Here is a 285879-nt window from a genome sequence, read left to right on the forward strand (position 1 = left end):
GACACAGAGAGAGACTGGGAGGGACAGAAAGACAAAGAGACAGAGAGACAGACAGAGATGCAGAGGGATGCAGGGAGACGGACAGAGACACAGACAGAAAGACAAAGAGACACAGAGAGAGACACACACAGATGGACAGAGACACAGAGAGAGACTGGGAGGGACAGAAAGCCAAAGAGACACAGAGAGACAAACACAGAGATGCAGAGAGATGGAGGGAGACAGACAGAGACACAGACAGAAAGACAAAGTCACAGAAAGACTCTCCGAGAGGGAGCACTTCCTGGGAGTGAGACGGTGTCGGCTGGAGCTCGTCCCTGGGTTCAGCTGGCCTTCAAGCGGCGATCACTGGTCTCTGGGCTTGGCCCAGGGAGCACTTGGCTCTTTGCTTGCTGCCCGCTTACAGATTTTGGACACGTTCTCCTTGTGTGGCTCAAGCTCAGAGGGCAGCCTGGGCTCAGCGTGCGGGCGGCCCTGGCATCCAGGAAGGACCGAGTCGGGAGAGAAAGCCCAGGAGGACCGGGGAGGCGGGCAGGAGGAAGTCCCTGCGTGGCGGGGCCTCGGCCACCAGCTCTCCTGCCTCAGCCCACTATCCCTGGGATGGGGTGCCAGCTCCACGTCAGCCCGCGTCACCCTGGTCAGTCCTCGGGATACTCAGAAGCCCAGGCGTTGCTATCACCCTCCCCTCCCCTGCCCCGACTGTACGGGGAGTGAAACGAAGTGCAGAGAGGCTAACGCTGCGCCCAAGGAGGCACAATTTCTAACTAGCAGAGCTGCCAGGACCAGGCACTCCCTTGATCGCCGAGAGGGTTTGGAGTCTCAGGACACTGAGATGCTGGCCTCAGCAGGATGCTGGCCTTGGCATGGTCCTGCCTCCCCACATCCCCTTCCCTGAGGCCCGCCTTCCTCCAAGCTGCAGCTCTGTTTCCCCCCAGGCTGCTGAGGGCGTCCTGGGGGAAGAAGTGACCCCTCTCCAGCCCCAAGGTGTGTGGGGTCCGGCCCTGGTCCCGCCCCTCATTCACTGAGACTGTGTTAGTGCCTTCCCCCTCTATTGACCCTTTTTGTAGCTGTTGGTTGTTCCTCTTATTTCATTTTAAAAATTGACTTCATATTCAATGTGCTCTGAGTTTTTGAGTTCCTTGCATGGAAGTCTGGGGTACTGCTTTGACAATTTCCCCCTACCTCTTACTGAACAGCATTCTTTTCTGACACTTCTGTTCATTGAGTTTTTTGATGAAAGAAACCACAGCTGGTCCTCTGTGTGCCCCCAGAGCCTAGAGTAGCACCCAGCGCCCAGCAGGCATTGAGAACACACTGAAGCCACATGTCCAGGGGTGTGGGGCAAGATGAAGTTATCAAGGGGTGTCAGAGCCTCAGATTTATAGACCCTGCTGAATCATCCTTTCAAATTGGCTTAATAAGTTGGTTGTCTTAAAGGTTTGAAGTCAAAGTTAATGCTCACTTTTTATAGAGCAAGAAAGGAAGGGAACTATTAAAATAATGACAAAGGAAATATCAGTGAAGTGACATTTAAAGGGCACTGTCGGACATCCAAACTGCACGACAGAGCTCCTCTTGTGACATTATCAAGTTTGCAGTTGCCTGGCCTTAGAGAGCTAAACAGGGCCTTGATGCTGGTTTTTATCCAATGACAAGGATGAGAGGAAGGCAGAGAAAGCAGCTGAGGGACACTGGGCCATGAAGCCAAGGACTCACTCAGGCACCGCCTACCTCCAAGCTCCATAGGCAAAAGAGCCTTGTCCTTTGGTTTAAGCCTTAAATGTAGGGGAAAGCAGTCAAATAATGTAATGTTTGTGATATTTTTCCATAATATTGGAAATCAACCAAAATAGAGAATGATTTACTAAGATGATTATATAATTTATACCCTAAATAATATTTATATAAGTGGGACTTTTTAATAAGCATTTGAAAATAATATTTAGGACATGTTTGTATTAAGAATCAAACCATGATATACTTGGACACTTCTGTATATTCTCAGTAACGTTCAAAATAGCTTTTTCTTAATTAAAAAAAAAGTCTAGATTAAAAATACTCCAAATTGTTCATAGTGAATATTTGCAAACTTAATATTTGGGAAGATTTTAATTTTAAACATTTTAGTAGACTACTTTTCTACTAAATATGCATAGACATATTTTCTATGTCATCTGTTTTGTAGGAAAAGAAAAAATAAAAGTGTACACATATGAGAAAACTGAAAGCAAACATCTTCCTTGAGGCTCCGCAGATTCCTGGATTTCTTCTGGAATTTATTTATAAATATGAATCTATCAATTTATTTATGTCATAAAATTAAAATACATATATTTATAAGTTACAGATTTATAACTTGTAAATATATGTTATAAATTTACTCATAAATATAAATTCAATAATGCCTTCTTGAAGCAGACTTAAAAATAAATATAAATCAGAAACAAATGAATTTCATATTATGACGTAGAACTGGTTTCTGAGAGAATGGAGGCAGCTGGTGTGACCTGGGTCTCACACTGTGTTGGTCACATAGAAAGCCTTCCACATGGGCTTCCTGGCCACCTGTCATCCTCTCACTGACACCAGTGAATTATCATCAGGTTTGCTGTGTTGTACGAGGAGCAATTATTTTCCTACCAGAAAAACACTCTGAAGCTGAGTGACTGCAGACATCCCAGGCCCTGTGCTAACACCATTCCCCAGCCGACCTGTCCTGACCCACCCTACATCACCACTCTACTCCTAACTCATGCAACTGTGAGAACTGGTTCATGTAATTACAGAGACTGGCAAGTCCAAAATCTGCAATGTGGGCTGGCAGGCTGGAGATGCAGGAAGAGCTACTGTTGCCATTCAAGTCCGAAGGCTGTCTGCTGCAGAATTCCCTCTTGCTTGAAGATCAGGCTTTTTGTTCTAGTCATGCCTTCAACTGATTAGATGAGGCCCACCCACACGTGGGAGGGCAATCTGCTCCCTCAAATTTCCACCAGTTTACATGTAATTTAAAACATCCCCAAATAGCCTCGCAGAAACACTCACAGTGTTTGACCACATATCTGTGCACCATGGCCCAGCCACGCTGATGCAAAGCAAATCATCACAAGCTTAAAATATAACCAAGTCCATCTCCCCACCCTCACGCAAGCCTCCCTCTCCTGGCTCTTTGGAATTGGTACTGGCAGCACATTGCTTAGTCCATGCTGGGCTCTTGAGAGGGAGAAGCTAACTGGCTGGATATTGGCAAGGTCAGCTGCCTGGACCATTGGGGCATCCTGAACTGGCCACAACCAGTCCACATGTCTGTCATGACCAGGGAGTGTGGTGGGCGTGGGGGTTGTGGTGGGCACTCCCCCGTCAGCATGGACCATGAGCAGAAGCTGGCGCTGAAGGGGGTGGGTGCCGGCAGGAGCATGGAGTCTTGAGCACCATGAAGACCAGGCGGAGGTGGGAAAGTTCAGAAGGAAAGTGCCAGCCGGTCCTTACTAAGGGCGCCAATTCACTGCCGGCCTCGTCTTGTTAAAACAACGTGCCCACCATCAGGAACTGCACTGCCTACCATGCAACAGGGAGAGAGCCGTTCACTAGGTCTGCAGCTTTGGGCCTGAGCATGACTCAGTCTTTGACATCAAAAGTCAGAGCCCAGGGTGGGAGAGGGCAGGTTGTCCTTGTGAGCAATGGAGGGAGTGAGGAGTCCTGGGAACAGAGGGTGAATTTCTGGGAAGAGTCCGCTCCAAAGCCCTCGGGGTGGGAGTACGTCTGGGTCTTGCGAATATAGCAGATTAACCTCCTCCCCTCCACAGTTCGTTCTCGTGGCTTGTACCTTTCCCGGCTCATCCTAATAGTGCATGTGCTTTGGTATCTAAGAGCGCACCGGGCAGTCAGACCCAGACAGACCAGAACGGGGTCCGAGCGCGGGGCCGGGCCATTACCCGCGCCGTCCACCAGGGGGCGCGCTCCTGTCGGGAATCAGCCCAGGCAGGAGTATTGGCCCCTTGTCCAGCGCTCACTCCCTTTTACCCGCTTTGCTGCTGTCTTTTGGATGGACCTCTCCCCTGCTGCTCCCTCTCCCTGCCCACCTGTTCTCCCCTGCACTGGCTTGACTTCCGGTGTGAGTCCAAGAAAGAGCTCCACTCTGGGGACCAGCCTGTGGTCACAGTCCCAGGCTGGACTGGTCCCTTAGTGACAGGAGGGAGCCCAGAAGCCCCCTTAAGCAGGGCCCATCACCTCCTCCCCGCTTCCCTTCTCCGTACTCCCGGACTTCCTCCAGGCAGCTCACTCTTTCAGGAGGCAGCTCCATCAGGGGAATGAACTCTGAGCTCAGCAGCTTCACCCCTTCAGGTGCTGCCCTTCAAAGGGTGGGTGGGTGATTAGCATGGTAATTGATTGTATCTGCATTTTACAGGCCAGAACCTCACTCAGGTTTGCACTTGTTACGGAAGTGGCCCTCCACTACAAGGTTAGGGAATCGAGAATGCTATGATTTAGATAAAGATTTGCCAGGATTCCTGCCTCGCCTGTGTGCTCCTTTGTCCCGATGCTTCCTTGTCCATGTGTTTGAACCTGCTTTCTCCCGAGTGGATGCCTGACTCTTCCCACAGTTCAAGTTCTCCCCTTGGGAACCAAACAAAAGAGCCCAGGGCAGTGTTTTTCCATATGATCTAGCTCGTTCGTCATGTGATGAACGTGCTGGATAAGAGCTTCTGGCTCTTTCATTTTCTGCGTATGGACTCTGAGGCTCACCAAGGGGCAGAGAGCTTACTCAGTCTCCCCAGGTGCTGATGTTGAATGTAGAGCACTGAGTTCTCATCCACCGGGCAGTGCCCTGGGCTCCAAGGGAGGAGAAAGAGAGTTTCTTAGAGACAATGGGCCAGTAACAGTGCCACCAAGTGACCGGCCACTTTCCTCAAAGACAGCACCTTCCCAAAGAAGCCTGGGGCAGGGGAAGGTCCGCTATGCCCGTCCCCAGCCCCAGGATTGGAGAGGACGGCTGTGGGGTGCTGTGGACTTTGCCCTGAGGGGAGAAGGTATCGGGCTTCTGCAGAAGCAGAGCCAGGTCTCAGAGGAGCCTGGCGAGCTGACGGGACAGATGTCCCTGGACTTGGGCGGGGGCGGCTGTCAGGCTGGCGTGGGAACCAGACATGACCCTCCCGGAAATGCTCCACTGCTTCTCATGTTTGATGTCCCTGCCAGCCTGGCTTCTGCGGAAGGTTAATGACCACCTGCAACCCTGCATCATCAGATGTGGTACCCAGGCCAGCGTCTTCCCCAGAACAGCGACCTACACGGCTCCTAGCACGCTGCCTTTTCCTCTCCTGGTTTCAAAACTCTGGGTCCCTCCAAGGGGCGTTAAGAAGGGGCTCACTACCCGCCCCTGCTCTGCCTGGCCAGCCCAGATGTCCCCAGTGAAGGTCCCAGCCTCATCAGAGCTCCATGGTTTGGAGTTGCCTAACTATGCTCCGCAAAGTGTTTTCCGGAAAGTGCTTCTTGTGCAGATGGGTCTGGGACTTCCTGCCGGCAGTTCACAAAGCTCTGGAGTCTATTAATGATGCTGTGGGTTTCCATGTATAGAGTTTGTTGAAATTTAACTTGTTATTTCCCAAACCATCATGCTGTTTTTGTTGTTCCCCTCCCTCCTCCCCCTCTCCCTCCTCCCTCTTCCTCTCTCCTTTCTCCCCTTCCCTCCTCCCCTCCCTCCTCCCCTCTCCCGCCTCCCCCTCCTGCTCTCTCCCTCCCTCTTCCCCTCTCCTTTCTCCCTCTCTCTCTCTCCTCTCCCCTTCTTCCTCATCTTCCTCTCCCCCCTCTTCTTTTTCTTTCTTCCCTCCCTCCTCCTCCTTTTTTCCAAGAAACGTGTATTTACACCTCATAGAAGACAGAGAAGTATTCCTCTAAGCCAGTCCTGACAGGGAACAGGGCTGGACAGATAAACACAGTCTCAGCAGGAAGGGGTCCAGAAGCCATTTAGCCCCTCGTGCTTAACATCCGATGCTCCCTGTGGTGGGGCTGGGAGAGCCTTGGGCATCTGCATCCCTAGCCAGGGTCTACACCCGCCATCTGGTTTTGAAACTGAATTTCTGCCTCAGTTTCCTGTCCAGCACCTCAGCTCTGTGCAGGGCTGGAGGCCAGTCTGGGGATCCAGAGAGACTGGCTGGGATCCTGCAAGCTGCGTGGCCCCCGTGAACTTCAACAACTCTCTGATCCTGCCTCAGATCAAGCGTTGGAACCACGCCTCTGCCCTGCCTGACTCTGAGAATCGCTGCAGACCCTGGGCCCTTCCTGTTCTTCCCCATGCACCTGGGGAGATGCTCTTACTTATGATAATTATTAAAACAAGAGTTGCAGTACGTGCCAGATATTTTGCAGGTATTGTCTGATTTAATGGTCCTAACAACAAAGAATGTTCTCAAGGTGAGGAAGCAGACTCAGAGAGGCCCCGCCACTCATGCCTGTAATCCCCACGGCTGATTAAGTACTGTCAGTACCCCCATCACGCAGGTGAGAAGGAAGATGAGGCTCAAGTGTGCAAGGCTTTTGTCTAAGGTCTTCCAGCACAAGGTGGATGGGTGTGTCCTTGTCGCAGCCTATGGAAGGGTTTCATACAAGCCAAATCAGATAAACCCTCCAGAGGAGCGACAGTGACTGGCACCAGCGGCTGGGCCAGCCTCACACAGGAGACCCGTGCAGACACATGCAGGACCCCACGGCCAGAAGGGCCTCGTGATGGTGAATTTTCTATATCGACCTGGCTGGACCTGCAGATGGCCTGCTATCTAGTTAAACCTTATTCTGGGTGAGTCGGGGAGGATGTTTCTGGAAGATACTGACATTTGAGTCCATGGACTACGATTTCCCTCTTCAACGTGGGTGGGCATCACCCAATCCACTGAGGCCGGGATAGAACAAAAAGGTAGAAGAAGGGAGAGTCCGCTCTGCCGACCCCTTGAGCTGGGCTCTGGGTCTCCTCCTGCCCTTGGACTGGAGTTGTACTGCCAGCTTCCCTGGGTTGGTGTCCAACTTCAGACAGTAGCTCATGAGACTTCTCAGTCTCCATAGCTCGTAAGCTGGCTCCTTGATAGAGAGAGAGATAACAAGGCACCCTGTGTGGGTGTGTGCCAAGTAATGTTGGTCACATCCAACTCTTTGTAACTCCATGGCCTGTAGGACTGTATCCCGCCAGGCTCCTCTGTCCAGGGGATTCTCCAGGCAAGACGACTGGAGTGGGATGCCAAGCCCTCCTCCAGGGGATCTTCCCAACCCAGGGATTGAACTTGCATCTCTCATGTATCCTGCATTGGCAGCTGGGTTCTTTACCACTATTGCCCATGTGGGAAGCCCCAAGGCATCCTACATTTTCATTTTGAGCTAGAATCTGCATAAAATGTAGCCAGTCCTGAACAGCAAGTTTTTTAGTTGAAAGGGAATTGGGAGGACTTTATTTTAACCCTCCTTTCACAGCTTAGTTCTCTTGCCCCACACAGTCCGGCCCCACGCAGGCCCTGCCCAGCCTCTGCGGAGCTCACCAGCTGCCAAGGCCATGCCCAGGACACAGCTCTTCTGGGAAGCTGCCAGGGGCCCCAGCCAGGCTGGCCTCCTCTAAGGGCACAGGCTGTGTACTTAACTGTTTTATGAGAAAGTCCCAGAAACTCCCTGCTTCTTCCCCAACAAAGTCTCTCTGGCCACGTGAAGCCCCATGCTGTGAGGCCCGTGGCCCACGGAAAACCCCTCATTGTGGCCGGCACAAAGCCTGAATGCGCAGCCTGGCCCGGAATCCCAGCCTCATTCACTGCATTGTACCCAGAGAAAGAAGGGTGCCTTGAAGTGTGCAGAAAAGAGGGGGCACGTCTTCGCCTTGAGCATGGAGTCGGTGTCCACCCTCTGGTTCGTGGGGCCTCCACTTTCCCACGGCAACTCCCCCCACCCCCCCTGCTTTGGCCTTATCCTACCGGCTTTGAATCCGAAGGTCATTTCCAAGGGCCACCGGGTCAGGGCGTCTTGGCTCAGTGGAAAGGAAAGGTGCTTCTTCAGGGAGGCAACAGCACCGTGGGTGGAGGAAGCTGGGCTGGGCTTTGGTGGCAGGGGGCTGGGGGTTGCGCAGGCAGCAGGCCTCGGAGGTGCTCTGATGGGCCTGTGGCTGGACGCGGCGCACCTGCCCTGTCCTTAGGAAAGTCTTCCCTAACACAGCCTTTCCTCCCAGGTTGGAAGCCCTGTGCTCATTCTGCCTCCAACCAAATCTGAGCATGCCTTAAAGTCACCCACCCCCTCTTCTTCCTTCCCCATCTCACCAGCCTCCTGCGTTTGGTTGACTCAAGGCAGCAAGGAAAGGCTTCCCAGGTGGCTCAGGGCTGAAGAATCCACCTGGCAATGCAGGAGATGTGGGTTCGATCCCCGATCCAGGAAGATCCCACACGTCTTAGAGCAGCTAAGTCCACGCGCCACAACTATTGAGCCTGTGCTCTGGAACCTGGGAACAGAAACTACTAAGCCCTCATGACTTAAGGCCTGTGGCCTGCAGCAAGAGAGACCGCATGCGAAGCCGGCACATCACGACCAGAGAGCAGCCCCCACTCACCAAAACTAGAGAAAAGGCCATGCAGCAGTGAAAGCCCAGTGCAGTCGAAAATCAATAAGATTAAACAAAAGAAGATAGCAAGGAATCACGCCCAGCCGCCTGGCTCCAGCCCCTTCAGCTCTCCCTTCCCTGGGCCCTGACCTCCACGTGCTCCCTCAGCTCAGACTGGAGACAGGAGGGGTCTTGGCTCTAGCCGACCCTGCATGCTAACTTACATGCTGGAACTCAGGCTTCCTGGCTAGTCTGGTGCTGACTTTGGACCTCACCTATAACGTATGCACACTTAGTCCTGACCCTGGAGCTGGTGAGAATTGCAGGCACCTTACTGGCTCAGACGCCAAAGCGTCTGCCTACAGTGCGGGAGACCCGGGTTTGATCCCTGGGTTGGGAAGATCCCCTGGAGAAGGACATGGCAACCCACTCCAGTATTTTTGCCTGGAAAATCCCAAGGACGGAGGAGCCTGCTGGGCTACAGTACATGGGGTCACAAAGAGTCAGACATGACTGAGCGACTTTGCTTTCACTTACCTGAGAGCAGGGATGGGGCCAAGAAGGAGCACCAATCACCGAGTCTCGCGGGTCACCCAGGGGTGCCTGAGTTTTCTCTGTGCCCACAAACATCTTCTCTTTCATTCTCAGCACCTCACGCATCCCACATGCAGACCACTCTCCTGAGACTGTATGGTTCAATAGAGGACCGTGACTAGCTTTTCTGAGCACCTACTAAGTGCTGGCATTTGTGGCTAATTTCACAGAGGGGCTGTCATTTACATGAGGAAACTACTGAAGGCTCGAAGTCACCCTCAGAAGACTTGCGTGAACCCACGGGATGGGCGCCACGAGGCAGGACCTAGGAGATAGTGGGTGTTTCGGCCAAGCTTACGCAGCCAGGTAAGCAGCAGAACAAGGGTTCCTGGTGGTCTCCCCTCTCTGCCTTGAGTCCTTGCAGCGGGTGATACTCAGACTTCAGGGTATCTCTCCGAGACCATGTATGGGTCCGCCTCCCCAACCCCTGCAGGCAGAAGGCCGCCCCTTCCAACCCTTTCCTTGTCCAGATAGCCTGAGGGCAGGGCGCATCCCGCGTGCAAGCCCATGCCCAGTCCACTGTCGCTCTGTAAAGATTTGTCTGCACCTTTCTCACAGCCTGTAAAGGTGGGTGAGCGCAATGCCAGACGGGGCATGTGAACACAGGCCGTTTGTCAGCATAATTGATACTGCGAGGCCGGAGGCCCGGCTCAATGGATGCCTGCCGAGCAGATGGGCGAGGATATGTAATCCCTATAATACAGGCAGGCGTGTAATTTAGGAAAGTGGATTTGTTTTTCTGGAACAACGGGGACAGATAATGCCACTCCACGCAGCCAAGACGGTCTCTGGAGAGTTCAGATCCGCACCGCTTTTCTCTCCTCCGTTTTGAATGCTTGCTCTGCAGGCATCCATCACCGGATGGCGGCCCTGTGGGTGAGCACTCCATCCTCGCTGGTCCCCCCCACCCCCTCCCAGCTGCCCATGGGGGACACAGATTGACTTCTGGGCAGCAGTGGGGCGTGGGGGAAGTCGAAAACCAGCTTCTGCTTTCTCATCTCTGCAGCAGGGATGATGGTGCCTTCTGCATCATTCAGCCACATAAGCGTACTCGTGGAGCCCCTGTCTCTGTGAGCTGGGTGTAACCAGCTCTGACAGTGCCGAGCAGATAGTAGATTCTCCACACATGCACCGTCCAGACTTTTCCTTCTTTCTTAAAACTCCAGTTTATAAAGCAGCCCCCCGTCTTCAAACCCCCTCCCCCCATCCCTCTTGTCCTGTACAGAGTAAGATTGCTATTTCTTTATTGGGCTCTAACATTGAAGCTATCCAAGAAAAATAAATCTATCAGGAAATAAGGTGTACACATCCTTTAACCACCTGGGACCATTTCTAGGACCCTTCCTGCCTAATTCACAAGCACAGACAGAGAACAGAGTGAGACGCACACGGAAAGATGTTTCCTGCAGCCTGCTGTCAGTGACTGAAGACTTGGGAATAGCCACCTATCCCTTGAGGAATCGCGACGAAATTCCTGTTCTCCATTCACTAAGCTTAGTGAAATTTCCTGGCATGTGATGGGCGTCTAGTGTGTGTGTGAAATGAAAGAACAGATGGAAATCAAGATCCCCTGGAGGAGGGCATGGCAACCCACTCCAGTATCTTGCCTGAAGAATCCCATGGACAGGGGAGCCTGGTGGGCTACAAGTCCACGGGGGTCGCAAAGAGCCGGACATGACTGAAGTGACTTAGCACGCATGCAGGGTATGTAAAGAACATGTTCTCATTTTAGAAAATAGAATGGAGAAAATATTAAGAAAGCTACAAAAGCATCTCTTCGATAAAGACTTTTGGAAAGAGAAAGGGAGAGTCTGCTTTTTTTCTTCCCCCAACTCTTCTCCTGTTTTATTCTTTCTTACCTTATAATGAGCATAACCCTAAATCTCCACTTGAATGACTTTCCATCGTTTCTTTCATCCGCTCCCCTAGCGTTGGACATTATGACTGTTGCCCATTTTTCACTTTTGTAAACAGTGCTGGTCTGAACACTCTTGGGAACATATCTGTGCTGATGAGGAATGCATTCTGGGAAGTACAATCACTGCCGTTTTTACTAATGTTCCTTCCAGTTGTCTTTGACCCACTGCACATAATTTAATTGATTTCACAATCAAGGAATGGTTCAACCTTTACTAGCTCTGACACAGAGCAAGCGACCCTCCGAAGCTCACTTGCCTCACCTGGAAAAGGGAAGTTTATGATTTGAGATGCTGCCAACCGACAGGGAAGATCCCTGGACGTGGGCAGTTAAATCACCCGGGGTGCCAAGGAATATTAGCAGGGGATTCACAGGAAGAAGGAGTTACTGATGTTGGGGTAACTGGCTCAATTTCTAAAACAGGGAAGCCTGGGAATGGGGTGTGAACCCAAGGGCAAGCAACTGACCCAGGACTTGCCTAGGTGGCTTTGGCAGGATCACACCATGAATGTGATGGCTCTGGTTGAAATCACCCTGAATGGGACACCGGGAAAGATCCAGGAAGAAGGAGATTCTGAGTTGCCAGGAAATCAGTGTTTGATTTCTCAGCAGATAACTTCGACCCACTTTTCAGAAACCAGAGCATTTTTGTGCTAAAAAAAAAGGAAATTTTCAAGTCATGTTTCAGGCTGGGATATGTAGAAGAAAAGCTTCTAGAAGAAGACCTAGGTTCATAGGCAGGTGGACAACTCTGGCAGGATTCTCAGCAACCAAGCCTCTGCCTTGTATCCATGAGAGGAGGCTGGCCCTGTTACCCCGCCAGCTGTGCTCAAAGTGACACACGCATGTCTGCAAGTGTTTCTAGCACACAGGTGCCTAACTCGTGGTGACTGATGTCGTTGTTGTTTAGTTGCTATATTATTTGCTGTCTCTCCTGGAGAATTCCATGGACAGAGGAGTCTGCTGGGGCTACTGTCTCTGGGGTCACAAAGAGTCAGACACAACTGAGCGACTAACACTTCCAACTTCACTGGAGATGTCAGGGCATCTCAGGAGGAGACATCAGCCCAGGGACTAAGTCCCCTCACTCACCAGCTCCTCTCTGATCTGGACCAGGCGCTGTCCTCACCAAAGGATGCAATAGAATTTCCTGCCCTCTTGGGTCTTGTTTCTGGCTGCGGAGACAAAGAGGAAACACTCAAACATAAAATACACCATCAGAAAGCACGACCGGCCTGTCCTCAGTCGCTCAGTCGCTCAGTCATGTCCGACTCTTTGAGACCCCATGGATTGCAACCTACCAGGCTCCTCTGTCCAGGGGGATTCTCCAGGCAAGAACACTGGAGTGGGTTGCCATGCCCTCCCCCAGGAGATCTTCCCAACCTGGGGATTGAATCCAGGTCTCCCGCATTGCAGGCAGATTCTTTACTATTTGAGCCACCAGGGAAGCCCATGACAGGCCTTGGAGAACCACAAAGCCAAGTAGGGAGCAGGGACAGATGTCGAGCTGGTTTGCATTTTTTTTTAATTCATTATTGTCATAAATTAACATGACACCTACCCTTAACATGAGATCTACCCTCTTAACCCATTTTTAGGTGTGTAATACCATACTGTGCACACTGTTGTAGAGAATCTAGAACGGATTCATCTTGCTTACGTGAAACTTCATACCCCTGGAACAGGGACTCTTCGTTTCTTGCTCCCCTGGATCATGGCAACCACCATTCCATGCCCTCCTTCTGTGTATCTGACTACTCCAGCTGCTCAGAAGTGGAATCATACAGCGTTGGTCGTTCTGAAACTTGCCCGTTTCACCGAGAGGAGTGTCTTCAAGACGCACTGTGTTGTCACATATGGCAGGATTTCCTTTTTTCTAAGCAGAATGACACTCCATCATATGTCCATACCGCACTGTCTTCATCCATCCATCCACAGGGGGCATTTAGGTTGTTCCGAAATAACCTCGGACATCGTGCCCAATAAACGCAGATGGGGTGGGGAGGGGGCCTGCTGAGGAGGGGGCCTTTGACCCGAACCCTCCGTGGAGGAGCACACGACGCCTGAGGCCGGCCCTCGTGGGAGGGAGGGTCACCGAGAGCCCCGACTGTGCAGGGGGACTCCAGGTGCGAGGAAAGGCAGGGAGGCCACTGGGGCTGGTGCTCTGGGATGAGGGTCCAGGGACAGACGGTGGGGAGGGCAGGGTCCTGGGCAGTTTGTGAAGGAACACGGTGTGGCCGGGGGGCTTCAGAGTTGATTCTAAGCAAATGGGGAAACCCACAGGAGCATTTCCAGCAAAGATAAAGAAACTGGATTTGATTTTCAAAGGATCCCCTTGGAGGCTGGTGGGTGGAGGGAGGAGGGTGCCCAGAATCCATTCCAAACATGCCCTCCCCCGCCCCACCCTTCCAACCACCGCAAGCTGGCCCCCTCGCTTTTCCACGATGTTCATCCTGTCAATTGTATTTGATTTGTAACGTACCTGTTACACGCAAGCACCACCCTAGGCTTGGGGACACAGCAGTGATCAAGAAGATGCATTTACTGCCCTCACAGAGACTGAAGTAAGAAAGAAATGCAGGAAATACCCCAATTTTCTTAAGAGGAAGGAAAATAATAACTACAGATTTCAATAAGTGAAGAAGTTTGATAAAAGGGCGTGGTGGGTCAGAGTGACTCCTCCCAGGAAAACGTCCCTCTCTAACCCCTAGAACATCAGCATGGGGTGGGATATCACTCTTGGGTTTGTGTTATGTGATGGGGCCCACGTGACATTAATAGAGGGAGCTTATTGAGATTGTCTGGGAGAGCCTCACCTAATCCCATCAGCCAAACTTTCTCTGGCTGGTGGCAGAAGAAGGCAGAAAGAGACACGAGAGCGGTGCTCCCACTGAGCTGGCCCAGGAAGAAGTAGACGTCTGACGGAGAGCACTGACCTCTCACAGGGATGCTGGGGCCACGCTCGGCCCTGACGGGGAGCCAGACAACAGGGATCTCTGTGCTACAAGCAAGGCACCACAGCCAGCAACCTCAATGCACTCGGCAGCCAATTCTTCCCCAGAAATTTCTGAGGGAAATGTGGTCTGCAACACCTGAACTGCACCTTCGGGAAACCTTGAGTAGAGGATCCCATGATGTTTCCACCCAGAAATGCAAACTATGACTGGCGATCACCTTAAAGTTGTTCCATATGTTTACCCATGGTGTTAATCATCACCATGATGGAATGGGCGGAAGAAATGAGAAGGAAGTAAGTCACAGGAGACATTTTCTAGCTCTTTGTTTAATGGATATCCATATACTTTTGTATGCAGAATGGTGTGTGTGTGTGTGTATTAGTCAGTCGTGCCTGACTCTTTGCAACCCTATGGATTGTAGCCCATCAGGCTCCTCTGTCCATAGGATTCTCCAGGCAAGAATACTGGAGTGGGTAGCCATTCCCTTCTCCGGGGAATCTTCCCGATCGAGTCCAGGTCTCCTGCATTGCAGGCAGATTCTTTACTGTTTGAGCCATCAGGAGGCCCATGAGGAATGATACCCATGCGCATTTTCCATTTCTGTTTAACACATCTTGAAAATGTGGGCAGCTTGGCATCAGAGTTGGACTCAGCAACTGGACTCAGCAGAGAAAGAGTCCAGAAGGGAAGGAGGCGAGACAGAGCTTTCTGAAATTGTCTTTGCAGAGCCCTCTGCTCACTTCTCCAGGCTCTCAGCCTCTCTTTGCAGAGATGCAGAACAGAACAAATCCTCGTGTCCATTTCTCAGAGGAAGGGCATGACCTTGTGAACCCACGGATCCGTTTTCGTGAAGAGGTTTGGTTTGGAAGAACGGCAGCGAGGAGGGGCTGGACAGCAGTCCCGAGTGTGCCCAGCCTCCTCTCTGGGCCTCGGGGTGCTCAGGTGGGGAAGGAGATGGAAGGGGAGGCCGCTGGTCTCCGGGGGTTTGTCCAGTCCAGAGAGGCCTTCATCCTGGTTTAACAGTGGCAGCAGGGATTTCCCTGGCAGTCCAGGGATTCAAACTCTGTGCTTCCATTGCAGGGGCAAGGGTTCAATTCCTGGTTAGGGAACTAAGTTCCCATGTGCTGCTGCTTCTGCTGCTGCTGCTGCTGCTAAGTCGCTTCAGTCGTGTATGACTCTGTGTGACCCCATAGATGCTGCTGCTGCTGCTAAGTCACTTAAGTCGTGTCCGACTCTGTGCGACCCCATAGATGGCAAAAAAAGGTTACCATTACATTTGATAAAAATTAAAAACAAAATAATTTTTAAGAAACCACTGGCAGCAGCAGAAGGGAAGATGGGAGACTGAGGGCTAGGGTGTGTGGTGGGGGCCGTGGGCTCTGTCCACAGTTGGTGGTCAGGACACACTCCGTCATGGTGAGGCGTGGGGCAGGGGCAGGGGGAGAGCCCTGGGCGACAGGACCACTGCAGGGCAGGGTCCCAGAGACAGTCACAATGGTGGAAGGGGCCTTCTGTCCTGTGAGCCGACCTCCCTCACTAGGTCTCAGGGGTCATCAGAGGGGAGAGGTTGTTTGTGGGACCCCACTGGGGCCGCCCCTCAAATGTGCAAGCTCGTTTTCAGCACGGGGCTCGGCACTAGCTGTTCTAGGAGCTCTCTCTCTGATCTTGGATGGTTTCCCAGCTCACCTCCCTACCATGGCCCATGGGCTCTAGAAAGCTCCCTACTGGCCAAACCCCTGCCCCACAAGTGCTCCAGACACTCCTGATCATCTGGCTCCACTCCACACTCTTCTCAGGCCTCCCCAGCTGCATCAGTCACCTGTGCCCTGCTCCCCTCTCTAGCCTGGCCCTGGCCACAGTCCCCCCACGAACCCCAGGCCACAAGGGGCCCTCAACTCCACGCTCAAGTCCTTCACTCTGCCTGGACAGCTGTCTGTGCCGTAGTGACCTCTGGGCACCCTGCAAGCCTCGACCCTGGGTGCCCTCCTTCACCAGGCAGGGCAGAGGTGCTCCCATCTCTAGTCACGGCCCCGTGGTACTGACTCTGGAGTCCGGCTCCCTCTCCATTCACTCTCTAATTCATCTTTCTTCTCTGTGTCCTTCACAGCTCTTAGGACAACCTGGTCATTCAGTGCGGTGGGCTGCATCCCTGTTTTCTGTCTCCCTGTGATGATGGACACAGGCAACCTCCCCCTCCCAACCAGGCTCACCATGATACCTGGCACCTGGGCACACACGGGGCCCATGACGCCTGTGTGTTAAGTGACTGTGCCGTCTAGTCCTTTCACGCAGGTGTGATGACTCTCTTCCTAACCTCCCTACCCTACCTGTCACTCTGATAACCAGGGCACCCATGTCAGTTTGTCGCCATCCCATGCCAGGACAGTGCCCCCCACCCCCCCGCTCCCAGCACGCCTCCTGTGTTCCATTTACCTGGCACCTGACACTCTGCCTGGTACCAAGTGGGCTCCCAGTAACCACATGTGGAATGAACTGCCACAGGGGAAAAGGGAAATGAGGAGGAGGGGAAGGAAGGGGCTGGATGGCTGAGAATTCCCTGGGTCACAGATGAGCCCCACTCTGTCTGTTTATTAAATCCCTGCTGCCGAGCAGGAGGCCAAATAAAGACACCCCCGAGCTTGGGAGTCTGATTTGGGTCGAGTGGGGCTGAGGGAGGTCATTCAAATTAAGCCATGTTCTCATCTAGTTCAAAATACTCATGCCCGGCCCATTTTTAGGAACGGAGGTCAGCAAGAAAAAGCAGAAGAGCCCCTGGGGCCAGCACCTGTTCCTTCTCTTCTTTTGGAGGCTTGGCAACCCTTGAGGAAGGGAAGTGTGCTTCTCACACCCACCTGGCCCCCACCCCTGCTCTTCTGGGGGACCCCCGCAGGCGGATGACAACGGCTCTCCCTGAACTTTCCTAGTCCTCATCTCAAAATAAGGACATCAACTCACCCCTCGCCCAGGATGTTCTGAGAGCAGGGAGAGGGGCCACCTGTAGCCAGAGGCAGGCAGGTGCTGAGCCAGGAGAGGGGCTCACAGAGCGCGGCAAAAGCGAAGCCCCCCACCTCCGGCCCCCTGCCCCTCCAAACTTTCCAAACTTGCAGGCAGCTGCTGCCTAGCGAGGCGGCTATTTCAGACCAGGCTGTAAAAGGGACCGAAATACCCGCTAAAGTCTATAATTGGACGAGTTGTCAGGCCCTGTCCCGGGCTTCTGAGCGACTTCTCTTTGCCGCCTGGGGCCCGACGCTGTTCCTGCTGCCTGACCCCTCCCCAGCCTCCTGCCCCCACCCCCCAACCGCGACCCCCAGAGGGACACCCCATCCTCCTCTCCCCCTTCTTCCGGGAGCCTCCCGCCCCTCCGGCCCCTGGCACTCCAGGGGACCAGGCGTCTCCTTCTCCGCTCGCCCCGCCCCCGCCCCCGCCCCTTCGCCCGCCCCGCCCCTCTTAGCCCCTCCCCTCCCACTGCCCGCCTCCCTCATCGCCCCGCCCACCTCCGGGCCCCGCCCTCCGCGCTCCGGGCTGGGGATCCCACCGCCCCGGCCGCTTCGCCCCTGGGGGGACCAGAGCAGCTTTGTTCTTGGGCAGCAGCTGGGCTGGCTGCCGCTGCTGCATTTTTTTCCCCCCAAGGAGGTGTCTCCCGTTTCCTTATTTTTCTGTTTCTCACAAACTTTCTGTTTTATCCTCTAAGTGCCAAGCCTCACCTTTTTTACAGTATTTATTTAGTTAGTGGTCGGATAAGTAGCTCTCTCTCCGGACCCCGGCCGGGGCCAATTCGCCAGAGCTATTACAGGTCTAACCTAGGGAGTCAGTTTGCTAGATTGGGGGGAGGGTGGGCGGTGACACCCCCCCGCCCGGGAGGGGGCTGCCTGGGGCTCGCGGCTTCTCCAGACTCGCTTCTTCTGGATCCGCCTGGACTGGGACCCCGGCTGGCATCCCCCTGAGCCTCGCCCCTGCCAGGTAAGGCCGGCTTCTCTTCTCTGCTCGGGGCTGCCGGGGGTCACAGGGCTTCAGGCTTCCCCCATCTCCTCCGCGACCAGGAGGGGAGCGTCCTGGGGGCGTGAGCCCCGGGGGCAATGCCCTCTCCTCCCTGGGATCTAGCTCTTTCTGGAGCACCAGCGCACTGAGCTCCTCAGGCAGTGTGACCTCGGTCCTGACAGGTGGGCCTGTGCTGGGCCCAGGTTCAGAGTGGGATGGAGCAAAGTCGGTGAGAAGCACCTGTTTGATTCCAGCCAAACAACCCTGGGAAACAGGAGCACAGGGTGGCTGGCGCCCGGCAGCCTGTCAGATGCAGGTTGGTTTCTGAGTTGCTACTTTTGAGTTGTTGAGACATCCTAGCTTCTTTTAACTTTCCAATAAGAAATTTGGAAGAGGAGCCAGAAAGATTAAAAAAAAAAAAAAGACAAAAAATCACAAAGAGAGTGAAGTGGGGAAGGATAGTGTCCCTTTGGTTTTGCATTCAGTGTCCAGGAGCTTTGCCTGTTGGTCTCAGTTGACATCTCTTTCCTATCTGAGCAGTGTGTCTCCCTCTCCCAACTTTCTCCGGCCCAGGAAGGTGTTTTTGTTCCTTTTCTGCAAAGCCAATCTCTGCAGCAGACCTGAGCTTCTTGTCCCAGGTTATAAAGTGTAATTGAAATTAGTCACATTTTTGGGAAAATGTACCTTCCCTTCTCCCCACTCAAGTCCAGACTCAGAGATGACAGACAGGGGAGAGGCTTATCAGGCATGTCCTGAAGGGGGCGACCCCCCTGGTCCCCTCCACAGAACATCATTCCATTACTTGTCATCTTCCAGCACTTTGTACGGCACCCCTGTGGGAACACAGGTCATTCCAGCTCCCGTCTGTCTGTGTCTCATTGAGGATGTACACCCGGAAAAATCCTAGGAAGCCAGACTTGTGCTGTGAGAGCCCCCGGTGATGGGCCACATCTTCAGACCCTTTGAGTTTAGTTCACTGAGTTGTTCCAGGGAAGTTCTAAAGCCCAGGGCTTCTATGTTGGGCTGAGTGGGGTGTGCTATCTGGTTGGCACTGATGCTGAAGAAGGTCAGGAGCCTTGCTGCTCATTTGGCTTCCTGGTCTTAACTCCGTTGCTCTCTCTGGCTGCCCTGAGCTGGGGGAGCTGTGCCCAGGGAGGTTTGGGTTCCTTATCTGCCAAATGGACATGATTAAAGCACACAGGGAGAACTCTGAGAGTGCCCGGGACCTCGTTGGCATGCGGTGGATCTAAGTTAGCTTCTGCTGCACAGACCCGGGGAGGGGGTGGCATCAGTGGTTGTACCCCCACCCCATCCTGCATCTCCTTGTCACTCTGCTGCTCAGGGGCCAGCTGTGTGATTTGAGGGAAATTGCCACCTTGTGTCGGTGGGTGTCCTGTGTCTGTCAAGAGGCTGGAAGAGTCGAGGGTTTCCTTTCCTGCAGATCCACAAGTGACTCTGGGGATCAATGGGGCCTTGAAGGGGCTTCCCAGGTGGTGCTAATGGTAAAAAATCTACCTGCCATTGCAGGAGACACAAGAGACTCGAGTTGGATCCCTGGGTTGGAAAGATCTGCTGGAGTATGAGATGGCAATCCACTCCAGTATGCTTGCCTGGAAAATCCCATGGACAGAGGAGCCTGTGGGCTACAGTCCCTGGGGTCGAAAAGAGTCAGACACAACTGTCGGAAAACACGCACACACCTCCTTGGGGCCTTGAAAATGTTGGGAGCAGAAATTTGTAACTTTTTTTTCCCCCTGGAGCTTCTTCAAAGTTTCGTCAGGTTCTCGAAAGTTTTTTCATTATTTACAAAATGGTTAAGGAAGTGGCCTACAGGCTGATCCAGCCCTCAGATAGTCTTAATGCTTCTTAGGAGCATTTTGCATTTGTTTTGATTACTTTTCAACATAAACTGAATCAGGAGATTTCATGTACACATCTTAATCTCTGGCTTCTCTTGAAAAGTGAGAAGATGGGACAGCCTTGGGCTTGTGTCCCAGGGAGGCCGTCCATGTGGCTGCCCACCAGCCAGGCGGATGCCCCCTGGTCATCCACGGTCATCGGTGTGACTGGTGTGACCGGCAGGGGGCTTGCCCCCTCTGGACTGGAAGGTCCAGCTTCTCTCTCTCCCTCTGGCTCCATTCTAAGAGGATTGCAGATAAGCAGAGTCACTTTCAGAGAGAATGCAGGCTGCCCTGGGAACAGAGCTGTGGACTGTAAGAAAGAGCCTCTGTTGCGGAGGAGAGAAGACCCGTGGCTGATGGAGTCTGCGGGGATGCTGTGGAGAAGAGACAGCTGACCCACTCTCTTGGTCCCCAGAGGGTGGAAGCAGGAGGACCGGTGAATGAAATTTCACTGGATGCTGGATTCCTGTCCAGTGGGAATATCGGGTCAGAGACAGGAGGGGTTCCCCTGGATTCAATCACTGGGGGACGAGGCTCCGATGCTGGAGGGATTTAAATAGAGGTTGGACGGCCATTTCACAGGGCCGGAATGGGTGCTGATCTGAACGTCGATGGCCATGTGAACATTTAAGGTCTTCTCCCAGCTTGAGGGTCTGCACTTCCTAAGTGCTTCCTTCCCTAAAATTCTGCTCATCCACTCTGGCCCCCTGCTCTTACTTCAGTGCTGCTGCCAATAGAGGCCAGCATGGGTGTGTGGTCACTCGGGTCAGGACTGTGAACTCTCTGTGGGTCATTCATTTCTTGGTTTTGTGAACAAGGAAACCGAAGGTGAGAGTCTGAATGGCTTACCTCGGGACAGGTAGAGGGAATACAAGAGCCAAGATTCAAAGCCACATCTGGGGGATCAAAGCCCTTATCACACCAACAGAAGGAGCCACCATTACAGATGCAGGCAGCTGAGGAGAACCAGAATGAAAAAAGCCCACAGGGATCTTTAGGGTGGGAAAGGTCCCTGAGGAATTCTTAGCCCATCTTCCTACTCAAGAGTGGAAGACAAGGCAGCTTGCCTGACAAAAACAGCTTTAATCATTTTTATTAAATAAATATTTTTATTAATAAAAATCAAATAACAGAAATCAAGAAAGATGTATCTGGTAAGATGAGAAGAGTACAGTTGCCCCATTTTACAGATGAAGGGACAGAGTCCAGGAGAACGTGAATGACTTGACTGTTTTGTATTTAGAGACAGAGATTGGTCTTAAATGCATGTCTACTGAGAGATGCCCGGGCATAGAGGGCTTCCCCTTGGTCTTCCTGCCCATTGTGCATGTGTGTGTGTGTGTGTGTCAAGGCCAGGCGGCCACACTGACCTCTCCTCCTTGCACTTTGCAATGAGTAAGTGAACAAATGTCCACAGGAATTGCAACGTTGAATGAGTGAATGACATGTAGCACTCCTCAGCCTTATGATTTAGCAAAATTGGTCGCTTTCTTTGTGGTTTGCTAAGTCGCTTCAGTCGTGTACGACTCTGTGCAACCCCTAGACAGCAGCCCACCAGGCTCCCCCGTCCCCAGGATTCTCCAGGCAAGAACACTGGAGTGGGTTGCCATTTCCTTCTCCAATGCATGAAAGTGAAAAGTGAAAGTGAAGTCGCTCAGTCGTGTCCAACTCTGTGCGACCCCATGGACTGCCACCTACCAGGCTCCTTTGTCCATGGGATTTTCCAGGCAAGAATACTGGAGTGGGGTGCCATTGCCTTCTTTGTGGTTTAGTAAGCACCATTTTTTATCACTTCTTCTAATCCTTTTGGTGGATGTGCCCCCCCAACTCCCCATTCCCGCTTGCTGCCTCAGCGAGCATCTTTCTGCATGTGACTTCCCCCCCTTGCGATGCCTTCCCTGAGATTATTCCTAAGGAATAGGCATTCTGGGTCAAAGGGCACGGCCATTTTAGTGGCTCTCAGGAGGTTTTGGGACTGGGCCTTCATGAGAAGCCAAAAGCTGGGTAACATCGTGGTCTGAACAGAGGGAAGTCTTGGCCGAGATCCAGGGAATGTGCCGACCAGCCCTCCCGCTGTGGTCGTGGAGCTTGTCGGAACCCTCTAGTGACAAACCCCATTTGATGGGGTTAAGTTCTCATCTGCTGTCTGCCTGCCTTAGCTTGGACACTCCCAGTTACTGTGTGCTCACTACTTCTAGCTAACTCTGCCTAAGTTCTGATAGAGATGAGAACATCATTTTAATTTCTTAAAGTTGGGTTCATAATACAGTTTTGGAAAAAAAAAAAATTTGCACATCCTTTTTGTTTGGAGCTCTCTAAAGAGAAGACTTTCTTTTAACTGCATCCTGACAGAGAGGAGCCAATTGGAACTGGTCTTGACTGCCCAGCAGCCAAGTAGCTGAAGCCAGAGTGTGCTGTATAAAAACAAGAAAAAGCAAACTGAGCTCAACAATCCATTCAACAAAGTCTCACTTGAAAATCAAACAGTGCTACAAGCTTCTTTGGGGTGATAGATTCATGACCACACAGGGCTTTACCGGATAGTCGTTCCTTTAACAGGCTCTTTCTTCTCAAGCCTGTGAGATGACCATCACAGCCACCTTGCCCCATCTCCTCTACCGGAGTCTGACTCATCTGTCCCAGCCTTTGCCTACCTTCTCCTATCCTACTCCCGGGCAGAGAAACTGCCACCTCCCAAGGGGAACCAGTGGTTTGTTAGTGGATATCACGTTAAAATGAAAACTTTCTCCCTGCCACCTCTGTCTGTCAGCCCTTACTCCATGTTTTTGGCGGTACTTAGAATAATTAAAGGGGGCTTCCCTGGCAGTCCAGTGGTTAAGACTCTGTGCTTGCAATGCAAGGGGTTAGGTTCCATCCCTGTTCAGGGAACTAAGATCCCACATGCCATGCGGTGTGGCCAAAGAAAAAAAAGAAAAGTAGAATAATTGAAATCTCCTTTCCCATGACATTTTTTTGACCCCTATAAAAACAAGACTAATGTGACCCTAAGCCTGAGATTGGACTCCAGTTGGTCCCAGGGTATATAATCCACATTCTCCCATCACTCCTGGGGATCAGTTATGCTGCTAACCCCTGTGCAGATGGACAGCCCAGTGGCCTGTCCATCCGGGGCTTACAGATGTTTAGTCCCTCAGTAAGTAAGCAGCTGAGCTGGGACTCAAACCCATGTCTTCGTGCAGAATCCATGGGCTGAACCAAAATTCCGATCTGCCTTAAGTGTGTAAGATAAATGTATAACATTCATCCAAAGGACAATCTTTGTTCTTTTTAGAAAATATTTTTCATTAGAATGTCTTAAATTATAAAAGCAATGAAAGCATGTTTTTTAGCATTTAAATACATGTATGTTTGTTTTATTTTTTTTTTATTAGTGTATAGTTGCTTTACACTTGAAAGTGTATTTTTACAAGGGCAAAATTATTGGCAATGTCCTGTGTTTTCATCTCCCCAGCTTATCCAGTAGTAACATTCTGACAAATACCCTTTCAGAATCTTATATCCAAACATACACATCAATCAAAAATCCAACATTTGAACAATTGTAGCAACAATGACCACTACAACAAGTTTACCTACCACTGTGTCTAGCTCATAGGAGGGGCTCTGTTAATAACTGAAAGGTAGAATTGCCTGTTTTGCCTGGTCTAATGGTTTCTCTGAGGCCACTGGGCTGCGGGGCAATGGTCTTCATTGGCCTTCAGCGAAACAGACAGGCAGGATAAGACCCTGGATGGCATGTTTGCCATGGTCTCTGTGGAAACACCTACTGCAGCTCAGCTTTTCCCTTTGCTCCTGAGTTGCTGTGGGCGAGTCCGCGTGGGCTTTCCCTGCAGCTCGCTTCTCCCACGAACCCCGCCCTCCCGGTGCTCCTCGCCCCCTGCCCCCCATGCTGCCACAGCTTCACGTCTTCAACTTCTGTCATCCCCCAAGGGCTGGTCTGTTTCTGCCCCTTGCTAGTGAGTTCCTGGAGTTCACGGGTTTTGTGTTTCTTATCTCTGAATTACTAGTGTCTGCACAATGGTGGGTGCAGTAAGGAACTTAGTACATCTTTGTGGGAGGAAGGAATTTCCAAACGGTGATAATCAAGTGCCTGGCACATAGTATCCGATTAATAAAATTACAGCTTGGTTTAAATCACAAATAAGGGAGTGAAATATCAAGATTGGAAAAGTGGTACCATTATTTGCAGTGTCTGGCACAGCGTCCCACACACAGGCATGCATGGCGGATGTTAGTCCTTCCCATCAGTGTGGCGTGGTGGTGGTGGGGTGGGGGGTGAGCTCCGAGTGATGACCAGGCAGCTCTGGACCTTGGGCATTGCTGGGGGTCCCACTGAGCCCTAGGGGCCTGGATTCATGGACTGGGCTGTGTTGGTGGGTGTAAGTCTGGCTTGGGTCTGAATTTGGCCCTTCTCTTGCTTGTCTGTGTGGTCCAGGACCTTTTAGAGAATCTCTACCGGAGCCAAGGGGATGGGCTCAGAAAACACGGTGAGGGACAGCTCAGGGCCCAGAAATCTCTGGTCAGTGAGTAGATCTGACATCCTTAATGCCTGGTAGGTCAACTTGCTAGAACCTTTAGAAGGTCGTACAGGCCCCAGGATTCCCTGTCAGCCACACCAGCCTGTTCTTATGCTGGAAAAGAAAGTCCTCAACACCTGATCACAGAGGATCACCCCTCCCTCAGACGATGCACTGGCTGTACAGCACATACTGAATGTACTGTGCTAAGTCGCTCAGTCATGTCTGAGTCTTTGCAACCCGGTGGACTGTAGCCCACCAGGCTCTTTGTCCATGGGATTCTCCAGGCAAGAGAGTGGGTTGCCATGCCCTCCTCCAGGGGATTTCCAACCCAGGGATCGATCCCACGTCTCCCACATTGCAGGTGGATTCTTTACCGTCTGAGCCACTGGGGAAGCCCAAGAATGCTGGGGTGGGTAGCCTATCGCTTCTCCAGGGGAACTTCCTGACCCAGGAATCCAACCAGGATCTCCAGCATTACATACTGACTACAAATACCTGTATCTCTTGCCTCTTTGGTTGGTCATTTCCTGATAGCCCTGCCCCCAGGGCTGTGTCCGGTTAGTGCTCTGAATGCCTGCTGCAGGCCAGATGTGTTTAGGGCCTCAAGGGGCAGATACCCCAGTGCCCTGAGGCCAAGCTGCCGCCGGTGTGTTCAGGCGGGGGTTTGGGTGCCTCTAGCCAACCACTCACCAAGCAGCAGGACTTACTGGAACACACTCCCCCCGGCTAATTTCTGCAAGAATACTAGACAGAGTTAGTCATCACTTTATGTAGGAGAAGAGACCTAGAGCGGTAGGCGACCTGTCCAGGGGCAAATGGCCAGATAAGAGCAGAAGCCTCTTTCGCTTGTGCTCCCCCAACTTTGTCCTCCCCTCCCCTCCCTTCCCTTCTCTGTGTCAGTGTGTTGTCTGTTAAGGCTGGGCTCTCACATCCGGCTTCCTAGAGGGTAAACACGGAGCCTTGGAGGAAAGTGGAGAATTCCTCTAACTATTTTTATCTGTTTTTATTTTTTTAACTGGAGTATAATTGCATCACAATGTTGTTTTAGTTTCTGCTGTGAAAGAAAATGAATCAGCCATGCACACATATCCCCTCCCCCTTGAGCCTCCCCGCTACCCCTCACCCCCCACCCACCCCTCTAGGTCATCACAGAGCAAGCACCGAGCTGAGCTCCCTGTGCTATGCAGAAGCTTCCCGGTAGCTTTACACATGGCAGTGTATATATGTTAGTGCTACTCTCGCAGGTCGTTCCACACTCCTTCCCTGCAGGGTCCACACGTCCGTTCTGTTTGTCTGTGTCTCTATTCCTGCCCTGCAAACAGGTCATCAGTGCCATTTTCTAGATTCCACACATACGCATTAATATGTGGTATTTGCTTTTCTCTTTCTGACTTTCTTCACTCTGTTCACCCACGTCGCTGCAACTGACCCCACACTATTTTGAATGCCTTGTTCCTCTCTGGGGCTGTGTTCCTACCATGTGCAGTCCCGGAGGCAGGAACTCTGCCTGGTTTATCTCCGTTGCCGAAGCTCTGGTGTGGGCTTGGGTGGGAGTGGGTTCCGTACTGGGCCTGTGGTGTGAGTGAGCGCCTGTGTGGGTGGGTGGTTGGTGGTGATGAGGTGGGGAGGGACGGAGGGGTGCAGAAATGCATGACTCCCTGGGTGGAGGGCGGGCGAGAGAGCCGACTGACGAAACGGTGAGTGAGAGACCAAGCCTGCGGGTGGATGGATGCACGAGGGCCTTGTGATGCGTTAACGTCGCCACGAGTTGATCTGCCATGTGTGGACTGTTCTCAGGTGAAAAGGAAGGAAAGAGGATGGGGTGGCAGGGTTCAGTCCTCAGAGAGAACCTTTCAAGAGGCTCTTCTCTATCGCTCCTGCGAATTCTCCCACCGAGAAATGCTCAGACTGGGTTTGAAAAGCCTGACTTCACTGGACACGGCAAAGCACAGAGGTGATGAGCAGAACCCCTCCCACTGCTGCCCCCCCTGAAGGGGAGGTATTTCTGGAGCTTCCTCTTCTCCTTGGTCCTGGAGTCCCCACACAGTGATCCGCACAGCGGATCCTTTGAACAACAGTGAGCCGGAGCCCTGGGAAACGCTGGGCACGAACCTCCCTGGTCCCACTGTGTCAGGCACATCTGTGCATTGATTCCCTGAGAAGGAAACTCACCCCGTGGGGGTCTCTTCCTGGCTCCTCCCCAGGCATCCCTGACCTTCCCCACCTACTCACACCTGTGGAGCATGGGTCCTGGAGATCTGAGAAGCTCTCTTAGAAAAAAAGAAACACCCTTTGTGACTAGACAGAGACGGTAACTCCTGTGCTCATAAGCCACATGCTTGCTCTATTCTCAGCACGTAGAAGTTTTAAGATTATATTTTTTAGTTTTTTTTTTCAAAAAAATAAAAGAGAACGTGCTTTTATTATCTAAGTCAATGTAGAGTTAAGTTAGTGGAGACACTCTGTCATGGTTATGCTGATGCATGGAGTGCCTGCTCTGTGCCTGTCACCCTTCCAGGCCCTGAGACATGACCGCTAAGTCTAAGGAGCTCCGTGGAAAACACAGACCAATAAGCTGTTGTGCTTAGTCGCTCAGTCGTGTCTGACTCTTTGCACCCCCATGGATTGTAGCCCGCCAGGCTCCTCTGTCCATGGGGATTCTCCAGGCAAGAATACTGGAGTGGGTTGCCATGCTCTCCTCCAGGAGATCTTCCCAACCCAGGGATAGAACCCAAGTCTCCCACCTTGTAGGTGGATTCTTTACTGTCTGAGCCACCAGGGAAGCCCAAGAATACTAGAGGGGGTGGCCTATCCCTTCTCCAGGGGGATCTTCCTGACCCAGAAGGAGAAGGAAAAAAGATCATAGGAAATAAGATAAAATAACATAAACACTAGATGAGGGGATGGGAGGAGCCAAAGCTGCCTGAGTTCACCTCTGCCCACCCCCAGAGGCCTGGCCAGAGGGGAAATGCCTTAAGTTCAGCTCAGTCACTCCTTAGGCTCATGTATTGATGGCCCAGAAAGAGGGAGAGAGAGACAGTTATGCTGGAGCCCACCATAATACAACCTGAATCAACCCTGAATATTCATTGGAAGGATTGATGTGGAAGCTGAAACTCCAATACTCTGGCCACCTGATGCGAAGAACTGACTCATTCGAAAAGACCTTGATGGTGGGAAAGACTGAAATCAAAAGGAGAAGGAGATGAGATGGTTGGATAGCATCACCAACTCAATGGACATGAGTTTGAGCAAACTCTGGGAGACAGTGAAGGACAGGGAAGCCTGGAGTGCTGCAGTCCATGGGGTCACAAAGAGTCAGACCCAAATGAGCTACTGAACAACAGCAACACACTACAATATCAGCTTCCCACTTGACAGGATTCAGAAGATAAGGAGGTCAGTTTTAATATTGTTTGTGAGATGATAAAACAGTATCATCCCGGGGGTCTGTGGGAGCCTGAAGAAGATAGTGACACTCCCTCTGTGGGAAATCAGAGAAGGCTTCACAGAGGAGAAGATGCATCCTAGGGGTTTTGAAGGATAAGTAGGAGTCTGCCTGGCAAGGAAAAGACTGTTGTCATCCCAGAGGTAATGACAGAGGCAGTGGCAAAGACTTAGGGCAATTGTGGGGTGTTGAAGAAAGAGGGGGAAGTTGCTGAGGCTGGAGGAAAAGGCTCATGAGGAGCCTTTTCGGTGGGGACCACGAACCTGGAAAAGGAGATCGGGACCAGACTGAGGGCCGGAAGGAGAAGGCTTTCTGCTGGGAATGACGTGAACAGACCTGTGTGCTCCAATGACAACTGTGCCCAAGGCCCTTTACAGACTTACAGAGCTTAACCCACAGGGTTACAATCTGGTTTAGATGTCAGAGTCTCACCCTCAGAAGGAAAAGTGTCTTCAGAGATTCTGGGGTCCTGGGTACCCCCAGGGCTGAGCCAGGAGCTTGGATGCTAGACTACAGCATCTCTTAAGGTAGGGGCTCCAAGTGAGGGCTGGATCCTCCCTTCAGCTTCCTCACCCGAAGATGGTTAACGTCTCTCGGACACCGTGCAGCTCCAAGAGTGCAGGATTCTGAGATGTTCTTAGTGCCTTGCGAGGTTGCCAGCACCTGGTTACTGGGGGCACTCAGGCTTAGGTGGAAGCATGAGAGGGGCTGAGTGGATTCAGTTCAGTTCAGTTCAGTCGCTCAGTCACAGACTCTTTGCGACCCCATGGACTGCAGCACGCCAGGCTTCCCTGTCCATCACCAACTCCTGGAGTTTACTCAAACTCATGTCCATTGAGTCGGTGACACCATCCAACCATCTCATCCTCTGTCATCCCCTTCTCCTCCCACCTTCAATGTTTTCCAGCATCAAGGTCTTTTCAAATGAGCCAGTTCTTCACGTCAGGTGGCCACAGTATTGGAGTTTCAGCTTCAACATTAGTCCTTCCAATGAATATTCAGGACTGATTTACTTTAGGACGGACTGATTGGATCGCCTTGCAGTCCAAGGGACTCTCAAGAGTCTTCTCCATCACCACAGCTCAAAAGCAACAATTCTTTGGCTCTCAGCTTGCTTTATGGTTCAACTCTCACATCCATACATGACCACTGGAAAAACCATAGCCTTGACTAGACAGACCTTTGTTGGCAAAGTAATGTCTCTGCTTTTTAATATGCTGTCTGCTGCCGCCAAGTTGCTTCAGTCGTGTCCGACTCTGTGTGACCCCATGGACTACAGCCTACCAGGCTTCTCTGTCCATGGGATTCTCCAGGCAAGAACACTGGAGTAGGTTGCCATTTCCTTCTCCAATGCATGAAAGTGGAAAGTGAAATTGAAGTCACTCAGTCGTGTCTGACTCTTAGCGACCCCATGGACTGCAGCCCACCAGGCTCCTCCATCCATGGGATTTTCCAGGCAACAGTACTCGAGTGGGGTGCCATTGCCTTCTCCCAATATGCTGTCTAGGTTGGTCATAACTTTTCTTCAAAGGAGTAAGTGTTTTTTAATTTCATGGCTGCAGTCACCATCTGCAGTGATTTTGGAGCCCCCCCCAAATAAAGTCAACCACTGTTTCCACTGTTTCCCCATCTATATCCCATGAAGTGATGGGACCAGATGCCATGATCTTCGTTTTCTGAATGTTGAGCATTAAGCCAACTTTTCCACTCTCCTCTTTCACTTTTATCAAGGGGCTCTTTAGTTCTTCTTCGCTTTCTGCCATAAGGGTGGTGTCATCTGCATGTCTGAGGTTATTGATATTTCTCCCAGCAATCTTGATTCCAGCTTGTGCTTCATCCAGCCCAGCATTTTGCATGATGTACTCTGCATATAAGTTAAATAAGCAGGGTGACAATATATAGCCTTGACATACTCCTTATCCTATTTGGAACCAGTCTGTTGTTCCATGTCCAGTTCTAACTATTGCTTCCTGACCTGCATACAGATTTCTCAAGAGGCAGGTCAGGTGGTCTAGCGTTCCCATCTCTTTCAAAATTTTCCACAGTTTGTTGTGATCCACACAGTCAAAGGCTTTGGCATAGTCAGTAAAGCAGAAATAGATGTTTTTCTGGAACTCTCTTGCTTTTTTGAGGATCCAGCAGATGTTGGCAATTTGGTCTCTGGTTCCTCTGCCTCAAGCATGGGGCAGTGGGGGAGTTTGGAGTAGACCACTCTCTCAGACAGAGGTCTCATGTGGTGGTACAGAAGGTACTGTTGACTTGAAACAAGTGCTAGAAAGGGCTCTCTGGTAACTTCCTTTAATTGAGTGCTCATAGCTTTTTTTTTTTTTAATTGACTGGCAACCGGGCACTGTGGTAGGGACCCTAATCCTTCCCATAAGCTGATGGGGCAGGCTAATCGCCTTGTTACAGACGAGGCGTGGAAGCTTAGACAGTAGCTGAGATCATGGAGCAAACCTGACAAGTGCTGGACCCAGGAACCGAACTCTAGTCTGTCTGGCCCCACGGCCCGTGGCTCTCTGTTGACTGCCAATCTCAGCTCTCACCGGGGCTGAGAGCTGAGATTGGCAGCGGGGGACACCGCTTAAGACTCCTCACTGTCCTTCCCCCCAAAAATGAGGACTCTACTGGGTCGGCACCTCCCAAATCAGAGTGGGCACTGCAGCACTATTTATATGCATTGCTTCATCAGACCAGACGCTACTCAAAATAAGTTAAACAGAAATATCTCTCTGTGTCCTCAGGACCCTGTAATCGGAGACAGTCTCTTGTAAAATGAACTGAGACAGTCTATTTGGGGTGGGGCGGTGGAGAGAGAAAATAAAGAACAAAATCAAGAAGAATTCAGTACTGAACATGAAAGAGAGAAGAACAGGGTTACGGCAGCTGTCGGATGTTTGCACAGACTCACAGAGCCATCACGGGCCTTGAGTGGTTTCTGGTGCGGATGGTGGGGCTCTCTCAAGGGAAGGCATCCTTCTCTGTGCCGCCCCATTGGCCCAGGAAGGATGCAGGGGTGCGGTATCTGGATGGACTTTGGAAGTCAGCCCCTGGAAAGGGATTCTGGGAAAGCCAGTCTAAGCTGAGTTGTCAATCAAACATGAAAGGAGGGGAAGAGGGGAAAAGACACAGAGCAAGGAAGGAGATTAAGGACCCGGGGTGGGGAGGGCACTTGGAAGGGCCTGGGTGAGCGCGAGATGGAGCCATTATCTGCAGAGCCATATAAAGTCCAAGGCCTGTCTGTGGTTTGGAAGTGAAAGAAGCCCAGCTCAGACTGGCTAATATTTTTTAAAAAATGGGGCTGGAGAAATATTTATCCCCAACACAAAAGCTCTGAGTGCTTGTGGACTTTGGGCAACACTGGGCTAAGGTGCTCAAGCGACAAAACTCATCTCGTTCCCCTCAATGGGTGGCTTCCTTCTCCATCAGGATTCCCCCACCCCCGGGTCATGGCAAATGGCCCTCCACAACTCCAAACCTAGCATCTCTATCAGAAACACGCCTCTCTTCCCGGAAACTCCAGCAGAGTTTCCAGAGATGCCGTGGCTTGAGTTTCATTCACAGTTTTTAGCAACTGGCAGAGAAACGCGACTGGCATCTGGTCTCTTGATAAAAAGAACTGATAGGAAATATTTTTGAATTCCACAGCACAAAGAAGGAGGTTAGCAAAGCACATTTCTCATTCTGTTTCCATCCCCTGCAATGAAACTGATCCTGCATTTTGGTAGCCTGGGGTTTAAGCTGATTCCATGTGAGTCTTTCAATGTCTGAGTAGAAGGAGGGCTGGGTGGGTGTTCTTGCTGGTAATTAGAACTAGACTCCTAAAGTCCCGAGTTCCCTTGTTTCCTCCTCTTCTATGAGACATCAGCTAGTGCTTTCGTTCTGTAGAGGGCAGGGAGCAGTCCTCTGTGGTTACTGATGGTATCTGTCTACGGCTGAATTCTAGTTCTGCATGTTCCTGGGTGTATGATTTGAGACACATGTGTTAACTTTCCTGAGTTTGAGATTCCTGGATTCTAACCACCATTTGGTCAGCTTGTTGTGAGGAGATAAAACAATTCAAGTGAAACCACAGCATGGCTCTGGCTACTGTTTACATTGTTCATGCCACTGTACGTTCACCACATCTGTTATCGCATAACCTGTTGAACCAGCTGTCATACTGTGGGTTTGGACATGTATTTTCACTACCCTAAAAATCCTCTGTGCTCTGCCTGTTCATCCCTCCCTCCCCTCACCCCCGACACACTCTTGGAAACCACTGATCTTTTTATTGTCTCCATAGTTCGGCCTTTTTCATAATGGCACAGAGTTGGAACCATACTGCATGTAGCCTTTTCAGATTGGCTTCTTTCACGTCGTAATATGCATTTAAGGTTCCTCCAGGTCTTTCCATGGCTAGCTGGCTCATTTCTTTGTAGTGATGCATAATCTTCCATTGTCTGGATGGACCACAGTTTATTTATTGATTCACTTGCTGAAGGGCATCTTGGTTGCTTCTGCGTCTTGGAAGTTATACATAAAGTTCTATAAACATCCGTGTGCAGGTTTTTGTGTGGACCTAAGGCTTCAGTTCCTTTAGATAAATACCAAGGAGGGTGGCTGCTGGATCACATGGTAAGAATGTGTTTAGTTTCGTAAGAAAGCACCAGAGTGTCCTCCAAAGTGGCTGCGCCATTCTGCGCTCCCACCAGCAATGACTGAGGGTTCTTGTTGGGCCACAGTCTCGCCTGCATTTGGTGTTGTCAGTCTTTGGACCGTTCTAACAGGTGTGGAGGGGTGTCTTGCTGCTGCTTGAATTTATGTTTCCCCGATGACAGGTGATATGGAATATCTTCCCCTGTGCTTGTTTTCCCTCTGTATATCTTTTTTGGTGAGGGGTCTGTTAAGAACCTCAGCTTATTTTTAAAATCAGGTTGTTTTCTTATTGCTGAGTTTTAAGGGTTTTGGGTTTATTTTGGAGAACTGTTCTTTATCAGATGTATCTTTTGCAAATATTTTCTCCTGATCTATGACGTATCTTTTTATTCTCTTGAAGATTTTGTTTGTTTGTCTATAGTTGAAAGTGCACCACAGAGGGTTCTCCACCATGGAAGTCACAGGAAAACATTGGATCGCGGGAAGCAAAGCAGCGGCACAGAAGCACCCTAGCACTTCTGAGACTAAGTGCGGTAGTTGACCGTGAGGCCGACGCTGTGTCAGCAGGGCAGGGGACAGGCACTTGGTTCCTCTGCCTGCCCCCACCCTGGCTGCACACTGCTTTCCCTAAGGGCTCTGTCCTCCGCTCCCTCTTCACTTTTCCAGGAGGGTCTCCTGCCCCATTGTCTCTTCTGAGCTAGACTCAGATGTCTTTGACTTCTCCACCCGGGTGTCTTCCAGGCGACTCAGACTCACTCACTATGTCCTGCTTATCGCCCCCACCCCACTCAGTGCCTGGCTCCCAGATGTTCAAACTGGAAGCCTGGTACCATGGGATCTGCAGCTGGGCCACTTGAAAATGTTAGCGTTAGTTGCTCAGCGTGTCTGACCCTTTGCAACCCCATGGACAGTAGTGTGCCAGGCTCCTCTGTCCATACTGGAGTGAGTTGCCGTGCCCTCCTCCAGGGGATCTTCCCGACCCAGGGATCGAACCCTAGTCTCCTACATTGCAGGCAGATTCTTTACCGTCTGAGCCACCAGGGAAGCCCAAGGACCACTTGACCTCCTTACTGTCTTAGGAAAGATTATCAGCATCTCTCTTTGGATGTTGCACTGACCTCCTTGTTGGTACTTCTGCTCCATCCATCCTTCTCAATAGGGTTTTTGAAATTGCACTAATATAGGTCACTCCCTTGCATGAGGACATCCACTGCTTCCAAGGGCAAAGTCTGACCCCTTTTACTAGGTTACTGACCAAGTCCTTTGACTGCCTTTATTAACATGGATTCTGGCCTTGTGGTCCAGCCTGAATTTTCATCATTGCTTTTACTTCCTCATCTAAATACTTTACTTATTGCTCATAAGTGATCCTGGAAGGGAGGCGGGCTATTCCTGGTGAAGACAACCCTTATCTCCCTGCCTGCTCTCCACCCATCTTTCCCAACTCCGCTCAGGTGTAAGCTCCTCCAGGAAGCCTTCCCTGACTCTCAGGCCTAAGTCAAGTGCTATCAGAGCACTGACCCTACAGAAATGGAAGCATCTAATTGCTTATCTGCGTCCACTATTAGGTCTGAAGCTTCTTGGACAGTGTCCTGTTCTGTGCGCCTGGCACTTAGTAAGTACCTGACCTGCCTTCAGGGCATAACTGAATTGGGGAATAGTTAGACATCAAAGGCCTGGGACCCCTACGCAGTTAATATTGGCCTGTGACATAGGTGTTATACGGAATGGTTTGAGGTCCAGAGAGGTTAAGTGACTTCCCTGGTTTGCACAGTGAGTCACAGGCAGAACTGGACTCTGAACACAGGGTTCTAAACAGAAGCTCTGTCATTGTGCCAGCTGCTGCAGGAATAGTCAACGGCCCTGAAGGTGCTCGGTTTGTGGTGATTGAGGAGGACTTTTGCAGGTCTTGAATCCAGGAGGCAGGCTCCCCAGCACTCCCCAGGCAGCTGGCCTCTTGGGCTTCCATAGAGACAGAAGCCAGCCAGCTCCCTCTGCCCTTCTGCCCCTGCAAGTGCGGTCTTCATCAGACAGCACAGCAGAGGCTCAGAAGGACCCGGCTCAGTGTCCTGGACACAGCCACGCCAGGCTTTCCTGTCTCCACCAGATTCCTGCCCAGAGCTTCGTCCGTCGCCCCAGCAACACATCCGCGGTGCCTCACTCCACGCAGTCTCCACCCTCCGTGGGCAGCGGCCAGACCCTCTGCAGCAGGCAGAGCTCGCACTTTGTCCAGGCTGCCTCGCGATGTGCCAGATCTCATTTTCTCCCTCTAAATTGCCTTCTGCTCAGTGTCTTTTCTCCCCCACCTCTGAGTCCCTGAATAGGGAAGGCTGGTTACTATGGCGATGGGCTGGCTCGTGGAAGGAACTCAGCTCAGTAAATTAATTGCTGGACTTTTTGGAGACTAATGGCATAGCCCTGCCTCCTAGGGACAGGGTGTGGCCTGCGTCATGCCCACTTGGCAGCCAAGTCCTAGACAGAGCTGGTGAGAGAAGTAGAATCGTGGTACCCATGCTTGCTGGTGGGGAAGCAGGGCACACAGATCTCACCAGGTACAGTGGCTGTGTCCCTGGTCTGTGCCAGTATCTCTGCAGCATGCTTTGTAGAAACGACTTCATGGAACCCTCACAGCATCCCGTATGGAGTAGGGGTGATCCCCTCTTTTGATGGAGATGGGATGCTCATTTAGTGGCTCCTGAGCATAAAGGTACCTTACCTAGCCTGCCTCCTCGTGGGCATTTTGCTATGAACACTCATTCATTCTCTTCCCTACAACATCTTCCAGAAGACAGAAGTACAGGGAACATTTCCTATCTCATTCTGTGATGCCAACATGATCCTAATCCCAAATAAAGGCATTCGAGAAGAGAAAATGGCACACCAATATCTATCGTGAGACTCGACGCAAAAACTCTCAACAAAATATTAGCAAATAAATATGACAGTGAATAAAGGGAGTTCTAGGTCATGGCCAAACAGAGTGTATCCCAGGCATGCAAGGATGGTTCAATGTTTGGAAATCACTTAATGGAATCCATCACACAACAACCAGAGAAGACCCTTCTCTGTCCTCTGGAGGATGCACGACTTGTTTTGGCTATATCCATGTTGTCTCTGTGCTTAAGAAAGAAGGGTTTCTCCAGCCAGATCCCAACATCCTGAGAAGCCCTGTTATGCTTGATTATACCTATGCGCCTGTGTTTGCCTGGGACTAAATCCCGGCTACTGGGTGTGTGTCAGGGGCAGGTTCCTGAGCCCTTTGTGCCTCAGTTTCTTAATCTGTAAAATGGGTCTCATGATACCTGCCTTCCAGATTAAATGAGCTATTATGTATCAAGTCCTGCGAATGACTCTTGGCGTTTAGTAAGCATGTGATATATGTTAAAAAGGTGAGTGTTGGAGAGTGTGGACTTTGGTCATTCAGGCCTGACAGCAGGTCCAGCTCCGACTTTACTGGCCTGGGTGCCTAGCAAAATTGTCTGTGCTCCCTGATCCCAGATTTGTCTTCAGGAGGGTGGGGCTCGCAGTACTGCCTTGCAGAGAAGATGTTGCTAAAAGGGGCCTGGCTTGCAGCACACACATTTCCCCAGCCTTTTCTTTAGAGGACCAGACAGCAAGACTGAATTTTCAACTCCACACATATTCACCGGGACAGAGCTCAGCACAGACTGGGCCTGGGGGAGCTTGCTGTGTTGCTGCCGCTGCTAAGTCGATTCCGTCATGTCCGACTCTGTGCGACCCCAGAGACGGCAGCCCACCAGGTTCCCCCGTCCCTGGGATTCTCCAGGCAAGAACACTGGAGTGGGTTGTCATTTCCTTCTCCAATGCATGAAAGTGAAAAGTGAAAGTGAGGTCGCTCAGCCATGCCCAACTCTTAGTGACCCCATGGACTGCAGCCTACCAGGCTCCTCCATCCATGGGATTTTCCCATGGAAAGAGTACTGGAGCGGGGTGCCATTGCCTAAGGAATAGTTATTTCTGAGTCCTGTGGACCTGCTTTCACATGCAGCTCTACCCTTCACCGGCTGGGTGTGCTGGGGGCATCTCCCTGCTTGTCAGCCTTGGCTTGCTGGCCTGTGAATGGGGGATGCAGGTGTCCACACCATGGTGCTGTTCTAGAGATGGGACCTATGATATGTGCAGTGTGGAGGCTCTCCAGTGACGCCGGGTTTTACCCAGGTAAGGGACCCTTGGGCTTCCCAGGTGGCGCTAGTGGTAAAGAACCCGCCTGCCAGTGCAGGTAGAAGTAAAAGACACAGGTCCAGTCCCTGAGTCGGGAAGATCCCCTGGAGGAGGGCATGGCAACCCACTCCAGGATTCTTGCCTGGAGGATCCCATGGACAGAGGAGCCTGGAGGGCTGCAGTCCACAGGGTCACAAAGAGTTGGACACGGCTGAAGTGGCATAGCATGCACACGTGCACAGGATGGTGATGGGCTGAAGAAGCACGTGTGGTCGGAGTCCCTGCCCTGGCTTCTGCTACTGACATGGCCTTAAGGTTGTGCTAAGGCTTTACTTGCAGGTTTCTTTTTTTTAAGGTTTGTTTTTGCTTTCACTGAGTCTTTGTCACTGCACCAGCTTTCTCTAGCTGCAGTGAGTGGGGGCTGCTCTCTAGTTGCCGTGGGCTGGCTTCTCATTGCAGTGGCTTCTCCTGTTGCAGAGCGCAGGCTCTAGGTGCACAGGCTCAGCAGCTGTGGCTCTCTGGCTCTAGGGTGCTGGCTCAGTAGTTGTGCACATGGGCTCAGTTGCCTTGTAGCATGTGGGATCTTCCCGGAGCAGGGATCGAACCCGTGTCCCCTGCATTGGCAGGTGGATTCTTAACCGCTGGGTCACCGGGGAAGCCCTTACTTGCAGTTTTCTTGTTTAATCCCCTTGCAGCAACCCTGTAAGGTGGTTTGTTCGTATCTCACTCCTCAGTGAGGATGCTAAGGCGCAGAAAGTTTAGGTCGCTCTCTGAGATTGCAGAGTTGGTGATTGACGGAGATTTGCACCACCAGGCACTCTGGGTTGAGGCTCTGCCTCCTGACCTCCTGGCGAGGTCTGCCCCAATCTACATCTGACCCCATCGACCGAAGCTGCTTTTCTCTTAGTGGTGCTGGTGGGTGATGGAGCTGTGAGAGGGCTGAGCGTGCTGACCTGCAGCCTGGGATGTGGGGTCAGGCAGTCCTCAGCCCAGTGTGGGGATGCTCCTGGGCTGTTACAGAATCTGCTGCCTGTTTCACAGTTAGGCCAACCAGTCCACCCTCACTAGAGAGAACCACTCCTGAGATCTCTTCTTCTTATAAGGACACTAATTTATCGTGGTGAACACAACCTCATGACCTCATCTAAACCTAAGTATCTTCCAAAAGGGGCTTCCCAGGTGACTCAGCCCATAAAAAATCTGCCTACAGTGAAGGAGACCTGGGTTCGATCCCTGGGTTGGGAAGATCCCCTGAAGGAGGGCATGGCAACCCAGTCCAGGATTCTTGCCTGGAGAATCCCATGGACAGAGGGCTACAGTCCATGGGTCGCAAAGAGTCAGACACAACTGAGCAACTACCACACACACAGTTTCCAACGACCCGGCTTCCAAACACCATCACACTTGGGATTGAGGTTTCAACACGTGAATTTGGGGGGGACTTGATTTAGTCCAGAGAAAAAGGCCTGGACAAACATTTGTAGATGGTAGGTGAAGAGAAAGGGAGGGTGGGAAGTTGCCAGGAGGGACCACTCAGTATGCCCCAGGATCCACTGGGCCCTCCATTCCCCTAAACTGTCATCTGAATTAAGTGTCCTGTGGATGCTGTGACAAATCATAGAACAATTTAAGCAATGCAGATTTATTATCTTAAAGTGTTCAAGATCAGAATTCCAAAATGGGTCTTACTGGGCTAAAATTAAGGGGTTGGCAGGGCTGTCCCCTTCGAAGTCCAGAGGGGAGAATTCAGTCCTTGCCTCTTCCAGCTTCCAGAGGTCACTTGCATTCCTTGGCTCGTGGACCCTTTCTCTGTCCTCAGAGCCAACAATGGCTGAGCAAGTCTTTCTCAGGTTGCCATCTCTCTGTGTTCTGACCCAGATTCTTCCTTTTGTAAGGATCCTTGTGATTACATGGAGCCTACCCAGATACTCCAGGTTATCTCCATATTTTAAGGTCAGGCGATTAGCTATGTGTTTTTTTTTTTTTTTTTAGCATTAACTTATTGTTTTTTTTTCATTTCCTTATGTATTTATTGGCTGTCCTGGGTCTTTGCTGCGGTGTGTAGGCTTCTCCAGTTGCAGCGCACAGCCTCTCTAGCTATGTGTGTGGGCTCAGCAGTTGTGGCACACAGATTTAGTTGCCCTGTGGCATGTGGGATCTTCATTCCTCAACCAGGGATTGAATCCACGTCCCTGGTGTTGGAAGACAAATTCTTAACCACTGGCCCACCAAGGAAGTCATGATTTGCAATCTTAATTCCACCTGTATCTGTCATTCTTCCTTGCTATGTAGCATAACATATTCACAGAGATAAGGATATGGACATCATTTATAAGGTTTATTGTAATAAAAAGTATATAACATAACATTTACCATTTTAAGTGTGTGACTCAGTAGCATCAGGTTCATTCAGATATTATATAAACATCAGCACTATTTCTGGAACATTTTCATCACCCCAGACAGAAACCCTATAACCATAAAGCAGTAACAGAAGATGTCTTACTGCGTATTTAGGCCTTTCTTTAATTCCGTTCAGCAGTGACTTGTGGTTTTCAGTGTACAAGTCTTGCACCTCCTTGGTTCAGTTTATTCCTAAGTATTTTACGCTATTTTTTGATGCTGTTGTAAATAAAATTCTTTTCCTTAATTTCTCTATGGATTGTTCATTGCTCCTGGACAGAAATACAGAAGATTTTTGAATGTTGTTTTTTTTTTTCATTCTGCAACTTTGCTGAGTTTGTTTATTGGTTCTAATGGCTTTTTGTGAGTTTTTAGGGTTTCTTACACGTGGTAACTATCATCTCACCTTCTCCTGAAATGGTCACAGGACAATCCCCCTCCTGTTCCTGAGCCCCATAAACACCCCCTTCCCTCTCTCAGTGTCATTGAGCCTACCTTGCCTGGGCCTATGTCTTACCTGTCTCCCAGGTGTCCGTGAGTATGGATTTGGTGACATTCATCTGCCTGCCCTCAGAACCTGTCACATGAGGGCCACTGGCAAATATTTGTGAGTGAATAAATGAATGGTAACATCTATAAGCAGTTTCCTTTACCTGGATCTTGGTGTTCTCAATGACAAACAGTTTTTGAAATGGCCATCCACGTGAAAATAAAATACACAAAATGGGAAATCATTTAGCTAATAAACCTCAATGGATCAAAGAAATGCATTGAAAGCAAGAAGGGATGTTGAGTTAGCCAAGATCAAAGGAATGGTGCCAATCTGTGCGGCCAGGTACGCAGTGAGAGGGGCACCCACACATGCACTCCGACCCTGCTGGGGGCAGTGAAAACAGGGCAGCCTTTTTGCAAAGCAGTTTGACAGTTCTTACCAGGGCCCTTTCAAAACCCATAGGACGGACGCCCCAAGTGTTTTCCTACAAATCTATTGTAAGAAAATAGCTGAGTATGGGCAAAGAGATGTCCTCTTGTGACATGCTAAACAAATAAAGCAGCCTATTAATGTCTAAAAGTAGAAAATACGATCAGAATAATGACGTTAGTGTCACAGGTCAGAGCCTTAGGGAGCAGATAACAGGAGGCCTGCGGGTTCTTAATTAATTTGCATCTGCTAATGGATGGATGGGGATCGGAGAGATGGATGAATCAGGGAACAGGAGGTAACACTGAGCTTTGCTCTTAGAAAGTCACACCTTTGGCTGTGTGAAAAGTTGAGTCTCAGCAGTGAAGAGGGTTGGGAGGCTGGGTCTGGGGAATTCCTCCCCTGAGGGGGTCCAGAGGTTACTTCTGCAGCTTCTTAGCTCAAGGGCCCTCCTGTAAAGATGTTCTTTCTCCACACAGGACATGTTCCAGTAGACCCTCACGGTGTCTCTTCCTGGCCAAGAAATGCTGGTTCCCAAGCACGAGAGAGCCATGGGCCAGCTGAGAGGGAGCGTCGTGGCCGGCCTCCTGTGGATGCTGCTGCTTTGGAGCGGGGACCGCGGCTGTCAGGCCCAGAGGGCAGGTAGGGCCGTAGGCGGAATACAGAGCAGTGGGTGTGTGTCCATGTGTGTGTGGGTGTGGGCCAGGGGTGAGCTAGTGCCAGGGGGTGTGAGAGTGTGGGTCATCCCAGGTGTGGTGTCCACTGTCCCCCAGCCAGTGTGAGTCATAATCAGCCATGCCACTGGGGCGTGTACACGTGTGTGAGAGTGAACACACATCTGAGGTCGATCATACAACGTGTTGAGGCTGTGTCTCTGTTGACCACATACATGGTGTGGGGACAGCAGTGGGGTTAGCGTCCTGCTGCCTCGTCTGGTTCCTGAGAGGACCTTGGGCCACAGCCCGAGGGGCACTGAGTGCCCTGGAGTCCAGCCTAAAGGGGTGGCCGGGACAGTGAGCGGCCAGAAAGTGGGGAAGTTAGGAGCAGAAACAGCCCGGGCGGGAGAGGTGAGAAGTGACAGAACGGCTTGCCCACCTGTCCGAGGGCCTCCTGAGAGGAGTCATGGTCCGTGGGAGACCTGGGGAAGGAGTCAGGACGGGAGCGGCTTGGGCTGTCCCGGCACCCAGCCCCGAGCCTGCATGCCAGGTCTGCGGTACACAGCTGGACCTGGTCTCAGGGAGAGAACTGCCGCTGGATGGCTGGGTGTGAAATGCTGCCCCATTTTACAGACAAGGTGCACAGTATTGGATAAAAACTACGTAAACCGCAAGGATTTACTGTGCAGTCCAGGGGACTATATTCAGTATCTTGTAGTGACTTATAATGGAAAAGAATTTTTAAAAAGACTATAGATTGATACATAAATATGCATAAGCAGATCACTTTGCTCTAAGCCCTGAAAATAACACAATATTGTAAATCAACTATGCTTTGATTTTTTTAAAACGTTGAAAAAAAAAAAAGAGAGCCCCCCCACCATGCCCCACCCCCTGTGAGGTTGAACGAATGGGCAGGGTTGAGCTAGAGTCAGGCTGTTTATCTGGGCCCTCCAAAGAAGAGGAAAAACAAACAACAACCCCCCAAGGCTTGTGTTTCTCCATCACTTTACAAGGGTCTATTCTGCCTGCGACTCACAAAGCTGGGGTAGCTAGACAGACAGTGATGAGTGTGGACATCTTGTTTTCCGTGTGGGGAACATGGGCCTTCCCAGGAGATTTCTGTGCCCCCAGGACAGCTGCAAGTGCCCAGTTGGCACCAGGATTATCAAATTCAGAAGTGGGAAGGCCCGAGGACCTTCTGTCTCCGCCCCCATTTCATGGAGTGGAAAGCAGTCTGTGGGGTCACAGGGCCCCTGCGAGTGGCAGGACCGAAGCCAGAAACCAGGGCCCCTCCCGCCTCATTGCCCTTCATTCTCACCTTCCTGCAACCGCACCTGTGCCCTGGCCTCCAGAGAAAGTGGCCCCGTGGTGAGGCCTCCCGCACGAGTGAACCTTCTGCCGCCTGCAACCACATCACCTCAAGGGTTAGAGCCGTGGGCAGCAATCACCCTGATCAGGCTTGGACATCATGGTCCCAAAGGCAAAAGGATGACCTTTGTGTCCAGGGCAAAAACTCCCCAGGAGTTTTCTCTGAGTGCACACATCTGGGCAAACACACTTCAAAAGCTCTGATCCTGTTAGGGGATCCGTTCTGCGAAGGCAGGGGTTCACCTCGGCTTCTCAGCCGATTGGACTTGGATTTTAAAAAACTAGAGGGGAAGGTAGACGTGGAAAATTCAAGGGGAGCACTGGAGCAGGGTGGGATGAGGATGTGTGCGTGTGTGTTTAAATATACCTAGCTATATTATTTTTGTTTTTTGAACTTAATGCATTGTGTATTGTGTAAACGCAAGATCAGGACTACATAGAACTACAAGGTAATACAATTCGCTCATGGCTCTGCTTGCCAGAAAGAAGCAATGGTTCTTTTCGTAGCTTCTCTCCTCAATACGCAGTTGTATACATGCACATGCACACACAGACACACACAGACACACACACATGTGCTTTTCATACCTAGTGATAGATGATAGAGTGAAAAATGTATCCACATTGGTAAATGTGGCAATGGTAGAGTGGAAGGTGTATCCACGTTGGTAAATACGGCCATCACTGTGGTGGCCGCCTAGCATTCCATTGAATGATGCAGGCGGAATATTATTTAAGTGGTCCTTATGCGTACCCATGAAGGCAGGCTCCGGGATTTTGCTTGGCAATGCTGCCATGAACTTCCTTACAGCTTTACTTTTGCCCTTTCTATTTATCTGCTGGTTTTCTTTAAGTAAATCACTGAATCTGGAATTGGCGGATTCAAAGATACAAGGCTTTTAGGGCTCTGATGATGGGGGTGACAAACCCCAGACTCACTCCTTGAGCCCATAAAGGCATTCTCCTTATATCCTCACTGGCCACCACAGTCAATATTTTTTACTTTTGCCAACTGGACGTTTTAACACAGTGAGATCTCTCTTTAAAAAAAAAAAAATTTTTTCACTGATCAACTGTCTGTGCCAGGTATTTCCAGAAGCCTGATCCGCTGCTCCCATTGTCATGGCCAAGACTCAGATTCTGGAAAAATCGAGGCAAGGGCATTTTGATGATTCCCCTGTCTACTTGGGCAGCACTTTGAAGTTTAGAAAACACTTTTCTTCCTATTATCTAACTGTAAAATGGGGACCAGCAAGCTCTCTGCACAGGGTTGCCCTGTGGATCAGAAATAAATTATAGTGCTGCATTTTATTTAATCAAAAGTGTCATATAGCTTATATAAAGTTTATATTTGTAAAGATATGAGCCTATTTTTATAAAGCACCGTAGACTTTCTAAAATATATGAATGCAATCCATTTTATATGATTTCTAATAGTGAGACACTGTGAACTGTTTAACTCTCTGACAGGAGAGGACTGGCTAAATAAATTATGTTCATCCCTGTGGCGGAATCTCTGCAGCCATGGAAACCAGCATTATCACACTGGAAATGGGCTCCTGGCCTATCACTGGATGCTGGGAACCAGCTTATATATCAGTGCCACGGGTACAGGCCCGCTTCTGCCAACAGCATAGATAAATACACCGTGGGTTAGCAGTAGTTATCTCTGCCCAGATGGAAATATGAGCGTTTGAAGATTTTTTGGATTGCCTTTTGCAGGTCTGAAAGACAATGAAGTCACTTTTGAACCAACATAGTAGGAGGAGTTAAAGAAACTGACAACAGTAGTCAGCACTGTTACATGACTGTTATGCACTTACATGGATATATCTGTAACCTATATATAATCATATATGCTTATACACAGTACATAATATATAATATATAATTATGTTATTCACTTGTATAAATACATGTAGACTATATATATAATTATCTATAGTATATAATATATACTTATATGTTATTCACTATGTATATATGTGAGTGTACATATTAACTATATACGTAGTCAGGTGAACTTCACAGCAATCTTGGGGAGACTCCCCATCAGATAGCCTTTAGGGAACCAAGGTTGGGGCTTTAAGGCGGCAGCCCAGCCTCGCTTCACCCCGCGGAGCGGGCGGGGCCTGGAGGCAGGTCTGGGGACCCAGATGACCACGCTTCCAGCCCGCTGCAAGGACCCTGCCTTTCCCGTTGCCCCTGTAGGTTGCAAAACTGTCCACTATGACCTGGTGTTCGTGCTGGACTCCTCCTCGAGCGTGGGCAAAGAGAACTTCGAGAAGGTCCGGCAGTGGGTGGCCAACCTGGTGGACACGTTCGAGGTGGGCCCAGAGCGCACGCGGGTGGGCGTGGTGCGCTACAGCGACCGCCCGGCCACAGCCTTCGAGCTGGGCCGCTTCGGCTCGCGGGCTGCGGTGCGCGCGGCGGCGCGGCAGCTGGCCTACCACGGCGGCCACACGCACACGGGCGACGCGCTGCGCTTCATCACACGCCACAGCTTCACGCCGCGAGCCGGCGGCCGCCCCGGGGACCGCGCCTTCAAGCAGGTGGCCATCCTGCTGACCGACGGCCGCAGCCAGGACCTGGTGCTGCCCGCTGCCACGGCCGCGCGCCGTGCTGGCATCCGCATCTTTGCCGTGGGCGTGGGCGAGGCGCTGCGCGAGGAGCTAGAGGAGATCGCCTCCGAGCCCACAGCGGCGCACATCTTTCACGTGTCTGACTTCGACGCCATCGACAAGATCCGGGGCAAGCTGCGGCGCCGCCTGTGCGAGAGTGAGTGGGGACCGTGCCCGGGGCGGGCGGGGCGAGGGGCAAACCCAGCTTCCAGGCAGAGGCGGGCCTGAGGACACCCTGCGGCTGCTCTGCAGCTCAGGAACCTGGAAACCCAGGCGCACCCACCCCCAGCGTGCACACCTACCCTCAGGGTCCCATGGGCCCTGTGCCTTGGGCCCTGAGTCCAGGGAAAGAAAATTCATGAGGGCTGGGTCCTAAACCCCATCCAGCCTCAGATTTTGGTTACCTGTCTCTGGTTGCAGCTCCATATCTGCCATGGGGACTATGCATTGGTTTCTCAGGGCCCTTGAGTCAGAGCAGGTGCTTGCAAGGCCTCGCCCAAGCACCTGCTCACACAGGTGAGAGATGTCAGGTCCTGCCCCTTTCCTGAGGTGTCACAGTGAAAAATCATGGAAGAATGGGGCACAGACCGCCTTCAGGAACTGTCCCCGACAAGCCCGAGGCAGCCACTTCAAGATGATGGCTGCTGCTGGTCCCAAAGGCCAGGGGCTCTTGACCTGTTGCTCTCTGAGGTCACCCGAGGCCTCCGAGTTATTTGTCTGGAATCTTGACTGTGGCTAGGGCTAGGGGGATGAGAGAGGGAAGAGTTTGTGGGTGGAGTAAGGGGACAACTGGGCAGAGAGCCAGGAGCCCCTAGGGCTCTGACCTGGGCGGCTGACCTCAAGATTCTAGTGGGGTCATCCTGAGGCCAGCCCCCTCTCCAGGACAGGAGGGGCTGGAGTGGGTTTCTCCCGTGTCAGCCTTTCCCCAGCTTCAGCCTGTGCCTGCTTCACTGGGGTGACATTCCTTCCTTGCTGGTAACTTCCCCCTCCCGGGCCCAGGTGGGGGCAGGGAGCAGTGTTGCCTCTGTCTTACTGACTTCTCTGGGGGACTGAGCCCTGGGTCAGGGAGCCCCGAGGGTCCCACCTAGACAGGGGCAGGAGGCTGGGTCAGTGGAGGAGGGACTGACAGTGGGAACAGCAGGCCGGAGCTGCAGGGACCTGGTCTCAGGGATGGGCCAGCCTTGCAGCTAAGACTTGTCTGAGCCTTGATGCTTGTCTCCATTTCTTTTGCACTCTGTGGCTTTTTCTCTGTGTTGACTTTCTCAATCTCTACTTACTTATTCACAGATACTTAATGAGAGTCTGTTTTTTGTGCAGCCTTGTGCTGATTTCTGGGCCTATAGAAAAAGATAAGACACAGCCCTTGCCCTCAGGCTTTCCTCATCTGTTGCTGTTCAGTCTCTAAGTCGTGTCTGACTCTTTGAGACCCCATGGACTGCAGCACGCCAGGATCCCCTGTCCTTCATCATCTCCTGGCGTTTGCTCAAACCCATGTCCATTGAGTCAGTGATGCCATCCAGCCATCTCATCCTGTACCCTTGTGCTGCCTTCAATCTTTCTCAGCATCAGGGTCTTTTCTGATGAGTTGACTCTTCACATCAGGTGGCCAAAGTATTGGCACTTCAGCATCAGTCCTTCCAAGGAATATTTAGGATTGATTTCCTTTAGGATGGACTGGTTGGATCTCCTTGCTGTCCAAGGCATTCTCAAGAGTCTTCTTTAGCACCACAGTTCAAAAGTATTGATTCTTCGGCGCTCAGCCTTCTTTATGGTCCACACATGACTACTGGGAAAACCATAGCTTTGACTAGACAGACCTTTGTTAGCAAAGTAATGTCTTTGCTTTTGAATATGCTCTCTAGGTTTGTCATAGCTTTTCTTGCAAAGAGTAAGTGTCTTTTAATATCATATCTGCAGTCACCATCTGCAGTGATTTTGGGGCCCAAGAAAATGAAATCTGTTCCTCATCTAGATATTGGGAAAGACACCAAAGAAAAGAATGTGGTGGGTGAGGTCCTGCTGTGGTTTTGGTGGATGGTGACCTTGAGAATGAGGGAGGGCTTCCTGGAGGAGGTGGCACTTAGTTTAGAAGAAAGAGCACAAGCTTCAGGATGAGGTGGCAACGTTTAGTCAGTGCACTATAATGATTGGAGGAGAGGAGCAGAGTGGGGGCTGGTGGCTTTGTGTGATTGTCAAGGCCTGGATAAAGAGGGGCCTTGTGTGCACCGCGAGGCATTGAGGGTTCTGGGCAGGACGTGACATGGTCAGATCTTCGCGGAGAAAGGAATCCTGGCAGGTTAGTGAGCCCCCTCACAAGACAGCTGGGCAACTTCAGAGAATGGTGTTGGGGGTGGATGCCCAGGCCCGTTTTACAGATGAGGAAAGGGATGCCCAGAGGGTTAAGGGACACTCACCTGCTCCATAGCGTGCAGTTCACTGGCTGTGGACTTCCACAGTGACTTCATTTGACCCTCGTTACAGCCTCCTAAGATACAGATGCTCCCCTTCTTGCTGAATGCTGAGATCCAAGGGGGCACAGCTGCAAGGCCTGCAGGGCCCTCAGCAGCAGTCCAGAGAGGTGATGGCGCCACGTGGGGAAGAGGAGGAAGGGAGGATGAACTGCTGCGCCACGGCCAGGTAGAGACTTGATCTAGGTGCATATGGCCAGAAATACCGGCTGACAGAGGCGGGTGCTAGGACCAGGTCAGCCCAGGGGCAGTCATCCAGCCTGGTGGCTCAGAGTCTGTGAGCACCCAGCTGACCACTCCCGCCAGCATCTCTTCATCCTGGCAGCCTGGGTTCAAAGTGGTTCTTCGTCTTGGCAGACCAGAAGCTAGATTTTGAAGAGGTTCCCCCTCCCAGGGGATGGCTTTGGGAATGGTTCGGACAACCCTGGAGACGTCAAGTCACTGGATCGTGTTGCCCAGTTAATAAAGTGGCAGTGTGGGCACAGAATCTGGGCTGTCGGCCTCTGCCCTCATCCCCCTGTGCCCCTAGAACACAGATTTCACCACCACTGACCCTGGGTCTGAGCGAGGGACAATGGTCACAGGTAACAGCAAACCCTGCTCTAACTTGCTTAAGGAGTAAGACACAGGGACATCACCCAGGATGCAGAGGCCAGCGGTTGGGCAGCCCCGAGCGGGGACCGGGCCCTCTACTCTCCTGTTGCTCTGCTCGCCTTTGCTGTTAATTCTGTTCTTGGCAGATTTGTGTGTCAGCGTCCGGCAGTGACCAGCGTGGATGGAAGAGATGCTGATGAGGTTCTGTTTGGAGAAGACTGAGGTTGGGGAGGGAGAGGGAGGCACCGGGAGCCAGTGGCTGGAGCAGGGATGGCAGGGAGCCGGGGCCCCTGGGTGGGGAGGGCCTGACCATCACAAGCTCTGGTCTCCTCGTCTCAGGGAGAATCGCGGCTGCCCACTCGGCCGTGACCCAGAGGGAGCAGGAAAGGAGTCCCTGCCTCACTCCCTGTCCGCCGGGCTGGCTGACATCCCACAGCAGCCAGCGAAAGGGCTGGGTGACAGGGGCCTGAGCAGGACAGAGAAAGAGCGGGTGTGGGTTGGACCCAGGAGAGGAGAGGGTGACCCCACAGGCCTGGACTTGACTAGCTGGACGCCTTTTAGACCCTGTGACTGTCCCCAGCCAATCACCGTAACCTCAGAGTGAAAGCAGGCTGACTCTCTGGGCCTGAACCACAGGACCCTGTTTGATATTGTGCAGTGGGGTCAGTTACTGCCTCTCCTCCCCCAGGGAAAGGGATCTGACCCCGGCAGGAACACCAGGGACCAGACCCAAAGGGGAAAGGATGCACGTCCAGCCGGCCAGCACATCTCACATTTGCTGTGGAAATGTCAGGAGAAAGTCAGGACTCTCCCTCGCAGGCTTCTCCACATGCCTGAATGGAGGGAAGAGTCGAGTTATTCTTAATCATCTGAAGGGAATCCGGTTTGTAAATACAGCTGGAGGCTGAGAGGGTCCGCTGTATTCTGGAGACTCAGGAAGCAAAATGTCTTCACAATTGCTTCAATTAGAAACAAAGCAAAACAAAACAGAAGAGCGAACAGGAACGTAGTGGGAAGCACATGGCGGGTGAGATTGAGGAGCCCCACAGCATCCAAACAGCCAGAAGCCCTTTGGCACAGGCAGGGTACCTGCAGATGATGCATGGTCTGGATCTGGGCTGTTCCCGCGGGGGCTTCTCACTGATGACCTGGGAGATCTGAGAGTAAGGACATGGGTTTCCAGTGTTGTGATCATTCAGTCCATCCAGTCCACTCATTCATTTATTCATTCAACAGCCATGGTGGATTCACACTAATCTGTTCATTCATTCAACTTCAACCCAACCGTACGCTGTAGTCGGCATCGGTTCACTTCAGTCCATCTGTCGGTCCATTCATTCATTCACTGAGCAGTCACACACTGAGTGAGTCCTCTGCCAGGCAATTATCAGGTGTCCAGGATGCGGTGTTGGAGCTGATGTCCTTCTTGTCCTTGGGAAGCTTTTCCTCCTGGAGGCAGCAGGGAAGTGACACATGATTATACCACAGACTGTGCATGCTGGTTGCCTCCTGCCGTTTGAAATTTCTGTTCGTTTGTCTGCGTCAGAGCTGCCTTCACCCACGGAATATAATCCTTACCAAGGAAAGGCTGTTCCTAGGGGTACCAGTGCCTGGAACAGAGCCTGGGATGGAGGAGGAGCTGCCTGAATGTTGTTGAAAAAGAAATCAGGGGCAGCAACCTGCAGTGGATTCTGTGCTGTGCATGTTGGAAGCAACTCATGCAATGATCTACTGCCTCCCAAATGCAAAGACTAAGCATATTCAGCAAATCTGAAATCCTAGCCAACAATAACTGTTTCCCTCGTGTGTATGTTGGTGAGCAGAGTGGAACGATTAGATGTTGGAGGTTGATGAACGTCTGGAAAAGGCAGGCTGGGGCATGGGGGGTGGGGGGTGAATCATACCTGCACCCTATGGCAGGCCACATCTGGGGGAGAAGGACCCCAACCTGACTTCCCAGGGTGTGGGGGAGGTGAACAGCACTCAGAGAGCCCGCTGTTCTCTGAGCACCAAACGTTTTGAAGGCTGGGGAGGATATTTGCGTTTCATTCACACTGTGTTCTCACCCAGCCCAGTTGGGGTGGGGGGAAGGGGCGGTGTCAGTGCTCACGATTTGCATCTGGGGAAACTAGTGCCTCGTCCCGCGCTGGCCATCACATGTGGCCAGTGACCAATCTGGAGCTGGTCCAGACTGAGAAGTGCCTGAGTGCCATACCCACTGGATTTTGTAGACGAGGTATGAAAAAAGGGAGTAAAGCATCTCATGCATCTTTTTATATTAATTACATGTTTAAATGATAGTATTCTGGAAATGTGGGGCTTCCTTGTAGCTCAGTCAGTAAGAGTCTGCCTGCAATGCAGGACACCTGGGTTGGATTCCTGGGTCGGGAAGATTTCCCCTGGAGAAGGAAATGGCAACCTACTCCAGTACTCTTGCCTGGAGAATCCCATGGACAGAGGAACCTGGCAGGCTACAGCCCGTGGGGTCGCAAGAGTCAGACACGACTGAGAGATGAAGCACACACACATCCTCAAAATTTAGGGTTCAATACAACATATTCCTAAAAGTAATTTTACCTAGTTCTTTTTACTTTTTTAAAACTGTGGCTGCTAGGAAATTTCATACGATCTTCTTCCTCCTCCGCTTCCTCCTCCTCCTCCGTCTTCTATGATGCTGATGCTGCAGATGGGAACTGAGGTATGACTGCTTCCAGAGCCTGTGCTTTCCAGCCAGCCTGGCTACCAGAGGGAGGCAGGGCAGTCTTGGGGGACAGTAGGGAAACTGAGTCCCAGCTCAGCGCACAGGAGGTGAGGGGCCAGTGTCCAGGTGGGTGCCCAGCCCCAGCCCTCAGGCAGGACAGGCTGGGATGTGGGGGCCGTGGCTGCCCTGCTCTGGTCTGGAAGCCCAGCCGGGAGTGACCATGTGAGCAGAGGAGGGGGTGATGTGGGGACAGGACCAGGCATGAGATTGGACAGTGCTTTTTGAGGGTGGCTGCTGCAGAAGCTTCTCTTTGTCCAAATTGCTCCTGGATCAGCCATGGACTCGAACTGTCCTGCTTCTCAGGCCTCAGAATGCCATCATCCCTCTCTGCTTGGAGCAAAATTCCCATAACCTGCCTCCTAAATCATAGCAGCAAATAGGATAACTTAGTGCCGCCAGCTGATTTTTTTTTTTTTTTCTAATGCATTTATGGCTTCCTTTCCACGTCCATCCTTTCTCAGAGTTCATATTCACAACACTTAGGTACTTATATTGGCTTTTACCCCATGGCCACTCCTGGTCCCTCGGAGGGTGGCTAGTTCGGGTCACTCCTGAAGTGGCCCTGCTGGCTGGGAGCAGACCTGGGATTTTGACCTCACTCTGACCGCAGAGCCTGAGCTCTTCCCACTAAGTTTGGATATTCAGGAACCATCTTTAAACCTACTGTGGCTTTGAAGTCTCACCCCAATCCCCTAAGTAAGTTTTCCTTCTGTCGCTGACGGCACTGAGGGGCCGAGTGGCTTATCCAGGATCACAGGGAATCAGGCCTTCGACTCCTCACCCAGCTCAACACTCAGTGCCCGCGAGTCTGAGCTTTTCTGAGCTGTCCTTCCGTAGTAATCCCATCAGATGTCTAATTATTGAACCCTACCAGGGCCTGGACCAGCCCTGGCTCCTGCACGGTGACCAGTGGCTGTTTGTTCAGTAGACAGATGAAGGTCATGGTAGCTGAAGAAATCTTTATCCTCATTTTATAAATGAAAGAGATGATCTGCAGACTTAGGAGTGGACCAGCAGCAGCAGCAGCATTAAGCATGCATGGCGGTGTTGTCAGAGGCCTGTTTCTAGCATCATGACCTCCGTGGCCTTGCCCAGTGACCTCCCCTAAGGTCTGCTCTGGCCCATGGCTCACTGTCCCCCTGGCCCTGGACTCATCCAGGGAAGCACTTCCGTGTCAGGGCATCAGCTCCTGCCCCTCCATGGCCTGCCGAGGCCCCCAGGGGACTGGATCTCAGCCTGGCTTCCTGCAGAGCGTGGGGCGGAGGCCCAGCCCCAGAGCCGCAGCTGTAATTAAGAGCCCTCTCCACCCTGGGCTCGGTCACGGCCACGACACAGCCTTTATATAGCTGGTGGTGTGGCCTTCAGCGATCCTGTGGCTGCCAGCACCCACAGCCGGGGAGCCTCCACCTACTTCTATTCTGGGGACGCTCTCTGGTGGTCCTGCCTCCCCTCTCCCCAGGGACAAGGGCCATGTCCTGGGCTGTGTCCTGTAGCTCTTGGATGTTAGTGTGACAGGGCCCAGGAGGAGCTTCTCGTGTCTCTGCAGCCTCCCTCCCTCCCTCCTCTGTGCTGTGTGTCCACATGCTTTCCCAGTGGGTTTTGACTACTGGATGCGATCCTTACTCACTCACACACACTGACACACACACACACACAGAGGGGCTTTCTTATGTGTGAGGTGGAATGCATTTCACTGTTGTCCTGCAGATCTCACGGGGAGCATGTCGGCATCCCCTCCCCAGCCATGCGTTTCACCAGTTTGTGATTTTATGCATGTCCTCAGCCCCTGCAAGAAGGGTCCCGACGTCCTCTGCTCGTTAGACCTGCTCACAGACTTGGCTACCGTGAGGATGGGGAAGATGGGCCTGGGGGCTGGGCACTGAGATTCCTTGAGAGGCTCTTTATTGCTTTTGACCGTATCTGCCATAGGCCACTTCACCTTCAGGTGAGGGAATCACTTGAAAATATATTCTATGCTTTTTTTTTTTTTAATAGCAAAAAACAGTGTGAGTAAATCACAGGACTTATTTGTGTAACTGGGAACGGACCAGGTGGACCTTTGAAGACAGCAGCTCGCAGCAGTGCGCGTCTTAAAGGCTCTCTGTGATACGCTTGTGTTACTTTCTCAACACATATTTTTTGTTTCCCTCTTATCTCCTGGACTTTGTTCTGAGGCAAGGGGATCACGATGGTGAGTGATCACATCTGAGATTCTACTTTTAGGGCAATACTTTCCAGAAAGAAGATGGAGGGAAAAAAAAATCAAGTGAACTTGATTGTGATTTCATAGAGTGGTTAAGTGCTTTGAAGAAATGAAAAGGGTTGCATGATAAAGGGTCTTAAGTGGGAAGGTTATAGGAAGGCCTTTGAGAAGAGAAAAGCTGGAATGACGTGGAACAGCCGTTCACGCCAAGGTTGATGGGCCAGAGTTCCAGCAGAGGCAAGCAGGAGAGCCAAGGGCCTGCAGGAGGCCTGGGCCTGATGCTGGTGGAGGAGGGGCTCGGCCTGGCGGGGGTGGGCAGCAGTGGTGCCCAGGGGTGGAGCATCATGGCGCTTACCTGTGAGGGCCGCTTACCCCCGAGGGGCGCTTATCGCCAAAGCCGCCGAGGGACCCTTACTGTTGAGGGTGGATGCTGAGGCTTGACTCTGGGGCTTGATTCTCCAGAGTCCACTCAGCTGGGAGGGGGCCGAGAACCAGCCAAGGGCAGAGCGCACCTCAGCACCCAAGAATGTCCCCTTGAGGACCAAGAGATACTGTCCAGGGAGAGCCTGGGCCCAGCTGTTGGCATGTCTGGGCGGCGTGTCTGGGCTGGGAGTCTGTTTGGGCCTGTCTCCCTCGGGGCCTGAGTCTTGTGGTCATCAGAGAGGGCACAGCCCTGCTGGCGGCCTTGTGCCCAGGGACCAAGTCCTCCTGTCCCTACCCGTCTCCTTTCCCACGTCCCTCTGCATGGCCCAGAGACTTGTGAGGTCAGCGCATGCGTGCACACACACACACACTTACTCACATACACCCCATAAAGCATACATACACCCCCCACACTCTACACACACCCACACACACCCCATAAATCATACATGCACCCCCAGACACTGCACACACCACACACACACTCACATCTAGGAGCACACACGTGCCCATGAGGCGACCTGCCCAGCTTGTCCCCCCTGGATGGATCTGAAGCTGGGGCAGAGCCGGCGGCCGCCCCAACTGCGGGTTTGGAGCCGCCACGTGGATGCCTGTGGCCTGGCTCCCTGACCACATCGCCTTCAGGAAGCGAGGCTGGGGGTCCCACCCTTTGCCTGAAGGTCACTGGGAGGTCCTCCCTGGGAAAACTTGTCTTGATTGAGGTCACCCCCTGGAAACGGTCATGGGGTTTCTTAATTCTGATTATGAGCTGGGACATTTTATTGGAAAATTACTGAAAGCAATGGAAAACTAAAAACCACCCATCACTCATTCTTGATTTGTGTGCTTGGGGAAGAAGGCAGAGTTGCCCAGCCCGGCCCCACAGGGCCCGCGCCCCCGATGAGGCCCCTGCCTGACTCCTCTGTTGGCCGCATCTGCGTGACCCACATGTCCAAACCCCAGAGCTTCCGCCTTTAGCCTCTGCTGAACCAGGGAGGGCAGCTCGTGTTGTCCACACTTGCTGATGGGTGTTTCCCGATGCACAGAAGGAGTAGGCCCCCTCGCATCCTGAGTTCTCCCCACCTGACCATCGCTTTCTGCTGCTGGGTTCTGGGGTCTTAGGATGGCTGTCCTGCCTTTTAAGTGCTGAGCTCTCTGTGGATTTGTGCAGGTAGGGAGGCTCCTAGAGCAGGCTTGCACATGCCCAGTGACTCCCCCCGGTGCAGTGTGGGCTGGTGGGAGGCCTTGGCACCCCGCACCCTGGGTGAAGCCTCAGGCCCGTTAGCTCACCTCTTCCTGTCCTGTTCATTGGTACAAAGAGGATGATGGTGACATTTCTACCTTGTTGAGCGTCCTAAAAAATCTAAGGATTGGGATGCGGAAAGTGCTTGACACAACAATGGCCCTGAGCACACATTCTGCCACTGTCTGCTCTTACTGTGTGTGTCGGCATGTGTGGGCTGTAGCCCCCATGCTCCTCTGCCCGTGGGGTTCCCCAGGCAAGAGTACTGGAGTGGGCTGCCATTTCCTTCTCCAGGGGACCTTCCCGACCCAGGGATGGAACCTGCATCTCCTGCGTTAGCAGGCCAGCTCTTTACCGCTGAGCCGCCTGGGAAGCTCACGTGTGCATAGTTATTGTTTGTCAGAAAGGTGATTGAGTTTATGTGTTTTATGCAGGGCAGTATTTCTTGACCTTTTAAAAATAATTATCTCCTTTGAAGGGTATTTATGTAAGTGTTTTGTTTCCTCTCATTGCCTGCTTCTCTGAAACCGTAATATCACACCTACTATTTATGCTGTTTGGGTAGGTTGAACTTTGGAGGGCCCCATCTGAAATCCCTCAGATTTTTTCAAACCCTCACTGAAAGCCATTTTTGCTCCTTTGGAGGCAGTATTACCCGCTTTGGGAACGCGTGGTTTCTGGCGTGTGTGAGGATTACAGGATGAGAACTTGGGGAGGGCCTGCGTTCATAGCCTGCCCTCTGCCCCTGGGGAGCTACAGTGTTGTAGCATCTGGGTTGAGCAGATGGACTGAGGTCTACAGGCCCCAGTTAAACACAAGTTTCTCTGTTGGACAGCTTCCTTTTTTAACCTTTAGTTTTTACTATAAATCGAGGACAGTAATATTACTACCTACTCTCTGGAGCCCAGGGAACATGCACATGAAAGGCTCCCTTTGTAGCCTGGCACAGAGTTTGTGACCATCATAATCAGGGCACAGCCTTGCCAGCATTTCTGATCTGTGGACAGAGACTGGATGGAATCCCAACTCTGCCCGCTGCCTGCTGCCCGCTGGTGGTGCCTGGGCTGGAGTGTGAGCCTCTCTGAGCCTTGGTCTCCTCGTCTGAAAGAATGTGATATTTACTGATCTAGTGAACCACTTACAGTGGTTCTTGTTTTTATTGCATTGTTTATTATCATACTTAATACCATGATGCTGGGAAAGATTGGAGGCAAAAGCAGAAGGGGGCGAAAGAGGATGAGGTGGTTAGATAGCATCACTGACTCAATAGACATGAATTGGAACAAACTCCAAGAGATAGTGAAAGACAGGGAAGCCTGGTATGCTGCAGTTCATGGGATCAGAGAGTCAGGTGCAACTGATAAACTATTTTTATGACAAATCTATATTTGAAAAAAGTAAAAAACTGAAGTTCTGAGACATAACGACTGCGTGTGAGCTCCTCATCCCAGGAGGGAATCAGGCAGGGTCTCGAAGTTCACGCACTTTGGATTCTGTAAAGAGAGCTAGCCTATTCAGGAAGGCAAGCCCGTCCTTGACCTAGTGCAGGGGCTGGCCAACTCCAGCCCGCAGGCCAGATCCGCTCAGGCACCACGTTTTACACACTGAGTTTTATTGGAGGATGTAGTTCATGTCAGCTTGTTTACATATGGCCGGTGGCTCTGTTCACACAACCACAGGCAGAGTGGTTGTGACAGCGACCACGTGGCCCATGAAGTCCAAAGTGTTTACTCTCTGGCTCTGTAGAGGGAAAGATCACGGACTCCCGATGATGGGTTCTGATGCAATGGTTAGGAGAATCTGAAGTCGCTGCCACTGTCTCCTGGGGTGACCCTGGAGAGGGCGTTTCATGGGGTGCTGAGCAGGGTGTGTGGGGTTCCCACCCACCTATTATATTATAAATTAATATGTATTTTACATTATATTATAAATTAATACATTAAAATTAATATTAACTATTATAAATAATATGTTATATATAATCCCACCCATTATATACTGTAAATTATAAATTATCCAGAAGGCCCCTTCCCTTCTGTGTCTTGATTGTCATCCTGCATAACCCTCTCCCCTGCCCCCAGGAGCTGTTGCTTTATAGGTGCTTCCTCGCCTTGCCATTTTTTAGGGGTGACTCGTGTATCCTAAAAAGTCCTTCTGCCATCCCACGTCTTAGACAAGGATTCATACCCCGGTACGACTAAAAAGGACTCAAGGTCAGCTGTGGGTCTGCGTGCTCCCCTTGCCACTGCCCGGCTGTGGGATGGTCCCAGCCATGGCGCTCTTTGTCCCTGGGCCATCCCAGACAGAGTGCGTGCACGCAGGCATGACTGTCTCATTTACTGGCATCGTCACGCCAGGAGTTCCAGCTCAGGGAGGGAGGTTTGACTCTGCACTTGCCACAGTGGCTTTCGTGTTGCGTTGGTAAAGGGATGAAATGTAGTGGCCACAGTGAAATTGGCACTTGCAAAATGTATATACACGTATACACAGTCTATATATACACACGTGTCTGTAAATAAGTATGCATCTATATAATTAACTATGTGGAGGAATTCTGCCTTCTGAGTGTCTCTCACGTCCTGTAGCTAACCTTGACCTAGCTGATCTGGATTCACACTTGTGGGAGGGCGAGGGGGGCACAGGGGTTACACGGTGTCTGGGGCTTTCCAAGAAATGCAGCTGATTAATTGCTGTGCTTCTGATACAGCCTCACGCTTCCTGGAAGGCTGAAGGAAAACAATTGTCAAAGCAGCATGTTCTTGGCGACTTTTTGGCTGTAAAATGTGTCTGTCTTTGTCCTTTTAATGACACAGATTCAGGTTTCTTTGAGTTTATCCACATATAAACACAACAAATCACAGACACACAGTCACACAGACACAGATACACACACACACTCAAACACACGGGCACGCAAACACACATGCCCACTCAGAACACACACATGGATCATGTATGTGCCTACACACACTCACACACGAATCTAGAGACAGGTGGTCCATACAGCAAAACCCCCTTCCTCCTGACCCTCACCCTGGAAGTTGTAAAATTACAGCTTTATTAAAAATCAGTGCATTTGGGGCTTTCCAGGTGCTGCTAGGGGTAAAGAATCTGCCTGCAGATTCAGGAGACTTAAGAGATGCAGGTTCAATCCCCGGGTTGGGAAGATCCCCTGGAGGAGGTTCTGGCAGCCCACTTCGGTATTCTTTCCTGGAGAATCCCATGGACAGAGGAGCCTGGAGGGTTACAGTACATAGGCTTGCAAAGAGTCGGACACAACTGAAGCGACTTAGCAGACACGTACGCGTGGGAGAGAGATGGAGGAATCTCATGGGGAATAGGAACAAAAAACCCCAGTGCATATGGAGTGTCTGTCTGCGCTTCTGAAATACCTGCTCATATTCTGGACGTAGCCAGTGTTGCTTGATCAAGTAATGAACACATAGTGATTTTCTTTGGTTTGTTTGTTTTCAGTCCATCTCCTGTTCCTTGCATCAGTCTAACAGCTGGACGTAGGATGAGTGACCAAGGCAGGGGCAGTGATGACAGGAGCTCTTGGAGGGGCCCCAGCTCCCCTGCAGGGCGAGCCCGGCGTCCCTCGCCGCTTGCTCAGCCTGGGTGTTTTGCGCTGCTGCCGTGTCTGCCTAGGGCCTGAGATCTGCCCTGAGCTCAGGTTGAACCAGAGGAGCCTGTACTGGTGGACCCTGTGGGACCCATGGTTCCAGGGGTTGGAATGCAGAGCTGGGCATCTCCAGTGACCTCCGCCTTGACCAAAGCCTGCCCAGCACTGGGGAGGCCCTGAGCCCCGAACCCCAGGCAGAAGAACAAAAGGAAACCTACCCACTGTGCACTCTGTTACGTGTAAGTCACCAATCAAGTGTGAAAAGTGTCCCCGGAAACATGTCCCATCCCCGTAACGTGGGCCTAGGAGGCGGGCGAGACCCCCGTCCAGTGGTGTCTAGGACACAGCGGCCCCAGTCTGCCCAGCCTATGCCCAGCCCCCTTCTCGTCACTGCTCCTGCTCAGTTGGCCTTGCCTCACAGGGCCCTTGTGGGGGTAAGGACCCCCCAGGCTGCAAGGTCAAGTGTTGTCCACAGACCCCACCGACGGCTGCCCCTCACGGTCCTGGTGCCCCCAGGCTCAGGGTGGAGCAGGAGAGGGAGCTGGAGCTGAGCCCAGCACCCCAGGCAGGTGGGCTGGGCAAAGCCCGGGAGATGGGGTGCGTGTCCCCGAGAAGGTTGTCTGAGGGCAGGCCTAGGGTGGGCGGAAGGGTCGGCCTTCGGAAGTTAGGAAAGGTGAGCGGAGGTTTGACCAGACAGCCCAGCACCTGGTGATGCCCTGGTGAAGACACGGGGCTGGAAGGGGATGGGGCAGCAGCCATGGTCAGCTGGGAGGAGGGGGGGCCCCCGTGCCTGCACTCCCTGCGTGAGGTCGGCAGGAAGCCGCACTGCGGAAGGGGCTCCGCAGCCTCTGCCTGCAGGTCCTTGGGGGAGGCTGCCACCTGTGGCGGGTGGGCGGGCAGCCCTAGGTGGGGGCCCTGCTCCCCGGACCGTGTGCCCTCGTGCCCCAGCCTTCCTCCCGGCCTCAGCCCCGGCTCCACTCAGCGCTCTGCCTCTGCGGCTGGTTTGTCCAGTGTTGGGGGGAGGCAGCCAGGCTGGCCGTGCTGACCCACTGGCCTCCCCATGGCTCCCACGGAAATGCAGCTGGTGGCCGTTCCAGGAACCCACCTCCGCCGACCTTGGGGAGAGTGGCCAGGGGCAGGTGGGCCTGGGGGCTGGCTGTGTCTGCCTCTGCCTGGTGCCCTGGTGCCCACCTTGCCATCCCACCCCCCACACACAGGCGTTCAGGGCCTGACGCGGTGCACAGCTGAGCTGGGCCCCACTGTCCACAGTGGGCTCCAGGCCTCTGTCTCTCTCCCCTGACTGGGGACATGACCCTGAGTCTGGACACAGTCTGACCCCAGGCCGCCTGCTAATGGAGAGGCTGTGGCTGAAAGTAGAGAGAAGAGACTGGGTATCTTGCTCGCCCATCCGCCCTGAGACCCACAGACGCTGTGGGTAGCGGTCAGGGGTGTGCCTGTGAGGAGGCATTTGTGCTCCCTCAGCCTGTCCTCTTTCCTGAAATGCAGCGGGGAGGTGGTTTGTCCTGGCCACATGCTGAGGGCCTCAGATCTGCACTGCCTCCAGAGCTGGGTTCCCGAGGCCTCTTCCCGCCGTGGGTCTCCCCCTTCTCCCCCACCCCCGCCTCCGGTCTTCCCAGCCCAGTCTCAGCCCCTCTGCACAGGGCCAGGGGGACGTATCTTGTTCACCCTTCTCTGGAGTCATGTGATAATTTTGCCGCTTTTTTGGTTTTACCTATTTTTCCATCTCCTCAGACTCCATGTTGGAAGGAATGGAGGGTTCCTTTTGCCTAGCTTTTCTCGCCCGTTCAGCAACCTTTTCACGTGGGACCCCTGCCCTGTGTGAAAACCTTGGGGCTGCTCCCTGTCCTCTCTGATTCTGCAGAAGCTCGGGGTTCGGGGGTGCGGACACCTCAGGTGACACCTCGCTGGGCACCGGCGTCCTGGGGTGAGGGGGACCGTGACCCCGTGGGATCGCCATGGCCTCAGCCCTGAGTCTGGAGCCTCCTGTCCTTTCTCTTGTCCAGTCCCTGTTGGAACCCTGAAGGGTCGATGCTAAGGGTGTGGATTCGGTTCTGGAACTGAGGAGACAGTCTCGGAAGGTCAGAGAAGATGGAGGGTGCCTCGCACAGAGAGCGTGGCTTCCCCCACGAAGCCTCCCTGGCCCCTGGCCGTCCACATGGTGCTTTCGGGGTGCAGGGCGGGGTCGTGCTGCCATCCCACACTGGGCGTGAGCTCTGCCTCCTGGTGGTGAACTCTGTTACTCAGAGGCCTGACCCTGTCCTCTGAGACGCTCCCTCCTGTAGCCTCTGGGCCTCCTCCCTGCCCCGGGTCCTACTCCCATCTCACGAGCCTCTCCTTCTCAGCCTCCTCTGCTGGTCAGTTCTCGTGTCCCGGCGTGTGACACGGGAGGCTGGGACCTACTCCGAGGCCTCCTCTTGGCCCTCTCACTCTCCAAACCATGTCCTCCACGCCCTCCCAGCACGTTAAACGCTGTCCGCACATGGGCCACTCCCAAACCAAAAGCCAGGCGCCTCGTCTTGGAGTCGGAAAGCCAGGCTTATGGATCTGGTTGCTTGCTGGGTGTCTTGAGACACCTCAAACACAGGGTGGTGGGAACTGGACTTGGGTTCTCTGTTTTCCAGATGGGTTCTTCCTACAGGTTTCCAGACACTCAGAACATTCTTTCTGGTTCTCTCCTCATCCAGTCGGCCACCCGCCTGCTCATTCTGCTTGGCAGAGAGCCCAGGGTCTGACCGCCTCTCCCTCCGCAACCCTGTGGCTCTCTGCCACCCCCTGGCTGGTCCCTCCGCCCCCATCTTGCCCAGGCAGAGGGGCATCTCCCACCAGGGCCTGTCCGCCCCCATCCTTGCCCAGGCAGAGCGGCATCTCCCACCAGGGCCTGTCCGCCCCCTTCCTTGCGCAGGCAGAGCGGCATCTCCCACAGGGGCCTGTCAGTCCCCACCCCTCCTGGACCACCCCCAGCTTGTTTCACGGTCGCTCCTCCCTGTCTGCCATCCGGGCCATGGTGGCCACGCTCCCTGGCCCCCCGGCCCTGGCCCATGCCCGTGCCTCTGGAGGACCGCCCTCCTCCTGCTATCACCTGCCTGGCTCCACCTCAGACCTCAGTGGAGACACCCTGGCCCTCCAGCCAGCTCCGACCCTGCTGTTTGCACCCCTCACTGGCCTCCGCACCTTCCAGGGGTTGGGATCACACGGTTCTTGGAGACATCAGTGCCTGGCTTGACCAGTTTCCACCCTGTCTGCTGGAGACAGCAGCTCCCTGAGTGCCGAGGGCCCCTTACCACGAGCCCTGGCCTGACTTAGTGCCAGGTGTGTGGCAGGCGCTCGTCAGATGCGGCGTGAAGGAGGTTTGCATTCAGGTGCTGCTCAGATGCCAGGTGCTAACGGTCACTGCGGGGCTGAGCACCTGGGTGCTGGCCGAAGGCTCTGCCGCCCTCCCAACTTCCAGCCGCCCCAGGCTTCTCCCTGCCTGGCCTCCAGGAGGTCCTCGCAGTCTCTGCTGACACCTACTGGTGCTTAGCCCACGGGACAGTCCCCAGGAGGAAGGAGGTCCAAGGAATACGGACAGCTGGAATCACACCCTCCTGGCAGGGGTCGCACTTCCAAGGTCACCGTGATAAACTCTTTCTCCCTGGCCGGGATGGCCCCCTTCCTGCCCTGCTCTGTATCCCGGGCAGAGTCATTTTCTCATTGCTCTGAAAGATTCTACCTGGGGTTAGGAGATGTCCCCTGATCCACCTCTGCCCTCTCCCCTCCCTGGACTTTGCTACAGGGCTTGGTACTGCCCTCCCACCCCCCTGCCCATCACCCTTGGGCTGACCGAGCGGCTTCCTCCCCGGGGCTCTGCCCTCACTGGGACCTTCTGGCCCTCTGCTCTTCCTGTGGCTGCTTGCTCCCTTCTGAGCTTTCAGCCCAGAAGCATCAAGCCCGGAGTCGTCTCAGACCCCACGTGCGTCCTGACCCCCACACCTAGCGCCCCTCACCAGCCAGTTTCCTCCGTGGACTGATCACCCATGACGACCCCTTGCTTCTCCGTGTCTTTCTCTGCCTTTGCTCCCGGCATCCCCCATGTCTGGCCTGTGACTCCAGCAGGGCAGGACTGCCTCGTCTGTATGTTTACACATTTGCTCCTTGTGGCAGGATGTCTTGAGTCCAGACGTGCATATGAGCCCCACGAGGTCCCTGCCATCCTCCGGGACTCCAGGTCACCCCTGGAAACAGCCCTTGTGCCCGCCTGCCCATCCCTGGTGACCCTGCCGCCCCCTGCCCCTACAGCCTCCAGCTGCCTAAGCATCGAGGGTACCAGAGCAAGGCTCAGGCCTCCTTCTAGTAAAGTATAATATTGATAACCTGCAAATACTGTACTAGTGAATCACTTTCATATTTTTAAGGCCCACATGAAAACAAAGAAAAGCAAAAAGGAGGTAAAAACCACTTCAAGTCCTGCCCTCGCAGAGGTAGCCACAGTTTAAGTGTTAACGTGTGTTCTTCCCCACCCCATACGTTTATATCGAGTTATGGTGTCAAGTGTGGAAATGCTGGGGTCATACTGGGTCTGAATCCTGCTTCTACCGCTAACCAGAGGTGTGCTTGGAGCAGGTTCTCTAAGCGCTCTTAGACTCAGTTGTCTCATCTGAAAAATGGGCATAACACTTCACTGACGGGTGTCACAAAGGAGGCCAACCACTGGCCTCTGTCGGCAGAAGATACGGAGGTGAGTCACTAGCACAGTATTTGCAGGTTATCAATATTGTACTTTACTAGAAGGAGGCCTGAGCCTTGCTCTGGTACCCTCGATGCTTAGGCAGCTGGAGGCTGTAGGGGCAGGGGTGGCAGGGTTACCAGGGACGGGCAGGGGGGTGCAAGGGCTGTTTCCAGGGGTGACCTGGAGTCCCGGAGGATGGCAGCCACTCCTCAGCCGTGCCCCGGGACCTGTGAGTGTACGGTGTGTGTGCTCATAGGTTGGGGTCTTACTGCTTCCGATCTTCCTCTCCTGGGTGAGGGAGCTGCTGGAAACAAGGGATGCTCAGCTGGAGACGATTGGAGAGAGGAGGACGCTGACTATCTGAAAACATCTAACCCACTTTTGTGAGAGACAGTGGGGCCGTTCTGGATTTGGCACCAGCAGAGGGTACACTCAAGGTCAGAGTCTTGACATCTGCCCTCCCCAGGTTCCCCAGTGTCCTGTTCAGAGCCAGCCGTAAGCGGGCCCAAGTATTCGGGTCTGACGGGCGGAAGTCAGAGAGCAGATGAATCCTCAGTGCAGACCAAGGAAGCTCTGGGTGCATGTCGGGGCGTCCAGAGGCAGAAGGTGTGCCCCCAAAAGTAGCAAGCTGGCCATCTGTCCCCGCAGGCTTTGGAGACAAGACAGACTTGGGTCCTCTGTGTTGGGTGACCTTGGGCTGGTGACCTTGGAGAGAAGCTTCGTGCTGTCGTGGTCCCGAGCCAACGCCAGGGCTGGCGTGCTGGCTTTGCCTCCTCGCTCTGTGGCCTTGGACAGCCTGCTGACCTCTTTATGCCTTTGTTTCTGCACCTGTGAACCGCCGCACCTGGCCCGTAAAGCTGCAGGGAGGAGTTGGTCAGACGTGCTGATGTTTTCAACGCCCCTGGCGCAGTGTCTGTGCAGAGCAAGCTCCCTCCGTCTGCTGACCGCAGGGAGAGCTCTGGCCCCGGGCAGAAGCAGACCACAGTACCTCGATGTGTGGGCCATCGGCCTTGGAAGCCTGTGGTTCTAATCATTATTCCTTTCATCCCTGGGGCCTTGGGGCCTGGCTCTCCAGAGTGGGGGTGTGTGGACTGTTTTCCTGGCTGGCCTCCTGGCCTCAGAGTAACGACCCCATGAGTCTGGCCCGTGTCTGCCTCCCCCGTCCCCTCCCCTGCCCACTTGGACCGTCGTCATCCCGTCTGTGGTTCATGGCCGTGAGGTGATGGATGGGCAGTGACCGCCTCCTCCCTCGGGCTCTGCTCCCAGCTTCTCCCGGTGCTGCTCAGCTTGGCCGGGGAACCACCTCTGCACGCTCATTCTAGACACAGGTGGCCCTTTATTCAAACCCAGACACCCTTCCTTCCTGGTGAGTTTCTTAACCTGTCTTAGCCTCCATTCCTCCATCTAAGTCATGGGAACAAAATCTGCCTCCTGGAATGGCTGTTGTGAGTCAAATCTCCAGTGTGACTGGCGCGCAGTAGCCACTCAGTAGTTGCCAGCACCCTCCCATTTTCCCCCCACTGGAGAAGCTCTGGACTGGGAGCCAGGGGACTGGGAGGCATGTCTGGGATGGCCTGGCGTGTCTCCTCCATACAGAGCTGCGGAGTGGGTCAGCTCGAAGCAGAGGACAGCAGAGACTGTCTCTGCTAACGTCCCTCCCCTGATGCTCAGACACATGCTCCCTATTTGCAACTCGGTAAACTGAGGGCAAGTTTTTTTTTTTTCTTCCTGAGAACCTGCAGTGAGTTTCTGTCATGTGCCCCAGGGAGCAGCAGCTCTGATCAGCCAAGACTCAGCCTCTGTTGCAGCTTCTGATGAAAAAGAATCCATCCTGGGGAAAGGGAGATCGCATTGCTCCCAGGAAGTCTAGAATGTTCTACCTTCCTAAAGGCTGAGGGAATACAGACATCAATGAGTGAACTCCAGGGGAAACGGGGCTTTGTCATCAGCTGTATCTTTTTTATGCTCTCACACTTTCAAAAAGGAAAAGCAACCAGCTCACCGGGAACTAGTTAAATGCACGTTTTGACTGCTGAGAACTTACTCTCCTCCTTAATTCCAGAGCGGCTCCTTACGTTGATCCTGAATGATAACCTGAAAAGTCTGTATTGATTGGATATGTGACGGTAATCCAGTCTCTCAGTAGCTCCTTTGCTTTTTCTCAAGCTTTTCACTTGGACTTGGGGGCAGCGGAATTCCTCTTTCTTCAGTTCTCCTAGACAGTGCTGCAGATGTTCTGTCCTGCATTTGAAGGAGGAGGAAGGGAACGTGCCCCTGCCAGCCCCTTCGGCCCACCTGTCCCCGTCCATCAGGGAAACGGAGGTCTTCTCAGACCTCAGCCTTCTCCCACCCACCGTGCACTTCTGGTGTTTACGCCCTTGGCCAGAACTGGGTAACAGATGCATCTCTAGCTGGAGGGGGTGGCTGGAAAGGTGGGGACCATAGGAGTCATAACTGGCTTGGACCTACCACTCACCGCTTTTCTCCCTGGGCTAACAATGCTGCTCATCTGAATAAAAGTGACATTGTTTTCGCCAGGAGGAAGTGAGGGATGGGTATGAGGGTGGCAGCTAACAGTGCCTGCCCCAGTGGCTGGGGTCCTGGACTCTGAGTTCTCACCTGGTTGAAAGCACAGTGAAGCCCTTTCCCAGGAGGCATCTGGTCTACCACTCAGCGTTTACCTCTTGGTTCAGGCACCGCTGGTCCTTCCGTCCATCATGGACTCGCCTCCCGTTCTGAGCCTGGAGCCGGGAAGGCAGTGGAGACAGGGCTGGACTGAGACTCAGCTGGGCCTCTAGACTTAACTGGGGAGGCAGCCACGCTGGTCAGTGCCTTCAGCACGGCACCACCAGCCCTAGGACACGGGACCCTGCTGAGGGGTCCTCACTCAGGCTGGGGTGAGTGGGAGCAAGGCCCAGGGGGCTGCTGATCAGGGTCTGGAGGGTCAAGGAGGAGTATGCTGTGAGGCAAGAAGACAGACACAGGGTGTCAGGGCAGCCCTGGCACTTTCTGGAGCTGACCCGTCTCAGGCCCTGGCCACAGTCAGCCCACGAGCACCCTGAAGGCAGGGATGCTATCTTATCTGTTTTCTCATTTGTGGGTCCTTAAAACTAGCTCAGGACCTGGATTGTGTCTGGACCTCTGTATTTCAATTCCAATAAGCAAGTTCATGTGGAAATAAATAGATCATTATCCAAGAGGTGGACGTGTCTTGGCCAAAGGCACATAGTTACGAGCTGAGAGTGATTTTGGGTGCTCACCCCCACTCCCTGCAAAGAGGTTACCCTCCAGGGCCCCCTCCTCCCTGGGAAGCCTGGATGTAGTGTGTATTTTGGGAGCCATTTGTCCTGACTTATTGTCAGCTATAAATTCCCTCTTGAGGCTTTGGCATGTATGGGGCTTAGTGATGGCTCCCATGAGGGGACTGGCAGGTGGTCTGGGGACTGATTTCTTAAAGTGGTTTGGGCACATGTTGACATCTCTGAAACGTTTCCATCTTTTCTGTGTTCGTGGCCTTCAAACTGTCTTTGACCATCGGTTCGGGAATCAGGGCCTCCCCCTGGGATATTTGCAGAGACAAAGACTCAGTGGCTTTGCCTGCCCTGAGCTCCAGCCGTCGACTCCAGAGGTTTGCTCATAATCAAGGCTAGCAGGTTCTGAGTCAATTCATTTTAATGACGCACAGTCCCAGTGCATCCCTCTGGCGGCCTGCCAGCCTTGGAGCAGTTGGTTGTCACCCGCAGCTGCCTCTGTTCTGGGTGGCGCTGTCTGTACCCTGCGCAGCGCCGGCACCCACTTGCATATATGTGGTTCTAGACACAGACAGCTCTGTGCTGTTTCCAAAATAACCCCTTCCTTGGGGCCTGTCAGACCTCTGGTGCCTTCAGGGATAAATGTTAAAAATACCTCCTCCCAAATCAGGGAGAATCCCATTCTTGCTCCTCACTCCTGATTGGTGAAGAGTCCCACAATGAAACACTTGTGCCGAAAAGAAGTCATTGTATGTGACATCTGTGGGATGACAGGACTGCCCGATCAGGTGTGATTATTACAATAATGTGTGTTACCAGATTGCTTCCAGGGCAGGGCAGCGTCTGTGCTGAGTTGCCTCTGGTGATAAATTTAATCCCGTTATGAATTGATCTTGCCTGTCCTCCAAGCTACCCTATGACAAGTGTGTTCTCTGTAAGGTGTCCCATGGCACACATGCTCACACAGAGAAAGAGATTAGGGGAAGCCTAATCTCTTGCAGGGAAGCCAACACTAGGGCCCGAGACTTCAACATTCACAGTGGGTTCTCTAGGATTTTTAAAAATTGAAGTATAATTGGTTTACAATGTTGTGTTAGTTTCAGGTGTGCAGCAAAGTGACTCAGTTATGCACATATGTGTATATATACAGTTATGCACATATATGTGTATGCACATATGTGTATATATACATATGTATTCTTTTTCAGTTTCTTTAATATTCTAGGTTATTCCAAGATACTGACTATAGTTCCCTGTGTTGTATGTACAATATGTCCTAGTTGTTTAGTATATATATATATATATATATGTGTGTGTGTGTATATATATACACACACACATGTATATGGTAGTTTGTATCTGCCAATCCCAAATTCTTAGTTTATCCCTCCCTACCCTTTCCCTGGGAAGAGAAGGGGATGACAGAGGATGAGGTGGCTGAATGGCATCACCGACTGGATGGACATGAGTTTGAGTGAACTCCGGGAGTTGGTGATGGACAGGGAGGCCTGGCGTGCTGTACTCCATGGGGTCGCAAAGAGTCGGATACGACTGAGCGACTGAACTGACCCTTTCCCCTTTGGTAACAATGAGTTTCTGGGATTTTTAGGGCAACTGAAAGAATCCCTTTTCCTTCCAGTGTTTTTTTAAAGGTGAGAAATCATGAAGATGTTTAGATATGATATGCCATATAACGAAGTATGTTTTACTTTGACTTCCTCCATTGCCTCTGTATAACTGAGCAGTCTTGCTTCCTCTGGGGTTTGCCTGGAGTGGCACCTGAAGCTCCCTCGGGCGTTGTAACAGATGCCTTGCAGGTGGGCCCTCAGCACATTTCCCGTTCCATTGACACCTCTCTGACTTGGGATTCTCATCTTTTAGGTTCATGCCTGTGTGAGTGACATTCCCTCTCTGCCTGTGTCCCCTTTTGTTCTTTGGTCCGGCTGGCTGAGTCTTACTGTTCCTTTAGGAGAAACCGCAAGCATCACCTTTCTGGGAAAGCTTCCCTGACCTCCCAGGCAAGGCTGGGTGTTGGATCCTGAGACCCCCAGGAATCCAGACCTATTTCTGTCACTTAGGACGCTGTTGACCCTGTGGGCATTGCTCCTGGGCTCCCTCTAACGGGCACACTGTGAGCTCCTTGCTGGGACCTTGCCTGTTCCTGTGTCACCTCTGGGCACGGCACTGGCAGTAGGGCCCATGCTCATCAGGTACATCTGGGAGTAAAGAGAACACGCGGTCGGTGTGGCCCTGCTTCTGCCGCTGCTCCCGGCAGATGTCCCACATGCTGGGGGGTGGACGGGGTCTCTGCCCTGTCACTTCCACGGAGGGAACGTCAAGATTGCTCATCAGTCTCTTTCCTCTCGCCCTTCTCAGATGTGCTCTGCCCCAGCGTTCGTGTGGAAGGAGATCGCTTTAAGCACACCAATGGCGGAACCAAGGAGATCACAGGTACGAGAAACAGCCACCCAGCACGGCTTGCTTTGCGATGCCATTTGCCAGACGTGAATCTTCCCTGATGGCTCAGACTGCAGAGAATCTGCCTGCAATGCCGAAGACCTGGGTTCGATCCCTGGATCAGGAAGATCCCCTGGAGAAGGGAATAGCAACCCACTCCAGTATTCTTGCCTGGAGGATCCCATGGACAGAGGAGCCTGGTGGGCTACAGTCCATGGGGTCACATAGAGTCGGACACAACTGAGCGACTAACACTTTTACTTTCTTCTTTGCCGGACTTGACCGTGACCCTCCTGGACTCAAGGGTGGTAGCCTTGCTGGTACTGTCCTCATCGCTGTCTTTCACCAAATTCCTGGGGACGGTCTGAGCTGTGCAGGTAGCAACTCCTGTCCACGAACTGCCCACTGGGGGAGCCATTCACGTCTTCCATCTGGGAGTCGGTGGTGATGCTATAGGCGTCGGTAGAGAATGAAGTAGGATGAGGGATGTGGGGAATGAGTAAGTGATGGGCAGCCCGAGTAAGAAGGTGAATAAATAGCTGCATTTGGGCGTGAAGGAGAGAGTGAATCAGAGTTATAAATATAGGAGCGAATCAATGGATGAGGGAGCAGAGAGACACATGACTGCAGAGCCAGCAGCAGAAATAAGCACTGCAGAGGCTGTCTCCATCCATGACGGGGTGATTGGGGGTACGTAGGGACGGCTGAGCCGGCTTCCCCTTCATCCTGGCGGTGATGAGCATCTGTCTACTGCTCCCTGTGGCCAGGCGTCCTGCAGACACTTTAGGTGCATGATCACAGGGGAGCTTTCTCCCCCTCCAGGACAGCAGCCCAGCTCTCCTCACCAGTGCCGGCCAGGTTGGGAGCCCCATCCATCCACCCTAAACTATCTCAGGTCCAGTACAAACCCACGTGCAGTCTCCCTCCCGAGGCAGTGAGCCGTGGGCGATCAGAACCAGGTGTCTCGTAGGTGCCGCTCTGCCTGACCCCTACCCCAGGAACCCTGCCTGCCCACATGAATGAGCCAGCATCTGCAACTTGGTGCCTGGGGGATGTTTCTAGAATGGCAGGAGACTGTGCTGCCTGTGTGCACAGCAGGTGAGATGAATCAGGAGGTTAACCCTCCTCAGGTGTAACAGAGTAACCCAGACCTCAGCCAGTGACCACGGGTGAGGAAACACTCAGGCCCTCTGACCCACTTCCTGGAGCGTCCCAGTGGGGTCCTGCTGCAGCCGCTTGCCGGGGCTGAGGCTGGAGTTAAGGACAGAAGGTGCTGCAGACATGCCATGTTCAGCACAGCCGGGTAATGGGAGGAGGTTTTGTAAAAGATGCGGTTTGCAAAGGCTTATCTCCAGGTGTTTCCTTAAGTGACTCCAGCTAGTCTTCGGGCTCAGTGGGGCTGGAGCAGTGAGGACGGGGTGGAGGACAGACCAGGCAGTTGGAGGCGGCAGTCTGGGACTCAGTTTACCCACTTCTGGCACAATGCCTTTTAGGACCCCTCCCAGCTCTGAAACCTGAACATTCTGCAGATTCTAGCAACTACGATGCTATGCAGTGCTCTCTGAAGGAGTTATTTAATGGTGAAGGGAGGTGCTGGGCTCGGTCTTACTCTGAAACTTGGCCACAGGCATTCTGATGGGTCTCTCCTTCTGTCTGGTCTCTGACTTCCAGATAATCATCACCAAGTCCCGACCGACTCAGATGATCCCAGCCTAGTGCCTCTTCCCTCCCGCCCCCCAGCCCCGTGTTTCCAGTCTGGTCCTCCCTGGTCTCCCAGCTCCTCCATCCCTGCAGCCAGAGTGACTTCTGAGCACAGGCCCGGGGTTGTGTTTCTCCCTGCTTTAAAGCCTTTCCCCGCCCCCCACCTCCTACAGAAGGAAGCCCAGGCCACCTCATGTGGCCGTTGGAGCCTGGCCCGATATGCATCTGCCTCACGCACTCCTTGGTCCCCCTCTCGTGGTTCCTGACATCCTGAAATAGTGGGGATTCTCGGAAGGAACCTCACTGCCTCAGGTCCGGTGACCTTTGCACATCCAGTTACCTTGAATGCCCTTCCCTCCTCCTCTCCCCAGATTTCATTTGTTTTTTAAATTCAGGCCAGGCCTTGCCTCCTCTCGGGAGCCCTCCTTAATGTCTCCTCAGCTGGGCCAGGCAGATACTCCATGTGCTCCTCTACAAGCCCAGACATCTCCCTTCTTCCCATCTACCCACTATACGGACACTGCTCACCTCTGTGCCCGTTTCTCTGTGGACAGTAGACTTCAGGCAGTGGGAGGCACGGTGGGAATTTTGTCCTGTTGATTACTGAAATCTGAGCAGCCAGTGGGGCATTGTAAGGCGTAGGAAGCCCTGAGTGGTTTAGTGAATTCCTTTCTTCTCTCCTTCCCTCTCTCCACCAGTGTGAGCCTCAGTTAAGAACAGCAGCGGGTCCCATCCTTTTTCAGGGATGGAAGCGTGAATCAGATCAGGCCCCACCCCCAATTGCTCAGCTTCCTCCTTGGACACAGACACTGTGTGTACCTCAGCCAGACCCACTGAAGACCTGGAAGTGACTCTCATGCCCGGGGTGTCCAGCGGAGCTTGGTCCCACGCAGACCCCTGAAGGACTCTGGGCAGGGTTACAGTGTCCCTGATGCCATTTGCTTCAGCTGAGTCCACGACTTCAGGGAGGTGCCCCCTCGCACTTGCTGCATTAAACAATTGCCTCTTTATCTCTCGGTGCGTCACATCTGAGTCCGCTTACCTGGGGAACATTTTTCATTTTCCTTCCCGGCCTTTATTTATTGCAGGCAATTCATCTTTCTCTCGGTGCCCTTTGCTGCCACCTTCTTAATTGCTTGTTGTTCAGTTTCGTGGTGTTTAAGTCTTTGTTTTTATTCATGGAAACCAGTGAAAGTGGAATTAGGCAGCAGAGCATATGTTTGCTTTTTGAAAAGTCTTTTTTTTGTTGTTCTCTCACAAATAACTACTACAGGGAAACCAAACTGAAAGTGGAGGTTTCCAGGAAGAGGGATGGCGCTGTGAAGGGAAGGAGCAGGCCTCTTTCCCGTTCAGCCCTGGCACCTTGCTGTGTGGGCATCGGGCACGTGCCCGCTGGATTTTGAACCCACTCTCTTGGGAACCTCTGGGGGCCAGTTCTCCCAGCTTGTTGCCAGTGCTGACATGTGCTTGGCTCAGAGCAGCCTCTCAAAAAATACATATTGAATGAATAAATGAAATCCATGGACAGATGTAGTGGGATAAGAGACGGCAGTCATTGTCAGGGGAAGTAATTAATATGAAAACTGTTCCGTGGATCTTTCACTGCATGTCAGGCTATGTATGATGAGCTCTGTACCATATTATTCAAGCTTCACCACAGCCCTGTGAGACGCATGCAAAGACAGCCCCCTTTCTACAGATGAAGAAATGGATGCTCAGAGACGTCAGGCACCCTGCCTCAGGTCACATAGCTAGGACCTCATGATCAGGAGGACATGGAAAAACCCACCCCAGTATTCTCTGGCCTGGAGAATCCCATGAACAGAGGAGCCTGGCAGGGCTACAGCCCATGGAGTGGCAGAGTCAGACACGACGGAGAGACTAACACTTTCACTTCCGGGTCAGCCCAGGTTGGTCTGACTCTGCTGCTGCTCAGACTCTCGGTTGGAGGTCAGTGCTTTCTGTCCTTGCAGCTCCTTGCGCAGAGTTGGGAACAGACAGGCTCTCAAGAATACAAGCTGGATGACTCAGTCATCTCTTAGGGCAGAATTTTGTGGTAGAAGATGTTTTAATCATCCTAACGTGAGAGTTCATTTCCTGTTTTCCATGGCCGCGCCCCAGAGTGTTGGAGACAGAGGAATCTTACTGAAGAATTGTGGGTTTGGTGCTGCCGATGCTGAGCGGCACGTTAGACCTGGGGATGCGGAGACGGGTGAGGGCCTCCCTTCACCGGCCGGGAGCGCTTCCTTCCCCGGGGATGCGGTGTCAGGCCGATGCATCCCACTGACGTGTCCGTGCGGGCGCTGTGGTTGGGCTTCTCTGAGGACCGTATCTACAGGACTCGAGCAAGCCCCCCACGCTGGTCCAGGAGGTTTTGTAGAGGGTCGTGGGTCTGGATGTGTGGCTGGTGATGCAGAATCCTGAGGAATAACCGACCTGCTGAGTCAGCTTCCTACCCTGTGTTGAGTGACCACCTGGGGGCCTTAGGACAGTCTCAGGTGGCGTGTCAACCTTCTGTCACAACCAAGCGCCCAGGCTCCTGGGGGTTATGTCGCTGCTCAGCATCACACAGATACATGACTGACCTGGATGCCCCCGCCTCGTCCCGCCAGCTCCCCCGAGCCCTAGGGTCATGTCTTTCCCATTACTTCCCATGACCAGTGAGCCAGGTCCTCTCTTGGAGCCAAAACAAAGCGAAGGACACGTTTCTGTTCCTGCGGTATCACAGACAGAGTCGTCTTCTCTCTGATGTGCCTCTCGTCTCTTTGGACAGGTTTTGACCTGATGGACTTGTTCAGTGTGAAGACGCTCTTGGGGGAGAGAGAGAACGGGCGCAGAGCTCCTACGTCCGGATGGGATCCTTCCCTGTGGTGCAGAGGACGGAGTGAGTGCTGGCTTCCCCCCCAGACCTGCCCCGGACGCCTTAGCAAGGGCGGGAAGCAGCCAGAGAGCTTGGTTGCTCGCTGAGCACTGGGTAGGGGTTTAGCCTGCAGAGTGCCTGGTGAGATCACCCTTCGATGAAGCGTCTGTATCACTGACCCCAGAAATTCCACCTGTTTCTTAACTGATCTGTTCCCTGTAATGTTACTGGTTCCCCGGTCCTCCTACACTCACTTCTCCATATGGATTTGGTGTCCATCCTTCATTCACTCATGCGTGTATTTTTTTTTTTTTTTGTCTGAAAATGGGACAGTAACCTGTTCAAAATCTCATAGTCCTAGGAAGCAGAAGTTGGCCTCAAACTCTAGTCCTCCAACTTCAATCCCTTTACCCCCTCCTGTATATCTGTGTATGTATAAACAGCCAAATAAAAAGTCTTAGTCTCTTGATAGATTTACAGGAAGGTAGTGACAGAGGTAGAGAGAGAGAGGAGCACGCCCTTAAGTTACTATAGGTTTGGTTCCAGACCACCCCAGTAAATTGAATGTCGAAACAAAGCAAGTCACAACTCTTTTGGTTTCCCAGTGTGTATCAAAGTTACGTTTGCACTGAACTGTAGTCTGTTACCCGACTCCAGTACTCTTGCCTGGAAAATCCCATGGACGGTGGGCTGCAGTCCATGGGGTCGCTAAGAGTCGGGAATGACTAAGTGACTTCACTTTCACTTTTCACTTTCATGCATTGGAGAAGGACATGGCAACCCACTCCAGTGTTCTTGCCTGGAGAATCCCAGGGACAGAGGAGCCTGGTGGGCTGCCGTCTATGGGGTCGCACAGAGTCGGACATGACTGAAGTGACTTAGCAGCAGTAGCAGCAGCAGTAGTCTGTTAAGTGTGCAACAGCATTATGTCTAACAAAACAATGTACATATCTTAATTAAAAGAGAATGCTGTGTGACAGTGGCAGCCATGGGCCTGCTTGGTGCAGAGCAGCCACCAGTCTTGTGTTTTAAAAAAACTCAGTATCTTCAAAACTAAAGCAGTATCTAAACACAATATCTTTGTAAAGCTAAAGCAAAACGAGGCATGCCTGTGTATAGGTAAACAGATGTAGATACAGTTATAAATACATAGACACAGCATATATATATACATGGGCTTCCCAGGTAGCTCAATGGGTAAAGAATCCACCTGCCAATGCAGGAGATGCGAGAGACGTGGGTTTAGTCCCTGGGTTGGGAAGATCCCCTGGAGAAGGAAATGGCAGCCCACTCCAATATTCTTGCCTGGAAAATTCCATGAACAGAGGAACCTGGTGGGCTAAAGAGTTGAAGACAACTGAGTGACTGAACACACACACGCTCATAGCATATCTGTCTGTATGTTACACATACACGTGTTGAGATGTAAGTGTGTTTAGAAACTCCGTAGCAGAGTTGGCCTCATTGACTCAGTAAGATGAAAAAGGAAGTGAAGGGCAGCGTCTATCCGAGGCTCCCAAGCCCATGTCTGTGCAGACCCTCCCGTGGGCAGTGACCGGGGGTGGCCCTGACTCTGGGGGAGGCCCAGGGGAGTGATGGGCGCTGCTTACAGCGCTGGGGTGTGATCTAGGGTGAGACTCCAGCTCAGAGAACGACTCTGAGCAGCTGGGCCAACTCGCAGCTCGGATCCAAGACCTGAGAAGCACAGAGAGAGGACCAGTCTTTGCTCGCAGCTCCTACAGCCAAACCAAGGGCCCCTGAGGGTCCATGAGTCTGAGAACCAGGAAGCCAGACGCCCCCTCATTTCCCGTCCTGGCTTTCAGACCAGACAGCCTCCACCTGCTCCAGCGCAGAAGGCAGTGCCTCTGAGCAGGGCGTGCAGGGCAACAGCTGATAGTGATGAGGGGCGCTCTGGAGACCAGCTGGTCTCTGGGGGGGAGCCTCTACTGGGCTGCTGAGCCCCAGGAGTTTTGCCCTGACAGCCAGGCTGCCCTCAGCTAGGACAGGAGCGGCACAGCTCCTCACGGCCCTGACTCCTGGTGGGGAGCCATGCTCCCTTGGGATGCTGTCGGCAAAGGGCAGTGTGCCTGCCTTGTAGGGCTGTCTGGGCTGGAGCTGATGGGGTTGAGGGACTTCCCCAGATGAGAGCTGGCCCCCGTGCTCTGTAGGGGATGGAGGGTGTCCTGTGATGTGGGGCAGCAACCAGGCAGGATAAGATACCCCTGTGCAGCCTTGCTGGGGTCAGCAGGCAGGGAGAGGTGAGGGCTGGCACAGTCGGCTGCATCTGACCCCAGGGCAGGAGGCAGGGTAGCGCATCTCATTGATTTTGGAGAGATGGAAGCAGGTGAGCCCTGGAGGGGAGCAGGTGGATTTGAAGGGGCTAAGGCAGGGCTCAGAAAGAGTTGGGTGGAGGCACTGCTGGAAGGAGAAGGCAGTGAAAGGCAGGTGATGAGGTGGACTTCAGAAATCCACGAGGTCAGCGTGGCAAGACTCAGTGACCCTGGGGTGCATGGGCTGCCTTTGCAGCCTCTGCCCTCAGCCTGGTGGTGTCTGTCTCTTGTCTCCCTCCAGGGACGTGTTCCCGCAAGGTTTGCCCGATGAGTACGCCTTTGTCACCACCTTCCGGCTCAGGAAATCATCCCGGAGAGAAGACTGGTATATCTGGCAGGTCATCGACCAGTACGGCATCCCACAGGTGCGAGCTGCACACCATGTCCCAGTGTGGGCTTCTGTCTCCTCCTCATGGGCAGGGCAGCACCCGCTGTGTTTTCTCCATGGGTCCTGTCTTGGGCTCTGAAAATGGAGAGTCCAGTGTATCCAGGCCCAGGGCACCTGCAGGGACTGGGAGACCCCTGGGGGACCGGGAGGCCCCCGGGGGGACTGCAGCCTCACTTCTCACTAATGGCCAAGCCCCCAGCACCCTGGTGGGCTGGAGGCCTAGCTGCTGCCTCAGGGACCCTCAGCCCAGCCAGGGAGGTGGCGGCCAGCACTGCTGTCCTAATGCACGTATTGTGTTAGCAGCGTGTTTGTGATGCAGTGGAGGAAACCGGCTCAGAGTTGGCATGACTGGGCTCAGACCTTGTGTCTGGTCCTTTCTTGGTGTGGGCTCAGGGCCACATTGGCTTTCCGAGTCCTGATGTTCTTAGTCGGGACACAGAGCACCTCCTTGTCAATGGTTGGTGGAGGCATCGTACAGAGTGATGTCTGTAAAGCATCTAAGATGCTGCCTGATGTATAATAGAGTTTTTATGGTCGTCCTTGGTTTGACCTTGAATGGAGCGCTGCAGCCTGTCTTTGCCCACATCAGGTGCATTGTGGTTCTCATCCCTGTGAAGCTGGGACAGTGCAGCAGAGCAGGCAGCCGAGTGAGGGCCTGCCTCTCTCTGATTTGACCATCAAAGCAGCATGATGTGTTCATCTGAGGTGCAGCTACCAAACCCCTTGTTCTCAGAGCCCATGGACCAACTGTGTCTGTCCTTCACCCTTGTCCCCTCTTGACAACGTATGAGCTGTATCGAGACATGACTCATCTTCATCCGGGAGACACATGTATTTTCATTTGGGGTTGAAACAAAACAAAAGCATGCTCAAGCCGCAGGACCACAGCAGCCACTCATGGGCTGCTCGCTGAGAGGGGACTTGCTCCGTGGTGGTGAGTTCCCTTCCCGAGGTTGAAGCTGAGCCCTGCCCCCGAGCACACGTTGTACCCACACTCACACACAGTCAGTAGGAGCCCAAGCTTGTTCCGACTGCTTCGAGATCCTTCTTCAGTTCTCATAGCCACCCTATGAAAGGGTGGCTTTCACCCTTTCTGTGAAAGGGGTAGTCGCTCCGTCGTGTCTGACTCTTTGTGACCCCATGGACTGTAGCCCGCCAGGCTCCCGTCAGTGGGATTCTCCAGGCAAGAATACTGGAGTGGGTTGCTCTTTCCTTCTCCAGGGGCACTTCCTGGCCCAGGGATCAAACCCAGGTCTCCTGCATCACAGGCAGATTCTTTGTCATCTGAGCTATTGGGGACCTCCTGTGAATAGGAGGAGGAGGCATCACAGTGAGCTTCAGCGTCTGCCTAGCATTCGTAGGTCATGATGTGGGGAGGTGGGATTGGAGCCCAGGCAGTCCCTCCTGGCTCCGGTCCCCATCAGCTAGTCCTGTAATGAGACTGCTACAGCATCCCTGGTCAGACTGGGATGCAGAGCGTGGTCAGGCTTGGCTGCCCTGGCCTGATTTCCTGAGCGCGGGAAGCTGGACAGAGGAGGTGAGCGTCTGCTCCGGAGGCTGTTTTGCAGAGAGCAGGCAGCGCACCATGACCCCTGTCCACCGTCTGCAGACACGCACATCTCTGGCTCCGTGGGGTCCGGTGCTGTGGGCCTGGGCGCCTGCCATGACATTCCTGTGGGTGAGCGTGCGCTGCCCCCGCCGTCTGGGTCCTCTTCCTTCATGGTGTTTGCAGGGCTGCTTGCTCCCTCTGCCATGTCCACCCCCTCCTCTTCTTCTGCCAGAATGCGCCCCAGGCTGGGGTCCTGCAGAGCTGTGCGCAGTCAGAACCTGCCTTTTCGGAGAGGCACCTTGCAGTCCCGTTCCGTCGAACCAGCCTCGGGGTTGATCCTCCCCTGGAGACGCCATGATGGCCACCCCAAGCATGCCCTGGGGAATCCTGGCCGGACCCAAGAAAAGTGGACAGAAGCCAAGCAGCAGATGAGCTCTGAGCAGAGTGTTGCGAGCAGCCTCCCTCTGAGCTCTTGAACCTGTAACCGGACCTAGCTATATTTACCTCCATGACCCCATGTAGGATTACAGCCTCCCTTGACCACTGGCATGTCATTGGGAGAAACTGAGGGGCGCTCACTAACTCCAGGTCTGATAAAGGGCCAGGAAGAGACTGGCCTTGGAGCAGGGGTGGAGGGGGGCATACTTGGAGATGAGGCTCCTGACTGGGTGGGCGGCCAGTGCAGGGACCTAAGCGCGGGAGGCTGGACAGAGGAGGTGAGTGTCTGCTCCGGATGCTGGGAGGTGGGCAGGCCTGGAACAGGGAGCCTGGGAGACCGTTGTCCTCTTGGTGAGGGATGGCGAGGGATGAGGCTGACTTAGATCAAGTGATCGTGGGGAACTGTGGAGAAATTGGATTCCGGGCATGTATTTTGAAAATAGAATCAGCAGGGTTTGCTGATGGATCCGACCCATGGGTTGTCTTTCTGAGGCTTCCTGGCTCAGATTGGTAGACACAGGACTTGGGCCTGACAGGCCTTCCTGTGTTCTTATCATGCTGGAAGAAATGGAAACATTGGAGAAAAATTCATGGCCTCATGAAGCTCGCCAAGTCCTCAGGGGTTCAGGGTTCAAACAGGTGAAGCCAATTTCAAGAAGTAGCAGACTAGGTATAATCACAAGTATTAGATTATATGTATGTGAGTTTCAGGAGGAGGGCATGGCAACACACTTGAGTATTCTTGCCTGGAGAATCCCCATGGACAGAGGAGCCTGGCGGGCTGCAGTCCATGGAGGTGCAAAGAGTCGGACCCAACTGAGCAACTAAGCACAGCACCTGAGAAGTTTCAGGGTATTAAGGGTTCATAGTTTTATTTCTCCCTATAATTGTAACATACCACCAGACAGTGCAAAAAATAATAAATCTTAGGTCCCCCTTGGCTGGACTGAGCCCACGTGGAGCCCAGACAGAGAAACTAGAACACCTGGGTGGTGTCCTGAACACTGGCTGATATGCAGAGCAGTGGGCTCCTTCCTTTAACCTCAGAGCTCCCATTCATTCATTCCCTTTCTGTTAAGTGCTACTGTGTGGAGTGTGTTGGTTGTCCTAGCTACTGGGGTTAAAGAAATGAGCGACAGAGACAGAGTGCCTGCTTAAAAAGATGGGGTGGGGCAGGCAAGAAACAGGTGGACAAAATAAGTGAATGGGATACTTTCATATACTGACCCAAAGTTCTATGAAAAAATAAATCAACATGCCTGAGGATGTGAGAGCAAATGACCAGGCTAGAATCCAGTTATGTGTGTGTCTCAGAGAAGGCGGCACTGCAGTGATGTCTTTGAACTCGCTTGATTTATTATAGTTGATACGTGGAACAGCACTTGACTTATAACAAGTACTGTAAATGTTTTACATATCTGTAAATTAATTTAATTCCTGTAATAGCTCTATGAAGTCAGCACTATCATTGGTGCTGTTTTACAAATGAAGAAATAGCACAGAGAGGTTAAATAACCTGCCTGAGGTCACACAGCTTAAAAGTGATTTGCCAGTTTGGGTGTAGGAGGAAAGTAAAAGTTTCCTCCAGAGTTTTCCAGGCATTTTGCAAAAGGCTAGGGGGTAATCCAGTGAACAAGATGGGCAAGTTCCCTGTATTCTGCTGGGGATTCATTTTTATCCTCAAGGTGAGAGAAAGAGCAGGTTAGTGGCAGGTTAGTGGACGGATTACACACTTGGCACCTGGCATCTGGAAACAGTCTTGTTCTCTGGGCTTTTAAAAGACGCTGAAACCACCCACGGTTTCTGGTAGGTCTGACAACTCAAGCCCCATCCACACTTGCAGGTTTACAAATGTGCTCTTACGGCATGGCCCCTCTGGGCATTTGAGAGTTTGACCCCTGGATTAACGTGTGAGCTCAAGTCTTCCAGTACAGGGTTGGGAACAGTGTACAAGGGAGCTGTCAGCCATCGCATCGCAGTGAGGAGGCCCCGAGGCTGACCGGCTCGGGAGGGTCCTGGCCGCGGCCTGACTCTGCGGCCTCCCCTCTCCGCTGTCCTCTCCGCCTCGGGCCCAGGCAGCTCACAGGTCCCTGGTGCCCTCCTCCGCAGGTGTCCATCCGCCTGGATGGCGAGAACAAGGCCGTGGAGTACAGCGCTGTGGGCGCCATGAAGGATGCCGTCAGGGTGGTCTTCCGGGGCCCCCGGGTCCACGACCTCTTCGACCGGGACTGGCACAAGGTGGCCCTGAGCGTGCAGGCCCAGCACGCCTCCCTGTACGTCGACTGTGCACTGGTGCAGACGCTGCCCCTTGAGGAGCGGGAGAACATCGACATCCAGGGCAAGACGGCGATCGGCAAGCGCCTCTACGACAGCGTGCCCGTCGACGTGAGTTCCGGGGTCGCGGGGTCACCTCAGGGGAGGGGGCCTCAGGAGCCGGGTGCCCCCATGCCTGCCTGTATCACTCACCGAGTCGTCACCGTGGGCCGTCTTAGGAGGGAGGGCCCCGGCTCAGAACACTGCCGTGTCCCATCGATCACTCGTTCAGTGACCTAGCCACTTACTCATTTAGCATATATGCCGAGCACCTCCTGTGTGCCGGGCACTGTGCGCTGGGGAAGTGGCTCATGTATCTCCATATCACACCCACACTCATCAAGCAGTCACGTCCGACTCCGTGTGACCCCATGGACTGTGGCCCACCAGGCTCCTCTGTCCATGGGATTCTCCAGGCAAGAATACTGGAGTGGGTCGCCGTGCCTCCTCCCTGGGTCTTCCCGACCCAGGGATTAAACCCACATCTTCTGTGTCCCCTGCATTGCAGACAGATTCTTTACTGCTGAGCCACATCTACGTATATGTGTAGGCAAAATCGATGGGTAGGTAGAGTTATATAGTTTCCTTTACATTTAAATAGACTCTTTTCCCTTTTCTGATTGTTGGAAATTAGGAAAATATAGGCAAGTATGTGGGAAGTAAGTAAAAAGCATCCTGATTCCACTATCCCAGAATGTTAACCAGTGGCTGGAAAGAGCTGTCCTTCCTTCTTCATTCCATCATTCTTTTTTCTTTGTCTTTCCTCCTCCTTTGTTTCTCTTTTCCTTTAATGTATTTTCTTCTCTAGAGGTGCATTCCGACACCTACACACACAGACACACACACTTATGCACCATCTTCAAACTAAAGTCATTCTATCCTTCTAACTGGAAGTGTCCCCCGCTTGCCAAGATGTAAACAAATCATAATCTGGGATAGCTAGCTCTTCCCAAGGCCATCTCTCTCTCTCTTTTTTTTTTTTTTTCATGTATTTGCATTTCTGTGATCGAATGTAGTGTTGTTGGATGTGTGCTGGATATTTTGAAATGTATGTAGTAATGTATAGCATGTATAGTCACATACTGCTTTTTTCCTCTAAAATTATGTGTCTAAGCCTTTATTCCTTTTAGCTGCTTCATAATACTCTATTTTGGTGTACATTTTGCTTATTTGTTCCCCTGTTGGTGGGTATTTAGGTTGCCTCGATGTGTTACCATCATAACCAGCAGGTCTTGGGTTTTGAATATGCTGGTCTCTCTCTGGTGTGCTTTCTTGGAGAAAATGGGGTAATAGAGCCCCTTTATATTAAGGGCACAGTGATATTGAAGACAGTGATAGAAGCAGATTTGTAATATGAAAAAAGTTCAGTTAAGACACCCTGTGGAGCTGCTGAAGGGTCGAAAAGAGGAACATGCTGAACCTTCGGAGACCGTTGGCGACCACGTCACAGCCTGGCCTGTAGTGAATGCAGGGCAGTGAGCAGGGAGAGGAGGGGTGTGCGAGGGCCTGACTCACAGAAAGCAGGAGACACTGCTCCTAGCCTGTGCTCATTCGCTCCTTGCACGCAGGGCTTGCACTTTTGGAAGGATGGGATGTCGGTAGATGATACTTTGGCTCCCTCTGACATTCAGCTTGGAGTCAGACCACCACACAGGACCCCAAGGAGGAAGTGGGCTGGATCCCTGAGCGGGGCCTGCCTGATACCAGGGGGAAGCCTGGGTTCTGAACCCCCCCAAACTCATCCTCTGACCTCACTTCCCCTCCCAGTTTGACCTCCAGCGGGTCGTGATTTACTGCGACTCCCGACACGCGGAACTGGAGACCTGCTGTGACATCCCCTCGGGTCCGGTGAGCAGAGACTCTGCCGGGGGGTGGGGGGATGGGCCCTTGACTTCCTCCCCGTGACCCTCTGGGGAGGGGGTGTTCAGGGTCTGGGAGCAGAATCAGGACACCCGCCATCAGAGTGCGGGCTCGGAGGGAGCCTGGTGGTCATCACCAGGGGCTCCAGTTCCGGGTCGGGTGGGGTGTGGGTTGGGGGAGCAGGTCCCTCTGGCCTAAGTCAGCAGTCCCAGGGGCCCAGCTCTGGGTGATGAGGGGCAGAGGCTGGCCACGTGTCCCCAGGAGAGAATGGCCTTGGTGCTGTCAGTGCTCAGGGCTCATCAGCAAGACCGGGGAGGCAGCTCGGGGTCGGGAACAGCGGGCCGGACCAGACTGCCTGGTGTGCCTGGACCCTCCGTGCGGTTCTGCCTGTCCTGGGCCCTCCCCACCTCCGCCTCTGCCAAGGTGCCTCCTCTCCACTCTCTTTACCGAGGACCCACCCCAAGGATGCTTCAGTAGTCCTGCCTTCCAGGGCTAAAGGCTAAAATCCCCATACTGTGCTTGGGCGGCCCAGATCCTAAGTACAGTGAGCACCCTGTCAGTGTGTCCTGTCTCAGGACGACCGTTGGGCACAGGCACCCAGAGGTGGTCATTGTCAGAGGTGGGGCTGCAGAGTCAGATGAGCCTGGCTGTTGAGAGAGGAGAGGGAGAGAAAGGAGGAGGACAGATTAAATTAGGAGAGAACAAAGGGAAAGAACGAGCGAGGCAGTGAAGGGGAAGGGAAGGAGGAAAGAAGCGAGGGAAGGGAAGAAATAAGTCATCCGGCACGTGCCTGGCTCCTGGTGTCCAGCTCGATACTTCAGTCCCACTAAACCCTTCTCACCGCATTATGATGGAAACGCCCTTGTCCCCATTTTGTGGAGGTTAACACTGAGGCTCAGAGGTGTTAAGCGGTTCCCTCAGGCTGCTGAGAGGCCAGTGGAGGGGCCGAGACCTGTTGTCTCATTTGACTCCAGATGAGCCTGACTCCATGCCCATCTGACTCCGAGATCTCGGAGTGCCAGGACCTATAGTCAGATACTTGCCTGTCCTGCTCAGGCTCTGGCCTCCTCAGGGTTCCTGGCTCCCCTTTGCCTGGACAGGGAAGTGCTCCAGGGTGCTGGACAAAAAGCCAGGTTCTGACCGCTCTGCTTTCCTCCCAGTGTCAGGTGACCGTGCTGACGGAACCCTCCCCGCTGCCCCAGCCGCCTCCCACCTCCGGCAGTGAGCAGATCGGGTTTTTGAAGACCATCAACTGCTCCTGCCCACCTGGAGAAAAGGTACACAGTCCACCCTTATCCGCAGGCCTGGGGCCCCAGAGCTCAGTGGGCCCACAGCTCACAGAACTAGCGGTGGAGCTGGGAATTTCCCATCATGCACATGGGCTGCCAGGGCAGGATGACCCCGGGCTCCAGGTAGCTCTGGGGTCTGGGGACCATCCTTGCTCCTGGGACTTCTTCCGGATCTCTGTGGGCCTTGGGAGGGGAGCCCCTCAGACCCCACTGGGATGAACATTTTCCTGACGTTAATGATGTCTTCCCAAAGTTTCTCTGCCTCCTGGTGTCCTCTTCACTCCTGTGCAACTAAACAGCCAGATTTGCTTTGAGAATAAGTGTCAGCAGGGCAGTGGCAGAGGGTTCAGGTGGCTCTGTGGGGTCCACCGCCATCCGTCTGCATTCTGTTGGCCATGCTGTGGAATCTGAACGTATATAGGAATAGAGTTCAGCACCTCTTGTTTTAAAACCCAGTGCATTTCTGACTAGCACCACCACCTCCTGTTTGTCTGGATGAAATGTCTCCTTGGATGCCTGGGGCCATCATCTGTTGTTTTCCTGTAGACCAGCGGCCTTCTTAATAAGAAAAAAATTCCACCGTTGGAGCAGAACAAACAAGTAACACCAGGATGACAAATTGGAGTTGGTCTCCACGAGGCTCTGCTTTAGGCTCTGCCCTGGGTGGCTCCAGGGCCCTCCATCTCCAGTGTTCAGCATAGTCATCGCTCTGTCTACCCCTCCCAGCTCGGGACTGGCACGCAGCAGGTGCCGCCCGACTTTGCAGGGGTCTTGGGAGACAGGCCAGCATACAAAGTGGTGATTGAGGTTACCTGGAATAAACACACTTTAAGAATTTCCCAACAGATGTGTTTCATTAAGCCTGCCCGTCGTGGCAGCCTCTCCTCCCTACCGCCTTCCCTCTCCTCTGTTCTCCATCACTCTGTCTTTTCTTTTTCCTCCCAGAGGGCCCCTCAGGAGCGCTCAGTCAGGTGGGGTGGTCAGACTATGGCCCTACCTGTTGGAAGACCTCGAGGAGCCAGCCCAGTCTTGCTCCAAGCTGAAGCTTTCCTGGGGAGTTGGTGAAGTGAGGCACCTCTGGCCTGGTTCTGGGTTCTGATTGGGAGAAGCCAGGGAGGGAGTCAGAGTGGGTGCCCACAGGGTGCTGGGCAGGGCTCCTCCTCCATGGCGCCTTGGGCACGCTCAGGGCTTCAGGCCACGGACAACATGCTGATCATATTCTCACTCATCAATGTCATAACAAAAGCAACCATCCAAACCCAAATCCTTTTGGAGTCTTTGTTTTCCGTTAAAAACCCCAAATGAGAAGGGTAACTGCAACAATGTGAGGTTTGGCGCACCGGCACGCGGACTGTGCCAGAGAGGGTGGCCAGTGGGGCTGCCCAGGTCAGGATTCCCCGGGGCCTTGCCCTGGCGGGGACCCCTGCAGGGAAGTCTGGGGTCAAGCAGGCTTCTGTCCCCTCTTAGCACCCACCTTCCCCGTCCCCAGCTCACAGACACCCGCTGGATGGCCACTGACCTCCTCGGCTTGGCCTCTGGATCCCCTCCCCGAGCTGTCCCTGCTCTGTGCGGCCCCTCGTGGCTCCCAGTTGCCCTTCTTGCCTCATTTCACTCCACGTTCCCCTCCCAGTCTCCAGGCAGGCAGGAGCGTCCTGTTCCATGGAGGGGGCGAGATCCTCCTTGCCTTCTGCAGTTTGCATGTGAAGGTTCTTCTGCCTAGAACACCTTTTCCCCCTCTGGCCTTTTTATCTGGCTAATGCCTGCTCTTCTTTCAAGACATCCTCAGAAAATCCTTTTCTCATCGTATTATTGTCTGATTTTCCTCCTTCCTTCCTCCTGTCCTCCCCTTCCCTGCTCCTCTCTTCCCCTCCTTTAGGCTCCCTCCCTGTTTGTATTCTTCCTTTCATTATCACATCTGTCCGTTATTATTCCTTCAGCACCTGCTATTTGCATGACATTATGGCCTTTTTCTCTCCCTCTTCTTCCATCTACCATGGCAGTTATCATCCTGGATGAAGACTGTTTGTCTCTACTTCCATAAGCTCATAAATTCCAGATGGCAAAGACTGAATCATTTCATGTGTGTATTTTCAGCCACTGTATTAAATGATTGAGTTGATGGGAAGGTGGGATCCAGGCAGCGTATGAAGCGATGGATGGAATGGATTATTGGGTGATGCTCCCCAGAGTTTGAGGCTGGCGTCTGTCGATTGATGGATGATCTCTCCACCAGTAGCTGTATTTGGAGGCCAGGTCCCAGCTCCCCATGCAGGTTGGCAGTTTGCAATCAGGAGCTCTCAGCTGCCGTGAACTCTGTCCAGCTTACTGATCAGCACATGGCTTTCTAAGAGACTGGCTTACGAGCCTGTGCCAGGGATCACCCACCAGTGAAGAGAGAAGGGGGAAATTAAGACAGAGCCTTACTTGTTTCTTTTGTCTTTCTTCCTTCAGGGTGAGAAGGGCTTCGATGGCCCCGTGGGACTCCCCGGCCCAAAGGTCAGTACTGGAGCTGCAGACGAGTCCTTTGAGCCCGAGGATCTTTTGATTTGCTCTTTTTGTAAGAAAGAAAGAAAGAAAAAATAACCAAAACAGTGGTGTGTTAGTTTACTGTCCTGTGGGGTTTTTCTTCTGAGCTTGTTGAGATGGAAGAACAGAGCAAGTGCCACGAAGTTCGGAACCTTTGAGTCTCTTCGCAGCTCAGAAGGTTCATTTCTCAGCTTGACAGTGTGAGCTAGAAGGAGGTGGAACTCGCACACCCAGGCTCAGATCCTGTTTGTTCCAGCAGCCTCAGTTCTCTGTGGTCAGCTAACCCTCATCCATCCTTTCAGGCCTCTATAGTCCAGAAACTTTGGGGGTTGGGCTTTAAACAGTCTGTTTAGCACCTGCGATCTGTTTATTTAAATTGGTTGGAATTATTTTTGTGCTCATTTTCCAAGCTCACCAATTGCTCAAAGCCAGGTGTCTCCCCGGGGCCTCCCCCTTCCTCATTCAGGGCCCAGCCTCTTCTGTCTCCACCACTGCCCAGGTTTACAGCATTTATGGGGTGGGACGGGGCTGTCATCTCCCATCATGGTTTTGGTCTCAGAAAGCTGAGACCCAGAAAGATGTGGATTGCCCCTGGGGGTGGGTCATACAGTGGCTGAGGGCAGAGGTCAGCGTGCCCCAGTGACCATCACCTGGTCTGGTGTCAGAAAGAGGGGCTGAGTGTAAGGGTGGAGACACAGGGATGCCTCCCTTCGCTCCTCCCTAATTCACTCTCCCCTCCCCCTCCCCCTTTCGTTCCCTCTCCCCATCCCTCACCTGCATGGATGATGTTCAAGTTCAGCGAACCACCGTGGAGTGCCTGCTAAGGTCCCTTTTTGTCTTTTCCCTTCTTCCTTCCTCTGTGGGTATCTCCTTCATCTCCCCTCCTGTCACCCTGCTCCCCTCTGCCCCGAGTCTGCTAGGATGGAGAGGACACACACAGACACGCATGGGCGTGCACTCAGACACACACACAGACACACATGGGTGTGCACTCACACACACAGACACCACACATGGGCGTGCACTCACACACACACACAGATACACAAGACACACATGGGCGTGCATGCACGTGCGAGCACACACACACACACACACACACAAGCAGCTCTGAGATCCAGGGTGCCCGGTGTTCTCTGCAAAGAGGAGAGTGGGGGTTTCTGCTCAGGTATCCCCAGGCTCTAACCTTGACTTCTTGGCTGTCAGATGAAAGAAAGGAGCAGAGCCGTCTGGGGGTGTGAGCCTCTAAGTAGAAAATGTTTGTCTGAAGCAGCGACTGTTCACAGAGCAACTGTACTGGGGCTGTGGTGGAACAGATCCGGGCTGTGGGGCGGCAGAGCCCACCCCCCGGCCCTGGGAGAGAAGCTAGGTGCGAGGGAGGGATTCCAAGGAGAGAAGAGGCCCCACGGCCTGCAGGGGAGCCTGGCTGCCCTGTGGCTGGTCAGCTGTCCTGGCCCTTCATCTGTGTCCCAGCCCGTCCATGGTTAGGAGGCTGCATGAACACTTGTGAGTCCCTTGGCTCCGTTTACCTAGAGGTCACTCAGGTCATGTCCACAGGTGTGGCCTGGTGGACCCAGGTGCCCAGGCCCTCTCTGGATGCAAGGATGTGCCTATGGGTGACAGGGAGCCAGGTCCCCAGGACTCAGAGGCAGCAGGAAGAGGCATGACTGGGAGATGGGAGAGTGGGTGGGGGAGTGGGGCCAGAGGGGAGCCCTGAAGCTGCCTGGGGGGCTCCAGGATGCCTGGGGCCCCTGCCTGAGCTGGGTCTGGTAGGATGCATGGAATCTCCCATTCCTGCTCCCAGCAACCAGCGTGCGAGGCTTTCATCCACTCGCTGTCTCAAGCTGCCCTGGGCTCCTGGAATTAGGAGGTTGGGGAAGTTATTCAGATGCTTCTCCCCTCTCCGGGGGTGGGAAGCCTGGCCTCATGGTGCAGTTGGCAGTGATAAAACCAGTCGGTTCCAGGAAATGGGGGCAAGGTGGGCTGTGGGCAGCCGGTGTCAGGGAGCCTTGCCCGACCGGAGGAACTGACCTGCTGCTGTCTCTGGTTTCCGCCCCTCAGGGAGACATGGGAGCCACTGGGCCAGCAGGCGCTCCTGGACCCAAGGGAGAGAAAGGAGATACGGTGAGTGAAGGCCTCTCCACCATGGCTAGTGTGGGGGACCCCTCTCCACGGGCGTGGGGGTGCCTCCCGGCCACTCTGGCCTCACCCCACACCACCCCACCCCCAACCCCCGGAATCCTGTGCTCCAGATGGGCGCTGCATCTCCTAGCATCAATGGCACAGATTCAGAGTAGGTGGACCCCAGCCATTGGCCTTGGCTCCAGTCTTCGTTAGCTGGGTGACTGTGAGGTTAGTCTCTTAACCTCTGAAAATCTCATCTTACTCCACTAGCAAAGTAAAGAAAGTAACAGCTTTGTCTATAAAATGCCTGGGCCGTGGTAAGTGGTCAGTGAATGAGAGTGGGTATAGCCAGTTCCTTTTAGGTTCTGTGCTCAGGGGGTTCCCTGAAGACAAGACAGATGAGACAGAGTCACTCTCCTAGACGAGTTAGCCTGGCAGATAGCACCCCTCACATCATCATCTGAGAGCTCGTAATTGTAACTGTACTGCCTGCCCTTCTTCACCAGTGCTCCATGTGGGTTCCCTCCTTACTTCTTAGAAGCGCTTATTTTAAATTCTTATTGGAGTATGGTTGGTTTACAGTGTTGTGTTGGTTTCTGGTGTACAGCAGAGCAAATCAGCCATGCACGTCCCTTCTTTTTTGGATTTCCTTCCCACTTGGGTGACCAAAGAGCATTGAATGAGTTCCTTGTGCCATACAGTAGGTTCTCACTGGTTATCTATTTTAGACATACTATCAATAGCGTACATATGCCAATCTCAGTCTCCCAGTTCATCCCACCCCAGAACATAGTCTCGTCACTTCTCTGATGTGAAGGATACAGGATTTTCAGACTTGTATGATATGCTTGTTATCATGGAGCCTACATGTGTCAGAGGCGAGATTTGAACCTGTGTTAGTCTGAGTCCTGTGCTCACCTGCTGAGCTCCGCCTTTCACCCACACCGTGTATGCCTGCCTCCTGTAGGGGTGGGAAGCACCTGCTATGTGCAGAGCAACACGGAAGCAGGAAGACCTGCTGGTGTCACAGTGTGCATTGTGTACCTGGCTCTGTTTACCTGAGTACTGTTTGACAGTACTCTTTCTCACTTAACCTTCAGATCGGTGTTACAAGGTGGGGGCTAGTGAAACACCCATCTTACTCATACACGGGGAAAAAAAGCAGAAACAGCCAGCGAGAGGTCTCAGATGTCAGATTTAACAGACAAAGCCTGCAAAGCAGGCACTAAATCATATCCAAAGAGCTAAAGGAAACTTCTGAAGGAAATGGAGAGGAGTGTTGTGACAATATCTCATCAAATACAGAATATAAAGAAGTATAACAGATTTGAACTGGCTGAAGAAAGAGCCAGAATTCTTGAAAATAAATCAGTGGAGATTACTTAAACTGAAGATCAGAGAGAAAAAAATAATGAATAGAAATGAAGAGCCTCAGAGAAATGTGGGGGCCCGTGAAGTCAATCAGTGGGCACATAATATGGTTACCAGGAGAGGAGAATAAAAAGTAATCAGGGAAATCATGTCTAAAGACATCCTCAACTTGATGAAGCATAGTCACCTACACACTCGGAAAGCCTCAGGAACTCCAATCAAGAAATGCAAAAGGAGATCCATCCTTAGAAACATCATAATATCAATTTGTTGTTCAGTCACTAAGTCATGTCCAGCTCTTTGCAACCGAATGAACTGGAGCACGCCAGGCCTTCCTGTCCTTCACCGTCTCTCAGAGTTTGCTCAAACTCATGTCCATTGAGTTGGTGATGCCATCCAACCGTCTCATTCTCTGTCGTCCCCTTCTCCTTCTGCCCAGAATCTTTCCCAGCATCAGGGTCTTTTCCAATGAGTCAGCTCTTCACATCAGGTGACCAAAATATTGGAGCTTCAACTTCAGCATCAGTCACTCATGAATGTTCAGGGTTGATTTCCTTCAGGATTGACTGCTTTGATCTTGCAATCCAAGGGACTCTCAAGAGTCTACTCAAGAACCATAATTCAAAAGCATCAGTTATTCAGTGCTCAGCCCTCTTTATGGTCCAACTCTCACATCCATACATGACTACTGGAAAAGCCATAGCTTTGACTATATGGACCTTTGTTGGCAAAGTGATGTCTCTGCTTTTTAATATGCTGTCTAGGAGTCTTCCAAAGATCAAGCATCTTTCAATTTCATGACTGCTGTTACCGTCTACAGTGATTTTGGAGCCCAAGAAAATAATATCAATAAAAAATGCTAAAAGACAAAACAAAAAATGGGAAAGCAGCAGAAGAAAAATGAGTCACGATGTGGAAGGAAACCCCAATAACATCATCAGCTGACTCATCACCAAAAATAATTGAGGTCAGAATGTAGGGGGATGACAACTTCAAAGTAATAATTATGGCAGTGTATCACTGGGTACTTAAATATTTGTCACAACAGTAGCTCAAAAGGGGGGGAGATGGAATAGGTCACACAGCAGTATGTCTCTCAACCTCAATGGAAGTGAGTTAGTGTAAGTCTGAGGTTGATCCTGAAAAGTTAAGACATATATGGGAAACTTCAAACAACCTCCAAGAAAAATAATTTAAAAGTATACAGTGACAATATCCTTAAAGAGGTTAAAATATTGCAGTAAAAACGTACTCATGTAGTAAAGGAAAGAGTAATAAAGAACGAAAAAAAGGAAGAAAGTCAGGAGGCATAGAAACCAGAAAGTTAGATGGCATATGTAAATCTGCCTATATCAAAACCAGCATTGCCTGTAAATGGATTATACAAACTAATTAAAAAAGCAGAGATTTTCAGACTGGACATAAAAGCAAGATCCAGTGTGTTCTGTCTAGAGGAGACAAACTTTAGATTCAAATATATAAATAGGCTGAAAATGTGTCCAATACACATTCTACAAGTTGAAAACATTAAAATTGGAGTGACTGTAGCCATACCAGAGAGAGTAGGCTTTAAAAAGTTAATAGAAACAAAGAGGAGCATTTTATCACCATAAAAATGTTGATCCTTCAAAAATATGCAACAGTTATCAACATATGTGCACCTAAGAACAGAACCCCTAAATACGTGAAGTCAGTACTGAGAACTGAAGTGAGAGATAAACAAGTCGTCACCAAGGATTAGAGATGTCGGCGCTCCACTCGCAGTAACAGGCGCACAGCGAGGAGTGTGGAGGCGTGGAGCCCCACGCACAGGGACGGGTGCACAGCGAGGAGTGTGGAGGCGTGGAGCCCTCCGATACGCTGCAGCTGCTTTGAAGAACCATCCGGCGCTCATTCAAGGGTTAAGCACAGAATTACCGCAAGACCCAGCAGTTCCACTCCTAGGTATATAGCCAAGAGAAATGAAAACACGTGTTTGTATGAAAATTTGCCCATGGATTTTCATAGCGGCGTTATTCATCATAACCAGACAGCAGAAACAAGCCAAATGTTCACTACCTGATGAACGGATAAATGAAATGTGTCAGCCATGCAACATCATATTGTTCTGCAATAGAATGAAGTTTGATACAGGCCATAAGGAGGGTGAACCTTGGAAACACTTCGCTAAGGAAACACTGGCTATGAAGCCAGTCATAAAAGCCCACATATTGTATGATTCCATTTATATAAAATATCTAGAATAGGCAAACCTACAGAGACAGGAAGGAGACTGATTGTTGCCCAGAGCAGAGGGTGAGGGAAAAGGGGAGCGACAACCATGGGTATGGGGTTCTTTGGGGGGCGATGAGACTCTAAAATTGACTGTGGTGATGTTGCACAAGTCTATAAATGTACTAAGTTGAATGTAAATAGCTGAATTATGTGCTGTGTAGATTGTATCTTGGGCTTCCCTGGTGGCTCAGTGGTAAAGAATCTGCCTGCCAGTGCAGGAGACTCAGGTTCGATCTCTGGGTCAGGAAGATCCCCTGGAGGAGGAAATGGAAACCCACTCCAGTATTCTTGTCTGGAGAATCCCATGGACAGAGGAGCCTTGTGGGTTATAGTCCATGGGGGTCACAAAGAGCTGGATGTGACTTAGTGACTAAACAACAACAGATTACATCTTTAAAAAGCTGATGTGGAAAAAAGAATACTACTGTCATGCTGAGTCATTGGGAAAATGAAATAAAAATGTTGATAATCAACACTCAGTGAATGATAGACGACTTTTAGAGGTTCTCTGGCAGAGCTTGTGAAAAAGCAGCCAGCCGTTCGAATCCAAGGCACGCTCGCCATGTGTGGTGCCGTGCCATGGAGATGGTCTGCAGCAAACCTGTCTTTTGCTTTCCCCTTCCAGGGCGGAGGACCTTTTGTGCAAGGAGAAAAGGGTGAAAAGGTAAGCACCTCCCCGTTGTCTCACTCCTCCAGGGGCCATGGAGGTGGCTCAGGACCAGGATGAGGGCCTTGGGTTCAGGAGAGGTGTGTGTGCCGTGTTGCTGCTGGTAAGAATTGGGTGGGAGGGAAGAGGTCTCCCGGCTGAGTGCCTCAGTGTTAAGTGCGAGGAGGGAAAGGCTTGTCTAGGTCCTGGATGCTCTGCAGTGCCTAAGAGCACAGGGCACTTCATGGGGCTCCTGGTAAGTGGGATACAGAGCTGCAGATGTGGTTTGAGGACCAGCACGCTGGGCGTTCAGTATCAAAACCTGTCCAGGCTTGTTTGCAGTGATGGGAAGGATGGTCTGTGCTTGATCAGACGTGCTGAGAAAGTTCGAATAGCAGGTACCGGGAGGAGGGGGGAGACCAGAGGAGCTTGGGGAATTGCCAGGAGATTGTTGCAGAAGCACAAAAGGAAGATGAGGAGGGACAGAGTGGCAGGCGGCAGCAGCAGGACAGATGGAGGGACGGAGGCCTGTGACGTGCTCCCCAGCTACGAATGCTGCACCTTTTCTGACCTTCATCCGTCGTGGCGATGATGCACACACTCAACAGATTCTGGGAAAGAGGGGATCACTTTCTTACAGTGTCCACCTAGAAGAAGCAATAAAATAGTCACTAAAATGCCATCTTCTACTCACACCAGTGATCAAAGCTACATCTCCCTTTTCTCAGGAGAACAGCCACAAGACTTTGCAACATACATTCATGTTGATCATTTTGTCAGAGTCTGGGCACTTTCAGACTCAGGATGCAGACCACTGGACCCTGGGGGGCTCACATCAACCTCTTGCATAGGGTTTATGGTGTAAAGCAGGTGCCGCTCTGTCAAGTTACTATGGAAACAGAGCTCTCACATACCCAGCCCATTTTCTCTGTAGAGTACCTTTTATTTAGTTCGTTCAGGTCTAGAGATTTACTCTGAGGAGATAAATGGAGGTTGTGCACAAGTACATAGCCACACGTTTCCTTCAGCGAAATCTATAAGCCAGTCTGGAAAGAACTATCGCTCTGTCGGCAGCTACAGCACTGTAGAATGAGTCGTCGTTGTGCTGTTCCATAACACAACGGCACAGCTCCGTAACGCAATAACACTTATGGACACATAGTCACATTTAGAAGGATAATTAACGACCCAGAAAATGAAGGTAATATTTTGTTAATTTTTAAAACACATTGCAAAATATCTATGCAGTGTGACTCATTCATTGTGTGTGGGCATGTGCGTGTGTGGAAGAGAGACAGATGAATTCTGGAAGCAAATCCCCATTGTTGACCTCTGGTTGTCTGGGTGGCCAGGCTGTGAGGGTCTTTATTTTGTCCCTTATATTCCTTTGTGTCTTCGTTGATTCCACAATGAACTTCTCTTTGTTTACCTGTATTAGAAGCTCAGGCACATGCTCACACACATAGTAACTGGTGCACAAGAATGCAAAGCCGTTGGAGAGAGGGCGTGAGCAGACAGCATAACGCGAGCTCTGCACCTGCAGACCTGGGTGGCTGGTGCTGCTCTCAGCCCTGCTGTCAGAGTCTAGTCTCCCGATGCCTGAAGCAGGGCTGACGGACCACCTTCCACGGTTCCTGTGTAGGCTCAAAGCATCGCAGCTGGAACTTGGTTTGATAACTGCCAGCGTGCTGGTTCCTGAGGGCCCAGAGCCAGAGCACAGGCTATTAACAGGACACCCAGATGCTCCTCGGGCTCAGGACTGGGGCTGCCGGAGCCCTCTTGAAGTCGGGGCTCAGCCTGGGTCCTGGTCCAGCCTGAGCTCTGAGTGACGTGCTGCCCTTCTCGTGTGTAGATGTCGCCAGGAGAAACTGACAGTCACCCCTTCTCCTCGGAGGAGCAGCTGCATCTCTGCCCCGTGCATTCTGGTTGAGCTCAGGTTAGGCAGCCTCCTCCCGATGCCTGGAGGCACGTCCCTGGTGCCCTGGAGTCCAGGCTGCAGCACCACCCTCAAAGCTGAAGCTGCTCTGTCAGAGCCCCGTGGGGGCACCTCCTCACACACGTGGCGCTGGCAGAAGAGGCTCTGGCATGCCTGGCTCTGTCCTCGATTGACACTCTCTTGCAGTTGGACATTTTTAGTAAAGTCTGAGTTTAGATTCTGCCACATATGAGCTGTGCGATTTGGGGTGAGTCACCTCCATCTCTGGGTCCCTGCTTCCTCATCAGTGGAAACGAGGGAGTGGGTGTGATGATGCATAAAGGCCCTTGCAGGTGGCTGTTCTGAGGTTTGGTCATCAGCCCACCCCCAGCCTGAGTCCCTGGGGTCACCTTCAGTAGCTTGGAGCCTCTGCTTCTCCTCCAAGGATGCAGGAGGCCCAGGTGAGTCAAAGGGATGACTGAATCCACGGCAGGGAGAAGGCCACTGGTGACTCATGCACTTGGAAAGAGCTTTGCAGACTGGCTTTTTTGCTTGAATATTCTCTCGAAAGCAGTTGCAGAATACCAAGCAGATTGGATGGACAGGAGCCCGATGTGTCTGGAAATCATATTGCTCTGAATTGTGCTGTTTTGTTTTTTTTTAATTTTTGGTGACGCAATTAACCAGTGTGACAATGTGCATCAGCCCCGTGAAGGCCACGCACCCTGTAAGCTGTGTCTCATGCTGTGTGTGTCACTGTTCACATGGTGCTTCAGGGAAAGCAGTGCCCTGCCCGTTTCACAGATGAGAGAGCTAGCTTAGGGGTCAAGTGGCCTGCCCAAGGTCACTGCTAGTAAGATGGCTAGAAAACAGTCCCGATGGGTACTACCATGAAGGGAAGCTGGGAGGCTGATTGAATCCCCTTTGTCCGATAGCTGAGTGAACTGAGGCTCAGAGAAGGTGATGAGTGGCTGAGGGTCACACACCTGAAGCTCTGTAGGAGCTCTTGGCCCCTTGACTCTCCTGGCCCAAGACTGGTGTGTGGCTCTCTGTTCCTGGGCTGCTTCTGCCCTTCATTTTGGAAATTAACGTCCTCTCTGGTTCCTGTTGTGCCCCATATTCTCCCCGGGGTTCTTGGGGTTCTGGTCCCTCAGTGTTTTAATATGTATGGAATCAGGCTCAGGGAAAGGGGAAAGCAGGCTTGTGGGGCTACCTGAAAAGATCTGCCTGCACCTCAGGCACTGGGGAGATAGAGAAAAAGGGACTTGAGACCTCCTCACAGTGTCTGGAAGACATCTGCAATTAATCCGTACTTGTCTAAGAAGTGAATGGGTGGTTGGAACGTGGACCTCCATCATCCAGGACCAGGGGCCAGTAGAGGGGTCCCAGACTCTGTGGTCAAAAAGACTCAGCTTCAAATTCATGTTGATTGTGTGTCTCCCCTTGGGCTACTTTGAGCCTTAGTTTCCTTTTCTGTAAAAGATAGGAAAAGAAATAATAGCTCCTACCATGAGAGGTTGCTCAGAGGATTCATCCACTGCCCTTGCCTGCATAATGTGTGACACTGCTGTTCTTGTTATCCCATCATCGTTGGCAGTTCTGTCTTGGTGATGATGGTGGTGGTGGTGATAGTGATGATGGTAGTGATGATGATGATGTGATGGTGGTGGTGATGATGGTGATGATGTGTTGATGGTGGTGATGTGATTGTGATGGTGATGGTGATGTGATGGTGATGATGGTGATAGTAATGTGGTGGTGGTGATGATGGTGATGTGGTGGTGGTGATGGTGGTGCTGTGATTGTGATGGTGATGTGATGGTGGTGGTGCGATTGTGCTGGTGATATGATGGTGGTGGTGATGATGATGATGTGGTGGTGGTGATGGTGGTGATGTGATTGTGATGGTGATGTGATGGTGATGATGGTGATGGTGATGTGATCGTGGTGATGATGGTGATGTGGTGATGTGATGATGGAGATGGTGATGTGATGTTGGTAGTGATGATGGTGATGTGACGGTGGTGATGGTGGTGATGTGATTGTCATGGTGATGGTGATGATGGTGATGGTGATGTGATGGTGGTGATGTGGTGGTGGTGATGTGATGATGGTGATGTGATGGTGATGATGGTGATGTGATGGTGGTGGTGATGACAGTGATGTGATGGTGGTGATGTGATGGTGATGATGGTGGTGATGTGATGGTGGTGATGGTGATGTGATGGTGGTGGTGATGACAGTGATGTGATGGTGGTGATGTGATGGTGATGATGGTGGTGATGTGGTGGTGGTGATGATGGTGATGGTGATGTGATGGTGGTGATGTGGTGGTGGTGATGTGATGATGGTGATGTGATGGTGGTGGTGATGACAGTGATGTGATGATGGTGATGTGATGGTGATGATGGTGATGTGATGGTGGTGGTGATGACAGTGATGTGATGGTGGTGATGTGATGGTGATGATGGTGGTGATGTGATGGTGGTGATGGTGATGTGATGGTGGTGATGATGGTGATGTGGTGGTGGTGATGATGGTGATGGTGATGTGATGGTGGTGATGATGGTGATGTGGTGGTGGTGATGTGATGATGGTGGTGATGGTGATGTGATGGTGGTGGTGATGACAGTGATGTGATGGCGGTGATATGATGGTGATGATGGTGGTGATGTGATGGTGATAATGGTGATGGTGATGTGATGGTGATAATGGTGATGGTGATGTGATGGTGGTGGTGATGGTGATGTGATGGTGGTGATAGTGGTGATGTCATGGTGGTGATGATGGTGATGTGATGGTGGTGATGATGGTGATGTGATGGTGATGTGATGGTGGTGATGTGATTGTGATGGTGATGGTGGTGATGTGATAGTGATGATGGTGATATGGTGGTGGTGATGATGGTGATGTGATGGTGGTGATAGTGGTGATGTCATGGTGGTGATGATGGTGATGTGATGGTGGTGATGATGGTGATGTGATGGTGATGTGATGGTGGTGATGTGATTGTGATGGTGATGGTGGTGATGGTGGTGATGGTGGTGATATGATAGTGATTATGGTGATATGGTGGTGGTGATGATGGTGATGTGATGGTGGTGATAGTGGTGATGTCATGGTGGTGATGATGGTGATGTGATGGTGGTGATGATGGTGATGTGATGGTGATGTGATGGTGATGGTGATGTGATGGTGGTGATGTGATTGTGATGGTGATGGTGGTGATGGTGGTGATGATGGTGATGTGATGGTGGTGATGGTGGTGATGGTGGTGATGTGATAGTGATGATGGTGATATGGTGGTGGTGATGATGGTGATGGTGATGTGATGGTGGTGATGTGGTGGTGATGGTGGTGATGTGATTGTGATGGTGCTGGTTATGTGATGGTGGTGGTGATGATGGTGATGATGGTGGTGATGTGATGGTGGTGATGGTGATGATGTGATGGTGGTGGTGGTGCTGATGTCATAGTGGTGGTGATGATGATGAGGATGATGGTCATGATGGTGGTGAAGGTGATGACAGTTACATTGGTGACAGTGATGACGATGGTGATGGTGGTGATGATGATGATGATAGGGTAGAGCCACTGCTCTGGGCTGGTTTGGACTAGTTTGGGGAGAGTCAGGGAGAGCAGGGAGGGGCGATGACTTCCACGGCCCTCCATCCTTGGTCCTTCCCTGTTGACAAAGTAAATGAGTAACCGTGGTGAGGATGTTGGTGTGAGGTTTCCTGCAGCTGGGCACAGTGTCTTTTTTCCTTGGAGACGTGGTTCATGAGCCCCAAGGAGAGAAAAAGATTGAGAAACAAAAATGCAAGGCCAAACCGTGGGGTGTCCAGTGAACCTCCTTTTCATTCTGAGGGCCCTCGTGCTCTGGGGACCAGACCCTTCAGGGGAAGAACCAGGAGAGGCTGCATTGTGGCCGCTTCCTGGACCCACAGTGCCCTCTGGTGTCTGGAAGTCAGGGTGTCGGTCCAGTTTTCTTCTGCATGGCTTCATTCAATATTGGGGAACTCTCTGCCCTTTGGGGGTGCACTGCTTTTCCCTGGGAATCTGGCACATGGCGGAATAAGGGTAAAGGAGCCTTCGTTTTGTGCTCGAATGTGGGCTCAGGTGTTGGAAAGAAAGCAGGTTTGGGGAGTGGGCAGACCTGGTTTGGACCAGCTCTGCAGTGGCTGTGCGAGTTTTAGGTGGTGTCTCTGAGCCTCAGTCTCATCGTCTGTAAAGTGGGGCCGCTGATGCCCATCCCTTAGGGCTGTGTTAAAGGAGGTTGGCATTGCCTGTGAGAGTGCCTGCCTTAGGTCCTTAGGTAGGTGCATATAAAAATCTGTCTTTCATCATTCTTCCTTTCATTCATCTGCTAGAAACTAGTACTCAGATCCATGAAAGAGTGACAAGTGCTTCTTCAGGAGGCAGTCTTAAAGTACTGAGTACGTGGGAGACAGTGGTGGGTTCACGGAGCTCTAAAACCTGCCCTGGGTGGCCTTCTGGCGGAGAGCAGCCCAGATCTGGTGCTGGGAAGACCCAGCCCCCCCACACACACAGTTTCCCTAGAGTGGAGAGTAACCGAGGACAGGGTGGGGAGCAGGCTTTACAACCCCCCTCAGGAGTCTGGATCACAACTTATAGATGGTGACGGCTTTTGGGAGACATGGGATGGAATCAGGGCAAAGTGTCTCCAAGCCATGCTTGGGTCAGCAACTCTATACTCAGCACTTGGTACACGGGGTAAAAAAAAATCCAAACAACAACCTGAAAGCCCTTTCTTCAGCATTTTCACAGGAATCCTGTCTGGCAATAAATAATACTTTGTATGGATTTTGTGCTTGGATTTCACAGTGCGGTGCCCCAGAAAATAATACACGAGCAAGTAGAAGAAACTCAGCTGAATTTTTTTGGGCTGGTTGGCTCATAGGAGATAGAATTTTCAGTTCAGTTCAGTTGCTCAGTTGTGTCTGACTCTTTGCGACCCCATGGACTGCAGCACACCAGGCTTCCCTGTCCATCACCAACTTCTGGAGCTTGCTCAAACTCATGTCCATCGAGTCAGCGATGCCATCTAACCATCTCATCCTCTGTCGTCCCCTTCTCTTCCTGCCTTCAATCTTTCCCAGTGTCAGGGTCTTTTCCAGTGAGCCAGTTCTTCCCATCAGGTGGCCAGAGTATTGGAGGGCAGTGAGCTCAGGTGGAGGGCATCACCTTCTCTCTCTCTTGTGGAAAAGGCCCCCAAGATTTAGGACAGTGCTCTTACACAGTGATTTTTTCATTGTAGAAGGTGTAGGAAGTAGTCTGTAAGGAGCTCTGCTTCATTCAGAAGTTTAAGAGTTACCCAGTCTAGGGCCAGGCACTGGCCGGAGACGGGGGAAGGATGGCACAGTGAGGGGCATGAGCTTTAGAGCAGGATTAACCCGCTGTCAACATCTGAGAGTCAGGGTGGGTGGAGGAGCCAGGATGGGGTCGGGGTGAGTGACAAAGAGAGAGAAGGGAGAATCACTGTGGCCCCTGCAGAGCTCGCAGGGCAGAGCCAGCGGTGGGTGGCAGTGTGGCTACTCACACGGTCCTGATTAGCCCGCAATCTGAGCCAGCTGGGAGCCCTTCCCATGAACATCACAGGGGTGCCTGGGGCCCTACTCCAGAGGATGGTCAGACCTGCTCTCACAGTGACTGTTCTCTCATCTCAACACGACAGACCCACCTTGTGCCATCACAGCATGAAAGACCTGGTCTCTCCCACCGGATCTGGTTCTTTGTTTGGTGTCTTTAAAGGCAGGCGGTCTTTGAAATTGTGAGATGAGAGGATTTTGCGGAAGTGGAGATGGACTGCCCAGGTGGATGGGAGTGGAGCGCAGGCTCTGCTATGTGATGGATTTTATTCCCAGCACCTCCTTTCAGAGCTAGTGACCAAGTCAGGTCCTCAGAAGGTCTCAGCTGTCTCTGCATATCACGGGGGTCTGGTGCAGGTGAGACGTGGACCCTTGCAAGGGATGATGGATCCACTTTATGTCACAGATTCTGTCTGAGAGGATGGCCTGGGGGAATTAACACTGGTGGCCAAGGTGAATTTAGTGGCCAGAGCTTGGTGATTTTTGTCTGGAATCGTCTCCGAGAGGTACCTTGAAGTGGAAAGAATCATGATGTCAGCCTTTTATTGACCGCTTTCATCTGCCTGCTGTCCAGTTTATGAGTACTAGCCTCTGCAACTCTTTGAAGGAGTCTAGGGCACGCCTGAGGGCACAGAGCGGTGGGTGAGGGTGGCTGGGGCCGTGTCTGACCCTACATGCCCCACTGTTAACACCACACTGGCCAATGCTGGTTCCCTGCCCGCCCCTAGAGAGATGCCTTTATCTGGGATTTCTTGACCCTCAAAACCCACGTCCCTTGTGGGGAGGAACTTATTTTAGGCAATGACTACATTATAGAGCCTCTGAGCCATAAAATATAAATTATATGTGTGTGTTTATATGTGTGAAACTTCTTTTTTTTTTTTTTGAAACTTCTAAGATGTATTTATACCCTTTGCCTCCAGCTCTGGGTCTCATCCCCTTTGTTAACGACTGGCTTAATCAGCACCCCCATCTCCTATTCTTAGCCTGTGCCTTAATGTGCATTATTCATGGTTATCGAGCTGGATAACTGTGGTCGAGTGCCTTCTATTTTTATCATAATTAAAGGATTTAGGGGGAAGTAAGTTTAGCTGCCTACGTGCCCTCAAATAGCCTTGTAGGTGGGGGCAGATTGCTGGGAGTTGGAATAAATAAAGGTGCTGCTGACCCTGTCCGTGGTGCTGAAGGACACACTGAGGAAGTTTTGAGTTCACGGGTTCTCACAGCCCCAGGCAGAGCCAGAATAGTAAAGTGTGCACTTTTTCCAGCTCCGTCTGACACTCAGGCTCTTGCCAAGTCTCATGGCCCAGTCACAGGGCCAAGGGCCTCATACAGGAGGGTGAGAGCATTTATTGGAAGGGTAAGTGCTGGACTGGGAGGGCAGTGGAGGCCAAGCGTGCAGACCCTAGACACCAGCTGGCTGGACTCAGATCCCAGCTTGGCCACTTAGCAGCTGTGTAACCCTGGCGAAGTCAGTTACTCAACCCCTGCAACCCTTGCTTTCCCCCATCTATAAACTGATGACTATAATTCTACCGGCCTCGGCGGGTTACAGCAAGGACGAAGTGAACTAGTGAAAATAAATGACTTCTATTGTTAAGAAGTACTCATAAATGTTGAGTATAATTACTATCACGCCAATGTAGTTTTTCACTTTTTACACCGAATGACATCTTCTGCATCCTCTGCAGCAATGAGGTCTTATCCCCAGGGGTGGCCGACAGCTGGGAAATGTCAGTGTCCCCACCCCGCCCTGCCCCACCTCAGGAGGACTTGTGCAACTCCCGGAGCCTCAGGAAGCCTGGAGGGTGTTTTTAGAAAGTGTGTCCCAGGTGGGCTGACACAGGGGTATAACGTGTCTTTCTCTTTCTTCACTTCATCCAAAACAACTTGCAGAGCATCCAGGAGTAACAGCAGTCCCCTGTACTCACAAGTGTCTGCCAGCACAAGCTACTTAGTTTCGGGGTAGATACTGTTGTCCTTGTTTTCAGGCCTGTTCACTATGTGACCAGGTGCAAGTGACTATCTCTGTGTGGCCAAGCCAGGGATTGTGCTCATATATTCAGACACCACAGAAAAGTGGCTCTCAAACTTGAGCAAGCACCTGAACCACAGCGGGGTTTGTTGAACCCGCTGGCCAGGCTCCGCTCCCCATCTGTCTGATTCGATGGCCCTGGGGTGAGGCCAGAGAATCCGCCTGCCTAACCAGGCCCAGGGATGCTGCTGGGCCAGAGCCGCACTTGAAGGATCACTGTGCAGAGGACCCCTCTGTTCCACCTGAAGAGCCTGCTCGGGCTCAGCCAGGGGGCAAAGAGGAATCCTAACGGGGCATCTCCACAGCGAAGCAGTGCTTTTGTCAGGATTTAGGGGGCAGGCTCTGATATTTAAGTAATAGAACAGGAGACATTCCTGTTTTCTCTTTGTATTTCGCCCAGTGAAGTCACCATATGATCCTTGGAGCTATGGTTCTCGCAAGTGGGCCTAGGTGGGTAATTTCCTGCCAGACGTTACCCGCTGGGGCTTCTGGCGAGATCCTCCAGGCAGTGTGTTTGTGGAGGGGGTGAGGTCAGCGCTTTGACTTGAAATCAGGGCCCCCGATTTAGAGTCACAGCTGCCAGTGTGAGCTGCGGGGAAGCCCTCACCCCTGAGCCCTGGCTGTTGTTGGTGATGCGTTTCATGTGTACTATCGACACTCGTCCTCCTGTTTGTTTTTCACCCAGGTTTTAGTAATTCTATTCCATCATGACTGTGACACAGGAAGATGAAGCGAAGTGTATTTTCTTTTTATAATTTATTTTTTATTGATGTATAGTTCATTTGCAATGTTGTGCTAATTTCTTCTGTATAGAAAAGTGACTCAGTGTGTGTATGTGTGTGTACATATATTCTTTTTTTCATGGTTTGTCCCAGGATACTGACTATAGTTTCCTATGCTGGACAGTAGGACCTTGTTGCTTGTACCTTCTCTATGTGATAGTTTTCAGCTACTATCCCCAGACTCCCACTCCACCTCTCCCCTTTCGCCACCAGGAGTCTGTCCTCCATGTCTGTGAGTCTGTTCCATGCTGCTGCTCCTGCTAAGTCACTTCAGTTGTGTCCGACTCTGTGCGACCCCATAGACGGCAGCTCACCGGGCTCCCCCGTCCCTGGGATTCTCCAGGCAAGGACACTGGAGTGGGTTGCCATTTCCTTCTCAATGCATGAAAGTGAAAAGTGAAAGTGAAGTCACTCAGTCGTGTCTGACTCTTCGCGACCCCGTGGACTGCAGCCTTCCGGGCTCCTCTGTCCATGGGATTCTCCAGGCACGAGTACTGGTGGGGTGCCATCGCCTTCTCCGAGTCTGTTCCATAGACAGTTCCGTTTGTGTCATGTTAGATTCCATATGTAAGTGATAAGTATGGAGTTTGCCTTTCTCCTTCTAACTCAGTTCACTTCATATGATAACCTCTACTCTCATCTACATTGTTGCAAGTAGTATTATTTTGTTATTTTTTATGGCTGAGTAGTATTCCATTGTATATACGGATATAGTCATCTTAAGCTGAGTGATTTCCTTTTCACAGGCAAAGAATGGAGGTTCCAGATATTATATTCCAAATAACAGAACCTCATGCTCTTTTCAGATTCCCGTATGTTCAAGTCATTTTCTAAAGCATTGTCTCAAGGCATCTCACTTTGGGCCGGAGGTGCTGCTCCTCCTTGCATCACCCTGCTCACAGGTGATGAAACTGAGACCCAGGAGGGGAAGGAAGCTGTTTCTGCTCAGCTGAGGGTCAGCAGAGGCGTCGCATGAACCCAGACCCGCCCCCGCAGCCTGGTCCTCTCCTCTCCTCCCCGTCTCTCATCTTTATCTTTCTCTCTCTTTCCTTCCTCCCTTCTCTTCCTCCCTTCCCTCCATCCATCCCCTTTCCTTTTTTGTGTGCTTTGCCGTGGATCCTGAGCTCCAAACTCCCTTTTCAGGAGCCCTCTATGCCAGCCTTTCCTGCTCCAGACCAGCCTCCGGTCTGTTTCCCACTCCTCTCATTGACCCGCCTTACAGACCTGAGAAAGTGTTCTTAGTTCTCCACAGAATATAAGCAACTGACACATCAATAATATTTTATAGTCTACAATTATATCCCCACTTGTTTACTCATCTCAAGCAGCACGAACCTCTATCTTACAAATGATGACACCAAGGCTCCAGGAGGCAGTGTGACTTTGCTGGTGGGATGTCAGGGAGCGGCTTAGGGCGCTGACTTCTCTCTTCACAGATTCTGCAGGCAGCTGAGTTCAAGAGAAGGACTTTGGAAGGTGTGTTCTGTGAACATGGTGGCATTCTGTGATGCTAAGATTATGTGACCCTGGAACATGAAATATCTGGGCCAGGTTGACTTTTTCTTGGGCACACAGCCTCCTGGGGCAGGAACCCATCTAAATGAAATGCCTGGACCTCACGATGACTGAAAGTGGAAGTTTCTCAGTATGTGTCTTATTTCTAGTGCTGGCTTGGTTATCTCAACCATGATTCAAAAAAAAAAAAAAAAAAAAGATGTTAGCTTCTTAGACAAAGAAAATACTCGTTCATCTCTACAGAGGCTGACTTTCTTAGGCTGCAGGGCTAGCCCATCCCTGCAGACAAAGCAGAAGGGACTGGCTCTAGGATGCGTGTGTGCTCAGGTGTGTCCGACACAGACTGTAGCCCACCAGGCTCCTCCGTCCGTGGGACTTTCCCAGCAAGAATACTGGAATGGGTAGCCATTCCCATCTCCAGGGGATCTTCTCCACCCAGGGATCGAACCCATGTCTCCTGCATTGCAGGCAGATTCTTCACCACTGAGACACCGGGGAAGCCCTGGTTCTGGGATACCAGTTCTCTAAAACCAGTTTGTCGAGCTGTTCCCATTTGTGGGAAGCACAGATCCTGCAGCGAGGTTCATGACACCTGCTTCCCAGTGGAGCCTGAGACTCAGAGCGCTGCCCTGACCTGGCCTATTCTGTCAGTACGGAGTGACGGAGCAGGATTTGAAGCTGTAACTTACTGGCTCTTGAAGCCGTTGTTTTCCTGCAACAGCCTGATTTTCACTTTGGCCCTGGCATTTCATACCCCCAGGGCTAATTCTGAAGTACGGGGCTTTCCCCTTTGTCTCCTCTTGCATGCCCATGGGGCTTAGGAAGGGATGGATGCCCAGGGAACACTTGTGGGGCTCTGGGCCCGGTGGACACTGTTCACACGGATGTGTCCGAGTCCCGATTCCCACCTCGTGGCTCTCCGGTCCTGTGATCAGACAGACTCACCCAGACACTTGCTGGACAGCAGTGACGGGGCTGGACCTGCGACAGCCGTGGGCACAGCAGAGGTTCCGGAACTCTCTCGAGTCCCCTCTGGCATTGTCTCTGGACTCCTACCCGGCTTCCTTTATTACACGGTCCTGGCAGCTCTGTGCCCTGCTGCTCCTGCCCCCTGGATTCCTGCGGCAGGAGCCCCCCAGACCTCCCTTCCCCACCTGCAGCCGCGAAGAGACAGACTGGCCTGTGAAGGACTGGGTAACTGACCCCCGGGGCAAGCTCTGCGCCATGCCACCCCAGGGGGCCTGATCTTGGGGGTGTCCTTATTCTTCTTGATGTTTCCCTTTTGGGAAATCTTGAATTTCTCCCTCATGTTGTAGGGAAGCACCATTAAGTGTGCTGGCCCTGGCTACCTGGAAACACACTGCCTTTTGCTTTAGCTCCGAGCAGATGAAACGTGGGCCTTGGAGACAGACAAGGCATCTGGGGAGCTGAGCCCACACTGTACCTGACCCCCAGCATGCTGGCTTGAGCAGGGGGCCTGCCTCCTGAGAGGCCTTTGGGGAAACTCTGATGCTTCCCCAGGGAAGGGGGGCTGGTGAGGCCGAGTGGGGCTGACCTTGATCCCTGGGGAGGGAGAGCAGGGCTGGGTGCCCAGGCTTCCGCTGCCCCAGCCTGCCTCACCAGGCCATGGAACTGCTGGGAGGCCACCAGGAATCCAGTGTCCTTGTGTGCTCGTGGGCTGCATGTGACGTGAGCATGAAACACGGACGTGCTGGGGGGACGAGTTCAGTGCACTGATGAGCGGAGAGAGCTCAGAACATGACAGGTTGGGAATGTTGGTGGGATACTGTCTTTAGTATCCCGTTCGTATTGCTGTTGGCTCTGCCATTAATGCTAATGATAGCAGTGCTAGCTGGTGTCTAGTCGCCGTTCCATATCAGAGAAATCACTTGCATCTGGACTGGTCGCCTCGTTCAACCTCAGCTGAGTTTCAGAATAGTCAGATGGAGGGACAGGCGGGCAGGGGGTTCATCCCCACAGTGCAGCGGTGGGATTAGAGGCTGAGGGATCTCCGGCCACAGCTGCCCTTCCCTTATAGGGGTGGACAGGGGGGGACAGTCTGACCCTAGCAAGCATCCCATCAGCTCCCAGTTGTCCTGAGGAAATGGCCACCCAGGCAGTTTACTATGCACATCGCACGTGAGCTGTGGTGTCCTTTGCTGGCCATGGGGGTGCCCAGTGGGCTGTGAGCTTTATATCTGAAATCGCCAGTCACCCGCCCAGTGATCCTGCTGGTGTCTGCACACGGCCTTCCAGGGTGGCTGCCTTTGGGGTCCCATGGCTAGAAAGGTGCAGGTGTGGGCCAGAGATGTCTGTCTGTCTGTCTTTCTCTCCAATAACAGAATAACTTAGAATGTTCGGCCGTAGAATGCACTCTGTAAACATTTTTAAAGTATTTGTGGGTGTGCGTGTGTGTGTGTGTGGACGTGTGCATACATGCGTGCATCTTAATTTCTAGGTAAAACTGTAAATGTGTGATGTGTCTGTGAGAAAACGAAACCTCTCTCACGGGCGTATTATAAGAACTAAGTAAGAAAATATTTGTAGAAGACATCCTGCAGGGTCTAGCCCATAGCATTTTCTTCTAAATATTACTTACAGGTTCATCAGTTCATTGATTCATTGAATGTCCGACATCCTCATTTCACAGATGGAAAAGCCCCAGAAAGAGGCATTGGCTTGCTCTGTGGTCCTTGGAAAATTGATGGAGAGTGGGGAGTGGGATGAAGGTCTTGGTGGAATCCTTTGATTTGAAGGAGACGGTGTGGGAGCTGGATGGGAGATAAGGGGTCCTCGGGTTCCCTGTTCCTGAGTTGCCCCCCTGCTGCACTTCCAGGGAGCATGGGGGTGGGATGAGGAGGCCCCCACACCTGCTCCATGGGCACATGTGTTGCATGCTTCCTCTTGATTTGCTGGAACGGAGTTTGCCCCAGCTTAAGAAGCATTTTTGATACCTGGCCTAGCCCAGCATTTCTGGTGTGATTTTTCCTCCCAGGGATGCTTGGGTTGTCACACCCGGGGAGTGGTACCCGGCATCCAGGGCCCCTGGAGGACACCCTGAATCACCCAGGGCAGCCTCCCCGCCCCCAGCAAAGACTGACCCATCTGGTGCTGGGGGACCCAGGTCGAGAACCCTGCTGTGGCTGATGCTCTGCTCGCATGTGTGACTGGGGCCTGGAGTGGGGCGGCCACGTGGCGAGTTACTGAGAGGCAGGGCTGGGGCATCTCACTCCCACTGTCAGGCGCATACAGACCCCCCAGGGGTCTGGTTAAAATGTGGCCCCCTAGGCAAGGGTCTGGAGAGAGGCCCGCGGCCTGCATTTCTTGCCCTCCCCTGGAGGCATCCGGGCTGCAGATCTGTGTGTTGCCGCCCTCTGAGTAGGAGTATCTCAGCCATGATTCCCGTCTGGCGCATCCTCTGCTGCCACAGCGGAGAGCCTATGTCCAGCGTGGTCCTCACCCCGTCTTAACTGCTCTTCTCTCTCTCCCCTCCTAGGGCTCCCTGGGCCTGCCGGGTCCCCCAGGAAGAGACGGCAGCAAAGGCATGCGGGTATGTCTGTTCTGGGGGCCTGCTGATCGGAGCCCCTGTCCTTGAGGGGGGGGGGTGGCCTTCGCCAGGGCCAGGCTCCAACTGGGCACCTTTGTACCAGGATCGTCCCAGGTCCCTGGAGGTCAGCCTGGTAACTATCACCACACCAGCAGCTCTGGCCACCGGGCGTCACCTGGCTGCCCCTGGGAGCTGTTTTCACAGTTGGTTGACCAGCAGTTCTGGGCTCTTGTCCCAGTGCCTGGAACTTGGAATGGAGCCAGGGGACCCAGTTCCCAAGTCCTCAGTTCATAGCTTAAGTTGGAGGGGGCCCCATAGCCCACGTGTCCAGCCGCCCGCCTGCAGTGGGCACCTGACTCCCCCTCTGCCTCCCCGGCCTCTGAGTCGGAACACACCCCGGGACCCCAGGCGGAAGTGATCTCAGCTCAGGCGGGTCCGTCTGACCCGGGATAAAGAGGTCCTCTTCGCCACCAAGAACTCAGTTTGGGTCCTCAGTGGCTCCTCACCATCAATGCCAGCTGCTGTGCTTTCTCCGCTCTTCCATCCGGCCTGGTTCTGTGGACCAGCAGAACTGGGGCGTGTTGGGGGTTCCAGTGATGAAGGCCTGCAGTGAAGATCAGCTCCTTTGCTTGTCGGAGGCACTTCTGGGGGAGCCTAGGTCTCGGCTTGCCGGCCGTTATGACGCTGTTTCCGTGCTGAGATCCAGTTCTGGGAAGGACGCCCCGGGGCCTGGGCCTGAGTCCCCCGGGTTGTGACCTTGTGCTGTTCTCTGTGCTGCAGGGGGAGCCAGGAGAACCGGGCGAGCCGGGGCTGCCCGGGGAGGTGGGCCTGCGGGTGAGTGTTGCTCTGAGCTCTTCTTCTGATGTTTCTGGGCTTCCCTGGTGGCTCAGCCGGTAAAGAATCCGCCTGCAATGCGGGAGATCTGGGTTCGATCCCTGGGTTGGGAAGATCCCCTGGAGAAGGGCTAAGGCTCCCCACTCCAGTGTTCTTGCCTGGAGAATTCCATGGACTATACAGTCCACGGGGTCACAAAGAGCAGACTGAGCGACTTTCACTTTCTGATGTTTCTAGTGCACAGATCTTGATGCAAAACCAACGTTTATGGGCCCACTCAACGCTCTACAAATGCTTCTCATGCAGCCACACGCCTGCTCGTGTGTGTGTGTGTGTGTGTGTGTGTGTGTTCACATCCCTGATGTTTCCTAAATTCTCACAGAAAGTGAATCCTACCGTTCTCTGCCATTTATCTTTTCTAACAAGAGACGTGTCTTTCCTCCCCAGTTCAGATCAATACCACCTGTTCTCTTAATTAGTGCTTACCGTTCCATGATATGGATGCATCATAATTTACATAACTTTTCCTCTGTTTGTGGCCCTCCAGGTTATTTCTAATTTCATTTGTTTTCCACAAAAATCAGTAAATGCACACACCACTGTTATTTTTTTGTTTCAGTAGAGTAGGTGACAAAAATTAGGGTATCTTTGGCTGAGGAAAAAGCACTTTTTAACATTCAGTTCAGTTCAGTTCAGTCAGTCAGTCGTGTCTAACTCTTTGTGAGCCCATGGATCGCAGCACGCCAGGCTTCCCTGTCCATCACCAGCTCCAGGAGTTCACCCAAACCCATGTCCATCGAGTCGCTGATGCCATCCAGCCATCTCATCCTCTGTCTTCCCCTTCTCCTCCTGCCCCCAATCTTTTATTAATGGGTTTTAACAAATATGGCCAGTTTAACAGCCTTAAAGTGGCAGCAGATCCTGGTCCAGGTAGCAGGGGCTCCCGGGCTCGGGACCCCAGGTGGGCTTTGTGAGGATGTGTCCAGGCTGTGCTGGCCCCACGTGAGGTGTGCGTGATGAGCCACGGGAAGCCAGCCTGTGACCAGGAGCTCTGCACGTGTCCAGCCCGGGTCCCAGCATGGCCACGGGGCGCGGCCTCACCAGATTGCTGCACTGGCCTCGTGAGAGCTCAAAGGCTGCTGTGGAAGTCGAGCCGAGCTGCATGTGAATCCCAGCTCCCCCAGGCAGGGGGTGACATGAGCTCTTCATGGAGGGGGGCAGCAGAGGTGGGGGGGTCTCCTGGGGGGACTTTATGCAGGTGGCACGTGGCAGCGGATGAGGAGCAGCTGTCTCAGCCCCTAACACGGTTATTGAGTGCGTCTTCCCTCTGCCCCTGCCCTTTTCTCTCCATCCCCAAACCTCTGCTCTGGGAACTGTCTTCTGCAGGGATCCCAGGGACCGCCTGGACTTCCAGGACCTCCCGGCCCCATCGGCGCTCCCGTAAGTAGAGGCTGCTGTTGGAAGGGGCTGTGTTGCTGTCCTAGGGGACTGGGACCCAGGCCCTGTGACAGGTCCCTACCCCACATCTGTGCATAAATACAACTTGGAGCATGTGGTCAGAGAGGCCCACACCTGGGCTGCCGTCTCCATCACGTCTGCTCCCAGAGGGGAGGGTGGCCTTCGCGCAGGTTCTGGGTGCTTCTCCTGAGGACAGTGTGTGCATGCAGGGCGGGGCAGTGGCCCTCTCCCAGGGGAGGGGGAGGAATGTGGCTTCAAGGGGCCCTGAGTCTCAGGTTCAATTCCTTGGTTCCATGATCAGATGGCAGTGGGGACTGACTCCGGGGCCACCTTGCTGCACTCGGCCAGCTGAGCTCAGGTCTTAGCTGGGGGTACCTGGATAATCCAGGGATGGGGGGACCAGCCCCAGGGGCTCTCATCCAGGCAGGGGCCGAGCTCACCACCCAGGCCCAAGGGAGAAGCAGGCTGCCGTAGGGAGTGAGATACACGGGAGACAGACCTTCACCACCATCCCAGGCGAGCAGGCTGTCCCGGGGCCTCAAGCTCAGTGCAGAGAAGCTGGACGGGGCTGTCTGCGTGTTACTCATCCTCCCTTCCCTTCCAGGGTCTCCATGGAGAACGAGGGGAAAAGGGAGCCCGGGGAGAAAAGGTATTTACAGTCTGCTTCAGTTAGTTGTGCAGCTTTCTGTGGACAGCATGTGTGTGAGTGTGTGTGTGTGAACATGTGTGTGTGTGTGTATGTGTGTGTGCTATGGTAACTGAGGGCTGGTGCAGAGGAGGCATTAGCTTCTGACCCAAATGTAAATTCTGGGCCCAGAAGGCCGTGGTCCCGGTACCTGCAGGGGTTGAGATCTCCTTGCAGAGACAGTTTGGGGTTTCCAGGCCAGAGGGGTTTTAAAAGTGCCCAGGATTGGGATTCAAAAAGTTCCAGTTGCTGCTGGGGACTCACATCTTCCTTAGCAACTGGCCTGCATTCTCCATACCTCAGGGACGCTGACTGTCAACGGAGGGAGGGGGTGCAGGGACAGCTGTGGCTTTGGTGACCCACACAGCCTTGTGGACCGAGTGCTGTGACCTGACCTCAGCTGAGACTCTCCACGCCGAAGCTGGCTGTGCCTTCATATTGACGCCACCAGGTCACAAGTCATCCGCAGACCAGATCTTTCCATGGGTGGAGTGCTCAGGGCTCTGGGGGTGGGGAGAAGGATGGCATCCCACCTCCCCACCTCCCCGGACAGCAGCAGGCATCGAATTCCCAGGAATCCCAGGCCCATCCACTCACTGGGCTCCTTCAAATCAAAAGCTTAAAATTGGCCCTCTCGAGCTTAGCTGTGTTCCAGCCCCCTTTTCAGCACCTGCCCTGTTCCGTCTTCCTGGAGTACGTGTTTCTCTCATTTATAGAACATTTCTAAAATATTAAGAAATTTAATTTTATTTCAAGCAACTTAACACACACACACACAGCCATATCTGGCAACAGGAAAAAAAACCAGCAGCCTGTAAGTGCACCATCCCACTGCAGCTGCAGCGACCACTCTGGCCCGTTTCTTGATTTCTTGCAGGACTCACTCCTGTGTCTCTGACGTCTTTCTACATCGTCACACGTGACGTGTTCTGCTTTGCGTACCCTCGTGTCTCCTCCTCCGGGTAGCATCTCCCCCGCCGTGCTGCTGCAGACGTCTATGATTTATCTTAAATGGCTGCACAGTGTCCCCGTGTGTGAATAGGCCATGATTTATGGGCTCATTCCCCTATTATCGATCAGGGAGGATTGTTTCCAGTTTGTCATGATTAAAAAATACTGCTTTGGTGAACATTTTCACACCAATGCCTTTATTTATTTATTTTTCCCAACTTAGGATGGTTTTCTCCGGCCGCTCCCTTAGAAGGGAGATTGTGGTCAAAGGAGACGAATGTGTTGTGTGACTCAGGAAGCGTGTGGGTCCCCAAAAGGCTCTTGGAAGGAGTGTGGCGAGAGCCAGGGTGACGCCCCTCACCTCAGGCCCCAAAGTGTGGTTTCTGTTTGTTCGGATATCAAACTTTCATCACTGCAGCTTCAACAGTGGAATCCCTTGCCCTGTGTGGTTGGGACGCGTGTCTCTTGGTTCTTTGGAGAGAGTTCTTGTGGCTCCGTGTGTCAGGTTTTGGGTGGAGGGCCTCTCTGTGGCCCTCTGCTCCTCCTCTGTACAAGGTGGGGACTGGGAAGTGACCCTTCGGGTAACTGGGGGTCCAGGCACAGGCTTGATGGGCAGCCCTGGTGCACAGGGCGATAGGGGTCCAATTTGAAGGTTCCCCCCCTGGGAGCATGCAGGGTTTGGGGAACAGACGTGGCAGGAGGGCTGAGCCACAGCCCAGCGCCCTGCAGCCGCCACCTGGCAGGGAAGCTGGGGGGGCAGGGGGTCACCTGCAGGGCAGGCCCTGGAGAGGAAGTCCAGCCGTCAGCCATCAGCCTCAGTCTACAGCGTGGCCCAGAGGACGCCCTGCATGGTGATTTCAGAGCCAGCTTGCCGGAGTTTCAGGCTCAGCTCTGGGGTCTGCAAGCAGTGTGGCCTTTGGAGAGTTCGTTTCACCTCTGAGTCTCAAGTGTCCTCAGTGTAGAGAGTAGCTATTATGTAAGGCTGCTATGAGGATTAAATGACCTAATGTTTGTAAAATGCTTAGAGCAGTGCTGGGCAACAGAGGCCATATTTACGGAGGGTGGGAGACGAGAAGAAGAGAAACAGCGAGGCATAGAGGATTGGCAGGGAGGCATAACCTGAGCACTGAGAGCTCTGCTTTGACTCTGATCCCCAGCTCCCTTGCCGATGTTCTCGGCGACTCTGGGGGGAGCTGGTTCCTTCTCTGCACCTCTGTTTTCCCATCTGTCAAACCAGATGCTTGGGCTGCATGATCTCTTGGGCTCCTTTCCAGTTCTTATATCTGATAAGTACTTAGAACAGTTTATTTTCTCGTGAACCTCCTAAATTTCTTAAATCAGCAAAAAGGAAGTTTCCATCTCCCCTCGAGATAGGCGCATCCCGCTGCCTGGCCTCCTAGAAGTGGAGCATGGCCAGAGAGAGCCAGTGCCCACCTGCCACCAAGCCCAGCTCTGCTACCGCCTGTCAGGACCTTCTCTGCGGGCTTGGGGTGGGTGGGCCAGCCTTGCTTTTGGCATCTTCCAGAAAGGCCCTGCCAGACACGAGGTATGGAGGCTCTGTGGACACAAGGACCTCCTAGTGACTGAGGGACAGTGAGGCCTGAATGGATTGTCCAGGGGCCGCTGGGCTCGGGGCAGTCAGCAGAGTGTATAGTGGGTCTACTCAGTCAAAAAGAGGGGTGCCCACTCCCTGGGGACCAGGGGATGGACACAGCCGCCCCCGCCCTGTCCAGAAGAGCGTGCTCTCTGGACAGCTTTGGCGGGGTGTGATGGCAACCTCCTGGGGTCCTGGGGAGGACATCCCAGGGTCCTGCCCTGTCTGGGGATGGAAGCCCGGGCGTTGGAGCACCAGCTTTGGGCTCAGCAGCCCATGGCTCTGCCACCAGCAGCTCTGGGACCTCCCTGCAGCTTCTGTTCCCCTTGACCCCCAGTACACGTAGAGTCCAGTCTACTCTGTGTGTGTGTCTCCTGGGTGGGTGTGTGTGTGTGTGTGTGTGTGTGTATGTAGGCAGGGGAGGGGCTCTCCTGGTGTGTGTCTCTGGTGTATATGTGTCTCCTGGGGTGTGTGTGTGTGTCTCTTTCTCTCCTGGTGTGTGGGTGTGTGTGTAGACAGGGGAGGGGCTCTCCAGGTGTGTGTCTCCTGGTGTATGTGTGAGTATCTCCTGGTGTGTGTGTCTCCTGGTGTGTGTGAGTGTCTCCTGGTGTATGTGAGTGTCTCCTGGTGTGTGTTTGTGTGTCGTGTGTGTGTGCATCTCCTGGTGTGTGTGTGTGTCTCCTGGTGTATGTGTGTCTCGTGTGTGTGTGTGTCTCCTGGTGTATGTGAGTGTCTCCTGGTGTGTGTGTGTGTGTCGTGTGTGTGTGTGTCTCCTGGTATGTGTGTGTGTCTCCTGGTGTGTGTGTGTGTGTCTCCTGGTGTGTGTGTCTCCTGGTATGTGTATGCGTGTCTCCTGGTGTGTGTGTGTCTCCTGGTGTGTGTGTGTGTATCTCCTGGTGTGTGTGTGTGTGTGTTTGGGAGGTTCTCTCCTGGTGCCTGGTGGAGAGTAGAGCACAGTGGAGCACTAAATGCCTTCGCTGCTCCTTCGTTTCTGTGCCTCTGACCCTGGGCGTGTCCCTCCATTGTTCATCTCACTTTCCTTCCTTTGCCAGGGGGAGCAAGGCCTGGATGGATTCCCCGGGAAGCAGGGGGAGACTGGTGAGCAGGTAGGTGGGCAGGACAGGGTGGGGCCTGGGTCAGGCTCATAGGGCCTGTGGGCTTCAGTCTATCCTGCTCGGCTGGGGGCTTTGGGAGGCTTAATGACCAGCCCCCAGCTTGCCACTCATGGACTCCTCCATGCCAGAGTGGAGGGATCCCAGAGAACACACCACTTTAAAACTGGTCTAACCGTAGTAACACGACAGCTGGTCATTAATGGGAAGACCACAGGCGATATGCGTGTGTTCAAAGTGATGGATGAGTTGCAGTCCTGTCCCCGAGACTAAAAGATTACAGACAGCCCAGATGCTCATAAATAAGAAACAAGTTGAATAAATCAGGGTGTGTATTAAATAAATACAGGGAATAATATGAAGCTGTGCAAATTAACGCAACTCTTAAAGTCCTGACACGGGTGTTCCGTGAGATGCATCCATGAGCCCACAGGGAACCACGTGGAGATGTGGGCCTGGGGAAGCTTTATAGCGACAAGTGCGGTCTGGGAAAACTTGTGGAGGGGCCCTTCTGGGGAAAAGGCCAGGAACAGGTCTGGAGGTGTGTTACCCTCAGCCCTGCCTTTTCCACTCACTCCCCTGATGGACCCCGTGTTCTCTTTCCAGGGAAGACCCGGCCCTCCTGGTGAGCCAGGGCCCCAGGGGGAGAAGGTAAGCCAGGTACTGGGGTGGGAGACGGCTCCCGATGAGCAGCTGTGGAGCTGCTCCCCTGAACAAATTGAGGCCTGTGTTTTGGGGGGTGGCCACGCTAGAGTTCTGGGAACGAAGGGCAGACAGAGGTGGTGAATCGTGCATTAGAACTCAGCCTACAAAAAATTTCTGGTTATTGTATTTAAACATGTTTTTCTATTTGGGGGAATAAAAATCCATCTAAAAAACAAATGAAAATCCCCATTATATAACATCTGGACATACTAAAATGTTGTGCTACTTAAATGGCTTTTTGGGCTAAGGCAGAGTAGGAGCAAATAGAAAAATCTTACAAATTCCTTTTCCTCTTTCTCTCCTTTGCAGCGTTTACTGTTTTTTTTTTTTTTTTTAACCAGAATTATAATTCTGAAAATGTGCTGGGTATTTCATAAATAAAATAGAGGTTGCATCTCATCCTGCTGATCATCTGTGTTAGAACATTTTCACAACAAGGCTTATTAACTGAATTTGCTGCTTAGGATTTCTGTTATGCAAAGAACTGCATGTAAAATTGTGAAGCGCTATGAAAATGTATGAAGATAATAACCTTGCTAGGCCTTCAGGGTCACAAGGGAAATGGAGAAGGCAGGCTGTGCTCTGGATTTATGGCAGGAGGGGTGATGAGACCCAGCCCTGCATTTAGTACAAGAGAAAGAGTTTCTTTCAGATGATTAGGCCCTTAAGAAAGACATCAGACTTTGGGTCTGAGAATAGCCAGGAGAGAGACGGGGCAGCGGGGGGAGTCCGGCTAAAGCAGAGGGCTGGACCAGAGATGCGTCACTGCTCAGTGTCACACTGCAGAGCGCAGGTCAAGGTTACTGCCCGACTCGGATGCCTTCCCAGCACACGCTGGAAATGAAAAAGGCTGCTCTGACTCCTTCCAGAAACAGGGTATAGTTATAAATAAGACACCTGTGGGCTGAGAAAGCCTCTCTTTAGCAGTGGTGGCTGGAGAAGGTTGATCCCTTCCAGACTTGCTCACTTGAACTTCAGTTCTTGCCTAATTATTTTCTCTCTGTCTAAATATTTTTAGAGTTGAGATTTATATTGCTCTGTTATCTGGTGTCAGGATTTTAATGTATTCTTGAAGTTTCTTGACACCGAGGATGCTAGAGCCTAAAATAAGTAGTTTATTTCAAGTCACTAAGAGGGGATGGTTCTTAAAGTTTGGATCTAGGTGACAGCTCTTTCCCACTACTGCATGTGTGTGTGTGTGTATTATAAATTCCAACCTCCCCCTCATTTATAGAGATGTTTGGTCCCTCCTGATTGGGACCAAACTGATAGCTGAGTTTTCATTGCTTATTATGATGAATGCAGCAGAAGTAGGAAGACAAGGTCCAAGGGCCATGGTATGATTTGGAGCATTTGTTGGAAGGGTCTAGAAACCAGAGGTTCTTGGGTGATGATACAATGACTCTCAACTCATGTTGAAGGAATGTTACTGGGACAGATCTTGGCTGCTTTCCAATTTGAAACAGTCATTGGGGCTATAGCTCAATATCAAAATAGTTCCCTATAATGAAATGCCTGTCATTTCTCTGCAGGGTGCCGTGGGTCCTGCAGGCCCCCCTGGGCTTCCAGGCTCTGTGGTAAGTGGTGCAGCCCCTAGAGGGTAAAATCCCGGACTCAGACACTGATCGTATTGTGTAGTTGGGAGAGTTGTTGCCTCTGAGAATGAGGAGGAACTCTTCTGATGACAAGAGAGTCTGAAGCTTTTGCACACTGAAAATGGGATAAAATCAGAGAAAAGTCAGAAATGGCTGTGCAAATGCCCACCATGGAGTGGAGTGAGGGTGACTGTTGAGAAGAGGCTGCCAGCTTTGCTGACGTCTGGTTTGTCCCCCAGGTGCAGAGAGAGGGCCTGAAAGGCGAGCAGGTAAGCGGGATGTGGGTTCTCTTGTCCTGGCACCCCAGGTGGTGGCAGAGACAGAACGGCCACCAGCGTAGTGGTGAGACTGCTTGCTGAGCTCAGACGGAGCCCCTCAGAGACGCTGGGAACTCGGGAAGAAGACAGTCAGCAGAGGGTCCTGGTTGGAGGCCTGGGACATGAGGAGAGGGTGTCACGGCTAATTCGCGTTTGGCTTGTGTTACCAGGGAGCCCCCGGACCTCGGGGTCACCAGGGCCCACCTGGGCCACCAGGAGCCCCGGTAAGTCACCCCCACCGCCCCGCCCCCACCCCCAGCCAGGGGTCCGCTCTGAACACCTCTAGGTCTGCAAAATCATGGCCATTCTCGCTGCCGAGTCATTTCAGGGTTATTTCAGAGTCTCATCCCGTCACCTTGAGTGACAGGGGTTGTTGCCAGCATCTAGCACGGGAGACACTGGGCCTTGAGGGCTGAGATCGCCGGGAGCGAGTCAGGCGTGAGCATGTCTGCACCTGGAGTCGAAGCCCAGGCAGCCTGCCTCCAGAGTCCCCAGGCCCAGACTGGCCAGGGCTGGGGTTCTGGTGCTCAGTCTGGTGTTTTACCGTCCTTTCAGATAAAACAGAATGAAAACATTGGACACTTCAACGCCGATTGAATCGTTTCCAGTGCACATTTGCTTTTCGCTTGTTTCTCATTAATCCTGACTTTGAAGTGGCTTGGAACACTTCAGCCTTCGGTTTCTCCCTCTGTTAAGAATTTAATGTTAAGAATTACCATCTGGGAAGAGGCCTTTCAAAGGGACTCTGTGATGATTTTTGATGTGAGTTCAGATACTAAGGATAATGAATATGAATCAGTCAATTCCACATGGTGGAGGTTGAATCAGGTCCCTTTTGGTAACATACTTCTGCTTCTTTCAAGTGACTGTTTCATTGAAGGAAATAAAACAACTCTTATTTTGAAATGCCCATAGATCATACTTAAAGTAACTCAGATTTATCATAAGTCAGATTTATAATCAGATTTACAGTAAAGCCTATTCCTCATTAGGATAAATGTGGATATTCTTGCTGGGGTAAAACTAGAAGAAACTTAGAAGATGTATTTTGCTGTGGTTCAGTCACTCAGTCATGTCTGACTCGTTGTGACCCCATGGACTGCAGCATGCCAGGCTTCCCAGTCTTTCACCATCTCCCAGAGTTTGCTCAGATTCATGTCGTTTGATTTGATGATGCCAGCCAACCATCTCATGCTCTGTCACCTCCTGCTCCTCAGTCTTTCCCAGCATCAGGGTCTTTTCTAATGAATTGGCTCTTCTCACCAGGTGGCCAAAGTATTGGAGCTTCGGCATCAGTCCTTCCAGTGAACATTCAGGGTTGATTTCCTTTAGAATTGAGAAGATGTTTAATTCCAGTATAATTAGAAAATTTTCACATCAAAAAATTCAGGTTAGAATAGCTTCCCTTCTGTCTCTATAACCTTAGATACCTTGCTTAAACCCTTCTGAGGCTTGATTTCCAAATCTCTCCACCATCGTCAGTATGTTGAGAGATGTAAAGTAGATAACATGGGTAATACAGTGTGCTCAGATCAGTAAGTGGCAAGTATTGATCATCTTTATTGTAGTACATCTCGTAGGCAAACATATGCATAGTATGGAAGGGTGAAGTTGTTTTGTTTTGTTTTTTTAACCAAAGAAGATATGCACAGAGATATAAGTAAGTAGCTTGCACAAAGTCACATAGCTAAAAAGCAAGACTGAGCTTTGAGCCCAGATCCATCTGACAGTCTAGCCCATCGTCTTTTCACCCCTGAGTGCACAGTGCAGCAACACGTCCTCCGAGTTGCACAGAGCAGAGTGACTTTCCCTCCCGGTTCGCACTAAGGAATAAGAGGGTAACAGTGCCCAGGCCTGCTTATTCCCAAGGCAGCCTTCTTGATCTCTCATTCGGGGGTCTGGGATGTACTAACGGCAGTTTCCCCCTTTGTGTAAAATTTGATAAATGAGGAAGGGAGGGAGGGAAGAAACCTCAAACATTTTGGTCACATGCTTTATATCAACTGAAATATTTCAGGGTGGAGATACAGGGATGAAAGCACATGGACTGATTTCATAGTTTGGTGAAGAGTGTGAAAAAGAAATAATTGTGAGTTGACACTTGCAGTGAGGATTCAAGTGTTTCATGTCATTCCTGCAGGCCATTTTCTAGAACAAGGAGAGGCTCCTGAACCCACGGTTCTTGCAAATACTGGAACAGCACAACCCTGCAGCTCAGTGGAGCTGTCCAGGGTCCTGAAGAGGGTATCGGGGCTAGATGCTCTTGACAGAATGGGATTGAGTACAGTACCTGGTGTTGGTGATGAAATTCCCTTGGAAGGAGTTCAAAAAGCCAGTAGCCTAACCTAAAGACCTTGTGAAAAATGAGGAACAGTGATGAAAGGCCCAGAGTGTGAGGTTCTTAAGGCCAGGGCCAGTGTCTCTCCATCTCTCAAATCCACAGTTTATCACATGGTGGGAACTTAATACATGCTTGTGAAGGAGTGACCCACAGCAAATGTTTAGGAGGGACATCAAAGTGAGATCTGATTTCAGTTTGAGCTCATAAGGAGCACTGTGGCCACGGAAGACTCTTGGGGTTAGGAGCCCCAGACCATTGGTTTCACGTCCCAGTTCTTCCACCAAGTAGCTTTGGGTCTTGATGGCATCACTGTACCCATCTTATCCTCTTCTGTCTTCCTGGCTTGGAAATCATCATCATCGACGTCACCTCCTACATTAACGTGCTGTGAGAGTTAAACGGGTGATTGTAGGAAGCACTGCTCTAGGAAGCCTTATTAAGCCCAACACAGAGATCAGTTGTTATTTCTGGCTTTTCTGAATCTCCAGCAGCACCTGGCCCAGGGCCTTCCGCAGAGCAGTGGCTCTCATTAGATTGAATGAGAGTGAAAGCCTGGCTTCAGCAGCTTCTGTTGAGAAGTGAAAACTTTGAGTTTGTGACAAGCAATCCCAGAGAGTGAAAAGTGCATCCCATTCTCTAAGTGGAAATGGCACACAGCCTTCTGCTCCCGGATGCTGGGAGTCATTGAGGAGGCCTGCATCTTTCATCCTTTCCCCAAGATGGAACGGGTTGTGGCAGTTGTATCAATGTTTGATTGAATGTAATAAAGAAGGATCAGCTGGCAGATCAAATGAGAGACATGTCTTGATGCTTCATGAAAACTCACCTCTGCAGGGGCTTCCCTTGAAGTGTGCCCTGATCTCACTGGAATAATCCTTGTGAGAAAGGGATATTTAAGTCTTTGGTTACCATAGTTGGTACAGTAACATGCTTGTTTTAATGGTGTTATTAAGAGAAAAGACCTTAAACCTCAATACAGTTCTGTCGCTTAATAGTTATGCAAAATGTGGCAATAATAGCTGTTTGTATGACAGTCATATTATTGAGTCTATAGACTCGCTTCCCAGGTGGCTCAGGGGGTAAAGAATCCCCTGCTTGCCAATGCAGGAGACATAGGAGACACAGGTTCAATCCCTGGGTCGGGAAGATCCCCTGGAGATGGAAATGGCCCACTCCGGTATTCTTGCCTGGGAAGTCCCTTGGGCAGGGGAGCTCGTGGGCTACAGTCCATAAGGCTGCAAAGAGTTGGACATGACTGAGTGAACAACAACATATTATTGAAAATGAGGAAATTGAAGTGCAGAGAGGGAGTTGTTGGCCCCAATTCACTGATAAAGTTGGTGATAGGGTCTCAGAGCTGAAGGCTTCATTTTCCAATCCACATTTCATGCCGTATTCTAGGCGACGTCATGCACATGAGTGTAAACCAGGGTGCCGTCAGGAGACCCAGGTGGATGTCAGGGCCTTGGCACCCATTCCTCGCTTTGTCCTCACGGCCACTCAGTAGAAGGTATATTATCCTCGCTTTGGAGATGAACTGACTGAGGTTCAAGGACGCCCAGTGTACTTGTCTGAGATCAGGCAGGAGATACATAGTGAGGGGTCAGAGGGCAGGATCTTTGTCAGTTCAGTATGACCCCTTCCTGTGCCCGTTTTCCTTGCTTAGTGGAAATTGATCTTCCTTAGACAATTTCGTTTATTTATCCAGACAATCAGTTTGGATATCACTATGGATGGAGGGTCAGATAACCCAAGCCCGTCCTTGCCCAGCCAGCAAGATACAGCGACAAAGGCACCAGGCTTAGAGCTAAAGACACTTGGGTTCCGGGCGCTCTCTTGTGTGCACTCGATACAGAGCACCGAGGCCGGGCATTTGGTCCTTACTGTGCATGTTTTCAGAGCATGAACGATGGTGCCTACGCCTTGCTTGTCAGTCACACTTAATTACATCGGATAGGCGCACATGTTTAAGTGTTACAGACTTGACGGAATTAGATGGTTATTGTTCTATTTTTTTTTCCCCTCCTGACCTCCCAGGTTCCCCATTTGAACAGGGTGGTATTTTCCTATCCAATGAGAGTGTCCAGACAAAGTATGTCCTGTGGTGTTGACTGTGTGTGTTTGCCATGATCCATCTCTGTTGTTTTTTCCCCTTTCTCTTCCTCCTAAAGGGTCTGATGGGTCCAGAAGGCAAGGATGGACCTCCTGGTTTGCAAGGTCTCCGAGTAAGTAAACTGTGTTTCTTTCCTGGTGCCCCAACTCAGCCACACCACACTCCCCATTTTAGCTGCTCACACAGAGGAGATAGTGCCGGTCTCCTGAGCTTGAGATGAATGCTGGAAGCAGATTGAAGGGTTAGCTGAGTTCGGTAGTGGCTGAGGATGGGCAGCCTCGAGCTGGGTCCTGGCTCATCTCCTGCAGACGAGTGTGTGGTTTTCCATGAGTTGTGTACATAGAAACTCACATCTCTGTGTGATCAGGGGACACTCAGTCCTGAGAGTACTGACCCAAGCTGGGCGCAAGCCAGGGCCTTCTGAAAGAGGTGATGTTTGAGCTAAGCCTTGAGGAGAAAATAAGAAAAAATAGCCATGAGATAATAGAGGTCTGCCGATAGGCTCTCAGCTACTCTTGAGTGAAGAATCCGTATGGTTTTTGAATCTCATAATTTCTTAGGAGCATGTCATTTAACCTGATGGAGCCCCCTTTTCTTTTTGTCCAGATTGTGCACACCTTACGGGTTTGACTCCTGTGTTGTAGGATAGAGGGTGTTGTGGCACACCAGAGCTGGCTGCCCACCTTGGTGCCCCCACCACCACAGACTCAGTTCCCAGCAGGGGACGTCATGCAGAGTGAACACTCAGCTCACATTTCCTGACCCCTGGCTCTAATCTTGTAGCATCACGGTTTTGAAAAAAATTATTTTATTCAAGTCCGGTTGATACACAATGTTGTGTTAGTTTCTGCTATACAGCAAAGTGACTCAAACATACACATACGTGCACTCTTTTTTAGTATTCTGTTCTATTATGGCTTATCCCAGGCTGTTGGGTATAGGTCCCTGTGCTATGCGGTAGGGCCTTCTGTTTATCCGTCCTGTATGTTTATTAGCAGTTTGCATCTGCTAATCCCAGACTTTCACTCCTCCGCTCCCCTCACCCCTTGGCAACCACAATGTCTAAACGTCTGTGAGTCTGTTTTGTAGCCGCTTTATTTGTGTCATGCTTTAGATGCCACGTGTAAATGACATGAAGTGGGGCTTGTCCTTCTCTGACTTCCTTCACTTGGCACCATCATCTCTAGGCATTGTTGCATTCTCTTTTGTACTGGAGTCACAGGGCAGCATGGCAAGAGTGTTAGTAGAGCATGTGCCAGGGGCCCAAAGGACGGCGCCTGTCTCGTCCTGCATCCACGGGTGAGCAGGGGGTGACGACCAAGCATGTCCTTGGGAACCCCGGTCCTGCAGCATCACTGATGATCTCCTGACTCAAGTTGTTCCCTCCCATGGGTGCTGCTCATTGGCGGCCGATCCTGTGGACATGCTGGAGAGACAGCAGCCGATGTCAATGTGGCTGGGGTGCGGCCTCCTGTTGCGCCACCTCTGGCTGAGTCAGGAGGGCCTGAGACAGGGTGACGACTCACTCACAGCCTTATCCCTCCTCTTGCCGTGGGTGACCTGCCTTGTCAGTGTCCATTGAAATGTTGGTCTACAGAGCTCCTGGTTTCAGCGCTCAGGCTGCGATGGGGGAAGAGATGAGACAGTGATGAGTCCAGGGACCTGGGAACTGAGACCCTGAGACTAAAACGTGGGTTGAGGAAAGGGATCCAGGCCCTTTACTTTAGAGATTAGCAACAGGCAGACAGCATAATTCCCGGCGAGGCGAACGCCTTCATTTTGGACAAAGCTGCTGTTTTTCCACAATGAGGACGTGAAAGGGAGGGGAGGACGTGAAAGGGAGGGGAGGTCGCAGCGAGGCACCCCCTTCCCCATCCACGTCTCCACCCCGTCTCATCCCGCTGCCCCCGCCGGTGGAGGCAGGGGTTGGGCACTCACTGCCTGGCTGGGTTCCCACCTTAGATGGAGGCAGAGGAGGCGCTCAGTCTGTCCCACCCTGTCCTGCTCCAGCTGTGTCCACACATCCATGCTCCAGGTCTGGGTCTGCATTTCTCCTCTGGATAGGTTCATCAGTCCTAGGACACGAGGAGAAAGTAGCATGCACATATGTTCACTATCATGTGTAAAGGAGAAGACTAGCAGGAAGCTGTTACCACAGCTCCCTGATAACACCAGGAGCCCAGCCTGGTGCCCTGTGATGACCTAAAGAGGTGTAATGGGAGGAGACGGAGGCTCAAAAATTTATTTTTATATATTTTTATAAATTTATAAAAATAAGCTTGTATTTATATATATATATATACATTATATATAGAGTTATGATTGATCCACATTAATGTACAGCAGAGACCACCACAATATTTTAAGGCAATTATCCTCTATTTAAAACAAATAAGATTGGCCATTAGAGCAGACTGTTAAAACCAGTGATGAATGCGAAGATCAAGTCTTTTTTATGGATCTGAACAGATACCCTCTTTTGAATTGTCATGTTTTCTAAGTTAGCGGACCTGTATATTTTAATAAAGAATACTATGCTGTCAGAAAAAGAAAAAGGAGGTGCTCAAGCCTATCTGAGGTTCTGATTTCCTCATGCTCGTCTGAGCGAGGCACTGGGGAGAGGGCGGTCAGGGGAGCGCTCTTAGCTGGAGCTGGCAGCGCTGCAGAGCATCTGAGCCCAGAGCGTTCCAGAGTGGAGGCAGCCTGGCTCCAAGCCACTGAGGCAGTTGGACACACGAGAGCGTCCACGAGGCTAAGTTTTCCCCCAAGAATATCCTCTTGCGCCCTGATCATCAATCTCAGAACAGACATCCTGTCACTCTCACACCAGCCTATTTTAATTTGCTGTAGAGAACTTGTGTTTTTCTTATTTGAGAATCCATTTGTTTTTGTTTTTCTTCACTAAAATGTAAGTCCATGAGAACATTATTTTTGTATTTGTAGCACTTAGAGGAGTGCCTCACATTTATAAAATTATATATATATGAAAATAAAAGCATATATGAGTGCATAAAATATGCCTAAATGTATAATGTCATCAGAAGATGAAATTTATAGATGCTTGCTCCTTGGAAAGAAAGCTATGAAAAACCTAGATGGTGTAGTAAAGAGCAGAGACATCACCTTGCCAACAAAGGTCCATCTAGTCAAAGCTATTATTTTTTCAGTAGTCATGTATGGATGTGAGAGTTGGACTGTAAAGAAAGCTGAGTGCTCAAGAATTGATGCTTTTGAACTGTGGTGTTGGAGAAGACTCTAGAGAGTCCCTTGGACTGCAAGGAGATCCAACCAGTCCATCCTAAAGGAAATCAACCCTGAATATTCAATGAAACGCCTGATGCCGAAGCTGAAACTCCAACACTTTGGCCACCTGATGTGAAGAGTCACCTCATTTGAAAAGACTCTGATGCTGGGAAATAGTGAGGGCAGGAGGAGAAGGGGGTGGCAGAGAATCAAGTGGTTGGCTGGCATCACCGATGCAATGGACATGAATCTGAGCAAACTCCGGGAGAGAATGGAGGACAGGGGATCCTGACAGGTTGCAGTTCATGGGGTCACAAAGAGTCGGATGCGACGTAGCAACTCAACAATAACATAATGTCACTAGTGAGCATCAGACAATTAGGGTTGCAAGAGTGAAAGGCTCATGGGTCACACGTGAGTGCTGCAGTTGGGCGGCTGACACACCCAGGTGGTGTGGGCAGAACAGGACCCAGGACTAGCCATCTGGCCATCTGGGTTCTGACCTTCCACAGGGAATTCCAGCTCTTTTTTTTTTTCACTTTTACCACCTTTACCCATTTCACCCACCATCTACCCCCTCTCCTCTGACAGCCACCAATCTGTTCTCTATACCTATGAGTTCAATTTTGTTTTAGATTCTGTACTATAGGTGAGATTGTAAGGTACTTGTCTTTTTCTGTCTGATGTATTTCACTTGGCATAGTGCCTTCAGGATTCATCCATGTTGTTGCAAATAGCATGGTTTCTGTCTTTTTATGATACTGTTCTATTGCGTGTATAATACCATGATATTATTCTTTGTCCATTGATACATCTTTGGGCATGTAGGGACCTTCTATGTCTTGGCCATTGTAAATAATGCTGCGTTGAACATGAGGGTGCATATGTCTTTTCAAGTTAGTGTTTCATTTCCTTGGGATAAATACTCAGAATTGGGGTTGCTAGATCATGGATTGGTTCTTCTTCTTCTTTTTTTTAGTAACCTCCATATTGTTTCCACAGAGGCTGAACCAATTTACATTCCCACCAGCAGTGGGCTTCCCTTTTCTCCACACCCTCGCCAGCACTTGTTATTCTTTATCTTTTGGTAATAGCCATTCTAACACGTGTGACATTACGTCTAAATTGTGGTTTTGACTTGCGCCTCCCTGATGATTAGGGATGTTGAGCGCCTTTCCATGTACCCGTTAGTCATCTGTGTATCTAGAATGTCCAGTTTTAAAGAAGAAAACGTGGTTCCTTCTGTACCTTTTACTTAGCTTTTATCTTGCTCTGTGGTCCTAGCCCCATCTGAAATAGCCTAGGTATCTTCTTTCCCCTTTGGACAAAAATGGGTCGGGGGGTGGGGGGTGGGGAGATTTGCTTAATAGAATTCCATGTTGCCAGGCATTTAAACAATGTCAAATTTGAAATGGCTAAACTGGAGACTTGTCATGGTGGAGGGAGTCTCTGAGATTGATAGTGAGAAATTTAATGTCCAGAAATTCCCTGCTCAGGTCAGGGTCACTCAGGGCTTTGTCACTGCTCCTTCCACAAGCTGGGGACAGTCTCTTTGGTTCCTTTGATCATTTTATCAATATTTTTTGGCTTTTTTCCTCTCTTACCAAGAGGTGAGACCTGAAGAAGTGATGCTATCAAGTGTGATGCTCTCTTTCTTACTAGAGATAGAATGATCCCCAAGTGTCTTATGGTGGGTCTGATTGTGCCAGTTGCTTTAAAAACAATTTTAAAAACAGAATCTATCCATACATGTGTAGAACTCTAGTATAAGATAGGAAGGAGGTGACATTGGTTGAGTCATTGCATAGCAGGCATTTAGCTGTTTGTTCATTTGTTGTTTTTTGAACACATGTTTTGCACTTAATTCTCACAAAGATCCTATGAGGTCTGGCAGTTTCAATCCCATTCTGCAAATGAGGAAACCAAGATGTGAAGGTGTAGATTGGATTACCCAGCAGCACACAGATTGTAAATGAGGAGGCAGGGATTAGAACTCAGGTCATCCTGGATCTAAACCGTTCCTGCCATTGCTTTAGGATGGGGTGTGTATGTGTGTGTGTGTCCACATACACACCAGAATTCTAAGCTGGACATTAATAGGCCTTTCAATGGAAGCTTTGGAGAGATGTGGGACGTCTTAGTGGACTTCCCTGGTGGCTCAGACGGTGAAGAATCTGCCTGCAATGCAGGAGACCCAGGTTCGATCCCTGGGTGGGAAAGATCCCCTGGAGAAGGGAATGGCAACCCACTGCAGTATTGTTGCCTGGAGAATTCCATGGATGGAGAAGCCTAGCAGGCTGCAGTCCATGGGGTCACAGACCTCTTAGTAGCTGATAGCACCTGGACCTCTTAGTAGCTGGCAGCACCTGTTCCGGCGGATGCACTGAGCACCCATCACTTGCATCTCTGACCGCTGCCCTTGGAGCCAATGGTCTCATGTGGCTGAATGTAGTCAGGCCCGTTAGCTCCAATTTCTGATAGATCTAAGAGAGAGAAGCACAAGAAGTCTTTTGTCAGTGGCAACCTGGGTTGAACTTGTTTTTACTTTTCGATTTTTAAAGCCTTTTTTTCTTGCCTTTCCCTGACCTACCAGATGGTAACAGCATCGTTTGGATCACAGGCTACTGTTTGATTCCTGTCATGGCACGGAGCCAGGTTTATTTCAGGACACTCTAGGTTTTCCCTGAGCACCTGGATTCAGCTCTCACCAGTAGAAAATAATCATGTTTGACATTTGGAGGCACGGAGAACAGAAACTGAGCAAAAAGGACCATACGGCTCAGATTAGAATCACTTGCACAAGCAGTCTTTTTATCTGATAATGGTCCCTCATGCGGCCGTGTTAACTCATCCTGCCTGGGAAGGAGATGCTCTTTTGAATTTATCGACTTCTCTCTTCCATGGGCAGACAGGCGGCCTTGGAAATAGTGGTCTTGCTCAGCATCCAGACACCCAGAATAGCTTGAGAACTCTGCCCTCATTGATAAACCACAGACATTTATCCAAACAATGTGTTGGGTGGCAATTTAAAAGAGAAGAAAAATGACAGGGAATAGGCTATTGTGAATGAATGGTTCTTTACTGATGCATAGCTTGCACTGGCCAGCACTTCTCAAACCCCACACCCAAGTATAGGTCCCGAGTGCAGAGTTGCTGCTATGTCCACCACCACTAGGGCTGCTGCCTCCACCAGTAACTTTACCATTAACACCAATAACAGAGTCATCGTCACCACCACCATTGCCATCGACACCAATAACAGTATCATTGTCACCACCATCAATACCAATAATAGTATCATCATCACCACCATCGTTACCATCAACACCAATAACAGTATCATTGTCACCACCAGCATTACCATTGGTACCAATAACTATCATCACCACCACCGTTACCATTGACACCAATAACAGAATCATTGTCACCACCAATACCAATGATAGTATCATCATCACCACCCTCATTACCATCGACACCAACAACAGTATCATTGTCACCACCACCATTACCATCGACACCAATAACTATCATCACCACCACCACCATTAGCATCGGTACCAATAACTATCATCACCACCACCGTTACCATCAACACCAATAACAGAATCATCGTCACCACCACCATTGTCATTGACACCAATAACAGTATCATCGTCACCACCATGAATACCATCAACACCAGTAACAGAATCATCACCACCACCATTGCCATCAACACCAATAACAGTATCATTGTCACCACCATTGCCATCAACACCAGTAACAGTGTCATCATCACCACCATCATTACCATCGACACCAACAACAGTATCATTGTCACCACCACCATTACCATCAATACCAAAAACTATCATCATCACCACCACCATTGCCATCAACACCAATAACAGTATCATCGTCACCACCATCAATACCATCAACACCAGTAACAGAATCATCACCACCACCATTGCCATCAACACCAATAACAGTATCATTGTCACCACCATTGCCATCAACACCAGTAACAGTATCATCATCACCACCCTCATTACCATCGACACCAACAACAGTATCATTGTCACCACCACCATTACCATCGACACCAATAACTATCATCACCACCACCGTTACCATCAACACCAATAACAGAATCATCGTCACCACCACCATTGTCATTGACACCAATAACAGCATCATTGTCACCACCACCGTTTCCAGCACCACCATCATCAGCATTACCACCACCATCACCACCACCATCAACGCCATCACTACCATATTCACCACCACCCACCCCCACCATCATGACCACCATCATTCCCACCATCACCACCCTCATCACCTCTACCATCAACACCATCACCAGCATATTCACCACCATCACAGTCACTGCCACCACCATGACCAGTGTCATCACCAGCACCTCCACCATCACCACTGTGTACTTCTTAATGTCAGATCCTGTGCTGCGCACTCTGTGGACATTATCTTAGTCTTTGCAGTGCTCTTCAGAGGTAGTGGTTTTGAAGCCGGACCGCTTGACACGTGGTCTCTCACCCACTTAAGGACTCAAAAGGGCCAGAATTCTATTAGCATTTCTTCTTCATCAGAGTCACCGTCATCTTCCTTCTCATCCTCATAACTATCTATTATATTTGCATGATGCTCTGTTATGCTTTTTAAATCATTTTCTCAAATATTGAATTATTTCTTCTACTATTGTCTTTTCATATAATTACAATAATTATAATTTTCCGCATGAAGAAACTAAGACTCAGCAAGTTAAATGGTTTGCCTGTCCTCATCTATGTTAGGTTTAGAACTCTTTTTCTTACAATATTGCAGAGGAAGGGGGTTGGGAAAAGAAAAGATCAAAGACCTCTTTGATTGTGGTGAGTGGCCGAGTTCTCATAGCCGCTTACTTAGAGCTCCATGCCCCACCCCTGGCGATTCTAACTCATGAGTTCTTTTTTTTTTTTTTTTTCTTCCAATTTTATTTTATTTTTAAACTTTACATAATTGTATTAGTTTTGCCAAATATCAAAATGAATCCGCCACAGGTATACATGTGTTCCCCATCCCGAACCCTCCTCCCTCCTCCCTCCCCATACCATCCCTCTGGGCCGTCCCAGTGCACCAGCCCCAAGCATCCAGCATCAGTAACTCATGAGTTCTTGAATGACACCTGGGAATCTGTCTCAAATATGTTTTTGCCCTATTTTGCCAGTATTTCTCATTATAGCTGGGACTTCATGAAAGAGGAGATAGTGGAGTGGGGTGAGACTTTGACCAGTTGACATGCAGCGTGGGTCCTACAGACAGAGGTGGCTTGGCGGGCCAAGTCCTTGGGATCTTTGGGGCCAAGCTAAGCAGCCCACGTGAGCTGTGGCTTAGGGCTGGGAGCAGGGCCACCGGACGCCAGACTGAAAGAGCAGGTCAGAGGGCTGGGCTGGCACAGTCTGCGGTCGTAAAGACACCTTCCCTCTGGGGGTGGGCAGTGCGTGGGGACAAACAGGAGTGTGCAGGAGCAGAGAGGGAGGGGCCAGAGTTTAAGGAAGAGGGGAGACGCTGATGTCATCCAGCTTCCGTAATCCAGCAGACTGTTAGAGACGCTTCATCCCAATGATCTCATTGTCAGAGCCCTGGGAAGGCCCTGCACACAGCGCTGGGGCCGGATCTTAACCTCATCAGGTTCTAGCTGGGTCCCCGGTGAGACTTGACTCTGAACCTCAGTGTCCCCGCCTCCCAGTAGGACTGAGAGTGCCTGCATCCTGGAGCGAGGGGATTCCTGCAGAGTGGAGACACAAGGAAAATACGGGAAATCCCCGAAGAGGGTTTGACACAGAGGAGGTGCTCGAGGAATGTGGTTCTGATTCAGAGTCCTGCCTTCCTTTTCATTTCTCATTGCAATGCTGTGCCCTTGTGAGGATAACTAAGGAAGGAAGCAGATGAGCGGGCCTTCCATCGTCTGTGTACACGTATGATAGGGTACATGCTGTGTGTCGTGAGGACTCGCCAGCACGCACCTCACCCCTGTCCAGACAGGTAGACTCCGAGGCTTAGTGATCACACCCCCAAGGGATGACCGGCTGGGGTCATGCAGAGTAGCACGGATCCTGATGGCAGAAGCGCAGAAATGGTCCATGTGACCTGCCTGCCCAGAGTCGAGATGCACCACCTTTCATCCTCGTGCTGAAAGGTCTGTAACTGTGAGAAAGAGTGGAGCTGCTCCCCACGTGCTGACCCAGGAGGCGTCTGGGTTAAATCCTCAAGCGAAATAAAGTGGAGTTTATCAGCGGATTGAATGTTATGCCATATTTCTAAAGAAAAAAAGGGATAGAGGGGGGAGAATGTGTGTGCATGTGTGGGCGCATTTGTGTGTGTGTGTGTGTGTGTGTGTGTGCGCCTGTGCAAAGCTTGCCTAAACATAAAATGCCTCTGGAAAGCAACCAACATCTGGTAGGATTAGTTGTTGTCAAGGAAAGGGAATGAGTGTCATGGGGACAGGACAAGGGCATTTTTCTCAGGTAAACCGTGTGGTACTTTTTAAAATGTGGGGCCATGTGTTTCCAAAGTCATCCGCATTGCAGCGCTGACATCCAAAGGGGAGGCTCCCTGGCCCCAGACTTCCCCGACCCCCACCCCACACTGCCTCCTTGCAGGGTGTCTCGAGACGGACAGTCTGTTATCAGGGGGGTTCCTCCAGACGTGTCATTAGACGGGCTCTGGGCGCGGGCTGCCTGTTAATCCTGGCTTCTTCTTTTTGTCCTCAGGGAAAGAGAGGTGAGGCGGGTCCTCCTGGAGTCCCTGGCTTGCTGGGGCAGCAGGTAACTACTGTCTTCCTATCCTCTTCCTTAGCCACACTGCTTTCTCTGATTAAGGAAATGATAGGGTAGCAGTTCTCAGGTTGTAACCAGACTCTTGCATGAGTCTGAGCAATACTCATCAGAGCATTAAAAACAATGTGCGGCGGGTCCCTCGCCCTCCCTGCATCCCACCTCAGTGCTGGGAGAACGGGCTATTCAGTCTCCTGGGGCGTGGGGATTAGGCCTGAAGGAGAGCAGACCTCCTCCCCCGGCCCCAGGCTGGTCCAGCTCCCTACTCCCCCGTGGTCTCACGTGTGCCACCCCTGTGATCCCCCGTGGATCCCTCCAGCCGCCCCGGCAGGTGGGCAGGCTCAAGGTCACCCTCCCCATTTCAGACCAGGTGGGGGTGCGACTCCCCAATACATGGACTCGCTTGGGGTCACGTGCTGTTCAGGAGGGCCCTGCCCCTATCCCAGGCCACCTGGGCCCTGACCCCTCTCAGTCCCCCTTTTCTATAAATTCAGAGTCACTGTGACACCCTCACCCTCCTCCTAACACACACACTTCAGTGTGGACAGAACAGGCACTCAGCACTGGTGGTGATCACACCCCACTTTGTGATCTCTTTGCTAATTGCACCAAAGCTCGCCACTGACCCCCAGCCCCAGCCTTCCTGGAATTAGGGTCGGTAAATTCCTGGGAAGCACTGGGGGGGGTCACAGTTAGGGAGGCGGAGATTAGGAGCTTAGGGTCCCAGCCGCGGCCACTTGCTGGCTGCGGCATCTTGAACAAGTCCCTTTACCTTCTGAACTTCTGCTTCATCATTTGTCGCAAATGCCAATAAAAACAAAACAGGGTGATGATTTCAGCAGAAGATGTGGGGATGTGGCCCATGTGCTGGGGTCCCAGTGAGAGCACAGGGAGCCCTGGGCGGGGTGCTGTCCCATCTTTCTGGCTTGGTGGCCACAGCAGGCGGGCGGGATCAATACAGGCTTGTTTGCCGGCTTCCCACTGCAGTAAAGGCTTGGCTCTGGCGCCCACTTGTTCCTGGGCACATCTCCTCCACACCCAAGTCTGTGATGGTAGCCACTGTCCTTTAATATCTGGTAGGCACCCACCCAGGGCACGCTGCTGACCATGCTTCCAAATGGGCTTTTCCCGCTCTGAATATGAAGTGTGTGCCGGGCACCCCACACATGAATCTCAGGCTTTATTCCAGCCCCTCACATGCCAATCAGGCTGTAACACAGGATAAGGGGCTGTAAAACCAGCCATTATTCATGGTCTTCTAAAGATTCCACACTCACTGTGACATTTTGATGTTAGTAGTGCAAGATAAAGAGTGTTTTTGCATTTGTTTTATGACCTTGTTTCTTGCGAGCAAAGCTTGTGTATTTCAAAAATTCACCATAAATACGGCTCCATCAAAATACTTTAAGTTACAGATTTTTTTCCCTATCACTGTTTTCTTGGCTACCCTGAAAAATATATTTCTTTCTTTTGTTTTAAATTCTGAAGCCTTTTTCCCTTCAACAAAATCTTTCCTCAGTGCCAGGCCTTGAGTTGGATGCTATAGACACAAATAGGGCAGGGATTTTGCCAGAAATGGGGCACCCTGATATACTCGGGGATCTCCATGGTTCAGAACCAGAGGGTGTAGTGTATGATAGGTACCACCTGGCTCCCTGCATTGGATCACCACCGCACAGATGCAGAGCTGCATTCAAGCCCACCATGCCCACTTCAAGAGCAGTGTTTCCCTGCTGGATCCCTGCCCAGCTCGTAATTCACTCTTCCTAACTTACACGCACGCTCACCTGCCCTGGGCCTGGCCACAGTTTTGTGCTGCTTGTCATCTGTGTGTTTGCTCATCGATTCATCCAGCAGGTGTTCACCTAACCCCCACCGTGTGCGGGTGCGGCCCTGGGAAGGGGAACCTCGTGGCCCCTGTCCAAGCCCAGAGGAGCCAGATGTGATGGAGGCAGGGAGAGATTCTGATAGAGGGACGATCCTCTGAGCTAAGGCCTGGGAGGGGCGTAGTCAGAGCTCTGGTTCTGGGGGACGGGGCATCAGCCTCTCGGGCCCAGAGGAGGGTCCCTGAGCTGATCTGGAAAATCTGGGTTGATTCTGTCACAGCAGAAAGGAAGTTCCTGGGCTTCCTGGTCTGATGAGAAGGCTGAGGGTCCATCCGTTCAGTTTCTGCTCCTGTCAGACGCTCTCCCTGTGTCAGTATACAGTCGCATCTGCTCTTTACAGCCACCTGTGAGAAGGCTTATCCCATTTCCAATCGAAAGAAATGGAGAAGTGAAAATGAAAGTGTCAGTTTCTCAGTCCTGTCCGACCCTCTGCGACCCCGTGGACTGTAGCTCACCAGGCTCCTCTCTGTGGGATTCTCCAGGCAAGCATACTGCAGTGGGCAGCCCATCCCTCCTCCAGGGGATCTTCCCGACCCAGGGATCGAACCAGGATCTCCTGCATTGCGGGTGGCTTCTTTACCATCTGAGCCAGTAGGGAAGGCCCCAACAGAAATGGAGCTTAGAGTTGAGTTAGCTTTGCTGTAACAGGAAGAGCCAGCCTCAGGGTGAGCCAGGCCCCAGGGCAGCTGGCCTTCTGGAAGATGCTTTTGGTGCCTCTTTTTTCAGGATGAAAACGGTCATCCTGGAATGTTTTAGACTCAAGATACACATTCTAGGTGGTGACTCCTGTGTACTGGCAGCCTTTTAGGAAAAGTGGGAAATTGTGTCTGGTCTGGACGACTGTTTATGCGAAGGTATTGAGGTCAGCATGGCTGGCAGACCCTTGAGTGGATGGGAACACAGCCAGGGGAGGGGCTGACCCCAGAGGACTGACCTGGGTTTCTCAACCCAGAAACCCCCTCCCCTGAGGGGGGAACAATCCCTGTGCCCTTGGAGCTGTGTCCTGGAGGAAGACTTTCCATCATGGAGGAGGACTCACGATCACGAATAACCTCTGAAAACAAACATTTGCAAGTTGTTCAGGAAGTGTGACTAAGTGCTAATTATGCAAGGGATTTTCATGCATCTTCAGATTCCATCCAATTTCATAAATCTACTCCAGTTGGAACAAGGTGGTTATTAGGAATAGTTATTTGCTTTTCTGTTATCATTAATGCTAATTAGGTTAATTGGTTATTTACACGTCACCACTGCAATCACTGAGCATGTTGGTGTGTAGTCACCATCGTATCAAGAAGGATAAAACATCCCATTAATAATAATTAGACTTATTGGTTAATTGATAGAGTCATTACTCAGTTGTTTTTATTCATAATAATTAAAACAGGGATTTTGTTGTTAACATTTAGATCTATTGGCTAATTTGTCACTCTCTTTAATAATTAGGTGAATTGGTTATTTAGATATTGGCTTCCCTGGTGGCTCAGATGGTAAAGAATCTGTGTCTAGATTCTATAGAACCCCAGAACCCTGGGTTTTATCCCTAGGTCGGGACAATCCCTCAGAGAAAAGAATGGCATGTCACTCCTGTATTCTCGCCTACAGAGTCCCATGGACAGAGGAACCTGGAGGGCTACAGTCCATGGGTTCTCAAAGAGTTGGGCACGACTGAGCGAGTAGCATTTTCACATTGATGATAAAAAGAGAAGAGCGTGAGCTGAGTTGGTTTCACACACCTTCGTTCATCGGCTGGCATGAGGCCCCTCCTGGTTTTATCATCACCCTCTGCCTCTATATTTAATCCTGCAGCCTCCACTCCCTGAGCTCCTGGGCACCTCTGCCTGGTGCCTCAAACACTCGCCAAGAACACTCAGCCGGTGTCCGCTCCACCCAGACACACTCACCCTGCTGCATCCTCACCGCAGCGCAGGGCACCATCACGGATCCCTTCGTTCTGGTGACTCCAGGCTCTTGCCCCTTCGCTCCACACACCCGACTTGCTATGAAGTTTTGTTAACTTCTCCTTCCAAATGCTATTCCAGCCAAGTCAGACCAGCTCTTGTGTTGCTTCTCCACTGCTAAAGCCAGGTCCCGGGCACTTCCCAGCAGCTCCCCCTCCCACCACTGTGTCCCCCCGCTTCCCGGAGCCCTGTCTCCCACCCCACAACCCCATTCCACTCCTTCACACTGACTGTCGGTCCTGGCAACACATGGAGGTCTGCCTGTTCTCAGGCCCTGAACCTAGTGTTCTTCCTTCTCTGGACTTCCTCAGCTCTCAGCTTAGATGTGGCCCCTACTGCAGGGCCTTCCTTGACCAGCCCCAGCTAGGATGGCCCCTCAGGTACAGGCACAATGATTTCATCACCAGGGCTTCCAGTCCCCAGAATGGACCCTTCACTTGCTCCATTTGTTGTCTCCATCATCCCAGCCCCCCACCAGCCTCTAAGAGTGCCGTCAAGGGAACTGGTAACCTGGTTTTACAACGAGCTTTCCAGGTGGTTCTGTGGCAGATTCAGGATCCACTGCACGTGAGGGCTGTGTGACCTCAGGTGGGGCCCTTAGCTTCTCTGGGCCTCAGTTTTCCATACTGTCAAATAAGGAGGTTTAATTTCTAGTTGTTCAGTTGCTCAGTCATGTCCAACTCTTTGAGACCCCCAGGGAGCCCGCCAGGCTCCTCTGTCCATGGGGTTCTCCAGGCAAGAACACTGCAGTGGGTTGCCTTTGCCTTCTCCATTAGTTTATAGTAGAGGATCACTAAAACTCAGCCCACTCACACAGGCTGTGAGCCTGAGACAAGCAATCGTCAGCCCACAGGGACTTCTGCAGGACGTGGAGGAGGAAGGGGGGACGGGTTCAGACTAACGAACTGGTCGGGAGGCCCGTTTCCTGGAGCGGCTACTTTGAAAGAGGCCAGGGTACTCCAGGGGGTGTCGTGTCACAGGAGGGATGGAAGCCAGGTGTGTCTGGTTTGCTGTTGGAGGGAGAGTTGCGTGTGGTGGGAAGGGGCCTCGGATGAGCTCCGCAGGGCTGAGGTCACTGTGAGAACCTCAGAGGTCAGGGAGAGGTGGGTCCTGGGAGTGCCACCTGCAAGACTGCTGCTTTGCCCGGAGGTGAGCAGAGCTGAGCTGGAGCAGACGTGGAGAGAAGTGAGGTCACCAGCCACTTTTGGTGCCTCCATCGTACCTGCCCAGTCCCCTGTCCAGCGCGGCCTGGCCACTCAGTTGCTCCAGGTCCAAGCAGATGTCTCCCAGTAAAAGTAGACGCTACCCCCCAAAGACTCTCCAGCACTCAGTGAGCCACGCGGAAAACCAGGTCCAGGTGCCAAGCAGGAAGTTCTGTTCCGTTCACGTCTTCTTCGCTGCCCGTCGTTGACTCAGCAGTGCCCCCAGCGGGAGAAAAGGGAAGTGTCCGCAGCAGCGGCAACCGTGGCCATTTTTTAGAGTTTACCTCCCTCTAGTGGGGATGGGACGCTCTTCTCTGAGTGCACAGCCCTCTCCCCAGCTGTTTCCAATCAAGTTGGCTTCGAACATTGAGTGAACATCTGCTCTGTTGCAAGCCCTGGGCTTGTCGCTGTGTGATAAGAGGTGCGGGGCGGGGGACGAGGGGGGAACTCTGCCTTCAAGGGCCTGTGAGTCACGTGAGCACCGTCACACTGGCCTTCAGCGTGGGGGACGCAGCGGTTACTTCTGCCGGGGGAATTGCAGAACGTTTCAGAAAGATGGAGATGGGAGGGAGGGCATGTGTGGAGAGACACCTGGACAAAGAAGGGCCAGAGGTGCGTCTCCTGGAACCTGTGTCGTGGTGAGAGCTGCTGTTTAACGGATCTGTCTGTTCACCCCAGGTGATCCGATGCTGAATAATGCTTGGGTACCGCTGTTCTAGGAAATTTTTGTTAATGGGTTAACTCCGTGTGTGTGTGTATTCACACACAGACACATTTATTTTAAATGCACAAATATTCTCAATAAATATCAGAATAGATACTATACCAGTTACATGCCCATCACCCAGATAGCAGACACGTTATCATGGTGTAAGTTTTACTTCAGATCTTTTCTTTCTGCTTTTGTTCCTTTTTGTTTAAAAAAAAATAAGGTATTGCAGTAAAACTGAAGCCCCACCGCCACCCCCATCTCTTGTGTCCCCATCCCTCTCCCTCTCGAAGGACAGTGCCACCGGCAGGCTGCTCCACGCACGTTTGTCACCCAGGCCCCCCTCTTTCTTTTCAGGGCCCCCCAGGACCACCTGGTGTCCCAGGCTCCCCTGGACCCGGAGGCCCCCCGGTGAGACTGGTTTTGACTTTCTCTTCCCAGGGCACTTAGATGGAGGTTTCATGGCCCCGGGAGACAGGGACATCGTCGTGTGGAGCCATCCGTTGGCTCTTTGTCCAAGAGCAGAGCAAAGGCATGAATGAGGAGGGCCCTGCCCACAGCTAGCTTTGGAGCCCGTTAGACTGGAGATAGCTCCTGAGCTCATTCAGCGTGTTCGTGGCTGCTCCTAGAGAGTGTGCAGGAAGCGTGGGGTCGTCCTTCCCAGGGTTTTTCAGCAGTGTGTGGGTTGGCTCTCCTCCCCCAGTTCAGGAGCAGCTGGGAAGGTACCTGTGGGCAGAGTGGACGGTGGGGGGCAGAGAGAGGTGGTTCCTTCCACCCATCCCACCAGTGGAGAGTGAAGGTGCTGGTGGCCCCGACTGCAGCCCAGCCCAGCCCCGCGCTGGCCAGCCTGGGAGGCGTGTCGACCCCTCTGTTCACCGTGGTCCACACCACGGACGGCCAGATGCCCCCGAGGGGTGTCCACCCTGGGTGCCTTCGTCAGAGCTAAAGATCTGGGCTCCTGCCAGCAAAAGCGCCTAGAGAAGGGAGCCAGTGCTCGGAAGAGGTCAGACTAATGGTTCCCCTGTGGTTCCCCTTGGCAGGGTCTGCCTGGAGAGATCGGCTTCCCGGGAAAGCCTGGGCCCCCTGGGCAGGCGGTGAGTGACCGGGGCGCCCCTCCCCGCTCTCCCCTCTCCTACCCTTCCACGTGGGAGGGGCTGGCCCTTCCGCTGGCCGCCCAGGCTGCTTCCCGGTGGGTGATGCTCTGTGCTCTTCCCTTCTTTTTGGGGGGACCAGGGCCCTGGCACCCTGCCTCCTTCTCCTCCCTTCCATGGTGCCTGCTGCATGCTGTCTCTGGAGGGCCTCGCCCCGAGGGCCCCAGCCAGGCTGCAGATTAAGGCGCCCACTCCTCAGGCCACTGCCTGTGTTCTGTAACCCCGAGGCACAGTTGACAGCCCTTGGCTGTTGGAAGCGTGGCTTCTCGTCTGTGGGGACACCACCAGGGGGTCATGGAAGTAATGGGCACGGAGACGCGATGCTCGGTCCAGGACGTGGCAGGGCGGCCCTGCCTCTGTGCCTGCTGTTTCCTCTCTCCCAGTCAGCAGGAGCCAGGGAGCCAGGTCTTCTCAATCCTTTTAGGTCCTGAGGGTGGAGATCATCAAACCTTAACGTCCGCACAAGCAGGGTGCAGATTCAAGCTGGGTGTCTCCTGCCTCTTGGCCAGCAGCTCTTCAGGGCAGGGTGATAGAGTGGCCTTGGGCCTCTGAGACCATGTGACCATGATGGGTGTCAGAGGTGATGGCCCTCAGGAGGCCTCTGCTCGTCCAGAAGGAATTTCCTTACTGCTGCTTGTCTGGTGGGGCCAACGGGTGGGGAAAGGCTGTGGCTACAGAAGCCAGTGGAACCCGCACCACTGGTGGGGGCTCGGGACATTGGAGAAAGGGTGACTGAGGGAAAAGTCAGTCTGGGCAGCACGGGCAGTTTTCCCCCTGTCACTGGGCGCTGGATCCACAGGCGGCTGTAGGTGGAGGCCCGGGATGCTGAGATGTGATGGCTGGATGCTGGCATGCTTGGCTCTGTCGAGCTCTGGGCACCACAGTGAAGGCTCTGGACGTGAGGTCCAGTGTTGTGAGGCCCATTCTCAGGGGAGCCCGTCCAAGCCTGGAGCGCATGCTTAGCTGCCATCCACAGATGTTCCTGAACGCCCATCCCCACTGTTTCACCCACTAACAGTTTACGGCAGTGACCGCACCCGAGAGCTGGCACCCAGGAGCGGTCCCACATGTGTCAGGCACCACCCGGCCAGCTCCGGCTGCAGAATCTGCTTCTGGCTGGAAGCAGTTCAGCGCAGTGCTGCCCTGACCGGGCCTTTTATGTTGGTCTGTTTTTTCCCTCTCTGCCCAGGGACCGCCTGGAAAGGATGGGCCGAATGGACCCCCAGGCCTGCCAGGACCCAAGGTTGGTATGAGTGAGGGAACCCAGAACCCAGAAGCCAGAGAGCTCTTTGATGGTTGGGTGCCACAGCTGTGGATCACATTTGGATCCTGAGTCATGCAGGGCTCGGAAATGTTTAATATTCAAGGTCAGATATGGGTGAGCCCCTTATTCCTACCTAGGTAACTGGTTGAGGATTTGGAGGCCGAGGACTTTTAAATTATTCTGTTAGAGACATGCATCTATTTTATTTGTAAGGAGGAAGCCTTTTCAGAGACTCTTACATAATAAGAGACTTCAACTTAAAAATATTCTGGGGCTCATTACAGTAAGATCATTAAGAGGAGTCAGAGGTTAACTGTCATAAAATTGGGAAGCAAGTTCACAGTTTACTCACTTCAGAGGGACAATTAAAAACCCATAAGCCAACAGTTTAACAAGTGAACCTCACCTTTTCATGGCAAAGATACAGAAGCTCAAGGATGAGTGTCAACAGTCCTTGCAAGGCAACTTCTGGATGTTACAAGCGTTTTCACCATCCCTTTCAGTAGGCAGACTTAGAAGCTCCACTTTTTCATGACAGAATACAGAATACATACGGATGTAACTTAATTTAAGAACATGTCATGTAAATATTCTCCATTCTCCTGTCTTTAAAAACAAAAGATAAGGGCTGACCAAGTATTTTGTCGTCTCAAAAGCACTTAGGCAGGGTCTCCCCTGCTCTGAATCCCTCATTCCCGCTCACTTGAGTCTGTAAATCAAAAGCAGAGCTGGTGAATCTAGGAGGTGGTTGGAGCTGCTGTTTTGGGCCACTGCGGTCTCACAGAATTAAAGGAGCTCAGTAGCACCCGGGTCCGAGTAGCTTTCCTGCTTCCAGCCTGGAGCTGGTCCTCAGTTGCTTCCCTCCACTCCCGGCTCCTGCTGTTGACTCTCTTCCGCCTTCCTTGCAGGGAGACCCAGGAGACAGAGGGGAGGACGGTCTGCCCGGACAGCGCGGCCCGCGGGTAAGGACTCTGACATCCTCCTCTCGCGCCTGTTATTCTAAGCGGTGTGTTTGAGGCTCTGTGTGAACCCCCACTGTCAGAGCCTTGTAGGCTGGGGTCAGGCAAGGGACAGCCAGGGCCATCGCACAGGGGCTGTTTGAAAGGTAGGGGCAGGTTGGGGTCACTGGTGACACCCTGGACTGACGACCGCCGAGAGCCACACCACGGCACGCCCAGGGAGAGGAGCAGGGAGTTCCTGGAGGCAGGGGGCCCTGCAGCTGGAGGAGAGGACCCCATCCCCACGGGAGAGCCTTGGCCTCAGGAAGAGGGACAGCCTTGCTAACCAGCCTGTCCTAGGGGGTGAGGGGCCAGGGGGTCAGTCCCCGCCCGTCCTGTCCCCTGAGCTTTCCCTGCCTCAGTGTCCCTTCACACCTGACCCTTCCAGAAGGAAGGAAGCCTGGGGCTTCCGGGGGTGCAGACGTGTGGAGACTGGATACACGGAGGCGGCGGAGGCAACCTACGTGCCATGCAGAGGGGGCACCTCCTGTGGAAGGGGCCCAAGTGCTGGATTTGGGTGACTGTCCGTATGTGCTGTGGGTGTGTATATGGTGTGTGAGTGGGTATGTACATGGGTATATGGTGTGTGTGGGTGTGTATATGGTGTGGGCGTCTGTGTGTGGTGTGGGTGTGTGTGTGCAGTGTGTGTGTGTATGTGAGGTGTGTGTGTACACAGTGTGTGTGTCTGGTGTGTCTATGTCATGTGGGTGTGTCTGTATGTCGTGTGTGTGTGGTGTGTGTTGTGGGTGTGTCTGTATGTTATGTGAGTATGTGGTGTATGTGTGTGTGTATGTGTGTACATGGTGTGTGTCTGTGTGGTGTGGGTGTGTGTATGCGGGATGTGTCTGTATGTGAGGTGTGTGTGTGTTGTGGGTGTATACATGGTGTGTGGGTCTGTATGTCGTGTATCTGTGTGTGTGTGAGAGGTGTGTATGTGTGTGTGCATGGTGTGGGTCTGTATGTCGTGTGTGTGTATGCAGTGTATGTGTGTGCATGTGAGGGGGGTGTGTGTGTGTGTGCATGGTGTGTGGGTCTGTATGTTGTGTGTGTATGTGAGGGGTGTGTATGTGTGTGTGGACATGGTGTGTGGGTCTGTATGTCATGTGTGTATGTATGCAGTGTGTGTGTGTGTGTACATGGTGTGTGTGTCTGTATGTCATGCGTGTGTGTGTATGCAGTATATGTGTGTGCATGTGAGGGGTGTGTATGTGTGTGTGTACATGGTGTGTGGGTCTGTATGTCATGCGTGTGTGTGTATGCAGTATATGAGTGTATGTGAGGGGTGTATGTGTGTGTGTGTGAGGGGTATGTGTGTTGTGGGTATGTACATGGTGTGTGGGTCTGTATGTCGTGTGTGTGTATGCAGTGTGTGTGTGTGTGAGGGTGTGTGTGTGCATGGTGTGTATGTTTGCAGGCGCCTGTGCTTCTGGAGGGGCCTGTGTCCAGACAGACATTCATGCGGGGGCCCTCTCCCTCACACTCTGTCCGGGTAAGAGCTAGTTAAGGGCTGTGACTGGCTCTTGGTGACCACCCTCCAGCCCCAGCCCACAGCAGGCACCTGCAGGCACTCAGTCAGGGCTCACTGGTGGCTGACTGATAACTCACAGCCCAGAAAGGGCACAGGTATGGTCTGTACTTGGCCCAGTGGTGACCCTGCTGTCCCGGGAGGCAGGACCTGGGTCACCTTGCTGGCCAGTGAAGGCTGATGGGCAAATCCCTGGACCCTTGGTTCCTTGTGGCCTCGCTTTTTCAAGAAGTGATCATTCTTTAGTGAAAGTCGCTCAGTCGTGTTTGACGTTTTGCGATTCCATGGACGATACAATCCATGGAATTCTTTAGACCAGAATGCTGGAGTGGGTAGCTTTTCCCTTCTCCAGGGAATGTTCCCAACCTGGGGATCAAACTCGGGTGTCCCTCGTTGCAGGCAGGTTCTTTACCAGCAGAGCCACAATTTAGACCAAATTAAAATGGAGCAGAACACACGTGCATTACCACGTGCCCGCCCTCTCCAGGATGCCCAGTGGACTCCCTGTGGAAAGCATCCGCTCGGAGCCCCTGCGCCCCAGATTCCTCAGGGCTCTGCGAGCCAGATCACTGTTGCTTAAAAGCACAGTACTTCCATCTTTTAAGACTCAACATTCCTGTTTTTAAAAAATATCTGTGATTGAAATGTAATGATATGTAACTGGCTGCGTTTTGTCCCTCCATTGCTGTGGGGTAAATCACGTGGTCTTTTAAACACCAAAGGCCATGTTCCTGTTTTTGATTGATAGGCTGAAATTCGATCATCTTCCAGAAATAACTTAAAGCATTTGCATAGGTCACTATAATATTTCATTTTTGACTGCTGGGATTCTATGGACTCAGCCAGACCTGTGAGCTGTGTTTCCATAGATCCTCCTTGGATTTTATGGGGGATTTGTGGGGTCAGCCAGACCTGTTTGAGCTGTGTTTCCTCACATGTGTGAGTTGGCTCATCCTTCTGAGCTTACAGTGTGTAAATTCCCACATTCAATTAAACAGTCTTCAGAAGAACCTGTTCCCATCGAGTTCCTTGTGTGGACGATCTGAAGTATTGGGGTGAATTTGAGGTGCCCTCGGCGTTGTCTTTAGTCTTTCCAGCTACGTGTTCAGTATTTATGCTCGCCCCCAGTGACTGAAAGTTTCGGAGAGGTCCGTAACCACAGCTCGTCTGCCGTTTTTGTACGATTTCTAGTGTAGTGCAGTGCATTTAAAAATTTTCTCTAGGAAGTTGGAAACTGAATTTCCGCAGTTACGTTGCTCTTAGAACATCCTTTGTAGCTGTGAAGGAGACAGGGCAGGAGGTCTGTTGCTTTATTTTGACATCACGCCTCCTAAGGTAAGTATCTCTGAAGAAGGTCGTGGGTGCATCCTGGACCACGGGTCTCAAGCCCACTCGGAACAGACCAGCTGCGGGATGAGCAGGTGCATCGCCCTCTTGGGCTCAGGAGCCGCCCAGCCCTTCGTGGGTCATGCTCTGGCTTAGGATTCACAGCACGGATTCAGGAGGCACTTCAGGAGGCCTTCAAAATGCTTGCTGCCCAACCTCAGCACCACCCCCACCCAGCGCCTTTCCAAGTGTAAAGGTTGTCCTGTCCTAGCAGATTTAAAGTGACAATTTGTGTAGCAAGTGTTTGCACAGATCCAGTAAGAGCAGCTGTTTCTAATGGTGCTTGTGAGCACTGGGGATTGATGGGAGAAGCGGAGCGCATCTAGAATTTCTATATGCACCGACTCAGGCACCAGTGGCCCTAGTGGCACCAGAACTGCAGGATGAAATGTGTGCTTCATGCTGAACAGTGCTTTTAGTTTCTTTACTTTCTTTCTTTTCCTCTGTCTCTCTCAACATGCGGTATAGACTTCACTACCACTGGAGTCTGGCATAGCTGCGGGGAAAACCTTTATGTGTTTGCATAACCACTCATTCATTCATTCATGTGTCCACTTACCAGAAAACCAAATTTCCTTATGGAAATCTACATAAAGATTTTAATAAGGACCATACTTAGCTTCCCTGGTGGCTCAGACGGTAAAGAATCTCCCTGCAATACAGGAGACCTGGGTTCGGTCCTTGGGTCGGGAAGACCCCCTGGGGAAGGGAATGGCAACCCACGCCAGTATTCTTGCCAGGAGAATCCCCTGGAAAGAGGAGCCTGGAGGACTAAAGTCCATGGGGTCGCAAAGAGTCAAGACGTGACTGAAGTGACTATGTGTCCATGCATAATGATGTTAGAAACTGGCATTCAAGAAGTTAGTGTTTCTGAAGACACACGGCTGGTTAGAAATTGCAGTCCCTCCCCACTCCTCCCACCACAGGCCTCTTTGCCTCAGTGACTTACAGGGACCTGCTGAGCGTAGCAGCCGGGTGGAGTCAGAGAGTGGGCCCCTCTGGTCCTGTACCCCCTGCCCCCCACTTCAGCAGGACCAGGGAACGCTGGTCAGAAACCTGATGCCAGAGGACACGACTTCATCCACGCGACCGGAAGCCCTGCTGAGGGCTTGCTTTCCAACGTAATATAAGTTTAGATGTTTAAGCAACATTTTACCTGAGACTTGCCTATAGCAACACACCATGGGAGGGGAAATGGATCTCTCTCCTGCCCGTGAGTTCCTCCACCCCCAGCTGCCTGTGTTTTACCAAGGAGTCTGAACAACTGCGGGCTGCTTGGTCAGCTCGGACAAGTTCATCAACAGCTTCTCCACCACTGGACCCAGCCAGGGGTCTGAGATCCCCCTGGAAGGGAGCAGAGCTCAGAGTCGGGGCGGCTCCAGGACTCCCCGTGGCTCTAGACTGTGATTAGAGTCAGAATCACTGGATCCAACCTGTGTAAACTCCCATCAGGGCAACTCCAGAAACCGTTTCTTTTGAGGGAAGGTCAAGCCAGGGTGGGGCTTCCCGGGTGGCACTAGTGGTAAAGAATCTGCCGACCGATGCTGGAGATGCAGGAGACCCGGGTTCGATCCCTGGGTTGGGAAGATCCCCGCAGGAGGGAATGACAACTCAGTCCAGGATTCTTGCCTGGAGAACCCCATGGACAGAGGAGCCTGATGGGCGACAGTCCATGGGGTCACAAAGAGCTGGACACAACTGAGCGTGCGTGCAAGACCATGTGGGGAGTGTGGAAGCCTCCTTCCAGAAACACTCAGCACTTGGGGCTTCAGGGCCTGTGCTGCCTGTGCTGCTTGTGTGAGCATCGAGGGTGTGGGTGCCAGGTCCTCTGAGTCTGCGGGACCACCTGGGGGTGACAGCCATCTCTGCAAACGTGCATGGTAAGTGACGGGGTGTCTGTTATTCTATCTGCAGGGTGAAGTTGGGGAGCAGGGCCTGGCTGGCCGACCTGGAGAAAAGGTCTGTTCATTCATTCATTTTTCATTTGTTCATCCAATGCGTTCGTTTGTTGGTATCCGCTGCGCCTGTATCGTTTGGCTCCCTGGAGCTCACAGCACGCCTGTGTGCCTTCGTCTCTTTGCCCCGTGACCGTCAGCATGTCCTGTACACCCCTTGCTGTACTGGGTACCAGGGTCACCACCGTCAGCCAAGAGCAGTTGAGCAGGTGCAGCTTGTGGTGCCTGCAGGTGACCAAAGAGGTCCCAGGAGGCCCCTCACTCAGGCTCAGGGAATGTCAGGAGACGTGGCCCGGAGGTGACGTTGTGGCTGACCCAGAGGGATGAGGAGTCAGACAATGAGAGGGGAAGTAAGGGCTCCCGGGCGAGGGGCTGCAGAGTGGGCCCGCGCCTGGGGCCGCCCCAGAGCACCGTCTAGGATCCCCCTCTTTCCGCTGCTTTGTTTCCATGTTGCCCTGCTCCTGCAGAAGTCTGGCGCAGCCTCCCTCCTGAGAGCCCACTGATGACGGCGCTGTGTTCTTTCCGCAGGGAGAGGCAGGGCTCCCAGGCTTCCCAGGACTTCCAGGTGCGAGGGGAGAGAAAGGCGACCAGGTGAGGCCCTGCGCCGCGCCCGAGGAGAGCGCCCCTGGCCCTGGTTTGTGCGCTTGGGCATGGGCTGACCCGGGCTGGGGTTGGAGCGTTTTCCCCAGTGTCTAGGAAGGGGAAAGGCAGGGGACCGGGCCACCGTGGGCCACGCGCTGGGACGAAGGGACGGTGGCCAAGGGGTCCATCTGGAAAGGTGGGTGGAGCAGCTTAGATGAAATTTGTGGGAATGACCAGGGACGTCAGCTGTTGGGTGCCGAATGGAGCACTTGCCCCTTTGCACAACCAACATCCCTTGAACTCTATCCTCCCCATGGCAGGGCAGGCTGGGGAGACGAAACTGTATTTTGCCCAGGGTCCCCCCTTGCTCTCACCTGGAAGAGGCAGCAGTTACACTCAGTTCCGTTCTAATGTCTCCTGGTTTTTATCTTTTCTCTGTAGGGAGAGAAAGGTGCCCTGGGGCTTCCGGGACTGAAAGGCGACCAAGGTGTAAAGGTAGGAGCCGCTGCCCTTGTCCGGGGCGTCAGTACCCCGTGTCGCACAACCGCCTGTCCGTCGTTCACATGGAGGGAGTGCGTGCTTGGAGTTGCAGCGGTGGCCTGGGTGGCAGTCCTGGTTCTCCCTGCTGTGGTCCTGGGCATCCCATCTGATCCTGGAGTCTCCCTTGCTGGCCCGAAAGCAGAGCTGCCTGTGTAGGCTGGCATCCACGGGCAGTTGGTTCCAGGAGCCCTGTGGATAACTGAAATCCGTGGGTGCCTGAGTCTCTCGTATAAAGTGGTGGAGCCTGAGAACCGTGGGCCTCCAGGAACCAGCGCCAGGGAGGTGGGACCCGCCACGGGCCGGGGTCGTCATAGCGAGCACGGCACACATAGTGACTTGGGTGATCCTGGTGGCATCCGGAGGTGGGCCAGATTATCAGTGACACCCCCCACCCCGTTTATAGGTGAGATTGAGGCATGGAAGGGCCAGGCTACCGGCCCAGGGCTGTGTGGATGGAGGGTGGTGGGAGTCGATACCTGACTGCAGTTCAGGCCCAGCGTCCAGGCTCTGAGCGGGTCGACATGGCACACCGGCCTGGCCCAGGGGAGCCTGGGCAGCCTCACATGCCCAGCGGGGCCCTGCGATCCCCCCTCTGCTGCCCGGGGGGCCACCTGGTTCTCCCAGTTTGAGCTCTGCACCCTCCCGTGTCCCGCTTTCCTGCCCACCATCCTGCTTAGCAGCCCCCATCCCCGCTCCCAGGCTGAGGGCTGAGGTCTTTGTTCTGAACGGACCTGCGATCTATAAATAGAGATCCTGCAATGGAAAGGGCTTTGGTGGATAAGCCGTTCAGGCCCACTGCTCTCCTGGACTTCTCAGAAAAGCAATTTCTATTTGAGAAACTCATTTCCAAGATGCAGAGGACTCGGCGAGGCCATTAAGCCCCTTTTATTGCTTTGGCAGAATTGCCGGGGCCACGGCAGAGTCGCATTCACGATTCCGAAAAATCTGGCCTGCTTTTCTTTGCCTCTAGAGAAATATGTCATCATAGACAATTCTGCGTTTGAAAAAAAAAAATGACATTGAAGCAACACTGCCCCCTGCTGGCTGTGCCTGGGTGTCCCTTCCTCAGTAGTCTGGTCTACCTCCTCCCAACCCGGCACTGAAGCATTTGACCCCAGGGCATCTCTGAGAGGATTGCGTCAGCTGGGGCTGAGACACTTAAACTGCAGAGAAGCGGGGATGGGAGCCCCCGCCAGCCCCACTGACTCCAGATCTCAGAGACCCTTCTCTAGGCGAGCATCTTTCCTCAAGTCAGAGAGCTCCTGGGCTCTGCCCCGCCAGCTCATGGTCCTGTGTTCACCCCACAGCCTTCAGGGCAGGCGAGGCTCTTCCTGAAAGGTGGTCTTGAGGCCCTCGGGGTTGGAGACACATCTCTCCTCCAACCCTCTTCTTGTTTATGTCTGTTCATACCTTGCACTGTCATGCTAATGGTAAAGAACCCGCGTGCCAGTGCTGAAGACGTGGGTTCAATCACTGGGTCGGAAAGATCCCCTGGAGGAGGGCATGGCAGCCCACTCCAGTGTCCTTGCCTGTAGAATCCCATGGACAGAGGAGCCTGGTGGGCTACAGTCCATAGGGTGACAAAGACTCAGGCACAACAGACGGAGCTTGATCGCACGTGCATTGCACGGGGAAACACTGAACTTGGATGGTTTGGTTGAGATTGGTTCTGGAACTCGGCACTAGAAAGGGTGCTGTGTTCTCTCTGGAGCTTCTGCAACGTGGTCAGGGGAATGCCTCGCAGTAGTTACGGGCTTGGGCTCAGAGTTTGCCACCAGGCTGCACCAGCTGCTGTCTGTGTGACTTTGGGCAGGGGCCCGAGTGTGGCTACGCTTCAGTTTGCTCTTCCATGGAATGGGGGTACACATGAAGTTCCAGGCATTTTGGTGGCGATGAAGGGAATTAATGCATGTAGGAAAGTGAGCTGAAACCTGGGATTAAATCCTGTATAACTGTAGAAACAAGCATAGAAGACAATGTCACCACTTAAAAAATTTTTTAATCAAAGTATAGTTGATTACAACGTGGTGCCAATCTCTGCTGTACAGCAGAGTAACTCAGTTACACACACATAGACATTTTTAAAGATATTCTTTTCCATTATGGTTTATCATGTAACTGCTTTCATTATCATCTTATTGTTGTCACTATTAATAAGAAAAGCCTAGCCCATCTCTCAGTCAGCTTTATTCATTCATTTGTCCACTAATAACCACTTGGGGACCTGGGGCTGCTAGGATACACGTGGGCAGAGATATCCATGTCCCAGTACCATCGTGACTCACATGGAATGAAGGGCTTTGGGGGCCGTTCCTCCTGATGGAGCAGCCCAGTAGTCTCTTTTCCTCGAGGCAAATGGAATAATAATTTCCTCCTCATTGGGAGCCCGCTGAAGGTCTCACTCAGTCCCCAGAGGACGCTGTGAGCTGTGTGTACCATCATCGTTATTTTGCACACAGGAAAACACGCCAACAGAAGTAAAATAATGTATAAAATGGTGGAGTTAGGTTTTAAGCTCAGGTGAGTCGATTCCCAAGCCTGTCATGTAACACTCGCCCCTCAGGCCGCTGAGAAGAGCCTGAGCCCTCGGGAGAGGGCAGGGTCCAGAGGAGCCTCTCAGGGGGCTCAAGCTTTGGCTTCAGGACAGAGTGTGGGGACGTTGGCTGCAGCAGGTGGGAAACCACGTCAGTGTTGTCAGCGGAGGATGGATCACGGGTCACTTTGTCTCCGTGTGCGCCATGGAATAGTATAGAGTGGTATAAACGACCTACAGCTACACATGGCCGCATAGATGTTTCTTAGAGCAGAGTTCTGGTGTGTTTGAAATATTTTATAGCTTGGATCTATATATCTATCAGTTGCAGTAGAGGCAGACTGGGTGAGTCTGTCTTCTTAGGAACGGTATCCCAGGATAAGCAGGGCTCTGTGTGTGAGTCGCTCGGTCGTGTCCAACTCTTTGCGACCCCATGGGCTGTAGCCCATCAGGCTCCTCTATCCATGGGGTTCTCCAGGCAGGGATACTGGAGTGGGTTGCCATGCCCTCCTCCAGGGGATCTTCCCGACCCAGGGATCAAACCTGCGTCTCTTACATCTTCTGGATTGGCAGGTGGAATCTTTACTGCTGTTTCCATTTCTTCATCTAGGGGGAAGTGGGCCCACCAGGGCCCCCTGGATTACCTGGCACTGTAAGTCACTCTGCTTCTAATCCTTTCTCCTCCTGTACACCGACCACATAGTTGTAAACATCTTTTTAAGGGAGTCTGCCCATAGCCAGACCCATCCCTGGGTCTCGTGATCCAGAAAGTGCATGAGCTTCTGTAAGAACCACCTTGTGCTTATTGATTTAGTTTATTCGGCCACACGGTTATCGCTGGTCAGAACACTGGCTAGACACTTGGCGCCCATGCCCACCTGCTGCCTGTGGGCATGAGGTCAGAGGCAGGAAGCAGCTTGTCCAGGGTGAGACTGCAACGTGGGTATACACCCGTGACTCACACCTCCACCCTCTGCAGGTCCCAGGGTGGGCATTATGAGTTGGGGTTCAGGCGTGAGTAAAGAGCAGGGGCTTTGAAGCCAGAAGAAAAGAGTGGGTTTGAATCCCAGCTGTGCTGCTCACCAGCATTGTGATCTTAAACATGTTATTTAGAGTGAAGAAGACTCCATCTTCTCATCTGTTAAGAAAAAAAAAAAAAATACGGAGCTGTGTCTTGTACATTTGTAGTGAAAATTGACTGAAATATGTAAGGTACATTGTGTAGTTTCGGATATATAATAAATACTAAATTAAAAAAACAAAGGCTATATAAATATGTGAGCATGGTTTGCATGTTTTTTTTTTTTTCACTTGAATGTTTCTTTCCAGCCTTGGTATTCTATGCTTTAATCAATTTCGGGGTGGGGGGGTGCAGGAAGGGAGATGAACATGGCTCTGGGAACTGGCCTTGTCTGGGCACGTAGGGATTGGTCAGTTAGTAGCTGAGGCAGGGGATGGCCTCATATGGAGGGTAAGGACTTTAAAAGGAATGTGTGATTCTGTTGAAAATCATCCTTAAAGGAGCCCCTGAAGCTGCATTCACCAGTAGGTCGGTCCAAGGCAGGTTGCTGATGTCCACTTATGTCTGTCTTGTTTCTGTGGTCTCCTTTGCAGACTTCCCTGTTCACACCACACCCGAGAATGCCCGTAAGTAGCGGCGGTGCCTTGTGGCTGCCCGGTGCCCCCTGGCGGGGCTCGCGATGCCCCTGGGTGCTCTGGGGGGCAGGGGGCTGGGCTGCGTCCTGACCCTCGGCCCTGACCTGCCAACTGTTGTCAGGCCTCTGGGTTCCCGACCTTGTCCTGGCAGCCGGCAGGGAGCGGGCCGGGCGAGGGACTAACCAGCTCCAGGGGCAGATGGGACCTCCTGGGTCAGGGGCCTGGACGGGGCCTCCCAGTAGCCGAGGGTAAAGGCCACCCCTCTCTTTGGGTAAAGTGACCCCCTCACTGCACAGGGTGGCCGGTTGTTCCAAGCAGGACAGAGCCCTGTGTGCGGCAGAAGGTGAAAGGGCAGAGGGGGCCGGCCTGGGGGTCTTGGGGGCCAAGTCTTAGAGGGCCGTTCAGGGGCCAGTGGGAACCGAACCTGCTTGGGGAGGTGGCTGGTGGGAGAGCACGTGGCTCTTTCTGAAGACGGAAGCGCATGATGGAAAAGGACACTCAGCGTGGCCACAGTCTCCAGGAGCCTTTCCCTCCTCTTTCTCAAGGGGCTTCTGTGAAAACGAGCGTGTTCAGGGTCTCTGACATCACCAAGCTTGCCTCCTTTGTTGGTTCGCTCTTGGGAACATGGTTCTCCTGTGGTTAGGACTTGACCTGCTGCACCACGTGTGTTGGCCAAGAGGCTTAGGAGAGGACCCTTCTCCACATTGCTGCTATTAAGTAACTACAACTTGAGAAGCTAAAGAGATCCTGGATGTGATGGAAAAGAACAGAGCAGAGCAGAGAGAGAGAGACTGAGTGCCAAAATCGTCATGGAAAGAGAGGGAGGACTTTGAGCTGCTTTGGAGGAGGAACGGGCAGGAAGCGAGGGCAAGGGGGCCGTCCCTAGGTGGTGGGGGGAGGCAGGGGACTGCAGGAGTGTCCAAGGATGCTGAGGGGAGAGCAGGCAGGGCTCCGGCTGTGTCTTCTCTCTCGAAGGAAGGGCTCAGAGGGACAAAGCAGGACTGGCCCTGTGCCCAGCTCACAGATGATGGCCCGAGGCTCGAGGAGCAAAGCGCCTTGCACAGGGCCTTCCTGGAGTCAGGAATCGGGATGTAGCTATCGGCCGTAAGGCCCTGGCTGAACCGCTGTCCCTGCCGGTGCCGAGGTTTGAGGCTCCGTCACGCTGGCCCACTGCCTTCCTCTTCCAGAACCATATCCCCCTACACGATGCCTCAGCCCTTCATCCTCTGGGACTCCTCCCTTTTGCCCACCCTGAATCCCTAAAGCTTGCGGCAAACCTACACATCCCGCCTCTCTGTAAAGGAATCGCTCCATCCGTAAAAGATGATGTCCAAGGTGTTCTCACGGGAAGGGACTGAGAGGGGCCAGAGGTCTGCCCAGCCTCCCCTTTGAATCCTGGTGAGGGGGACACCTTCCTGCAGGGTCTGAGCTCTGCAGAAACCAGGAGGCCACTTACAGATGCAAAGCAAGGAAATTGTGTCCACGGGAAAAAGGATTCACTGGGGGTTACTGCATGAATTCCTCTGGGGCTGCCTCGTTGCTGTGGTAACCGTGTTTGTATTGATGGTTTTGGAAGCCATTGTTCTGACTTCTCCCTGCTCACCTCAGTGGTCTGCCTTCGAATCCCTGTACACAGCGAGGGCTGGAGATTTGGAGGGGCAACCAGATCCCTTGGACAGAGGAGCCTGGCGGGCTATAGTCCACAGGGTCACAAAGAGTCGGACACGACTGAAACGACTTAGCATGCATGTATGCACAAAGTTTGCAGCATAATTAAGGTGACTAGAAAGGGGAGGAAGGCTGGAAGGAGAGCCCCAACTCTTGTTGCAGGAACAAGAAGCCTCCTGGGGATGTCGGGGATCCCATCTGGGGAAGCCGCGAGGCAGCATGGTGATGACAGTGGGGAGCAGAGCAGGGGCTGTTAGCTGGTGTGCAGATTCGATGTCAGGAGCGGGAACCCGTTCCTTGTCTGGAGGATGGAGTGACAGGCTGTCTCAGGCTGGGAGACAGTACAGCTGAGAGCTTACGGGGGCTTTGTAACTGGTTCAGAAGCCGCTCCCTGGAAGAGCAGCCTGACCCACCCCCTGCGCCTGCAGAGGGTTCTGGGAGGCCTGGCCAGTGCCTGCAGTTGTTGAGCCCAGAGCGGGCATCTCCCTGGGCTGGCATCACCAGTGGGGAGCGGTGGAGGACAAGGAGGCTCCCGCGTTCAGCATTCAGCAGCTGTTGATGGGCGCTTGCTGAGCACCCCCATGGTGAAGTCTGCTCCTGGATCTCAGGCCCTGGGGAGAAACGCCTGGAGCATCTTGTCTGAGAGCGTCAGGGTCCCTCTCCTGACCCGACCCCCACAGTCCCTTCCCCCACTGGCAGAAAGCATGCAGCGCTCCTTCCCTCTGTGTCCTCCAGTTCCACCCCGTCAGCCCTTCCATCTTTATGGGTCGTGTCTCCAGTGACTTGAGGACCAGACAAAGCGCTTTTGCAAATTCCTGCCTTGGGAAATTTTCTAGGGGGAAAGCAAGCTAGAGATAAGGATATTGTCTGACGAATGGAGCCAGAGTGTGTTCTTCTGAGCTGGTGGGAGATGGAGATTCTGGAAGGAGGAAGGAGCTTGCCTCTGTTGAAAGCCTCATTGTCGGGGTGTCCTCACTGAACCCCGGCCCTCTGCGGTGGAGCATGCACATTCCATCAACAGCTGGTGTAGGGGGAGCGGGGTCCCAGCCCAGGCGGTGGGGACGCTAACTCAGGGATCAGGGATGGGCTTGGGCAGTGGGGGGCAGGCAGGAACCTCGGGGGCAAGGTCGTGGGTGGAGAAAGCAGCGTGGAAACTGCACAGGGTGGTGCCGGCTTCTTCTGGCTTCTCCAGCGCAAGGTGCCTGCACAGGCCCGGAAGGTCTGCGCGGCCAACCCGAGGGTGGGCCAGGCACAGCTGCCTTACTCTGCTTCTCTGCCAACAGGGAGAACCAGGGCCCAGGGGAGAGAAGGGCGATCCTGGCGCGCCTGGGGAGCCGGTGAGTGCTCTCTGCTCTGCACTCCGCACCCCTCCTGCACCCCTCCCGCATCCCTCCCCTCATCTCTGCCCGCACCCCTGCCCCTTACCCCTCCCTTCACCCTGAACCCCACCCCGCACCCTGCCCCGCACCCCGCCCCTCACCCCTCCCTGCACCCCTGCCCCTCATTCCTGCCCCATACCTTGCCCTGCACCCCTCCCCGCACCCCTGCCTGCACCCCTGCCCCTTACCCCTCCCTTCACCCCTGCCTCTCACCCCTCCCTGCACCCCTCCCCACACCCCTTCCCCTCACCCCGCCCCACACCCCTGCCTCTCACCCCGCCCCTCACCCCTTCCCCTCACCCCGCCCCTCACCCCTGCCTCTCACCCCGCCCCTCACCCTTCCCCTCACCCCCGTCCACACCCCTACCCCTCATTCCTGCCCCACACCCTGCCCCCGCACCCCTCACCCTGTGCGTCTGCTTTCCTGAGATCTGACACCTAAGGGCCTGTCTGAACTGCACACAGGAGCCCTGTTGAGCTGAATGTAGCTCCTTCCTCCTCTTTCCTCTTTGTGGATCTCAATCCCTTCCCGTTGCCCATGTTCATGCCTCCCCAGAGCAAGGGTGTGACCTCGTCTGCTGATGGGTTGTTTCATTGCAGGGGTTGCCAGGTCATCCTGGAGAACTGGGGCCTCGGGGACCCACTGGACCACCGGTAAGAGAGCCCTCTGTCCGCCGTTGGCTCCCAGAGCAGAAATTCGTGCTAGCTCTTCCCGCCCCTCGCCGGCCCCTCCACCCTGTCATTCTAGGAGTGTCCACCAGGGGGCGCCACAACAGGCGCTGCTAGGACTGAGTCCAGGGCCTGTGGAGAGAGGTTCTCCCAGAAAACCCCAAAACGCAACCTCTGGAGCCCAGGAGGTCATTTCTCTGTCACTGAAGTGTGGGTTTAGGAGAGCTGGTAACCTGCTGCACCCTCCCTCCCCGACAGCTCTTAAAATCCAGGGGGTCCTGACTCTCAGAGGCTTTTCAAGTGCAGGAAATCTCCAATGCCAATTTAAAGGACTCCTAGAGAGTGTTAGCATTTTGATTGTATTTTGATTGGCTTCTTAACTGGCTCTGTGCTGGGCAGTGGTTCGCGTGCTCTGAGTGGCCTGTCCAAGCTCAGATCCCAGGGGCCCCCGGCTGCCTGTTTGCACCTGGGCAGGCCCATCCCTCTGCGCCTCGTATACATCAAGATGAAGGGTAGGGGCTGCTGCCTGTGTCCTGGGGGTTGTGAAGACTGAAGAAGTTTAGGGGGCCTGGAGCTGTGATCTCTGCGCCTATAAACCTGCTCCCTGTCCTTTCAGTTTGGTTGTGGTGGTTTAGTCGCTCTGTCATGTCCGACTCTGTGACCCCATGGATTATAGCCCACCAGGCCCCTCTGTCCATGGGATTCTCCAGGCAAGAATACTGGAGTGTGTTGCCATTTCCTTCTCCAGGGGGTCCTGACCCAGGGATCAAACCTGCATCTCCTGCATTGGCAGGCGGAATCTTTATCTCTGAGTCGCTAGGGAATCCTGTCCTTTGTGTTTGGGTCACCTGATTCTGATGACAAAGTGCCCCCACGTCGCTGCTTAGGGCCGAGAACAGCATTGCAGGAGGTGTCTCACTTCTTTCTGTTTCCCTTGCAGGGCGCCAAGGGACAAGAAGGCGCCCAGGGAGCGCCTGGAGCAGCCGGGAGCCCCGTGAGTTCTTCCTGGCCACTGCCTCCCGGGCCATTGGGAGGGGGCTGGGCTGACCCCTGCCCCCGGGCGCCCAGCTCCCCGCTGAGTGTGCGGACAGGGCTGGGAGGTGCTGTCCACACCGGAGGGCTGGCCGGGCCCAGGGCTGGCTCCTGTCCACCCGCCTCACCAGATCCTCTTGCTCGTCTCCAAAGCTTGTTCGCACCCTTACAATCAACTTACATTGTACCAGAGCACGTGTCTCCGTAGTGCACATCTGCAGATTTTCTTCCATTTTCAGGGTTTCCATTCCCCCATGCTCGGAAGCTAGAGGCCACGCCCCACCTGAGACGTGTGCTTGACAGCACCTGACCTTCTTCTCTGCCCTCCCCTCAACACCCACTCCTCCTCCCTGCCGCCTCCATGCCGTGGCCTTAGGATTGTCCCAGAGTCCTCCTGGCCTCCTGTCACCCCTCTCTGTGCTGGAATCCACCTCCTTTGAGGCTTGGACCCTCCCGGACAGGAGGGTCATCCTTCCTGTGGAGGGAATGTCATCTAGAAGCAGTTTTAGCAAATCAGGGAGAGTTGAATAGGAGGCAAGTTTGGAGAAAGACTGGGGGAGCCGCTTGTGATCAATTCCTTGGCTTTCTGACCGTCTTCTGCCTCTCTATAGGGAGTTCCTGGACTTGTAGGGCCCCCTGGCCCCAGCGGCCCCCCAGGGAGCGTGGTGAGTAACTGGGGTGGGTGGGGAGGGCAGGGACACCAGCACTGGTTGTGGATCCATGGTGTCCATCCCCCTGGTGAACTCATGTATCCTCCACGACAGAACTCAGGGTGTAGGCATCCCTGCTCCCATTTCACAGATGGAGAAATCGAGGCCCAGCAAAGATGCCTACAAAGCTACAACCTGAGGCTTTCGGTAACTCAGGAGACCTCAGGGTGGTGAAGGAAACTGTTGGGGGCAGAAAGCTGTGAGTAGCGCTGATGCAGGATCAGCGTCACAACTGGCCTTGGCAGAAGCAGGATGAACCTGCAGGAATGTGAGACGCCCTGACTGTCGGGTTGCCGGGTCCTAGCCGCAGCTCACTGGCTGCCAGGCCTCTGTGGGGGCCTCCTGAGGCCTCGGCTTTCTCATCTTCAGCCTGGAGCGTGTGGGCTGTGTAGGCTCACCTTCGTGCCCCGCTGCGCTTGGCCTGCGGAGGCGGCCACCCCGTGGGGCCCTGGGGTCTGCTTGTGACCCGCGTTAAGAGCCACCCTGGACATTGATTTCTATTTCAATTGTGGAACACAACACCCAATGGCATCCGGTGGAGGGCATCGGTGAACTGTGCTCCTCAGACAGGTTGAGTCCAGTCCTGTTCTGTCACCAGCTTTTCTGTTAATAATCGCAGCGGCTTAGAGGACAGATGTGGGTGTAGGTGTGTGCCAGGCATTGTTGTAAGTCCCTCACACTCCCTGACTCCTCACGACCCTGGGAGGTGACTGTCAGAAGTGGCCCCGTTTCACTCAGGAGGAGACTGAGGCACAGGGAGGCTGCGTCACGTGGTCAGTGGTTGCTGTGGAGACCACAAGACCCTGGCCAGTGTCACGTGACCCTCCCCCCGCAGTGTCAGCACACTCTTCCCGGAGCCAGCCCTGCATCCCTTGGCCCGAGGGTTTTCTCTGGCCTTAAGAGACCTTATGGTCCAGCCACATGGCATGTGGCCAGTAGCAGCAGCAGAAGCAGCCCTGGCCAACAGGTGTGTAAACGGCCCACCTCCTTCACCCCTGGGGGAGCCGCTCCGGGCGCGCGTCTGCCGTTGGACCCCGGAGCCCCCAGCAGGACCGAGCTGCAGCCACGCGAACGTGTGCCTACCCGCCCGTCCTCTTTCTGACGTCCCTGCTGGTGCGTCCACGGGATGCCTGCCCTGAGCCTTGCCTCGAAAAGTCAGCCTCTGGGGGACGCTCATGACACGGGCAGGTCACCGACGCCAAGGCTGTGCTCTTGGGTCACCCTCTCCTCCCTGAGGTCCCCTCCGTGCCACGCACTGCCTGCCCTCTGAGAGCCACAGCCCACAGTGGGCAGGCCGCCGGGAAGCAGGGCCGCGTGGTTAGAGCTCCGATGTGCGAGGATGTGCGAGGATGCCTGACGGTCCCCGGGGGACAGGGAGGCGGTGGGAGGGCGGTGGAGGAGGAATAAGTCAGAGGTGGAGAACGAGTCGGGAGCCTCTTACCGGAGGGGGCCCAACGCTCTTCTCTGAGTGCCCTGGGCCCTCTTTAACTTGACCTTGTCAATCACCTTTCTGTCTCTAGGGTCCCCCGGGCTCCAGAGGCCCCCCTGGGAAAGATGGGGAGCGTGGTGAGAAGGTAAGACGCAGTGTGGTCTCCACCCTCCGCGGCGGTTCTCAGCTTTTAAGAGGCAGGAAAGGAGCCCGCTCTGCTCAGACCCACTTCAGGACCCGGCAGGCCGAGGGCTCCTCTGCAGTCGGCTCCTCTAATCCTCGCCACAGACGCAGGGTCAGATGGGGCCCTGCCCGACAGAGGTGTAGACTGAAGTTCTGTGTCCTGCGTCCCGTAGCTGCTGAGCCGGAGAGCTGGTCTGTCTGCCTCCCAAGCCCCCCTTTCTCTCAATTCAGTGCTCCAGCATAGCCACCCCATACTAGCCCATGCGCAATTAAACCTTCCCAGGCTATGAGAAAAGCTTTATCCATTAGGAAGAAGAGGGACATGGTGTCCTCCCCCAAAACAGCAATACCGCGAGGGCAGAGGGGCAGGCTCCCCGGCACGTCCTGACCTCGCATTCTAGCATGTGTCTCCCATGTTTACTCCGACTTCTGGCATCTTGTGGGTGGAGACGGGGATTCTGAACACCCACAGGACTGCACCCCTTCTCAGTGCAGACCGTCTGCCGTGAGCATCAGCGGTGTCAGGGCTGAGGAGCCCGGGTCTCAGGCTTGCACTGAGCCCACACGGACCGCGGGGCCGCACGGGTGGTGAGGAGGAGCTGAGGCCCTGACGTGTGGCAGAGAGCAGGCGGTGAGGGGAGAGGGGCTTGCTGTCCTGAGCCCCCAGCGGAGGCTTCTCATCCAGAGACAGAAATCCCAGTGCCCCTCCTCACCCTACCCCAACTCCTGATGCGTCCTCCGCAGCCAACTCCTACCCAGCTCTCCTGTCTCTGAACTTATCAATGCAAATTCCTTCAGGAAATTCCCACTTCACCTGGGACCTTTGGAAGGTGTGACCATTTTATCTTTTCTATTTTGGCAAAACATTGTAATAGGAGTAAATACAAACTTTTACGTTTTGATGGGAAGGCTGTTTGTAAATGCATCCCTTGGAGAAGGGGTGATTTGTTATGAAGAAAAATAATTGACCAGCCTGTGGAAAATCTCCTTAAGCGAGGGAGGAAAAAAAAAAAAAAGAAAAGAAACCTGGGCCATCTGTTTTGCTTTGATTATTACCATGTGTAAAGGATGGGCCTCTATTCTGGGACACACGGGCACTGACAAATTAGAAGGGGCTTAGAAGAGGGTTGGTTAGAAGGGAATGTTGAGGACTAGTTGAGCAAACGTGAGAACGTCTGGGGCTTCCCAGGTAGGAGACTCGATTTTGATCCCTGGTTCAGGAGGATGCCCCAGAGGAGAGAATGGCAACCCACTCGCGTATTCTTGCCTGGAGAATCCCATGGACAGAGGAGCCTGGCGGGCTACAGTCCATGGGGTCACTAAGAGTCATGACTTAAAAAGACACAACTTGGGGCTTCCCTTGTGGCTCAGCTGGTAAAGAATCCGCCTGCAATGTGGGAGACCTGGGTTCGATCCCTGGCTTGGAAAGATCCCCTGGAGGAGGGCACAGCTACCCACTCCAGGATTCTGGCCTGGAGAATTCCATGGACTATAGTGTACATGGTGTAGCAGAGTCGGACAGGACTGAGCGACTTTCTCTTTCATTAGTGAACTGAACTGAACTGAAACAGTAACAGCAGTTGGCTCATTCAGCCGCTAGAGGGAGCCAGACACCTCTGCTCTGATGAGCGGAAGAATGCATTTGCAAGGGGACTACCCCTCCGGTGCTGTACAAAGTGGTAAAAATCCCTCACAGCAGGATCTGCTCTTCTCTCTGACTGTCCAGTGGGTGGCCTGAGACTTGCAGAAGCTGATTCTGCCCTGTGCCTGGAGAGAGGTCCTTCCATCCTTTGCTTTGCCCTCCGTGGGACACGGTACCTCCCCTAACTTCCGCATCTGGAATGCCTGGTGCAGGTGGCAGCTTAGGCCCAAGAAAGCCCTGCCTGGAGAGGGCCTTCCTGTGGCCACGGGGTCCCCGCAGCAGTCCACGCTGGGGCTGCACGAGCACTGGCGTGTGGTCAGAAACGGGAGCAAACCCCAAGCCCAGCTCCCTCCCTCATCAGATCCTGGCTCCCTTTCTCTCTCCCCACTTTGGATCCCCACATGGTGCTCACATCACTGAAGGCCTGTTGTGTGAAGAGGAATTAGATTTTGTCTGCATAGCCCCGAGTTTGAAGTCAAACCTCTGGAAGATTTCAGAGAGGACTGTCTCGGCTGAATATAAAGACAGCATCTAATGGAGCTGCCCAGTAAGGAGATGAGCTGCCTGGGGAGGTGGTGAGCTCTGTGCTCTCAAAGGAGTCCAAGCAGAAATGGGAGGGCTGCCTGGAAGAGGCACACCTGATGGCTTCCTGCTGTGGGCAGAAGGTTGGACCAGAGAACTACAGTGTCCTCCCATGCCCACATTCCACGCTGTATAGTTTGCTAAGGCCGCTGTAACGAGAGCATCACAGACTGGGTGCCTTAAACAACAGAAGCGCGCTGTGTCACCATTCTCACCGCGTTGGGAAGCCCTAAATCAAGGTATCAGACGGGCTGGTTCCTCCTGGGGGCTGTGAGGGAAGGATGTCTTCCAGGCCCCTCTCCCTGGATTATTGACAGCTGTCTTTTCTCCGTGTCTTCACGTGGACTTCCCTCTACACAGGCCTGTGTCCAGATTTCCCTTTCTCGTGAGGACAGCAGTTCTTTCTGGGTTAGGCTCCATGCTTCTCCAGTATCAGCACCTCTCAACTAATTACACCATATTTCTACATTGAAGTGCTGGAGTTGAGGGCTTTGGCATATGAATTTGGGGGTCACATTACACAGCTTGTCCTCTGTGCCTTCAGAAGGGGTGGGCTTTCTGAAGCAGGGCATCACCAGGAAGTCCACCCACCCCTTTCAGGAGGTGGTGGCGGTTTAGTCACTAAGTCGTGTCTGACTCTTTTGCAACCCCATGTGCCTTGCCAGGCTCCTCTGCCCATGGAATTTTCCAAGCAAGGTTACTGGAGTGGGTTGCCATTTCCTACTCTAGGGGATCTTCTTGACCCAGGGATTGAACCCTCTGCCCCTGCATTGGCAGGTGGTTTTATGACCACCGAGCCGCCAGGGAAGCCCTCCCTTTAGATTGGTTGTCCGTTGAAAACCTTACTTTCTGCATCTCTTTGATCCCGGACACTGTCACTTGTCTTTCCAGGGAGCAGCAGGAGAAGAAGGGAGCCCAGGGCCAGCCGGCCCCAGGGGCGATCCTGGTTCCCCCGGGCCCCCCGGGCCCCCCGGGCCCCCTGGAAGAGGGAAAGATGGAGACCCGGTAAGTGTCGGGGGCTTCGGTGACTGTAACGACCACGCTGGAATTAGAAAAGGAAAAAAGGCTCCGCTGTCAAACTTTGCAAGAAAGCCGCTGGGCTGGGAGAGGGGTCTTGTATGGGGGCAGCAGCTGGCTCCCGCCCGCATCAGGCCAGCACGGCACAGGGTCCCGTGTGGACTGCTAGCTGTGGGTCAGACTCCGAGGACGCAGACATGGGTTAGAGCCTGTGCTGTTGAGATGCTCACAAGACAGCCGAGCAGTCCGATGACCGTAGCTCGGCCATCCTGGAGAAGGGTTTCCCTGATCTGTAAGCCAGGGAAGCCTCACACAGGAAGTGGCATCTATGCAAAAAGTGAAAGTTGGAAGAAATTATTTTTTAGATGGACTAGCACAGAGTGGGTGTTGCAGACAGATGAGCTGTGTGTGTAAGTTCATGAGGGTGTTACGTGCACGGGGACTTAAACACATTTTAGTGTGTCCTGGACAGAAAGTGGTAAGTAAGAAAGAGACCAGAATTTGGGATCAGAAGAGCCCCTACAGCGAAAAAACCTGAAACCTGGCCTTGACCTTATTTGAGGGAATCTGAAAAATAAGGATCTTGCAGGGAGGGATAAGTTAGGAGGTTGGGATTAACATATACATACTACTATAATATAGGTAGTCACCTAGCACCTCCAAGCCCAGCAAACTCTGCTCCATACTCTGTAATAACCTATTTGGGAAAATCTGGAAAAGAGTGGGTGTATGTATGTGTAATCCTTCTGCCAGCACCAGAGGCACAAAAGGCAGCTTGATCCCTGGGTCGGGAAGATTCCCTGGAAAGGAAACGGCACCCCACTCCAGTACACTTGCCTGGAAAATGCCATGGACAGAGGAGCCTCGTGGGCTACAGTCCATGGGGTCACAAAGAGTGGGACACGACTGAGCACACAGCACACATGTGTATATGTAACTGAGTCGCTTTGTTGTACATCTCAAAATCAGCACAACACCTCAAGTATACTCCAATACAAAATAAAAATTAAGAAAATGAAATTTCACTACCTAAAAACAGAAAAAAAAAAAAGGATCTTAAGAAAGGAAACTAAGAGAGATCTGAGGGGTTTGCTCGAGGTCATGCAGAACTGGTAGGTGATAGGGTCAGAATTCACACCCAAGGCTCCTGTGTCTCAAAACCAGCTGCTTTTGCTTTATGCACAGCAGGTCGTGGAGAGAGCCCGGTCCTGTGTGTCCCCAGAGCACAGGGTAGATGGGTAGATGGTCACTCGTGGTTCCATGATCGTCTTTGTCCCATTTGTTTTCCCAGGGACTTCGTGGCCCACCTGGATTGCCAGGACCTCTGGGAACCAAGGTGAGTATTTATCTACCAAACTGTACATACCGTGGGTTGCACTTAGAAAGTGAACATGCCAGAGTTAATTGTGAGCATCTCTGGGCACCCCTGTTTACTTCCACGTTCATCGCTTGTCACCTAACAAAAGCCTCTGCAGCTCTGAACCATGAGATGGAAGTGGGTGCCACACAGTTGTTCCTTAATAAATACTTGCAGTTAAATTAGTCACAAAAGATGCGTGCAGCCAGTGAAGGAGTAGATGTAGTCTTGTACTGGGGTCTTCCCTGGTAGCTAAGTGGTGAAGAACCCACCTGTCAATGCGGGAGACCCAAGATCGATCCCTGGGTTGGGAAAAGCCCCTGGACAAAATGGCAACCCACTCCAATATTCTTGCCTGGGAAATCTCGTGGACAGAGGAGCCTGGTGGGTTACAGTCCAAGGGATCACAAAAGAGTCGGACATGACTTAATGACTAAACAATGACAAGTCTTGTTGGTTTAACTGGGGACACAGAGGGTCCTCGGATTTCAGATGATTAACGTAATATAACTTTATTCTGCATTCACGTGAAGTGTAATGGGAGTTTTGGTGAGTGGAGAGTCCTGACCACACGGCCGTTCAGGGGCCCACGTTCCTGGTCCCGTGCACTCCCTCCTGTAAGACTTCAGTGTCTCCTATTGAGTCCTCCGTACGCCAGAGTAAATGATGGAAAAGATGGTAGAGGACCTTGTGGGAAGATTTTGTGGGCCAGGCCCGGAGGTGGTCACTCATTTCCACCAACCTCCTGACCCTGCAGGGGAGGGGGTTGGTTGTCATCTAGCCAGGCCTCCGAGAGGAAAAGCAGACACTTCAGTCAATAGCAGGCGTCTCTTCTTCAATTTACTTGTAACCATGACTCAGAAAAGACGACTTTGCCCATGAGGGAGTATTCATAAGAGAACTTTCCTGGGTGATGAGGACAGTTTTCCTGAAGTTATCCTTACACTGAATCAATGAGTTTATTGAGTCATTCATGCATCCATTAATGACATGCTTATTATCTCATTCATTGCGGATCTGCTGAGCCTCTGGTGCGTGTCAGATCTGGAGGTGGGCTGGGGGATGTCAGGGATGAGTGGCACGTTTCCCCAGCCCTCTATTGGCTCAGGAGCTGGGGGAGAAGCAGATGAACAGATGCTGGGATAGAGGGAGGCTTAGGCACAAGTGTTCAGAGGGGGCTCCCAGCCCAGCCTGGTTTGACTCTGGAAGGCTTCTTGGCAGAGATGATGTTTGTCCCGATTCTAAAATGTGTGTAGCAGCTGAAGGGGAAGACAAGGAAGGAGTTCTCTGCAGGGTCCTACCATGGGAGAAGACCAGAGGTGCACGAGATAGAATGTGTTCAGAGCAGAGCATGTGTTGTACAGGCCCCCACAGCCAGTGAACGACTGCTTGACCAGCTCAGATGCATAAACTTAAGAACGTGGGTGACATAGTCAGTGAAGGACATTAGAATGTTTATTTTTTGCTTTAGTTTAACAAATATATTCAAAATCACGTGAAGTATTAGTGTAGAGTTACCATATTTTTATCCACTTGCATGTATTTATACAAAATTTATACAAACAGATTTTTAAAGTTTCTTTTTATGTGCCTTTGGTGTCACTGGCTATCTTTCCTGGACCCACTTTCTGAGTCAGCCAGCACTTTCCTAAACCACATCCCTACCACCCAGCCCAGTTACTGAAGATAGAACACTTTGGGAATCCATTTATGCTGCTCTTACGGGAAGTTTTATCTGAAGGCCCAGATACTCATTCTTTTATTTCTCTCCTTTTATTTTTTGGCTGTGTTTTGGGGATCTTAGCCACAAAACCACAGAGTATATTGTTTTTATAGTATGTAAAAGACTTTGTTTACAGTAATAACCAGGATATGGAATTTGAGAACTCAAGAGTAATTGCTGGGGGCTTCCCTTGTGGCTCAGTTGCTAAAGAATCTGCCTGCAATGTGGGAGACATGGGTCCAAGCCCTGGGTTGGGAAGGTCCCCTGGAGAAGGGAAAGGCTACCCACTCCAGTATTCTGGCCTGGAAAATTCCAAAGACTGTATAGTCTGCAAAGAGTCGGACCCGACTGAGTGACTTTCACTTTCTAGGTTAAACCTGCTGCCTGATTTTTTCCACCCTTCAGGCGGGTGACCTCTGCAGTCATACTGAGGTTGTACTGATGAAGATCAAGTGCGTTCCCTAATGGTGATTTTGTTTTTCACGATGAAAGGAAAAAGAAATGAGGGAGTTCTTTTGAGTGATCTGAGCAAATATTTGACAACTCCCTAGTTTCTGAAGAAAAAAAAAAAAAAGAGGAAACAACTTTGCCTGAATTTGCAGGCCTGTAAAATAATTCCTTGTGCCCAGAGCAGTGGGCTTGTGTGAAGCAGGGCGGCAGGACCAGGGACTGGAGGACCCCTGATCCACAGCCAGCTCAGACGTGTGTCTGAGGTCCCTGCGTGATGCCGTGAGCCCGGCATCTGCCCGGCAGCACTTTGAGCTCTCAGTTCCCCCTAGAGGAGGGATTTCAGGATCTGGGAGAAATCAGTTGCCTCTTAGAAGGCAGGGAGGCAAGGGCACTGGAAAGGGCACCAGAAACGAGAGATGCGGAAGTGGGTAAAGACGTCCTTTCTCTGGGCTGCTTATTTATGAGGTTGATAAAAATCTACCTCCCAGGCAGAGTTTGGGGAAAAAATGATGTAATGCAAATAAAGTATTTGCCTGCCTAGCCTTATGTTTGCCGCATGTACGTGCCCAATAAATATTAGTGATCCTTATCATTAGATCACCCTGTGGAGTCTACTTTAGGGTTCAGCAAGAAGGTGAGGGGTCTAGAGAGACCTGACTCATCCCTGTCGGCCTGTTTTTGGAGAGAGAAGCCCCAGTGGAAGTGCTGGGAGGCGGCAGTGAGGCGTGGAGAAGAGAGGTGGGCGGAGACCTGGGGTGAGATGTGCAGAGGGCCTTGCCCTGGGGTACAGTTGACCAGCCAGTTTCAAATCCATGGGGCCCATGGTAAGCTGTGCTCTCTCCCTGTTTATATATGAGATGTGTAAACAGATGACCCTTTCAGCGTTAATACTGTATATGTTTGCAAGGTGGAATGTAGTTTAGAATAAAAGTTTCCCTAGTCAGCTGGCATTGGGAAGGTAAATTGGAATCAGAGAGATCTTTAGTTGTAGAATGAGGGGCTCGTGGGGGGACAAGGTGGGAGGAAGGGGAGAGACGCCCTTCCTCACAGCGTTTAGCTGTGGGCCTTGCCTGGGTGCTGTCCCTGGTGCTGAAAACCCCTGGGGACTTAAGAGTGCGCTACAAGGATTTTCCTTGGTGCTTTCTCAGCCCTTCATAGTGACTTACAGCCACAAAAAGACTCTTAAAGATGCCTTTCCTTCTCTTGGGTGGACTTGTTTCTAGCGAAATGAACAAGCTTTGCCTTCCGACGGAGCTGGGTTAGGATCCCAGCCCAGCTACCTGTAAGATAGATGCGTGCATGCCCTCGCTTTAGTCCTGACTGAGTCTTTGCAACCCTATGAGCTATAGCCCTGCAGGCTCCTCTGTCCATGGGATTCTCCAGGCATGAATACTGTAGTGGGTTGCCATGCCCTCTTCCAGGGTATCTTCCCATCCCAGGGAGCGAACTCACATCTCTTATGTCTCTTGCCTTGGCAGGTGGGTTCTTTACCACTGATGCCACATGGGAAGCCCAAGATCTATGACATAAGGGCAAGGGGCTTGTTGTTTCTGAGACTCTGTTCCTTTTCTGTATGAAGGAGTAAAACGTGGTTAACCCCCAGTGGGCTCCTGTGGATAAGTAATCTCACAGCACATAGTTTTTCAATAAATGACCTCCTCCTTCCATGACCTCACACATTTTCCTCCCTAAACACTGTTGAGCTGGCTCAGAGTGTCTTCCAAACAGATAACACAGTCACTATTCTAGATTAGAGCTCACATGCCCCCTTTCTTCTAATCAGGAACCTCCTTGCTTATTCTGACTGAGCTTTAAGGTCTTTGGCTCTTTTCTTGGAGCCATTTTCTCCGAGTTTCAGTCCATTAAGCTGTTGCTTCGGGGAAGTGTTGGTATCACAGAGGGCCATAAGCGTACAAATGGAGCCAGGCCTGTGCTCCTGCAGCAGAGATCAATTGTGACTCAGATTCTTGGCAGGGCTGCCAGAGGTCATTCATCATATTCCCTCCTGAGCAAAAAGTTGATTTTGGTCAACAGCAAAATTTAGTACCTGACAAAATGCGAGTGATGATAGATTCACTTATTCAGGCATTCAGGGATTGGCTGTTAAAGGGCTGTTCCAGGCCCAACAGTAGGCATTGTGGGTGCAGAACTGTGTAGATGCTGTGCCCAACATAGAGTCTGACCCCATTTAGGTACTTGACAAATATTTGTTGAACTAATGGATGAATGAATCAATGGAATATTTATTCTTTTAAGATACTTACATAAAAGTCAGAAGGTCAGAGACAATGGGAGGGTGGTGTCTTAAAGTTAACGAAGATACATTCAAATGTTTTTCGAAGGCTGAGAGGCGGGCAGGCAAAGGTGGGTTTATAGAAATGAAATGATTGGGCTGAGTTTTAATTGGTGGGTAAGTATTCGGAAATAATGGAAACCATGAGAGACTTTTATTTTGGGGGGGCTCCAAAATCACCACAGATGGTGACTGCAGACATGAAATTAAATGATGCTTGCTCCTTGGAAGAAAAGCTACGACCAAGCTAGGCAGCATATTAAAAAGCAGAGACATTACTTTGCCAACAAAAGTCCATCTAATCAAGGCTATGGTTTTTCCAGTAGTCATATATAGATGTGAGAGCTGAGCACCTAAGAATTGATGCTTTTGAACTGGGGTGTTGTAGAAGACTCTTGAGAGTTCCTTGGACTGCAAGGAGATCCAACCAGTCCATCCTAAAGGAAATCAGTCCTGAATATTCATCGGAAGGATTGATGTTGCAGCTGAAACTCACAAAGAGCCGACTCATTTGAAAAGACCCTGATGTTGGGAAAGATTGAAGGCAGGAGGAGAAGGGGACAATAGAGATGTTGGATGGCATCACCAACTCGATGGACATGAGTGAGTAAGCCCTGGGAGTTGGCGATGGACAGGGAAGCCTGGCGTGCTGCAGTCCATGGGGTCACAGAAAGTCAGTCAGACACGACTGAGAGACTGAACTGAAGTATTTGGAAGCTTAGAACCTGGATGAAAGACCCGCATGTGAGGATCAGCTGGTTCGAGAAGCAGGAGTGTGAACAGCTACTTAGAAGAACACAAACTGCAACATGGGTGTGGTTTAGCTTGCAGCTGTTACGGTTTTGTGCTGTGCATAAAATATAGCCTTGGGAAGAAGAAAGGAGGCGAGCTAAAACAAAGTACAAGGGAGGTCCACTCCCTTGTTAACGTTCTTTTTAAGTTTTTATTCATTTTTGGCTGTGCTGGGTCTTCATTGCTGCACTCGAGTTCTCTCTGGTTCCAGTGAGTAGGGACCACCCTCTAGTGGTGGAGTGCAGGCTTCTCACTGCAGTGGCTTCTCTTACTGCAGAGCACAGGCTCTCAGGGCATGGGCTCAGTAGCTGTGGTGCACTGGCTCAGTTGCCCTGAGGCATGTGGGGTCTGCCGGAACCAGGGATGGAACCCGTGTCCCCTGCATTGGCGGGCAGATTCTTAACCACGGGCCACAAGGGAAATCCCTATATTAACTATTTTAAAGGAGAAACTGGGATGCAAAAGAATATGGATTTTTCTAATATGTATAGTGCTTAGTTTATTTTTTGTCTTCTAACTTGGCTAACTAACTTCTAACAAAGCTAGTGGAGGTGATGGAATTCCAGTTTAGTTATTTCAAATCCTGAAAGATGATGCTGTGAAAGTGCTGCACTCAGTATGTCAGCAAATTTGGAAAACTCAGCAGTGGCCACAGGACTGGAAAAGGTCAGTTTTCATTCCAGTCCCAAAGAAAGGCAATGAATGCCAAAGAATGCTCAAACTACCGCACAATTGCACTCATCTCACACGCTAGTAAAGTCATGCTCAAAATTCTCCAAGCCAGGCTTCAGCAGTACATGAACTGTGAACTTCCAGGTGTTCAAGCTGGTTTTAGAAAAGGCAGGGGAACCAGAGATCAAATTGCCAATATCTGCTGGATCATCAAAAGCAAGAGAGTTCCAGAAGAATATATATTTCTGCTTTATTGACTATGCCAAAGCCTTTGACTGTGTGGATCACAATAAACTGTGGAAAATTCTGAAAGAGATGGGAATACCAGACCACCTGACCTGCCTCTTGAGAAACCTGTATGCAGGTCTGGAAGCAACAGTTAGGACATGGAACAACAGACTGATTCGAGATAGGAAAAAGGGTATGTCAAGGCTGTATATTTTCACCCTGCTTATTTAACTTGTATGCAGAGTACATCATGAGAAACACTGGGCTGGATGAAGCACAAGCTGGAATCAAGATTGCCAGGAGAAATATCAATAACCTCAGATATGCAGATGATACCACCCTTGTGGCACAAAATGAAGAAGAACTAAAAAGCCTCTTGATGAAAGTGAAAGAGGAGAGTGAAAAAGTTGGCTTAAAGCTCAACATTTAGAAAGCTAAGATCATGGCATCTGGTCCCATCACTTCGTGGCAAATATATAGGGAAACAGTGTAAACAGTGTCAGACTTTATTTTTCTGGGCTCCAAAATCACTGCAGATGGTGACTGCAGCCATGAAATTAAAAGACGCTTTACTCCTTGGAAGGAAAGTTATGACCAACCTAGATAGCATATTCAGAAGCAGAGACATTACTTTGCCAACAAAGGTCCATCTAGTCAAGCCTTTGGTTTTTCCAGTGGTCATGTATGGATGTGAGAGTTGGACTATAAAGAAAGCTGAGTGCCGAAGAATTGATGCTTTTGAACTGTGGTGTTGGAGAAGACTCTTGAGAGTCCCTTGGACTGCAAGGAGATCCAACCAGTCCATCCTAAAGGAGATCAGTCCTGGGTGTTCTTTGGACGGATTGATGTTGAAGCTGAAACTCCAATACTTTGGCCACCTGATGCGAAGAGCTGACTCATTTGAAAAGACCCTGATGTTGGAAAAGATTGAGGGCAGGAGGAGAAGGGTACGTCAGAAGATGAGATGGTTGGATGGCATCACCAACTCAATGGACATGGGTTTGGGTGGACTCCCGGAGTTGGTGATGGACAGGGAGGCCTGGCGTGCTGCGGTTCATGGGGTTGCAAGGAGTCTGACACGACTGAGCAGCTGAACTGAACTGAACTGCACTTGGCTAATAAAATACAATATACACCTTTTAACACTCCATGTTATATAGTCTCTTACCTTGTAAATGAGTCTGCAGTAGGTACGTGGGAATTTGGTAAAATGTTCTTTTGTTTCCTCATTGATGAGGGTCTTAAGGGTGCCAGAGAGGTTATGGGAGTCATCCAAGGTCACAGGACCAGGTTGACATTATTGTGTGACTGAACCAAACTTGAGGACGCTTGCCTGATGCACAGCAAAGCCAGCCTGCTGCCACGGGGCGAAGGACAGTAGTGTCTGATGCCTGGAGCCAAGAGAACGGGGAGGCAAGTGAGACCCGAAGCCCTGGCAGCTTTCAGACAGGGTTGAAGAGCAACATTTATATGAGGGTCATGGGGTGGGTTGGTGGACATCTTTCTAACAGGTTGGTGGTGAGGTAATAGGGTGATGTTTGGAAATCTTAATCATCAACCTTCTGGTTCCAACCAGTCTGGTATCCACATGCTGGTCAGCATCCTCTAACGCGAGGGGATCTTGGTTTCTGCACGACAGCTCAGAAGTGCATGGCAGGTTTTTATGTATAGCCCTTCAGGAGAAACTAGGAGTCCTGTGACTCTGTCTCACTGCTCAGCCACTGTTTAGGTCATCATTCCTTTTCTTGCTTGACTGTGTTTCCTTTGTTTCTGCTTTTTGCTTTGTTGCTGTTCTTTGCTTTCTTTCCATTTTCCTGTTTTTGCTTCCCCTCTCTTCCCTAATTAGTAACTGCTTGAATCTGCTCTTTGGGACTTGGGGAAGGCCAGACAAGAATCGAGGACAGGACACGGAGGGAGTTATACCCGGGAAGACCCTGCAGGGTCCTGCTCAGTTTCAGTCCCCACCCCCCACCTTTATCTTTGATCCTCTTCTATCCTGGGGGGAGCAGGGGCAGGGCAAGGGTAGGAGTAAACTTTTGGATAGAGAGGTTAGTCGTGAACCCGCAGGGGAATGTGGTTTTAAGGGGGACTCGGTCTCGGTCCTGAGACTGGACTTGCTGTCGCTCGGCGGCAGTGTGAACTCCTCCGCCTCGTCCTCTCACCGTCCAGGATGCTGGCGAGGGACCCGGCACTGATCGTATCTCTCTTAGTTCATTGCACTTTTTTCCACCTTTGCCTTATTTCTTGACTTCCTCCCCTCCCCGCCCTCCCTCTGCGCACAAATCAGCTTTTTTGGCAGTCCCAGAATCAGCCACAGCATTTTATTCTAAAGAAACAGGATGCACCATCTGGGGCTCTGAAGAGGATTTCTCGGGGACTGTTTGCAGAGGCGAGGGTGGGCCAGAGGGAGGCTGTGGTCCTGAGGACACAAGGCCACCGTGGGCCTGGGGGCAGGAGGGAAAGAGAGTGTTACCAGAGTTTAGGGAGCATTTAGGCTGTGGTTCATCTCTTTCGTGAGAACTTCTCAAGCCTGTTCCGATCTCTCTCCTGAATTGAACACAGAGCATTGGAAATGGGCAGGGCCCCTGAATGAGTCATCTTTGGTCGTGGAGCCAGATTGCAGTTTGCTGTGAATAAACAACCAACATTTGTTGAATGAATATATAACTTACAAACTTGTCCAAGCAACAGTCACACTGCAGGAAAAACAAATCATCTTGAAGCATTATTTTTCTGAAAGGTCCAGATGTAAAGTTTTCAAATTCAGATGGTGGTTGCAGGATAAGCCAGTTATTAATAGGATTTTCATTTAATGCTTAAAAACATAAGCCTCGATAAAGTAGTGTTGCCTAGCAATGTCGGGTTCTACCTGGAATAAATTTGTTGCACATTATCTAATTGGCTCTTCGTGACGACCTCCTAAGGCTACTTCCATTTGCCATACAAATTAACTCACCCTGGAGATGGTAAGTGGCTTGAATAGGGTCACCTCCCATTTCAGTATTAGGCTTGGCTACCATCTGCTGACCTAATATAGGGGTACAGTCTCTTACGTGAAATTGTGTGGGTCCTGTGTGCTTTGGATTGGGTTTATTTTGGAATTTAGAAAAGTAGTAATTTATAAGTGATGAAAATAGCATTTACTGTGGTGTGTGGGGCAAAATTCCTCGTCAAACTCATTATAATGATGCCATGCTGCTGCTGCTGCTAAGTCACTTCAGTCATGTCCGACTCTGTGCGACCCCATGGATGGCAGCCCACCATGCTCTCCCGTCCCTGGGATTCTCCAGGTAAGAACACTGGGGTGTGCTGCCATTTCCTTCTCCAATGCATGAAAGTGAAAAGTGAAAGTGAAGTCGCTCAGTCATGTCCGACTCTTCGAGACCCTATGGACTGCAGCCTACCAGGCTCCTCCATCCATGGGATTTTCCAGGCAAGAGTACTGGAGTGGGGTGCCATTGCCTTCTCCAATAGTGATGCCATAGAAATGTGTAAATATCCATGAAAAAGGGGATGTCTAAAGATTTTAATTAGCCTTCAAGTCAGTAGAAGTCAGCTTTTGCTGCCTGATAAGTTAGGGTAAACACTTGTTTTCAGAGGTCGAGAATTTTGAAATTGTGGATACAAAGGTATGACTGTCTCAGTGTCCTTCTATAGAAAGTAGCAAACAGAATTCCTCCCCTGCTTTCCTTTCCTTCTCCTTTTTCTCGTCTGATCAAAGTCCAGAATGATGGGCACCTGAGACCAGCAACAACCACAGCAGCTGAAGTGCATTGACTGCCATGCCAGGCACTCTGTTCTCGTGATCTCTGAAAAAACATAGCCTCTACTGGCCTGGCAGCTCCTGGTATACCCTGGCCTTTGTAAATGAAGGAAATTGTTGCCCTCTGAAGCTGGCAGTTACCAAGTGTTGAAACCAGAACTTAAACCTACACTCTATTAACCACCATGCTTGAAGGCAGAGATTGTATCTCATTCTTGCCCCTTGCAACCCCTGGGAAAGTGACTCACAAAATATAGGTACTTGGTACATTATTGGCAAAATGATGAATTCATTTATTGATGATGTGGGGATTGGGTTGAAATGTGGCTACATGGTCAACTCTGGGGTGAGTTCAGGATGCTGGCAGGAGAAACGTGGAAAAAGCCCAGTAAAACTTGAAATTGTGGTCACCTGTGGTGGGGGTGATATTGTTATAATCACATCTGGAGCCATGGGCAACAGTGGGGCACAGTCACTGCTCAAAGGTGAGTCGTCACAGTTGGTGACTGTGGTCCAGGCGTTTTGGACTGAGTGGGATGAGGGGCAGCTTGGATGAACTCCAGGGAGTGTGCAGAGTGAGGTGCTGGGAGAGATGCTGGCTGGAGGGTGTGGTCCAGACAGTGGGAGGAACGGAACTGCCTTGCACCCTTGCTCTCTCCTGCCCAGAGGTGACATCTTGACTGTGTTGTTTTCTCTTTTCAGGGGGACCGTGGTGCGCCTGGGATCCCCGGCTCTCCTGGCAACCGTGGAGAGCCAGGCATGGCGGTCGCCGGCCCTCCGGTGAGTCTTTATTCACCCGGCACCTCCTTGCTCCAGGACACACAGCCAGGGCCTGCTAGGACCGCAGGGCCGCTCCTTTCCGGGCTGATCTGGTGGTGGGTCGTGATCCCTGGGTCAGTCAGGCTGTAGGCCTGTGCACTGTGGCTGATGCTGTTACTGTAACCTGGTGTACTTCTTATGGGAGTAAGGCCTCTGGGGAGACCAAGACGTGTCCTTTCAAAGAGGAGTGAGAGAACAAAGCTCATTAAAAAAAGAAAAGGGAGGAAAAAAGGACTCACTGTCCAAACTTGGCAAAACCTGAGTGGAAGCCAGTGAGCCTGAGCTGGTTGGGTGAGGGGTGTGGTCTTGGAGGAGTGACTTGCCTTCATGCTCTTTCAGGCAAAGGTGAGTTCATTATCCCTCTCCAATTAATATATCGCTGACGACATCAATAGAATCAAGAAAGGTTTTTTTCTTTTTGTAATAATTTTATTTTATTTATTTATTTCTGGATTTGCTGGGTCTTCATCGCCGCGAGGGCTTTTCTCTAGTTCCGGCAAGTGGGGGCTACTCCGTAGTTGGGGTGCTCAGGCTTCCCTGTGGCGGCGTCTCTTGGTGCGAGCACACAGGCTGGAGGGCACGTGGCCTGCGGCAGTTGGGGCAGTGGGTTCAGTAGTTGAAGCTCCCAGGCTCTAGAGCACAGGCTCAGCAGTTGTGGGCCATGGGCTTAGTTACTGTGGGACAAGTGAGATCTTCCCAGATCAGAGAGTGAACCTGTGTCTTCTGCATTGGCAGGCAGATTCTTTACCACTGAGCCACCAGGGAAGCCCCCAGGAGAGGTTTTTATCTCCAAAATAAAATCCTGTGACGTGGTCTTTGGATTGGTGGTCTTGGTGGATAATTCACATCAGTCTACTAGGAAGCTCCAACACTCAGTGGTTTTCTGATATAGCTGCTAAACCTCACAGAATCCAAACTGCCCGTGTTTCATTGATGATGTTGTCGTCGTCATCATCTTAACCCAGAAGCACGATCAGACTTTACTCCCAGTAAACGAAATCTGAATATAAACTGGAGCAACGCATGGCCTGGTCTCTGCCTGGTTTCTCATTCAAAAAACAGAGCAGCAGCGTGCCTGGTTTGTCTCTCAAAGAGCTTGAGAGGAAGCCTGGTGTATTACAGTGTGTGTGCAGTCACGGAGTCGCATCCACTCTGCCACCCCGTGGGCTTTCTCTGGATTTCCCAGGCAGGAATACTGGAGTAGGTTGCTATTTCCTTCTCCAGGGTTATCCTCCCGACCCAGGGGTCAAACCCACGTCTCCTGCTTCCCCTGCATTGGCTGGTGGATTCTTTACGACTGAGCCACCTGGGAAGTGCCGTTACCCACAGCACCACAGTAAAAACCCTTCTCCTTGCCCCAGTGCTGCTCTTACGCCTCTCATTCTCTCCCTGAAATTCCCCCCAGGGACCCTCGTCTGTGTTCTCTTCCTCCCAGGAATGACCACCTCGCTTCCACTCCACTCCCAGCAGTGGGGCTGCCTTCAAGGCGGGAAGACCAGTGCCTTGTGTCTTCCTAAAGGTCCCTGGAAAACAGGGAGAAGGCAGGTGGTATCCTCTTGGAAATGTCCAGTTTTAATCTGTTTTTCTTAATTTCTCTGCTAAAATTTCTGATGGAAAAAAAAAACCCTCTCTTGCATCAGCTTTATCTTTTGTCTTTGGCTGTCTTTTACAATCTGTTGGTAACTAGAAGAAACAATATGGAAAAAGATGTAGTGAAGACATGCAGCAGGTTCAGGCTTTCTTTTTGTTTCAGAAATCCTGCTTTTAATGGGGCCTTCTCTGCCAGAGTCAGGATTCCGAGTCCTGCAGGCGTTAGCTGCTTAGAAGAGAAACTGTGATCTGGAGTGGTCCCACCATCATTTCACGGGCCTCTGCATGTCCCGTCCACTCCCCAGGGATTCACCATAGGAAAACCTTAATCAGAAAGCCAGGCAGCAGAGGGGGATGCTTGTCGCCCCACCTCCCAACGCAGAGCCATGAAATCGCCCCTGAAATACGTCCCCACCCAAGTGATTCCACCTGAAAAGTAATTGGCTGCCTCCAGCCGAGAGGCCATAAGTCAACCGCTCCAGGTCCTTCCTCCACTTCCACTGATTAAAAGCTTCCGTGGTGGGTGAGACCTTATGGAGCTTCCATAAATCCTGTCTTTGGCTGCTGGCCCGGGCTCCTTCCCGGTGGCCGGGCCATCTGTGTGAGGGTTTAGGGGGATGTGGAGGTGGAGCGGGGCTGATAACAGGGTGTGAATGCGCCCCTCATGCCCCCGGGCTCAGCAGCCCCCTGCCACAGGCTGAGTGGTCTGTATCTGGTGCTGGGTCTAGAGCGTCCACGTCCTCAACCCTTGCGTCCTGTGAAAGCTGGTTTATCCTTTGTTGAAGGCTGGGCTTCTGCATTAGCATCTCCCGAGATCAGAATTCAAGGGCTGAGGGTTTACTGGGGGAAATTATCTCAGAAATCACCCCTTGGGGAGTGGCATCCTCCCCTGGCAAGGCCCTGGAGATGTCGGTGCAGCTGCAGAGGTGATCTACACAGGTTGGGGTGGAGCCAGGGTCGACTCCTGGTGGGAGTCAGTGAAGGCTGCTCCAGGGTATGGGGGTTGGGGGGCTGGAACTTGGGCTAAGCATCCCCTCATGGCTACAGATGCCCCAGGGCAGGCACCTCAACCAGAACCTACAAGGTGGGTGTGTGCCTAGAGGTGCTGGAGAGGGTCACTGAAGGTGTCTAGGGCTTCCCTGGTGGCTCAGTGGTAAAGAATCCTCCTGCAATGCAGGATGACACAGGTTCAGTCCCTGGGTTGGGAAGATCCCTTGGAGGAGGAAATGGCAACCCGCTCCAGGTTTCTTGCCTGGGAAATCCCACGGACAGAGGAGCCTGGTGGGCTACAGTCCATGGGGTCGCAGAGAGTCAGACACCACTGAGTGATCACACTCGTACTGAAGGTGTCTGCTTCTTCAGTGTTCTCCAGGTAAACTGTCTGAGGCTCAGAAGGTGAGGCGACTTGGCTGATGTCACACAGCTAGTCCAGGACCAGGACCATCGCTTCCAGTCCTCTGAAGCCAGCTCTCTTCCTCTGCTTCAGCTGGCCTGTGGCTTCCCCAGCATGGGTGGGATTGCTCATTTCCATCACCTCCTCACATTAAGGCTGAGTTCCTCTGGTCCCTCCTCCTGTGGCTCTGTACTCCAAGGCTTGGGCATCCAGGAGCAGCACTCACCCCGCCTGGAAGGGAGCCCGAGCGAGGCTTTCTCTGCCAAGCTCTGCGCATCACTGGACAGGGGACTGGATGGAGAGGCAATTGTTTGGCGTTTCAACTGCTCCCTTCAAGACATTAACAAAACATCCCTTTTATCTTAAGGTTGCCTGTGATCTTCCTTAGCAGGATCTGATAAGTTTGAAAATGACCCAGTTAGGCCTGAGGGCAGATCAAAGTGCTGTTGAACTTCACTGAGCCTCTGAGCCTGAGGTCAGCGAGGGCGGGGCTCCCCCAGCAGCACCCCAGGACCCCGGCCTGAGCAGTAGTTTCTAGATCAAGGGTGTAGGGAGGGTTGCAGCACGGTCATGTTGGTAGTAACACCTAGAAGCTTGCCTTGAACCTTTAAATGCCATAAAACTCCTCCCCTAACATCTTTTTCAGCCTCCGTTGCCTGGAATCACCTCTCATTTCTCTGTCTTCAGCGTTCCCTCTCTGGAGTCATTTGTTCTGACTTTGCCCAGACACTGAGGGTTCACATACAGAGAAAACGAGCTCACAGCCCTTTATAGACCTACAGACTGCGGGAGAGAGGAAGCATGGTGCTGATGATGTGGGAAAGCATCTGTCATGTTTCCTGAGTGGAGCCGTTCTTTTTCCCACTCCCCCCTCTTCCAGGGAGTAATAGAACAAGAATGGAAATGAAAGCCACTAAAAGCTGGAGCGCTCGTGACCACAGCTCACATGGCCTGCCCACTTGCAGTGTCCAGCTCTGAGCAAGATACCCACATCCATCCCCTCACTTAGTTCATGGGATCCTCTCACCCAGTCCTCCCAGCCACCCTGCCAAGCAGATCCTGTTCTCTCTTTCATTTTACGAATGAGGGAATTCACGTAAGAGATGTGACATTTGCCTGAAGTCATAGTTAGGACGTCGGGGAGCTAGGATTGGACCCCAGTGTTCTAGCTCCGAGCAGATGCCCTTAGCTGCTCTCCAAGCCAGGGCAGCAGTAGAGCAGGAGTTCACGTTTACATGGTCCTTCCTTGTAAAGTCCTGTAGCACCAGACTTGCCCGGTGGTGCTAGTGGTAAAGAATCCACCTGCCAAGGCAGGAGTCTCAGGAGATGCGGGTTTGATCCCTGGGCTGGGAAGATACCCTGGAGGAGAGCACGGCAACCCACTTCAGTATCATTGCTTGGGAAATCCCATGGACAGAGGAACCTGGCAGGCTACCGTCCATGGTGTTGCGGAGAGTTGGACACGACTGAGTGACCGAGAACACACTTTCCTTCGTGCCAGGGTCATCTCACACTCTTCGCTGCTTTTGAACTACTGACCTGTGAGTCTCACTGTTGCTTCTGTTCGTATGTCTTGTCTCCTGGTTGAGTCCAGTTCCTTTGGTTCTGAGAACCACACCACCGCTCCTGCCATCCCCAGGTCAGGCTGTCCTGTTGCCCTTCTAAAGGAGTGTGTGCAGACAGGTAGCCCCATCTCACCCAGCTGCTACTTGGGGACCCCAGGCATTTCTCGGCAGTCACCCCAAGGACTTAGGACAGGCGCTGCAGCTTCATTCACGCCCAGTGCTCTCATCCTGTTCTGTGCACAGCGAGGTCCCCTGGGCTGCAGAGGAGGGGCTGTGCACCGCCCCGGACCCCAGGAATGTGCTCAGTCGCTTCAGTCGTGTCTGACTCTTTGTGACCCTGTGGACTGTAGCCCGCCAGGCTCCATGGGATTCTCCAGGCAAGAATTACTGGAGTGGGTTGCCATGCCCTCCTCCAGGGGATCTTCCTGACCCAGGGATTGAACCCATGTCTCTTCCTGCGCTGGCAGGAAGGTTCTTTACCACTAGTGCCCCCTGGGAAACCCAGGCCCCAGGGCCCTTGTATAACCAGGAGCTGAGTACCCCAAATATCCTAATCTTGGCTTTTCGACTGAAGTCTCAGGGGACTCCTCTGTTGTTGGAAGAAAAAAAGGTTTTAAATAAATTTCTACTCTCGTTTCCAATTGAAAATGCTCCTTTCAAAACTCAACAAGGCTTTTTGAGGTTCCTGTAATGGTTCCCAAGGCATACTGAGCACTTACACAAATGGGCAAGGCTCCCGTGTGTGGCTTCGCAACACATCACCTTCCGCAGTCTTCTCAGTGGTCCTAGGAGCCCAAGCTGTGATTGTGTTCAGCTTACAGATGAGGAAACTCAGGCTTGGAGAGGTTCAGACAGTGGGCCTGGCTCAGTCTGCTGATGAAAGGCAAAGCAAGTGTTTGAACCTGCCCCGGGAGCCCAGCATGTAGCGTGGTACCCATGAACCTTTCAGATAAAAGATGATGGCGAATAAAATGGGCTGTGTCTTTAGATAGATATCTACGGGAGGAGGAGCAAGGTAGAGGGGATCAAATTTCAAGTTTAGATACCTATAAATCGCAATTTTTTAAATTGGTGAAACAAGATTTATTGTTAGGTCTTATGGAGCTTCTGGACTTTGCTCACAGAATAGCTCAGGGCTTCCTGGTCCCCGTGTTGCCTGTACACCCATACTTGGGCCTCAAGGCTGGAGCAAATTCAGGTTTGATCTTTCTGACAAGACTTCACAGGCTGTGTCCTTCCAGCAGGAGGTATCTGACGTCTGGTGGTGTCTTGTCTTGACGTGCACAGCCTTTGATGTCCAAGCCTTAGATCAATTAGCACATCAAGGCTTGCAAATTGGTGCTCTCTTAGTTCAGTCAGTTCTTTTATGTAGAAGCTCCAGTCCTTCTAGGTGGAGAGGTGTTCCCTCATTTTTCCTGTTAATTATTTTCAAATAACGACTTGGTTCCCTGGTATCTCACAAAGATGATCAGTGAGGTGTTTTTGGTTTTTTATCAATCATTTTGAACTCAGATTTAAACACATTCAGTTTGTTTTAATGTGCGGCAGATATTCTTCCTTTTGCTGTCCAGACTGTCTTATTTTATGCAAATAGGAGCCTCTTCGGGTTGACCCTAAGTGCTTTTAACACATGCCTAGCAGTCTTCGGGCTTCCCAGGTGGCGCTAGTGGTAAAGAAAGTGAAAGTGAAAGTTGCTCAGTCGCGTCCGACTCTTTGTGATCCCATGGACTATAGAGTCCATGGAATTCTCCAGGCCAGAATACTGGAGTGGGTAGCCTTTCCCTTCTCCAGGGGGTCTTCCCAATCCAGGGGTCAAACCCAGGTCTCCCACATTGCAGGCAGATTCTTTACCAGCTGAGCCACAGGAGTAAAGAACCCGCCTGCCAATGCAGATGTAAGAGATGCTGGTTGGTAGTTTCCCTGATCTTTGGAATGATAGAAGGTTCCAGATTTGAATATATTCCTTGTCCAGATCTGGGATCAGTCATTTCTCCAAGGAGTTGTAGTTCCTTTTAAGTGGAACACTGTTTCAAAGGCCAAAATATGTGTGTCGGGTAATGTGACTCATGAATAAAACCCATCAGAGGGTGTGATCTCAGAAATGGGGTCGCTATTGTGGAACACGTGTTTAGGCTTCAGATTTCAGACTGACACTGGGAAGTCGTTACACAATCCCTCCTCCACAGCACACTCCGCTATTTCTTAAAAGTATAGTAGCAAGATAGCTGTGGGAATGCCTGTTACGGGCCAGGCACCGGTCCTGTCCTCTACTTAGAGGATCTTCTGCTTCTGATCATAGGAGCCAAGGTGATCACCCAGCTTTGTGTTATAAATAAGGAAGCTGAAGCTCAGAAAAACAAATGTGCTCAAGCTCAAACAATTAATAATTGATAGAACTAAGATTTGAAATGAAGACCTTTTTGACAACCAATTCCGTCCTTCACATGTGGATGTTCTATTAAATGACAGATGAGAGGAATCCAACGCTTAGTCTGATGAACAAGTCAAATGCTTGAGGTGCATCTTGGAGTTCAATTTAGAAACAAAAAGTGCCTCTAAACTCTGGCAGCATTCCCCAGGCCAGTAATAAACTGTCCTTAAGCCCTCTCCTTGAGCAGTAAGTATACAGCCTCAGTAAGGAGCTACTATGGTAGGAATGACATTTGGATGAATGTATATTGATCCATGGGTACCATTGACCTTCAGCTTGACGAGAGCATGAAAGCTCATGGAGGGGGAAGTGATCTGTGAGTCAGGGAGATTCCGGGTGGGACTCTGAGTCCGTTGTCTTCTCTTTAAGAAAAAAATTTGTTTACTTATTTATGTTCAGCTGCGCTGGGTCTTCATTGCTGCACGAGGGCTTTTTCTGGTTGCAGAGAGTGGGGGACACACCCTGATTGCAGCGCTTGGGCAGCCCTTTGCGGTGGCTTCCCTTGTTGCAGAGTATGGACCCGATGTGCCTGGGCTTCAGTAGCTGAGGCTCTGGGGCTCCGGAGCAGAGGCTCGGGAGTTGTGCACACAGGCTTAGCTGTGCTGCGGCCTGTGGAATCTTCCCGGACCAGGGATTGAACCCGTGTCCCCTGGCTGCCACGCCTGGTGTATGTGAGGCTCTCAGTAAATATTTGCAGAGTGCAATAAGGAAAGTATTTCATGTATTACTCTTAAAGAAATCTTCTGTGAGGGTTAAAAGGGCTGTTTGTGTTTCTTGAGAGGAGTTTTTAGGTTGATATGAGTAAAGTACTGGAGTAGGAAATGGCAACCCACTCCAGTATTTTTGTCTGGAAAATTCCATGGACAGAGGTGCCCACTGGGGCTCCATGGGGCCCCAAAGTCCATGGGGTTGCAAAGAGTCCCACTACTGAGCACCCCGCACTGACCCCGCATTGCAAGGCAGATTCTTGCCCGCTGGACCACCAGGGAAGCCCGGAGCCCACTGTCTTCTTACCTGCTTGACTTAGTCCTCTGGAAGTTTCCCCTAGTTTAGTGCTCAACTCTACACTGAAAATGATGCTTATTTTATTTTATCAGGAATTTCTGGGACATATTTAATGGGCAGGCTTTTAGGTTACCTGGTCTGTCATGCTGTCTGGGACCTGTGCCTTTGTGTGAAGACTCTTCTCGCTCTTCGGATATCTTGGAGGTTCTCCCGGGTGCCGCTTCAGGGACACACAGGTGCCCAGGACCAAGAACGGGTGGTGGGACTCACTGCACCTGGAGAGTGACTCGAGATGTGGCTTGGGCTGTCTCTTTGTCTCTTTTGGCCTTAGTTTGATCATCAATGATGAGGATGATAACACTTGATTTTCAAGTTCTCATACCATAAAATTTTAATTTTAACAGCATGCCGTGTGCTATGCTCTGCTGTGTCTGGCTATTCCCAGGGTGGTGCTGAGTCCTGGAGAGTGGGTGCTGAGCACCCCCAGGGCAGAGGAGAGAGGGCAGATGAGCCCAGAAGCAATGACAGTACCAGGCCATCCGTCCCAGATGGGGTGACCCAGGGGCTGGGGACCGGTTCTAACGAGCCCCCCGGGAGAAGCCTGGGAGATGCCCAAGGGTGCCAACATCTATACTGGGAACCCACGTGTGGCAAGGAGAACACGTCCAGGCAGGAGGGCAGGGCGGCATCTTCTCTGCAGATGCGAAGGCTTGGGGCCCAGGGCCAGTGCCGCTCACTCGGGGCCTGACACTCGACGCTAGTGCCTCAGGCAGGGCACGCATCTTCAGTGCAGCTCGGGAAGCCAGGTTGTAGGCTGCTCACATGTGTGGGATGGCAGACCGTGGTGTGTGTGTGTGCACGCACACACACATGTATCTGTATGTGTGCATGTGTGTGCAGGAAGGGGTACCACTGCACCCTCAGCCATGCAGCCCACTCTGGGGAGTCTAGACGTGCCCCTTCCCCCACCCATCCCACCCAAGCAAGCAGGGCATGCAGCACAGGAATGCTGAAATGCAGGGTCCACTGCACACCAGGGCTAGAGATGGGCTAGGCATGAGACACCCGCTGGCTGCCAGGATGGGGCAGCACCAGTGCAGGGCAGGTGGGAGAAGGTTCCAGGAGGATCCCCACACACAGCGATAATGGGTGCATGAGAGAGGGGGTGACACTGCCTTAAACATGCAGGAAGCCATTAAAAAGAATGGCATTGCCGTTTGCAGCAACATGGGTGGATCTAGAGATTGTCGTAGTGAGTGAAGGAGGTCAGGCAGAGACGTAGGAGTATCATATGCCAGCCTTTATACGTGGAATCTGAAAAGAAATGATACAAATGAACTTACAGAACAGAAACTGACTCACCGGCGTGTGGTTGCCTGGGGGAAAGGATGGGAGGAAGAAGGGATAGTTAGGTTTTGGGGTGGACATGTACACACTGCTGTATTTAAAATAGATGGCCAACAAGGACCTACTGTCTAGCACAGGGAACTCTGCTCAAGGTTATGTGACAGCCTGGATGGGAGGAGTTTGGGGGAGAATGGATACATACATATGTATGGCTGAGTCCCTTTGCTGTCCACCTGGAACTATCACAACACTGTTAATCAATTATACCCTGATACAAAAATAAAAAGTTTTTCTTAAAAAAAGATGGGAGGGCGTTAGCTTTTCCTTAAGGACCCAGCCTTACATTTAAACAGACATTTCACTTCCAGTTGGCTTACTTACTTGTTTGTTTGTTTCTTAGGGCCCCTCTGGACCACCAGGAGAAAAAGGTCCTCCGGTACAGTATGACTTAAATACAGGGCTGTGTCTTGATGGGAGAAATTATGCGCTAATCAAAGCCATTTGAGGTTGGAGAGGCCAGCAAAGACAGTAGTTTAAAAAACAACTTTAACGTTATACAGTGCAGACTCTCGAAGATACAGGCACTCACCTGTGGAATGGTGGAGTCGGGAGGAGGGTTGTCCAGTGCCCTGAGCTCCAGTGACAGCTGGGCAGACTGGCACTGCCTTTGCTTTTCGCCGCCTCTGCTTCCCTCTAGACGGACAGCTGTGGTTTCACGCATGTCATCACATTGCCAGAGGAAGTAATTTTGAATCCCAGCTTCACTGTCCCCAGCCACAGAGCCAGGAGCCAGTGAGCTCTTTTAATCTGTGAGGCAGGCAGGAAGGTCTAGGAAGATTCCTGCAGGAAGTGAGATCCGTAATTGAAAGATGATTTGGGTCGACTCCCAATACCATCTAGAAATTGTCAGCCAGGTGGCAACGACTTTCCAATAAAAATATCTAGCAGTCATCTGAGCGCCGGGCTCCGCACTAGTCCTCTCACAGGTCAGTGTGTCCAGCCAGCGGGCTCCTGAGGCTGGTAATCGACCCTGCACCCGGAGTGAGCTCAGGCCCGTCTCACTGCAGGAGTAAGAAGGGGGCTTGCGAAGGGGGCCTGGGCAGTCAGCCTCATGGGGAAGGTTTTCCAGAGCGTTCTATCTGTGTGTTGAAGACAGCCAGTCCTCAAGCCCTGGCTGCTCTCAGGTACCTCCGTTCCATCAGATTGGTCAGTGCGCCAGGCGGTTGGACAAGGAGAACCAACCCCAGGCAAGGGGGCCCTTGGTTTTTGTTTTAAGTGTTGGGGGATGTCTTCTTTCTCTTCAGGGATCTCGAGGCCCGCCTGGGTTTCCCGGCCCCCAGGGACCAGCTGGCCAGGATGTAAGTAAAGGCAAGGGGTGCCGGTTGTGTCCCCGCCGACCCCCTTCCCCCTCCCCTGGCCTCCCTTGACCAGGAAACCCCGGGGGAGCTGCTTTGTGCACCGAGCCCCGCCCGCTCCCCCGGGAGCCTGTTGTGTGTTTGGCCTCTCTGTCCACGGTGGCCTCTAAGCGTGTGTTGTCTGCTTGCACTTCTTTTGCTTCTGTGTGATGCTGTCAGAACCGTGCAAGTTCCTGGCTATATCCCACACAACACCTCCTGCTGTTCTGCCCTCCTCTCTTTCAAAGTTGGTCCTTCTGCCTGTGTTTGGAAAAAGATGGCCCGAGTTGAAGATCAGATGTGTGAGTGTGTGTCCACATGTGCACACACACGTATGCACTTTCAATTTTGTGTTTTGGCAAGGAGTTCTGAGAGGGGTGGCTTACTGTTCTGAACATTTCCCCCGGTTGATATATTCTGAGAAGCTCTGGGTCTTCAGCTGAGGTTGGAAGCTGTGAGTTTTTGTTGGTGCCAGTCTTCACGGTCGGGTGATCTGTTTTCTCCTGAGTTGCACTTGGCAGATAGAGAGGTTGAGGGAGAGAGTGGGCAGAGTGGATCAGGATTATGTGCTTAACAGAGTTAATGTTGTTCTTTCTTTCTTCTTTTAGGGTGTACCAGGAAATCCAGGAGAAAGAGGGCCTCCTGGCAAACCAGTATGTCATCTAACTGTTCTGGATGAATCTTGACCATCAGGGGTTCAGCCAGAATAAAATGCAACTCGGATGGCTCAAGAAGCTTTAAGAAGGGGCTTTTTACAAAGCTGTGGGCGGAGGGAACTAATCAGAGGTGGCTGTGATGCCCAGAGATAAACACAGAAGCCAGTACCACCTTGCACCCATCTTCAGAGCCAAGAGAAAGCGGGAACGGTGGGGACGGGGCTGCCAGATGGGAGCGGAAATTGTGGGTTCAAAGCCACTGCCAGGAAACCTGGCCAGAGGCTGGGAGGGAGCAGTGCCCCCATCCCGGTTTCCCCGTGTGCTTCTCTTTGGGCCAGCTCACCTGAGCACCAGAGGCAGGTGAGTCCCTGATACCCCCAGGACTTGGAGCAGAAAGGGATGGATGGGGACCTGGGGGTGAGCAAATGGACAGGAGCCACTTCTTGTCCAGGGCTAGTTCCTCACTGGCCTGTGTCCTGACCTTTTCTCAGTAATGTCAGTTCCTTCTGGTTTCCCCCCGTTAAAGTAGAAGCTTCCTTTCCTCTCTCACAAGGAGAGCTACAGGAGCTTGCGCAGGACAAGAGAGTCCTGAGTGTCTGGTCCCAGGCAGCATGGCCGGGCTCTCAGCTCCAGCAGGCTTCCCTCGTGTGCAGTGCATCCCCTCTGGGAACCCAGCCCCCAGATTAAGTTACCAACGCCAGAGATGCTCCGAAGGCTTAGCCAGCTAACCAGGCTATCAGTGGGCCCTCCAGGGAAGGAGCAGTGAGGATGAGTGGGTCTGGGTGGGCAGGAAGCCGCTGGGAAGATACAGGAGAAATCAGCCCTTTGAAACCTGCTGCCTGAGAAGGAAGAGACAGTGGCAGCCACGACTGGGGAGTCCCAGGCCTCGAGACTGGTCTCAGACTGGATCTCCCCTGGGCAGAGGCTTACCCTCAGGATGGCCGTCTGTCTGCTCTGCGAGCCCGGCCTGCTGCAAGTGTCAGTCAGGCAAAGACCCAAGACCTGGAGGCCCCTGAGGGCGTTAGCATCTGTCTCTGCCTCGTCCAGGCTGCTGGGAACAGCAGACACCTGGATGGGCACCCTGGTCTCCTAGAAGGGTCCTGAAACTTCACTAAGACCCGCCAGAAGGGTGAGTGAAAAGTCTTGCTGGACGTTGAGGGTACTTATTCATATGCTCCTCGTCCTTCACGGAGTCAGATTTGCAGCGGCCAAATAAAGCTCACAGAATCCACCCTGATACCCAAGTGCCAGGCCCTGGTGAAGTGGGTGGAAGAGTAAGGTTCAGGCCAAAGGCTGAAGGGGTTCAAATGACCTCTGCCAGATCCAGACCTTGATACCTCTGCAGAGGGAAGTGCATCCACAGAGTCCAGCGGACAGGATGGGCTCACCTTGACGTGACTCAACTGGTTTCCGGCAGAGACTGAGAGAGCATCGGTCTCTCCTGACTACCTTTAAGTTCACAGAACACCCTCCCCCAACGTGGTCCCAGGTACTGCTGTCAGGGTCTCTGGTCTCGATAATCAGACGAGTCACGTTCTCAGGGGTCCCCAGGACCCCCTTCAGGTTCAGTGACTCACCAGAAGGGCTCCCAGAGCTCAGGAGAGCTGTTACACTCAGGATGACGGTTTATCCCAGGGAAGGAGCCCCCAAGACACGAGGCTGAGGCCTCCACGTGTCCCCTCCCCACACTCGGCTCTCCCAGAAGTTGTGTGTAATCTGAATCCATGGAGGTGACCCTGAGTAGTCTGAAATTCAGCGGGTGTTGCCATCAAGGGACTCTCACCCAGACCAGGCATGCCTCCCTGGGTGGTCTTGGTTACTCCACCGTCTCCCGTCCTCCCAGAGGTCAGACTGGCCCCAGGCCCCCAGCAAGGACACTGTTAACTGCATGGCCCAAGGCCCTGGGCAAACAAAGTCACTCTTATCAGGGAGGGCATTCCAAGGACTTAGTACATCTCTCCAGAGCAGCCAGGGCCAGACCTGTCTTGGGAATGTGCAGGGTTGGGACAACCAAGGCCTCTCCTGCAGTCACCAGCCCTCCAAGGGTGGACAGTGGGCCCTGGGCGGGGTTCCCCCAGGGCTGTATCCCTAGAATCCCTGTAGCAGGAGTCCCCTGTCTACCCTCGGGTGCTCTAGAAGCAGAGCCTCTGGTGGGGATTCTTGTGCCTAGTGATTGATTAAGGTGAAACCTGTTAAGATTGAAGAAAACAGGGCATGGTGAGGGAAGAGGCGGTCAAAGCTGGGGGTTCAGCTGGAATCTAGCCTCAGCCTGATCCCACAGGGAGCTCTCGGGTGTGAGCAGCAAATAGAGCTAGCCCGTCAAGAAGCGGTTCTTACTCACCTCCACGTCAGCCCGTCATCAGTGGCTGTGTAGCTGACATCTCTGTGACCAGCCAGCCAGCATCCTGGCAGCAGGTGGTCGGTGCCCAGGAGGTAATGATGGCCTGGGCAGGGCACAGACTCTCTCTCTTCACCCCAGCACTTCCCTCCCATCAACAACCGACTGGCCACTGCCCCCCGCACGGGCCTTGCTCCTGTGTATTCAGGCCTCTCTCTGGAGGCCCACAGAAATGGATCACAACAGGGTGTTAATTAAATTATCCCCCAGGGCATGCTGTACCTAGACGGGAAATCCACCCCTTCTTCTCTCTCTTCTAACTGATGCCCAGCCATGCTCATAGAGCTTTAACAACTCTACAGAGGGCTCAAATGACAGCAGAAAAATAGCCCCAAGAATACAAGGCCAGCAGTATAAAAATCTCCCAATTTGTAAAAGAAGGAAAAAAAAAACTCCCAATTTGGACAGTATAAATCTTGCATTATTAACTTGCCTGAAGAAAACATGCAATGTCAAAATAAAACCCCTTTCCCCTTTTAAAGTTTTACTCAATTAGCGTGTAGCATGGGTTGGCCTTCCTCCCCAGGGTCGGTCTCCGATAACTAAGGGTATTCTAGGCTTTTTCCAGCAGATGCAGCCTAGGCAAGCTTTCCCTGCAGGCGAGGGGCCCCTTCAGAACCGCCGACTCTGACTCAGCCCGACCCCAGTTTGTCTCAGGTGGTGTCCTCTTGCAACCCAGGGCAGTGATTGAATATTTGAGCATTTCAGCTTAGGAAGCATGACGTACACCCAGCCAGTGCCAAGGTTATCCTATGTGAACTTACACAATGCCTCTGCCACTGTCTGCAGCCACAGGATGTGGCAGAAACCCCATGGAGTCAGGGAAAGTGGGGAAGCCAGGAAATTGTAACAGGCTAGACTGGATAAACCTGGACTCAATCAGAAGGAAGCAGCCACCACAAGTCTAATAGTGGTCCCAGGCTTCCAACATTCTGGAGGAAGCCTGCCATCCTCCCTCTGCACCGTGGGCTCTCTGGCACTCCTTGTCCACTGCGATGTGCAGAAGTGTGCAGAGCAGCACGCCAGTCTCCAGTCCTTACCTAAGAATCCCTCGTCCCTTCAGCATCTGCCTTTGCATTTCCATTTTCCTTCCCAGCTTCCTGTCCCTTGCACCCTGGGGTGAACCCAGCCTCCACTCCACTTGGGCTCTGGGCCTGCCATGGTCATAACACGCCACTTCCCAACTCACTGTGGGTTTGAGTGTGAATTCAGGGACCTGCAGACTCCTTCACACCTTCAGAGGCTTTGTAATTACTCATGATTTCTGAACTCCCCTCCTGAAGTTAGAGACTTCCAACTCATAAAGACGAATGAGGCTTAAAATGCTAGTTCACCTGGGGGAGCTGAAGGAATTGCTTTAGGTTCATACTAGATGTGAATGACAGCGGCAGCTATTACCCACCTGGAGTAAAGGACAACCTGCCCCCTTCGTCTTCCACAGTACCCATAGGACCTGCTGGTGGTGATGGAAGGGGGAGGAGGGGCAGCAGGAGAGAGAGAGGGCCAGGAAGGCGGGGACCAGAAAGTCTGATGTTAGTTAGGACAGCTCAGAAGAGTCTGCCTGTGGTTCCCAAGCGTGGGGCGTAGACCAGGCTCTTTGTGTCCTGTGTAGACATATCACCTGTTACAGTCACATTTTGAAGGCTGCTCGCTGCAGAAGCATGGAATATGCAGTGTGCACTTGTGTGTATGTATTTATTTATTTTTACTTTGACAGGGCCCCTCTTCAGTACTGTCTCCAGGGGACGTAAATCTCTTGGTGAAGGTAAAAACATAAATGTGCATGCCTTTTGAGAGTTGTGACGGGGAGGCTGGCGATGTCAATGATATGGTCTTTTTTTTTTGGTCTGAGCAGAGTATAAACAACTATAACAACATTTGTTGAGAACATGCCGTGCCAGCAGTGCGCTAAAATCCACTGTCCAGCACAGAAGCCACTGGCCACATGTGTGAATTTAAACTTGTTTAACTTAATGAAAAAAAAAAAAGATTCCGGTCTTTGGTCACACTAGCTATATCCTAAGTACTTACTGGCCACCTGTGGCTAGTGGCTGTCTTATTGGACAAAAAGATCCGTTGTCACGGGAAATCCTTCCGGGTGGTACTATGGTTAATGCTTCACGTGCATCTCTCGTGTCTACAATTGCTCCATGAGGTTGGTACCATTATGTTCTCGTTTTGCTTGTTAGTCGCTCAGTCGTGTCAGACTCTTTGAAACCTCATGGTCTGCAACCTGCCAGGCCCCACTGTCCATGGGATTCTCCAGGCAAGAACACTGGAGTGGGTAGCCGTTCCCTTCTCCAGGGGATTTTAAGGCTATGCTGGTGTGTTTTTGGTGCAGTCAGTTAGCACATCCAGCGATTAACCGAAAGGTTGGTGGTCTGAGCCCACCCAGGGATGTGTGTCAGCCTTTATAGGGCTTCCCTGGTGGCTCAGACAGTAAAGAATTGGCCTGCAATGCAGGAAGCCCGGGTTTGATCCCTGCATCTGGACTATCCCCTGGAGAAGGGAATGGCAACCCCCTCCAGTATTCTTGCCTGGAGAATCCCATGGACAGAGGAGCCTGGTGGGCTATAGTCCAGGGGTCGCAAAGAGTCAGATAAGACTTAGTGACTAGCTCTTTGTTTATTAGAAACCTGAGTCACCATGAGGGTCAGTGACTTTCTGGGAATAGAATCCACTCCTCAACGAGTCCAGAGACTGACTTTGGACCCCACACAGGACTGCGTCCTAGGGTTCTGAAAAGACAGTCCTGGGCAGAATCCAGCAGGTTGGGTGAGGATCCTGCTGGTGCCAGGTCCAGGGCGCAGGTGCCAAGCGGTGAGTGAGCTGCTGGGCCCTTGGTCAGGTGGAGTCTGGATCTGAGCGCAGACGGAGCTCATCGTCAGAACCACAGCACCCTCTCCCCGGGGGGTGGGGGACGTGAGCTGAGAGAGCTCGGTTGAGATAGGGCGGAGAGTTGGCTGCCTGGGAGCTCGGCCAGGGACCTCGGGTCTTGAACGGAGAAGAAGGGGGACAGGCAGGACAGAGTGGGGTAAGATCCATGTTTCCAGAAGAGCGGTCCTATGGCCACACACGGGGGACCATTTGCTGCCTCTGTTCTCAGCTTTGGTCTGAACTTTGGGTGGAGCCCGGCCCTGCCTTTTGCGTGACCACCCCCTCCCTCATCTCCTGTCTTCTAAAAACCACTTGGGAGGCATTTGAAAGCACCTGGTTCGTACATGAGAGCAAGGGAGGAGAGCAGAAGGAAAAAGGAAACCTCAGAAGCCTGGGACTTTTCATCTCTCTACACATTGAGACGCCTTGATGGAAAACGATACATTTTACTTAAAAATGAGGAGTGGAGCAATCTTTCTTGATTTTTACTGACAAGAGGGAGGTTTTTTTTTTTTTTTTTTTACAACCAGGACATGGCAAGAAATCATTATCTATTGAAGTCCTATTTAGTACAGGCTTTTTAGTCTAGGTGATTTTTCTCTAATTCTGTCCCACTGGGAAGGCATTGGATTTGCCTCGGTTCTTGTCCCCCACCTCCCCTTAAGGATTACAGCCTCAAAGTGTCCCAGTCTTTAAGGCAGAGATAACAGGAGTGACTGCTGTGTGCTTTACAGCTGCAGCATTGAAATAGACGTTTAGTCAAATTGATACTTCTGACCTGCCAAAGGATGTAGCAGCCAGGAACTGCAAGAGAATGTGAGCACCTACATTCAGGGCAGTACCTGAGACTCCCTGGCCTTCCAAAGCTGTGCTTTGCCTGGAGACTCTGTAGATGGAAGCCTGGCCCTCGTGGGTTTGCCCAGGTCTGCAGAGTCACTATCCTGGCTCCCTAGTTGATAATCACCCACTGCCATCTTGATGTTAGTTAAAGCCTGATGGGGTGGCTGTCGAGTGGGGGAACCCTCTCTTGCTGAGAAGGCATCTTTCGTTACAGAAAATTTGCCTCCTCCTGGTCATTGGAAGACTGCCTGAGTAGAAACTTTGTATTCTAAGAGTTCCCGTTTACTAAACTTCCATGGTTGGAAGTTTAGACGATTCCCAGGATAAATATTGTTTCACCCAGTCCCTGCCAACAACCCAGTTACTGTTATCATTCAGTTGCTCAGTCGTGTCTGACTTTGTGACCCCATGGACTTGCAGCATGCCAGGCTTCCCTGTCCTTCACCATCTCTCAGAGTTAGCTCAAACATATGTCCATTGAGTCAATGATTCCATCTCATCCTCTGTCATCCCCTTCTCTTCCTGCCTTCAATCTTTGCCAGCACCAGGGTTTTTTCCAATGAGTCAGCCTTTCACGTCAGGTGGTCAAAGTTTTGGAGCTTCAGCCTCAGCATCAGTCCTTCTGATGAATATTCAGGGTTTATTTCCTTTAGAATTGACTGGTTTAATCTCCTTGCTGTCCAAGGAACTCTCAAGAGTCTTCTCCAGCACCACAGTTTGAAAGCATCAGTTCTTTGGTGTGCAGCCTACTTTATAGTCCAAGTCTCACATCCATACATGACTACTGGAAAAACCATGGCTTTGACTAGATGGACTTTGGGTACTATCACCTGCTGCCTTTTGCAGAGCAGGAGGTGGGCAGGGATGGGCCAGACACTTGTTCAAGGTGACAGAGCTGCACGGTGGCAGAGCCAACACTCACTCCCAGTGTGACCAGCTCCAGTTCCTCATGCCCTCGACCCCTCTGCTACGTGACCTCATCTTTGCGTGTATCCAAGCTTCCTGACGACCACCTGATGCAGGACAGGCAGGTAGTGAGTTCCTTGGCTGTCAGCTCGAGGTTTGAGGTATAGGCTACACGCTTGGCATGAACGTGCACTGGAGGTTCAGGAATCCAGCAGAAGTTTGTGTGAGATGATCTGGAGATGATTTCTGTGCCTGGCAAGAGACCGCAGCATCCCTCCAGGGTTATGCAGTTTTGAGCGCTTGCTTGGTCTGCTCTCCTGCACCAAATACAATGACACAGGGTTTGCTGAAAATGTCTCAGGAAATAGGAAGGGGATGGAGACAAAGGGGAGACAAAGGGGTCTGCATTTACACACTGGAGCTTGCAACATGTTAGATGCTTCACATGTATTAAAATTTGCACTCTCTCCCAAGTAGGAGAAAGAGCCTTGTTAACAGATATGGAAGTGGACTCAAAGGAACTAAAGTGGCTTGCCTGAGATGACTCAGTTAAGTGGAAGAGTTGGGAGCAGAATTGACGAGCAGGGTCATCTCTCTGATCTGCCAGTGGGACAAAGGGAGGAAAATCACAGCTGAAACCACAGGGATGTACATGGCAGCTGAAACTCCTGTGTTCTCGCCATGTATTTCTCCCCAGAATCTGAGGTTCTCATCTCACAGATAGGGAGACTGAGCCTTGGAAAGGTGTAGCCGTGAACCCCAAGTGGGCAGAGGCTTCACTGTGGTCTGGGCAAGCCTGTCCAGCTGGACACAGAACTCTGGCTGGTGATGGGGAGGGAGAAAATTCCACCTGTGGGTCCTCTTGAGTTCTGTGATGGGACTAAAAATTGACACAAGGCATTAACAGGAGCAGAATAAGCTTTAATTTGTGCACATGGAGGTCTCCTAGAAATGAGACCTAAAAAGTGGCCAAACAGGCAGCTTTCATACTTTGTAGGTAAAGACATAAGACATTTGTGAGGAATTGACAGGGCAAAGAAACATAGGCTCTGGGTGCTTAATTAGTGAAGACTTTAAGCAGAGCTTGGGTTCAGGGTAGTAAATTAAAACTGAAGATATATACAGGCTTCTTGGCCCTGAAATCCCTGTTTCTGGGGATAAAGGTGTCCTCCCACCTCCAGCTGCAGGGAGGGCCCCTTTCACGTGAGAGGTTTATTTCCTGTATTTTGGTTTATTTCCTGTTTTAGGGAAGACAGAAGTATCAATGTCTGTCTTACACTGACCATTTCTTAAGTAACTTTAATTCACAGTAGTTAATATGCCACTGAGATGTGTTTGGGGGCAGTCCGCTTGGGTCCCAGTGCTAGCATCCACATGACTGAGGTGTCCCAGGTCCAGGGGCTGGGGTCCCACGGGCACAGAGGCAAAGGGAGGCTTGGTGGGAGAGCGGGTCGGGGGCTGGTCTTGCCCTGCGCACTGGATTCCAGGACCGGGTCTGTATGTTAAGTCCAGCCCCCTCTCTAGCAAGTCTGGGGGCTGCCCTGGCCATCAGGGAACAATGCTCACAGGATGTGTGACTGTGACATGCTCAGGCTGACTTAACCATGCCAGAAATCAACAAGAAGTGAGAAAACAGTGAGATCTTGTCTTAGATGTGATCGCTTTCTGCTGTGGATCCCACTTTACCTCCAAGTCCAAAAATTCTTAGTGTCTGGAAGTCCTTCTGCAACCAGCCTAGCTCTGCTTCCATGCATCCTGTGTCTGGGGTTGCCCTATTTCATAGATATATCCTATTTTAAGCAACTATAGAGACTGTCTAGGAATAGAAGAGTTTCTCCCTAGCCTGCCACCCTTCCAAACAGCAGCAACTGAAGACAGTGCCCTTCAGCTCACCTCATTTGCCATTTCTTCACATACCCAACATTTCGTTCCCCTCAACATTTCAACCAGCTTCTGGGAGGTGGCCCTAGGCGTGTGAAGGTCAATTGGTGGTGGTTGATTGGGTTGGCTGGGCCCCTCACGGAGCTCATGCTTTGTGGAAGATTATTTGCTATAAATCAGACATGCAGAGATAAAGCAACTCTACTTCTGTTCTCGAAGAGCTCACACTTTTTTTTTTTTTTTTGCTTGATGGGGACGGCATGGAGCTATAAAGAGACCACTCTATAGTGAGACAGGTGCTTCTGTAGCAGGAGGTTCTCAGGGGCAGAAGCATACCCCCAGTGTGAAGCAATCAGGAGCGCTTCTTGGAGTAGGACACCTCTAAAGAAACATCAAAGATTGAGTAGGCGTGAGCACCTGAAAGGAAGGTGGACTGCTCAGAGATGCTTTTTGTTGATGAAAGCCCGTCCATCCTGAATTAGAGATCAAGATGAGTGCCAGGCCACCTGAGACATCACCCACTGTGAACGTGAGCAAGTCTTGGCCCGTCTCTCCAGTGGAGCAGCCCAAGGCCCGAGTTAGCACATTTACTTGGGTCAGTTGGTGCCATGGATCCGTGAGCTCTTCAAGACAGCTGTTTACTGTGGTCTCGAAGCAGAAGAGCGCCGTGCCCAACAGCGAGGGAGCTGCTGGCTGAGTATGTGAATTCATATCAAAGCCGAACGCTCTGGAAATGATCTGGCACTGTTCCGAGAGCCATGCTTGTTTTACTTTATTTAACCTTTATCACAAGGAGGGAATCGGGGAGGAAGACAGGATTAGAGTGAAGGCATGGAAGGAACACCGTGGTAAAGAATCCGCCTACAACGCAAGAGATGCAGGAGGTGTGGGCTGGATCCCTGGGTCAGGAAGGTCCCCTGGAGGGAGACATGGTAACCCACTCCAGTATGCTCGCCTGGGAAATTCCACGGACAGAGGAGCCTGGCGGTCTACAGTCGATGGGGTCGCAAAGACTCGGACATGACTGAGCACAACGACAGCACAAGGAAGGAGCAGTCCAAGATGCTGGGGTGTGAGTTGGACAGAGTGTGGTCAGGCCAGTGAATTTCATTTGGGGTTTACTGTGCTCCAAACTGTAAGACCTGGGGATGACACAGACAAGCTCGAGAATTGGTTCCCTGGCTTTAAATTCACTCCAGGGACAGAACTCACCTGCCTCAGAGCCGAGGAGCAAAGCTCCATTCCAGAGAGCCTTGATTAAATACCTACTTTGGACTGAGAAGGGCTTCCCTTGTGGCTCAGCTGCTAAAGAATCCGCGTGCAATGCAGGAGACCTGGGTTTGATCCCTGGGTTGGGAAGATACTCCACTCCAGTATTCTGCCATGGAGAATTCCAGGGACTGTATAGTGCTTGGGGTTGCAACAAGTCGGACACGACTGAGTGAGTTTCTCTTGGACTAAGAAGAATGCCAGGCGATACTTGGTGTGTGTTACAGTGAGCAAGACCTCGGGGAGGGGGGTTGCCTCTTGCGTTCTTTATTTTGCTTCTTTGTTCAGAAACCACTTAGGTAAACCTGTGAGACAGAGAATTCAGCCTCCAGCATTGTTTTGTCTCTGGCTTTAGGGACAAAGCATGCTGTTTCTTACAGTACTAAATGCTTGCTTTAAATCTGTACTGTGAATATTTTTAGATGTTCACAGACATCGGTACATGTGCTTTTGACGTCTTGGTCTTGGGCTACACTTCATCCATTGGCCGGAAGTAGGGAGACGTGCGGTAATAATACAGATATATCAATGCTGAAACCTAGTTTAAGAACGAGAGAGAAAAACGTGAAGTTTGACACAGGCTGTGTGGGTAATGACTCCATCTACCCGTTTGCTTTTTCATCATTTGCTGGCTTCCTCCTGTCTGGAGGGGTTGGAGCTATGGGTCACCTTTTGTTTTGCAAGTAACTGTATTATCATGTTACTCTTTCTCTCAGGACGTGTGCAATGACTGTCCCCCGGGCCCCCCAGGCCTTCCTGGTCTTCCAGGTTTTAAAGGGGACAAAGGTCTCCCAGGAAAGCCAGGGAGAGAAGGCACAGAAGGGAAGAAGGTAGGAACAAAAGAGGAGATTTCGTTTTTATCATTGGGACAAAGTGAATCATCTTGGAGATGCCAGCACTGTCTCTCTGGTACCCGTTGGGAGGCGAGGATCATTGGGGTCACCTTGGGGACTGGTTCCTGCACCATTTACCACTTTGGGGGTGGGTTATACCCTTGAATCACAGCCACACACCTTATCACCGCCTGCCTTTGCTCAGACACTCTGAGGGGCAGGCGGGGACCTGGGAATCCCATGGGAAATGAGTGAATGATATGGAAGTGGACATCTTGCTGACGATGCCGTATGTCGGGTCCAGACACTTATTCCTGCTGTTTTTTCTTTTTTTCTCCCCGTTCTTCCTGCTGCAGGGGGATGCTGGGCCCAGAGGCCTCCCAGGGCCCCCAGGAATAGCTGGACCTCAGGTCAGTGAACCGTCATAAAACTCACGTGTATCTGTTCTCATCTCACTGGTTAGCCTAAGTTTGAGGAAGAGTGATGCCCAGTGTAACGAGATCATGGTTTTAAAATCAGAAAATTTTAAAATGCCAGTCCAGGTTAAAAAATAAAATAAAATAAAATCAGAAAACCCACATTCAAGGTCTCTCCTTTGCTCTGGCTGTCTCAGTGACCTTGGAAATGGGCACTTGAACTTGTTGAGTCTCAGATTGCTCATCTACAAATACCTGAGTGGTTGGAAGTACAGATGAGCTACTGGATAGGAATGTGTAGTGATGGTTATGACATGAACTTTGGGGTCAGACAACTCTGAATTCTAGTTGAGTCATTGTTGCTGTGTGACCTTAGGCAAAATCTTTGACCTCTCTGGGCCTCAATTTCTCCAACCACTAATGATGTGAATAAAAACAACTGCAGAGAGAAGTGAGAGTTGAACATATTGTACAGATAAAGAACTTAGCACTCGATAAAAGGATTATTAGGGTGCTTGCTTCGGCAGCACATACACTAAAATTGCAATGATACAGAGAAGATTAGCCTGGCCCCTGTGTAAGGATGACGTGCAAGGTCGTGAAGCATTCCGTATTTTTAGATGTATGGAAAGAGTAACATGGAAACTTACATTGCCATATGTAAAATAGACAGCCAACAGGAATTTGCTGTATGGCTCGGGAAACTCAACCAGGGGCTCTGTATCAACCTAGAGGTGTGGGATGGGGAGGGAGATGGGAGGGAGGTTCAAAAGGGAGGGGATATATGTATACTGATGGCTGATTCATGTCGAGGTTTGACAGAAAACAGGAAAATTCTGCAAAGAAATTATCCTTCAATAAAAAATAATTTTAAAAAAGAGTGTTATTAGGAAAGTGCTATAGAAACGCAGTGGGCATCATTCACTGTGCTGTGAATGATGAGACACCTGTCTGGAACAGGCAGCATGGCTCTATAGGTTCACGGAGCTCGGAGGCTGGCATGGGAGGGGGGAGCTGGGTGCGCAGCTGCGGAACAGGCAGGCTTCGGGGCTGCGGCTCTCAGGCCCTCGGTCAGGACAGTGTTCAGCACTCAGGGGGAGAGAGTGTGTAGGCTGGGAGAGTGTGTAGGCAGGGAGTGGACATCCACGCTGCCCTGGGGGGCTTTCTCTGCCCCCCCGCCTTGTCAACTCTGTGCTGCTGTGACCTCTGCACATTGCTCTGTGCCTAATGCGTGTTCAGGGACACGCGTGTCACTATGTCACCGTGTTTCTCTGGGACTCGGTATGGCTCCTCTGATGGGGGTTGCAGCATGAAATTGTCAGTGGGAGAGAGACCACAGGAGCAAGACCCTTGGGGTGGGAATACGGTCTCGGCAACGGCCCTGGGCTGGCTTTTTGCCTCCCGGCCCTTCCCGTTCCTCCTGGTGAACAAGGGGCTGTGAGGGCAGAGACCCTCCGGGCTTCTGACCCTGACGACTGCTCAACGATGCTCCCACCTGCGCCTGGCGCGTTGTCAGCCCTCTGTCAGTGCCTGGGCCAAGACTGAGGTGAGACCTGGGCGGAAGGTGTAACCAAGCTAAATGAGCCTCTAATGCAGTATTGTGAAACGTTTAAAATGAATGAAGTAGATCCATGAGGAACAAAATACAGAAATGTTAAGTCAAGATGAGACCCAGCCTACACGAGACCCTCGTTTTCCTTCTACACAGCTCAGTCGTGTCCCCTTGTCTCATGGTAATTTCTGCCCCTTCGGAGCCCTGTGGATCACAATAAACTATGGAAAATTCTGAAAGAGATGGGAATACCAGACCATCTGATCTGCCTCTTGAGAAATTTGTATGCAGGTCAGGAAGCAACAGTTAGAACTGGACATGGAACAGCAGACTGGTTCCAAATAGGAAAAGGAGTACGTCAAGGCTGTATATTGTCACCCTGCTTATTTAACTTATATGCAGAGTACATCATGAGAAACGCTGGACTGGAAGAAACACAAGCTGGAATCAAGATTGCCGGGAGAAATATCAATAACCTCAGATATGCAGATGACACCACCCTTATGGCAGAAAGTGAAGAGGAACTCAAAAGCCTCTTGATGAAAGTGAAAGTGGAGAGTGAAAAAAGTTGGCTTAAAGCTCAACATTCAGAAAATGAAGATCATGGCATCCGGTCCCACTACTTCATGGGAAATAGATGGGGAAACAGTGGAAACAGTGTCAGACTTTATTTTTCTGGGCTCCAAAATCACTGCAGATGGTGACTGCAGCCATGAAATTAAAAGACGCTTACTCCTTGGAAGGAAAGTTATGACCAACCTAGATAGCATGTTCAAAAGCAGAGACATTACTTTGCCAACAAAGGTTCGTCTAGTCAAGACTATGGTTTTTCTTGTGGTTGTGTATGGATGTGAGAGTTGGACTGTGAAGAAGGCTGAGCACCGAAGAATTGATGCTTTTGAACTGTGGTGCTGGAGAAGACTCTTGAGAGTCCCTTGGACTGCAAGGAGATCCAACCAGTCCATTCTGAAGGAGATCAACCCTGGGATTTTGGAAGGAATGATGCTGAAGCTGAAACTCCAGTACTCTGGCCACCTCATGGGAAGAGTTGACTCATTGGAAAAGACTCTGATGCTGGGAGGGATTGGGGGCAGAAGGAGAAGGGGACGACAGATGATGAGATGGCTGGATGGCATCCCTGACTCGATGGACGTGAGTCTCAGTGAACTCCGGGAGTTGGTGATGGACAGGGAGGCCTGGCGTGCTGCGATTCATGAGGTTGCAAAGAGTCGGACATGACTGAGCAACTGATCTGATCTGATCTGATATGGAGCCCTGTGTTTATTTCCATTTTCATATTTTGTTCATCTTGTATTATTTTGCATTAATTTTTTATTAGAAAAGAAAAATATTTTTAATCACTTAAAAATTTACCACTTAAAACATATAGTACGATTTTCTTTTAACTTAAATACAGACATATTCAGAAGTTCTCAAGTAGGAAGGGATATAGATTTATACTGAATAGGTGATGAAATTCTTCATTTTTCATTAACTTTGACTTTTAAAAATATGTCATTGACATATTCTTTATGTCCGATCTGAGGTTTATGGGGCCCCTGGGTGAGTGGTCACTTGCCTCACCCTAGGCACAGCCCTGAAAGATGGGGTTGGAGCCATTATATTTGTTATTAAAAGGTAAGGAGGCAAACAAAAATACTGAGGTATGACACCAACTGGGAGCCTGTGGGGTATCAGGATGGAAAACAGCAGGTGTCCCAGGCCCCGGCCACATCAGGTCTCAGTGTAGATAGAACTGGAGGTTCTGCCCTGGGGAAGTGTTAGGCTAAGAGACACCAGCACAGCTGAGCATCCTCTGTGCTATTTCCTGAGGATTCCCCTTTTCTGGGGTCATAAGTGGCGGCTAAACTCCTTGCTTGAAGGATTCTGCAGGTGGCTCGTTTCAGCTGACCCTCAGTATACGACCTTTGCTGTCAGCTTGCCAGCTTCTGGGTGCTACCTCTGCCACATGATAACCTTTATTCAGAGAAAGGAAAGCAGATCAATTAAACAGATAAGGCGTTCCTTCCACTAAGGAGGAATTGTTTTCTCAATCAGCCCAACCACTCCTGAAGTGCTGGTGTCTTGGGACAATGACTCTGCCTTTGTTCTTTTATAATTCCCTTCAAGGGAGGGTTTGTTCCTTTTCAGAGTTGGAGAAAGTCAAAGAAAGCTTCCATCCAGGAAAAGAACAGAAATCAGTGCTGCTTCTGAAAGACAGGGTGTTTTGTTTCTCTACTTGGGAGTCTGCGGTGGCCTTGTTCTCAGGGTCACCCTGCACAGTGAGATCTCAGGGAGCTGCAGGAGATGTTATACCTAGTGTATTAAAGACCAAAGACCAGTTTACCTGCTTTATAATGTCATCTCCTATGACGGTGAGCATCATCCTTGGAGGTAGAGATAGTGTTCTACTTTACATATTAGAAAACTAAGGTCTAGCAAGGTTAAATGCCAATCTTACAAAACTACTACAAAACTAGTAGGTCAAAGTGAATCCTTGAAGTCCAGGTCCTAGACCCCCACTAGGTAGTATGCTGTTACTCGTCCAGGAGGGGCTTCCCTTGTGGCTCAGCAGTAAAGAATCCATCTGCAAAGCAGGAGATGCAGGTTTGATCCCTGGGTCGGGAAGATCCCCTGGAAAAGGACATGGCAACCCACTCCAGTATTCTCATCTGGAATATCCCATGGATAGAGGAGGAGCCTGGCGGGCTGCAGTCTACGGGATCCCAGGAGTTAGACACAACTTAGTGACTAAACCCAGTAATGCTATCACCAACACCAGCACCAAGGAAAGCACCCAAGAAGACTCAACGCTTCTATCTATTGATTCACTGCCCCTGGTACTGACTCTTAATAGCTTTCCCTTTCTCACCAACTGTGGCTGGGAAGATGAATCGCACTTGTTCAGTCGCCCAGTCATGTCCAGCTCTTTGCAACCTCATGGACTGCAGCATGGCAGGCCTCCCTGTCCCTCACCTTATCCTGGAGCTTGCCCAAGATCAAGTCCATTGCATCGGTGATGCCATCCAGCCATCTTATCCTCTAACCTGCTCTTCTCCTTCTGCCCTCAGTCTTTCCCAGGATCAGGGACTTTCCCAATGAGTCAGCTGTTTGCATCCAGAGACCAAAACACTGGAGCACCAGCATAGGTCTTTCCAATGAGTATTCAGCATTGATTTCCTTTAATATTGACTGGTTTATCTTGCCTGGGCACCCACAGGCTTGCCTTGGTTTTTGGCTCCAAACTCAAGCGTGTCTCTGTGCTCTTCACTCAACCCATGCCTCTCTCTAGAAAACAAAACAGAGGGCTGTTTCATTTCCTTTCTGTTGAACTTGGCTTATCAAACAAGATATCTGTCAGACTTGTGGACCTCATGATTAATTTCTAAATTGAAAACGCTGCCCACAGTGGAGTATTTGTGGTCATTGTTAGTGTCTTTTTATAACCAGAGGCTCTAGGTATTCAGTGGTCACAGGCTTCATCAGGAAGGTTTGATTGTGACTGTGATCTAACATCTGGGGACTCAGGCTTCCCGAGACTTTTCCTGCTTATTTGCAGCTGCCGTCTCTGGATCTTGGGTCTGGGGAGATGAATGACACCGTCAGCTCCAGAGCTTCATTCTGGAGCTTTCAGACTGCGTAAGATACTGACTAAGGAGAGGAAGCTGAAAACAGTGGCTCCCATTATGATCACCATCTATGCAGAGGAAGAAGAAGCGAGATTGTCATCAGACCATGACTTTCTAATGAGGCAGATGTAAAAGCCCCTTTGAGTTTGGAAATGCTGATTATTCTGTCCTTCGTGAAAAACATGGTTTTCTTCTTGTCCACATGTCCACACATCATGTAATGGGAACTACAGGCACTGGGGATGCTAGGTGAGTAGAAGACCTCATTGGAGGTTCTGGACAATTCTGGGAGGTGGGAGATAAAACCTCTTTTGCTGTTATTAGAACTGCCAGAAAAGGCCCTGGAATCCCATTCTTCCCAGAAGACAGCCCAGAGCCATTTAGTCCATGCTCTCCACGGCTGCCTCAGTCCTGAGAGATTCCCACCAGGCATGCCCTTAAACAGCTCCCTTCCAAGTCAGGAGGGATAGTGTTAGGTCGGATATGGGCCATGTCTTCTAGGGCCTGATGTGTTGGAGAAGAAAGATCTAGAAGGTGATGACTCTAAGCAAAATCAGACTGGGGCCAAGGCTATCGAGAGCAGTGAGTGGTCAGTGGTTCCCCAGCCTGGTTCTGCCTCTTATTAGCTGGGTGAATTGCACTGACTGATCATAAGACTTGGGGAACTGGGGCTTTTCTGAAGCAGGGGTCCCTAATCTGTAAAAGAAGGACCACATGGCTCATCTCACAGAGAGGACATGAGGATTAAACAAGGAAACATTTATAAAGCACCAGGCATGGTGCCCAGCACATAGGTAGAAAGTGCTGGATGCATGTGACTGTGGATGGTCCTCCTTACCGTTCCTTCTTCTGAGTTAATAACAACTATGACAGATAGCCAGGAGGAGAGTTAAATGATTTTAAGGAAAATAATGGCACGGGGCAGAGGTGAAGGCTACCTGGAGGAGGAGGTAGGATTTTTTTTTAACATTTATTTATTCACTCAGGTCTCAGTTGCAGCACTAGGATCTCACTGTGTTGTGTGGGACCTTTCGCTGCGGTGTACAGACTCAGAGTTGTGGTGTGCAGGCTCCGTGCTTGTGGCAGTCTGACTTAGTTGCCCCTCGGCATGTGGGATCTTAGTTCCCCGGCCAGGGATCGAACCCGATTCCCCTGCGTTGCAAGGTGGATTCCTAACCACTGAACCACCAGGGAGGTCCCAAGAAGTAGGATTTTACTTGCATTGACAGGCATTCTTGGGGGAAGGTTTTCTAAGCAGAGAAACAGCACACAAATTTTCAGGGACAAAATTTCTGAGACTAGCAGAGGCTTACTAATTTGAGAAAATTTAGGCCATGCTCTCAAAAATTTGTAAAATCCCAGAGAGAATTATCTGCTTGATGGATTCCCAAAACCTAACATCCTTAGAGCAGCCTCTGCTATGAATATAACCTCTAAATAATTGTTGTATTATGTACTTAGTACATGATGGCATGGGGGAAATATATTTAAAAACCAAACAGAATCTTCTCCCATACCAGAAGGTAGAACTGAAATAATTATTTTTTTTGCACAAGCATTAAACCAGAATATTATGGGTACCACAGGCAATTCTGCCAAGAGCTTGTAAAGACAAAGAAACCTCACCTTTTCTACGGTCAGGCAGCTGTGACTGATGACGTGTGTGTCCTCAGGGTGAATAGTAATTAGTCCTCACGTAAAAGGCCCACGTAGCACTGTTTGTCACGTTCATCCTAATTCACCTGGTAATTGGACTAATCATCTGCTCTAGTGAATTAGCTTCAGACAAAATCAAAACAAACTGCTCACATTTTTTGCCTGGAGGTAGTTCTGCAGCTTGGAAAAAAGGACCCAGAAGTTAGGCTCCTAGTTTCCTACAGCATCTGGCTGATGGGGTTTTATTTCTCTTGTTGATTAAATTTCAAAGAGATGTTCCCAGATGCTTGAGAAATATTTTGCTCGGTCCTTTTTGTTGTTGTTTAGTCGCTAAATTGTTTCTGACTCTTCCATGACCTCATGGACTATAGCCCACCAGGCTCCTCTGTCCATGGGACTTCCCAGGCGAGAATAGTGAAGTGGGTTACCATTTCCTTCTCCAGGGGATCTTCCCAACCCAGGAATCAAACCCATGTCTCCTGCCCTGGCAGGCAGATTCTTTACCACTGCACCACCTAGGAAGGCCATTCCTGGGTCCTGCTGCTGCTGCTGCTGCTAAGTCGCTTCAGTTGTGTCCGACTCTGTAAGACCCCATACACGGCAGCCCACCAGGCTTCCCTGTCCCTGGGATTCTCCAGGCAAGAACACTGGAGTGGGTTGCCATTTCCTCTCCAATGCATAAAAGTAAAAAGTGAAAGTGAAGTCGCTCAGTCGTGTCTGACTCGAGCGACCCCATGGACCACAGCCTACCAGGCTCCTCCACCCATGGGATTTTCCAGGCAAGAGTACTGGAGTGGAGTGCCATTGCCTTCTCCGATTCCTGGGTCCTAGAACCAGCAAAAGGCTTGCTGACCTTTGAAAAGGATTGATATCCATTTCTAAGAGACAGAGAAAGAACTCACAGTGTCACGTTTTCTAAAGGCAGTGCTCTGATATAAGGGCTTGTGGTACGAGTTTCTTCTGTCCATTTCAACAGGAAAAGCGAAGCCCTTTCATTGCATCCTCAGTAAACATCTACTGCAGAAAGCCAAGTTTGCAGAGTAGCAAACTAGTAATGTTCCTGGACGCAGAATCCAGGACGGCAGCTTGTTTCTTGGTTTGTTTTGTTTCCAATCTGTTTTTTCTTGATGGCTTTATTCTTAGTGTGTTGAAAGGTTCTGAGAACATGGTTAGCATAATCAGTCAGGCTTCCAGACTAAATATCTAGTGCTCTTGACATTATGAAACCAGCGGGACAAAGCATCGTGACCTAAAAACATAACCAGGAAATTAACTTGATTAGGAGGAGAAAGTTTGGACACAGATCTGGATTCAGTTCAGTTCAGTCGCTCAGTTGTGTCCAACTCTGCAACCCCATGAATCGCAGCATGCCAGGCCTCCCTGTCCATCACCAACTCCCGGAGTTCATCCAGACTCAAGTCCATCGAGTCAGTGATGCCATCCAGCCATCTCATCCTCTGTCGTCCCCTTCTCCTCCTGCCCCCAATCCCTCCCAGCATCAGAGTCTTTTCCAATGACTCAACTCTTCGCATGAGGTGGCCAAAGTACTGGAGTTTCAGCTTCAGCATCATTACTTCCAAAGAAATCCCAGAGCTGATCTCCTTAAGAATGGACTGGTTGGATCTCCTTGCAGTCCAAGGGACTCTCAAGAGTCTTCTCCAGCACCACAGTTCAAAAGATCAATTCTTCGGTGCTCAGCTTTCTTCACAGTCCAACTCTCACATCCATACATGACCACAGGAAAAACCATAGCCTTGACTAGACGAACCTTTGTTGGCAAAGTAATGTCTCTGCTTCTGAACATGCTATCTAGGTTGGTCATAACTTTCCTTCCAAGGAGTAAGCGTCTTTTAATTTCATGGCTGCAGTCACCATCTGCAGTGATTTTGGAGCCCAGAAAAATAAAGTCTGACACTGTTTCCACTGTTTCCCCATCTATTTGCCATGAAGTGATGGGACTAGATGCCATGATCTTTGTTTTCTGAATGTTGAGCTCTAAGCCAACTTTTTCACTCTCCACTTTCACTTTCATCAAGAGGCTTTTGAGTTCCTCTTCACTTTCTGCCATAAGGGTGGTGTCATCTGCATATCTGAGGTTATTGATACTTCTCCTGGCAATCTTGATTCCAGTTTGTGTTTCTTCCAGTCCAGCGTTTCTCATGATGTACTCTGCATATAAGTTAAATAAGCAGGGTGACAATATACAGCCTTGATGTACTCCTTTTCCTATTTGGAACCAGTCTGTTGTTCCATGTCCAGTTCTAACTGTTGCTTCCTGACCTGCATATAGATTTTTCAAGAGGCAGATCAGGTGGTCTGGTATTCCTATCTCTTTAAGAATTTTCTACAGTTTATTGTGATCCACACAGTCAAAGGCTTTGGCATAGTCAATAAAGCAGAAATAGATGTTTTTCTGGAACTCTCTTGCTTTTTCCATGATCCAGTGGATGCTGGCAATTTGATCTCTGGTTCCTCTGCCTTTTCTAAAACCAGCTTGAACATCTGGAAGTTCACGGTTCACATATTGCTGAAGCCTGGCTTGGAGAATTTTGAGCATTACTTTACTAGCGTGTGAGATGAGTGCAATTGTGCAGTAGTCTGAGCATTCTTTGGCATTGCCTTTCTTTGGGATTGGAATGAAAACTGACCTTTTCCAGTCCTGTGGCCACTGCTGAGTTTTCCAAATTTGCTGACATATTGAGTGTAGCACTTTCACAGCATCATCTTTCAGGATTTGAAATAGCTCAACTGGAATTTCATCACCTCCACTAGGTGACAAATACTATGATTATTTTTTTTTTCAGCTGTGTGGCCTCAGGTGAATGGCTTAACCTCTCTGGTCTTCAGGACTCTTATCTTTATGCTCTGATAATAGCCCCCTACTTCACTGAGTAGTTTTCCTGGCTGAATGAGAGAATGTGGACACATCGATTGCTCTTTTGCATTAGCTCAGGATATAAACAAAGAAATACATGAAGTGGAACCTCATGTGGACTCTGGCAGAGTGCCCAGCTGAGCAGGGGCTCTGTAAATGTCAGCACTCTTTTTTGAAAGGAAGTGAGTCAGGCTTGGGGGGTGGCTATGTGTGCTTTGATCCCCAGCTGCAGTGGAGAAGGAGACAGACAACCGTGGAGATCCTTGAGCCGCTGACATTTTAGTTGTTGCGGGATGAGGGTTGAAGCCACTCTAAGCCCAGACTGAGGATGGGAATTGAAAGGAAACCATTTACTTTTAAGGCGGTCATCCTTAAAGTCAGAGAAGCAGTGTGCTAGTCTGTGACTTCTTTTCATTGAGATTAGGAAGTGGCCTGCAGACAGTGTGCTGGCTTTAACGATCTTAAAAGAATAGACGTAATTGCACGCAAAAATGTTGCAACAAATGCTCTTCCCCTCGGAACCTATTTTTTTTTTCCTGCACACAAAAGCATTTGGCACTTTACAGATGCTGGAGCACCTAACCCTCCCAATATACCACAGAGAGGAGGAGGCTAGGGTGTTATTGGGTAATTATTGTCATCGACGAACTGCTGGTGTGGTTCAGTGTCTGGATGGAAAGAGGGCTGGGCGTGATGTTTCAGTGAGAGAATTGTAGGGTTTGGGAGTCTGGAAGGCCCCTCGGACGTAGGTCTGCCACCCACCACCTCTGCTCCTTCATCTACTGAATGAACAAACGGGGCAAACAGGGAACACGAACTTTCAAAGGTGCAAAGGTAAGGGAAGACAGGCCTGGAACCACAGCCAAGACTGAGTCATTGCCAACAGCTTTTAATGCATAATGCATTCTTTCAAAGAAACTACCGTGTTTTTGTTTAATAACATTTTACTGGAATACACTTGTTAACCCGCTAAGCCTAAGTAGGTGACAGTTAAGAGAGAGTGGAAGCTTTGAATGGTACTTTCAGGATTCGTTTGTAAGACTGTATCTTTGGTAGCTTGTATGCTGTGTCTTGGTGACCAGATAATGAAGACGACGGTGATGTGAAGGAGGAGGGGGATAGAGGTGCTAGTCGTGAGTGATGTAGCGATGGTGCTGATGATGACGGCAATGAAGATGACGATGGTATAGCTGATGAAGAGGATGAGGATGAGAGTGGTGCGGGTACTGATCATGGTGAGGGAGGAGGAGGAGGAAGAAAAAGATGATAGTGATGGTGCTGGGCAAAAGGATGACAGTAACGGTGGTGGTGGTGATGGTTGATAAGAGGAGGAGAAGGATAGTGGTTGTCATGGTGATGCCGCAGTGACAGCAACAGTGATGGTGACAGTGACCTTGGTGACAATGACCTTGGTGATGGGACAGTGAGACGGGTGAGACCCCTGAAGCAGTCACTGGTCCAGGCGCTTTATGGATTTTCGGCCATTTCTTCCTCACAGCAACCCCACGACAAAGAGTCTACTGTTATTATTCCCGTTTTTTAAGTAGGAAGCAGAAGAGTTGAAACACCTTGACCAGTGACACACAATTAGTAAATGACAAAATCAGGATTCCAACACAGAATAGTAAAAATAATTATAAGCTCTTAACTATATTTTGAGCTCCATGCTAAGTATTTCCCATGTATTATTTTATTTCATTCTCCCAGCATTTCAGGAGGTGGGCAATCATCATTCTCTTCATTTTGTCGATTAAAAATGCCCCACAACTTGGGCTTTAAATGACCTGCTCAAGGTCATGTAGCTACTTGGGGCCCCAGCACAAACCTGATAAGAAACTGATGAAGAATGAGTGAATGAATGCAACATGAAAGTTTTCTTTTGCAAAGGAGCTCTGGCAAGATTTTCTGTAATTTTCTTTTTTTTTTCTCCTAAGGGAAATAAAGGAGAACATGGTGCAGACGGTGAGGTTGGACAGAAAGGTGACCAGGTAAGAATTCAGTTTATAATAAACTGCTCACCCTGAAGAAGCAGCACTATGTTTTCCTAAGTAATTTTCACTCCACCATTTTGGAAATCTTTTCTTGTCTCTTCATTGTCTTCGGTGGGATTTTTTTTTTTTAATCAGGATTTCATAGTTTCCACCTTGGTTCATTGTCACACTCCCCTTTCCCAATCATCTGGGATTTTTTTTCCTTTTTTTTCTTTAATATATATTTTAAAATTTTGTGCTCACTTACCTTTAGTGCTTCTCGCTCACTGAAATGGCAGTCATTCTCTGCCAATGCACAATGCTGCGTTCTTTCCTCCTGCCCGCGCTCTGCTTCTGCCACATGACTCTCCCCTGTGAGAGCCTACCCATCCCTGCTGCACCACTTCTCCAAACGCCTTCTAAAATGGTCCCTGTGACGATGTGGTGCTCTTCCTGCGGGTCTGAACACTGTCCCCTATCACCGCCCAGCCAGAGCTACAGCAGCCTTTCTGCGTTTAAACCGACTCCTCTGCTTGTGCTTTGCTTCCGCCACCCCTTCCCCCCTTTCCTTCTCCTGTCCTCTCTCCACGTGCCCCTGCCTTTCCTTCTAAGTCTTCCATCCATCTCTTCACGGTAAACCCGCTCCACGCCAGGCCCCGCCCCAGGCTCTGAGGTTCAGGTTGAGTGGTGGGCAAATCCCTGACCCACAGACCCTCAGCGACAGGTGAGGCTCGGGGGCAGAGACCCAAGGGGCGAGGAGATGAGCACTGCACTCAAGGTCTGGATGACGTACTCGGCAAAAATGTCTGTCCTGAAAAACAAACCGTGTTTGCATTACTCTCAGTAGTTTTCAACAGCAGTGCTCTCTAGACCGAACGTTGCAGCTTGCGTTTTCCTGTGGAAGGAGGTGAAGGCGGAGGGCGGGGAAGCGTTTCTTTCGTGGCGGTTGGCTTGCTTTGATAACTTTGCTGTACTGCATGAACGCTGAGGTGCTATACTTTGCACCATAACCGATATAGCTCATTCTGTAATACACATAGACTCCCTTCTACACGGGGGCATGACTCTCTTTCTTAAAATAATTGTAATGTTCTCAGAGATGCCGTAATTCAGTTAACTGAGCGATTTCCATTGTATAAATTGTGTATATGCATTTACCTGCTTTTAAGTTTTTCTTACGGGATACTTCAAACACATCAAAATAAGAGTGTAGAGACTTCCCCGGTGGCCAACTGGCTGGGACTCTGCGCTCCCAACGTGGGGACCTGGGTTCCATGCCTGGTTGGGGAGCTGGACCCCACACACTGCAGCTGAGGGTCCCACGTGCCATAACTGAGACACAGAGCAGCCATGGAAATAAATACATATTTTTTAAAAACGTGCTTAGTCTCTCAGTCATCTCTGACTTTTTGTGACCCTGTAGACTACAAGTAGCCTGCCAGGTTCCTCTGTCCTTGGGATTTTTTCAGGTGAGAATTTTGGAGTGGGTTGCCATTGCTTCCTCCAGGGGATCTTCCCTGGCCCAGGGATTAAACCCGCATCTCCTGTGTCTCCTGTATTGCAGGCAGATTCTTTTTCAGGTGGATTCTTTTCTCACTGAGCCATTGGGGAAACCTCATTAAGAAAATAAGAGAGTATAATAAAAAGCACCCCTTGGACTTCTCACCTGGTCACAGCATCTTCCAGCTCTATAGCCACTCTTGTTTTCATCTGTATACTTCTTCCTCATATTATTTTGAAGCAAATCCAGTTCCAGGGTAGATTGCTAGACACTCCCTCGGCCACCTTTTGATATAAATATAAATATGTAGATTTATGTATACACACACAAACACACATGTATATCCAGAATTGTTATCTGAGTTAGGAGATGGCTTCTGGCTAGTTATCTGAAATCTATAGTTGCACAAAGTAAAAAGCCTTTGGGGAATCATTTAAAATAATTGTCTTGTGTTTTCCTAGGGTCATCCCGGAGTTCCTGGTTTCATGGGCCCCCCAGGGGACCCTGGACCACCAGTAAGTAATTATTTGGAATGCCTTCCTCTTCTGGCCTTGCCATTGGTGTGCACTGCGGTGGCCACATTTGTGAACAACCTTGTAGGGAATTGATTGGGTTGCTATCATTTAGTTTCATGAAAATCTGGTTGTTTCAAAATGTATAATTTCATGTAGGAAATTTCTTTACACTGTGTGTGCCTGTGTTACTGGATTTGGTGACATCCGACGATCAGCAAAAAGAAAAACTGATCAAGATAGCAATAGTATAGATCATGGGAAAAGGCGTTGGCCTGAAGGGAGAAGGGACATTGGAGAGGCAACTGCTGCCATAAAAAGCTCCCGGTTCATGAATGAATCATGATGTGGCCGCTTCTGTATTCCTGAAACTTTGCCCGCACCTGGGCCAATGTAGGCACCCAATAAATGTATGAAACGACTGAATAAAGACGGCTGAAAGGCATAAATAAAGTCCTGTGAGCTTGCTTGCTTGTATCCCGTGTTTAGTTACTCCCTGCAGTGCTCCTGGCTTGGGTTGGCCACCAGACAGGCACAGAAGAAGACTGTTGTCATCAGACCTGCGATAACGGAAAGCCCTCTAGGAGTCTCTTAATATGTGCCTGGAACAGGTTAACTCTGTATTTATACCTTACTCAAATTAAATGAGTGCTATCTTTCTCTTTTTCTCCATTTTACAAAGGAACTGAAATGGCAGAGAAATAAAATAACTTCCCTGGGGCCATACAGCTCTCAGTGGGGAGCCGGGACATGGACCCAGGAAGTCTGGCTCTGAGAGGGTGCTCTCGTAACTGGTACCCTCAATTCTGTGCTAGGCACGTTGTGGGACACTGCCTCACTTACTCCTCACCCCGCTGTGGCTCGGGCAGTGTCACTGCCTACCTTCTATGGACGCGGACAGCTTAGAGGTCTTACACCATTCCCTCAGAGCCAGTAAGCAGTAATGCATTCATTAATCTAAAGAGCCTCTGCCTTATCACCCAGCCAGCCTGGCTCCTCGTTCATTGCTTTATTGAACAACTGTTGAGTGTCTACTATCTCAAAGGCACCATTTTAGTTCCCAATGAACACAGTGATAAACACCAGGAGGTCAGGTGGACATAAAGGCTGGAGAAAATATAAACAGAAAACGGGTGGTGAGGAGCAGGGACTTGCAGTTTTGAATCTGGTAGTAAGGAAATATCTCACTGAGGACCTGATGCCTGAGCTGTGATGAGGAGGGTGGGATCTGAGCTCTGACACGTGTGGGTTTCGACTACAGGCAGAGGGAACAGCATGCCCAGGAACCCTGGGGCAGAAGAGTGTCTGGGGCTTGCTTCACACCACTTCCTCACCTGTGTGGAATGCCTCCTCCCTTCATCCCTGGGTTGATACAGGCAGTCATTTTCTTCAGCTCCCTGGAAGATATTATACATCCAGTTGTATATTTCTTGCCTTGTGTCCCAAAATCGTTCCCCAATATTAGCTGAAAATGTCCTCTCTGCTGGGAGGCCGTTTATTCCTCTTGCCTGTGGATCACTGGCCGGTGAGTGCTTTGGTCTCTCCTGCTGTCCTCCCAGCATCTTTGTGTTCCCAGAGGCTATCGCAGCCTGCTGGGAAAGGCAGAGCACCTCTGAAATACTCCCAGTTCAGGCAGCTGTGAAGGGGCGTAGGGTGCCAGCTCTGTGCATTGCCTCATGCCCAAAGAAGAGGTGCTGATGACCTCCATTCAGATATACAACCAACTGGCTTTCTGGTTTACCTTCCTTAGGGAGCAGACGGAATAGCGGGAACTGCTGGACCACCAGGAATCCAAGGACCCCCAGTAAGTTCCTCAATGGACAGGATCTGCCTTCAGCCTGTGTTTGGAACTTCCTAGAACCTCAGGTGTTTGCCAGCCCTGCCCTGGTCCTCCCTGACTCCCGTGGCCCACGTTCCAAGGGTCGATTGACTACTAGTCGACCGCAGGAGGAGTTGCTTTTTTTAGGACCCTGGTTACCCAGCCTGTAAATGAAAGATTTGGATGAAATGACCTGGCATTGGCTGTTCCAAAATTCAGTTTACGACCAGTTCACACTGGCTCAAGGTTTAGCCCCATCTCTCTAGTCCATTCTGGTGTGGTTTCCACTTGGAACAGGCATGGGGACTAGAAAGCCTGGAGCTGCTCCGTCCTGAGCCTGTAGTATGGGCGGCATGTCAGGCAGGAGTAGCCCCTGTTACCCAGCTGTTCAGAAAGCCCTGAGTGAAATGAGAGTGAAGTTAAGAGTGAAAGCGAAAGTTGCAGGTTAGGACCCTAAAAACACACAGGTCGATTTGGTTGGAACCCAAGACTTTTATCTCAAAAACCAGAATTAAATTCATTGCTTGAAGCTGTGGGACCATTCTTTGCTTCAGCACCATAAAGCAAAGATGAACATTACTTTAGCAGGCATTGTGTTTGTAGTCACTACATGCATAGTCTCTTAAAGGGATTTACAGTCCCCTAAAACCTCTTATCTCATCTGATGGCCTCTTATCAATAGGAATCATTGTCTCCGTTTTATAGATAAGGAAAGCGGGCATCAGAGAAATGCAGCTACCAGTTCAGGGGCATGCAGTGAGGAAGTGTCAGGGCCAGGTGCAGACCCCACTCTGTGGAAATCTCAGGGTCATGTTCCAGGTAGGACTATTGCTAGTAAGCAGGTCAATCCTGCTCTGGTATCTCTGCACTCTGGTGCCAGTAACACTTCAGGGGTCAGCCAGGAGAACTCGTCTTCCTCAGATGAGAAGACAAAGCAGATGGGGTGAGGTCACTCATCCAAGGTCATACAGAAAATTAATATCCAAGTTAGGAGTGAAGTCAGTTTGAAAATTCCTATTTCGGGCATTCTTTCTGTTAACTCCACGCTCACCCCCTGTGTGGGATGGTGGGTTAGGGGCAGGGGGAAGCCAAGATTGAAAAGTAAGAGCCATGTGGTTCTTTTTATGATTATCATCTGGCTGATCCTTTAGAAGCAGCCCACCTAGAAATTCCAGGCTGAATAAAATATAAGCCATACTGCAGGCAGCTTTTTATTGATTCTCAGACAGAAAAAGATGGCCCTGATAAAAACTAACTTACTGTTTGCCGAGGAAAATAAGATTTGGGGCCCAGATGTAAATCCTCGCATTTCTAGGAATTAAATGACATTAAATAAGACATTGATTCTGTCCTTGCAAGTTAGGCCTGTGCTTGAAGCTGTCCACTGTCCTCATCTTTACGCATAAACATCAAACCACAAAACAGCTGAAGTTTTCTTGGCACAAGCAATGAGTATTGGTAGTTAAAAGACAGAAATAAAATTAAAGAATTTACACAGGGAGAGAAATCTAAAACATTCCTATTGCATTTTGAATTAAAATGTATAAACTACTTGCCAATTTTTTTGACATAGAGGGAAGGCCCTCATTTTTATTTCTGTTCCCTTGAATAGAGTCTCTTGTCATTATGTTGTAGAAAGAACATCCACCCATTTACTATTTGTTGTTTTTTTTAAAAAGTAGTTTGAATATATAACAACACCTGTGAAGCAGTTGAATGTAGGATCCTAGTTTGTTAGGATTTTTTGCTAATCTTTTATAGCTATCTTCTGATGGTACAGCTATCAGCTATCTGTTTAGACAGTGAGTGTCTCACCTTTATCAAGTATTTTCAACATCTGAATTTGCATAAATTGATGATTGTTTTTCTTCTTTCCATCTAAATTTAATTGGGTAATCTAATGAAAAATTAAATTGCATAATTTCTATGGCATGCAACAACTCATGAAAACAGGCTTAGGAACAACCATACTGACTCCTTATTGAGTCTTCAACTCACCTGATTGGAGCAAAAAGACCCTGAACAGTGAATATTTTAGTCTTGGGGGCCATATGGTCTCTGGTGCAGATAATCAGTTCTGCCATCATAAGGTGAAATCAGCCACAGACAGTGTGTAGACTAGTGGGTGAGACTGTGTTCTGATGAAACTTTGTGCAAATGAGCTGAGAGCCAGAGCTTGCTGACTCTTGTCCTAGGTTCCTGGTGTTTACATAGTAGGATCTCTGGAATAATAAGCATCCAACGAGGTGTCTGGGAAGCTCTGTTATCGCTATTTAAAAAATACCTCATGTGATCGAATATTTGGCCCAAGTTGACAGAAACCCCACTTTATTTGTTAATGTGTTTGCAGATGTTGTGATGCAGGAGGGGATGAAATTTTTTTGTTTGCTTTGTGATTATTTTGCATTGGTGTAAGTGACAGTGTCTCTGGACAATCTCAAATATCATGCAACATAAGTTTATAGAGATGTTTACAAGTTGTTGTCAATCCCAAGTGTGGAACGTGGATTAGAGTGTAAAACCTGATGTCAGTGTCTTCCTACAAAGGAGAAGCAACGACAGGAGATTCAGAAGTCACCAGGACTTCTGAAATACTCGTGGTAGAGACACAGGGCTTATAAATAAGCCCACAGGGATAAAAATGGTAACACTGATTACCCCATCTGCTTGACGGTGGCGTGTGTTTTTGGTGACTAAAATGGAAAGGAAGTATTAATTAAGGCAGCTTGGTAAACACAATCCTTCAAAGTCGATTTCATAGAGGAAAAGGGATACTAAACGCCACCACGGATGGTAAAAAGTCGGGGAACCTCTGGATCAGAGGGCGGCAGTAACAAAAGCAGCTGCTGTGTGTGTCCCGGTCAGTTCTTTTCTTGTCCTGCGTCCTGTGTGCTGAAGCCCTGCGGGTGCTGTGTCTGTGCAGTGAGGCAGGCTCCCGAGACGCGGGCTGTTTGGGGACAGAGTGCAGAGTTGGATCTGGACCCAGGTCTCATGGACCCCTAAGCCTCTTCCCACTGTGCCTTCCAAGCCCTAATTCTCCCTGAGTCTATGTAATAAGGCCAAAGTGAGCTGCGGTCTGCACATCAGCTGTGTGATTCTGCCCTGCCCAGGGCACCTCCCTGCCCGCAGAGAAGCAGCTCCTGGAAAGGAACAAGGTGGATGAGGACTCCTTCCAGACCACGAAGGCGATTCTGCGAGAGATCACTCACCTCCAGAAAAGCCAGCCAAGAAATTTACCGGTGTTCTGTGTTTTGGATCTTTTAGGGGAAAGAAGGTCCTCCTGGCCCCCAAGGCCCGTCTGGATTACCTGGCATCCCAGTAAGTGACTTTTTATTTTAAATCAAGTTTCTCTACTACAAAAATATGCCAAGAAAATGATCTTTCACCATTGTTAAAGCAAAGGGTGTTTACTAGGGGACTTTTTAGTACAATAGAAAATTAGAGAAAAAAAAAATCACTAAGCAAAGCCAGTCCTAATCTCATTCTTTCTCTATGTATATATTTGTTGTTGTTTACTTATGTAAATAAAATTTTCATCTCTCTCTCTCTACACACACATACACACATAACTCTGATAATGGTTTGTGATAATATAAACATTTTATATTTTCCGCACTGGTATTAAATGCTCATAAATTTTACATACACTCTACCCAATAAATCTATCAAAATATATATGATTATTCTTTATTGCCTGATAAACTTTATAACTATTTAAAAAATCTACAGTAGAGTATTTTACATGCAGAGCACTTTCCTTACTTGTGTAGGATGGTGCCCAAAAGTCTACTTGTCAGAGTGTAGTAATATCTAAGATTCTTGAAACATACTGAAAATTGAAGTGAAGTGAAAGTAACTCAGTCGTGTCCGACTCTCTGAGACCCCATGGACTGTAGCCCGCCAGGTTCCTCTGTCCATGAGATTCTCCAGACAAGAATTCTAGAGTGGGTTGCTATTCCCTTCTCCAGGGGATCTTCCCAACCCAGGGATTGAACCCCGGTCTCCCACATTGCAGGCAGATTCTTTAGCCACCCGGGAAGCTTGCTGTTCTGGACTTTTCAGTTTAATATCGGGTTGGCCAAAATGTTCGTTTGGGTTTTTCTGCAACATCTTATGGGAAAACTGGAACAAACCTCTTGGCCAACCCAATATATTTCTCGATAGGGTCAGACTCTCCAGTGTGTTAGGAATAAGGCGGGCCCAGCGAGGCTGCCTGCTGCCTTCTCGTTGAGAATGCGTCCTCGTGTGGCTCCAGGCCTGGAGTGTGCCTGCTCCTGGCGCCGCTCCTGGCCACAGGGCCCACCCACTGCCCCCCACCGCGTGTCCTTTTGTTCCGGCTGTGCTGGCCATGCACTGGCTGTCTTTTGGGTTCCTGAACACTCTGCACCCTCTCTTCTCCGGGCCGCAGGGCCTTTGCACATGTGTCTGTGCCCCCGTGAATGCCCTCTTGGCACTTCTGTCACTAGTCGATGCCTGTGATCTTTCCCATCTCATCCCAGGCATCACTCTCCAGAAGTGCCCTCTGCCCCTCAGGCCAGGATAGGCTTAGTCTCTTTCCTTTTTTCTTAAGTGTCTGTCTCAGCAGGTATCACATCTTTATGTCATGGTGTGATCTGTGACCACCTCCCCCATTATTAATTGATTTGATTATTCAACACAGTCTAATTAGGCACTTACTAGTTGCTAGATCTGGGGACATAAAACAAGAGCGGCTGGTAGTCACTGGGATATGTTCTGGGCTGTGGATTCTATGACACCAGGCTTTTTTGCTCCCCACACATGCTGAGCACATGGAAAATATTACTGAAATAAATATGTGGGTGAATGAATGGTTTTCGTGGAGCCCTTCCTCCTTGAATGTCTGATAAATGCCCGCATTGGTCAAGGAGGCATTTCCTGGGCATCGCCAGTAGCCCTCACTGTGGCCATGCTACCCCGGAGATTGAGTCCCCTGTCCAGGGTGCCCAGATCTTAAAAGACAGTCTGGGATGTGAAACCCCTGATGGTATAAACTGCAACCATGTGGCCTAGTGTGTCAGAGCAACTAGGGAATGTTCGATTTCATTCCAGCCATTGTAAAGGTAAGGAGAGAAGATCCCAGTTTGAATTTTGTGCCAAACCCTTGTCATCGAAGTCCTAGGGTAACTGAAGAGGAAAGAAATGACCTTAGATGTGGTTCTGTGATTTGGAAGAACTCCTTCTTCCTCCTCTCTTGCCTCCCTTCTTCCCTTCCCGTGCAGAACCCATCTGCTCATGGTTATCAGCAGGTGGGAGCTGAGATCTGACCTCCATGGTGCCTCATGAGTTGAGCCCCGTTTCTTCCTCTCTGTCTCTTCAATTCTGTCCCTGTAAAATCCACTCTCACTCCACGGCCCTTCCTCCCAGCCACTCTACATTACCCTGCCTTCCTCTAACAAATCATCCTTGTCTAGAAAACTCTTTCTCTCCCTTCTGCCTGGGCGATAGGAGTCATAATAATTTCTGTGTGCCTGGTGCTAATCGCAGGGCAGGCTGTGGGCATGTTAACCTGCATAGTCCTTGCCACAGCCCCACTCCTCGGTTCATGCCGAGGTCTCCAGCCTCCAGTCCCGGCCGCTCTCCTTGCTGTGCTGATCTCACCCTGTCCATGGGCTCTCTCTGCTGTGCGTGGGTCTCTTGACCCTCCTCTCTGCCACTCCGTGTAGGGGGAGAAGCAGTTTCTGGAGTTAACTCTTAATTGAGAAAAGGACCAACATGCCTGGCCTCCGGGCCTGCCCAGCTGGCTTACCTGGTATTACCATGGTTATGCCAGGAGCGGGATCGTTACAGGTTACGGATGCACACGGAGCATTGGCTAGTGGCCCGGTGTTACCATGGTTATGCCAGGAGCGGGATCGTTACGGGTTACGGATGCACACGGAGCATTGGCTAGTGGCCCGAATGGTCAGTAAACTTAAATTACCGTCCACAGTGCTTCCCCCTGGAACCCGGGCACTGACATTGCAGGCGCTGATGAGGGGCGCTGCGTGATTTCCTGCGCACCTGACAGGCGGGAGCAGCTTCACTGCTGGTGTCGTTTGCCGTCGCTGGTTGGCTAAGCATCTCAGGTGGCAGCACTGATTCTGAGCCCCCTCATGACTCTGCCAGGCAGGTTTGTCATCTCTGTTTAGGAGAGGGGCCGCTCAGAGCTGAGAATGTCAGCAGTTCACCCAAGATCATATGCATTGTTGGTGCAAGTGAGTTCTAACCTTGCCCGCCATGGCTCTGGTTCCCACGGCCCTGCCGCCTGCTGCTTTCTTTCCCCGGAACCCGCCCAGTCTAGGTAGCCCCGGATTGGAACCTAAGCCTGTGTGACGTATCATTGTCCTGATCTGCAGAGAGTCCTGCAACCTCTTAGTCTCTTAGAGAAACATGAGGCTAAGGGTGTCTTGATTGAGAGCAGCGGGTGGGCTGGTAGGGGGTTGGGAGCAGGTGGGAGTCGTAGCTTGATTTCAAGGAAAGAAATGTGACATGTTGGTGGCCTTCCTGCACCCAGACGTGGCCCTGGCTGTCATTCTCAGTGCCCCCTCAAGTCCCAGGAGTTCCTTGAGTCCTTGGGGTTCCTGACCCTCATCAGAGGCCGCATCCTCACCCCCTCGTCGCTGTCGTCAACACAGGAGGCCTGGAGATGAGCCTGTGGTGTCCTAAGTTAGGGAATGTCCAGGAGGGGCTTCTCTCCATCCATAGCAATAAAAAGTGATGCCGGTGCAACGTACTGCTTTTCCGCTGTGCGCCAGGCGCTGCTGAACAGAGGATCCAGGTCAGAGTGGTGGTGCTGGGGAGTAGACCTGGAAACCCAGCCAGTCTGTCGGTCGCGTGTGGATGTAGCTGTACACCCGGCAGAAAAAGAAGTCTGTCCTTCCCTCCCTCTGGGCGTCTGCAGCCAGATAACTGGTTTGAATTTCTCTTGCAGGGAGAAGAAGGCAAAGAGGGCAGAGATGGAAAACCAGGGCCCCCCGGAGAGCTGGTAAGGGACTCTTTGGTGTCTTATCACTTACACGTCAGAGCAGCAGAAACGGCCGCTCTGTGTCCGGAGCTGCTGGGACCCCGGCACAGTGAGAGTTCTCTTCCGTGCACGTCTTCATTTTCTTTCCCCAAGAACCCAGTAGGGTATTATATTTAATTTTGCTTATTGATAAAATTAAATTATTTTATGCCAAAATTGCAACTGCCCCCAGAAAAAGGAGCTGGCTTTGGGTGCTGGCTCCACTCCATGCAGGCTTGTGATCTGGCGTGAGTCAGAGCCTGCCCCCGGCTTTAGTCTCACTTCAGACAGAACAAGAATAATAGTAGCCACTCGCTGGAGTTGCTGAAGAATCAGATGAGGTGAGAAGCTGGTTAAATGCATCAGGCTTCTTTAACTGTTAATCGATTTAGTGAGTTACTTTTCCCAACTGCCATGGTTTTAACTCCTGGTGAGGTTAGAACTGTGCAGCCTATAGAACCGCTAAGTGGAGTTACGTAAAAATCTCTTCAGTGAGGTTTGTGTTCCAGTTGATTTGTCTGGTCATAACTATTATAATTCATTCTGCGTCTTCTGTGACTCCCCAGAAGCATCTTCGTTATCACTTTTTACACTTCGCCAGATGCTGAAAGCAGAATTCATTGCTGAGAGGAGCAAAGAGAGCCCAGGGTAACGAGCAGAGTGCAAAGCTCATCTGAGCCACTGAAGGCTGATGCCCAGCAAAGCAGCCCCAGTGGGCAGGGCAGGTAGCCAGGCTGAGGACCTGGCCAGGGAGAGAGAAGGACAAATGTCACCACTGTGGCCGACAGCTGATGTGGGGTACGAGTGCTCCATTACATTTTGCCTGGTGTAACCCCCAGAAAATCCCTGTGGGGTGAGGGTATCATTATTGGTACAGATGAGGAAACTGAGGCACAGAGAGGTTAAATAGGCTGGCTGAGGCCACCCAGCTGGTAAAGGAAGCAGTCAGGACCCACACCCTGAAGGCTGACCCCAGCGGTCAGTACCACAGAGCAGGCAGGAAGCTTGTTTGCAGGATGTGGCAATGCAGGAGATATGGGAGAGGGGGGCCGATCCCTGGGTCGGGAAGATGCCCTGGAGGAGGAAATGGCAACCCACTCCAGTATTCTTGCCTGGGAAATCCTATGGACAGAGGAGCCTGGTGGGCTACATTCCCAAGAGTAGCAAGAAGTCAGACATGACTGAGTGGCTAAGCACGCATGCTCCACGTACTATCCCGAGAGGGTGTCACTGACAGCACAGGATACCTGTGTGAGGCCCTCGGTCTTCATACAGAAAGGTTTGTGCCAGGCACTGGGCGTAGACGGATAGGGGCCAGGTCTGCTCCGGGTCACTGCTGGCCTAGTCCACCCACGGGAGACAGGGCCGGCTCTGCTGGGAGCAGAGGGTGCTCAGTGACTCTCCCCATTCCCCCTGACAGCAGGCAGTCCAGAGCTCACCAGCAGCTCCTTCTGGGGTCTCAGGGTGGCTGTCCTGACGTTTATCACTGTGAGCTGCTTGGGAGGAAACTGGCAGAGGATGGGTGGCGTCACCTCCTGGGCTCCCTCCAAGCAGACCGGGAGCCCAGGAGGTGGGACAGGGTCAGACACAGGGAGCAGACCCCAGGAGCAGGCACCGAGTGAGGCGGTGGAGCCAGGAGCGAGAGCCGCTGGCAGCCGGTGAGCGGACGGTCCAGTGGGCACGCCAGGTCCGCTCCCCTGGCGACCGGCTGAGAGCGCGTGAGCAGCACACCTGCCTGCCTGCTCCCACCGCTGCCAAAGGACCGGAGGCCGGGGTATTTATCTCCCCTTCACCTGCTTGAAGGGAGTATAGCTCCAGGGGGCCTGGACTCCCGTGCTCTTGGGCCTTCTGCACCCTCAGGGTCTGAGTGCTGCCCTGTCCCTGAGCAGAGGCTGATGGACAGAGTGCCAGGAGCCCCTCCAGGGGAGCCCAGGGCGGGGGTCCAGAAACTGCAGCGTTGACTGCGGGTGGCGGCTGGTTGCTTTCCACTTTGACCTGGTCCTTTAAATTCCTGTGCGCTGGGGACACGGAGGAACACAGTGGAGAGACGGATGGTGGACGCATGGATAGATACACAGATGGGTAGACAGGCAGCTGTTAAGAGTTGCCCATTGCATTATTTTTAATAGGAGACATTTGCGCATGCATTATAGCGTAGGATGAAGTTCGGAGACTCTGGAGCCAAATTACCTGCATTGTAACCCCAGCTGTTTGACCCTGAGCAGGTCCCTTGATGTCTCCATGCCTTGGGGTGTTGCCTGGTGGGGAACAGAAGTGTCTCCTTCATGGGTTACAGGGAGGACTCATTGACGTCACTGTGTGAAGCACCGGCTGTGCTGGTGCATAGAACACCCTCAGCAGGGCTGGCGGTCGCCCTTTTCCTGCTACAGCTTCAGCCAGTGCTGGGCGTCCCACTTGCCTGTGGGGCTGGGGCCAGGCTAGGCCCATATCCCCTCCATCAACGGCCCTGTGGAGCAGAGATGGTCCTGAGTGTACAGCTGACAAACAGATCCAGGGGCGGGGGTGACACCCAAGACCACATGGCTAGACTTCGAGGAGCTGGGACAGAGAAGAAACCGACTTAGAAATCGGAGCTTGGTGCCCGTCCTCCTTCTCCCCATAATTCTCACTCTAAATCCACGGATGTTCTTGTGCCTCTCCTGTGCCCCCTCTTGGACCCCATCTGACCCTCAAGGTTGATAAGCTGTGGGGGTGGGTGTGCCCTCCTGTGCCCTGCCCGTCTCCCCATCAACCCCTGTGGCCTTTCACCCACTTGCCCTGCTCCCCCAACCCTCCCTCCCCTCACCACTTTTATCTGGACTTCAGCACCCACGAGCCTGTGTTTATTGCTTATTCTATCCAGGGCTGTACAAGACTGCTGGTAGGGAAGACTCTTGAACCGAGTGTCCCAGTTACTTGCGTCGAGTTAGGAGGAGATGGGATGGGGCCGGGATGAGTCAGTTGCAGGCCCGCCTGTCACTCACTGCGGCTGGGGTGAGGAGAGCATCCTTGCGGTGTCACTGGGATTCATTCTGGCTCTGCTGTTTATTAACTCAGTGACGCTGTAACTTTGAGCCTCAGTGTCCCCTTCTGTAAGATGCAGTTGTTAGTAGCTGCCTTGCAGTGGTTTTGTGAGTGGCATAAAGCTACTTCTGGCTTGGGTGTCTACCTAATTTCTCATCCACCCAGAACAATCCAGAGAATTAAATAGGGGCAACCGTGAATGGGCGTCTCAGAGATGAACCTTGTGTAACCAGCACCGTCCCAGGAAAACCAAGAGTCTAATAGGCTGGACTACACAGTGCTGTTCTGTATGGACTGACATGGACCACGGTGTTGGAGGGTAGGGTTGGCAGGTGCAGAGACTGGCTGGTAGAAATATGATGTGAAGCCTGGGCAACCAAGAATAGGAAGATCCTGAAAATACTGTCCTCAGATTTTTCTTTTCTTCTTTATCCTCAGGGCAAAACAGGAGAGCCGGGTCTGCCAGGACCAGAGGGTGCCCGCGGTCCCCCTGTAAGTGTTGAGTGTGTATGTGAGTGTGTGTGTGTGTGTGTGTGTGTGTAAGTGTGTTGTCCACATAGAATAAAGCCACCAGCCAGTTGCCTGTGACACTGTGGGTCGGGTTCTTTGGGTTCTTTGAGACCGCCCAGCCGTGGACTCCAGAAGTGCCTTCCTTCCAAGACATTGGTACTTACATGCAGTAAATCCAGGCGCTTCCTGTGCCATTGCGATAAAATTTATTTCCCCTCTTGCAGCCATTGTCACAGTGTTGGTACTCTAAGTTTCCTTTGTTCTTATCCTATTTATTATATTTTTAATAGGCTTTCTCTGGATGACAAACCCTAAAAATGAGTCTTAATTTTCATTCTGAAACCTTTCCACAGCTAAAGTATTTTTTCTCCAATTAGAAGTGTAACACATTTTCACAGCATAACAATAACAAATGATGATGGTCATAAAAAGAATAAGAAAAGTAATGTTATAGAGAAGAAAATTGAGTTAACATAATTCTACAACATGGAAGTAACGCTCTGTTAATCTTCTACATGAGTTTTAGTCTTCTATGTATGAAATCCAACATTTATATATCTAAGTCTATATCTATCATTTATATATTTAAATCTAGATCTAGCTGTTGAGCTATTTATTATACACATAAACAAAGATACCTTTTCTCCAAAAATGAACTCTGTGTATTTTAGAGTTCTTGGGTTTTTTCTTTCTTTCTTTCTTTTTTTTTTTTTGCTAAATGCTTTACTTCTTTATAATTTCAAAGTTGTTTACCCAGTTCCTTAGATTTTCTTTTGGGAAAATGTGATTTTTAATGAAAATCTTAAAATCCAATTATCTAGATATAATTTTGCCAGATATAAGATTGCCAGAAATCGCCTACTGGCAAGAAGTGGGAGAAGAAAATGCTAGTTCTACTTCCTTAATTTGCTTCTCTGTTAAAAGAAAAAAATCAATAACTCAGCTGGCTAGTATCCAATAAGGAGATAAAACACAAAAAAGTACTTTGCTTTTTCCTAAATCTCCCTGCTTTTCACCTGATTGCACCAGGAGAAGAAACCTAAGACTGCAGAATATCACCTCTTTGGAGGATTAAAACACAGAGTTAGGATGTTTTTTTTTAAGGTTGTTACTGGCTTATTGGTGGAGAAGGAAGTGGCAACCCACTCCAGTATTCTTGCCTGGAGAATCCGTGAACAGAGGAGCCTGCCGGCTGCAGTCCATGGGGTCCCAAAGAGTTGGACACAACTCAGACTAAACTGCCACCGTAGCCACTGGTTTATTGGAGGGAGGGGTTTCTTGGTTTGTTTCTTTGTTTTTTTCAACCAAGAAGATCCATTTGCTAGGAACTGTGTTGGGGCCAGGCCCATCTCTCAACTGAGAGTTGTAAGGAGTCCTGCTTCAGTGCAGGGATAGAGGTTAGAGACCCAGGCAGGTGATGAAAGACCCGCCTCCTCTGGCTGGCACTGTGTGAATTAGAGACGTATAAGCTTTGAGAGAGACAGACCTGGGCTCAGCTTCCGCTCTGCCATTTAATAACTCTGACCTGGGTCAGGGGACCTTTCTGAACCTGTTTCTTCTATGAAATGGGCAGCAGAGCTGCTCCCGCTTCTGCAGGGTGGTTGTGAGTACTAAAGGAATTTCCCAGCCACATGACAGGTACGTTGCGTGTGGCTTCCTTTACTTGGTGCTTTTGTCCATGATTGTTGGGAGGAGAACAACCAGGGTCCCTGGCTCTGAGCATGGCTGGATTTGGGACTCGAGTGTCTTGGAAGAATATCCTGGGACCCAAGGAAAGGGAACTGGCCGTCTTGAACAGTGGAGAGCACTGTTTTCCTCTTTCTCAATCCTGAACAGCAGCCCTGCAGATGTGGGCTCACCCTCACTCGATAGATACAGACACTGAATCCCAAGAAAGAGAAGTAAAGCTCCCAAGGCCCACAGCTAGAGAGTGGGGCACCAGACCAGGTTCATTTTCTGACCTCGCTCCAAAGTCAGCCCTGCTCCGTCACACTGACTAGCATAGAACACCCCTTTCTGCCAATCAGTCCTGCAGAACTCTGCCAGGTGGGTAATTTTTATTATCCTCATTTCTTAGATGGTGATGTTAGGACTCCAGGGGGTCAACTGACTTCTCTGAGGTCACAGGGTTGAATCTGGAGTCAAATCCGAGGGAGTGCGTCTTCCTCTCTCCGGCTCCTCCCGGAGTCTCGAGCTCCCCTTGGTACTGCACCGCCCCACAGCCTGGGGAGTGACCCTCACGGCCTCCCTCCGGAAGTCACCATCCTTGTCCATCGAGTGGGGAGGATAGGACAGAGAACACATTTGCAGGATGACAGCCACAACCACACAACGGTGGGGCCTGCAGGTCAGAGCTCTCATCTAATGGCTGAGCCTGAGGGCTGGTATTCTCCCCAGAAGGGCCTTCACTTGCTCTTGAAAACAGGAGATTAAAGGAGATAAGGGCTTCCCTGGGGGCTCAGACGGTAAAGAGTCTGCCTGCAATGCAGGAGACCCGAGTTCGATCCCCGGGTCGAGAAGACCCCCTGCACATATCCAGCGGGGGCTTGCTGCCTCCTCCTGCTCCCCTCCACCCCTGGAGTCTGCCTGGTCCTGCGTTACCAGTCTGCTCCCTGGTGGGATAACATCATTCTTTTTCTTCTAGGGCTTCAAGGGACACACAGGCGACTCTGGCCCACCTGGCCCCCGGGTAAGTGGACATGTCGCCGTCAGGCGGTCCCCATGCACCCGAATTGGCGCTTCTAGCCACAAGGCTCCTGGGCCCTGGAGGGACGGGCAGAGGTGTGTCCTGAGAGAGGACAGTGGCAGCCATTGGAAGCATCATCCCTCCCCGGTTACGTGTTTCTAGACCTTTCTCCCAGGGGCCTCACAGTGATGACCGACCAGTTTGACCAGGTCAGCCTGGAGTCAGGTGCGGTCACTGCCACCGGAGGATGGCGGTGGTTTTCCTGAGGTCCCAGAGCTCGTGTGTGGACACCTTCAGCTTATCCCAGCTGGGAAACCCTGGGTCCTGTCTTCCTGTGCTCCGCCTTGCTCTGTCTCTTCCAAGTGCCCCAAACAGAGGGATCCCTGGCGGGGGGGTCCCTCGGTGAGGCCTGCTGCTCTGTGCGGTGAGGAGGAAGCCAGGGTGCAGCGAGGGGCCAGCGGGTCGGCGCATGGAGAGGTGGAACCCCCAGCGGTTTGCCTAATCTGTCAGCTGGTGGTTCCCCGCAGCTTAGAGGGCTCACAGCTGGCCTAGAGGGGCACTGCAGACTCCACTTGGGGGCCAGGACCTGGGGTGGGGATGCTTTTGCGGAGGCGGTCCTCCCGGTCTTCCTCCTCCTGTGCTCCGAGGCCTGGCGGCTGGGACACTGGTGTTCCGCATTTCTCTCTATAACAGCAGCTGTTGTGTTTCTGCTTTTCCTAGGGAGAGCCTGGCGCCACGGGGCCCCCTGGCCGGGAGGGGTCACCAGGGAAAGACGTGAGTGCGGGTGTCCAGTGGGTCCTGGCTGGGCCTATGGGTGGAGGGGTGTTGATAGTTTAGACAAGGACCAGGAGACACTTAGAACTTGGGCAGGGGAGCGGGTACCACGATGGAGGGAGTCACAGGTGGATTGTGAGACTCTCTGGGCGATGTCCTGCCTGCTGGCACCGCAGGCCACCTGAACCCTCCCCACAGGGCCATCCGATGTGTGTGGACACGGCTCGGCCTCCTGGACGTGAGTGTCTGGTCAGGAGCACCGGCTTGCAGTCCTGAGGTCCCAGGTGGCCCCGTGCCCAGCCCCTGGCGCCCTTCAGGACCTGGCTTTAAGCCCTGGTGATGTGTGCCCCCCACCCTGGCTCTTGGTGTACATTGTCACCTCGGCTGCTCTGTGGTCATGAGATGCTGGAGCTGGAAAGGATCTAGCTCTTCTTGTGCTTTTCCTTAGCAGTAGGATCCATTCCACAAACCTACCTGTCTGGTACACGGGGGCCTTGCAGGCAGATCAAAGCAGGGCAGCTGCGTTGACTGGAGTGAAACCTCTCCCCCTCCCTGTCCCCCAAGGGTGCTTCTCGGTGTTGAAAGGCAGGTTGAGAATTCTGAGCTCCCTGACCCCTCTTGCTCCAGTTTATAGCGGAGGGTGTGAGGGAAGCCCCCTGGGCAGGGGGTGGAGGGTTCGGGTCGCCCAGCAGTTCAGGGTGCAGTGGGGACAGGCTCCAGAGGCCCGCTCGTGGTACAAGTGCCTGCCTCCCTGCCGCTCAGCTCTCTCTTTGCATGTAAAACCCCCATTTTTTTAGGGTGTTGTACAGTCTAATTTGTGTAGGAGTATGGCCAAGCTTCTGTCTTTTTCATTTATAATATGAGGAGATTTATACCCCAGTTAGGAGGCTGCTGGGAAGACCGTGTGGGAGGCAGTGGTGAGTCCCCGCTGCTCGGCACCTTGGAAGTTTCTGTAGACCTTCCAATGGCGTTTTTCTTACTGTGGAGACTGAGGCAGGAGTGGCCACAGGTGACTGACCAGCGTCCCATCAGAGATGGGATGCCAAGGAAAGTTCTTTTCCCTGTCACATCCCTTAGCTCCAGGTAGAGCCCCCGAGATCCCCATGTGTCTGGGTGGGCCAGGTCTATCCAAGTAAATTAAGTCAGCAAGTGTACAAATGAGGACTTACCTGCAGGAAGTGAGCTGTGCCTGGGGAACAGCTGGTGATTGGTGATGAGACACGTTGGGCCCCATTTGTTGGGTCTCTAGGGCACCTGGGGGAAGTCTGCTTCCACCATTTTCATGCAGTGACTCTGGGGTGATGTGACCTCTCTCTGTTCCAGGGTGACACCGGACCTACAGGGCCACAGGGTCCCCAAGGACTGAGGGGCCTGCCGGTGAGTTTTGCCTTGAGGGCGATCTGCTCCGTGCTTTGTCAGGCCTGTTACCATGGTGATATTTGGTTGGTTCATCCTGGTACAGCCCTGTGTGTCATTAAAAAATGACAAAATGTCTTTGTTGTTGTTGTTCAGCCGTGTCCAACTCTTTGCAACCCCATGAACTGCAGCATGCCAGGCTTCCCTGTCCTTCACTTTCTACTGGAGTTTGCTCAAACTCATGTCCATTAAGTGGGTGATGCCATCCAACCATCTCATTTCAAAACGTCTTGAAGTGAAGTGAAGTGAAAATTGCTCAATCGTGTCCGACTCTTTGTGACCACATGGACTGTATGGAATTCTCCATACAGAATACTGGAGTGGGTCGCCTTTCCCTTCTGCAGGGAATCTTCCCAACCCAGGGATGAAACCCAGGTCTCCCACATTGCAGGCGGATTCTTTACTAACTGAGCTATGAGGGAAGCCCTCAAAATGTCTTAGCAGTTGGTAAATAGCCGCTGCCCTAAGCCCACCCTTGTGGCCCAGCACACACTCCCCAGGCTCTTGTCTGGGACCACCTACCCACAATTCAGTTACTAAAAAAGGGCCACTTGGCATGGCTGGGGCACTATAACAGCCCCCAACCCTGAATCATGAGCCAACTTTAGGAATCCTGGGGTTTGAGTGTGCTCTGTATTCATTCACTAGGGCTGTCGTAGCAAAAGGACCGAAAACACAGCGGCTTAAGCAACATAAATGTATTGTCCCTCAGTTATGGAGGCTAGAAATCTAAGACATTCATCATCTCAGTGTTCTGTGGCCTAGGAGTCCAAGGTCAAGGTCCCAGTAGAGTTGGTTCCTTCCAAGGCTGCAAGGGAGAGCCTTGAATGGCTCTCTGAACCTCTGGTGGTTTGCAAGCAGCCTCTGACATTCCTTGGCTTCTAGAAGCATCACCCCAGCCTCCACCTCCATCTTCACATGGTTTTCTCCCTGTGACATTTCTCTGGTCCAAATGTCCCCTTTTTATGAAGACACCAGTCATATTGGATTAGGGGCCCACCCCATTCCTGTGTGACCTCACCTTAATGAATTACATATGCAGTGACCATATTTCCAAATCAGGCCAAAGTCTGACACCCCTGGGATTAGGACTTCAGCCTATGGATTGGCAGCAGGAGGGACTGTGAGTTTTGGGCACAAAATGCCCATCAAGTTAGAGCATGTTACGGTTATGAGTCTGTCCTGGAATCTGGAATGCGGGGACCTTCCATCCAGTGGCCAGGTGATGCTGCACCTGCCATGTTATCTGATATCTCTATCCACGCAGTCAGCGGTGCCCCTCACAGAGAAGGAGGAGAGCATAAAGGCAGGAACATGCATCCCCAGCTGAGACCAGGCCTCCAGGGATGTGAGCACTTTTGTTTGTTCCTTAAGTCAGCATCTGAGTGGGAGGATGAATGGATAAGTCAGCAAATGTGGTCCCGAAGATTTACCATGCCTGTGCTCCAGGCAGCAGTCACCAGCCCAGGATCTTTCATGCACGTGAACTCATTTAAGTATTTATCATTTATTATGAGTTAAATATCCCAAGCTCCATGCTGTAACCCCCCCAGGCTCCTCTATTAATGGGATTCTCCAGGCAAGAATCCTGGAGTGGGTAGACTTTCCCTTCTCCAGGGGATCTTCCCAGCCCAGGGATCGAACATAGGTCTCCTGCACTGCAGGCAAAGTCTTTACCATCTGAGCCACCAGGGAAGCCCCATAGGGTTGATAAGCAGCCTCTAAGTAAGCACGTGGAGTCATGCTGGTCCAAGTCATGGCTCTGTGTGAGACCGGCCCTCCGCGTCCAGCAGTCTCTGTCCCTGCGTCCTGCCCTGTGACCTGTGCCCTGTGCCCTGTGCCATGGCAGAACATCCCAGCAGAACCCTTACTGCTGTTTCTTCCATCAGGGTAAGAGTGGATCGCCTGGATCACCGGGAGAGCCTGGCACCCCAGGAAGCCCTGTGAGTACTGTCCCTCGGCTGTGATGCAATCAGGGCAAGCTTTGGAAGGGTGTGTGGTTTACATCAGCCTGTCTGGTCTCTGTTACCAGAAGCCTCAGTGGGGAAACATGGTATTTGGATGGTAGGAATAGGCTGGAGGCAAGAGGATCCAGGAAGGACCTCTTTCATGTGATTACGCGCTTAACTCTGTGGTCTACAACCATAGGCATCCAATAGGAAAAAAAAAAAAAAAAAAAACTATTAAAGAATTTTTAAAATGTGTATTAAGAGTGCAAGTTAGTTGTTTGATGCCTTTAGAGGATGGAAGGACAGGGTCAGGCCCACGACCCCTAACATATGAGAGAGGGTAGGCATCATGCATCGTGGGGCTGAATGTAACCCAGAGTGGGCTGAAGAGGATCCTGCTGCTGGTTGGGAGGTGGGAAAAAGGGAGAGCAAGAAGGAACAACGGGCAGGGAGTAGAAAGAGCGGGGCTTGAGCAGTGTCCTCATCCCTGGATAGTGGATTCAGGATTTAGGGTTCAGGTCTGGTAGATGGCGAGACGTGGTGGAGAAGACAGGTCTTTGATGAAGCCTAGGGTTGGATAAGTCAATGCCTGTCCACTCGTCTTCTCCCACCCCAGCCTTACAGTAGATTTATTAGCTAAAATTGGCAATCCTCTTGAGATGGCCATCCTCATAGTTTGGTACTCAAGCAGTAACTGCACGGAGCAATGGGCAGACCCATCTGGCTGGCTAACTGTTGTCACTGTGGAAATCAGGATGAGCAGTGCATCCTGGTTTGCCAGGAACCCTCCTGGTGGTAGCTCTGCAAATCCTGCCTCCTGGGAGAGCCATCATTCCCAAGCAGACCAGGCACCTGGGTGCCCGGTAGAGCCCCATCTTCCTGTTGGACCAGGGACAGCCGTGTAGGAAGCATCGCAGGAGTCTTGTCAGCTATGCTGAGACATCTCAGACAGGAAGGATTGTGTCACGAGGCTGATCCACCTCAGCGCAGAGCTGGCTGCAGAAGGGCTGACCCACATTTGGTGGCTTCCCAGAAAGGTTGAAGCTGAAAGATTCCCACACACTTTGCCCCCAAAAGTGAGCCAAACCGTGAGAATCGCTGACCAGTTGGGAAGAGGAACTCTGCCTCTCTGGGGAAGTCACTTAGAGGGGCCCCACACATGTCAAGTGTGGTGGCTTAGTAACTGAGTTTTGTCTGGCTCTTAGGACCCCATGGACTGTAGCCCGCCAGGCTCCTCTCTCCATGGGATTTTTTCCCAGGCAAAAATACTGAAGGGGGTTGCCATTTCCTTCTCCAGAGGATCTTCCCGACCCAGAGATCGAACCTGCACCTCCTGCTTGGCAGTCAGATACTTTACTGATGAAGCCACCAGGGAAGCCCATCCCCATCAAGGGGTTTTGTTACATGTTTGTCCCTTTGTGTTTCTGTTGCTCTGAATGGGAAGGCCGTTGACTATTCACAGGAAATTCTCCTGTCCCCCACCCATGGGTGGGATTCTCAGCACAGCTTCTCTCCCTAACCCAGCCCTTTCATTCCAGGAAAAGGGTTGTCTTTTCTTTTGTTCACATGCCAGGCCTGCAGAGTACAGAGGGGCTACGAGATTTCTGAACCTTCTTGAGTTGGCCCTTGAGCTTGAAGAGTGACTGCCCCGTTTTCCCTCCGCAGGGCCAGAAGGGAACCAAAGGAGAAAACGGCAGCCCAGGGCTCCCGGGCTTCCTGGGTCCCCGGGGGCCTCAGGTGAGCAGGGACCCTGTCAGGGTCTCCTTGGCGGGACCCTTGATTGCTGTTGCTCGAGACGACTCGGGCCAAAGTGTCTGTTTTAAAGGCACTCGTGTTGCGTGCAACATGCTGATGCAGCCGTGCAGCTAACGGATACTTGTTTTGTGTTGTAGGGGGAGCCAGGCGAGAAAGGAGTCCCAGGCAAGGAGGTGAGTGCCGCAGCCCTGTTCCCCTGGGGCCTGTTCCTGCGGGAGACGCGGGGCCGCGTCATCAGCGGGTGGCGCGTGCTGTCGGCTGGTGGTGTGCTGCGTGCTCTGCCGCGTGGTGTCTGCAGGTGGCCCTCGGCGTAGCAGGGCGCCCGCACTTGCTTCTGCATTCTGCCATCACTGTCCTGAGATCCTAGTGCCTTCTTTTTATTTTATTTTTTAATATTTGTTTATCTGGCTGACCTAGTCTTAGTTACAGCACATGGGGTCTTCGCTTCGTAGCTGCAGCATGTGGCATCCAGTTCCCTGACCAGGGATCAAACCCAAGACCCCAGCATTGGGAGCTCAGCGTCTTATCCACTAGACCCCCAGGGAGGTCCCCCTGGTGCTTAGTCAACAAAGGTCCGTGTTTTCACTCTGCGTGGGAGCGGTCCCGGGGTCCCATCTTGATACATCTCTCACTTATCGGTCTGCACCCAGCCCATCAGCAAGTCCTGTTTATTAACAAGACGTGTCCGTTCGGACTCCCAAGTACCTCTCAGCTCTGTCCAGCTGTCTCCATCTCTCCCACTAAGAGACCTGCCTGAGACCATCGTCATCTCTCCCCTGGGCATTTGCAGGGACCTCCTAACTGACTTCTCATGTCCAGCCTTGCCCCCCATGGTCCTTCCCCACCCAGCAGCATGATGTCAGTTTCCAGCTCAAGCCTCAGCTCTGTCCTCCCCTGGCTCCGTCAGCAGAGATGCTCCGGCCCTGGTCAGGATGAGCAGGGGCAGGGGTGGGAAGGGGTGGGGGAGACAGGTAAGGGCTTTAGGAAAAGACCGCTCGGCACATGTGAAGCATTGGGGAGAAAATGTGGCATGTTTCAGGAACTGCCAGGCGAAGGTGATGGGTACATAAGAGAGGGGGTTATGACCAGGCAAGAGCGGGACTCTTGGAGGACCCCCTGTCCTCCGCAGGCAGCAAGGACTAAGAAGGACAGAGATGCCCCTGGTGAAGTGACTGCTCTCCTTTGCTTTCATTGCAGGGGGCACCTGGGAAGCCAGGAGAGCCAGGACTCAGAGGAGAAAGGGTGAGTGGGACACGTGGTCACGTGCAGGCGACCTTCCTGGGGGCAAGGGGCCTGTGTCCAGGGCTTTGGGAAGCTGCCCACCCAGGGGAGCAGCTTGTGGGGGCTTTCCTGTTCTCTTTCCCCCCGCAACAGTCATGAGCCCACAGCAGGAGGTTTTTCCTGTTGTTGGGGTTTTGTTGTGGTTTTCATGGTTGTTATTTTAAGGAGTAAAATCATTGCAATTACACATTCAGAGGCAAGCATGCCCAGACTTTGACAAATCTCCCTGTCTCCTCCCCGTGCGCGGAAGCCTGTGCATGACATGCTTGGAGCCCAAAGTGCCAGTTTGCCAAGAACCAGCTCTGTCCCTGGAGGTGACAAGGGAACAGATTTTCCCATAATGAATCGTCTTGGCGCTGTGCTCAGAAAGCTTTTCTTTACATTGCATTCCTCAAAAAAAAAAACAAGAAACAGGGTAAAAAATCAATTCTGTTTTGGAAGAAACACTGGTGGGGGGAGGGGGCGTTCTCTCACCCATAACAACCGCTGTTCCCTCCAGAGAAATTAAACAGTCCTCCATGTGGCTGGCCATCACAGGGTCCCACTGCTGCCCAACACGGAAGGCACTGCCATCCCATACCCGCCCTGGGTTTTTTTCCGTGGTCCCACAGAGTTTATCTCTGCTTTCCTTGCAAGTTGGACGGGTGTGGACTGGTTTCCTCTGCAGACCAGAGAGAAATGGAAGCTGAGAGGTCGGGGATTCTCACCCCACCTGGATCTCTCGCCCTCCTCCTTCCCAGCGACTGTGATTCTCGTGGTTATTGGCCCCTGAGGATGGACCCAGGGGCTGGGGCTGTGGCTGTGAAGACAGTGAGGGTCCTGCCAGCCAGGAGCTGGCCGGAGCTGCCACATGCTGGAGTTTTGGTTGGGAGCCGGGGAATTCAGACCATGAACCTTCTCTAATACTTAATCAATAGAAGCTTCTCTAATACCCAGTCAATAAAGGAAGTTGCCTCCCCCCATTAAGTGGTTTCCTGGAAGGTTGCCAGACAGCGGTCAGGCTCCTCACGCCTTCCGCTCTGGAACATTTGAAATATGGGACAGGTCCTCTCACCGCAGAGGGATGTAGAGATGTGGAATAAATAGGAAACGCTGTACCACAGGCCTTGGCACTGAGATGCATGAAAGGGACCCTCCCAGACCCCCACACTGGAGACCACCCACAGATGACAACGCCCCCATAAAACCCATCACGTGGGAGAAATTTAGGAGACCCTCCTCAAATCTGGCTGCATTCATTTTTTAACTCACTCTTCTTACTGTTTCTGTTGAAAAGTGATACAGTTAAACAATATAAATTGAAAAAAAACAAGTGAATGCAGTGGAGACTAGGTGCCCATCCAGCATGCTTTTCTTGGGTCTGTCTCTGTACACTTGCTTGTATCTTTCTGGAACCCATGTGCTCAGAACCAGGTGGGTGTGCACGTGTAAATATGCATATACCTTTTATGTAAACCCCCCGAAACCTATCAGACTTTTTCCACCACTCTTTACGCTTTTCCATATAAGCATGTATATGGCAGATGGTTTCATCACTGCGCTGGCCTTCTCTGCTGGGAGGAGATGAGACTGGGATCTGAAAGTCCACACCTCATCCCCGGCAGACCTGCGTGACATAGGGGCACAGCTTTGTCCGTCTGGGCCCCGAGTCCTGTCTTCACCAGTGCAGCGTCACGGGCCTTGCAAGACTGAGGTCTCCTCTCCCACACTGAGGACCCGGGCCCGGGGGTCCCTCCTGCAGCCTGGGGCATGTCCGGCCTGGGGGTGCCTTCTAACCTTTGCTCACTGACGCTCTTCTTGCCTCCTCTAGGGAGATCCTGGCATCAAAGGTGACAAAGGCCCTCCCGGTGGAAAGGGCCAGCCAGGCGACCCCGGGACCCCAGGCCACAAGGGTCACACAGGCCTCATGGGCCCCCAGGGGCCACCTGGGGAGAGTGGGCCGGCCGGTCCCCCAGGGCCTCCGGGCCAGCCAGGATTTCCAGGGCTAAGGGTAAGCGTGCGGGCGATGCCTCAAACTTGGGGCTCCTTAGGGTCTCAGGGGAAGCCAGAGAGGTGTGTGGGCTCCAGAGGGGCAAGATTGCAGGTACTGGTGACCTGTGTGAGCCAGGGCTGACCCCTACTTGTCCTCTCTGAGCCTGCCCTCCCGTCCCTCCCAAAAGGGACGAGGATGCCTCTCTCCCGACAGGCTGGCTGTGATGGTTAAGTGAAATGACACACATGGCTTACGAAGGGCTTGGGGATAGAGTCCCTCTGTCCCCGTGGTTCAGGCTTCACTCCGGGCGGTGATGCTGTTTGCCCAGGACCCTGTGCAACAGGCAGTCGAGAAGATGCAGAGGCTCCCAGTGACCCGAGCTTCCCCATGGGGACGGCTCCTTCCCCGTCCATCTGACACCCAGCTCTAGTCTCCCTCCTGTCTGCTGTCTGGGGTGCTTGGTCTTCCCTCTGGGTCTAGCTTTTCCCAAGTGCAAAAGGAAAGGCTTGTTGAGAGCAGTTTGTTTTTTCTCTGAACACAGTGTTTCTTGTGGCCAAGCTCTTAACGTGACACAGTCTTGCAACACAGGGACACGCTGGCTGTAGTGTGTCAGGGAGGGCTTGGTGGGCTGGTCCCTGGGGGCTGGTTGCAGGTCCATGTGATCTCCCCACCCCCGCTCTGCAGCCTGCGTGGTCCTCGGGGGCCCCTCCTGTGGCCCAGAGCACAGGCCCGGGTCCCGTGCCCCGCCTGTTCTGAGGCTCTGGCCCTGTTCCTGCGGGGCTCTGCGGTCAGCCTGGGTTTCACCCCCCTGGAGAGGCCGGGCAGCCAGGTCCTGTCCTTCAGCCAAATGTGGGTGCTGGCGGACTCAGTGGGCTTCCAGAGCGCCCCCACCCACCGAGTCTTTGCCGCGTGTCCTGCTGCTCTGGGTAGTAATGGGAATTCTGGGAGTAAGATAAAAGGTCATTGGCCAGAAAGGAAAAAAGGGAAATAAGACTGTAAGCCCAATGCTGGGGCTGCAGCGATGAGCACAGTAAACACCCCAACCCTTGGGAGTGGACACCTCCCTGAAGGGCTCTGACGACCAGGGAGGAGCCCGACATGGCATGAGGTCTGCTCTCACGGATCACTCTAAGAGCTGCATGTAGCAGTGGGGGCCTGGAGGCAGGGCTCTGCTCCGCTGACCGCTCATCTCATCGTTTGTGTGAGCAGACACCCTGTGGGGCCAGCGGGGCAGGCCAGACACCAGAGCCACCACGTGGCCAGTGGGAGGAAGGCAAGCCTGAGGTAGCGCGGGGGCAGCCTGCGAGCTGGCCCTGCAGGTGGGGGGACTTCAGCCCGGAGAGGCTCAGAGTCAGGCCTCCAGGGTCCAGGGCTGGGGAGGGGGTTTGTGCAGGAAGGAGAGGGAGCAGGGGCTTCAGGGAGAAAGGCATCCAGGTCACCATGCAAGACACAATGATGCTGCCTGCGTGGCAGGGGGTGGGGAGATGGTTCTAGGTGTTAAAGGGATTGGACTAGGGAGCTGTGGTCTGCGTGGCTGTGGCCGTCTTGGTTTCCTGAGCACTCTGGGTCTTGGGAGGCAGGTGGTCCTAGGAAGGTGAGTAATTCCACCTTCCCTCCCTCTTCCCAGGGCGAGTCTCCATCCATGGACATCCTGCGGCGGCTCATCCAAGAGGAACTGGAGAAACAGCTGGAAAGTGAGTCGCTGGCTTTTTCACAGCATCGGGTCCTAGATGCTCTGTAAGCCTGGGCGGTAGTCCGTTCACTTCTCCTTCGGGACCTCTGCAGCCTGGCTTGGTAAAGGCAGCCTCAGGGCGGCTCCTGCAGAAGTCAGCACAGAGGCTCACCTTGTAGGCTCCCTCCAGCCTCTTCTGACACAGATCCCGCTCCAAGGTGCTCTTTGGGGATGCTTGAGCTATGGCTGCTTGATTACCTCCAGGAAGGGGAGCTCACCACCTACAGAACCAGCCTTGCCATGAGCACTTATCTGTGCATTCAGTTGTTTATCTAATCAACAAGGAGCTCTGGCAGGCCTGCAATGGCTCTTGTAGAACTCACAGCCCAGAACAGGAGACAGAGACACAGGCAAGATGACTTCGGTATAGTAAGAAAATGCCTGTGATTTAATGTGACACAGAGGACACAGAGGAGGACAGGGGAAGAAACTAAGATTTCAGAGACGGTGGGGAGCAGGTGAGGGAAGGCTTCCTGGAGGAGGGGCCGTGGGAGCTGACACCAAGGACCAGACTCCAGACCTTAGACACAGCATGTGCAGAGACCCTAATGGGAGCTGGAACACACTGTGCTTTCAAGGAACTAGAATCCTTGTAATTCTCCTGTGTAGGATTCTTTGTGAAATCCCAGTCTTGCATGGGCCCCATACAGAGCAGGTGCTCAGGAAGTGAGGGGTGGGGAGGTAATAGTCATAGCACCAGTATGTAGGGCCAGCTCCACGTCAGGTGGAGTTCTCAGAACCCACACGTGTTTACTGACATAAGGAAGCCTCTGTGAGCTCTTGAGCCATGGATGAGGGTTAAATCAGAGACGCTAAGTAACCTGCCCGAGGCTGCAGAGCTGGTGAGTGTCTAACCAGGCAGCCCGGCTGCAGAGTCCAGGCTCTTAGCCACTGCATCCTCTCCCATCTCATCTCCGCCTGCCCTCTGTGTTGGAAACTGTTAGGAGAAGAAAGTCGCAGACCACTCTGGGCTAGGGAAGATCAGAAACCCACCACCATTACCAGGCAGGGGTGGGCAAAGGGGAAGGGCACATTAATTCACATGGTCAGGTCTCAGACAGTGAAATATTCCTCCTGGCACATTCGAGACTCTGCACTGGGTCTGTGGATGCAGCACAGAACACAATGACTGTCTCACTGCCCTCGTGGGGTATCCAGGCGAGTGAGTGTGGTCCATCTTCCCTGCCCAGGAGAACCAGAGACCGTTCCCTGGAGAGGACAGCACAGAGCTGGGCTGGTGGTAAGGAGGGTGAAGAAAGGAAGGATCCCAGAGGCTGGAATGGTGACTCCCCCTGGGCGGGGCAGTCCTGAGGTCTCCCGTGTGTGAGCATCCCCATCTACAGCCTTTCTTCTGGATGTTAGATTTATCGGGCACACGAGGAGTTTCCAGCCCCTGGGCAGAGACGAGTCCTGTTTTGAATGAGTTCAGACGGAGCATCTGCTGAGCTGAGTCCTTTCTTCTAAACAATCTTGGGAGGAGGAAGCATCAGAAGCATCTGCTCCACGTTCAAGATGACAGCGTCCGGGCTGTGAGCCGAACAGCTGTGTGCCCCGGTCTCCGGCGCATGCCCCTCCCGCTTCCTCATGTGGGAGGGTGGGGAAGGGGCTACTCGGGAGCCCCCCCGCCAGGCTGTCAGAAACCCGATTCTGCTTCGGTTTTACCACTGAGACCCAGGAGGGCGTCAGGACTGTCTCTCTGGGCTGGTCGCTCCCCATTGCCAGGTGAAGGGCATGGCCTGATCGTCTGGAAAACACAGGAAGAGCCCCTGGTGGCCCTGGGGTGGGCTGTGTATGCCCCGTGCAGTAGGAAGGCATGGAGGCCAGCGGCTGGACCTCTGGATTTGGAATCAGCCTGTGATCTTTAACATTTCACACACCTAAGAATTATTAATGACATTGCGTCCAGCCCTTCATTTATAGATGAGGAATTCCACACTTAGGAGAAGTCCCTAAGTTGCTCTGTGTAAGCCACTGAAGTCTCACCCTCCCCCACTGGCCTCAGTTTCCCCAGCCTGAGAGTTGCAACAGTTCCTGCTGCTGCTGTCATTGCCGCCTCGAGGGGAGCAGCGACATCCACGCACCACTTGGATCTTGTGCCGGGGGCTGTCATGATGCCTCGTCTCATTGGTTCCATCTTCCCACCAGCCCAGTGGGGTCGGACTTATTTCATTGCCCCCGTTTTGCAGAAAAGGCAGCAAAGGCTAAGAGAGGTCAGGTGGCTTGCCCAGGGCCATGCCGCTGGCAGTGGTGACACTGGGACCCCAGCCCAGCTGCCTGGCTCCGGAGCAGCATCCACATGGACATGCGCCCTGCGGCGCACTCTTGGTGTGTCTCTCTCGCTGCTATTTCCCAGCTCTTACTGCCTCGAGCTTTGCAGTGCGCTGCTGGCCCATCTTCGGTCCTTTATCCCTCCTTCATGAAACATCTCTCTGTTTTTCTTACTCCACAGCCAGACTCGCCTACCTCCTGGCCCAGATGCCCTCTGCACACACGAAGGCCTCTCAAGGCAGACCCGGACCCCCAGGGCCTCCTGGAAAAGATGGGCTTCCAGGTCGGGCAGGCCCCGTCGGGGAGCCAGGAAGGCCAGGGCAAGGGGGTCTGGAGGGACCCTCTGGCCCCATAGGTCCCAAAGGTGAGTGAGGAGCTGGGACGAGGTGCTTTGTAGAGAAGGAACCAGTGTGCACAGCACACGCTCCGTTGAATATGCAGGAGTCAGCCCGTTCCCCGCCCCCGCAGCCTGCTAACACCCTGCATGTTGACATCGTGTCGTTTCTTCATCTGCCTAAGAGGTTTTCAAACTTGACGTTTTTGCAAAATGATGCTTCTGCCCAGAGGAGCGAGTCTGTTTTCTCCTCCCATCCTGGTCGGTCTCTGTCTCCACTGCTCACGGTCCGGGGAGTACACAGGATGTCTTCTCTTTCCCCGTTCAAGAGGTCACTGAGGAATAAGACATTTAATCTCCAGGCAAACGGGCATCAGATGCCAGCTATACATGGGCTGGAGGAAGGAAATGGCACCCCACTCCAGTATTCTTGCCTGGAGAATCCCATGGACGGAGGAGCCTGGTGGGCTACAGTCCACGGGGTCACAAAGAGCTGGACACGACTGAGCGACTTCACTCACTTCACTTGTACATGGGCTTCCCTGGTGACTCAGACAGGAAAGAATCCGCCTGCAATGGAGGAGACCAGGGTTCGGTCCCTGGGTTGGGAAGATCCCCTGGAGAAGGGAATGGCAACCCACTCCAGTATTCTGGCCTGGAGAATTCCATGGATGGAGGAGCCTGGCGGGCAACAGTCCATGGGGTTGCAAAGACTCGGACATGACTGAGCGAGTAACGCTTTTCCATGGGAATGAAGTGGTTTGAACTAAAACTGGACATGGCTGCCAGCTCTCCAGCTCTCAGGGACATACCTGATCTGGACGTGGCTGTGCTGGACACAGCGAGCCTGTCCTGCAAGGCACAGTGCCTGCTGCCGTCAACAGCGCCCCGTGCACAGAGGAAGGCATTGTCTTTGCTGGTGGACAGATGTGGAAGGGCGAGGAAGGACCTGGGCCCAAATTCAGCAGCCTGGCTGTTCACCCCTTCTGTCCAGCGAGGAATAAGCACGGGGGAGGGGAGAGGCGGTGCTGTCATCTCAGCTGCCACGTCTCCCTCCTTCAGTCTTCCATTCCTTAATTCTTTTTTTGGGCAGATGCCCCCTGGGATCTTAGTTTCCCAACCAGGGATTATTGAACCCACACCCTGGGCAGTGAAAGGGCAGAGTTCTAACGACTGGACTGCTAGGAAATTCCCCCTTAATTCTTCGTTCACTGAGAAGCATCATCTTGTAATGTTTCTGCTTCTCAACTTTTTTAACGTTTGCATCCAAGTCTGTCTTCTGTTGGTTCATGAAACAAAATTTACTAAATAAATGCCAATAAGAAAGCATAAAGCACAGAAAAGTCAGACTGTGACAGACGACTGACCGAGTTTAGTAACTGGAACAATAAATAAGAGTGGCCTAGAATCTCCCTGGACTGGCAGAATTTCGGTTTGGATTATAAAAGAAAACGTTATACACTACATACAGGAGATATTCTGGAGACAACATCTCAAAGAAAAGGAATGATGAAAAAAAAAAGCTGCGAGGCAGTTTAATCAAGTTTGTATAGTATTAACCCCAACTCCTCCCTGGTCTCAGATATCCTCCCGGGGAATGAACCCTCTTTCTTCTGAACATGTTAGAGTTTTAAATTCCTGTGATTATTAAGACTTATACCTGATTCTGCTTCATATTAGAATCTTCTTTGTGTCCTGTGTCATCTGTCTTAGAATTCATGCTTCTCAAGAGTAGGGCTGTGTCTTACGTATACTCAGGCTTGTTTATCACCCAGCTCCTCCTAGACAAAGGCTCAGAAGGAATGCTGTGAGAACACGGGGACGTGTAGGCATGTGCCAGTGGATGTGTGTGGACATATGTGTTTGTATAGGAGAGAGTGTGAACGTTTGGGTGTCTGTGTTTGATGTGTTTATGACATATGCATATTCGTATAATATATGTGTGAGTGTACATATGTGTGTGTATCATTGGTAATCACACTTGAGTGAATGTGTACGTGTGCATATGTGTATTTGAGCAAATGTTTTCGAGGGGGTGTCTGTTTTGGTGTTCACATGGGCATATTTCTGAGTGCAAGTGTGTGCTCGAGTGCGAGTGTGCATGAATGAGTGTGTGAACAGGAGCGAGGCGTCTGACACAGTGCTGGCCTTGCCCCCAGCCCCGTGGTGGGCCCCCTCCCTCCGCCACCATTGTGAGTCTCCAGCATCAGAAGCGCGTGTTTTTCTCACCAGGTGAGCGAGGAGCCAAAGGTGACCCAGGGGCACCTGGAGTTGGCCTCCGAGGCGAGATGGGACCCCCCGGGATCCCAGGTAGGAGTGGCTGGGCTGCAGTCTGGGGTAGGCGAGGGGCCGGGCCCCAGGGTGTCGGATGCAAAGAGCAGCCATCTGGCTGCACCGTGTCCACGGGGACCATTCTCATCTCTCTAGGCAGGGCGCCCAGACCGTGGGGTGTTTGCTCTGAGCCTGTGGCATCCTCAGCTCACTTCTGAATGAAAATAGTGGCATCAGGGCTTGTGTGTGCTCCGGAAGGAACTTGAACCACCGTCTCTTTCTTTTGCTCCTTGGTCCAGGTCAGCCCGGGGAACCTGGCTATGCTAAAGATGGGCTTCCCGGGAGTCCCGGGCCTCAAGGAGAGACAGGACCGGCTGGACACCCCGGCCCCCCAGGTCCCCCCGGCCCCCCGGGCCAGTGCGACCCCTCACAGTGTGCCTACTTCGCCAGCCTTGCTGCTGCTCGACCTGGTAACGTGAAGGGCCCCTAGAAGATGCCGGGATGCCAGGAGACGCTGGTGGATTTCTGAAACTTGAACGCACAGCCCGATGGGAAGCCAGAGGTCTTGAGACATTTCAGCCATGTGGTTTTTGTTTTCCTTTCTTTCTTTTATCATGTGTGTGTGTGGTTTTTTTTTTTTTTGTCTTGTTTTTCTTAAGAGACCTCAACATTATTAAAACCAACAGATGCTGCCGGTCGGTCAGATTATAATATTATTATTGTTAATTATTATTATTGTTATTTCATATGGTAATGCTTTTCGAGTTTTTCCCCTCTGCTCTGAAGTTGGGGAAACCTGATTCGTGAGGCAGAGAACATTTCTCATTCTCCTGACGGCCCCCGATTGAAGTGTAGCTGCCAATTCTAAGGAAACTCTCGGTGCTATGAAACCCTGACCGGACACTTGCCAAACTTACCTCTTTCCTCAAAAGGAAACTTTAAGAAAATGAGGACAATGGGCTTCTATTCTTGGTTGTGCCCAGAGGTCGCCCAGGGAGAGATTAGCTGACAGCCGCTGCTTCCCAGGAGAAGTAAGTGAAGCAGAAAGAGAAGGAAGGTGCAGACACGAAGCGCAGCCTCTGCTCTGGATGGCGGGTGCACGCAGCAGCGGGCAGGTCCGTCCTCTGGGAGCGGCTCAGCGCCTCCAGGTCCCAAGCCTGCAGAAGGGAGACACTGCACACGGCTGGAGGCTGCTTCCTGGAATCTCGCAGCGTCTGCACCAAAAATGTGGGAGCTGACACAGAAAAAGATGCCCCTGTGTGTTCACTTGGCTTCTGAGCATGGATAGGCTCCTCCGTGGCCCCTGTGTTGGTTTCACTCACTTTCATTTTGAAATAAGAGGGTCCAGAGACCACTCCCGTGTGTCTGATGCCGGGCAGTTGGCCGGGGTGCTGGCCAGAGCTGGGAAGCATGTGTCTCCAGCTTCTGGCGTTGAGTGTATATTTGTGAATGACTCGCCCAGCTCAACAGGTGCTCAATAAATCCGAGTTTCCTTTTCTTTTGCTTTCTGTGATGGTCCTTCCTTATCACCAGCATCTTCCCCACGTGGACCCCTCGAGGCCAGGGAAGCATCATTTTTCCCCCGGGGAGCACGGACCAAGCCACTGTTCAGGCCATGTGCTCAGTGTGCACGTGTGTGAGCAAGAGTGTGTCACTCGGGCCTTCCCTGGATTCTGAGCCAGGGAAACTCCTATGGGGTGTGGACCCTGCAGCCTCAGGGGGACGGGCCTCCCCACATGCTCACAGCAGATGAGGGTGGGTGTGAAGGGTCCAGGCCTACAGCTCTGTCTGGGGGCAGCTTGGAGGCCAATTCCAGCCCCCTGGCCCAAGGACCACCATCGTGATGGGCGCCATCTTCCGTCATCACCTGTTACCACCCTGGGGCCGGTTCAGTGAGAGTGCATACCATGGTAGGAGTCATCCCGCGACCCCACCCTGACCTAACACTTGCACCCGGCCTCACACCCACACCCCCGCCCCACACCTGCAACCCTGACCTCACACCTGCAACCTTGGCCTCACACCTGCACCCAGCCTCACACCCAGATGCCCGGCCTCAACACCCGCACCCCCAGCCTCACACCCGAACCCTGGCCTCACACCCGTGGGGCAGCTCTGAGGGCCCTTTGGCTTCGGATGAAGCCCCAGTGTGTGAGTGAGGGAAGAGGAAGTCACTTCCGTTAATTCTAAACTGAGATGGATAGAAACACCGGGTACTTGGAGGGTGGGACAGAAAGTTCCGGATTGTAGACACACCAGCAGAGTCAGGAGAACTTCCAACAGACCTTTGTTCCAATACCTGCTGTGCACAGGCAATGGGGCAGCTCCTGCTCCCACAAGCTATCACCTGGCAGCAGAGCAGAAACCATGGCGCGTGGCCCGAGGGGCCGGGACAAACCACAGTGGGCTCCCAGGTCGTAGTTTTCGTCTCCAAGACGGGACCTGCCTGGGGCCGCAAGCGGTGGTGTGGGCACTGGCCCCAGATCTTGTGCATGCGTGCATGCTCAGCTGCTCAGTCGTGTCCGACTCTTTTTGACCCCGTGGCCTGTAGCCCTCCAGGCTCTTCCGTCCATGGGATTCTCCAGGCAAGAATACTAGAGTGAGTTGCCATTTCTTCCTCCAGGGGATCTTCCCAACCCAGGGATAGAACCCACATCTCCTGCATTGCAGGCGGATTCCTTACCTACTGAGCCACCTGGGAAGTCAGATCTCAAGACCTGCAAAGATGAGATGCTTCCTCCTCAGAGTCTGAGGATGCTCCAGTGTGTTTGGAAGAAATAGAGAGTGTGAATAAGTGGTCCAGATAATTAGGCTCCAGCCTGCTGGCTCTTTTCCAACCAAGCCTCAAATTTCTGCCTGCTGATGGCTGCAGCCCAAGGACCCATCTCCATGAGCTTCTGTTCTTTTCTTGGAATGCCCTGAGGGAGGTGCAGGAGAGTTGGTTCTGATTCCCAGAAGGAACAGTTATCTAAATATGTAGCCTCATTTAGATATTTGATAAATGACAGACCAGGGGCTTCCCAGAGACCCCCTGAACCTGTGCTTCTCCTGTGTGGAACCAGCAATAAAAGCTCACTTCTCTTCCAGCCAGAGGTGGGCAGCAAGCAGGAGTGGACTCAGCCACACTGGTCTCAGCTTGGAAACATTCTGTCCTCTGCTCAGGGCACAGCAGTGATTGTTACTGGAGGCATGTTGGAAGCTTCCTGATCAGCAGCCTTCCCCTTCTGGGAGCCAGGATTTTCGAGAACATCCATGGATTGAGTTCAGCCCAGCTTCAGGGCAGATCTGCCCCTGGTCAGCTGTTAAACAGTGACCCTCACTTCTGGTCCCTCGTGAGCTGTCCAGGTGGGAAGGTCCCCTCTGCACTGCAGCTGTACTAGCCTGGGGATGTCAGCTGCATCATCGAAGAGCCCACGTTTCCATTTCCTCCTTTGTGAAATGAAATTAACAGGACTTCACAGGATTTCGGGGGGTGGGGGAGGGTACTTCCCTGGTGGCTCAGAAGGTAAAGAATCCACCTGCAATGCAGGAAACCTGGGTTCGATTCCTGGGTCAGGAAGATCCCCTGGAGATGGGAATGGCTACCCACTCCAGTATTCTTACCTGGAGAATTCCATGAACAGAGGAGCCTGGCGAGCTACAGTCCATGGGGTCACAGAGGGTCCGACACGACTGAGCGACTAACGCGTCCAACTTCTTCACAAGATGTCTATGAGGCTCATTTTTTTCTTGCAGCTTTATTAAGATATGCTTGACATGTAAAATGGTATAATTGTAAGGTGTGCAACAGAATGATTTGATATGTGTATGTTTTGAAATGATGACCACAAGAAGGTGCTGCTGCTAAGTCACTTCAGTCATGTCTGACTCTGTGCGACCCCATAGACGGCAGCCCACCAGGCTCCCCCGTCCCTGGGATTTTCCAGGCAAGAACAGAGTGGGTTGCCATTGTCTTCTCCAATGTATGAAAGTGAAAAGGGAAAGTGAAGTCGCTCAGTCGTGTCCGACTCTTCGCGACCCCATGGACTGCAGCCTACCAGGCTCCTCCGTCCATGGGATTTTCCAGGCAAGAGTGCTGGAGTGGGGTGCCATTGCCTTCTCCGACAAGAAGTGAGTTAACACCTAAAAGCAGGGCACGTGAATCCGTCCCTTACAACATCTTATTTTGTCTTCCATCAGGAGCAGTTGAGGGATTTCTCTGGTGGTCCAGCGGCTACAGTGGTCGGCTACAGTTCATGGGGTCGCAAAGAGTCGGACACGACTGAGCCACTGCACTTTCTTTCACTTTCCAGTGGCTAACACTCTGCTCTCCCAAAGCAGGGGCCCTGGGTTAGATGCCTGGTCAGGGAACTAGATCCAATATGCCACAACTTAAAAAAAGAGCAAGATTCCACATGCTGCAACTGAACTCCTGTATGCTGCAAAAAGACCCAGCACAGCCAAATAAATAAGTATACATAAATAAATGCTTTTAACAAGCAGAGTGATTGAGTCCACTTTGCTCATCTGTTTACAGTAATCCAAGTAGAGAAACTTTTCAGACCAAATATTTGCTTGATATTTGGTTTGGTTTTCAAAGTATATTCCCCTAGGTTTAGATCCAACCAGTCCATCCTAAAGGAAATCAGTCCTGAATATTCATTGGAAGGACTGATGCTGAAGCTGAAACCCCAATACTTTGGCTGCCTAATGTGAAGAACTGACTCACTGGAAAAGACCCTGATGCTGGAAAATATTGAAGATGGGAGGAGAAGGGGATGACAGAAGATGAGATGGTTGGATGGCATCACCAACTTGATGGACATGAGTTTGAGGAAGCTCCAGGAGTTGGTGATGGACAGGGAGGCCTGGCGTGCTGCAGTCCATGGGGCTGCAAAGAGTTAGACACAACTGAGCGACTGAACTATTTGTCCTGTAACACATCTCTAGGGGCTGGGCTTGGCTCTGTCTCCCCATGGTAATTCAGAAACGGTGGCAGAACTGTGAACCCACCTATCCCAAATCACACACACAGCTCGTGTGTCCAGCTCGCTGCAGGACCACACGGAGGTATCCACGGGAGCTGGAAACTGCAGCCTTGACCCAGGCCACCTTGTCTTCTCACCCCGGTGTTTTCTCATGAACTGCTTTCTCCTGGCTCTGTGCAGAGGCGAACTCCAGACGTACGTTTAAAAGAATACTCCCATGGGGGAGAGGAGATGCCACTTGTTCAGTTACTAGAAGGCGGCAGGCGGCCTTTCTGGCTCTTCGGCATATGGTTGGGGAGACGCTATTTCAGGGCAATCATTTTGTAGCTCTCCTTTCCTTTGCAGCTGGGAACATCTAGCTTCAGGTTTCTTTTGTGGTGCTATTTTATGAGGCCAGGGTTCCAAGTGTGTGCCTATATATAGGAAGTTATTAAAACCATTGGCAAACTTCAGATCTGGCTAGGAGGTTCCCCTGGAGGGGGAGAGAATGTGGAGTAAGGGATGTTTCTCTCGTCAAGACACTGGAGACCTGGAAAGGTGCATAAGACGAAGCAGTGGCAGACCCAGACTGCTGACTGCTAGGCCGATTTCCCGTTTCAACAGCTCCTGTCCTCACCTCTTACAACCCTGATGTTTGGAGAGGGAGTGAGCTGAGGAGGCCAGCCCTGTTCTGAAAGACACCCTGGCGAGGAGGCCATGTCCTGGCGGCGTGACCTCTGACCACTTCGTTAACCAAGATTCTTTGTGTGGAACAGCACTGTGGCTGTTGCCATGGAGATGCTGGAGCGGTGGGCTGACCCAGTCTCACCTCGATTCCCTTCCAGAATATTCACTGTAGTCAGGGAAGAATGGAGAACTTGGCAGGAATTAACCCAGCCAGCTGCCATTCAGGGCATGTCTGATCCTCTGATGGTCTGAGCGTGTGGGGACCCTACAGACAAAGGGCACAGCAGAGACCAGGCTGGAGGACCTGTGTCCAGTCTCAAGAGGGATGCTGGCTTGTTTATGCTCAGCAGATGTGGTGCCAGGCACTTTGGATGGCAAGTCGACACAGGCCCATCTCATGGATGGAGGTCGCAGTCGGGAGAGATTTAAGGCAATTGTATATCATCGTATGTATGTAATTATTTCCATGACACTATTTCTGGGCAACACAGAGGGAGACAGATATACAAGAAGCAGAGCCTTACAATTTAATCTGATCAGTGCTGTGCAAGAGAAATCTGCAAAGATTATGGAAGGCTCCACGATAAATAAAACCAGTATCATCTGAGAATGATGGCACACACTATATGCCCACAGCCTTGCTCCCTTTGTCTGACAGCCATCGTGGGGGCAAGTGTCCTGAGCCTGGTTTTATAGGTGAGAACACAGGGAACTAGAGAGGTATGGTGACTTCCTCCAGGTCTTCTGGCAGCAGCAGGTCAGGCGTGTACTGGTGTGGACGTGGGCTCCGGGCCCCTGCCCCTTCACCGGCCACCCATCAGATGGGGGGCGGGCCTGGGTCCCTGCAGACTTCTCTTCATCGTCGCTCAGTCTCCCAGCAAACTGGCAGTTCTTTTCTATGAGTAACTGCCCTGGAGAACCTTGGATTCTACTTTTCATCCTGTTTCAGGAGACAAGCATGGTCCGGTCTGGACGGAGGTCTGCAGAGATGAGCTGTTTCAGACGCGAGGAGTCCTGTGGGACAGACATCCCCCACCCCCAGCTTGGGCTCCTTCGGGGAATGTGGGTCTCACGGGATGGAGTCTGGACACACAGCGCCCCAGCCTCCTGCCTGCCAGCCCGCAGGGAGGGGTCGGGAGGCTGCTCAGGAGGAATTAAACCCACAGTGGCGCAACAGAGGACACTGGTCTGGACCTAAACCCCGATGTAAAGAGAGCTGGTGACATTCCACCTAGCAGGAGGATGCAGGGGCCGCCCAGCGAATCCAGGGAGAGCCCAGGAAAGGTACGGGCGGGTCAAGTTAGGAGGGGACAGATGTAAGTACCTGGTCTTCAGCGCCTGGCCCCATCCTGAAGTTCCAGGTGCTGTGGAGGAGGGGGTCACACCATGGCCCCCTGGTCAGGCTGGGAAAGTTGTGCCGGCTCTGGGGGAGTCACGGCTTGGGGTTCAGGGATGGGACATCCTTATGGGAGAACGATGAGAAGAGGGTACAGGGACCAGACAGGTTACCAGGCGAAAGACTGGGAAGAAAAGCTCACAAGACTGTGTTAGAAAAATCGTCTCTGTCAGAGGTGGGCAGGAACGGGGTGGGGGCACGCATGGAGGGTGAGAAGAGACGAGACAGTTACAGATACCCTTGTAAATGGCTGGTATGGATTTGACACTTGTCTGTCTCCGCTCTCTCTTTCTCATTTTTCTCTACGATCTCCAATCTCTGACAATCCAGCCTCTCTCCCTCAACTCTAGAGTCTGGCTCTCTGCTTTTTCACCCATCCTGGGGTCTCTGCCCTTCTCAGTCTCCTTCCCGCTGTGTTCTACATAGGCAGCCTTGGATTTTTGAGATTGCCAGCTGGGCCCTCCCTTGCCTTTTCTCTCCCACCTCCTCCTTGCTTTCTCTCTTTGCCCTCCTCCTCCTCCTCCCTCCCCTTCCCAGCACCCGCCACCTTCTCCCCTCACCCCTGCTCTCACTTTGAGCCTCCTCCTGGGCTGACCATCTTGGAAGCTTCCAGCTTCATGGGCCCTGTTTTCATTCCTGGATGCTCCATGCCCAAGAGGAGCAGCCTCAGTTCTCTGGGCAGTGGTGGCGGCCCAGGGGGTTTATTTATCCACCCACCCCAGGGCAGGCGGTCTCCCCTGCAGAGAAGCATGGAGTCCTCCAAGCCCCCATGCCTGGCCCACCCTGCAGCCTCTTATTCATTGCAGGAGGATGTGGGATTCCCTTCCAGCCTGGAGCTGCACAGTTGGCTTTGCCCCCTTAAGTCGGGGCTAATTCTGTTGCAGAGTTAGGTGAGGGTTTCTTTGGCCTCTAGTAAAAAAGCAGAGCTCTTGGCTTTGTTTGTTTGAGTGGATGCTTGTCACGGGCTTTTCCCCATTTAGAATCCATCTGTTAGTGCCTCTGCTCTGGAAGGCTCACAAAGCTGGTCATTAACAGACACATTCTCTGTGTCTGGAATCTTAGCGGACCTGATGATTTCCTTCTACATAAGCCTTTTGGGACTGATGTGGGGAGAAGGGGCTTCCTCCCCATATCAAGTTGGTCCAGACTCCTCCTCTCTGAGACCACCCCCTCCCCCAGTGAGGAGGCCTGTCCTTCTGAGCTCTGACGTGCAGCCACTCCCAGGCTCCCCATCTGGAAATTTCTGAGTCCACTCCCAGATTCAGGAGATGCAGGGGTTCACCTGCACCCCCGACTCCTCCCCTTAGGCAGTCCAGCATCTGATCTCCTCTGGTTGGTGAGGCAGGGCTTGAGGCCTGGCCTCAGCTGCCTCTCTGGCCCCAGCTCTGAGGATTACAGCCTTCAGTCCATCCCAGTGGCTACCCCACCAAGACCTTCGAGTCCAAGTGTCCTGCTCTTCTGGGCATGGGGTGGCCCCTCAGCCAGGACACCCGGCGGTCTCCACTCCATTCTCTGCCCCACCTTGAGGTCCCCCCAGCCTGTCCTCAGGGTCCACTCAGGCTTCAGTGAAGCCTGGAGCCTCCACTGGGTCCCGTTGGGTTGGCCACGCCCACGGGGGCTCTGGGAGAGGCCGTGGCTGCAGACCCCGTGGTGAGGTGGGCGCTCTGGGCATTGATGTCCGTGGGCTCCGGTCCCTGGCCCCGCTCTCCACTGTGCAGCTGCCACAAGTCTCAGAAGCATCCTCCACACTAGGGACACTGGTGTGCTGCCCCTTCCACCGGGGCCCCGTGACCCACTGTGCCGGGAAGGAAGCTGGAAGCTGGCGGGGCCGGGGCTCAGTACACACCCACCCGGCTCCTCCGGGCCGGCCGCCTCCCTGGTTGGGAGATCCCTTTACTTTCAGCTCTTTGGATCCCTGAGGACCACGATCAGGTGGGGACCCTGAAGTCTTCTCTTCTCTCTGGACCAAACATCCTCCCTGTCCAGGCTGTGTGCCCAAGGAGGGCTTTCTTCTGTCAACTACAAACTGGCACCTACCAGGGGCACTTGCCATCTACCTACCAGGATTAAATCATGTGATGCTGCAGCTGCTGACCTCCAACACCCCTGAAGGAGCTCAGGGCGCAGAGCAGAAATGAGGCGCTCTGTGTTCCGGAAAGTGGCAGGACAGGTCTTCAGAGAGATATTCTCAAGAACTGATTGTATGAGCCCGGTTCTTGTATCTCCTCAAATCTAGAAAAGCACTAAAACCCTTCCCTGTGATGCCCGCTCCTCGTGACTAGCGGAAACCTTCTACAAAACATACGTGCTTGATCACACATATTCCTCGTTCACCAAAATCACGTATATACTGTCCTTCCCCCCAGCCTCTTTGGAGCAGTTTCTCGGAGTTATCTGAGGCACTGTCTCCCGGGCTGCAGTCCTCATGTCGCCCCACATAAAACTTAACTTGAAACCCTCATTTGTGCATTTTTTTAGCCAACACTTCCATGATGGGTTTTGGGAGTTATCAGCAAAGAGTGGTGCAGGAGAGGGTGAAGCTGTTTTTTAAATTCATCTACTTATTTTGGGCTCCCCTGAGTCTTCGTTGCTGTGCGTGAGCTTTCTCTAGTTGCAGAGAGTGGGGGCTGCTCTGTGTTGCGATGCGTGGGCTTCTCACTGTGGTGCTTCTCTTGTTGCGGATCGCAGGCTCTGGGGCACGAGGACTTCTGTGTTGCGATGCGTGGGCTTCTCACTGTGGTGCTTCTCTTGTTGCGGATCGCAGGCTCTGGGGCACGAGGACTTCTGTGTTGCGATGCGTGGGCTTCTCACTGTGGTGCTTCTCTTGTTGCGGATCGCAGGCTCTGGGGCACGAGGACTTGGGTAGTTGCAACTTGTGGGCTCAGTAGCTGCAGCTCGCGGGCTCTAGAATGTGGTCTCAGTAGTTGTGGCTCAGGAGTTTAGTTGCCTTGTGACATATGGGATCTTCCTGGACCAGGATCAAACCTGTGACCCCTGTGTTGGCAGGCAAATTAACCACTGGACCACCAGAGAAGTCTCTGAAGCTTTTTTTGAAGCAAACTCTGAACTGTGTTCTGCTTCCTGATGTTCTCCTGATGGGCCATCTGGGGAAAAGGTGGATGCAGAGGTGATGGCAGAGGAGCAGGGCTTTCTTACCCAGTCAGTATCTGTTGTCCTTCTAGTCTAAGACCAAAGACAGAAACCGCACATCTTTCAGCAGACAAGAAAGGGCAAGAGGTAGCCGCAACTGCGACTGAGCCACATCAATACGTATAATCTTCACAGTCAAGCCTCAGTACCGATGGGCTTGTTATCCCATTTTACGGATGGCAACACTGGGGCTCAGAGATGTTAGACATTGAAAAAGAAAGTACTTTACCCATTTTCATGGAGCCAGTCAGCAGAGGATTCAAATGGAGGCAAAAATGACTTTTCTCTGCAGGCAGCATGTTGCTCTTAAATTTATTTTTCATTTATTTCTCAGCATTTGACAGTGACTGAAAATCACTTAACCACTTGCGCTTGATGCTAGTACATAAAAAGTGCACATCCATAAAAAAAACATTTCTTTATGGATCTGTGGATACTGCTGAACATATATTTGGGCTATGATATTTTCAGCTAACTTTGTGGGTTAAAGCCAGGCGTAGTGCCTTTAGGCTGCAGCTCTGTCTATATATTTATGGTTTATAACTTATCAGAAAGCAGTTATTAACTTTGTAAGGCACCATTTTAGACACAAGAGATATAAGAGTTAAAAACTAATTATTGTTGTTCTCAAGAAAGATTTATTCTGGTGGGGATATATATATATATATATATATATATATATAGAGAGAGAGAGAGAGAGAGAGAGAGAGAGAGAGAGAGAGAGAGAGAGGAGAGAGAGAGAGTGACAATGTAATTCTCTAGGGAGGATATGCATGCACTACATAAAAAGATATTGAAAAGAACCACAAATAAGATAGAATGATTAGTAACATGATAGAGTACCTATATTAGGAGGATTGGAGGAAAGATCTCTGCCAAGACTGCATTTGAGATGAAAAGAGGCAGCTGAGCATAGGTCTGGGAAGGAGGAGAAGGACTTCCAAGCTGAAGGAGTGTGCAAATGTCCTGTGGCAGGAAGCAGGATGTCACGTTTGCAGGATTCTGAATGAAGGGTCTGCAGAGGAGAAAAAAGAGCTGAAAGAGGCGGGCACCTGCTCAGCAAGACCTTCAGGGACTGAACAGAGGGCTTTTCCTCTAAGAATAAGGAAAGCCCAGGGGTCCTTGGAAATGTTTCATTCACAAATTTGGGAAAGGAAGGTGGGGGGTGGGCAGATGAGGTAGGGGTGTTGCAGTAGTCCAGGTGAGGAGGATGGGCTGGGTGCAGGGCAACAGCCGTAGAGGTGGTGGAACCAGGGCTCTTTGGAGGCACTGCCAAAGGACATCACTGATGCGAGGTATGTGCAAGGCAGGGGGTACCCATTTCTTGGCCTGAGTGTTGGGTGGTGAAGGAGATGTTGGATGAAACAAAGATGTCATAAGTGTGGGAAACGATCCAGTGTGGTACCAATGATTCTATTTTACAAAGATTAACTTGGGATGCCCAAAGATCCTAGGAGAGGATGAACCTGGATGATGAACCTGGACTTCAGAGAGGAGCTGCTGCTGAAGATGTAACTGTGAGTGTCGTTAGCATAGAGACAGTGTCTCCGGTTGTGGCAATGAACACACCCTCTTCCCATGTGCATTTCCCTCCAAGAAAAAGAGATTGAGTCCAGCTCATCGAGACTCCTGACTCCTGGAGTTTCCAGAGAAGGGGGGGACCCAAAGAAAGCCCGGGAAAGGTGCAGTAAGGTAGACGGAAGCCAGCCTGCTCCATGTCGAGCAAGCCCAGAGTACAGAGTTTTCATAAAGAAGTGGCGGTCAGCCATGGCCACTGCTGCAGAAAGCCAGGAAAGGCAAGGACAGAGGATAGGCTATTGGCTGGAGTCACGTGGAAGTGACTTGAGGGTTGTTCAGCTCAATTTCAGAGCAGCGATGGGTCTGAGTGCCCAACTCAGCCTATGAAGGTCACATCAGAAGTGAGGGAGTGGAGACATTGATACAGAGAGCTCCTTGAGTAATTTTTTTGGGAAGAAGACCAGAGAGGGATATGGGATGGACAAACCTCTGTATCTGTATCTGTGCTTATAACTACACCTATCAGTAAATATCCAAATATACCTATGTAAATTATATACATGTAGATCATATTTATCTTTATCTAAATTATATTTAAACCCAAATTATAAACTTATATGTATAAGCTTAAATAGATTGGCCAAAAGTTTCACTCGAGCTTTCAGTAAGATGGTAAGGAAAAACCTGAGCAAACTTTTTGGCCAACCCAATATTTAAATTCAGTATCTAGGAATACAAGTTCATTTCCTTCAACTTTTCCAGACTTACTCTTCCCCCCCAGGGTGTGCTTCCTGTCCATTTGCTTTGCTGTTAAATATGAGGGTGAATGAGGACTTCCTGTCTTTGTAGGGCCTGTTACACGCCCAAGCCCTAGACCATGTCCCACTGCAAGATGAAGGAGGGGTGAGTGGACGATGCACAGACTTTAGGTTTCTTGCAAAGCGAGGCCGCAAGGAGTTCCTCACAGGTAAATGGAGGCTGATCATGGAGCATCTTGATACAGGCTGGTTGCTGTTGTTGTTCAGTCGCTGAGTTGTGTCTGACTCTTTGTGACCCGTGAACTGCAGCTCACCAGGCTCCTCTGTCCTTCACTATCACCCAGGGTTTGCTCAAATTCATATCCACTGTATCAGTGTTGCTATCTAACCACCTCATCCTCTGTCACCCCCTTCTCCTCCTGCTCTCAATCTTTCCCAGTGTCAGGGTCTTTTCCAATGACTTACCTCTTCCCATCAGGTAGCCAAAGTACTGGAGCATCAGCATCAGTCCTTCCAATGAAGATTCAGGGTTGATTTATTGACTGGTTTGATCTTCTTGCATCCAAGGGACTGTAAAGAATCTTCTCCAGTACCACAATTCAAGAGCATCAGTTCTTCAGTGCTCAGCCTTCTTTATGGTCGAACTCTCACATCTGTACATGATATTGGCAAAACCATAGCTTTGACTATATCGGTATGAGGTTTTAATTCTGTGGGTAATAAGAAGCCAGGGAAAGTTTCTAATAAGAGTGAGCAATGTATGTCAGGGCTGTATATTGTCACCCTATTTATTTAACTTATATGCAGAGTACATCATGAGAAACGCTGGGCTGGAGGAAGCACAAGCTGGAATCAGGATTGCCAGGAGAAATATCAATAACCTCAGATATGCATATGATGACACGCTTATGGCAGAAAGTGAAGAAGAACTAAAGAGCGTCTTGATGAAAGTGAAAGAGGGGAGTGAAAAAGTTGGCTTAAAGCTCAACATTCAGAAAACTAAGATCATGGCATCTGGTCCCATCACTTCATGGCAAATAAATGGGGAAACAGTGGAAACAATGGCTGATTTTATTTTTGGGGGGCTCTAAAATCACTGCAGATGGTGACTGCAGCCATGGAATTAAAAGATGCTTACTCCTTGGAAGGAAAGTTATGACCAACCTAGATAGCATATTAAAAAGCAGAGACATTACTTTGCCAACAAAGGTCTGTCTAGTCAAGACTATGGTTTTTCCTGTGGTCATGTATGGATGTGAGAGTTGGACTGTGAAGAAGGCTGAGCGCCGAAGAATTGATCTTTTGAACTGTGGTGTGGGAGAAGACTCTTGAGCGTCTCTTGGACTGCAAGGAGATCCAACCAGTCCATCCTAAAGGAGATCAGTCCTAAGTGTTCATTGGAAGGACTGATGCTGAAGCTGGAATTCCAATACTTTGGCCACCTGATGCGAGGAGCTGACTCTTTGGAAAAGACCCTGATGCTGGGAAAGATTGAGGGCAGGAGGAGAAGGGGGTGACAGAGGATGAGATGGTTGGATGGCATCACCGACTCAATGGACATGAGTTTGAGTGAACTCCGGGAGTTGGTGATGGACAGGGAGGCCTGGAGTGCTGCAGTCCATGGGGTCACAAAGAGTCGGACATGACTGAGCGACTCAACTGACTGAATGTGATTTGGCCTGGGCTTTAGAACACGAGTCGTTCACTGTATGTTAAGTCCATGTGCTTGTGCTTAGTCACTCAGTCGTGTCTGACCCTTTGTGACCCCATGATCAGTAGCCCACCAGGCTTCTCTGTTTATGGGATTCTCCAGGCAATGAGCCCATGTACCACTGTGTTAATGACTGAGAGATTTTTTTTTTTTTTTTTTTTTTTAGTAAGGAAATAATTGAGAAATGGGAAAGGGGAACAAAGGTGGGGTGAGCAGGCCAGCCTGGAGGCAGGATGGAGGGGAGAGGACCAGAAGACAATAGGGAGGCTCCTGAGAGCAGGAGGATGGAAATATGATGAGAGACGAGAGCTGGAGAGGCAGGGTGCACCTGAGCTGGGGAACCCGGTGAAAGAAGCTGCCCTTCCCACGGGGCTGATCATCTGATCACCAAAGACTTCCTGCTGTTCTTCTCTTGCTGGAGTGACTTTTGTCCCCAACCTTCTCAGGCATCAAATTATCACAGTTCCCCAGTTGAGAGACTTTTGTAAGAAGATAAATAGCATAATTATCTACGTGTCAATCCGTGTGATGTGATTGCACTGAGCAAACATTCACTTGAGCTGCTGCTGCTAAAACAAGATGAAAATCTAATCAGGATGTTCACGAACTACTTGTCCTACCTTCAATTTGAGGCATGAATCACGGTTAATATCTCGTTTCTTTCCCACCCAGTGCTCATTATAACCTATGGCATTTGCTTCAGAAAGGCAGTCATCCGCTACACTGGCCCCAGTTGTAAAGGCCAAGTGATATTTCACATCCGTGTGAGTGGAGGGGTCACGTGGCTTTTTATAGTCCTTGCTGAGAAATCGTACCTGGAGCCGTCCTTGGTCCAGCCAAGGGGACGTTCTCCAGCACAGGGTGAGCAAGGAGAGGGCAGCCAAAGGAAATTCCTGAGCACCCTATCCATCTAGAGATATGGGTTCAGAAACAATCAAAGGATATCTTATCCAGGACCAGTGACGAGGAAGAGATTTGAAGCAGGAGATGAATAGAATGCCAGACCCCTACAGGGCAGCCTGTCAGAAAAGCTGAGATCTTAGTGATCAAGAGCCATAGTGATCAATGGCTGATGCTCAGAGTTCAGAGCCTTACTGTCTAGACTCAGAAAAAATTCCAAACCCTGAGAGATGCTATAAAGGTCAGAGACTGTAATAACTCCACCCCAATGATTCCACTGGCTTCCCTTCTCATTCAGATCAGAAGTCCGATTCCTCACCCTGCACTGTGGAACCCTACATCACCCACACTTTCTCCCCACTCCATCCTCACTCCTGTGCCCCCCACCTCCCTGGCTACCTCCCCAACTCTGGCTAGCTCTTCTTCCACACCAATTCTGTGATGGGTCTCAGATACACAAGGCAAACTGCTGTTCCCAGGCCTTTGCACAAGCAGTCTCCTTTGTCTATAAACTTCTATTTGCAGATATATATTTGACCATATATCACGTTCCCTGGTCCTTGCATAACTGTCAACTTCTGATTCACTTAGTTGTACAGCAGAAACTGACACAACTTTGTAAAGCAATTATGCTCCCCCCCTCTCAAAAAAAAAAGATATCAACTTGTGTCTTTCCGTGAGAATCTGGGGCTCCCCAGTGGCTTAGTGGATAAAGAATCCTCCTTCTGTGCGTTAGATGCAGGAGACATGGGTTTGATCCCTGGGTTGGCAAGATCTCCTGGAGGAGAGCATGGCAACCCACTCCAGCATTCTTGCCTGGAAAATTCTGTGAACAGAGGAATCTGGTGGGATACAAAGTGTCGCAAAGAGTCGGAGACGACTAAAGCGACTGAACACCTACACACACACACACACACGTAAGAATCTTATGCAAACAACCCTCTTTCCCAATTTCAGATTCCTATTTACCTGAATATTTGTTTGTCTCCATGGCAGTTAATACCATCTAACACAAGTCTGTATCCCTTCTCTAGAACATGACCTCCATGAGGGCAGCTTGCCAATCAAAAGCCAGTAAAGAGGCCAGGTTGGTGGAAAGGAAAGTTTGCCTCGTTTTGGAGGCCTGTAACTGGAGGTGTGGTGAGAGAAGGACTCCTGTCCAAAGGCTGACTCCCCTCACTGATAATCAGGGGGCAGAGGGAGGGGGCTACATGCAGAAACAGCACTGTCAGCCCTGACAGTCATCTTGAAATTGGTCAGTGGTCTGATCAACATCATCTTGATTGTTTTAGGTACAGTTAATCTTCAGTTTCAGGGTCAGTTTGTTCCCATTTCTTTGAGGCCAGTTCTTGGAATTGTGGCCACTTATGTCACAGTTATCGGAGAAGGCAGTGGCACCCCACTCCAGTACTTTTGCCTAGAAAATCCCATGGACGGAGGAGCCTGATAGGCTGCAGTCCATGGGGTTGCTAGAGTCGGACACAACTGAGCGACTTCACTGTCACTTTTCACTTTCATGCATTGGAGAAGGACATGGCAATCCACTCCAGTGTTCTTGCCTGGAGAATCCCAGGGACAGGGGAGCCGGGTGGGCTGCCGTCTATGGGGTTGCACAGAGTCGGACACGACTGAAACGACTTAGCAGCAGCAGCAGCATGTCAAAGTTGCAATCTGGCCATCAACTTCTCCTGGTGGGCTTTTCAGTATCTACAATATAGCTCGCAGGTATGGCTCAGTATATTATCTATGGACCTTGAGGAGGACCTAGAGGTCCTTGACTATGTTTAATGACTAAACTTTATTATTTAGTCTCGTTGCAGTTGTTTCCTCCTTTGTGGCACTTTCAGTGCAGTTCAGTCGCTCAGTCATGCCCGACTCTTTGTGACCCCATGAATCGCAGCACGCCAGGCCTCCCTGTCCATCACCAACTCCCGGAGTTTACCCAAACTCATGTCCATTGAGTCGGTGATGCCATCCAACAATCTCATCCTCTGTCATCCCCTTCTCCTCCTGCCCTCAATCTTTCCCAGCATCAGGGTTTTTCCAATGAGTCAGCTCTTCGCATCAGGTAGCCAAAGTATTGGAGTTTCAACCTCAACATCAGTCTTTCCAATGAATACCCAGGACTGATCTCCTTTAGGATGGACTGGTTGGATTTCCTTGCAGTCCAAGGGACTCTCAAGAGTCTTCTCAACACCACAGTTCAAAAGCATCAATTCTTTGGTGCTCAGCTTTCTTTATAGTCCAATTCGCACAACCATACATGACCACTGGAAAAACCATAGCCTTGACTAGATGGATCTTTGTTGGCAAAGTAATGTCTCTGCTTTTAAATATGCTGTCTAGGTTGGTCATAACTTTCCTTCCAAAGAGTAAGCATCTTTTCATTTCATGGCTGCAATCGCCATCTGCAGTGATTTTGGAGCCCAGAAGAATAAAGCCAGCCACTGTTTCCACTGTTTCCCCATCTATCTGCCATGAAGTGATGGGACCAGATGCCATGATCTAACACCCGTAATTACCTGGGCTTCCCAGGTGGCTCATTGGTAAAGATGCTGCCTGCCAATGGAAGAGACATGGGTTGGATCCCTGGGTCAAGAAGATCCCCTGGAGAAGGAAATAGCAACCCACTCCAGTATTCTTCCCTGAAAAATCCCATGGACAGAGGAGCCTGGTGGGCTACAGTCCATGGGGTCACAAAAGAGTCAGACATTAGAGTGACTGTAGAACAACAACAATGATCTGATAATCCAGTTATTCATTTCCTCAAACAAATCATGCACTCTCCAGGACTGGAAGGAGATCACATCCGTTTTATTCACTTCTGTACACTCAGCCCTTCTCTGTGAATCTGCCGCATGCTGGACATTTGATGAATGTTTGTGAAGGGAACATACAAAAGGAGTTGAGAAAGTCATGTCCAGTCATGGCACCACGGAGAGAGATTGACTCATAGGTAAAGGAAACCTGCCAGGGAGGAGGTGACCAGGTAAAAGCAGGTAGGCCAGGTAGGGAGGGATTCCAGGCATCAGTGATGATATTTAAAGAGGAGGCTGGGGACTTCCCTGGTGCTTCAGTGGTCAAGAATCCCCCATGCAATGCAAGAGACATGGGTTCCATCCCTGGTTGGGGAACTAAGATTCCACATGCAGAGGGGCAAGTGTGCTATAGCAGCAATGAAATATCCACATGATATGACCAAGACCTGGAGTGCCACATGTAAGACCTGACAGAGCCAAACAAATATTTTTTTTTAAATACTAAAAAAAAAAAAAAAAAAATAGAGGAGGCTGGCGACAGCATGGCCCAAGGGAGCCTTTGCCAGGAGTTGGTGGGGCTGGAGGACATGGAGCTCAGAAGATGTGAAATTAACAGCGAGGGTGTGTTAGTTTGTCTGTGGTCCCTGAGAAGGTCAGCATCTTTCAACTGTCTCACCTTGTCTCTCCCTGACGATCTCAGAATTACAATCCAAGTCATGAAAGCTGTCAGAAGACAGCAAACAGTAACAAGCAAGTGTGAAATGACAGGGCTTTTTTTTTTCTCAATAAAAATATAAAACTAGAGCTTCACAAATCATATGGAGCCAAGAATTTTTTTTTTTAAACCCACATATTTGAAAGCTGAAATCCTGATGAAGATTATTTTGGTCTGACAATCGCCTATGATGTGAAGCTCAAATCACTTGGGCTGCCAGGACACAAATATATATTCTTTTGCAGTAGACTTGCCGCATCTCTTTATCTGTTTAAGACTTTAGACTGAAAAATTAACTCCAGTCAAGTGTTTCAGGGTTTGCCCTGAGACTCGAGTTCTAAAGGACAGAATAGCTTCTAATTCTCTAGCTCCTACCAAGTGTCAAGGGCTTTGCATGCATTGCTTCATGACCTTTACTGGATTCTGGATTTCAGTGGAGGAGATGAAGGAGGCGAAGCCATCTCATTTTCTCAGGGTCACAGAGGTGCATGTTGTACACGAAGGTTTTGACCCAGGGCTGAGAGATTTCAAAGTCCGTGTCCTTCTCATGATGGGAAACTCTTCCAGAATTGCTTCTATTTAAACAATAATTCGGGGCTTCCCTGATGGCTCAGCAGTAAGGAATCCACCTGCAGTTCAGGAGACACAGGAGACGTGGGTTCAATCCCTGGGTCGGGAAGATCCTCTGGAGGAGGGCATGCAATCCAGTCCAGTAGTCTTGCCTGGAGCACCCTCTGGACAGAGGAGCCTGGGGGGTGGCTACAGTCCAAAGGGTTGAAAATAGTCAGACGTGACTGAGCGACTAAGCATGCCAACAGTAATTTGGGGTATAGGAAGAATGTCTATTTTCTCTCATGTTTCCTAAAAATATTTGGGATAACTGGAACATTTTAAAATGAAGACATGAATAATTTACAGAAAATGAAAGTCACTCAGTCCTGTCCCACAATACAACCCCATGAACTATATAGTCCATGGAATTCTCTGTCAGAATACTGGAGTGTGTAGCCTTTTCCTTCTCCAGGGGATCTTCCTAACCCAGGGATCAAACCCAGGTCTCCCTCATTGCAGGCGGATTCTTTACCAGCTGAGCCACAAGGGAAGCACAATTTACAGAAGCTAAACTCTATTCCCAGTTTTCTTTCCTCCTTTCCTCTCTCTTTCCCTCCCTCCCTTCATTCCCTCCTTCCTATATTTACTGGTCATCTAAAATGGATTAATCATTGTAGACGACAAGGACACAGATGAAGAAGACAGTCTTTACACTCAAGGAGCTCTGAAACAGTGGTAAAGTCTGCAGAGTTCAGTCAGTTCATTTAGTCAGTTCAGTCGCTCAGTCGTGTCCAACTCTTTGCGACCCCATGAACCGCAGTACACCAGGCCTACCTGTCCATCACCAACTCCCGGAGTCCACCCAAACCCATGTCCATTGTGTCGGTGATGCCATCCAACCATCTCATCCTCTGTCGTCCCCTTCTCCTCTTGCCCTTAATCTTTCTCAGCATCAGGGTCTTTTCAAGTGAGTCAGCTCTTCACATCAGGTGGCCAAAGTATTGGAGTTTCAACATCAGTCCCTCCAAAGAACACCCAGGACTGATCTCCTTTAGGATGGACTGGTTGGATCTCCTTGCAGTCCAAGGGACTCTCAAGAGTCTTCTTCAACACCACAGTTCAAAAGCATCAATTCTTCAGCACTCAGCTTTCTTTATAGTCCAACTCTTATATCCATGCATGACTACTGGAAAAACCATAGTCTTGACTAGATGGACCTTTGTTGGCAAAGTAATGTCTGCTTTTTAATATGCTATCTAGGTTGGTCATAACTTTGCTTCCAAGGAGTAAGCGTCTTTTAATTTCATTGCTGCAGTCACCATTCTCAGTGATTTTGGAGCCCAGAAAAATAAAGTCAGCTACTGTTTCCACTGTTTCCCCATCTATTTGCCATAAATAGTGACAAATGGTGTGGTAGACCAATGTGAAATATTTAATGAGAGCACAGGAGTGAGAATAGAAAACTCAATCGTGATGTTGGTGAAGGTTCACTGGCTGGTGGGTGAATTATGATGGTTAAGCGGCTAAGACCCACAGAGCCTTGTTTCGAGGAGAGAGAAAGGGTGCTCAGAAGCAATGATTCTTTACTTAGTGGTGATTGGCAACCTTGTGAGTGTCAGATGCTGTGTGAGGTCCTGGGGCCAGTGGTATTCCAAAAGGATGTGCACTCTCTACCCTCCTGAAGTTTAACATATAGTCGGGAAAAAAGACTGCATCAGTCCTAGGTCCTCTGAGGAGCAGGCATCCGTGTTAGATTAAGCATTTAATCTATTTAAAGTATTTAGGGCATTTCCTGTATGAATAAAAGCAAGGGAGGGAGCCGAAGAGGCTGGGAAGGAGTCAGACTGCGATGCAAGAATGACTTTGACATCAGGGAATCCTGGAGCCAAACTTGGCTGTCAGAGGAGTCCCCTGACTCTGGAATAAAAGTCTGCTTTGGTGCCTCTGCTTGTGAAGACAGGCATCGGAAGGGTTGTGCTGTGCCATGCTTCCCAGGAGGTGCTAGTGGTGAAAAAGCCATCCCCCAAGGCAGGAGATGTAAGAGACATGGGTTCGATCCCTGGGTCGGGAAGATGCCCTGGAGGAGGGCACGGCCACCCGCTCCAGTACTCTTATCTGGAGAATCCCATGGACAGAGGAGCCTGGTGAGCTACAGTCCATGGGGTCACAAAGGGTCGGATAGGACTGAAGCGACTCAGCATGCACCACACAGAAGGGAGGTTATCTAATAGGAGATGGAGAGCTGTAATATCACCTGTGGATGCGTGTGGCTCCTAACACACCTAGCGATAGAAGGCAGGTCTTCGAGGTTTGAGGAGGTGTGTATTTTCTGTATTCCTACCTGGCCATGTTTAGCTGGGAGCAGTTTTCCATGCTCTCCTAGTGTTTCTCCTGAACAAAATCAGACATGAGCAGGTGCAAAATCCACGTTATCCATTATTGTTCCCTGCTACAGCAATCATCTCAAATATATATGTATATGTTGTGATTATTATCAAATATATAGATGAGTTAGACATAATTACAGAAGTGATTCACTCAACAAATATTGAATTAGTTCAGTATATGAATATTCACTATTAATTCTCTACCAGGCACAGGTTAAGCCCATAGGAAATTTGGTCTTTTATGTAGCCTCTCAATTAGTGGATTCTGCAGCATCTCAGTGCTTGATTTTGATAAGAGGTCCTCAGACTTGAAAAAATTAGGAAGCATTTGTTTAGGGATCAGAATGATTGAAGATCTGGGAACACTAACCATCTAAATGATGCTTCAAAGGACACTGGGAAGAATGTGATGGACTTCCTGTTAATCAGGAGAATTGAATGTATGAGTTTATTTCTGTTCCTTCCCAAACCCTACTAATGTGATAACAAAGAAACAAGTAAGAAATAAACCCACAGAGACACACACAATAATTCCTTTGGACTGAGCTATTTCTTTTGTATTGACAGTCACTGTATTTCAATTAATTAATTTTTAAGTGGGTCAGCTGAATGGTTTCTTGTGCTCCAGAAGCACAACCTCTTAGTTTTGTTGTTGGTAGATAGTTATTACTCACACAGAAAATTTAGATCCTCTTTTCTCATATTCCACTCATTTCAATCAATTTTCTTTGAAACTTGTGTAACTTAGAGCACAAAGAACAAGGTCCATGCTCCTAAAAAACTTTCAATATAGAGAAGAGAGGACATACTGTCTAGAATTTATCTGAGTAAACATGAAAGGGATCTCAGGATTTTGTCCATCTTTTCAAAAATTTTATTGAGCATCTATTATGTGCCAGGTTCTATTGTAGGCAATGGGGAAGGGAGTGTGTTGGTGAGAAAATAAAGATCCTTGCCCTTGTGGAGTTTATAATCAGAAGGAAAGAAAAGAAAGGGTTTAATAATATGAGGTCAAGGGGTGAAATATTCTATAAAGCAGAAGAAAGTATCTCAGGGCATGGAATCAAGGGGTGGCTTCTATGACCAGAAACCTGCTCATAGATTGAGGAGGGAGGCATCCCGCAGGGGAGGAGCATTCCAGGAAAGGAAGACCAGCAGTTCCAAGGCTCTGATGGGGCTGCTGCAACCCCTGTCCCAAAACAGAGAAGGGACCTTTGTGGCTGAAAATGGGGGTGGTCACTGGCCAGAGGGGCAGCTGAAGGCAGCTCCCACAGGGCCTCAAAGTCTGTGAGATGGGTCTGGATTTCATTGTAAGATGCGAGGCTGCTGCAGGCCTGACTTTGGGGAGTGATGCGTTCTGGTTTGTAATTCACGGGAATCCCTCTGTTTGTCTCTATAAAATAGACCCCAGGGAGGTCAAGGACATGACGGGGGAGACCAGAAAGGAGATCATTGTCATAACCCAGCTGGGAGATGGAGGCACTTCTTCATTCCAGGGTGACCTGGAGACGGTGAGAAATGATGAGAAAGTGGACACAGTTGTTAATGGAATGAATGGACAGGGCTATAAGGTAAAGGCCAGAGTCACGGGCAATGCGAATAACAGGATGGAGTTAAGGTTTTTAAGGGAACTTAGGATTAGTTTTGGAGCAGGCAATGGCACCCCACTCCAGTACTCTTGCCTGGAGAATCCCATGGACGGAGGAGCCTGGTAGGCTGCAGTCCATGGGGTCGATAGGAGTCGGACACAACTGAGCGACTTCACTTTCACTTTTCACTTTCACGCATTGGAGAAGGAAATGGCAAACCACTCCAGTGTTCTTGCCTGGAGAATCCCAGGGATGGGGGTGCCTGGTGGGCTGCTGTCTATGGGGTCGCACAGTCGGACACGACTGAAGCGACTTAGCAGCAGCAGCAGAATTAGTTTAAAACATATCACAACTCACTGTGTTCAGAAGGGTAGACAGGCTTGGGGTGTAAGATCTACAGTGGGTGTGTCATATGTCAAGGTGACAGGCAGGCCCTGGGGGCAGGTGCATCAAGCCTAGCATCATCCTGGCTCTGCCGCTGTCTAGCTCGGTGATCTTGGACCACTTATTTATCTCCCTGAGAGTCTCAGTTGTATAGTTACTGTTACAATACTCTATCACAAGTGATTTTGACAGTGATCAAATGAAATAATGCAACAAAGCACTGAGCGCAATGCCTCACATATAGGAAAACAAAAGAAACATCATTGTGGTGATTAAAATTTATTTCACACTTTGTTTAGATTATATCCTGGGACACAAAGGTTGTCAGAAGCAGGGAGAAATATGTTTGACAAACAGGTGGCGTCAGACCAGGGGTCAGCAAAGTGGGATTCCAGCCTCCAATCTCCCCTTGAACAAATCAATTTGTTTCTCTGGACCTCGGTTGTTTTATCTACAAATAGCATGCCTGTTTCTATCTCAAGGGTTTGCATGAGCGTGAAACAGAGACAACCCCAGTTAAACTGTCTAGCTCCATGCCTGGCATAGGGCACTCAGTGGGTTTTAGCTGACTCTCAAACTGAATGACTACCTTAGAAGCCAGTCAAGGAGTTTTTATGTGATTTGGTGAGGGGAACATCTTGAAAGAGAATTTAAAAATCCATTCATTGTCAATGTTTTCCAAATGACTAGAGTCCATAATTGTTAATAACTCTGTCCTGGCACTCCACAGAGTCACAGCCTTGCCAGAGTGGAAAGATATAATATTAAGAAAGATTGACCATCAGACGTTAATGTATTTATTTCACAAAGTCTTCAGGGTGCCTAGCAACCACAGAAGTTTCTATCCACGCTTTTTTCCCCTCAAATGATACACAGTCACTAAAACACACATTTCATCCTGCTTGAGGGAAACAGAAGGGTTAGCAGTTCAGGACCGTGATCTCACCATCCCTCTTTCCAGCTTTCATCAGGGAAGAGAATCCTGCCGCAGCAACCGTTATTGATTACTAAGTCTCTGAATGAGTTTATTTCATCTCTGCCGCGTGTGCTCTTCCTGCACTGCTGATTCCGCTTCCTCGTGTGGTCACTGTATGGCCCTGGGGGAAGAGTGAATAAGACAAGGTGGAAATGTAGAGGAAAGCACAGCTCCAGAGGCCCCCATTCCATCTAAGTCAACTCATGGAGAGTTGAATACAAACTCCCAGTGTATTTCCTGAACTCATACAAACTGAGGCCCAGAGAGGGGAGGGTCTGTTGGTCAAAACAAGTTGCAAGATGAGCCCAGATGGATGGGGGGCATGTAGACATCACTTCTGGATGAGAGATGCTCAATGCAAAGCCTTATTGCAAAGGGTATGGCCCTAGAGAAGTTTCGTCTTTACTTAAAGAACAGAGTCCCCAAAGAGCCACTCATAAAACTGCAGATAAATTGGGAAGTTCAGTAAGAGGAGGAAACTAGATCATTCCCCAGTTGGGTCTCCTTTATCCATTGGGCTTGCCGACCTGGCTGGTCTTCTTGGAACAGGCCACAGAGCTTTGCAGAAGGTGAGCCTGATAACACGTTCCTGCAGAAAAAGGAGAAAAGACATTTTCCTTGTGTTTCCTTTCCCGAGGGTTATAGAAATAGACCCTCTCCGTGCCCAGGTCCCAGAGTTTGGGTTCACAGTGGTGTGAGACTGGGGGACTCAGGCTGGGCGAGGACCTCTACACAGGGAGCTAAGTTCTTGCAGCAGAAGCATGGAGTACGTTGTAAAGGTGGGCCCTGAGAGGTCAGCAGGAAGGCATGGCCTGATGTGGAGGGAGTCCCCGCAAAGGGGGCTTTGTGAAGCAAATATCCAAACATCCATCAACACTAACAGGGGTCTTCCCCTGCTAGCTCAGTCGGTAAAGAATCTGCCTGCAATGCAGGGGACCTGGGTTTGATTTCTGGGTCGGGAAGATCCCCTGGAGGAGGAAATGGCAACCCACTCCGGTTTTCTTGCCTGGAGAATCCCATGGATAGAGGAGCCTGGCAGGCTACGGTCCAGAGGGTCGCAAGAGAAGGACACGGCTTAGCCACTCAACCACTACCACCATCCTCATCAACCTTTTAGAAGGCCGTCACTCCCAGAGCTCCCTTCTCTATGCTGTTATTCCCCCAAATCAGGGGATAAGACTGGGAAGAAGGAGGTGAGAAGAGAACCCCACAGCCTCTGCTCCCTTCCTCAGGTCCAGGGCCACCGATGAGGCATTGATTAGCAGGCACAGGTGCTGGGGTGGGAGGCTCAGGGTGTGGGGCCCCTAGAGTCAGATATGGGACAGAAATGTGAAAGTGACCGGCCATGTGAGCCTTAAGTAACTTAAGCAAGATGGCTTCAAAATGACTAAAACTATCATCGGATCTGATTTAGATGCTAAAGAAAATGACTCTCCAGAGAGTTTCACAGATCACAGCTGGGAATCATTATTGGAAAAGTGAAACGTTTTTATGTCTCTGCCTCCAGCATATTTGGGCTCCTCCCTAAAATAAAGATGTGATGACTATACCATTGATTATGATAAAATGACCGAGAGGCCCTGCTGGGTAATATCCATCTCTTATTTTTTCCTTTTTTTTTTTTTTTTTGGCCAAGCAGGCTTACAGGATCTTTGTTCCCTGACCAGGGATCAAACCCAGATCCTTGGCTGTGAAACCATGGAGTCCTAACCCCTGGATCACCAGAGAATTCCTCTTACTTTTCCCTTTTGAAACCATCCCTAAGTTTATTCTCTGTAAAAAATCTGTAGTTGTACTAAATGCCCATCAACAAAAGAATGGATCAAGAAGATGTGGTCCGTATATACAATGGAATGTTATTCAGCTTTAATAAGAATGAAATAATGCCATTTGCAGCAACACGGAAGGACCTAGCGATTGTCATACTGAGTGAAGTAAGTCAGATGGAGAAGGGGACATATTGTATGACATCCATTATACGTGGAATCTAAAAAGAAATGATACAAGAACTTACAAAACAGAGACTCAGAAACTTGGAAAACAAACTTACGGTTGTGGTGGGGGAGGGATAGTTGGGGACTTCGGGAAGAGCAAGAAAACACTGCTATATTTCAAATGGAGACCCAACAAGGACTTACTGTATCGCACAGGGAACTCTGCTCTTGTTATAAGCCAGCCTGGATGGGAGAGGAGTTTGAGGGAGAATGTATACGTGTGTATATATGGCTGAGTCCCTTCACTGTTCCCCTGAACTCCCACAACACTGTTAATCGGCTATACCCCAATACAAAATAAAAAGCTTAAAGTTTAGAGAAAAAAAGTGTCTATGGTTGTAGATTATGGGGAATGGGTGAGGACTCCTGAAATGGAGTTTTATTCTTTTTCTTATAGGTTTGCTGCTGGTTTTAAGTTATCCCAAAGTGTGAGTCTTAAAATGCTTATTTCTTCTACTTACTCTAATATTAAACACAAGATCCCTGATTTTTTTTTTTTTTTTCTGAAGAGAAGAGGAGGAAAGATATTACTTTCCCAGCAGCAGAAGAAGTGAATGGAAAAAGTTGATGAATGTCACAGGAAAGATTAGTTCTTCTGGAAAAAGAAAAAGAAATTAGAACACAGACACGGACAAAAAAGCAGTGCAGGCTCCTGGAAATTTTCATCTGGTTCTCACAAAGGAATAAAACCAAAGGAGAGTGAAGAGTAAGGGCAAGCTCAATGGATTCATCGCTTCCTCTTCATTAAAAATTTAAAGTTGATAAATACCAGATCAAGTAATCAGAGAAATTCATTATGTATAATAAACTGATGCACAGTGAATCTGGCTGGTGCTGATTTTCTATAAATATCAAAATTTAGGGATTGTCCCTGAGCTATTCATTAAACTTCAAAGTCAATGAATAATGAATAGGAAATCCATTTGTTCATTAACTTGAGAAACGAAAGATACCTCCCTCCCCTGTTATGTTTCTGATTAATTTGGCTCTGAAATGAGTTAGCAGGTCTATAAACATCCCCCAGGGCTATATCTGGCTCAGGGAGCAGCACTTTTCTCAAAAGAGATGCAAGCCTGTCTGTGCTCAATCTGTTAGAACCCAGCCCTGTTGAAGGTGGGCTGGCTGTGGCTTCTTTCAAGTGAGTTTTGCTCCAGTGAGGAACTGGGGGTCCTTTGATAACACGTAAGCCAGACTGTGCCCGTCAGGGAGTACCGATCACTGGGCACCTTGGGTAGTACTCTCCTGGAGGCGGATCACTTTTCCGGAAAGCATTTGCTGTCTGTAAGGAGACATCCGCACAGGGACAAGGAGCAGGAACGCGTTCCGGCTCCAGACAGCAGAATTCCAATCGAGGTCATCTCTGCAGGTTCCCGTTATATTTACTGCTCCATTACATGTTCCCATGACTCTGACCTGATTGAGTTTTGTTAGAAATCCCTCCACTTACACATCTAGTTATTGGCCCATCCATCCATCTGTACCAGCTTCCCAGGTGGTGCTAGTGGTAAAGAACTGGACTGCCAATGCAGGGGACATAAGGGATGTGGGTTCAATCCCTGGGTTGGGAAGATCCCCTGGAGGAGGGCATGGCAACCCACTCCAGTATTCTTGCCTGCAGAATCCCAGGGACAGAGCAGCCTGGCAGGCTACAGTCCATGGGGTCGCAAAGAGTCAGACACGACTGAAGTGACTGAACAGGCACGTACGCACATCCATCTATTCATCCATTTAATAGACTCAGGTATTTGTGGAGCACATGCTTTGAGGGCCATGGGAGGAATCTTGAACAAGGGAGACAAGATCTTTGCCCCAAGGAAATTACATTCTGGTGGGGATTTGTCACCAAATAAATAAGCCAGCCATGCTGAAACTCCAATACTTTGGCCACCTGATGTGAAGAGCTGACTCATTTGAAAAGACCCTGATGCTGGGAAAGACTGAAGGTGGGAGGAGAAGGGGACACCAGAGGATGAGATGGTTGGATGGCATCACCGACTCAATGGACATGAGATGGAGCAAGCTCCGGGAGTTGGTGATGGACAGGGAGGCCTGGCACACTGCAGTCCATGGGCTCACAAGGAGTCGGACACAACTGAGTGACTGAACTGAACTGAACCACAGGGCAGTGGGTGCAATGGAGAAACGCAGGCAGTGAGGTGGGATGGAAGGGTGGACAGTGTGCAGACTTCAGAGCATGCCATGAAAGAGCCAGGAGGCCAGAAATGAAACGTTGTCAGCCAGAAAGTAAATCCCCCTCCACCGGCCCCCACAACCTGAAGGGAGGTAGGAAAAGAGAGCTGGGGGGAAATACAAGACTAAGTCACCAAGAGCTTAAAGAAAAGGAACGGAGATCAGGGAAGGGAAGCAGACAGTTATGGGAAGTCTCTTCTGATTAAGCATTAGTGCATTATCTCCTTTAATTATTGCAAACAGGGAAAGAGAAAATTGAATCTCAGAGAAAGAAGGTGGTTTGCTGTCAGAAGGGACTGAAGTGGGCTGTGTCTTTAGAGGGAGGGGAGGAGTCGGGGGAAGGGAGGGAAGCGTGAGAAGAGAGAGGGGAGAGGGACTGGGCAAGGAACACAGGAGTAGCTGGGAGAGGGAGGCGAGCTGGGAGCCAAGGGAAGGCGAGCTTGTTGGGAAGAGATGCTATTTGGGTGGGAGACGAAAGAACAGGAGAAGCTCAAATGGAGAGAGAGAGAGAAGGAGAGGGGGCTGCCAAAAATTCAGGAGGAAAGAAAAAATACGGCATGATATCATTCTATGCGGTATCTAAAAATAGCACAAATGAATGTATATGCAAAACAGGGACAGACTCAGAGACAGACACAGAAAACAGACTGGTGGTTTCCAGGGGTGAGGCAAGGGGGAAGACAGACCAGGGCGAGGGGAGGGGGCAAGAGGGAGGGACAGACCCGGGTGAAGGGGAGGGGCAGACCCGGGCGAGGGGCTAAGGGATGCAAACTGCTGTGCAGAAGACAGATCCGAGCAAGGGTGTACTGTAGAGGGCAGGGGATTAGAACCATGATCTTATGATAACTTTTAATGCAGCTCAATCCGTTTCAAAAAAAAAAACCAAACCCGAGTCACTATGCTGTACACCTGAAACTAATATGATCTTGTATGAATAAATCAGCTGTGCTTCAATTTTAAAAAACAGAGGTAGCAATGGAGGCGCGAGCAATGAGGTGAATAAGTAAGAAAGTAAGAGAGAGAAGGGTGGAGAGGAAAAGAGAACCGGAGGTCCAGGGAGCAGGGAGCAGGGAGCACGAAGCCCGCAGCACACAGGGGCTGGTCGCCTCTGCCAGATGTTCCTGGGGAGGCGTCGCTGGCCTCCGCTGCTTCCTCTTCTCTCCAGGGGTCTTCATGGGTACCTTCTCTCAGCCTGCCCTTTGCCCTATGCACGACCCCTCCCTCCTCCTTGGCTCTGGGTGAGGCTGCATCTCCAGGCAGCCTCTGGCCCAGCAGACCCCATGTGGCTTCTGGGAGGCAGAATCTGGCAATGCGCCCAGGGACTTGGAGCCCCAGCAAGATCACAGCCCTTCCCGTGGGAAGCAAGTATTCCTCCCACCTGGAATGATTCGCATCCATACCGGTGGGTCCTGTCTCCAGCCTCAAGGCTCACCCTGCCTTTTTCCCTCACTGTTTCAGTGATTGTCTTTCTCCATCTCCTAGCATTTGGTTTTGTCTGCTATGTGTTCATGGCTGTATCCTCGGCACCAAGAACATCTCCAGGAGCCAGAGATGTTAGTGAACTGTGTGTGGAATAAACCAGAAGCTGTTTCTTCTGCTTCTTTGGACTCTAGTTTCCTTATTTGTAAAGAAGGAAGCTGGATGAGATGGTCTTCAGAGTGAATTTCGCTTCGATATCCCATCCCATTCACACCACTCCATTTATGGTAGGCAGATTTCCCATCCCCAAGACCACCCTCTGACCCATGCCCTTGAACAATTCCCCTCCCCTTTAATTCAAGGGGGCCTGCAACTGGATCCTCAGCCACAGATGACGGCAAAGGCGATGAGACAACAGGACCGTGTTTGCACATCACTGTCACCCACGTCCATCCTTGACAAAGGGAGAGGAGTTCCATAGTCCCTAGTCAGATAGCTCTAAGGGGACTGAAAAGGAGATGATCCTGAGTGCACAGGACCCAGTCGAGCGAGGCTTTACTTATTTTTTATTCATTTATTTTTTGGCCATGGCTCGCAGCATGTATGATCTTAGTTTCCTGCTTAGGGATCAAATCTGTGTCCCTGTACTGTGGAAGCTAGAGTCCTAACCACTGGACTACCAGGGTAATCCTGAGTGAGATGTTTAGAGGGAGGTCTCGATGTGAAGAGACTTGCTCTCTTGTCGGTTTTGAAGAAGCAACTCCATAACTTCTGCAGCTGCCGGGAGATGGATTCTCCCGACGACCTGGGGGACACAGGTGGATGCTTCCAGATGAGAAGGCAGCCCAGCTGATGCCTTCACTTCAGTTTTATGAACCGTGGAGCTGTGTCCATCAGAGGAGCCTGGCTGGCTGCAGTCCACGGGGTCACAAAGAGCTGGACACGACCGAAGCTCAGAGAGGGGGGCAATCTTGCCCAGGGCTCCCAGCTAGCCGGCAGGCATGTGGGGAGTTGAGCTTTTCTGCAACTCCACCTCCCTACGCCTTGCCTTAGGATTCTGGGGCGGACCAGAGGAAAGTTTTGAATGACAAAGCAGTTTCTGGCTTTTAAGAAATGACAGCAAAGCCCCTGATAGCGCGTCTGTGCTGGGCTGTGCCAAAGCTCTAACGGAAGACATTAGTCAGATTGGAAACAGGCTGTTCTCATTAACCACAGAAAACCTCCATTTCACGCCCAGATGGAAAGCATCCTGCTGTTCTCATCAAACCCCCCTCCCCTTGCCTGCAGGCCCCTTTGAATTTGTCCCCCACCCTCACCTCCTGGGGCATTCACCCTGCTGAGGGCACTGGGCTCAAGTCTGGGGGCTCAAGGTGGGGCTGAGTGCCTATCCCTCCCCCAGGGCCCTGCGCAGTGGCGACAGTAAAGTCTTGGACAGGTGACGTACTCACAGCTGGGCTGAGAAAATAGGCTCTGCTGACAGCGGGATGGATGAGACTCCCTCATTATAACAGACACTGGGAAGGAAAAAAGAAGACACGATCATTAAGGTTTCCATTAAACATCTTTTGAACATCATCTTGGGAGCTGAGCACGGGGAACCTGGAGACGTGAGGACCGCACGTTGGTGCTTACTGAGCTCAGAGTCCAGGGGGCTGACGACTAGGCACAGCCCATCGGATGTGCTGCGGGCCCCACAGTGAAGGCAAAGGAGCAGCCATCACTTCTTGTATAGGTGGGGGAGAGGGGTGGGAAGCCAGGAAGCACGCTGGACCTGCATCCGGAACGATCCATTTTAGTATCATTCTGCCGCAGGCAGGTTGCGCCTTCCGAATCTCCGAGCTAAAATGGTACCTGTGGTGAGTGCCTGCGACATGGGTTCATGCGCTGCCCGGTGGGCTGCTGTCTGCAGTATCCCGAGGATCTGCCTCCGTCTTGTTGTCTGTGGAATGCCCTGGTCCTGAGAACAGCTCCTGGCGCATGGCGGATGCTCACAAACTATTTCCCAGAGGATGCGGTAAAACGAGCCACCTGCACAAACCGTAAAATGCTGATCAGACGCAAAGCCTTTTCTAAAGTTTAAAAAGAAAATTTTACGTGTGAAGCTGTTCACCCATCATTCAGTTCAGTTCAGTCGCTCAGGTGTGTCCGACTCTTTGCGACCCCTTGGACTGCAGCACGCCAGGCCTCCCTGTCCATTACCAACTCCCGGAGCGTGCTCAGACTCAGGTCCATCGCTTCGGTGATGCCTTCCAACCATCTCATCCTCTGTTGTCCCCTTCCCCTCCTGCCTTCAATCTTTACTGAGGCAATAAAAAGTGGAAACCATCTAACAGTGGGGATTAAGAAAAGTGGGCATAGGGAAGGGGGTTCAGGATGGAGGGGACACGTGTATACCTATGGCGATTCACACTGATGGACAGCAAAACCATCACAATATTATAATTATCCTCTAATTAAAATAAATTAATTGACTAAAAAAAGAAAAGTAGGCATACACTTTTGAGATATTTTGCCAGCCATCACAATTGTATTCACAAACCTAAGCAAAGATGGAAAAAAGAAAAGTGAACAAAATATAAAATGCTAAATCTTGTATCCTCCATCTTCACCACTGGGTTAAAAAATAAATTCTCAGAAGTTTGTTGTTAACATCTGTAAAGAGGAAAATAAAAGTATAAAAGGAAATATATTACAATGCTAACAGTGTGTCTCTGGCTGGTAGGTGAGTAATTTTATTTTCTTCTTCCTGAGTTGATACAATTTCCAAATCCTTTTAAATGAGTTATCTATTTTTTTTGGAATGGAACAAATAATAAGCCCATTAAAACCCCTACAAGGTTTCTTCTTGTGATGTGTGCAGTGAATGTTTTCTGCACGATCCTCTTGCTTGATGTTCTTAGGCTGACTCATTGAAGATTGTACCTCCTTTACCAAGAAAATAAATCTTCTTCCTGCCATACGCTCATCACTACTCAGAGCTAGAATTCTAATCACTAGCATTTGTCACTGAATAATAGATATTCTTCATATTATCTCATTTGAGTCACACTATATCCCTGTGGGGTTAGGCTCCTTTTAACACCATAGTAACTACCTTATGTGGAGTCTTTCTCACATCCTAGGACCTGTGCCAAGCATTGTTTTTAAAGATTTCCTTAGATTTCTACAACAAGCACGCATACAGAGAACAGACCAATGTTCACAGGAGTCAAGTGACAGTCACGAAGCTAGCAGGATGAGAATGTGAATCCAGACTCTTGTTTCATTCACGTATTCATCCTTTCATTCATTCACTCATCCATCATTCTTTCCTGGATAACAATGCAGTCCCTCCTGTTTTAAAGGATTGAATGCTTAGCACGCTGGCAGTCATGTGCACGACACGCCACATCCAAGGGAAGTGCTTGGTGACGCGTGGGCTTGTCTCGATGGCTCGGCTCAGACACTTGTGACATAGGCTGGGAGTGTTCGCCTTCCACGGGCAGTAGAGCAGGGCATGGCTGACCAGCACAGCGGTCTCTGTCCTCAGAGACTGTCAGGGTAGAAAGATACCTTTAGTGAATATTAAAGTGGCATATGGGAATGACCTTGAGTGTTAAAAGGAAGTGCTGTCTCAGCATAACCTACTTCTAGGGGTCCATGGTGTGGGTCCCTTGGGACCCCTGGAACTCCCTTAAAGCTGAGATTTAGGCTCACTTAGCAAGACGTTCTGGCTTCCCTGGTGGCTCAGATGGTAAAGAATCTGCCTGCAATTTAGGAGACTGGAATTCGATCCCTGGGTTGGAAAGATCCCCTGGAGAAGGGAAGAGCTACCCACTCCAGTGTTCTTGTCTGGGAAACCCCAGGGACAGAGGAGCCTGGAGGGCTACAGTCTACAGTGTCACAAAGAGTCAGACACGACTGAGTGACTAACACACACGTACCCAGCGGGATGTTCACATGCTCCATAACTAGGTCCTACCAAGCCTGCTTTGGACAAAGCACTAAGCCAGGGCTTTGCACCCATGTTTTATTACCTGTCAGCTGCCCTGCAGAGGAGGCAGCATCCCCGTTTTATAGATGAGACAAGGCTGAGAGGGGCGGGGTGACCTGTGCAAGGCCCTGTGGCCCTTTGGGGGAGACTTGGTATCAGAGCCCACGTCTGCTATTTGCACAGCCACTGCACATCTGTTCATGCCAGGTGGCTGCGAAACACTCACTCTCCAGAGTCCTGGGACCACCGACAAGCCTAGAGGGATGCTGCGCCTCTCTGGAGGCAGCTGAGGCCAGCCCTCACTTTGATTCCAGGTCTCTGGGCTCCTTTAGAGTCAACCCTGATGTAATAAGAGCTACAGCTATCTGAGTTTGTTTTTGCCAGTGTGTTTTTTGTTTGTTGTATAAGTCTTTATTGAATTTGCTACAATATTGCTTCTGTTGTTTGTGTTCTGCTTTTCTGGCCTTGAGGCACCGGAGATCTTAGAATCCGCAGCGCCTGAACTGGAAGGCGGAGTCTTAACCACTGGGCTGCCTGGGAAGTCCGGCCAGTGTGGTTTCCATCGTCCTTTTGTTGTTGTCTGCCAGATATTAATTTTGATTTGTGATATTGTGTTAGTTTCATGTGTACAGCAAAGTGAATCGGTTATGTATATACACACATCCACTCTTTTTTAGATTCTTTTCCCGTATAGATCATAACAGAGTCCTGAGTGCTGTTCCCTGGGCTACACCTTTGGTCCTGGTTAGTGATCTCTTTTATACACAGTGTGTATCTGTCAGTCCCAATCTCCCAATCTGTCCCTCCCCTTCCCCACCTTGCCGCCCCCACCCTCCCCTATAGCTATGAGTTTGTTTTCTCCATCTGAGACTCTTTCTGTCTGGTAGGTAAGTTCATCTGTACTCTTTTTGCTTTAGATTCCACATATAAGCGATATCCTGCGATATTTGTCTTTTGCAGTCATTTGCTTGTTTGCTTCTTCAGGGAATGTGACTGTAGGTTTTAATGTTAAGCTTTTAAGTGTGATCTTGTTTGTTTGTGGTGGGTCCTTGCCTGCACCTACCAAGAACTGACTCAGTGACGCAGCACATAACCTCCGAACCCTCCCCGTCAACATCCATCCTGTCATGGCCCCGAACAAAGACCTGGGAGGGGTCGGGCACTAAAAATATGACAGTGCTTCTTCACTCAGCTTTAAAATAGAAGCAGTAACACGCCATCAAGTTAATGGAGAGAAGTCCCATGTGTTCTCATCCTGCTGCTATTTTAGTGTTCAAATAGAAAATCTTTCCAGAAGAGCTTTTTAAAAAATTATTTCTAATGTCTCGGCTGGTATCCCAAGCACAAGGCTGGTGTTATTATAATACTGAGTAATTCAACACAGATGAATCCCAAACTTTTCTGCATAATTACTCAATTAATTATTGTTTTCCTTGTTGTCTAAGAATGTAACTCAATCCACACACACACACACACAAACACACCCTTTCCCACTCACACACATACAACTCATTCACACATACAACCCCCCACACACACTAACAAATACCACTTACACACATAAACACACACTGGCCAAAGCTTCTCTCCAAGGGTTTACTAAGACCCAGAATATTAGGTCACCTGCCCACTTATTTGCCTTCTACAGATCTGAGAGAGGAAGAAAGTGAGGTCAGTGTGTGAAAACTTACTCTTTGGAACCCTAACACTGTCTGTTCCTTTAACATACACCATGTGACAGTCCGGGTGGGTGCTAGAAACTTCAGACTCCTCAGCTCATATAATCCTTACGACTTGCATTAAAAGACGTTTTGCTGATGCGTTTTTTTTTTTTTTTTTAAATTGGAGTGTAATCGGTTTACCATGCTGTGTTAGTTTCTGCTGTATATGGAAGAGAATCGGTTGTATATATGCATATATCCCTTCCTTGCCCTCCCTCCCACCGCCCCATCCCACCCGTGGGGGTCATCACAGAGCTCTGAGCTGAGCTGCCCGTGCTTCACGGCAGTTCCTTCCAGCTGTCTGTTTACACGTGGCAGAGTCTTTATGTCAGTTCCTGTCTCCCAGTCCCTCCCACCTCCCCTTCTCCCACGTGCCCACATGTCTGTTCCCCATGTCTGCGCCTCTATCCTGCCCTGCAAATAGACTCATCTGTGCCATTTTTCTAGATTCCACATATATGTTTATAGTTGAGGAAACTGTGACCCTGAGAGGCACTGGAAACTGCCAACTACTGAGTAAATTGACTGGAAAACGGAGCCCTTCATGGGGCTTCCCTGACCCCAGGACCACCCTCTTCCCCTTCCTTTCAATGACCCCTTCTGCTTCCTCCTCTATGTCCTTACCCTTCATCTCTTCGGTGATTTATTCTATAGTACTAACTAGGGATTTCCCAGGTGGCCTTGCTGTCCGTCTTCTATTGTAGAAGAGGTGGGAAAACTTTCTTCAGAGAGTCAGAGGCTTACTATGGAAGGCTCTGTGGGCACACAGCCTCTGTTGTAACTACCCAAAACTGTCGCTGTAGCAAAAGCAGCCATAGACAATCCATAAATGAATGGGTGCCACTGGGTTCCAATCAAACTTCATTTACAAAAAGAGTCTCCCAGCCCACCTTTGTTTGACAACTCTTTTCTGGATGTGATGGTGCAATAAAACTCCAGCTGATGAGTTTGTGGAAATCGTGGCATTGGGTTCCAATCCAAAGGCCACCCTCTTGACCATGTGGACAACATATCTTAGCCAAGGCTGAGTGAGAGCTGGGAGAAGCCTGGATCCCTGAGATCTCGGTGCAGCAGACTGGACCACAGACCTGGAATGCTTCCCTTATGACCTAGTAGGTCAAGAGAGAAATTATCTTGCCTATGATAACCCACTGCCATTTTGGGGTTTCCTTCCCGCACAGCTGAAACTAATCCCGATACATAAGTGAAGCCAGGCTCACAGCACATATTTTGTGGAATCTGCCTTCTTCAGACCTTTTACAAATCAAAATGATGTTTAATCCACCTCCACCCATTGGATACCTGTCTGTCTCATGATTTTTCAGACATCAGCCCAACAATTGCATTAGTAGTTTTTCTTAGTGCTTCCCAGCTGGTGCTAGTGGTAAAGAACCCACCTGCCAATGAAGGTAAACGTTAAGAGATATGGGTTTGACCCCTGGGTCAGAAGATCCCCTAGAGAAGGGCATGGCAACCCACTCCAATATTCTTGCCTGGAGAATGCCATGGACAAAGGAGCCTGTCGGGTTACAGTCCATAGGGTTGCAAAGAGTCGGACACAGATTTTTTCTTAATACTTTATAATATCCCTTCTTTCTTTCCTTCCACTTTTGAACAAGTATTTATAGAACACCATGAATGAGCACTGTGTAGCTTTGGGGGCAAGACTGTGGAGAGGATAAGCAAGATACACACTCTCGTGGAACTGCATGCCCGCAGTCTTAAGCGCGGTCTCACCTCATCTCTACCCCTCCTGGGCTTGTCTGCATTTATTTTATTCACTCATTCGTGTATTTAATTTTATTTCTTTCCTTTTCAGTTTTCTCCTTTTATTTATTTACTTCTTCTGTTTCCCTTTTGAAATCGCTTTGCCTGCCCTCTGACCTGGGTTTGGCTCTAACTCTCTGTGCTGCCCAAGGATGTAGTCTCTTCCTCCTCTCGGATTCATGCTTCATACCCATGCTCTCTAAAATTTATTCTTTATTTATCTGCTGGCTGCGCGGGATCTTCTTTCGGGCTTTCCCAGTTGTGGTGAGCGTGGGCTACTCTTTCTTGTGGTGCACGGGATTCTCATTGCAGCGGCGCCTCTTGTTGCAAAGCACAGGCTCCAGGGCACGGGCTCCCTGGTTGCAGCTCTTGGGCTTAGTTGCCGTGGCATGTGGAACCTTCCCAGATGAGGGATTGTACCCATGTCCCCTACATTGACAGGTGGATCCTTCACTACTAGACCACCGGAGAAGTTTCCACATCGTGTTCTTTATTAAAAAATAAACCAGACCATGTCACTCACCTGCTCAAAATCTTCCAAGGACCTCCTCTGATGCTAAGAATAAAATTCCCAAGTCTCACACCACAGCCCATAAGTGCAGTGCAGGGTTGGGCCAGCTCAGTGTCTGGTACATAACAGATGCTCACTCAACATCAACCAAATGTTGTGGGCTGAATGTTGAGCTAGAACTAGAGCCTTTCCAGATCTGATATTTGGGATTCTACAGTTTTCTTTGTTTACTTCCCCATTCCCAGCTTGTGTTTGTGTGTGTGGAGAAGAGGAGGGCAGCATTTGATGGCGGAAGATGTCTTCTGGCCGAGACACCCATTCCTCAGTTAGTTGTGATGAGGGCATTGTAGTAAGAAGATTCTGAAGCCTGGGGCCACAGAAGCCAGCATCCAAAATGGGCTTTTCGCGGCTCCAGGGAAGAATCTATTTCCTTGCCTTTCCAGTGAATAAAGCTCAGCTGTGTTTTTTTAGCTCATGATCACACATCAGTCTGACCTCTGCTTCCATCACAAGATCTTCTCATGCTTGATCTTCCTGCTACCTTCTTTTAGGGACCCTCATGCTACATGGGACCCATACAAATATTTGAAGTAATCTCCCTATCCTTGTGGACTTCCCTGGTGGCTCAGATGATAAAGCATCTGCCTACAATGCGGGAGACCTGGGTTCAATCCCTAGGTTGGGAAGATCCCCTGGAGAAGGAAATGGCAACCCACTCCAGTATTCTTGCCTGAAAATCCCATGGACAGAGGAGCCTGGTAGGCTACAGTCCACGGGGTTGCAAAGAGTCGGATACAACCGAGTGACTTCACTTTCTTTTCTTTCTTTCCCTATCCTTAATTTAATCCTGTTTGCAAAGTCCCTTTTGCCATCTATGGTAACCTATTCAGGCTTCCTCGATGGATGGTAAAGAATCTGCCTGTAATGCAGGAGACATAGAGATGTGGGTTTTATCTATGGGTCCACAAGATCCTCTGGAGGAGGAAATGGCAACCCATTCCAGTTTTCTTGCTTGAAAAATCCCATGGAGGGAGGAGCCTGGTAGGCCACAATCCATGGGGGTCACAAAAGGGTCATAACCTATTCACAGGTTCTGGGTTTCAGGGTATGGACATCTGTATGAGAGTCCCTTGGACAGCAAGGAGATCAAATCAGTCGATCCCAAAGGAAATCAACCCTGAATATTCATTGGAAGGACTGATGCTGAAGCTGAAGCTCCAATACTTTGGGTACCTGTTGGGAAGAGCTGACACATTGGAAAAGACCCTGATGCCACAAAAGATTGAAGGCAAAAGGAGAAGAGGGTGGCAGAGGATGAGATGGTTAGATAGGCTCACCCATTCAATGGACATGAATTTGAGCAAACTCCAGGAGGTAGTGAAGGACAGGGGAGCCTGGTGTGCTACAGTCCATGGGTCGCAGAGTCAGACACAACTCTGACTGAACAACAACATCCGTGTGAGGGGCATTATTCCATCCACCACAGCAAATATATTCCACCGGAAGCTCTTATTCAGTCTCTGACTCAAACCAGAGCACTCCGCTTCATGTTTCCCATATTCTACTTCCAATTTAGATTTGTCTAAAGGAAGTCCTGCAATGGAAACAAATACGTTTGTTTGAAATGTCAGTTGCCTGGGTTACCTACAGCTCTAAGATGAATTCAGAGCTCTTGAATTTAATGAAGAATATCTCTTCCATGAAGTCTTCTATAGACCGAGCATCACCACTGGCCCAGCCTCTCCTCTGGAGGATCTGATTCAGTGGGTCTAGGGTGGGGCTTGCTCACACATTTGACAAGCACTCAAAAGGTTTCTTAGCACCAGGAGAGTTTGAAGGACACGTCTTAACAAGCTCTGCACCTGTATTCTTTCCTCTGTCAACTACAAATTGGCACTTGCCATCTTCCTCTACAGGGATTAAATCACGTGCTGCTGAAGTTGCAGACCTCCAACAGCCCCTCAAAGGAGCTCAGGGCAGAGAGCAGAAATGAGGTGCTATGTGCTCTAGGAAGACTGGTGGAACAGGTCTCCAGATAGATGGGCCGATTTTATGAGCCCAATTCTTGTATCTCCTCAAGTCTAGAAAAGCACTAAAATTTTTCATGATGATGCCTGCTCCTTGAGACCAGCAGAAACCTTCTGCAAAAAAAATATGTGCTTGATTGCATGTACTCTTCCCCCTTCACCAAAATCAAATATATACTGACCTTCCCCACTATCTCTTTGGAGCAATTTCTCAGAGCTATCTGAGATGCTGTCTCCTGGGCTAAAGTCCTCACTTTGTCCCAAATAAAACTTAACTCGCAACTTTCACATTGTGTATTTTTTTTAAGTCAACACCTCTGTGACGTAATCCTCCAGCAACCCAACCTCCTCGAGAAGGAAGAGACAGGGGAGGGAGATGGATGCATTTCTTGGGGACCTGCTGGAGAGAAGGAAGAGACAGGAGGATGGGGGCGAATTTCCTGGGGACCTGCTGGCAGTTGGACACCATGCCTTAGAGGCTCCTCATGCTAACCTGGGATGTCAGCACTGGTCTCTCTCTTGGACGGAGCAGGAAGAGGAGGGACAGATGCCTGCCCTTGTGCCATCCTTCATAAAGAGTGGAGGTGGAATTAGAGCTGGATCTGTCCAGATGAAGACACATTCTCTTTTACTCCAGAGAAAACATGGCAGAGATTTCACCAGAATCTATGCATGAGCGAATAGGTATCAAGCTGACTCACATGTCACGCACAATAAAATCTCTGACTACGAAACCCACTAGAGAGAATCCATAAAACAAACAAACAAACAAACAAAAAAACCAAAAACAATCATCAGGAGGATGAGCTTGACCAAGAAGGCTAACCCATTTGTGTCGCGTCTGCTGAAACACTGCTTACTCTCCACTCAATTACTGCTTTCCTTTTAACTCAAACGATTGGGAAAACTGTGTCAATCTTCCACTTTCTTCATTGTGTTTAAACACAGCCTCGACTCGCTGTTGCTCTCAAAGGAAAATTGGACAACAAACAACCAATCAGAAATTGGACCCATCGTTTTTCAGAGAAATAGAAAAGCTGGGAAGTAACGCAATTGCAGCCAAACTAAGGGCTTCTCTTTTCATTCACAGAGTAAAGCTGCTTAATTGAAAAACATTCTTTGCAAATGGACAAAGAGGGAGTAATAGGTAGGAGCCTGATTAGAAGTAATGGACGGGGTGGGGGGGTGGGAGGGGGTGGCGGTGAGATTCCGAGCTGTGTATTCTAAATTTCCTTGTAGTTTCTTAGAAAATTAAGAGAACACATGGCAGCATCATGTGCCTTTAAAGCTAGTGAGGGAGGAAAGGAACAGGCTGAGCTGACTCCATCTTGACAAAGAAGGAAACTCCATCTTGCACTTACAGTGAGCTTTGGACCATGTGCCTGGTAGCCATGGGGATAACATACCCACTGCCGAACTGGCCTCCCGGACTAATACACACAGATTCCATCCCAAGATTTCCTGTCGCCAGATAATCCCCTATGTAGTCAGTCACCTTTGTAGTCTTTATGGCACCCATTGGTGTAGGCTACAGTGTATAACCAGCTGACCCTTCTGATGGTGAATCATGGCTGTAACCTGGATCTCCCTTTAACACTTTCCAGGCTGGCTTTAAGGAATTTGGGGAAGTGAGCTTGAGCAGTACAAATAAGGTACATAAGGTTTTCACAGAAGTTGGTCAGGGTCCTCGGCTAAGAGGAGACTCTGCCCTGGGCCCGTCGGTGTAATAAACTGCACTCCACTATCTGCATTGCCCTTCTGTGTGAGTTTGTTTCCCAGAACGCGTGGCTATAACGCTAGCGGTTACAACCTTCTGGGTAGGTTTCAAAGGAAGTCCCGGCATAATAACATGCTGTTAATTCAAGCTCATCCCAACCAGTGTAGTATTAAGAAAACAACTTTCCACGACTTAGAAATAAGCAAAGACTGATGGCACATCTTTTGAAAATCAGACTAGAAAGTCGCCTGTCAGTCACCCCAAGGATGTTTTCTTTGACTTACTATTCACTACCGATGATGACATTGAATGCCGGTCTGAAGGTTTTTGTCCAGAAGAAATGTAAATTACTTCTTCCTAGAAAGGAAAATAACCACAGAGCTTAAGATTTTATTGGCCAGCAGGACACTGAATGGGTTTCCTGGGAGGCTCGGTAGTGAAAAATCCGCCTGCCGTGCAGGAGACGCGGGCTGGATCCCTCCAGCGGAAGGATCCCTCGGGCGAAAGGATCCCCTGAAAAGGGAAATGGCACCTCACTCCAGTATTCTTGTCTGCGAAATCCCATGGACAGAGGAGCCTGATGGGCCGCTGTCCATGAGGATGCAAAGAGTCTGACACGGCATAGCAACTAAACAACAACACAGGACATTGAACAACATATGAAAGTATTATTTCTAGTTTTAGAAAAAGTCTATAAAAGTTGCTGACACGAAACTACAACATCTTATTTTTCTATGTTGAATAATTCCCTCTATCATTGCCTTTTATTGGTTTTGACTTCTCTGTTGTTACATAATGTTTGATTAGAAAAACAAGCCTCAAACTTACAAATAAGGCCAAGAGAGTGCAGGGAACCTTCATCATGTCGAATGGGGCTTTGTTTAACAAGGACATTCAAGGATTATTTAATTATCTAGGGGAATTTACCTCTGTTTCATTTTAAAACTTGACATTTCTGTGTGGCATTCCCTATTCACGTCTCAGCTTTCTCTAATGATGCAAATTCTTTCTGCCTGGTAGAAAATACAACCTCTAGGGTTGTGATTTTATTACCCTGTAGAACACTGACCGGTTTGGTTAGCTATTGCAGGCAACTTCTCTGAAGCTGAACTTGCTAGGGCTCCTTTTGCCCAGCATGTGGGCAAGTTTACTCTGGTGAGTGTGGTCAAGTAGCAGCAAACAGAAGCCAACCGGATTCAGTTTGTCTGTGATTGGCTCTGGAAACCCGGTGTCGCTTGCTCAATACTTTGAGATTGTGAAACCATCTGTGTTTCTCCATGATTAGAAAAAGCCAGAGGGGAAGTCGGCTTTTTGTGAGCACTATTTTTTCCCTTACATCATTTACAGAAATCCTTACAACAAATGGTTACACCCATTTCTCAGATGAGGAAACTGAGGATCAATGGAAGTGTGTAAATGGCAAAGCCAGCATTTGAAACCCAGGGTACAAGCTGGGTTCTAGCTTATTCATTCTGCAACTGCAGCTCACAACACCCCGCACAGCCTAGAAAGTTGTTACATATTGATATTCATTGAATGGGAAGAAGCGACTGCAACACAGGGGATAAAAGGAAATTGATTTCTCCTTTCCAGAGTCTTGGTGTTTGTTGCCTTCTTTGAAAACTTCTCAAGTGATTACACAGTGTTTTTGTTCCTTTCTTGACTCCTGCCTTCATCCATACCTGCCCTCTTGATGGTATTCCTCATGAGTCCACGTCAGACGGGCTTCCCAGCAGGTGCTAGTGGTAAAGAATCCACCTGCCAATGAAGGAGATGCAAGAGATACAGGTTCCATCCCTGGGTTGGGAAGTAGAAAGTGCCATCCCCTGGAGTGGAAAATGACAACCCACTCCAGTATTCTTGCCTGGAAAATCCCATGGACGGAAAAGCCAGGCGGGCTACAGTCCATGGAGCTGCAAAGAGTTGGACATGACTGAGTGCACACACACACGCCATGGAAGACACTCTGATTCTGGAAAGAGCCCTTAGTGATTGTGCTACCTGGCTGCACTGTGCTCTATTTGGAGTCTGTACAGCATTTCCCCCTCCCTCCACCACCCCACGCCATCCCTGCTGCGCGCCAGCCACTGCAGATGGCCAGGGCCTTAGTTCTTCAGGGCCAGGGGCCCATTCTGTAGGGACATTGGCTGCGTCACTTAGGAGTGTGTGTCCCTCTGGGTGGGACAAACCAATAAAAGGCAGGGTACCCAGTTATGTGTAAATTTCAGACACCTTTTAAGTAGAAGTGTTTCCCATGCAATCCTTGAGACAAACTTCTACTCAAAAATTATTTGCTGTTGGCCTGAAATTCAAATTTAACTACACATACTTATTTTTATTTGCTGCGCCTGGGATCCTTACTCTGGTGAGATGGCTGGATCCTGGGATTTCTTTGGAGTCCCTTTGATGTACTCCTTTCTTTCAACTGCCTTCCTCCACATCCTTCTCCTCGGCCCTTCAGAGCTCCCAGCCCCAAATGTGACTGTGGTCCAAGGCTCTCTTTAGTTCAGTTCAGTTGCTCTGCGACCCCATGGACTCTCAACTCTTTGTGACCCCATGGACTGCAGCACACCAGGCTTCCCTGTCCATCATCAACTCCTGGAGTTTACTCAAACTCATATTCATTGAGTCAGTGATGCCATCCAACCATCTCATCCTCTGTCGTCCCCTTCTCCTCCTGCTCTCAATCTTTCCCAGCATCAGGGTCTTTTCCAAGGAGTCAGTTCTTCGCACCAGGTGGCCAAAGTATTGGAGTTTCAGCATCAGCATCCATCCATTCAATGAATATTCAGGACTGATTTCCTTTAAGATTGACTGGTCTGATCTCCTTGTGGTCCAAGGGACTCTCAGGAGTCTTCTCCAACACTACAGTACAAAAGCATCAATTCTTCAGCGCTCAGCATTCTTTATGGTTCATCTCTCACATCCATACATGACTACTGGAAAAACCATAGCTTTGACTAGACAGACCTTTGTAGGCAAAGACATGTCTCTGCTTTTTAATATGCTGTCTAGGCTGGTCATAGCTTTTCTTCGAAGGAGCAAGAGTCTTTTAATTTCATGGCTGCAGTCACCATCTGCAGTGATTTTGGAGCAGAAGAAAATAAAGTTTCTCACTGTTCCCATCGTTTCCCCATCTATTTGCTGCCGGGAGCCGGCATATTGCATATTGAGTGCATAGTGCATATTGCATATTGAGTGCAGCACTTTCCACAGCATCATCTTTCAGGATCTGGAATAGCTCAACTGGAATTCTATCACTGCCGGTAGCCAGCGTGAGGAACTCCGCCCATGACAAAGGTCATGAGGAAGGAGGCTCGGCATACGCAAAGGCGGGATTGAGCTTCAGGAGTCCCCCTGGAAATTCTCGATCATATACCCCCAAAACCAGAGTCTGCCTACTTTCTGCTTTGTGCTTTCACCTACACCTCTGACTTTACGGGGGGCTGTCCCCCACTACCTCTCTGAAAAAAGTTAGCTTACAGCTCCAGTTAATAATTCCTGGGTGTGACAGTGTTTAACCTACAAACTCCTTTGGAAATCCTCTAGCCTGCCTGAATAGGTTTTTCCGGCCACATGTGATTGTTCAGAGCCTCCCAACTGTGAGAGGCAGGAGATGTTCTAAACTGTGTAAACACAGATTCTTTTGAATAGTTAAAAGGTTGATTAGAAATTGTATTGGTGAAGGGATTTTCACTTGTTGGGCCAATGTTTGCTGCTAAGTCTCCATATCCCTTACCTGCTGTGTCCCTGGCAGTGTATTGATTAATATAATTGGTGTAAGTAGTAGCTTTAATGTTTGTAACC

General features: G+C 51.0%; 1 protein-coding gene and 1 non-coding gene across 2 annotated transcripts; both read left to right on the plus strand.

The window, feature by feature from the left end:
- The first annotated feature begins 17538 nt into the window (after positions 1–17538).
- Positions 17539–241807, plus strand: COL22A1 (collagen type XXII alpha 1 chain). The gene is given in 65 exon segments (XM_070382724.1): positions 17539–17989; positions 40522–40684; positions 44281–44847; positions 68358–68432; positions 72913–72969; positions 72972–73023; positions 75571–75694; positions 79814–80089; positions 81785–81865; positions 83038–83154; positions 85618–85662; positions 87754–87816; positions 92087–92125; positions 107460–107513; positions 108291–108344; positions 109731–109784; positions 110407–110451; positions 114085–114138; positions 114751–114795; positions 116382–116426; positions 116684–116713; positions 116932–116985; positions 121274–121327; positions 131217–131270; positions 137395–137448; positions 138078–138131; positions 139378–139431; positions 140361–140414; positions 145276–145320; positions 145845–145907; positions 146340–146393; positions 149582–149623; positions 150586–150618; positions 153579–153632; positions 154275–154328; positions 155284–155337; positions 155987–156040; positions 157606–157659; positions 160813–160926; positions 162230–162274; positions 172919–172996; positions 182767–182802; positions 183671–183724; positions 184369–184413; positions 188532–188579; positions 195304–195417; positions 195777–195830; positions 207483–207536; positions 209481–209534; positions 211282–211335; positions 214615–214668; positions 218282–218335; positions 221816–221869; positions 224532–224576; positions 225294–225347; positions 226671–226724; positions 228653–228706; positions 230378–230449; positions 230605–230640; positions 231665–231709; positions 233559–233738; positions 235348–235414; positions 237902–238084; positions 240287–240364; positions 240625–241807. Coding segments are annotated over 64 exon segments (4851 nt in total). The 5' UTR covers positions 17539–17989; positions 40522–40566; the 3' UTR covers positions 240816–241807.
- On the plus strand, positions 196348–196454 carry LOC138990826 (U6 spliceosomal RNA). Its single transcript, XR_011466939.1, has one exon. It is a non-coding gene; the product is annotated as a U6 spliceosomal RNA (small nuclear RNA).
- Positions 241808–285879: the final 44072 nt, after the last annotated feature.

The sequence above is a fragment of the Bos mutus genome, chromosome 14, assembly GCF_027580195.1.
Source record: "Bos mutus isolate GX-2022 chromosome 14, NWIPB_WYAK_1.1, whole genome shotgun sequence".
NCBI classification, from domain to species: domain Eukaryota; kingdom Metazoa; phylum Chordata; class Mammalia; order Artiodactyla; family Bovidae; genus Bos; species Bos mutus.